General features: G+C 48.6%; 2 protein-coding genes, 3 long non-coding RNA genes and 1 other non-coding gene across 11 annotated transcripts; 2 read left to right on the forward strand and 4 right to left on the reverse strand.

Annotated features, from left to right (window-relative positions):
* Positions 1–35,045: 35,045 nt before the first annotated feature.
* LOC138848454 (uncharacterized) lies at positions 35,046–37,313 on the reverse strand. Its single transcript, XR_011386251.2, has 2 exons — positions 37,193–37,313; positions 35,046–35,240 (listed from the first exon to the last, which is right to left on the reverse strand). It is a non-coding gene; the product is annotated as an uncharacterized LOC138848454 (long non-coding RNA).
* Positions 37,314–47,540: 10,227 nt separating this feature from the next.
* On the reverse strand, positions 47,541–197,499 carry DPYSL2 (dihydropyrimidinase like 2). 3 transcript variants are annotated; one of them, XM_051842554.2, is made up of 14 exons: positions 196,880–197,499; positions 119,654–119,742; positions 117,536–117,720; positions 77,432–77,596; positions 74,310–74,371; positions 73,752–73,832; positions 73,243–73,311; positions 67,711–67,831; positions 59,002–59,158; positions 58,525–58,666; positions 56,565–56,735; positions 53,075–53,254; positions 51,487–51,652; positions 47,541–50,072 (listed from the first exon to the last, which is right to left on the reverse strand). In XM_051842554.2, the coding sequence occupies exons 1-14, from the start codon at positions 197,231–197,233 to the stop codon at positions 49,981–49,983; spliced, it is 2,034 nt and encodes a 677-aa protein (XP_051698514.1). In that variant the 5' UTR covers positions 197,234–197,499; the 3' UTR covers positions 47,541–49,980. The 3 variants fall into 3 exon arrangements, with proteins under 3 accessions (XP_051698514.1, XP_002709501.1, XP_069924372.1); XM_002709455.6 differs by lacking the exon at positions 196,880–197,499 and adding an exon at positions 122,797–122,942; XM_070068271.1 differs by lacking the exon at positions 196,880–197,499 and adding an exon at positions 121,576–121,787.
* LOC127490399 (U6 spliceosomal RNA) lies at positions 141,482–141,588 on the reverse strand. The gene has a single exon (XR_007918361.1). It is a non-coding gene; the product is annotated as a U6 spliceosomal RNA (small nuclear RNA).
* Positions 197,500–197,522: 23 nt separating the features above from the next.
* PNMA2 (PNMA family member 2) lies at positions 197,523–205,530 on the forward strand. The gene is made up of 3 exons (XM_008249350.5): positions 197,523–197,661; positions 200,649–200,741; positions 201,379–205,530. The coding sequence occupies exon 3, from the start codon at positions 201,728–201,730 to the stop codon at positions 202,781–202,783; it is 1,056 nt and encodes a 351-aa protein (XP_008247572.2). The 5' UTR covers positions 197,523–197,661; positions 200,649–200,741; positions 201,379–201,727; the 3' UTR covers positions 202,784–205,530.
* Positions 205,531–264,874: 59,344 nt separating this feature from the next.
* On the reverse strand, positions 264,875–288,148 carry LOC108175689 (uncharacterized). 2 transcript variants are annotated; one of them, XR_016229906.1, is made up of 4 exons: positions 288,014–288,135; positions 284,575–284,634; positions 275,202–275,243; positions 264,875–265,641 (listed from the first exon to the last, which is right to left on the reverse strand). It is a non-coding gene; the product is annotated as an uncharacterized LOC108175689 (long non-coding RNA). The 2 variants fall into 2 exon arrangements; XR_016229905.1 differs by lacking the exon at positions 284,575–284,634 and having other exon boundaries at positions 288,014–288,148.
* LOC127490260 (uncharacterized) lies at positions 269,896–287,861 on the forward strand. 3 transcript variants are annotated; one of them, XR_016229904.1, is made up of 4 exons: positions 269,900–270,222; positions 270,519–270,811; positions 272,532–272,635; positions 274,999–285,819. It is a non-coding gene; the product is annotated as an uncharacterized LOC127490260 (long non-coding RNA). The 3 variants fall into 3 exon arrangements; XR_016229903.1 differs by lacking the exon at positions 274,999–285,819 and adding an exon at positions 286,148–287,861 and having other exon boundaries at positions 269,896–270,811; XR_007918117.3 differs by having other exon boundaries at positions 269,898–270,811.
* Positions 288,149–288,358: the final 210 nt, after the last annotated feature.

Below are 288,358 nucleotides of genomic sequence, written 5' to 3' on the forward strand. Positions count from 1 at the left end.
GTTCATTGGTTCTCATGCCTAGGACAATGAGGAACCACTGTGATGGTGCCAACAGCAGCACACAGAGATTGGCAGCCTTTGGGTAATGGGTTGAACCACGGATTCGCCTGTGCCTGCGCTCTTGTTCTCTGCACACTTCTTGTTGCTTTTCTGTTCTTCAGATATAGATGAACTCCTAAGTAAGTTTTCCTAACTCAGTAGTTTTTTGTCTTTTAGTTTATTACATTCATGAAAGAAAGATAAAGCATCCTTCCATAATTGAATCCTATTTTAACACAAGCAGAAAAAAATTAATGGAATTAAGAAAAGAAGAGAAAATTGGAGATGGGGAAAGTGTCTGAACAAATGGTTGAAATTGTGGGCAGTTTTCCAGTTTGATTTATGCTGCTCTTAATTGCCAATTCCCAGGAGCCTCTTCTGCATGTTCCTTAATAGGCAGAAGGATGAGCTATGCTTTGACCTGGAATGAACCTGCAATGATGGATGGCAGGGGCTTTAATGATTACTCTCTGCGCATGTGAAGGAACTCCCTGCCTAGGCTGAAAGCTGGATGCAGTGGGTTTGTAATCCCCTGGCTCAGTGTGGAGCTAAATACCTCAGTGTCACCCTGATAGGTAGGAAGTTAGAAATTAGCCTCCGTGTGTGAGAGGGGCCTTAGAGAAATGCAATGGCACAGAAGCTGACTTTGGAAGCAGCCCAGCATCTACACTTCAAAGCCCTCCCCAGACCCTGATAACCCTCTGGTGGTCCCAGCCCTCCACCCCCCCCCCACAGGAAACCTCTCCCCTCAGCACCAAGTGGGTTACCTGGCCTGATAACATGTAGCAATAAAAGCTCTACATTCTCCTCCAAGGCAGGCACCCTAGAGAAACACATCACCGCCACCACCCTCAGTGAGACTCCCCCGTCTGATAACATCAGTGGTAAACTTGGGAAGGAATTTTTCTTATGACACTCAGCAAACCCTTTGTCCTGTAAGAGAAGGGGGAGAGGGTAAAGGAAGATGCCCTTAACAAAGACCGCGTGTTCAGCTCTCTGCTCTCCTGCTAAACCGCCGACCTGGCCTGCCCAGGTGTATTCTCCCCATATAACCATGTAGCCTTGCTTTCCCCCAGTCTGAGTGACTGGGCACTCTCTGTCCCTTCCGTTCTGAAGGATGCCCTCTCCCCAATAAATCCTGGCTGCTTTACTCTGTCTCATGCTTGCATTCTTTCTTGCGCAAAGACAAGAACCCCACGACTTCTCTCCAGTGACAGCCCCACCTATTTTAAAGGATGGTGTTTGCTGTTAATTTTTCATCCTGGAATTCACAAAGAATGTTTCATACTCCAACACAAAACTATGGGAGAAGCACATTTGAAAGTAATCATACCATGAAAGGTGTTTTAACATGGGTTTCCCTATATAGAAGTAAAAGTTATTGTGATAAAAAATACAGGTAGGCAAGAATATAACACCTGGTCTGACTACACAGATATAAACATTGTAAACTTGAACTCAGCATTCTTTCCACATATTGTATGTGAAGATGTAGTTATTGACTGAATGTTTGTGTTCCCCCAAAATTCCTGTGTTGAAGCCCTAGTCCCCATTGTAACAATATTAGGAGATTGGAGGGGGGGTCTTTGGGAGTAATTAGATTTAGATGAGAGTACGGACTTGCACCAAACAGTAGAGTTAGAAAGGTGCCAGGCGCGGCTCACTAGGCTAATCCTCCGCCTTGCGGCGCCAGCACACCAGGTTCTAGTCCCGGTCGGGGCGCTGGATTCTCTCCCGGTTGCCCCTCTTCCAGGCCAGCTCTCTGCTGTGGCCAGGGAGTGCAGTGGAGGATGGCCCAAGTGCTTGGGCCCTGCATCCCATGGGAGACCAGGAGAAGCACCTGGCTCCTGCCATCGGATCAGCACGGTGCACCGGCCACAGCGCTCCGGCCGTGGCGGCCATTGGAGGGTGAACCAACGGCAAAGGAAGACCTTTCTCTCTGTCTCTCTCTCTCACTGTCCACTCTGCCTGTCAAAAAAAAAAATAAAAAAAAAGAAAGGTGCCAGGGGATTCCATTTCAATCCCATCAAGGCGGCATGTACCAATGCCATCTCACTAGTCAAAGTCATCAGTTTCAGTTCATAATTGATAATAATGATAGGATTAAGAGTCAAAGGGATCACATAAACATGACACATGACTAGTGTCTGCAAATACTAACCGATAGAATTAAAAAGGAGAGAACAATGCAACATGGGAAGCAGTCCACACAGCAGACTCATAGAATGGCAGATGTCCTAAACAGCACTCTGGCCTCAGCCCTTAAGCCATTTGGATCCGGTTAAAAGCCCATGAAAGTATTTCAGGCATGGAAAGCCAAGACACTGTGGCAAAAAAAAAGACCTAAATGAAAGATCTCTGTGAGTGAGATCCCAGCAGAAAGTATGGGTTATCAAAGAAGGAGGTACCTTTCTCTGAAGGGAGGAGAGAACTTCCACTTTGACTATGACCTTGTCTAAATAAGATCGGAGTTGGCAAACTCAAAAGGTTCCATAGCCTTGGCAACTCATGACAAGAGCCTAGGGAGATTACTGATGCCATAAACAAGAGTGTCAATTGTTAAGTCAACAACAGGAGTCACTGTGCACTTACTCCCCATGTAGGATCTCTGTCCTTAATGTGCTGTGCTATGTGAATTAATGGCATAACTAGTACTCAAACAGTACTTTATACTTTGTATTTCTGTGTTGGTGCAAACTGTTGAAATCTTTACTTAGTATATACTAAATTGATCTTCTGTATATAAAGATAATTGAAAATGAATCTTGATGTGAATGGGATAGGAGAGGGAGCAGGGGATGGGATGGTTGCGGGTGGGAGGGAGGTTATGGGAGGGGGAGCCACTGTAATCCAAAAGCTGTACTTTGGAAATTTATATTTATTAAATAAAAGTTACAAAAAAAAGATTTAGATGAGAGTAAAGCCCTCATCATAGGATCAGTGTCCTTGTATGAGAGCAAGAGACAGCAGGGATCCCTGTCTCGTTTCACTGCACAAAGGAGAAGTCCTGTGAATGCACAAGTAGGTGGTCATTCGGTCATTCCTAAGTCAGGAAGCAGGCTCTCACCAGGAACTGAATAGGTCAGCACCTTGGCCTTGGGCTTTGCAGCCTCCAGAACTGTGAGAAGTTTCTGTCATTTAAGCCACCCAGTCCATGGTATTTTGTTATAGCAGCCTAAACAGATAGAACCCCATCCCTCACACTCCCATCGCTCCTGTACACCTTACACAGGTGAGATGCCTTCCATATCAGAAATAGAGAGGTGTGCCTGACTGGTGCTCCTCTCTATAGCACAGTGGTTAAAAGCAGGGGGTTCAAGCTCTTCATGCTCTAATCTCCCACTTATTAGTTGCACAACATTAAATGAGCTACTTAGCCTCTCTGTGCCTCCATTTCCATAAGTAAAATGGGATTGTACAGTGTCTACCTTAAAGGGCTCTTGTAGCATTAAGTTAGTAAATAGATGCATAGCATTTAGAAAAACACCGGTCAAGTGTCATAACATATTTGTTACATATGTTCAACTCACTGTAAGAATTCGCACCTATAGGCTGACGCCGCGGCTCACTAAGCTAATCCTCCGCCTTGCGGTGCCAGCACACCGGGTTCTAGTCCTGGTCGGGGCACCGGATTCTGTCCCGGTTGCCCCTCTTCCAGGCCAGCTCTCTGCTGTGGCCCGGGAGTACAGTGGAGGATGGCCCAAGTGCTTGGGCCCTGCACCCCATGGGAGACCAGGATAAGTACCTGGCTCCTGCCATCGGATCAGTGTGGTGTGCCGGCCGCAGCACGCCAGCCGCAGTGGCCATTGGAGGGTGAACCAATGGCAAAGGAAGACCTTTCTCTCTGTCTCTCTCTCACTGTCCACTCTGCCTGTCAAAAAAAAAAAAAGAAAGAAAGAAAAAAGAATTCGCACCTATTGTTGAGGACGCCTCAGATGGAGGACCACCAGGAAGGATCTGAAATTTGGAGAGGAGGGCAGAGAAACATGGAGGGAAGAAAGCAGCGGGAGAGAAACCAGAGAAAGAACAGACTTCCAAGCAGCTTTGGAAGATCAGCTCCAAAGAGAGAGAAAGTCTTGTCCAAAGGAGTTATTGTCCTAACTGGCACACACTCGAGGGAGCAAGGGCACCCAAGACTGCCTCCTGCACCTAGGAATCGGAAAAGACCAAAACTCCAGGTGAAAGAAAGGTTGTCCTAAGCCCAGCCTAGGCTTCAGACAAGAGCCTTTTTGTATGAAGCAATTCACCACTTATCATGAAAGGACAGTAGGAATTCGGATAAACTGCTTACACAGTTTTCAGATACACCTTAATGGAATTAAACCTTGTCCTGGGAAACCACAGCCATTCTATTGGTAAAAGGCCTAATAGTCATGTAGGCGTCTGGTGGGTACAGGGGACAATCCCAGGCTCATCTCAGTGAAATCATAATAGTGTGCTTTTGGGGCTCCCTCAAACATTTGCCAATTGTGACAATAAATTTTTTGGATAAGTATTTCCTTCTTTTTATGTATTACATAACTTTATATAAGATTAAAAAGCTATTATCTTTTACCATGCTCTTTTCCCCTAAACTGTGGCTTTCAAAAGTGAATCTTGGGGCCAGCTCTGTGGCATAGCAAATAAAGCCATAGCCTGCAGTGTCAGCATCCCATATGGATGCCAGTTCAAATCCCAGCTACTCTTCTTCTGACCTAGCTCTCTGCTATCGCCTGGGGAAGCAGTAGAAGATGGCCCAAAATCTTGGGCCCCTGCAACTGCGTGGGAGACCTGGAAGAAGCTCCTGGCTTCAGATCAGTGCATTTCTGGCCATTGGGTCATCTGGGGAGTGAACCAGCAAATGGAAGACCTCTCTCTCTCTCTCTCTCTCTCTCTCTGTCCCTGCCTCTCTGCAACTCTGCCTTCAAATAAATAAATAAATCCTGTTAATGAACAACTTAATACATTATCCCTCTTAGTAGTTTTTTTTATCTGTTCTACTTAATATGACTGATTTAGATCTGTAATTGATGCACAGTTATTCTTAAGTGTTGAAAATTAACTGAAATGTGATCCCTGTTGAACATGGTGGTGGGAATGGGAGAGGGAAGAGATGTATAATTTGGGACATGCTCAGGCTGACTTGCCCCAAGTGGTGGAGTTGGAAGCATACCAGGGGATTCCAATTCAATCCCATCGAGGTGGCATGTACCAATGCCATCTCACTGTTCCAGGTGATCAGTTTCAGTTCACAGTTGGTCATGGTGAAGGGACTGGGAGTCAAAGGGAACACATAGACAAGTCTAGTACCTGCTAATGCTAACCGATGGAGTAAATAAAGGGGAGAGTGATCCAACATGGGAAGTGAGATACTCAGCAGACTCATAGAATGGCAGATGTCCTAAATAGCACTCTGGCCTCAGAATCAGCCCTAAAGGCATTCGGAGCTGGCTGAAAAGCTCATGAGAGTATTTCAGGCATGGAAAGCCAAGACACTCTGGCAAAAGATCTCTGCGAGTGAGATCCCAGTGGAAAGAACAGGTCTTCAAAGAAGGAGGTACCTTTCTCTGAAGGGAGGAGAGAACCTCCACTTTGACTATGACCTTGTCTAAACAAGATAAGAGTCGGAGAACTCAGAGGGCTTCCATAGCCTTGGAAACTCATGACTGGAGCATAGGGAGATTACTGATGCCATAGACAGGAATGTCAATTGGTAAAGTCAACAACAGGAGTCACTGTGCACTTACTCCTCATGTAGGATCTCTATCCTTAATGTGCTGTACATTGAGATTTAATGCTATAACGAGTACTCAAACAATATATTTCACTTTGTGTTTCTATGGGGGTGCAAACTGTTGAAATCCTTACTTAATGCATACTAAACTGATCCTCTGTAAAAAAAAAAAAAAAAAAAGAAAAAAAAAAAAGAAATTATCAATTCCCAACTTGACTCTCACTGGGATTAAACATGACAATAGGTCTGCTCTGATTTCATCATCATTTAAAAAAATCATCTATTATTTTTCACTTTATGTTTCTGTGTGGGAGCAAACTGTTGAAATCCATACTTAATGTATACTAAGCTGATCTTCTGTATATTAAGATAATCGAAAATGAATCATGATGTGAATGGAAGGGGAGAGGGAGTGGGAAAGGGGAGGGTTGTGGGTGGGAGGGACGGTATGGGGGGGAAGCCATTGTAATCCATAAGTTGTACTTTGGAAAATTATATGCATTAAATAAAAGTTAAAAAAAAAAAAAACACACACACACACAAAAAAAAAATAAATAAAAAAAATAAATAAATAAATAAATCCTTTTTTTTTTTTAAAAAAAAAGTGAATCTTTAGATATTAAAACTTTTTCCTTTACAACAAGATTCAATTAAAACTTTAACATAGTCTTCACTAAACTTTCAGAAAATATGTTTGTTTAACAATTTGATAAGCAACAGAACGTTTACCTTGTCCCATCCTCCTAAATGTTATGGTTAAAGATTAAGATTGTTCCCAGCAAAAAACAATTAAAATTTGAAATGTAAAACACAATACCATTTACATTAGCAGGAATAAAATTAAACACTTAAGTATAAGTTTTAAAAATGTATAAGAGGGGCTGGCACTGTGGCATCCCATATGGGTGCCAGAGCAAATCCTGGCTGCCCCACTTCTGATCCAGCTCTCTGTTAATGGCCTGGGAAAGCAGTGGTGGATGGCCAAGTCCTTGGGACCCCACACGCACATGAGAGATCCATGTAGGGAATAAGCTCCTGCATCCTGGCTTCAGATCAGCCCAGCTCCAGCCATCGTGGCCATTTGGGAAGTGAACTATCAAATGGAAGACCTCTCTTTCTGGATCTCCCTCTCTTTGTCTGTTATACTGACTCTCAAATAAATAAGTAAATCTTTTTTTTTTTTTTTTTTTTGACAGGCAGAGTGGACAGTGAGAGAGAGAGAGACAGAGAGAAAGGTCTTCCTTTTCCGTTGGTTCACCCCCAAGTGGCCGCTGCGGCCGGCGTACCGTGCTGATCCAAAGCCAGGAGCCAGGTGCTTCTCCTGGTCTCCTATGTGAGTGCAGGGCCCAAGGACTTAGGCCATCCTCCAATGCACTCCCGGGCCACAGCAGAGAGCTGGACAGGAAGAGGAGCAACCGGGACAGAATCCAGAGCCCCAACCGGGACTAGAACCTGGGGTGCTGGCGCCACAGGTGGAGGATTAGCCTATTGAGCCATGGCGCCGGCCAGGAAATCTTTTTTTAAAAGTATGAGAGCTATATGAAGACACTATAAAAATTCTTAAATAAATAGAGAGATATTCCTTGTTCACAGATGAGAAGTTTCAATATTGTTAAGATGTCAGTTCTCCCCAACTTGATATATAACTTCAACGCAATCAAAATCAAAATCCCACCGTTACAGGTGAAATGGCATTGGAGAATAGATTACCTTGGTTCTTTGTCTCACATGGAAGAATTTCCAAGCAGACAAGGCAAAGAGAAAAGCAAGATAAATTTTATTATTTTTAAAGATTTATTTATTTACTTTGAAAGTCAGAGTTACACAGAGAGAGGAGAGGCAGAGAGAGAGAGCGAGAGGGGTCTTCCATCTGCTGGTTCACTCCCCAGTTGGCTGCAAAGACCAAAGCTGCGCCAATCCAAAGCCAGGAGCCAGGAGCTTCCTCTGGGTCTTCCCATGCAGGTGCAGGGTCCCTACAGCCTGGGCCATCTTCTACTGCTTTCCCAGGCCATAGCAGAGAGCTAGATAGGAAGTGGAGCAGCCAGGTCTTGAACCAGCACCCATATGGGATACCTGCACTGCAGGCAGTGGCTTTACCCACTACACCACAGTGCCAGCCCCAAGAAAATATAATTTAAAGCAAGATTTATTTAAGTCAGAGACCGCCAGCCAGAGTGGACTGGAGGGAGGCCCCAAGAGAGGCAAAATCCGAAGGGGCTGGTGGTAGTGGGATTTTAAGCACAATTTTGGGGAAGAAAAAAACTTATCAGCTTGATATCCAGTTATAAGGCAAGAACAAGACCCAACGAAAGACCTGCTCTGTACTCTTCTTTGCCAGGAGTGGGATAGGTAACTTGTTTTTACAGTAAACCGTGAGCTCAGAGGATGGAATCACTGCTCCCTTGCTATTCTCATAATAAAATTGGAAATTCCCGAGGAGTGGGGCAAGTACTTTTGACCTTGCTAAAGGTAACTTTGGGGAAGCAAGTATTCTGCACCTTCAGTTTCCACCAGGACCACCTGACTGCCTATCACCCCATCTGACTCCTCACACCACCCAGTTATCGTGTGGCCATTAACAAACTGATTACAAAGCTTATAAGAAGAAGGAACAGCCAGCACAGTATTGAAAGAGAAGAACAAGTCAGATACTACCTGATTTCAAGACTTACTAGAAGGCTACAATAGTCAATAAAGTGTGATACTGGTGAATGAATAAACAGATCAATGAGTGAGAGCAGAGAGCTTAGAAGTAGATCCATACAAATCCGGTCAACTTATCTTTGAAAAAGGATCTAAGGCAAGTCAAGAAAGAAAAGCTAGCTATAAGGATCCAGTTTGAAATGACAGTAGCTATCTTGATCATAGCAACCATCTCGCCCTTTCGCTGATCCTGACAGTCATCTCAAATTCTACAGGATAAACAAAGCCTTCAAGAAAATCTGACTCGCATTTCGTGCCAGGTACTTGTGGCTGGAATGCCTCTTACCCAGTTCCTGGAATGTTAATACTTCTTGCAAAAATCCAAACGCATTTCACTTATCTGGTCTACCATTGTCTATAAAACCCTTTTTCTCCTGCCACGTGGTGCAGATCTTCATCTTGTAGTCACCAAAATCTGCGCTTCTGCCTGTAGGTTGCACTCTGTGTGATCTTGTATCTGTCCGCCTGTCCCCAGCCTCACAGAACCTTCTGCCTTTGGTGGCCAGCTCTTGTATACTAGGTTTCTCGGAAACAAGAGACTTTTCAGCAAATTGTGCCGGAACAACTGGACATCCATACGTAACAAAAATGAGCCTAGACACAGACATTACATCTTCCTCAAAAATTAGTTCAAAGTGAGTTACAGATCTAAAAATAGAATGAAAAATGGTACAGCCACTTTGCAAAAGAGTTTGGCGGGTTCTTACAAAACAAAACATGCTCATACTACACAATCCAGTAGTTGCATTCCTTGGTATTTATCCAAATGGGTTGAAAACTTGGGCCCACACAAACACCTGTCCATTTTTAGCAGTCTTATTCATAACTGCAAAACTTGGAAGCAACCAAGATATTCTTCAATAGGTGAATGGATAAATAAACTGTGGTGTGTCTATACTAAGGACTGCTATTTTTGTTAGTAAAATGGTGCATTCTTATCTGTGGTGCGATCTATGCCTCACTCGCCATTTTAGGCCCTGCCCTCCCTCCCCCGTCTCCAGTTCTAAGCCCCATGGCCCAATCACTGGTGTCAGCTCCACCCTCACCCTAGTGGGATTTGCTGCTCCTACTTTCCCCGCCTGCCCCCTGGAAAAATTTTAAGAGAACCTGTTTCCAAACAAGTGTTCTCTCTCGATCACTCTCTCTCTTAGGCTCTCCTCCTCTCTCTTACCCTCTGCTCTCTCCCCCTGGCCTGTCAGGCTTCCCCTACCCGACAACAAACCTTCCCTCTAACTCTGGTGTTTGGTGTATTTTGTGGCAGCCTTACAATTTTGCTATTTGGTTATTGAAAGAAATAAGCTATCAATCTCCAAACAGACATGGAGGAAACCTCAATGCATATTGCTAAATGAAAATGCAAAGCCACTCTGAAAATTCTACACTCTGAATGATTCCAACTACATGACATTCTGGAAAAAGCAAACCTATGAGGACAGTAAAAAGATCACTGGTTGCCAAGAACTGAGAGAGAAGAAAGGAGAGAGGAACAGGTGTAGTGCAGGGTATCATTATGGCAGTGAAGCTATTCTGCATGCTACTGCCTTGTTGAATACATGTCACTATAAACTTGCCAGATCTATAGAATGTACAACACTAAGAGGAATTACAGACGTGAATAATAATCATCGTCATCCCAGTATTGGCCCGTCAGTTGTAACAAATGCACCACACTGAAGGTGTTAATAATAGGGGAAATGGAATGGGAGGTACATGAGTGGATGGGCACTCTCTGTGCTTTCTGCTGAAATGTCTGTAAACCACAGTGTTCTATAAATACGGTACATTAATAAAAAATACTTTTTTTTCTTTATGTCAATAAGCTTTGCCAGCACACCTTTCAGACATGTTTCCATAAATGAAATATTAAGTAGACAAAAATGGGATCATATTATCCATGTTCTTTTTTAGGCTTTATCTTTCTGAGACTATGTATTAGGAGGACTTTTCTCATTACTAAACATTCTACATTATTTTGCTGTATTGATTTCCATTTTTACATATATTCAGTTTTTATATCAATTTTCTATTGTGAGATATTCAGGCTGCCCCCAACTTTTGGTAAATGAACAGCACTATAACATGCTTTCAATTTTATCTCCTTCAGACACGAGCGGTTCTTTGGTTAGGATAAGCTCCTAAAAGCAAACTCATTTGATGTTTAATGCTTTTTATACTTATTGCCAAATTTCCCTCCAGAAACAGCTCAGTTTTCACTGATCCCAGTCTGCTCCCTCACCAACCCAGTGTGTTATCATTATACAAAATCAATGCTAACTCCATAGGCAACAAATATCTCATTAGTATTAGTTTTAATGTGCACTTTAATAATAATGAGCTTAAATATATTTTGATATGTATATTAGCCATCTAGAATTCCTTTTTATCATTTCACTGAAAGGCATTTTAAGTTGGCTAACATGTTAAAGAAAATGCTGATCAGAGACCCACTTTTATTTTCAAAATGTTTTAAAAACTAAATCTCCAAATCTATAAACCTTCATATCTAGTAATGGTAATTAATTCAATGTCTGCTTTTAAGTGTGGAAAGTAGATAACAGCAATTAATTTTCTTCCAAAAAGTTTAGAGCTATAATTTCCAATTCAGTTAATGGCAACCTACCGATTAAAAAAGCATAGCACCGGCCAGCGCCGTGGCTCACTAGGCTAATCCTCCGCCTGCAGCGCCGGCATACCAAGTTCTAGTCCCGGTCGGGGTGCTGGATTCTGTCCCAGTTGCTCCTCTTCCAGTCCTGCTTTCTGCTGTGGCCCAGAAAGGCAGTGGAGGATGGCCCAAGTCCTTGGGTCCTGCACCCGCATGGGAGACCAGGAGAAGCACCTGGCTCTTGGCTTCAGATCGGCGCAGCACACAGGCCGTAGCGGCCATTTGGGGGGTGAACCAGCAGAGGGAGGACCTTTCTCTCTGCATCTCTCTCTCTCTCACTGTTTAACTCTGCCTGTCAAAAAAAAAAAGGCATAGCACCAATGAAGCATATTTTTATTTGTTTGAAAGACAGAATTACAAAGAGAGAGAGGGAGAGACAGAGAAAGAGGTCTTCATCTGCTGATTCACTCCCCGAACAGCAGCAACTGCTGGGCCTGGGCCAGGCCAAAACCCAGGAGCCAGGAGCCTCTTCCAGGCCTCCCACATGGGTGCAGGGGCCCAAGCATATGGACTGTCCTCTGCTGCATTCACGGGCATGTTAGCAGGGAACTGGACTGGAAGTGGTGCAGCTGAGAATCGAATCAGCACCCATACTGGGTGCCAGCGCCGCAGGTAGGGCAGATTAACCCCCTATGCCACAACGCTGGCCCCCAGTGCAGCATCTTAATACCGGCTGGAGATTGTTAAATTAGGATTCTGTTAAACAGCACAGCTCATAGAAAAGGATCCATGTATAGGAAGATAACAGAAAGGAAACAAATGGTCCACTGGGGGAAAGCTGCTTCTACATGCTCCCCTCTTCGTTTGCCTGTAGCGTGGTGAGGCTGTGTTGGATGTATAATTTTTTTTAAAACTTTTATTTAATGAATATAAATTTCCAAAGTACGACTTATGGATTACAATGGCTTCCCCCCCATACCGTCCCTCCCACCCACAACCCTCCCCTTTCCCACTCCCTCTCCCCTTCCATTCACATCAAGATTTATTTTCGATTATCTTAATATACAGAAGATCAGCTTAGTATACCTTAAGTAAGGATTTCAACAGTTTGCTCCCACACAGAAACATAAAGTGAAAAATAATAGATGATTTTTTTTAATGATGATGAAATCAGAGCAGACCTATTGTCATGTTTAATCCCAGTGAGAGTCAAGTTGGGAATTGATAATTTCTTTTTTTTTTTTTACAGAAGATCAGTTTAGTATGCATTAAGTAAGGATTTCAACAGTTTGCACCCCCATAGAAACACAAAGTGAAATATATTGTTTGAGTACTCGTTATAGCATTAAATCTCAATGTACAGCACATTAAGGATAGAGATCCTACATGAGGAGTAAGTGCACAGTGACTCCTGTTGTTGACTTTACCAATTGACACTCCTGTCTATGGCATCAGTAATCTCCCTATGCTCCAGTCATGAGTTTCCAAGGCTATGGAAGCCCTCTGAGTTCTCCGACTCTTATCGTGTTTAGACAAGGTCATAGTCAAAGTGGAGGTTCTCTCCTCCCTTCAGAGAAAGGTACCTCCTTCTTTGATGACCTGTTCTTTCCACTGGGATCTCACTCGCAGAGATCTTTTGCCAGAGTGTCTTGGCTTTCCATGCCTGAAATACTCTCATGAGCTTTTCAGCCAGCTCCGAATGCCTTTAGGGCTGATTCTGAGGCCAGAGTGCTATTTAGGACATCTGCCATTCTATGAGTCTGCTGAGTATCTCACTTCCCATGTTGGATCACTCTCCCCTTTATTTACTCCATCGGTTAGCGTTAGCAGGTACTAGACTTGTCTATGTGCTCCCTTTGACTCCCAGTCCCTCCACCATGACCAACTGTGAACTGAAATTGATCACCTGGAACAGCGAGATGGCATTGGTACATGCCACCTCGATGGGATTGAATTGGAATCCCCTGGTATGCTTCCAACTCCACCACTTGGGGCAAGTCAGCCTGAGCATGTCCCAAATTATACATCTCTTCCCTCTCCCATTCCCACTCCCATGTTCAACAGGGATCACATTTCAGTTAATTTTCAACACTTAAGAATAACTGTGCATCAATTACAGAACTAAACCAGTCATATTAAGTAGAACAGATAAAAAAAACTACTAAGAGGTATAATGTATTAAGTTGTTCATTAACAGTCAGGGCTATGCTGATCAAGCCAACGTTTCCCATAGTGTCCATCATGTGTTCCAGATTCCTCCATTTTATTGCAAATGACTGGATTTCGTTGTTTCTTACTGCGGTATAGTATTCTAAAGAGTACATATCCCATAATTTCTTTATCCAGTCTATCGTTGATGGGCATTTAGATTGGTTCCAGGTCTTAGCTATTGTGAATTGAACTGCAATAAACATTAGGGTGCAGACCTCTTTTTTGTTTGCCAATTTAAATTCCTTTGGGTAAATTCCAAGGAGTGGGATGGCTGGGTCGAACGGTAGGGTTATCTTCAGGTTTCTGAGGAATCTCCAGACTGACTTCCATAGTGGCTTGACCAGTTTGCATTCCCACCAACAGTGGGTTAGTGTCCCTTTTTCCCCACATCCTCGCCAGCATCTGTTGTTGGTAGATTTCTGTATGTGAGCCATTCTAACCGGGGTGAGGTGAAACCTCATTGTGCTTTCGATTTGCATTTCCCTGATTGCTAATGACCTTGAACATTTTTTCATGTGCCTGTTGGCCATTTGGATTTCCTCTTTTGAAAAATGTCTATTGAGGTCCTTGGCCCATCTCTTAAGTGGGTTGTTGGTTTTGTTTTTGTGGAGTTTCTTGATCTCTTTGTAGATTCTGGTTATTAACCCTTTATCTGTTGCATAGTTTGCAAATATTTTTTCCCATTCTGTCGGTTGTCTCTTCACTCTCCTGACTGTTTCTTTTGCAGTACAGAAACTTCTCAATTTGATGCAATCCCAATAGTTGATTTTGGCTTTGACTGCCTGTGCCTCCCGGGTCTTTTCCAGAAATTCTTTGCCTGTGCCAATATCTTGAAGGGTTTCTCCAATGTTCTCTAGTAACTTGATGGTGTCAGGTCGTAGATTTAGGTCTTTAATCCATGTTGAGTGGATTTTTGTGTAAGGTGTAAGGTAGGGGTCTTGCTTCATGATTCTGCACGTGGAAATCCAATTTTCCCAGCACCATTTATTGAATAGACTGTCCTTGCTCCAGGAATTAGTTTTAGATCCTTGATCAAATATAAGTTGGCTGTAGATGTTTGGGTTGATTTCTGGTGTTTCAATTCTGTTCCATTGGTCTATCCATCTGTTTCTGTACCAGTACCATGCTTTTTTGATTACAACTGCCCTGTAGTATGTCCTGAAATCTGGTATTGTGATGCCTCCGGCTTTGTTTTTGTTGTACAAGATTGCTTTAGCTATTCGAGGTCTCTTGTGCCTCCATATAAATTTCAGCACCATTTTTTCCAGATCTGAGAAGAAGGTCTTCGGTATCTTGATTGGTATTGCATTGAATCTGTAAATTGCTTTTGGGAGAATGGACATTTTGATGATATTGATTCTTCCAATCCATGAGCATGGAAGATTTTTCCATTTCTTGGTATCCTCTTCTATTTCTTTCTTTATGGTTTTGTAATTTTCATCGTAGAGATCTTTAACATCTTTGGTTAAGTTTATTCCAAGGTATTTGATTGTTTTTGTAGCTATTGTGAATGGGATTGATCTTAGAAGTTCTTCCTCAGCCATGGCATTGTCTGTGTATACAAAGGCTGTTGATTTTTGTTCATTGATTTTATACCCTGCTACTTTGCCAAACTCTTCTATGAGTTCCAATAGTCTCTTAGTAGAGTTCTTTGGGTCCCCTAAATACAGAATCATGTCATCTGCAAAGAGGGATAGTTTGAGTTCTTCCTTCCCAATTTGTATCCCTTTAATTTCTTTTTCTTGCCTAATAGCTCTGGCTAGAACCTCCAGAACTATATTGAATAGCAGTGGTGAGAGTGGGCATCCCTGTCTGGTACCAGATCTCAGTGGAAATGCTTCCAACTTTTCCCCATTCAATAGGATGTTGGCTGTGGGTTTTTCATAGATTGCTTTGATTGTATTGAGGAATGTTCCTTCCAAACCCAGTTTGCTTAGAGTTTTCATCATGAACGGGTGTTGTATTTTATCAAATGCTTTCTCGGCATCTATTGAGATAATCATATGGTTTTTCTTCTGCAGTCTGTTAATGTGGTGTATCACATTGATTGTCTTGCGCACATTAAACCATCCCTGCATACCAGGGATAAATCCCACTTGGTCTGGGTGGATGATCTTTCTGATGTGTTGTTGCATTCTATTGGTGAGAATTTTATTGAGGATTTTTGCATCTATGTTCATCAGGGATATTGGTCTGTAATTCTCTTTCAGTGCTGCATCTTTCTCTGGCTTAGGAATTAAGGTGATGCTGGCTTCATAGAAAGAATTTGGGAGGACTCCCTCTTCTTCGATTGTTCTGAATAGTTTGAGAAGAATTGGCGTCAGTTCTTCTTTAAATGTCTGGTAGAATTCAGCAGTGAATCCATCTGGTCCTGGGCTTTTCTTTGTTGGGAGGGCCTTTATTACTGTTTCAATTTCTGTCTCAGTTATGGGTCTGTTTAGGTTTTTGATGTCTTCCTGGTTCAATTTAGGCAGGTTGCATGTGTCCAGGAATCTATCCATTTCTGATAGGTTTCCCTGTTTGCTGGCATACAAGTCCTTGTAGTAATTTCTGATGATTCTTTTTATTTCTGTGGTGTCTGTTGTTACGTTTCCTTTTTCATCTCTGATTTTATTGATTTGGGCCTTTTCTCTTCTTTTTTTAGTTAGTTGGGCCAATGGGGTGTCAATTTTGTTTATTTTTTCAAAAAACCAGCTCTTCGTTTGGCTGATTTTTTGTAATGTTTTTCTTGATTCAATCCTGTTGATTTCTTCTCTGATTTTAATTATTTCTCTTCTCCTACTAGATTTGGGTCTGGTTTGCTGTAGGTTTTCTAGATCCTTGAGGTGAATTGAAAGCTCATCTATTTGGTGTCTTTCCAATTTCTTGATGTAGGCACCTATTGATATAAACTTTCCTCTTAACACTGCTTTTGCTGCGTCCCATAAGGTTTGGTATGTTGTGCTGTTATCCTCATTTACTTCCAGAAAGTTTTTGATTTCTCTTTTGATTTCTTCTATGACCCATTGTTCATTCAGGAGCATGTTGTTCAATCTCCATGTGTTTGCGTATGCTCTAGGGATTCCTGAGTTGCTAATTTCCAACTTCATTCCTTTATGGTCTGAGAAGCTGCATGGTATGATTCTAATTCTTTTGAATTTGCTGAGACTTGCTTTATGGCCTAGTATGTGGTCAATCCTAGAGAAGGTTCCATGTACTGCTGAGAAGAATGTAAAATCTTTAGCTGTAGGATTGAAAGTTCTGTATATATCTGTTAGATCCATTTGGGCTATAGTGTCGTTTAAATCTACTGTATCCTTGTTGATCTTCTGACCGGATGATCTGTCTATTTCTGAGAGTGGAGTATTGAAGTCCCCCAGTACTACTGTATTGGGGTCTAAGTCTCCCTTTAAGTCCGTTAATAAATCTTTTAGATAAACTGGTGCCCTGTAGTTAGGTGCATATACATTGATAATTGTTATATCTTCCTGTTGAATTGATCCCTTAATCATGATATAGTGTCCCTCTTTGTCTCTCTTAACAGTTTTTGTGGTAAAGTTTATGTTGTCCGATATTAAGATGGCTACGCCTGCTCTTTTTTCATTTCTGTTGGCATGGTATATCTTTTTCCAGCCTTTCACTTTCAGTCTGTATGGATCTTTGTTGGAAAGATGTGTTTCTTGTAAGCAGCAAATAGATGGGTTTTGTTCCTTAACCCAATCAGCCAAACGGTGTCTTTTAACTGGACAGTTCAGGCCATTCACGTTCAAAGTGACTAATGATAAGTGGTAAGTTTGCCCTGCCATTTGCCAAAGATAAGTTCTAATATATGCTTTGAATTCCCTGTGATCTTTTGCTGTGAGGTTTCCTTCCTTGGTTTCCTTCCTTTACCTTCTTTCATATTGATGACCGTGTTTCTGTGTTTCTGTGTGTAACACATCTTTAAGCATTTTTTGCAGGGCTGGACGAGTGGCAACAAATTCTTTCAATTTCTGTTTGCAATGAAAAGTCTTTATTTCACCTTCATTCACAAATGATAGCTTTGCAGGATATAATATTCTGGGCTGGCAGTTTTTCTCTCTTAGTACCTGGGCTATATCTCACCATTCCCTCCTAGCTTTTAGAGTTTCTGATGAGAAGTCAGCTGTGAGTCTGATTGGAGATCCTCTGAGAGTAATCTGACGTTTCTCTCTTGCACATTTTAGGATCTTTTCTTTATGTTTCACTGTGGAGAGTTTAATTACAACGTGTCGTGGTGAGGATCTCTTTTGGTCGTGTTTATTAGGGGTTCTGTGAGCTTCCTGTACTAGGATTTCTCTGTCCTTCTCCAAACCTGGGAAATTTTCTGCTAATATCTCACTAAAAAGGCCTTCTAATCCTTTCTCCCTCTCCATGCCTTCAGGAACTCCTAGAACCTGAATGTTGGGTTTTTTAATAGTATCCTGAAGATTCCCGACAATATGTTTTAGATTTCTAATTTCCTCTTCTTTTCTTTGGTCTGACTGTATCCTTTCCTGTTCTCTGTCTTCTAAGTCTGATATTCTCTCTTCTGCTTCACCCATTCTGTTTGTAAGGCTCTCTATTGTGTTTTTCATTTGATCTATTGAATTCTTCACTTCAGTCACTATCACAGTTTCCTGTTGTACTAGTTGTTTCGTTTCATTTTGATTCCTCCTTAATATTTCATTTTCACGAGAGAGATTTTCTATCTTGTCCATTAAGGATTTGTGTAGTTCCAGAATTTGTTTTTGAGAACTTCTTAATGTTCTTATCAATTTTTTGAGATCTGCTTCTTGCATTTCTTCTATGTCATCATCTTCATAATCTTGAATTGGGGTGTCTTTTTCATTTGAGGGCGTCACGGTGACTTCCTTGTTTTTATTACCTCGGTTTTTGTGTTTGTTATTTGGCATATTGGAGATATTTGGTTTCTTCACTGTGGTGCTTTTTCTTGTTATACTATGACTCTAGATTAAGTGGACTATCTGTTTTTGATGGAGCCTTAGGGCTTGAGATGGGTGTGGCCTGAGAGCTCTGTTTGGTGTGCCAAAGGTGACACTCCCAGGTTAGGCGTGGTAAATCTCTCTCTCTCTCTCTTTCTTTTCTTTTTTTTTTTTTTTTTGATTCAAAAGGGAAGTAATTCTGCACAGCTGAACAAAGTTGGAGGTAGTTAGCAGGCAAATGATATACCCACAGGAGCCAGAGATCAGAAGCTCTTTCCCAAGAACCCCACAGGGAATCTGTTCGGCCCTCAGAGTGGGCTCAAATTCTCCTTCAGCCTCCCACTGGGTTGCCAAAGTTACGGAATTGTAGCGTCTCTGGAGAGTGCTCACATGAATTCCGTGAGTTCTCTCCCCCACCGTCTCTTTTTTCACAGTCTCAGTTCAGTAGCACCACAAATTTACTAGGTCCTAATCTCCTGTTAATTCGCCCCACCCAGAGTCAGGTTTTTCTGCTAGGCTCAGGGCCGGTGCAGATCTGAGGTCGCTCTGCTTATGACGTATGTCCAAGATGGCGCCTGCTCTTTGTCTTGCTCGCCCTTGAGAGGTGAGCGGAGAGAGAGAAACCCGTGTCCGTACTAGTCACCCTTTTTTTTTTTCTCTCTCTCTCTCTCTCTTCCAGTTAGCCTTGTGAACTTCCCCCCTCCGGGGGTCGTTCCCTCTAGTCTCCTCTCTCCGCTTGCCTGCCGGTGTCTCGGGCTATTGAGGTTCGGCTCACCTCGCGTTCCAGCGCTGGTGTGTTGAGTCTGCCGCTGGTGTCCCAAACTGTGGGCTCCCACGCTCTCCACGCAGGTCCGCTGTGAGTCACGCGTTCCGGAAGAGTTTCTTCTGCTGTTTCCTCCCCTACTCTTCCTTGAACCTGCAGTATCTCCACTTTTATTAAACTATCTCTCCCCAGACTATCAGTTTGCTCCCTTCCTATTCCGCCATCTTGCCGGATCTCTCTGGATGTATAATTTTTGATGTGAATCACCAGCATGTACTCCCTGAAGCCACAGAATCATCACCCAAACTACAGCAGGATGATAAATCATCTAGTTTACTTACTTTGAAACTCAGTATCCTTTTAATGGGCTTACAGTGAGACCCTTAAGGTTTTAGGAAGACAATGGATAAGATCATCAGTGTGTAAGGCATCTCCACGCATCTCTGGAAGGTGGGAAGAAATGAACAGAGTGTGCCTGACCGTGAGCCCGGCCGTGGAAGCCGCAGATCTGCTCTGCAGACTCCCCTCTCTAAAAGCAGGGAGAGCAGGGAGGTCGGAAACAGAGGCTTTCACAGAAGGGCTGCCCGTGCCAAGGTTCACCACCCACCCCTACCCAAAGCAAGCAGGGTAACTAGAAACCTGCGGTCTCTTCCCAAACACACAGTATGGAAAGACAAAAAAAAAAAAAAAAAGACACAAACTGGAGAACAGTTGCACAAGATGAACAGGCTGTTTTGCCCACAGCGGAGCAAGGCCAAGGCCAAGGCTTCAAAGGGCACTTATGGAATGAATGGTCCCCTGCCCTCCTGCCCAGATAGAGGGCCACAGCCACTCTCACAAAGCTCCAAACCAGTCCGCTTATTGCCTTATTACGCTTATGTCAAACAAGTAGTCAAAGACATTTGTCCTTTAAGGAATCCTACAACATGAGAGACCGCTTACAAGATTGCAGGAGAGGCCGGCGCCGCGGCTCACTAGGCTAATCCTCCGCCTTGCCGCGCCGGCACACCGGGTTCTAGTCCCGGTCAGGGCGCCGGATTCTGTCCCGGTTGCCCCTCTTCCAGGCCAGCTCTCTGCTGTGGCCAGGGAATGCAGTGGAGGATGGCCCAGGTGCTTGGGCCCTGTACCCCATGGGAGACCAGGAAAAGCACCTGGCTCCTGGCTCCTGCCATCGGATCAGCGCGGTGCGCCGGCCGCGGCACGCCAGCCGCGGCGGCCATTGGAGGGTGAACCAACGGCAAAGGAAGACCTTTCTCTCTGTCTCTCTCTCTCACTGTCCACTCTGCCTGTCAAAAAATAAAAAAAAATTTAAAAAAAAGATTGCAGGAGATACACAAATTCTAAAAATTCCACTGTTAATATCTCCTTTATTTCACTCACTGTGAACAATTATGCACAACTACACTTGTTTACAAATTTCAGTGGACAGCTGGTGCAGCTGCCCTAAGCATACCCAGAGAGTGAGTTTCTGCCCGTATCTGTGACTACTACACCTCGAGGGAATGTGAGGTTGCTACATACATCCATACATTTCATCCACTCTAAATTTGCATGTCATAGGCAATTTTCTGTTGCTATATCAGAATACCCAAGGCTGGGCAAATAGGTTTATTTTGGCTCACAGATCTAAAAGAAAGCCTAAGAGCATGGTGCCATTGTTCTTTTTTTATTATTATTTATTTCTTATTTTTTGACAGACAGAGTGGATAGTGAGAGAGAGAGAGACAGAGAGAAAGGTCTTCCTTTTCCATTGGTTCACCCTCCAATGGCCGCTGTGGCCGACACACCGCACTGATCCGAAGCCAGGAGCCAGGTGCTTCTCCTGGTTTCCCATGCGGGTGCAGAACCCAAGGACCTGGGCCATCCTCCACTGCAGTCCCTGGCCACAGCAAAGAGCTGGCCTGGAAGAGGAGCACCCGGGACAGAATCTGGTGCCCCAACCAGGACTAGAACCCAGTGTGCCGGCACCGCAGGTGGAAGATTAGCCTATTGAGCCGCGGCGCCAGCCTGGTGCCATTGTTCTTAACTTCTGGTGAGGGCTTCCTGGTGGAAGAGCATACAGGAGGGTGTGGAAGAGCAAAAAGGGGAGCCAAACTCCCACAATAGCTAATTCAGCCTTAGGAAAAAAAATCCATTCATGAAGGCTCTGCCCCCATGACCCCAACACCTTCCACCAAGCCCCACCTCCCAACACTGTCACATTGAGGAATTAAGTGGGGACAAAACACATTCAAAGTGTGGCATGGTGCTACTCACAAAATGTTTGTGATCTGGACTCATATTGAATAGCTGTACTCGTGCTTTGATGTTCGGGGAAGAATTAAATGCTATTATTTGAAGCCCATTGGTAAAAAACAAGAGTAATATTGGTTGCCCCTGTGTTGACTCTTGCTGTTGCACGGCAAAGCCTTTATTTCTCTTGACATAGGTCAAATGATGCTACCACTTTAGTCTCAGGGAATAAACATGGAGGAAGGTGCTGTAAGGTTCCTTCAAGTTTCAGGGAGGGAGCTGGTGTTACGGTGCAGTAGGCTAAGCCACTGCCTGCAACATTAGCATCTCATATCGAAGCCCTGGTTCAAGTCCTAGCTGCTCTACTTCCAATCTAGCTTCCTGCTCATGCACCTGGGAAAGCACAGAAGATGGCCCAAGGACTTGGACCCTGCCACCCACAAAGGAGACCCAGATGGAGTTCCTGGCTCCTGGCTTCAGCCTGGCCCAGCCCTGGCTACTGTGGCCATTTGGGAAGTGAACCAGTAAATGGAAGATTTCCCTGTCTCTCCCTCTCTCTCTGTCACTCTGCCTTTCAAATAAATAAAAAAATTTTTTAAATCAGGGTTAAAAAAAAAGTTTCAGGGAGAATTAAGCTCAGGCCCCAGGCACTGAAAGCAATGGTTGGACACATCTATCAAAGCCCATGATTTTTGAGAGACACTAGGAAATGTCTCCCTACTGATGCCTTTGATTCTTGTTTCTTTCTCCTGCTCAGGGACTTAAGCTACTGCTGTATTTTGCTTTTAAAATAGAACCTACAGCAAGTAGCTGGTGTGATTCTTTGACATTTTATTGAGAACCACCACAAACAAATGCTTGTATTTATTGCTTTTTTAAAAGATTTATTGTATTTATTTGAAAGACAGAGTTACAGAAAGAGGTAGAGACAGAGAGAGGGGTGTTATTTATAGCTTAGTACTAGATATTTTGGAGCTCTCTGTCAGTACTCAGTACAACGTTTGCTAAATTGCTTACAACTGAAAAATGAATACAATTCTAAGTCTGGTGCAAATTTCACAACTAGAATACTAATCTTTTTTTGCAGGAAGTAGACTTGAAGCAATGTGAATGAATTCTCAAAAAGAATGGAAAGACACAGTCTCCAGTGTCCTGATTCTAATCTTAGAAAGTGAAAGCACCATTTGGATTCCTCATGCTGCCTAAGCCAGGACCAAATGCAATTCACTAACAATGCCTTCCTTGTGATTGCTAAAAAGATTACAGTACAGTAATCATACTTTTAGAAAACCAAGTTGTGGTTAGCAGTGAGGGGCATAAATGGGTTATCATAAAACCTGGTTAAATTTCCCTCATCCTGTCCCTACAGCATGGACAGAGGAAGACTGCTGAAACCACATCAGTACCTACAACCACGACTTCGTGTACTTTCAACTTATTGTCAGAGAGATGCCAGAGCCTTCACCCCACACACGCCCGGAACACGCAAATCTGCCAAAGAGCAAACATGGCCCAGGCTGCCTCCTCAACGCTGATCAACCCCTACCACATGGAGAAGGCACAGAGAGAAACTCTGAACTCTTTCCACAATCGGACTGGGGAGATTATTTAAAAATAATCTGGTCCAATTCTAAAAGTGCTCTCAGAGGTGCTAAGTGTTAGTGAAGCAGCCAGCACTTCACATATCATTACACTTCAACCACAACCTTCCTCTCTAAGCACAGTAACTGCTAAACGTCAATCTCACAGCTGGTCCTCAGGCTGCAAGGACTCCATCCCTGTCACGAGGGAGACGTTGGCTTGTGACTGAGGAAGTGGAAGAGTTTCTTTGCGCGCTGCAACTTGAACTCATTCCTGATTCTCACAGTTACTCACAGAATCTTACAAAGGTTGGTCTGGATTTCCAGAACTGGAAGTTAAGTTCTAGGGACCCACGAAAGCAAACACTCCAATAGTAGCCATTTGATCTTTCTCTAAGAACAAATCAATAAACATTAGCAAACAAACTCATTGCACTTAGAATATGGCTACAGTGAACATTCTCAACAATAACTCATGTCATTGAGGACTAGAGGCAAACCTCCCGGAAATGTCTAGGAATCTACACTCCAATACCTTGTATTCTTATATTCTACCAAAATATATCACAAGACTGAATTTTCTAGGAGGGAAAATTAAAAATTATGTCTATACAATATTGAAAATATCTTCTTGAGATTTTATTACATCCAGACCAACACTCTTTAGGTTCCCTGGAAGGAGATCTGTATAAATTTTATGATTAAATGGAGTTAACTGCATTTTCCCAACTGTATCATTTTCTGAGACACAAATTTGAATTTTATTGTCTAAAATGTGAATTAAACCCTAGAGCTTGCTTGACTCGGTTCTCCCTGGAGTTCCAAGAATTCAAGACCAGAATTTCACTGAGGTTCTGATTCTCACCAACAATCTGGAGTTTGCAATAGGAACTCACTACAGGGCTCCCAAAGTATCGGCATTCATGAACTAGCACATTGCAAGCAGTGGATTATCTCAGTTCTCCTTGATATCGTGGTTCTTCCTTTCACCTATAGAGAGGTAACAAGACTGTGGATGAGCTTTTAGCAAGAAAAGATATATATTATTTGATCTTCAGCAAGTATAGAAAGAAATGTGCAAATATTATCCTCACTGTCTAAGGACTAAAATGAGAATGCTGGTACAGTAACCTTGAATTTTCACTTATACTTTAAAGCATCTACTGCACATGATCCATTTTGCTTCCCATGAGCAAAGATTATGTTGGTGTTGTTTTCCTGAGTCTCATAGCAGATGTAAGAAGAACATTAGCAACCCTAAAAAGCCAGCTTTCCGTTAGAGCCAGCCTCAAAACTCTGGAACTTCTCAGCGCCAGTATCGTGGTGTAGCAGGTAAAGCCACTGCCTGCTACACCAGCATCCCATTCGAGAGCCAGTTTGAGTTCCAGTTGCCCCACTTCTGATCCAGCTCCCTGCTAGTGGCCTGGGAAAAGCAGCAGAGGATGACCCCAGTATTTGGGCCCCTCAAACCATGTGGGAACTCAAATGAAGCTCCTAGTCCTGGCTTTGGCCTGGCCCAGCCCAGCTGTTGTGGCCATTTGAGCAGTGAAACAGCCCAAAGATCTAGCCCTCTCTTTTTCTGTAACTTTCAAATAAATAAATAAATCTTTTTTAAAAAAGCTCTGCAACTTCTCCTAAGTTTTGAAAAATATTTAACAGTTACCCTAATCAAGTCTCTTAAAAAAAAAAAAAACACAGTTTTCACATGTTGCAGTCTCTCAGATGAAGACATTGGCCTATTTTCTTTGCTCAACAGTCCTAACTCTGATAAGCCTTCTAGACATTGTTCTCACTGGCTAGGTGGGGGGAACAGGTGCAGAAATTTGCTTACTCATTTCTCAAGGGCTCACCAAGGACTGGATTCAGACTGCTCCTTGAAAGGCCACTTCTGGAAATTGACTTAGTAAAGGCAAAATATATGAGGCCATAAAATAAAAGCACTAGCAAGCTACTTTATCAGTCATCAGTCACGTATCTGGTGGACATCAGCTAAGACACCCCAGCACCATTCTCTTGGTCAAGGAACGGATTTTACACTCGGTGACTTCTATCCCCACAGTAACCTCCAAACTTCCCTGAGTCCTGACTGGCTCCCACAGCAGACACACGGAATTACTGGTATTCATAACACATACATTGCAGATTATGAAAACCTCTAGGAAGGGAAGGAACAGGGTGGTATAAGAAACCTTGACTTGCACCATTTCATAGACCTTTGATGGAAGAGCAGACCAGGTCACTTTAAGGAGGATCCCTATGACCCTGCCACATGTATATGCTCCTCTAAGCCTTCTCTCAAAGGACTTGCAGCCCTCATAAACACTGGCTGTGCACTGGGAGAGGAGGATGGGCCTTTGGAGGACTACAAGACACCAGCTGAGAACTGATGTTTACTCTCAAGGATCCAAAACATCTCTGTGATACACTAGTCAAAAAAGGAGTTATAATAGTCGCTAGCAAGCAGGATCCAAATGACAATGGCCCCAGTATGCCTGGTGAAACTCCTTATAGTCATTCCTCCATTTTCTGTAAGTGTTATGAACAGGCACACTTGGCACCTGGCCAAGTGCCCACACTGGCTCAATGACCCATGGGGTGCGAGCTACTGTGGTGGGAAGGGTTAAGCCCGGCCTTTGCTAGCAGAGCAGACCCAAAGCCGTGCTATATCCCTGGAGGAATGTGTGGAGATCAGGGCCAACATCAAACACAAGACGGAAGAAAGAATTGTGATGCTTCTCATTTTTCTCCTTTAATGATGATTGGCCTGTCAGGAGGTGGGTGGATCTTGGACACTAGGGATTATCATAACCTTAACCAGGTGCTAACCTCCATTGCACCTGCTGCCGTAGATGTGGAAAACTTTCTGGAGAAAATTAGCACAACTCATTGCATCCGGTGTGCATCTGGATGTGGCAGATGCTTGATTTTTCTATCAGTTTCCAAGGAGCACTGGAAGCAATTTCTTTCAGCTGACAGGGCCAACAGCATACCTTCAAGTTTCAACTTGATGGTCTCGACTTCCCACAAAAATCACAGGAGTCTACTCCATACAATAGTATGGAGATCGGATCTGATTCACAAGAAAGAGCAAGCCCCTTAGATGGCTCAGTGGAAAGCCAAATGCAGCCGCCAGGATGAAGAACGAGTCCTGTGGTCTGAACAGAGCTTGAGGGACTATCCTCCCCAAAGAAAAAGAAAGAGGGGGCCAGCGCTGTGGCGCAGTGGGTCAATGCCCTGGCCTGAAGTGCCAGCATCCCATATGGGCGCGGGTTCGAGACATGGCTGCTCCACTTCCTGTCCAGCTCTCTGCTATGGCCCGGGATAGCAGTAAAAGATGGCCCAAGTCCTTGGGCCCCTGCACCCACATGGGAGACCAGGAAGAAGCTCCTGGCTCCTGGCTTCGGATCGGCGCAGCTCCGGCCATTGCAGCCAATTGGGGAGTGAACCATCAGATGGAAGACCTCTCTCTCTCTCTACTCTACTCTCTCTGTGTAACTCTAACTTTCAAATAAATAAATAAATCTTTAAAAGAGAGAGAGAGAGAGATTGCACCTCACACCTCTTATGACTGGGAAAAAAAGAGAGATCCTACTTAATGGATTTTTTAGAGGGAATATATCACATTAAATGTGCTATTCTGCCCTGTTCACCCAGCAGGCTTCCAGTTTTAAGTAGCGAGCAGAGAACAAAAGGGTGACTGAAGCAGTCCCCAACTCCAAAGCAAACTGCTCTGTCACTTGGGCCTCATGACCCAGAAGATCCACGATGCTTGAAGTCTCTATGGTAACAAGCAGTGCAGTATGAAGTCTTTGAGAAGCTGGAGCGGCTTACGGGGCCTGATGGGGACTGAACACCTAAACATGGGACAGCTTGTGCTAATGGGGCCCGGGTTCCCATCATGAACAGGTCTGACACAGTGACTCAAAGGCTTGGGCTCACACCAGGTCAGAACTGCACATTCACAAGCAGGAACACCATGAGGAAGCTGATTCCAGCAGGACCAGAGGTGCAGGTGAGATGCATGAGCAGGTGTCTGAGAATGCCCTACCCCTGCTCTCCTCCACACCCTCTCCCTCAGTCCACTTGGACGGACAGCCTTGTGGGGAATTCCCTCTGGCTCCTAGTTGAAGAGAGAGAAAAGCCCTGAACCTGAAATGGACATCTGCTTGTTATAGCTCACTCAGGAGTGCCCCTGAAACACAGGGGAAGGGTGTCTATCCCCACATTTGTTGTCCTGGTAATCAGAGGTACAGTGTTATGCTGGTGCTTAAAGAGTAGCTCACGGTTTGGCAGATGGTCAGGGACTAGGAAACACAAGAATTGGAAGATTACTGATCAGAGGATCTGTGAAAGATCTCTGAGAATCAGCAGAAGGTGTGAAGATCTGTGTGCCCATCTGAGAGCTCACTAGTGCAGCAGCAGAGACTCGTGACAATTAGGTGAGTACAAGCCTCCTCCCCAGAAATCAGATGGAGATCCAGGCTGGGTAGTGAACCACTGGCTGAGAGTCCTCTCCACCTTTCAAATAAATATAATTAGGGGCCAGTGCTGTGGTGCAGCAGGTTAAAATTCTGGCCTGCAGTGCTGGCATCCCATTTGGGTGCCAGTTCGAGTCCCCGCTGCTCCACTTCCAATCCAGCTCCCTGCTAATGCAGCTGGGAAAGCAGCGGAGGATGGCCCAAGTCCTTCCCTGCACCCACATGGAAGACCTGGAGGAAGCTCCTGGCTCCTGGCTTCAGATCGATTCAGCTCCAGCCACTGTGGCCATTTGGGGAGTGAACCAGTGGATGGAAGACTTCTCTCCCTCTCTCTGTAATTCTGTCTTTCAAATAAATAAAGTAAATCCTTAAAAAATAAAAATTAAAAATACATATGATTAATTGATGAATTAATTTTGAAAGAGAGTCCTAGCCCCACTAAGTACCTCCACCAAACTGCTAGTTTCCAGTAATCTCACCAGCTTTCTGCTTGTCCAGCTCTCCAATCCCTGGTTAGCTGGTCCCCCATATTAAATTTTCTCTGTCAAAAGAACTACTTCAATTTCTGTTTCCTGCCTAACTTTCCCAAATATTGAAGTAAAACATATAAGCATGCCATTAAAAAGTAACAAGCAGTATGCAACTTGAACACACTTGTTTTGGTGTGGCGAGTTTTTTGGGTGCTTCTTTATCTCTCTTCAAATAGTTCTAAAGTCCTGTGATGATGCGGTTTCGTAAGCCGTCCTTTCCAGAGAACAGCGTGTACCCGGGACGAGCTACTCCCGTGAGCCACCATAGGTAAGGAGGCCAATTTAGGTAACGTGCTGTGATTGCCAGGTGGGAGGGGACCGAAAGCAAGTGCTGGGAGAAAAGTGAAGACAGTACTGAGACAGATGCTATCTAATAGAGGGAAAATGTTTTCCAGTAACAGAAAAGCAATGCCAGGGTTCAAAGAGAGCAACATTTTATTACATTATGAGTTCTATCTCTCTTTTCTCTCTCCCTGCCATTTGGAGGCAGATGTGGCGCACAAGTAACCAGCACATCTCTGGGAGGAACAAGCTGTGCTCCGGCAAGCACTGGGCAAGGTAGGCTGGAGTGGCCTGGGAGCTGCAGGGTGAGCATCAGCTCTCCCTGGTGGTCAGGCCGCTGGAGGCAAGGCCAGAGGACCAAGAAAGACCACGTGGAGAAGCAGGCCGCAGGTGGCCTCAGGAGAGACCAGCCCTGCCGCAGCCTGCTCCCGGGCTTCCGGTCTCCGGACCTGGGGGAAACAGGTCTGTTGCGGAAGCACCGAGTCTGCGATACTGCATCCGGCGCCCTCCCTGACGAATGTCCTGAGTCCTTAGTCACGTTGGCCACAGCCTCTCTCACTCAAACCCCTCTGCTGTGGTGAAGCGGGCGGGACCGTGGCTGGGAAGGACTGAGCACCAGGCTGGTCCAGGAGGGAGGCGCCGAAGGCTGTGAGCGTAAGGGCGGGCACCGGCTTTGTCTTCAGGCAGATGCTGTTTCAACCCCAGCCTTCTGCCTAACGTGAGCACACCAGTATCTGCTGCACTGTCACAGACTTGTCCAGAACTTGATGCTGAAACCCTGACTCCCAGAGTTGCTGTATTTGGAGATGAGGAATCGAAGGAATTAGCCTGAGTGAGGTCATGAGCGGGGGTAGGCGTTGAGACAGGATTCATGCCCTTAAAGAAGACGCCCCAGAGATGGGTTTCCCTCTCTGCAAGGACGCACCCAGAGAAAGCTGTGAGGACAGGGTCTCTCGGATGCGTAAATCATCTGGAAACTGTAATTCCTTTATGCACGTCCAAGTACCTTCAACTTTTGCCAAACATAGACAACTATCTGTGTGAAGTTGACTACTGTCATCTGTAGATCATCTCACAGACTGTTAGAACCTCGGAGGAGATGAGAACCATGAACTTGAAGGCTTTCTGAGGCGCCCTCTGGTGGACAAAGAGAATACTGCCTCTTGGTCTTTGCAACGAGTAAAAGCAAAAAAAAATTTGGATCTAAATACAGTTAATGACTAACGAAGTTAAGTATACTTTTCTCTTTTCCAATGTTTATTAGTAAGTTTACTTAATGTTATCAAAGTAGTATAGTGTCTGGGAATGCAGGATTTAAAAACAGCCTGACTTCACTTCCATCAAAGCCACTTTCTAGTTGTATAAATTCAGATTCTATGTTTCTTTTTCCTAACCTATAAAATAATCCATGTAGTATTATGTTCATTAAACGAAAAAATCCATTCAAAGTGCTTAGAATAGTGTCTAACACTAAATAAATGCTAATTCTTTATATTAAAAGACACTGAGAAGTCAGGTGTCTGATTGAGTCATCTTTATAAGAAGCCCACCTTGATCAACCTAACAAGTTTTGATCAATCCTACAATGAGGCAGATTCCTGCTTCTGAAACTGACACAGTCTCTGAGTCAACCCTGCACCAAACTGCACGTTCAGCAATGCCCCTGAATTTGGGACTAGTCGAGCTGGGCCATGCTACCAATCCCATGATAATAACCTCACTCTCTTCATTTTTATCTTATCTCATCTTATCTTGGATATTCCTGATTAGTACAGTGCCCAATCATTTTTTAATTATTTACTAACAACAATTGTACACATTTGTGCACTACAGGGGGGGGGCATTTCAACGTGTGCGTACAATGTGTCCTGATCAAATCGGAATAATCAACATTTCTCCTTCTTTGGAGCCTTGGGGCTCCTGTCCTCTATTTGCTCATAAAATATCCAATAGGTTCCTGTGAACTCCCATCTCCCCACTGTACTGTGTAACCTAGGAATGTGCTCCTTCATCTAACTCTGATTTGCTGCCTGTATCCAAACTCCCTCCTTGCCTACAATAATCAGAGCTCTGTGTTCAGATTGGAGGGGTGGGGGGTTAGCGCCCGCATGTGAGAGACAACATGCGGTGTTTGTCTTTCTGTCTGGCTTATTACACTGAACATGATGTCCTCCAGTTCTTTCCATTTTGCACAATGGCTGTATATATGCCATTGTGTGCATACATCCTAGTTTCTTTTTCCGTTTGTCAGATTATGGACACCTTGGTTGATTCACGATCTTGGCTACTGTGGACAGTGCTGTAATGAACGCTGTGGGGCAGGTGCCCTTTAACATAAAGATTTCATGTCTTTTGGATACACAGCCAGTTAGAGGGATTGGAGTTCTATTTCTAGCTTTCTAAGGAACCTTTATGGTTTTTTTTTTTTTATTTGACAGATAGAGTTAGACAGTGAGAGAGAGACAGAGAGAAAGGTCTTTCTTCCATTGGTTCACCCCTCAAATGGCCACCATGGCCAGAGCTACGCAGATCCGAAGCCAGGAGCCAGGTGCTTCCTCCCGGTCTCCCACATGCAGAGGCCCAAGCAATTGGGGCATCCTCCACTGCCCTCCCAGGCCACAGCAGAGAGCTGGACTGGAAGAAGAGCAGCCAGGACTAGAACCTGGCACCCATATGGGCTGCCAGTGCCGCAGGCAGAGGATTAACCAAGTGAGCCACGGCGCCAGCCCCAGGAACCTTTATGTTGTTTTCCGCAGTGTCTGTACTAATTTTCATTCCCACCAACAATGTGTAGGAGTTGCCTTTGCCACATCCTCACAAGCGCTTGTTGCTCTCTGTCTTTGGGTGATAGCCATGCTAACAGGGATGAGGTGATAACTCACTGTGGTTTCGCTCTGCGTTTTCCTGATGGCTAGTGATGCTGAGCATTTTTCCTTATATTTGAGGCCCACTTGTATTTATTTTCTGGAAACTGTCTATTTAGGTCCTTTGCCCATTTTTTTTAAGATTTATTTATTTACTTGAAAGATTTATTTATTTACTTGGGCTCCTGCACCCACATGGGAGACCCGAAAGAAGCTCCTGGCTCCTGGCTTCAGATCGGCGCAGCCCCGGCCATTGCGGCCAGCTGGGGAGTGAACCAGCGGACGGAAGACCTCTCCCTTTCTCTCTGTCTCTCACTGTTTATAACTCTACCTCTCAAATAAATAAATAAAGTCTTAAAAAAAAAAAGACCCTCTGTGAAATGGTATAAAGTGCTTAGTTTTTTATTTTTGTTTTGTGACTGGATGAGAAGGTTTTTACTTTTCCACTGTCACAGAACAAAAAGAAAAATTTGCAAAGAAACATAAGTGTCTTACGTGGCCAGCACCGCGGCTCACTAGGCTAATCCTCCGCCTTGCGGCGCCAGCACACCGGGTTCCAGTCCCGGTCGGGGCGCAGGATTCTGTCCCGGTTGCCCCTCTTCCAGGCCAGCTCTCTGCTGTGGCCCGGGAGTGCAGTGGAGGATGGCCCAAGTCCTTGGGCCCTGCACCCCATGGGAGACCAGGATAAGTACCTGGCTCCTGGCTTCGGATCAGCGCGGTGCACTGGCCACAGCACGCCAGCCACGGCGGCCATTGGAGGGTGAACCAACGGCAAAGGAAGACCTTTCTCTCTGTCTCTCTCTCTCTCACTGTCCACTCTGCCTGTCAAAAAAAATAATAAAATAGAATAAAATAAAGTTTCCCAACAACAAATGAGAGATATGAAGTTAGCAAGTTTGTGTGTCAAGGTTACAGCAACATGTTTTATACCTACATCCGGGAAGGCACGGGGCCATGGGGAAATGGAGAGCAGGTCTGAGAGCCCGCCCAGCACGCTGCACTGCTGTACAACACGCTTGCTCATCTCGGGGGAAATTCAGAGAACAACATGATGTATGAGGAGCATACTACAGGTTATAGGTCATAAGTTTTGAAAACTCCAAACTCAATCCGAACTGCCTTAGAGTGAATATTCTATAAACAACTGAAATTTATTTCTTACCGTTCTAGAGGCTGGCAGGTTCAAGGTCAAGGCACCGGCAGATTCAGTGTCTGGTCAGAGCTTGCCCTCTGCTTCAAAGATTACTCATTCTCACTGCAGGACAGCAAAAGGGCACCCTCAAGCCTTCAATGAGGGCGCCAATCCCATCCATGTGGGTGGAGTTCTCAAGGCCTCATCACCTCCCGCGGGCCGCGCCTCCTACCACCACCACCTCTGAGATGCATATGCCTTACACGGATTCAGACCTTCATAACACAGCACACACACCATCCCTGGTCACGGAAGGCAGCACCGCGTGGACACCTGAGCACCCAGGGTCCGGAAAAGGCCTCAACATTTAGGATTAGGGACACAGGGTCAGAGTTGCAGTCAGAAGGGAATGGAGAGCCGGCGCCGTGGCTCAATAGGCTAATCCTCCACCTTGCGGCGCCGGCACACCGGGTTCTAGTCCCGGTCAGGGCGCCGGATTCTGTCCCGGTTGCCCCTCTTCCAGGCCAGCTCTCTGCTATGGCCAGGGAGTGCAGTGGAGGATGGCCCAGGTGCTTGGGCCCTGCACCCCATGGGAGACCAGGAAAAGCACCTGGCTCCTGGCTCCTGCCATCGGATCAGCGCGGTGCGCCGGCTGCAGCGGCGGCCATTGGAGGGTGAACCAACGGCAAAGGAAGACCTTTCACTCTCTCTCTCTCTCTCTCTCTCTGTCCACTCTGCCTGTCAAAAATTAAAAAAAAAAAAAAAAAAAAAAAAAAAGAAGGGAATGGAGCCATCGGGTCGTGGGAAGTGGAGGGCTGTGTGAGACCAAGCCAAAGCCACCGGCAACCCAAGGTGTAAGAGAAGCCCCAGAGGAAACCCCACTTCCCGGAGGAGAAAAGCCGGCCTGTGGGGACAGCCACCGATCCCCGAGAGCCCGCTTCCCACACACCCCAGCTGTGTCTCATTGCCTCAGAGGGAGTGCCCAAGAGAGCAAGAATGCTAGTGAATCTGACTCCCCTTCCTCGTGGGTTGCCTACCCCATCCCCCTCTAAAACCAGGACACATGCTCAGGAGAGGGGCTCAGAGAGACCGGATGCCCCTGTAAGGAGAGGACTGGCTCTCCCTGCCTGGATACTTGCTCCTGGCGAAGAAATAGCTCTCGCAGCGGATGCCTATCAGCTGGCACAAAGCAGCGCAGGGTGAGTGAGTTGCTGCAGAGACTTGAAGAGCTACAGGAAATGTGCATACTTCTTGCCTAAAAATCTCTGCTCTGGGAGGCTGCTTGGAGCAGTCCACAGCTGCAAGATTCAGGAGACGCTGGCAGGGCCCAGGGGTGTGTGAGCTTCCCTAGGTCCCATGGGCCCCACAGAGGGCTCCAGCCTGGCAGGGGGCCAGCTGGTATGAGCCACGCCAGCCAGAGACTGGGGGGCACTCTGCAGAGCACAGGGCGGGGGAGTGCCAGGTGCCAGAAGGGCTGTGCCTCCCTCATGTCAGGGACCTGGGCAGCTGTCTTTCCTTGCGGCCACTTCACAGTCTCTGCAGAAGCCACACCTACAGCCCCAGCCACAAGCCGGAATGTAAATGTCAGCCGCCATGTAAGCCAGAGTCAGCCAAGAAAAACTATAGCACTTACGTTGAAAACAAAAATATTCTTTGAGGGGCCGGTGCTTTGTGGAGTAGGTTAAGCCTCCACCTGAGGCACTGGCATCCCAAATGGTTCTAATCCTGGCTGCTCCACTTCCGATCCAGCTCCCTGCTGATGGCCTGGGAAAGCAGCAAAAGATGGCCCAAGTGCTTGGGCCCCTACACTCATGTGGGAGACCCAGAAGAAGCTCCTGGTTCCTGGTTCCTGGCTTCAGATCAGCCCAGCTCCGGCCGTTATGGCCATTTAGGGAGTGAACCAGCAGATGGAAGACATTCTTTCTCTCTTTCTCTCTCTCTTTCTATAACTCTGCCTCTCAAATAAACAAATAAATATTTTAAAGAATATATTCTTTGATCCTTTCCTATAACCTCCCTCTCCCTCCTCTGACTCTGAAAGCAAAAGGCAAAAGAGAAGTGGGAGAAGAAAGAAGAAATAAAGAAAGTGGCCATGCCCCTTGCCTTGCCTTGGGCCCCTGCTAAGGACTGAAAATCCCTATGTTGAAGTGCTACCCCCCAGTGCCCTGGAATGTGACTGTCTTTGGAAAGACAGCCTTTAAGGAGGTCATTAGGGTGGGCGCTAATCCGATACATCTGGTGTCCTTGTAAGGGAGATCTGGATGCACACACTGATGCCATCTGAAGACCCGGGAGAAGCTGCCACCCACACGCCAAGGAGCGAGGCCTCCCAGGAAACCAAGCCTTGCCAACACTTGGATTTCCACTTCTAGCCCCCAGTACTGAAGAACACAAATTTCTGTGTTTCAAACCACACAGCCCCGGAATTTTGTTATGGCAGCCTAACAAATCGTATCAGTCCCCAAGGAAAGCTAGAACTACCAGTTGGATATGGAGTCTGGGCTGGTGCTTTTCCTCGGTGATAGCACGTCGTAACCACCAAACTGAGACTTGTTCTCATTACTGGCAGCAGCCTAAGTGCTACAGGTTCTGGTAGGAGATGCCATCCAAGAGTGGGAAGGAGATCAGTTCCCTGGTTGGAAGGCAGTCATTGGAGGAAATGCAAAGTCATCTCCCGTTTGGGCTCCTCGGAGGGCAGACTGTTGAGCAAGCCTGTTCCACTTAGAGCAGTTTAGCCTCCTTCTTTTGGCCTCTTCCGAGGTTTCTCCTCTCATCATATATTTTTACAAATCCTTTTGCTCAATTTTTCAGCTTCTCAGAATTCTTTAAAAGAGAAAGAATTATTGGAAACATCATAACTTCATAAATATATATATGTATATATATATTTACATCAATTCTGAATGTGTAGGGAGTGCTCCTTACAGGGGAAGTAAAACTTCACATCTCAACAAATTTTTTTATGAGTAATAACTTATAGCAGCGCACTTTTCCTTGATTGAAAGCCATGGTTTATTGAAGCACACATTCAGTTTACAGAGCCACTTCAGGAGTAAATCACATGAATATTAATCCGGACGCAGTACACTCTCACCCACAAAGCAACAACGCTGCTGCTCCCCAGTATCCAGTCTCAGTGATACTCCCCGGGGAAAACGTAACCCAGGCTGCATCGTGGAGGCTCTTCTGCTGTGAGAGACAGAAAGACTAAGTCAGACAAATCCACTGGCACACTCCCTAGATGTCCTGCAAAAGCTGAGGTTGGGCCGGGACAAAGCCCAGAACCCCCTCCAGCTCTTCCATGTGGGTGGCATGGTCCCAGCCTCTTGGCCATCACCTGCCGCCTCTCAAGGTGTGCATTAGCAGGAAGCTGGAATCAGAAGGGCTGGATTCTCTCTCTGCCTCTATGTAACTCTGCCTTTCAAGTAAATAAATAAATCTTTAAAACAAACATACACAAACAGTGTGTGGAGGATGAGGAGTGTGAATTTGATGGATTCAAATCAGAAGGCACTGAGATATGGGGGGCACATGTAGATGTCCCAGGTAGCATCTACACTGCTGTGTCAAACGCTGGCCCTCTGGTTAACTTTTTAAAGGGGGATGGGGAGAAGTTTGTTGGGAATCATTGAGTAACTCTCAAAATCAAAAGAAAAACTAAGGGGCTAAACCTTAGGGAAGATCAACTTCAGAGGCATCAGAAGTAGGCATAGACCGAATCCTTTAGCATGTGCTTTATTATTGTGACTCGGCCCCAACAGCGTTCAGGCTGTTCGCCTCTCTATTCAGGTTTCAAAGGTCTTAGAAAGAGTCTGATGTTTTTTCCTAGTCTTTCTATCACTACATGACTGGAGATCATTGTAGGTAGAAATCTGTTCATCTGAAGAAAGAGATGGAGCAAATGTCCAAGAAACATATGAAAAGACACCAACATAATTAACAATTAGTGAAATACAACTCAAAACCTCAGTAGATACCAGCATCTGTTAGAATGGTTATTATTTAAACACACACACACACACGGAAAGTAGCAAGTGTTGAAAAAGATGTGGAGAAACTAGAACATCTGTGCATTGCTAGTGGGGATGTAAAATGGTGCAGCTGCCATGGAAAACCCTACAGTGATTCCTCAAAAAATTAACCATAGAATTACCATATGAGCCAGCAATTCCATTCATGGGTGTCTGCCCAAAGGAATGACTCAGAGATTCAAACAAATATCTGTACATACGTGTTCATGGCAACACCATTCACAACAACAAAATGGGGAAGCAACCCAATAGTCTGTTGATGAATGAGTGGATAAAGAAAACACAGTATATGCCTACAGCAAAATAATATTCAGGGTCTGGCGCTGTGGCATAGCAGGTGAAGCCACCCACCTGCAGTGATGGCATCCATATGGGTGCTGGTTCTAGTCCCAGCTGCTCCTCTCTCAATCTAGCTCTCTGCTATGGCCTGCGAAAGCAGTAGAAGATGGCCCAAGTAGCCTCTGTACCACTTGGGAGACCCAGAAGAAGCTCCTGGCTCCTGGCTTTGGATTGACGCAGCTCCGGCTGTTGTGGCCAATTGGGGAGTGAACCAGCGGATGGAAGACCTCTCTTTCTCTCTCTCTCTCTCTCTCTGCCTCTCCTTCTATCTCTGTGTAACTCTGACTTTCAAATAAATAAATAAATCTTAAAAAAAAAAAAAGACCCCAGGTTTGGGGGCAGAGGCCGTGTCGCAGTGGGATAATCCTCCCCCTGATGAGCCGGTATCCTACATGGGTGCCAGTTCAAGTGCTGGCTGCTCCTCTTTCAATCCAGCTCTCTGCTATGGCCCGGGAGGGCGGTGAAGGATGGCCCAAGTCCTTGGGCCCCTGTACCCACATGGGAGACCTGGAAGAAGCTCCTGGCTTCGGATCAGCGCAGCTCTGGCCACTGCAGCCATCTGGGGAGTGAACCAGCAGAAGGAAGACCTTTGTCTCTCCCTCTCATTGTCTGTAACTCTACTTCTCAACTAAATAAATTAAAATCTTAAAAACAAAAACAGGTTCAAGTTTCCATTATCAAATACACAAAGGGAACTCTAAGAAACAGGCAACAAGAATCGACTGCCAACGGAGAAGACAGTTGTGATGTTGGGGATGACCAGGCGCTTACCTGGGCAGGCGACCCAGGGACTTGCCGCGGCCTGCTGTCCTCCCCTCAGGCTTTCGGTTTCCGCAGTTCTGGAACCCGCTCTTGCACGGCTCGTACACTGCTGCCATCTAATGGGGAACCTGTGCAATCGGCCAGAGCTAAGGTTTTTACAAGCTTCGATCCAAATTCCTCCACCAAGGTTTTGTCAACTGAGACCCTCAGCAGGTCTTACACCTGTCATCCAGGAGGCACAGGGTGAGGGCAGGCAAGAGCCCTGATTAAAGTGGAAGCAGTCTTTCCAGGCAACCAGGCCAAAGGATACTCTTCTAAGACCCCAAAGGACAGGATGCCCATTTGGAAATAGATGGAAGCTTTCTGGCAGTGTAGGGGCAAAAAAGAAGACAGAGTACTGGGAGGAAGAGTGGTAAGAATGCCAACGAGGTCATCTTTTGTGATATTATGATATTATAACATATCCGGAGCCAGTTTTGGTGCAGCAGGTTAAGTGCCACTTGCAACACCAGCACCCCACAGCCAAGTGCTGGTTTGAGTTCTGGCTGCCCTGCTTCCACTCCAACTTCCTATGAATGCACCTGGGAAGGCAATGGATGATGGCCCAAGTACTTGTTCACCTGTCACCCACTTGAGAGACCCGTATGGAGTTCCTGGCTCCTGGCTCCTGGCTTTTGCCTGGCCAAAACCCCAGCTGTTGCAGGCATTTGGGAAGTGAACTAGTGAGTAGAAGTGTTCTCTCTCTCTCTCTCTCTCTCTCTCTCTCTCTCTCTTTCTCTCTCTCTCCTCTCCCTCTGTTGCTCTGCCTTTCAACTAAATACATAAATATTTTTTTAAAATTATAACATTTGCATACATGACCTACATCAGATGTGCAAATGAGTCACTAGAAACTGACAGGAACTTTTTGAAGAATAAACAGCAAGATCTAAGAAATAGGATGTCTGCTTGTCACTGTAGTCCTAAGACAATTTATGGGAAAAGTTTCAATTTGAGGATGAGTTCAGTGCCCTTGGAAATTCACTTGGGTCACTTCTCTGTGGGACCAGACTTCCTCATCTTTATTACTCTACTTTTATTCTTTAAGGCTCGGTGATTCTTTGTGAAGTCTCTCCCGTCCAGTTGTCTACACCCCGCTCCCCCCACCCCCCCGCTTGGGCCCCTTGTGCTTTGTAGTTCATTACAACATTGATCACAATTATCCATTTGCAAGTCTGCCTTCTCCTCTAGAAACAGACCTCGTTTGACCCATTTGCTATCGTATTGGATGTGCCCCCAGCACTGGGCTTGGCAAGGGCCACCTCTTCATAGACACTCAGCCGAGAGAGGTTCAGGGAGGTGTGAGTGTACACACGCTCCTGTCTTGTGCTATCTGCCAAGTGAACCCCAGGGAAAGGAATATGTGAATGACCCACTGAAGACAATCATGCCAGAAACTGAAGCTATGACCAGGAGAACTCTGGGATGCAGCTGGAAGTCTGGCATACAACACCACAACACTTGGAGGACACATTTTGCTTTTACTTTTTAAAAAATGTTTATCTATATGGATGGCAGAGAAATAAAAAAGAGAGAGGAAGATAGAGAGAGACAGAGATCCTCCACCCACTGTTTTCACTCTCCAATTACCCACCACAGCTGGGGCTGGGCCAGGGTGAAGCTAGGAGCCAGGAACCTCACCCAAGTTTCCCAAGTAGGTGACAGGATCAAAGTACTTGAGTCATCAGTTACCACCTCCCAGGGTGCACATTAGCAGGAAGCTGGGACTGGAAGCAGAGCTGGGACTTGAACCCAGGCACTGTGATATGGAATGTGGGCATTCCCGAGAGGCATCTTAGCTGCTGCACCAAATGCTCAACCCAGGGACCCATTTTTCCTCCTATGGAAGTGATAACGTTATCCTCTAATGAGGGGACATTTGGGTCCTGTACACAGTCTTGCAGGTAATCTGGGGGTATTGGCATCCAGACTGTTTTCCTGCCCAGTATCCCCATTTCCAGTTCTATCGCAGATCCAGTGCTCCGTCCTCCTGAGAGCACAGCGAGGCCTGTATCTCCCAAGCTGTTTGCATGTTGCTGGGCCAGGAGCTTCCTTCTGGTCAATAGAAGCTGAGCAAACCAGGCTTGACCTAAATTGTCCTTTCTCTTCCTCTTCTGACACTGCTGGAGGCCATGCACTGAGGATGGTGGTGTCTGAGAATGGAAGGAGCCAGGGTCACGGGTAACGCCCAGAAGCAAGACACACAGGAGAGCCTGCTGATCTGGGACAGCAACACTGGAGTTTGCATTGTAGAAAGATAAACTGTTGCTGTGTCAGACACTGAGCATTGGAAGTTGTTTGTTCCAAGAGCTTACAATCAGCTAGGGAAGATGAGACCGGCATATTAAAAAGATAAGAACAATAACAGCAAGCCAGTGCTTGTGCGTTCCTGCTGATGGGCCAGTCACTTCACACCTAATCGTTTATCTAATCCTCACTAGGAATTTGTCAAATGGAAAATATTGACAATTCCTATTGTTTAGAGGAAGCACAGAGAGCTTAGTCACTGACTCCAGAGCAAACAGCCCCTAAGAAGACAGGTCTGGGATCTAAGCCCAGATTAGTCAGGCCCAATATCATTCTGTATGCAACGCAGCTTAGTGGACATTTAAGCAGCATGTATTTGGTCAAGAAACTGCTAAATGCTATGGCTGGGGTGGGGGACTTGTATGTGGCATAGCCAGGTTCAGCTACCACCACCTGCAAGGCCATCACCCCATATGAATGCCAGTTCAAGTCCTGGCTGTTCCATTTCCAATCCAGTTTCCCACTAATGCACCTGGGAAAGCAGTGAACATGGTCCAAGTGCCTAGGCCCCTGCTACCCGTGCAGGAGACCCAGATGGAGTTCCCAGCTCCTGACTTCAGCCCGGCCCAGCCCAGCCATTACAGTCATTTGGAGAGTAAACCAATGGACTGAAGAGCTCGAGCTCTCTCTCTCTCTCTCTCTCTCTCTCTGCCTTTCAAATAAATACACTTTAAAAAATTAAAAAAAGAAAAGAGTTGGAGTTGGCATTGTGGCACAGAAGTAGGTTAATCCTCCACCTGCGGCACCAGCATCCCATATGAGAGCCAGTTCTAGTCCCCGCTGCTCCACTTCTGATCTAGCTCTCTGCTGTGGCCTGGGAAAGCAGTGGAGGATGGCCCAAGTGCTTGGGTCCCTGCACCCACATGGGAGACCCAGAAGAAGCTCCTAGCTCCTGACTTCAGATCTGCTCAGCTCTGGTCATTGTGGTCATTTGGGGAGTGGAGCAACAGAAGGAAGACTTTCTCTCTCTCTTCCTCTCTCTCTCTCTCTCTCCCCCTCTCCCTCCCCCCCCCAATTGTCTGTAACTCTACCTCTCAAATAAATAAATAAAAATCTTAAAAAAATAAAAGAGTAAATGTGAGATATAAAAATAAGTCCAGTGACTGTAGACACTTCATCTAGGAAAACTGGTTCCTAAGAGGAGAAGAAAATAGAGTGTATCAGAATAGATGTGTTGAGTCACAAGAAGGCTTTTTAAAAACAAAAGAAATATATGATCCTTGAATATATTTGTGCTCATTAAATCTAATGTCTGCACAAATGATTTTAGAATATAGTACCCAGGAAGAAGAAACATCCCAGGGAGTGGAGAGCTGAGAGAGAGTAGAGTGTGAAATACAAAATTGAAAGTTTGGAACAAAGGTACTGTTGCAAGAGTCTGCGGTAACTACAGCTCTGTTTCCCTGCTGGGCCCCCGAAGAGTGGGGAGCACAGACAAGGAGGAGTGTGTAACGCAGAAGTGGGTTACTGAAAGAGAACTTACAGCAAAAAGGAAAGGGAAAAAAAAGCTCCCGGCAGTGCTTAGAGGGGTCCCTGCAGGAGAGAGCAGTTGAGGGCTGATTGTCTAGGGGTTTTTATACTCTGTAAAAAGGGGAAGTTCTCGTGACTGGTCGGGCAGAGGGGCAGTTTTGATGGGTTCCAATCCAGACTCAACAGAAAACACATTAAACTTCCCCAAAGACACACAGAATTTGCATTCCCTAGACCAGTTACATCAGCACAGAGAAGCCTCAGTTACAGACACTGGCACATGACACCAGCATCCTTCATGGAGGCTGCCTCCTTGCCTTATCTCAGATCCCTGGAGACCCCTCTACAGGTGGTGGGGGAGGGCCCCTGTCCCCGGCTACCTAGCCAGGAGTCTATCTGTCTATCAGTACCTCAAATGCTCATGGGAAAATGAGCATGAAATACACATCTAGGGGCAGGCATTCAATTCAGCACAGAGTTGAGGTCACCACCTGAGAAGCCTGCATCCCATATCAGAGGGCCTGGGTTCAAGTCTTGATTCTGCCTCTGGTTCCAACTTCCTGCTAATGCACACCCTGGGAGGCAGCAGGGGATGGCTCAAGTACTTGGGTCCCTGACACCCTCATGGGAGACCCAGAGAGAGTTCCAGGTCTCCTGGCTTTGGCCTGGACCAGCCCTGGTTGTTGTGGGCATTTGGGGCGGGAACCATCAGATGGAAGATCTCTCTATGTCTGTCTGTCTGCCTGCCTTTCAAATCAAATGAAAATAAAATTAAGATGTTTATTTCGGTGCAAATAGCTCTGAAATCCATACATAATTTTTTCATAATTTGCATTTCCCATGAACTTTTTTAAACCCCCTCCTCCACACAGATGTTGACGTAACACCAGTTGCTAACGGGACTTGTGATACCGAGGGGTCTTGTTCTGTCTTCTGTTGTTATGCAAAATCCCTGAGACTGAGTAATTTACAAGGAATGAAGTAGTGCAGTTAGCTCCGGGTCCTGTAGACCGGTCCATCCAAGAACAGGACCCCAGCATCTGTTGAGAGCCTTATGTCCAGAAGGCAAGAGGGCACAGCAAGAAGAGACCTCCGCTCAGGTTCTCTGGGGAGAGGAAGCAATCCCAGACCGGATTCTGCCCGGTTCTACAAGATGAAAGACACACGCCGGCCTCCAGCAGAGGGAGCCCCAGGCACAGAGAAGCGGAGCCGAGCGGCCTCCTGCCCCACCCTGCATCCCCGGGGACCCGCGGACCCACAGGCTGGGAAGCCTCCTCCGGAGCCGAGGGCTAAGTACCTGAACCTTTGGAATGATGAGAGACCAAGGGGAAGGCCGATCAGTCGGCAGCGGGAAGCCTCAGAAGGGCCTGACCCCGATGAGCAGTGAGCTCTCTCCTCCCTGCTCCCACGCCCAGGTTCTGTGCAGGGTGCCTGGGTCTCCGAAGCCGCAAGATAAACCTGACAACAGTTGGTCCCGGACCAGGCCGTTACTGGAGCCTAACAGGGCCCTGTCCTCCGCCCTTCACCCTGTCCCCCTCCGTGCACCAGGCAGGCCGAGGGATCTGTGTGGCAGAGAGATTTGGCTAGAACGAGGACAGTTGTGTAACTCCCAGATAAGGCCTAGCTGCCAAAACTAATCACGCCAAGAATCTCAACGCAATTAAATCATTGTGGCCATAGAACCTTCCAAGCCCCAGTGTTCATCTTCAGCGACTCTTCCAGCATGCCTTCCTACTTCTCTGAGTAGAACCCAAGATTCTAAAATCCGCCACAAGACCACCGCTGCTAGGGCGCACCCTGGCTGTCACCCCCCTGCTTGCACGAGCGCTCTCTGGTCTCAAATCTTGGTCAAATACTGTAAGGTCTTGCTGTCCCTCTCCAAATATTATCATAAGTATTATTTACTCCTGAGATTCGTATCAAAATCATGTGTTCAAAGAGACTTCAAAAAGTTTGAGGAAAGTAGAATTAAAGGTGTAGTTTGTTTTGGTGCAGTTTTTTAAATCTATGCATAGTTTATTTTTTGTTTTGTTTTGTTTTGGTTTTTGCTTGTTTGTTTGTTTTTTGTTTTGTTTTGTTTTTGACAGGCAGAGTGGACAGTGAGAGAGAGAGAGACAGAGAGAAAGGTCTTCCTTTGCCGTTGGTTCACCCTCCAATGGCCACCGCGGCCGGCGCACCGCGCTGATCCGATGGCAGGAGCCAGGTGCTTCTCCTGGTCTCCCATGGGGTGCAGGGACCAAGCACTTGGGCCATCCTCCACTGCACTCCCTGGCCACAGCAGAGAGCTGGGCTGGAAGAGGGGCAACCGGGACAGAATCTGGCGCCCCGACTGGGACTAGAACCCTGGGTGCTGGCGCCACAAGGCGGAGGATTAGCCTAGTGAGCCACGGCGCCGGCCCACAGTTTTTTCATAATACTCATTTTCCATGAACTGTTTCCCCCAAGTCTTCTCTGTAAAACTACATCACTCACATAGTTACCGTCATGCTTCTTGTCCTCCTCTAGGCCATGTACTTCCCGCTGGCCTTGTGCGTCCTGCAGGCTTCCTCCTCCTTACTGAGAGCCCACGTGTCTCTTCTGAGGTCATCACTCTCTGTAGCTAAACTCTAAGTTGTCCACATTTCCCACCCTGGGCCCACTGCCTACCTGCTCAGTTTTCCCCTCCTCCCTTCTCTCTCCTTCCTCCTCCCTCCCTCCTCCTCCTCCTTCTCTTCTTTCTCATTCATTCAAGAGACACACAAAGGGAAACAGCTCCAGTCCACTGGTTCACTCCCCAAATGCCTGCTACTGGGCAGGGCTGAAGTTAGGAGCCCTGAACTCAGCCCAGGTGGCAGGGAGCCGATCCCTTGAGCCCCCACCACTGCCTCCCAGGGTCTGCAGAAGCAGGACTCTGGAGTCAGGAGCTGGAACTGAGAAGCGGCCCCAGGCGCTCTGACCTGGTAACATGGGCATCTTAACCATCGCTAGGCTCAAGTCTTCTCTTCCACACCCACACCCATGGAAACAGGAGCTTTCTTACAAGAGGCAGCAGAATCATAGCGTCGGTTCTGTTAAGTAATTTGTCCTCTTCTTACTTAAGTGGTAGGTAGGAAGGTAGAGATGGAGATGCACCTCCTGGATCTATTCTGGATTCTCAGTTCTTTTCCATGATCTACTTTATTTATATTGCTGTCATTAGGGCTGATTTAATGATCACAGTTTTATATCTCCTTGCTATCTGGGAGGTCAGGTTTCCTTTTTTGTTTTTCTTTCCTCAAAATATTTTCTGGCTGCTCCCAGGCATTCATGTTCTCAGGTCATTTTTTCTAATTTCCCAAAAAAATTACTTTGCAGTTGTGACTCTGTGTTTATGACAAATACCATTTTGTGATACTAAGTCCTCGTTTAGAAGCAAGAAAAAAAATACCCACTGCAAGAACTGAAAGCCTGGTCTGAGCAAGTTATTTAACTCTCTGTGTTCTGTACAATAGCAAAGGCAAGGTAACTTTTTCATGGGTGAAAAAAGGGCCAATTGGTGTAAGCCCTTAGAACAGTGCCTGGCACACAGTCATGAATGTTAGCTGTGGGGCCGGCGCTGTGGCATAGCAGGTAAAACTGCCACCTTCGGTGCTGGCATCCCATGTGGGTGCTGGTTCGAGTCCCGGCTGCTCTTCTTCTGATCCAGCTCTCTGCTATGGCCTGGGAAAGCAGTAGAAGAAGGCCCAAGTCCTTGGGCACCTGTACCCACATGGGAGGCCTGGAGGAAGCTCCTGGCTCCTGGCCTCGGATCGGTGGAGCTCCGGCCATTGCGGCCAATTGGGGAGTGAACCAACGGATAGAAGACCTCTCTCTCTCTCTCTCTCTCTCTCTCTGTGTAACTCTGAATTTCAAATAAATAAATAAATCTTAAAAAAAAAAAAAAAGTGTTAGCTCTTGTTCCTGTGACTTTCAGTGAGATTGCTCTGTTCAGTGATTGGTGCCACTTCTGATGTCCCACGGTCTGATGGTCTCAACTGAAGACCCCAGCAGTCACCATCAGTCTTCAGCGTTCCGTGTTTCTGGCTGAAAGAGAGTCAGAACCCTGTTTCCAACAGTTTTCTACCGTTCCTGTGCAATCCGCTCCTCTGCCCACATTCCAAGGAAACCCGGGAATAAACCTGTGAACTAAGGTGCGAAGCTCCAGTTAGACCCGGTGGATACCACCATCTCTAGCTTGCAGAGATTAGACAGCTTTCTGACGATACCCATTCTATTAACTTTCCATTAACAGGTGAAATACCTGGGCGGAGCTTCTTACCTTGGAAACTCACACTCCAAGAGGGAGTGACTCCATTGGTTTAGGCACCTGGTGAGGCTGGAGGATGGGGGGGGGGGGGACAATCAATCACACGGCAAGGCAGGCAGCAGACAGAAAGTAGACCCTATTTATGAAACCACCTCTCTCCAGAACTACCTTCCAAGGTCAAGTCCACTAACCTAAAGACTGCCTACCTCCCAGACTCCACATTTAGACCAAGTTGGCACCTATCAAGCATTAACTTTAATCTATTAACCATTAACATAAGACTTTGATGTTTTAATGTCTGCATGAGTTGGGGAAGCCAAATTCTGTTGAAATCATTACACATACCTACTCAGTAGCACTGTCGGGTCTTATCCTCAGCTCAGTCGGTGGGAGAAGCAATAGATCTGCCTTTTCTTACAGAATGTGTGCTAGAGAAACCTGGCACAGAACATAGCTTTCAGTTGTTGACAGTCCTCTTCCCGAAAGATATGCATGGCACTTTTTCTAAATGCTTGAAATTTGTCTCTGGAGTAACTCACACCAACAAGGGGTTCGACAGTTGTCATTGCTGCTTAGCCTGATGGCACTAACTGCCCTGGCCCATCTTCATAGAGACCCACTCTCCGGCTCCCTCCTCCCGCCTGCCCCTGGCCAGAGAACGAGGCGCTCCCAAGGGCCGTGACAGCTCCCAACCAGAGCCTGGACGGCTCCTCTCAAGCCATCTTTGGCCCTGGCTCCCTGCAATCACCTGCTCAAATGAGTCCAAGTCTACTCCTGGCGCTCCCTGGAGCTCCCTGGTGGGTAGGGCCCCACAGCTGCTGTAGGCACCCCCTGGGAGCAGCTGTTTTCTAGGGGTTGGGCAGAAGGTGGACATGTGGGCTTGGGGGCGGGGAGTCCTGCAGGCATGAGCACAAGCCCCGTCTGGGTGCAGGACCAAGTCAAGGGACAGCGGGATGGGCAGCGGGCCTAGGTCCCCATGTTACCTCTTATCACGGATCCCATATTAAAGAGCATCCTCGCCCCCTCTCCTGGGCAGGCAGGGTGGAGGGGGGGGAGGTGCTCTGCCATCAGCAGGGTAAGAGCCAGCCCAAGACAGCAGCACCGTGCTTACTGCTTACCAGGAGGCCACAGGGCCTGCCTGGGGGCTGAGGATCGGGACCCACCAGCTTTCTTCTGGAGGAGGAATTTGTTCTCGCACTCCTGGTCACTGTAAACGCTGTCCCTCTCCCACACGTGCTGGGGAACGTTGAGCTCCCTCACGGCGCACAGCCTGCTGCAAGGTGTTCTGCACAAGCTGTGCTAGGCCCTTACCTTACTCTTCCCCCTCTTATTTTCCCTTCACCCAAACATTCTTGGTTTGTAAAATCTTGGTATCATGGATACACTTTTGTATCCTGTTTGGACAGGGCTGAAAGAGTGGAGGAAAGGAAAGAAAAGGGCCAGTGCCGCGGCTCACTAGGCTAATCCTCCGCCTGTGGCGCTCACACACCAGGTTCTAGTCCCGGTCGGGGCGCCAGATTCTGTCCCGGTTGCTCCTCTTCCAGTCCAGCTCTCTGCTGTGGCCCGGGAGTGCAGTGGAGGATGGCCCAAGTCCTTGGGCCCTGCACCCCATGGGAGACCAGGGGAGGCACCTGGCTCCTGCCTTCAGATTGGCACAGCGCACCGGTCGTAGCAACCATTTGGGGGGTCAATCAACAGAAGGAAGACCTTTCTCTCTGTCTGTCTCTCTCACTGTCTAACTCTGCCTGTAAAAAAAAAAAAAAAAAAAAAAAATCCCACCTGCTGGGGTGGCCAGGCTCTCCGTTGTGCAGCCTTGACACGTGGCTAAGGGTGAAGTCCACATGCTTTATATCCTGAATTCATGCCAGTTGCATGTATGCAATAGGTGCAAGTCAACATTCTTATTCCCTTATCTTTCATGCACCATGGTAGCGTGAGGGTTTCCCCAGGAAAATAAGCTGGAAGGAAGGCAAGAGCTCAGAGGGGTCCCCTCCCAATATGGCCCCACTCCACTGTCACTTCCAACCCGAGGGTGCATCCTGACTCTTCTTGCAGCATCTGTGGCTTCTATGGCTTTCTGGCCTCAGCTTGCCTTGTAGCCTCAGGCTGGGCTCTGCTTGGGATTATACCACAGGCCGTGGCCTGGACACAGCAGCCATGACAAGGACATAGCCCCCAAAACGAGGCCCATGGTTCCCACGGGCGATACCAGAGGGGAGGTTTTGTTGGAGAGCCAGGCCAAGAGCTGCCGCCGGAACATCTCACACAGACACACCCTGAAACAACCACGTTTTGCTTTATTAGGCGTTCCATGGTAATATAACACAGAGTTCTTAAGGAATCATAAACACGAGACTTGTATTTTACCATAATTATTTTGCCATTAAGACAGTGGTTACAAAAAAAAAAAGTACTCTTCGGGCTACACACATTATCAGCGTTAGCACTGAAAGTTCCTCCACTCAGGGGTCACATCACAATTTCAATTTCAAGGATTAAAAACCATCTATTATTCAATCCTACACTGTTTTAGAGCATCAAGTCACTGCAGTTAATCAGTTCTGAGACACTGTCAGTTTATTTTAGCATTTACATATGACATTCATTGAACACACACACAAAGCAAGCCAACAAGTAAACATGCTTACACAGCCTGGGGAATTTTCAGGTTTTAAATCGTTTCTTAAGAAAACCATTGAACAACCAAAATTGCCATGATCTGGTACAGGAAAAAAAAAATAGGAAGACTCAAGTGAATACTGAAGAGCTGCAAGTGTTTCTTAGAATTGAAACAAACTTTTTTTCCAACTTGTTCAAATTTTCTCTAAGTGCAGGTGAGGAAAAAGAGAAGCAAATATATTAAGTCAACCAATTATTTTTTTTAAAGTGCAATTTACCTTTAAAATAACAAATAAAACAACAACAACAAAGTTCCAAACCCCAACCATAACCCCAAAGGCATAACGTGAGGAGAGGCGAGTGGATGGTGTGATGGCCTACTTTTGGATGTTACGCTTTAGGACAGCGGGTCTGGCTTTACAGAAGCCTGCGAGCCCAGCATTGTTCCTAACAACCCGCGGACACAGCTGGAAGGCCCTGCCACACAAGTCAGCAAGGACAGGACTGGACACGGAGGAGGGAGCCGGTGGGAAAGCGTCACTGAGACAAGGAGCCGGGGTCACCCTAGGTCTCTGAGGGGCACACACGTCTAACTGGTAACGTTTTCTCCCCAAAACAGAGCCGATGTGACGTAGTAGCAGTGCTAAAACTGACTTTTCCTCTTGCAAAGTAAAACGAATTTAGGTCAAAATTTCCAAGGGTTTTCTGAATTTATAAGGCCTCCCTATATTGCATTATGTCTTTAGAAATAATTGGACAAAACAAAACAAAACAAAAAAAACTTTTTGTTCTCCCCAAGGTGAGGAGCCTCAGTGTGGTCTAGATACATGCCCAGGAAACTGCAGGACGGGGGAGCCAGACCCCTGCTGGCTTAGCACTCTAAGCAGCTAGTCGCCAGTGGCCGTTGGCTCAACTGGGTTACAAGGCTGGACCTACGGGTCTTGACTTCAACCAATCAGCATTGCCCAGAGGAAACCCGCGCAAGGTGTGCAGCCTCCAACTTCTGCATCCCGGCGCTGTTTGCGGTTCCATTCTAGGCCCATGTGCGATCGCGTGGGCAGCGCAACCCAGCCTGGCCCTGCGCCTGACCCTGCGCCTGACCAGGGTCTCGGATTCAAACGCGTCGCCTCGCGATGGCAGAGGGTAGCACCAGTCTTACATGGACTAGGATGACAGATTACCATGGCGACAGTGGCAAAACTGGAGTCCTTCCGGGCAGGTCCTGGGACCACCGTAAAATGGGAGACTGGGTGAGGTGGAAAGACAGCCAGAGAAGAAGGGACATCCACTGTCTCAGAGACGAGGGCCAGAGAAAACACAACAAGAAGAGAGACGTGAAAATGTTCATGAATGAAAAAGCTAGAGACAGAGAGAGAATGCAGTGCACACACACAAGAAAATGGTGGAGAGAGAAGAGAATCCTCAGAAGATTCGGTACGCAGCAAAATCTAGGCCAAAAAAAGAACACCTGCCCGTTGAACACATCTGATCCAGAAAATGATGGCAGTGGCCGTGTGGAGGCCCCACGCGACCCCTCTGCCAACCCCCTGACTCAGCACGATGGTTATGTAATTGTATCATTAGGATGTCCAGTTCAAACCCCTTGTGTTAATATTAAATTAGACTTTCCAATGGACTATTAAAAAAAAAAAAAGATAACTCTCCCACTCCCAGAACCTCCCCAGCCCCACAAAGAAAACTTTTAATTAAAATAATTTTTTTAAAAAAAAGAAAAGCAGAAGGCAGCTCTGGGCAGTTCACTTTCTCTTCCCTCAGTGAAAAGCAGATGCTACGGAGTACAGCAGAGGTTCGCGATGCAGACCCCTCTTGGTGATTTGCTTTGTGGTGCATGTCTGAGTGTTGGATGCGGTTCTGTGTACGGGTGGGTGGATGCCTAGGGAAGCGGTGAGCGACACCGGGAGCTCCGCGTGGCGGCGGAGCAGGGCCCCACAGGGCGCCCCATGAACTGGCTGCCCCACAGTAACTATCACAGGCTCTTAAAAAAAAAAAAAAAAGGAAAGAAAAGGAAGGAAGGAAGTCTCAGAATGTCCTCAGGTGTCCCATCCCCGTCCCCAGGCAGCCGGTGGGGCCAGGAGCTCTAGCCCAGGCTGGTGATGTTGGCACGGCCGCCGGGGGGCGCCACGATGCGCTGGGTGGTGCGGCGGGGAATGTTGTCATCGATCTGTGCGCCTGGAGAGGGCGGGAGAGGAGAGAGGAAGTGAGGCTTGGGGCGCCCGCCCCTGCTGCAAACTCAGCGCCAGGGCGCGGGAGCAAGGGCGCCGGCACTCTGTGTCCTCCCACAGCCCCACTGCAAGTTCAAATGGGAGAGGGGCCAGGGGTAGCCCCCAAACCAGCCGCGGCCCAGGGCCACCCTTACTGAAGCCGGCTGCGTGGATCATTGGGAGATGTGCAACCACACAGGATCCAGCACTAGGGCTCCGTCGGCCTCCGTCCCCATCCGTCCCCAGGCGCCCTGGTCCACTGGCCTGAGCGCACCCTTTCTGAAGACACACAGCCCCCTCTCTGGCACTCCCTAACCTTGCAGACAATCAAAAGCAGGAGGAACCATGGGCCAGGCTGAGCATCCCTCATCCGGGAAACCCAAAACCCAAATGCTCCAAATCTGAAAGTCTCAGAACGCCGACACAACGCCTCTGGTGGAAAATTCTACACCCAACTTCGCAGGATGGGCTGCAGCCCAAATCCAAGTGCACTAAAAATACTGCATAAAACTAGATTCAGAACACGAGTCTCAGGTACACATGGAGCACACAGGCATTGCGTTTAAACCTGTACCATACTATGCATATGCAAATAGTCCAAAATAAAAAAAAAATCCCAAATAGCCCTGGGCTCAAGCCTTTTGGATCAGTCTTGACCTGTGCCTTCTGTCTGGCCCGGGAGATAAGAAAGCAGCCATCACTAAGCCCATTGCACTTCATGGCCAAAGTAAGGTTTGACATTTCTAGATTCCTTTAAAAATGAATAACCCCTATATGGCACAGATGGTAACTTTCTCAAAATCAGGCATCTGACAAGAAAGAAAAAAAAAAAAAACACCCTCTGATTAACTATTTCTTTTCTAAGCCATTGGAATCAGGATACCCGTCTGTAGCCCAGGAAGCCAGATGAGGAGAGGATTCTCATAGGGGCCATATGAAACATACGAAGTTCCAGGTCAGGAAAGTGTAGAGTCTGGGCCCTTGGCTCTCACCAAGCAGGTGGCTAACAGCTATCAAACGGCTCTGTTCGCAGCACTTTCCATAAATATGAACTCAGTTACTCCTCACAGCAACCCCACGAGCTATCGCTGTGACCCCGGTCTCACAGAGGAGGAGACTGCGCGGGAGGTTAGCCGGCGCTGGAAGGGACGGGCCCTCTTTTCACCAGATGCCGTGCGCGGAGGAGACCGCCCTCCTAACTGCATTGCACGGGCGCCACAGCATTCGCGATGGAAATTCACCTCAAGATTCTGAAACCCCAGGGGTCATTTATTCTGAAAATGCATCTCGGCGGATACTAGGCTTCCCACTTTGGGAGGGATGGGACTGTCATTCCCTTCCACTTCTGCCCCCTTTTCCAATGCACCAAGCTAGGAGCGTACCGGACAAGCTGAATCCAGACTGGTGCAGGTTGCGGACAGGCGGGGCCTGCTGCTTGGCGGGCGACGTCTTGGCCGAGGAGGCGGGAGTGACCGTCTTGGGCGTCACGGACACCTCGCACACGGGTCCGTCGTACAGGCCGCGGGGCACGCCTCTTAGCTCCGCCAGCTGTAAGCACAAGAGCGCCCCCCTCAGGCCACATGTGCAGAGCACACCGCCCTGACAGCCCTCCTGACCCAGAAGGAACAGAGCCCAACACTGGTCTGTTAGACTGGGAACAGGGGCATGGCCAGCCCACCCAGCTGGAGCCCGGTAACCGTTACTCAGCAGGAACTGAAGTTTCTCACCATTTTCCCCTCACGGCCCTTGAACTCTAAACCCCCTAAGAATGCCCTCATAATGCTGTGAAGAGGACCTGCGGTCAGGGTCAAGATCCAGTCCAGACCTTCCTCTCTAATCCCACTCTCCTGTTAACCTCCTCTCAGCCCCTCCTGCCTCCCCCTCCCCAAGCCCCAGCACTGCAGGCCGTTCACCATACCCCAATACGCTATGGGTGCCAAGCTCCTGGTATCCTGCCCACCTACTTCCTGTCTCTCGACTCTGACTTGATAAATTCCTACTCAATATCAAAACCCAATTCAAGGCCAGCACCATGGCTCACTAGGCTAATCCTCCGCCTGCGGCACTGGCTCCCCAGGTTCTAGTCCCGGTAGGGGCACTGGATTCTGTCCCGGTTGCTCCTCTTCCAGTCCAGCTCCCTGCTGTGGCCCGGGAAGGCAGTGGAGGATGGGCCAAGTGCTTGGGCCCTGCACCCGCATGGGAGACCAGGAGAAGCACCTGGTTCCTGGCTTCGGATCGGTGCAGCGCGCCGGCCGTAGCAGCCATTTGGGGGGTGAACCAACGGAAGGAAGACCTTTCTCTCTGTCTCTCTCTGTCTAACTCTGCCTGTCAAAAAAATTAAATTAAATAAATTAAAAAAAAAAAAAAAAACAATTCAAGGGGCCGGCACTGTGGCACAGTGGGCTAAGCCTGCTGCACTGGCATCCCATATGGGAGCTGGTTCCTGTCTTGGCTGCTCCTTTTACGATCCAGCTCCCTGCTTATGGCCTGGGAAAGCAGTGGAAGATGGCTTAAGTGCTTGGGCCCTTGCACCCGCATGGGAGACCCAGAAGAAGCTCCTGGCTCCTTGCTTCGGATTGGTGCAGTTCTGTGCATTGCGGCCATTTGCGGAGTGAACCAGCAGATGGAAGACCTCTCTCTCTGTCCGTGACTTTACCCCTCAAATAAAAAAAAAAAATGAAAATGAAAATGCCCTCTGCCCATGACCCTTTCCCCAGCTATGGTTTCATCTCCTGGGCCCTCACCAGAGACTCCTCATCGTAGCATATACCGTAGCCTCCCTTTGCTCCGGCTGGCTGGGGACACACCCAACTGCCCCCTCAAAACGTCACCTTCCATTCATAGAGTCCAGGTTCCCCTCGTCCCGGCCACCCTCTCTACTCATCTTGTTATTCTGACTCCACCTGCTTCACAATAGGGACCTGAGCTTATCCCATGTTAAAAACAGTCGAAAAGAACAAAGCCACTCACCCTGCTCCTGGCCTTGATACGCTTGTAAACAAAGTCAGGGAAGGGCTTCCGGGGGATGTAGCGCCCAGAGCCTTCGGTGACATGAAGCGTGCCGTCCTCCAGGACGATCTTCCCCTGGCTGATGACCACCAGCGGAGAGCCGCGGCACTCCATGCCTTCGAAGATGTTGTACTCCAGAGACTGCAGGAAGAGAGCGCAGGGAACCTCAGAGTGGGCCCTGCCGCCGGGGCAGGACCCCAGCCGTGCGGCGGCATCCACTGCCCCGATGCCAGACGCCGGGGCTGGTCCCAGCACCCGCCGCCCCAGCAGGCAACTTCATCTGTCCTCCCTGTCTAGAATACAGGATCAGCCTTCCCACCTCTCCCGGTCTGGAAGGAAAATGATGGAACAGAACAACTGCAGTGTGTGTGTGTGTGTGTGCGCGCACATGTGCGCGCAAACATGACACAAACACAAAAAGATATCTCCTATTAGCAGCGAATTCTTCCCACCAGCTCAAGGTCCATTCAGGCTGAGTTCCAGAGGCCTCCTCTGACCAAGTTCTAAACGTGAAGAGGTTTTAACACCGGCTTGCCTGGTTTTCCCATCTGTTTGGGGTGTGGCTAAATTGCTACTCCGTGGAAGCCAGCTGCCCAGGGATTCGCACCCCAGGTCTGCCACTCACCAGCAAGTCCCTGATGCTCCTCTGAGCCTCGCCTTCCTCCCCCAGAGGAGGCCGGGCACGGCCCCCTCTGCAGGACTGATGCCAGGACCCAATGAACCAAACAAACAGAAGCAGCTCGCATGCTACTCGGCACAAAGTAGGCACTTAGGACATGTTCACTCATTCACTGCCTGGCGTACTGCACTTCGCCATCCACAGCGCAAGCCTGCTGGTGTCCAGGACATCATGCAGTGCCTACATCGAGTCCAGCTGTCCATAAAGGAGCGCCTAGAAGAGTTTTGGGGCTCTCGCTCCTGGCGAAAAGCCGGAAGCAGCAGCTTCAGGACTGTAAATGATTTAACAGCGACACACCCAAGGGTCGCATCACAGCTCAGCATGCGCAGAGCCTACCCTGCCAGCTGTGAGGCAGGAGCGCTCCATCACTCATCAGCTGCAGACAGTACTGACCTACATCAACGTGGGTGCCCTGGAACCACCTCTCTGGCTGCATGCCTGGAAAATCCACGCGCAGGCCCAGTGGCAGGCCTGCCAGTGCCAGTTAGCAAGACACTCCCATCACAGCTCATCATTCCTTGTGGGAGGAAACACTGTAGCACCCAGGGCGGGGGGGGGGGGGGGGCCTCCTGTAAGCTCCCAGCTGATTCATGCTGCATGGGCATCCTGGGTGCTGGCTCGTCAACAGGTGAGGACAGCAAAGAGGCCCCGTGAAGGTGTTACCTGCAGGGCAGGGCCATCGCTCTGGAGGGGTCTGGGTGACACGTCTGCAGGGCATAGACTCTGTTCCCGAATCTGTTCTCCCTCCACATTCTCTCTTCTTCCAGGCCAAGAGCTCCAAACGCAAGCGCCCACCCCAGCGGGGTCATCTGCAACTTCAACAGTGAGCCCCGCCTGCCTCTTTACCTTAACCTCTGGGGGAAGGGTCACTGGAAGGGGGAAGCACTGTGTCCATGTAACGCTGATGAGAGGCTGCACACAGGCTAGCAGGGAAAAGCTGAACAATTTTGGGTTCTAATTCTGGCTCAACCACAAAATCACCATGTAATATTAGACTGGTCACTTAAGCTCACTAAGCCTCCGTTTATTTATCTTCCCCATTGGGATAATAATCTCAGCCCCTTTATTGAGGAGCCCAGATGAAAGAGCAATTGGGAATGTGGCAGGAAATGCATGCTGAATGGGTAGGGTCCCTGGCCAGGGCCCTAGAGCCCCTGGAAGAAGCCACTGGGGACTCCCAAAAGCTTGGGAGCTAAGTTCCACACAAGTGCAACTGTAAGGCGGCCCGTGGAGGAGGAGGAGGGAACGAAGCCAGCTATAACTACGGAATTCAGCAGCCTTCCAAGAAGCACCTGCCACCCACGCACCCACAGGTGCAGAAGCTGGAGAGGAGCCCACACTCACCCAGCATCTCTGTCCAAATGAGAGAGGAATGGGATATGGCAAGGGCCCAGGGCTGTCCTGCAGAACTGCCAGAAACCTGCCCTGAGCTGTCATGGCACGTGGGGGACGTGTCAGTCACCGGCCCAGGCCGTGTAACGTGGGCAGTCTGGAATCATCTCCCCTACGGAGCCAATTTTCAGTTTGGAATTTCACCTAGAATAGCCTCTCCACTCATTCAGAACTCACTTCAAGATTCCAATGTGTTCCTTCTACCCGTCACCCATTTCTCCTCCAAAGCCTCTACAAAGTCCACGTTCTTCCAGTTTTATACTTACAGTCATACCTCGGTATCCACAGGCGACTGGTTCCAGAAACCCATCCCACCACCCCCAAATCCATAGATGCTCAAATCCCTTATATAAAAGGGTGTAGCCTGCCCACCTCCTCCATTTACGCTTAAAGTCACCTCTACTTCATTCGCAAAGCCTAATAGAAATGTAAATGTTGTACAAACAGTTGTAATACTACCTTGCTTAGGGAATAATAACAAGAAAACATCTGTGCATGGTCAGGATGGCCACAGCTGGAGTGGACCTAACTACATCATACACATCAATAACAACTTCACATTTTCAACCCATAGTTGGCTGAATCCATGGATGTGGAATCCACAGAGAGAGGCTGGATTGCGTGGAATTTTGTGAGGGATCCCTGGAACCTAAAAGCTATGTTTCCAGTCCACTGACCACACAGGTCAGAATCACAGAACACACAGAGTCCTTGGCTGAAACCGCCCCACGCTCGGCTGAGGGGCCTCAGATATTATTCAGTTGCTCAGGGTTCCATTCATTCCCAAGCTCTGAAGCCTAGACAAAGAGGCAAGAGATGCCCCAAACCTGCAGATCCTTAATGCCATGATCAAGTGGCTGGGCAATGTTTCGTTTATTTAGGGAGAAGTCAAAATCGACGCATGCCTTTGGACAGTAAGAGCAGCTGTCATTCATGTTTCTGGACAGCAACACTGGCATGAGAAAACAGTGGCTTAAGGGAGTGTGAGTGCCCAGTAGGAGTAGACCCTGGCCTATTTCATTTAGGTCCCCTGTGCCAAGCACCATCACGCGAGGTGTTGCACCAAACCATGAAAATGCAATGCTGCCTGACTTCCAGAAGCTTCTTCTGTGCTGAGCCACTCTAAAGACTCTGAGGGTCTAAGGACAGGAAAGCCATGGTAACTCAAAACAAGGATGAGGGCTCACAGATCTCACTGATGCTAATGAAATAGCTATCTGTATTTCTTCCTCAGTGACCTGCAGCTTGTATCTTGGGAAAAGTCCATTCTTATCCCATCAAGTTCTTTTTGCAGCTCCCAGGACCTGCCCTGCCCTGCCTCCATCTCTTTCTGGGACTGTGATTCCTTGGGATGGGGTCTGCCCCGTTAACAGGTCTTACACTGTTGTGTGTCTTGGCAGAGATGGTTTTAATGCTGTCGGGGTCCCAGATGACCAGGTCTGCGTCGGATCCCACAGCAATGCGGCCTTTCCGAGGGTAAAGGTTGAAGACTTTGGCTGCATTGGTGCTGGTCACAGCCACGAACTGGTTCTCATCCATTTTCCCAGTGACCTGAAGAACACAGCACATATACACAGGCACATAAGTGCCACAAAAGCAGGTGGAAAGGATGAAAGAGAGAACACTACTCAGCAATAAAGGAACAAACAATCGACGCACAAAGTAGCTGGATGTCCTCTACAACGAAGTACAGGCACAGACCCAGGCTTCTAGTCATCTCAGCTGCAGGTTGCAGCCCCACGACTGGCTTTTCCTGGCACTTCATGGGTGCCAGTCACAGTTCCCTTCCCTACCCTTCTATAAATTCAGTAGAAAAATAGGCAAAGGAAATGAGTGGACATCAAGAGCCAGGAGGGCCAGCATTGTGGCATAGTGGGTAAAGCCACCGCCTGCGGTGCTGGCATTCCATATGGGCGGTGGTTCAAGTTCCAGCTGCTCCACTTCTGATGCAGCTCTCTGCGGTGGCCTGGGAAAGCAGTAGAAGATGGCTCAAGTCCTTGGGCCCCTGCACCTGCATGGGAGACCTGGAAGAAACTCCTGGTCCTGGCTTTGGATTGGCACACCTCTGACCATTGCGGCCAACTGAGGAGTGAACCATCAGATGGAGGACCTCACTCTCTTTCTCTGCCTCTCCTCTCTCTGTTTAACTCCGACATTCAAATAAATAAATAAATCTTTAAAAAGAAAAAAGAACCAGGAAAAATACAAATGGTCTATATGCATATGAAAAAATATTCACTACAAATGAATTAAATTTAGCATGAAAATGGAAGTCTGCTCTTCAAAACCAAACCAAGTTTTTCAAGTATATTTAAGGATGTGGAAACTTTTTTGTGATCTATTAAATTTTAAAAAAAGAAGCTACAAAACAGTATGTGGGATACCAGTGTTACTTACATATCTTGTGCAGTCATGCCCTAGCAAAATGATCATTGTGATATGTGGAACATGGTGATGGTTTAGTTCTGGAATAAGGATATATTATTTATATAATCTGAAAAAATCATTTTAAAAAATGGAAAACCTTTTCTGCTATTATATTTTTAAATATAAAAACAAAAAGGTCCAAAGATTTCCTAAAAGTCAGTACACAGTTGTTGGCATTATGGCGTAATAGATAAAGCCACCGCCTAGGACGCTAGCTAGCACCCCATGGAGAAGCCGGTTCAAGTCCCAGCTGCTCTACTTCCAATCCAGCTCCCTGCTAATGGCCTGGGAAAGCTGCAGAAGATGACCCAAGTGTTTGGACCCACGTGGGAGACCTGGATGAAGCTCCTGGTTCCTGTCTTTGGCCTGGCCCAGCCCTGGCCACTGTGGCTATCTGGGAGGTGAACCAGCAAATGTAAAATCTCTCTTTCTCTGTCTCTCCCTCTCTCTCTCTCTCTGTATCTCTGATTTTCAAAATAAATCAATAAATTTTTTTTTTAAAAAGTCAGTACATGTTCAAAGCAGGACTATAAAAGCCAGTGGTGGGTCAAAATGCTAAATATCCAGAAACCCCCAAAAGACACTTTTAAGGAAACTGATCAAGATTCCCAAGGGGAAAAAATGAACTGTGAAAGCCATCAGGTTGCTAAGTAAGCTTTTATCTGACTAACCAGAGAATCATATAAAGACTGTACATTTGTAGTCTTTACTGTTCCATATCACAATGAGCAATACGCATGTAATATTTAGGAGGAAATGTCTTATGAGAAGTGGGCTTAGATTTCCAAACCTAAGACAGATTGTCACTTAAGATTCAGATTCTAGAATGTTCTCAATTGTTCCTTTCAAGGCCTCAGATGAGGAGGAAGAAGAACACTGAGGTCCACCCATGGGTGAGGCCACTGCTCCTTACCACAGCCTTATCCCAGATGACGGACATCCGCTCCTCAGTGCCGTTGGTCCCCTCGGGAATCAGCGTGAAGTTGTCCTTTCCTACAGCCTTCTGGGCAGTGTTGAAAGTACAGTGGGCACTGCCAGTGACCTGGAGGTCGCCACTGGAAGGAAACGTACAACCCAATACTGAAGCACCATTATAACGCTGGGTACCCCACTCTGTTCCATGGGTGACACTGCACCAACCACAGGGGAGTCCTTCTGATGCCACATTCATCCCCTTGGACTTTCCAGGGGCCCAACTGTTTCATATGGAATTCTCTCCCAGAATGCTGCCAGAGTGCTAATTCCTCATTCACGTCTGGCAATTCTAGAGTGGTGAACAAAGGTCTATGTTGGCAAGCCTTCTCTCAACCACCACGTTGTCACCTACTGGCCCAGTAAGTGTGAGCAAAAGCTTAAGAATGTAAAATATGAACAAGTCATCAGAACTCACCAGGACAGCAAGGAGTTGAGAAAGTCTGGAGTGGTTGGATCTGGGCTCAGGGGTGGGGAAGTGACAAAGGCAGCAGCCTTGGCCCAGTTCTTGCTCCAGTAGTGGGAGCCATCAGTTCCCAAGCTGGCGGTGATGGGCTCGCCATACACCACGGTTCCTGACGAACAGAACACACAAGGCTCAGTCTCACACAATGAGGAGGGCAGGAAACCAGCCTTTCTGGGAGTCGCCACCTGCCTGGTGCATGACAAGCATGACAAGGGTGTCACCATCCCTTCACAGGAGATGCCAGCCTAGTCTCACAGAAGAGGAAGCTGATCAGGTAGCCCCGCTGGCTGGCCAGAGTTGCTCATCAGTCGCATGCACCCTACACTTCACCTTCTGTTCTACAACTCAACACACACTCCCTAGGTGATCCTGCAAGCTGCTGAAGGCTTCCGCATCCTACACTGTTGCTCGTCAGCCCTGTAGCACCATGTATCCAGTGCCAGGTGCTGTCTAGACTCTTCTTCCTGAATGATCGGTAGCACTTTGAACTTGACCTCGCTGTCCAGCAAACACTCTCTCTGCTCACACTTCCCAGCCCCCTTGCAGTGCCTAGTTGTGGCTCAAGGTCTGTGAGAGGAAATCACATGTGACATCGCCAAGTTGAAGTACTGGAGAGCAAATACACAGCCCTCAGACCAACCCCAGAGACAGCCGGGGTCCCCGAGTCACCACCTGAGACAGGAGCTGCCCTGGACAGCCACCGGGGCCACAGCTGACTTTGAAAGAGAGAAAAACTAACTTTGCACAGTGATGCTACTGAGATTTCAGAGTTTCTGGAAGTCTAGTCTAATTTGATGAATACAATATCCAAAAATATTAACTCTCTGACGCCCAGACGTAAGCCAGGGAGTTGGAAATCATGTATATCCCTTGATGGCCAAGGCTTCCGTGCCTGCTCTAAATTATCTTCTGAAATGGGCCTTCAGCAAGTCTCCCCAGAGTTTTGCGAAAGAATGTCAGATTCATTTGTTTTCCCAATCCCTCCCTACATCACCATTCCTTCTCCAAGACACTTCCATGGGGGATATTTATGGAAACCTATCTTTCCATGCTATTCTCTTGCACAAAATCTTCCGAAGCAGCCTCTCTGAATTCAAGGATTAAAGCAACCTCCCCACGGACACATCCTTCCTCTCCAAAGCCCATCTCTTCACCATTACCCAAAATTCTATTCAGGAGGCCAGTCTCCACTCCAGTAAATGCCAATCTTTCTATTTTTTTTTTCCTTTCCTCTTGATGGAAACACCTTGTAGCTAACTTAGCTGCCTGCACTCAATAAATTAAATTCATTAAATAACCCAGTGTCTTATTAATTAAAGGCATCTGAGCTTGAACTTGATCTCAGGTCAGCCAAGTTTGCTCGCCCCCACCTCATGCTAACTCTCACCCCACATCAACCCAGCCAAGCTCCCCTCTTCTGCAAACACAGGGCTCTCAAAGGCAAACACGTGTCAGTGAGGAATGTGTTTCCCTTCCTCTCCACAGCCTTTGCAAAGCCTTATCACTTGATAATACAGCACAGCACCCTCTTGGCCAGCCACTGGAGGGCTGGCTCCACACAGCTGCCCTCTCCTGCCTCAGGAATTTCACAAAGGGGTCCCTGTTCAGTCAGCGAGTGCTGGGGGCCACAGAAGGCAGCTCACTCCAGGCCATCAGTAGTAGACCCCACACAGGAGGGGAGAGCTCCAAAGCCAGGGGACCCATGGCCCAGAAAGAAGACCCAGGAAAAAAAAAAAAAGAGTCAAGTTCAGAATGCCCAGAGGGGTCCCGGGTTCCTGATCCACTCAGGGCCTTCCCAGGCAGAAGGCAGTGCAGGGGCCAGCTGGGTGGCTGCCAAAACTGCTCCCACCCATTTCCAAATGGAAAGCACTACATACTGAGGAGGCTTTGCCCCTGCAAGGATCTTCACGAAATGCCAAAGAACAGCCTGGGATTCTCCCAGGATCTCCGGCTCCCGGCGTTTGACTGGAACGTCAGACTGCTCTGGTCAAGTGTAACTCTCCTGACCCAGCCAGGTCTGCGGGTCCCACAGGCCACCATCTGTCTGAGCACAGAGGTGAAGTTTGTCTAAATCATACAAAAACAGAGGCTGCGCAACCTTACAGATATGCTGGCTTTGTCCCCGTGAAAATGTTCAGGAGACCAAAGGTGCCTGGAGGAAAACAATGGCTGTGTGGTCCCTGAAAATCCTTGGACGAGTGCACACATTTCTGAGTGTCCTGAAACTTGCTAGTGCTTGTCCTCTTGCTCAATCTGCCCCTCAATGGGGCTGCGGGTGCGCACGTACGGCAGGGACTGGTGCTTGGGAAGTGGCCTGAAGCCACGGGCGTGGAAGCTGAGGATGCCGGGCCTCACCTCTCCCCGCAAAACACAACCGGGACTGGGGTTGGGGGGCACGGAGCTGACCGACAAGGGGCTATGTGCACAGGAGCACGCATCTCGCCAGGGAATAAACTTGACCTTCAGCCTCTGGAAAAAACAGAACCAGGTCAGAGCTTCCAAGGCCACAGCTGACCAGAGTCTACCTCCTTAAACTCTTGGATCAGGGCCAGGCCTAGACAGGCGCACGCAGGGGCAGAAGAAGTGGGCTCCAGGGCAGAGGCGTCTGGTGGCTCATTTCTGCTTTGCTTTGTTCCAATTCTCTGAGGGGTCCAGAGGTCCTTCCTGTCTTTTGGTCTCATTCCTTTTCTTCAGCACGGGAGTTAATCCATCATGTTCAAGGCCTCTACCCCCAGGGGTGGTTGGATCCATACACAGGGGGTCATGGAGCGTCTCCCAGGGCTCCTCTCCCCATTCTGTAAACACTGTGCACCAGGGAGCCCAGCAGGGGCTGCCAGAGTTCGATCTGGCCACAGACACCGCTGAACTGTGCGCCAGAAATAATTACCACTAATAATAATAAACCACAGAACGGCTTAATTGCCCTTCCTGCACTTCTCTAAACACATTGCTGATGCTTTCTTGGCATCCGTTAGAGCTTCGTGATTTATTTTTTTTTTTTCTCCAGGAAAAGTCTAAACTGAAGGATGTGACCCCAAAGCAGGCTCTGGCAGGGGACTCTGCAGTGATGTTTATTCACAACCAGCCTGGGCCTGCGTGCATTCATGGGGAATAAATGGAAGGCCGGGGTTTAGAAACGCGTGACAGCTCCTAGCTCTGACAGTTAGTCATCTCCCATGGACGAGAACCAGGATGATAGATCTTATGTGCAGCTTAGAATGCAGCCACAAATGCAGAGCGAAAAACCAACTGGGTGGACAAAGCCACGGACACACACACCTCCACTCTCTTTCTTTTCAGAGAACCCGCGCCGGACCCCATGAGCCTAGGACCCACACTGTCCAATTTTGTCACTGAGGATGGTTCTGGAACAACAAAACCTTGTGGAGGAGTTTTCTGAATTGGTGCTGGGGTTTTGGGAATCAGCTCTCTAATGTGATTCAACTTAAAGGCATGAAAGAGGATATTTCCAGTAGTAAAGAGAGCACTGGTAGTCCACGGCCTGATGGTGCAATAAAGATACACAAATATCAATCCTGCACACTCCAAATACATGTAAGAGGCAAGGTTCTGAGATCCCGTGGATTTGACATCTTAGAACATTTTTGTCAGGACCCAGCATTGTAGCGTAGCAGTAAAAGTCGCACCCCACATGGATGCCAGTTTATATGCCGGCTCCTCTACTTCCAATCCAGCTCCCTGCTAATGGCCTGGGAAAAGCAGTGGAAGATGACCCAAGTGCCTGGGCCGCTGCCACTCATGTGGGAGACTGGGATAAAGCTCCTTTCTTCCGCCTGGCCCAGCTCTCGCTGTTGTGGCCATCTGGGGAGTGAACCAGCCGTTGGAAGAGCTCTCTCTATCTCTCCCTGTCTCTGTGTAACTCTTTCAAATAAATAAATAAATCTGTTTTTTAAAAAAAGCACTTTTGTCAAATCAATGAGTATAACAGTATTAGTTGGTTGGCCCTAATTGTGCTGCACAAAGTAAGGAAAGAATGAGCTCAGGGACCCCATAAATACGTCAAGAACCCCATAAAAGACCCAAAATGTCTATGTCTGCCCTAAAGAGTGCCTTCCTACAGGTGCAGAGCCGTGATGGCTGTAAACAAAACCCAGGATCTCATCCACAAGTAGCTGAATTAGAGTACAAAGGAAATCCTCAACCTCAGGCAATCTGCTGTTAAAGTGAAGCATTGATGGGACAGAATCCGGCCTCCACACAGCCTTCAGCTTCTGGCGGCCACATCACCCTCCCAGGTCTCCAACCTGGTCCACCCTGCAGATTTCACACCTGTCAGCCCTACAAACAGGCAGGCCAATTCTAGGGGGAAAAAAACTCTCTACAACCAATTGATCAATTGATCAATCGATCAATCTTTCTCCCCCACCTACACCTCTCCCTCCCTCCCTCTCTTTGCTTCTGTTTCTCTGGATCGCCTTGACTAATACAGTATTTGGTGAGACTTCATGACATTCGCAACCCAACCCACCTGCTACTCTCAATCCGAATTCTAGGCTCAAGAGTACTATGCGGTGCATGAGCTGAACACTAAGGTCCGTCCTCAGGTTGGAGTGGTCCTCAGAGGCCCTTCTCAAGGTGCCCAAGCCATTCCAACTGGCCCACAGAACATAGGACATCTCATCTGGAACTGGGGCTTCCAGCGCTTAATGGCCCTCAGCTGTCGCTACAACTGTTCTGAATATTTCTGCATCTAGTGTGCAGGGGTGGGGTGGGGTGTGGTAAGGAGGAGGATGAAGATGTCCACCAGATGAGGTCACTAAGCACTGCCCACGGGCTACCATTCACACATGGAAGGCATCGTCGGCCATGCTAGATCTCACACGTGGACCAGATGCAGGCTAAGGGAGCCCAGCCGAGAGGAGAAACTCCCACAGGAGATTCTCAGTGCAAAGACAGCTGACCGAGAGCCTGGAGTCGTGATTCTGTTTCCCACAGGCCGGATGACCAGGGGCCAGAGGCTCGACTTCTGCATTTCCATTTCTCTTCCATGAGATGAGCCTACTAACCCAATGGATGGCGAAGTCTTTTTCAAGAGTACCATCTGGTGCTGGCTGTGTTTTCATTTCCTTATCTGCAAGCGGGGTTGAAGCCAGGAGAGGTGGAGGTGGCGGACCTCTGGGGAGACAGGTGTGCCTGTGACCACAGTGCTTCCTGCTGCAGTGTCTGGGTGGGGAGGCAGCCAGGGATCACTAGGCATTGCCATCCCGTCGTTGTCCCGCCATCGGCAGGATTCTGACTCACAACAGCTAGCAGTTACTGAGGGAGACTGAGGGCTCCCCGGAAGCTGGGGCTGACACTTCTCTGACAGCATGGGTTCCCTCCCCAGCGAGTGAAGGTACAAAGGCCTACAGCATCACCTAGGCAAAGTCCACTGACGAAATGAAGAACCTCCCCACTTCACAGATGAAGAAGTGGGGTGCCAGGAGGCTGGCAGTGCCTCCCATTCGCCTCTGGGGGCCATCAGAACCCACCCGCAGGAGACAGACAAACCTTAGCCAACAGTTCTTAGCCCAGGTCAGCAGGCTTCTGCTCTGCTTGTCTAACAAGCTCAAGGTCATGGCAGGCTGTGGGGAGCAACTCGGACTAGACTAAGTTACTGGAATTAAGACTTATTCTATGCATCTGCTCTCCCACAATATGGCGCTGGGAGAGGAGTAAACAACTTCTACGCAGCTGCCTCTCGCCAGTTTGACTGATGAGCTGCAGGAGCTGATCCTGCTCCTGATTGGAGGAGAGCAGCGTGCTCGGCGTGTGGGTAGCAGAGTTGGGATTGGTGGAAGAGGACTATAAAGGAAGAGAGAGACAACATGCACCAGGAACATCCGGATAACATCTGAGCGGCCCCTGAGAGAGCCGGCCGGCGGTATGCCGCTCCCCCGCGGAAGTGGGTAAAGTGGCAGGGGGAGCCGCCCCTCCACGGAGGTGGAGGGGTCGGCAGCCAACCCGGGAAGAACCAGCAGCAAACCCGGGAAGGGCCGAGCAGACAAAAGAACAGCGCAGGGTCCTGTGTCGTTCCTCCACGAATGGGGAAGCGACAGCAGGCCTTCATTCTTTTATCATGATCATAATTTGTTAACAGTGACTACACGCATCTTCACCAGCATTATCTCATTTAAATAGCATTATGCTGGGAGTGAGCCACCCCTGGGAGACGGGAAACTGAGAGTAGAGATGATACGGAAGCAGCTCCACATCACGAGGTTTGGTGCACAGGGAAGCTAGGGTTTGACCTGCGACAAGATATTGATCTCAGGCAGTAAAACCTTAACACAACCTGGCACTGTTCTCTTGGTCATTTGGGGATCCTTGCTTCGGCATTAGCCAGGCCTCCACTGAGTGTTGGGCTCCAGTTTCTCCCAGGTCTGCTGAGAAAGTAAACCCCGGCAGACACAGCTCCCACGGATTCCCCATATGAAAATACTCTCAAACCACGAGGTCAGACACCAACAGGGCTACCTGGGCCTGAACTCAACGCCCAGCGAGCCAGCCCCAGTTCCACCTTTCACCAGCTCTGAGCTTCCGTTTACTCAGCTGCAAAGAAGAACAAAATGGAAAACCCCTGCCTGGGCTGCCTCCCAACAGGACGAGAGCGAGCCTCATGTGCCGGGGAACTTAGCCCGTTCTTGCTTGTCCACACCGGAATGCACCGGAATTCCTTTCCGGCAGCTCAGGTTTGTGTCGAGCTAAGACTCTCAAGGACTAAAGGGCGACAGTCTGGATGCAGAAGCCACTCTGGGAATCAGGGCGTGAGCACGGTGGGGCTCACACCCGGAAGGTGCTAGGCCAGAACAGAGTGCAGGCGTCCCCTCCTGGTGCTCGGCCTCCAGGACACACCCAGGCTCCAAAGTTCCAAAGACAACAGAGAGGGCACTGGCACCGAGTCGGAGTGCCGGAGCGGAAGTAGATGCTGCAATAGCATCCCCCAGCTGCACACACAGGAGAAAGGGCTCTGGTGTCGCTGGCAGGGCAGCTCCTCGGCTCCACCTGTCCCAGCCGAGGTCTGGTGAGAGGCTGGACCCCTCTGCCCACCAGTTTGGACAGCTAAGTGGGCAACTGAACGTACAGTAAACTCTCCCTCAACAAGGGCAAAATTGCGTTACAATGCTTGGTTTCTTCTTCTCATCTGGGTACAGCATGGCTGGTAAAATCCACAAAATAAGCCACCCCTCCTGACCCCTTTCACACTGCCAACCGTCCCTACGCTACCCAGAAGCAGCAGTGCTGTGACAGCCATCAGTGAAGAGGAGGATCCCTCATACGCCCAGCTGCCTTGCAAATGAGAGCCTGGGTGACACAGAGCTACGGACGGGACGCCGTCAGCATCATAATGTCCCCAGAAAGACAAGGGCAAAGCCGGCTCTCAGTAGATGGCTGGTTTGAGATGAAGGCAATTCCTCCGGCGGCCAGGAGAGGGCAGGTGTCCAAGAAGTCGGTAACACAGGAACCCTTCTCTACAAAGCACAGAGGCCTCTGGAGAGATTCAAAGAAAGGGCTATGAACTGCTGGGTCCGCCTGGAAGCCATCATCTCTCGGGACAAGATGACTCAGTGGTCATTGAGCAATCTGTTCCAGGGCTTGCACCGAGCCACCCGCCAGCCTTCCTCGATCCATGTGGATGACATCCCATGGAGAAGCAGAGACAGTCACAGAGGTCAAATCGCTCCCTTGCTTAGGGACAAAGAAAGAGCCTGAGAGAAATTAGGAGGCTAGGACAGAGTCTAAAGAATGAGAACAGCACACAAACGCAGGGGGAAGAGGCAGAGAGCTGGAGACACAGTGACGACAGGCACAGAGAGGCCAAGCGGTGCGGGACATCACAGGGAGAATGAAAAGAAAGGGGTCATTTAGACAAAGTGCGTTTCAGATCCGGCAAGCTAAGATCCACCCCCAAAGTCAACCGCATGCTCTCGGGCTCTCTGTGCATGGACTGACCACAAGCATGCAACAAGAGGTGGGACGACCCAAATTCATGGTCAGGGGCAGGTGACAGCAGGGCTCCGCCGCTTTCACCAGGTATAAGGTACTCCACGGAACGGCCCTAGGGGACGCACTGGGAGTTGCACTTAGCGAATCAGTTTCCAAGAACATTCTCAATGGACTCCCTGGTAATTAACAGAGAAGCGACTGCAGCCCAGGTAGGGACAGAGCTTATGGACAGGGTGTAAGCTGAGCACCAGAAAACTGCCCGGGACAGTGTCTGGGCCCAGAGCCGCCCCACTCCCCACAGGGCTCTCCTACCTACCTGGGAGGAAAGCACCAGCACACAAGGGGTTCACAAAACCATGCTCCCCACAAGGGTACTAATGCAGACGGAAATGGACGTCATCTGTGTGTGTGTGTGTTTATTTAGGCTGCGTCCAGCTAACCCAACTACTCTATGGGGCGGGGGCGGGGGGCCTGCCCACCCAGCCTTTGCTGTGCGCGTGGCTTTAAATAGCTAGGAACAAGGCCACAGTGGAACAAAGGAAGGAAACAGGAGCTCCCTGCCTCGCCCGGCTGTAATTAGGTTAATGCTGGAACGTGATGAAAGAGGCCCACTTGGCGTGAGGGTCTGGAACAGGAGCCCTCGCCTGGTGCCCTGCGGATTCCCCCCACCCCCGCCCCACCCCACAGCCAGAGAGCCGGGCCCAGAGCGCTCACCCTTTTTCCGGGCCTGGGCGATGACTTCAGCAGCACTCTTGCTCATCACCTTGGTGATGTACAGGGGGCAGTTGGTCTGGTTGGCAATGGTGATGGAACGGTTCACCGCTTCAGCCTCCACCTACAGAACAGCAGAGCAAGCATGAGAACCCAGCCCACCCCGCCTTTATCCCCACCCAGCAAGAGAGAAACCGCTGTGTCCCCGAGGCTCTGTCCCAAGAGGCACTGCAGGGTGGGTGACACTGACTCAGCCATCACCCCCTATTCCGTAGCAGCAACGACCAGGCTGACTTTGTCCTGATCCTTCTCCAAGTGTGGTCAGCGAGCCTGCAGCATCAGGATCAGCCTGGAGTCTCTAAGAAATGCAGATTCCCAGGCCCTGCCCAGGCTCACAGACCAGAATCCCCAGGGGCAGCACCTAACACCGCGGCTGTCGACAGTCTCCGTGATTTTATGTTTGCTAACATTTGAGACCCACCACGCATGCACAGCCACTGGCTTTTGCTTTCGGCATCCCTAGTCTCGAGGCAAGACATTCAGTGATGGGATCTGGGGGACAGGGCTTCCGTCAGATGCTCACCAAAATGCCAGCCAGAGTCAGCCCCCGAGACAACGCGACCTCACAGGGCTCTGAGAAGGCAGTGAGCCCCCTGTGTGTGAAACATGACCCTGGCTGGCCAGCCCCAGCTGGGTACGACCTTGGGCACGAGATAGGAGAACGGTTCTAAACAATTATCTGGTTCTCTAAACCTAATGCTTCAGTCATGGACTTTTCAAAAACCCCAAACACCTAATTAGGCAAGACTCCCAGGACCGAGTCGTGTCGTATGTAGAGATTCAGCAGTGTGTATGACGGGCAGAGGAGAGGATGGTACAGTATCACAAAAAGCCCCTGGTGGCTGGCGCTGTGGTGCAGCGGGTTGAGCCACCACTTGGGAGGTGAGTACGGGAGTGCCAGGTCGAGTCCCGGCTACCCTGCTTCTGACCCGTCTTCCTGCTAGTGCATCTGGGGAGGCAGCAGGTGACAGCTCAAGGCCTTGGGGCCTGCCACCCACGCGTGAGAGCCAGATAGAGACCTGGGCTCCTGGTTTTGGTCTGGCACAACCTTGGGGAGTGAACCAGTAGATGGGAGATATCGCTCGCTTTCTCTTCAAGTAGATGAAAATAAACATCTTTCAAAAGTCATTGGTGGCATGCGCGTGTGGTACAGTGAATGGGTCACACCTGGGACCCCATACTCCATATCAAAGTGCTTCACAAAGTCCTGGACACTCTGTTCCCGATCCAGCTTCTTGCTGGAGCACACCCGGGGTGGCAGCAGATGACGCCTCAAGTACTTGGGTCCCTGCAACTCATACGGGAGGCCTGGGTTGAGTTCCAGGCTCCAGGCTTCCACTTGGCCTGGCTCTGGCTGTTGTGGGCATCTGGGAGGTAGACCTGGAGACAGACAGTCTCCTCTCTCTGCCTTTCAGGTAAAAAAATAAAAATAACGCCACTGGTTTCCTCCCGAGTCCTGGCCAAACTCCGTGATTTGAACTCTGAAGGGAGAAGCTGGGTCTGACTCTTGGTACCTTCCAAGCCCCACCCCAGGAGTTCCCACTGTGGCTCCTGGTTCACAGCAAGTGCTCAAAACTGCTTGCTGAGCAAACAAATGATTTCATTTTATGTTAATGGCACTAAAACTGGGCGGTTCCGCCCAGAGCTGTTATTTTTCACAAAAAATAACTGAGCTCCTGCCTAAATTAACTTAGCTAGGCTATGGAGATTGATCTATAGCTCCCTGCATTAACAAGTAACCTGATCTAGTATAACATAAACTAAGACAAGCTCACTCAACTGCCTTTGGCCTGCTGGGCTCCATGAAGACAGATGTCTAGAAATCCACAGGCCGTGCCAATGGCCCTTGACAAAGCTCACAGAACACCCAAGCTGTTTCCAATTCCTGGAATAGCTGAGGACGGGCCCTCCCTCTCCTTGGCCCCAGCGCCGGGCGGAGTCTCAGCGGGGTGAAGTGTGCCGGGGGCTCAGCCAGAATCCCCAGCACTTTGCAGCCATGCCGGTGATGAGCCGACAGCTTGTCCCAGGACTGACACTTGTGAAGGTGAAAAGACACACTATTAATAACTGTGCATGAGCCACAGGCACACGCCAGGACTGTCAGGCACACTAACTAGGGTGTGTCATGGTACTAACTAGGGGTACAACAAGCAAGGCACTGCTTACACCAGGGCCCTGCCCTTGAGACTGGCTGCCAGGAAGACTGGTCTCCTTGGTGGGACGACTCCGGCTACTGGGATCCCATTTGCTCAGATTCAGCTGGGAGTTCAATTCAGATTCCACTCCCACCCCAAGAGGTAAGAGGCCCAGCACTGGGCAAAGTGGATCCAAAATGCAGCTCATTGGAAGAGAAGGTCCTTTAAACTCTACTCCCCAGAACATCTGACCCTTCTGTGTTTGTGTGTGTATGCCTCAGATACAAGACATACACTATTTTATACAACACTGAACTCTGATCTAAATAATAGCACTTGGAAATTATGAAAATAGTGTGATGGGGCAGGTGTGCCAAAGAGTTACAGTAAGCCATCACTTGCAACAGCAGAATCCCTATGGTGGAGGCCATGTCAATCAGGGCTGCTCTGCTTCCAATCCAGCTCCCTGCTAATGCACCTGCTAGGCCTAGCATGTGGGAGACCCTGATGGAGTTCCTGGCTCCTGCATTTAGTGTGTGTGTGTGTGTGTGTGTGCGTGTATGTGTGTGCGCACACACAGCCATTTGGGGAGTGAACCAGCAGATGAAAGAAAGATCTCTTTCTCTCTCTCTCTCTCTCTCACTGCCTTTCAAATAAATAAATAAATCTTTAAAAAAGTAAACCAGTATGGTAGTTTAAAATAAAATCTCTGCCTTATTACAGAGCTCTCAGGATTCTGCTTTTAAAGATGAGACCACCCAAAGCCCAGAGCGGAAAACGACCTGCCCAGGGAACACAGCAGTACCAGCACGCCACATGCCCCCGAGAGCCCTGCCCCTCTCCACCCCCTGCATCCTCCTTCTGTGAGGCCCCATTGGGAGGTCCCCTCTCCTGTGAAGGACTCTTCAGGACCCCACCTGGAGTCCCCGCTCTCTTCCCAGCCACCAGGGTCTCACAACCATTACCCGCTCCCAGCCGCATCAGGTTCCATCCTGCACACTTCCTACCTGCCTCTCTCCCCCCAGCTCACCTCGAGTCCCTTTCAGAAAGGATGGCTTCTCATTCGCCCCGCTGCACCCATGGGACCTGGCTCTGCCTGGATCAGAAACATGCTCACCCATTCACTCCATCACGGCCAAGCCTGGTGACTAATTCCCACCTTCTCCACCCTCTCCTCTCCCAGCTTCTCAGAGCAACCCAGGGAAAACCCTACCAGGCAGTCTCACAGGGTGGGCTGGGAGGAAAAGCCTACAAGGGCAGGACCAGGCTCCGGAAAGTTCAGATTCAAGTCATCCACCACGATGCCCGTGCTGGACAGGATAGAGGAGTTGCTGTGGCCCATGCCGCCCACGACCACTTCACGTGCATTAGCACAATCTCCCTCACTGAACTGGAAAGCTCACAGTCACTCGGAGTGCTTCCACGTTTCACTCTTTATGGTGCCCGCAGGGGGTTAACACACACAGATTCCCTCTTGACAAACTGAAAAATAATCGCCAGCAGCCGAGGAGAAGTGCCAACGGTGCCTGGGGGTGCCAGTTCTAATCTGGCTCAGCCTCTAAAACTCCCCACTACTCTCCTCATCTCCCAGGGCTACCGTCAGGAGGAAATGACTCAGGCTGCCACAGGTGACTGGTGCCTCCGGATCAGCTGGGAAACAGACTCCCCGATGGAGCCTCCCCGCAAGTGCCCACTCCGGGATTGGTACGCTCCCCCAACTGCCCGCTCTCCAAGGAGCTTCTCCGATTGGCTGCCAGGGAGCTGTCATTTTCAGTGCAGCAATTGCCAGAAGTGAAACGTCCTGATCTGAACCAGGTAAAAGTGGTTTTCATTTTTCTGGTCAAAGCAGCCACCAGAACACCACCTCTCCGAGAGCTTTCTCCTTTCCGGAAACCCCAGGGTGGGCTTTCTTCCTGCTTTTGTGTTCTGCTCTGCAGACAGCAGAAGAAAAAGGGAAGCCAGCCCTGGGACACTCACGCAGGCGGAAGAAGCCTCACGTAGCCGGGTACGCAGCTTTGCTCTTCTCAGACAGCAGCTTCGTCTCCCCTAACTGTGCCATCAGCGCCGCGGGTACAGGCCTCCATCAGTACACTGGACAAAGCCGAGAGTACACTCCCTGATGAGGCCCAGCTGAGCTTGGGCTGGTGTGCTTGTATGTGCGTGTGTGTGTGAGTGGACACCCATGTACATGCACGCACAAGCATGCACTGTGGGAACAGGCACGCAACAGGCTGGACACTGCACTCTCCAGCTCTGCTTAGGTAACCGGGCAGACGCTAAACTTCACCCTCTGCCATCTCCTCACTTGAGGATGGAGGTGAGAGTCCCACCACAGTGCAGCCCCAGCAGCCCCCATGCAGGGCCGGCAGAGGCACATGGTGCAGGCCGAGGGACGGGAGCACTCTGGGGCTGTGTGCAGGAGCTGCAGAGCTGTGTCCCAGATCCCACACGGGACAGCAGGGGAGCTGAAATGGGAACATCAGCACAGTGCCCAGCACAGGCAAGGGGGCTGTGAAAGCTGGCACCATGGAACCCTGCCAGCCCTCTGCCCCCCGAGTCCTTGAGCTCTGATGCCTGATCCCTAAACTGGTCCAAGGCCGAACACAGGACCAACTACTGGGAGGTCTGGACTGAGGGTGCCTATGATTTTCTGCCACCCTGTGCCTAAACATCCTCAGGAGGTTGACTCTGAGAACAGGTGGCTAAAGCAGTCACAGAAGCCAGGCTGGCAGCGGCATGGAAGCCACAGACAGGATCCCCTGGGGTGGGACGTGAGCACCCTCCTCACTGAACCATCAGGGACTCCGCTCTGCATTTTCCTTCCACGATCTTAAACCATTTGCCAACCAAACCTGCTCATTACGTTCTATCCCACACAGGCTTGCCACGAAAAAACGGGTAATTCCCTTAGGCGTCACAGACATTTCAGATCCCCTTCCCGGGTTGTGGTGCTGGTAAGACTGTTGAGGCAGAAAGGCATGAGCCAGCACTCTTCTGCCAGCTTTGCCTCAGACACCCCAGAAAGGGCCTGGAGAAGTAGAGACAGGAACGAGAGTCTTGGGCTGAATGAGCCATCCTGGTCAGTCGAGCACTGCACTTCACCCATGCACACACATACACACGCACACATGCACATGCACACAAATACACACACATACACATCCATGCACACACATACCTACACATACACACACACACACACACACACACACTCACACACAACCCACGGCTTCTCAGAGACACCAAGGTCAACAACACAGGAGCCCTGTTCTCCAAAGGCGCAAGGCTCGGCACAGCGCCCACGGGCACCACGGCACACATCCTGCTCTTGGACATTCACCTCCTCCGGCCGGCTGAGCACGTGTCCTTCAGGGCCGGTGATGCCCAGATCCAGGATCCTCTGCTGCTCCTGGAAGGATTAAAGAAAGCCAGGCGTCAGGGAGAGTCGGGCTCCCATGGGCTCCGACAGCTACAGACCTAGGCCCAGGGCAGCCCTGGCAAGGTGGGAAAATGGCACTGCTGGCCACTCGGCCCTTCTCTGCCCTGTTCCCGGTCCTGTCTGAGCATCAGTTATGGCCCTGCAAAACCACTCGGCTGATGCCCTGGGTGCTGAAAGCTGCTGTCTTCCCCACCCGCAGCCACAGCAAGGGAGGCGTGTGGGGGTTGTTCCAGCTCCCACCCAAGGCAGCTGCAGAAACAGTCCCCCTGTGGAACAGGAATCGGCACAGTCCACCCAACAGGCAGGTGCATATGGTGCCAGCATTCATAGCACGGGAACACTCAGCTGCCTCTGGCTGTCTTGTGCCTGCCACTCGCCCCCCCGCCCCGGGTGATGAAGAAAGCCCATACCTCTGCGATGATGTCACCATTTTCCGCGTGGACTTGGGCGATGGCACCGATATCCCGGATCACACTCAGGACCTCATATATCTGAGAGACAGGAGCACAGGGGTCAGAGACCGGGACAACCAGCTCCCCACCATGCTGGTGAGCTAAGAGACGGTGCCCCTTAGTTGCTTCTGTGAAGCCAGACTTTTTGACGACCTGAGGGTGACATTTCTGGCCACGTCGGGCAGAGGAGGATCCTCTGTTACTCATGGAGGCAATGCAGGTAAAAGGATGTGGGTGAGGAGTGAGAAGCTCAAGGATGAGCCCCCGACATGCACCATGTGTTAGGGGAGGCTTGCCCGGCTGCACTGTGCCATGGTTGGCCCTACCAAGGCTCAGGTCCAGAGCCGGTGGAGCACCAGCCCCAGGGCCAAGGGCACCGGGCTCACACTCCCCTAATGGCTAAATGATATCAGCAACTCAATCCACCAGCCACTGCCCGAGGAGATAAGGGATGTGCCTGCATCAGACACTGCCTCCCACATGACAGCCATGGCCCCAGTGTGCCCACTGTCTTACCTGGGAGTCGGTTAGCTGAAAGCGATCTTTGAAAGCCATGTACACAAGGAAGGAATTTACCCCTGGAGGACAAACAACACAGAGAGGCTAGGTCATGATGTTTAAGAGCAAAACCACCACCCAACACAATCTGGGAAGGAATAAGAAATTTTAACAGTCGTGCAGCACTTAATGGCAAGAATACGTTTGAGAAATGCGTCGCAGGGAGATTTTGTCACTGTGGGAGCACCATGGAGTGAGGCACACGACCCTAGGTGGTGCAGTTATTCTACTCCAGGCTATACGGCATAGCCCACTGCGGCTAGACCACAACCTTGTATGGCTTCCTACTAGGCTCAACACCGCAGCCAACCACAACACAACAGAAGTGTTTGTGGGCCTACGCATAGGAAAGGTACAGGAAAAACACTAAGCTGTAGGAATTTCTCAGCTCCACTATACTCTTACAGAGAGCCATAGTACAGAGAGCCATCGTGAGCCACAGCACTGTTCTACAGCACGTGACTGCACTGTGCATGTGTGTGCACGTCTGTGACTTTGCGAAGGTGGGCAAGGAGGGAGGGCAGCAGAGTGTGGAGAGCAGGGGATGGAGACAGAGAGATCCAGCCAGGGGTAAACACGAAAACCAGTGAATCTGGGGATAGGGTGAAGAGAATTCATTATAGTATGCTTATCATTTGCTATGAGTTAAAACTATATAAAAGTTAAAATGTGCCAGTGCTTATACACCCACGTTCATGGCAGTATTGTTCACAGCCAAAAGGTGGGAGCAACCCACAGATGGATGGACTGCCAGAGTGTGGACCATACGAACCATGGCACACTAGCCAGCCTGAGAAAGGAGGGACGCTCTGACTCGTGCCACAGCCACGTTTAAGTGATCTGTCCAAGGCCACCTTGAGGACAACAGACGAAGTGAAATAAGCCAACCCCAAAAGGCCATAGTATTTATAAAATCTTCCCAATTCTATGTTATGTGTATTTTAACAATTTTGAGAAATAAAAGAAAAACACTCTCTGACCCCAAACTGAGCCTGTTGCACAAGAAAATGAATTAGATATTTCTGTCTATGAAGACAGATCACTAATAAATGTCTTTCCTTGGGCTAACAGACTGCCCTCCATGTTGATTTTTAAGAAACATTTTTTTCAATATGAAAAAACCCATCAGCTTGACAAGCAGATGGCGCAATGCTCATTCTGGCATCTTGAAGTTCTCGCCTCCCGAGGCACCAGACCAAACATCCCTGCCTGACATCCATCACAATTTTAAACAATTGTCCTGACAACCTCAAAGCCTGGGGACTTATTCAAGCCACTGGGGGTCGGGGGAGGAGGCCTGGCAGCTGCCTGGGCTAAGAGCCCCTGGACATCCTGGCCCTTCTCTCCTTGCTAGGCAACAGTAGTCATGGTAACCATGCAGCCTGATTTGGAGTCAACTCTTAAGTATCCAGAGTAAAAATCTCTTGGAGATTCAGTATTCTCAAAAGTAAAAGAGGCCAAAGCTTATCTACTTCCTTTTATGTATTGTCTTCAAGCTGGAAAGAATCTCAGAGGACATCCACTCCAATACCGTCAGGGGAGACACATACATACAATACCCTCAGGGAACGGTGGTCAGCCTAGCAGTTAAGATGCACACATTCGGCAGGTGCTGCAGCGGGCGCTACAGAGCTGGCATCCCTTGTGGTCACCTGTTAACTCCCGGCTGCTCTACTTTCAATCCAGCTCCCTGCTAATGCACCTGGGAAAGCAGTGGAGGATGGCCAAAGTGCTCGGGCCCCTGCAACCAAGTGGGAGACCCAGAAGAAGCTCCTGGCTTCAGATCGGCTCAGCTCCAGCCATTGCGGCCATCTGGGGAGTGAACCAGCAGATGGAAGCCCTCTCTCTGTCTATCTGTCTCTACTCCTGTCTGTAACTCTGTTTTTCAATAAATCTTTAAAAAAAAAAAAAAAAAAGATGCCCACATTCTACGTTGGAGCACCTGGACTCCAGCTTCCTGCGAATGCAGACCTGGGAGGCAGCAGTGCCGATGCAAATTAATTGAGTTCCTGCCTCCCATGAGAGAGACCTGGATTGAGTTCCTGGCTCCCAGCTTCGGTCTCAACCCAGCCTCGGCCACTGGAGGCATTTGAGGAGTGAATCAGCAAACAGGAGCTCTGTTTCTCTCTGCCTCTCAAATAAATTAAAATAAAAACAAGTAAGTGAGACTCACAGCATGTAAGTAATTTGCCCGAAGTCTCACAGCTAGTCTGTCTCAGAGCAGAGAAAGAAACCCAAGATCTAGCTCTCTATTCTGGGGCTTTTTCTACCCTATCTTCAAATCCCTGCCACCCATGTCCACAGATTCCCCTGTGCCATCTCATCACAGCACAAGATCCTTCCGGGCCTAGAAACCCCAGAATCCCAAAGCAGCAGGTGCTTCCCTAAAGGGCAAGACCCCAGCGGTCAGCAAGGGACCCAGCAATCTAGTGTCCCCAGGCAGGACCAGGATGTCCTTGGGCTCCACCACCTGAACCCCCAAGGTTCTCACTGACAAAAAAGCCCTTGAGGTCACCCTCAGGTAATGAAGATTCCTCCAACCTCCCTGTGACCCTTCCCAATCCCTGGAGTCTCCCTTCCCAAAACACTTCTGTGGAACAGTGACGAGTCCCCAGCTGTCTCAGGCTTGCAGCATCTCATCCCCGTCACATGCTTCTGCATTCTTGCGGGTTTGTGCGCTGCCCTGTGAACCCTCTCTGGGACATACACTCTCTGGGACATACACTTGTTATCCTTTGAGGGTGAAGCGCTCTTGCCGCAGCTTCAACTCCCCAGCCTGGCATGAGAACACAGAACCCTCACGCCAATAAGCTGCGAGCAGCTGCGACATGAAGAGCGGGTCCCAGTAGGAAGGCTATGTTCTCTTATGAGCAAAGGCTAATGTTGCTGCACAGGGCTAGGCAGGAGCTTCCACCAAAGCCCTCGCTCCTTGCTAGGGATTCGCCTGAGCATGAGACGCCAGTGGGATCTGTGAGCATTGTTCTCAGAGCTCACCCCACCCCACCCCACCTCACCCCCCACCCCCGCCAACCCAGAATTGTGGAAACAGCCGCAGAGAGTGCTGGGCCGGCACAACCTACCGTGGTCCTTCACCAGGGCTTCCATCTCCTCCTGGATGCCCTTGTGCCACTCGGTGATGTCCACGTGCAGGGAGTAGTCACAGCAAGACTTGCTGTCAGCCCATTCCCTCCACTGGTCGAAGGCAGCCAGCAGGCTGGTCCCGGGCTCGGGAACCACGTGGTCGACTAGAAAGGAAAGGGCACATTGGTCATCCACATGAGCTGCACGGGCCAGGGGCCAGCGAGTGTGTTCCCATCGAACCCATGAATAAGGCTTCTTGGGTTCCAAATCTAGACAGTGATCTCTACAACCAGCTTCTAAGAATACACTTAAGCAAGCTGACTACCCAAAGGGGACAAAGCCGAAAGCAGAAACTTGGCACTGGAGGATGGCGCTGGGGAAACCATGCATGAAATGCCCAGATCTGATTCCCACTCCCAGTCCCTGAATGCACAAACCTGGGGCACGACTCACAGACAACGAGTCCTTAGGGACAATGGCGGTGTCAAGCGACCGGCAGGGGCAGCCAACCTCCCCGCGTGTGAGACGTCCCCTTCCAGAAAGCAAGGGGCCCGAAGGCGCTGGAGCAGGGCCACGAGGACTGAGCCTCTCCAAGGCTCCCGGGCACGCCCGCGCTCTCATGGCCGCTCGGATTTCTGCAGCATAATGCCACTTTGTCATTTACGGGAAATCTTTCATCTTAAGAGCTCAAAGCATTTTAAAACTGTTATATTATTATTGAGGTAGGGTGATATGGAGGACAGATGACACTGGACTCAGGGTGACCTCAGTTTGCTTCTTGGCGCCACCATTTACCTGCAAGGTGCCCTTGGGTAAACTACTTAATCTCCATTGCCCTATGATGTGTCTGTGCTGGTTTAAAATGGGGATAATATTACCTGGCACATACATTTGTTATGAGGATTAATGAAACAGCATGGCTATCAATGTTAGGTCAGTCTTCTATTTAAATCTCCCAATGGCCTCCCCTGGCTCTTCACAGAAAGATTAAAGTCCTCTACAAGGCCAACCAGAGCCTGCCCAGCTCTGTCCTGGCCTACTTCTAGGACATGATCCTGGACCACCTCTCCCTGGCCTCACTCTGCTCTCCAACTATACAGGCTGTCTCTCAGCTACCACAATACCAGCCTGATCCCTCCTACTCCAGGGCCTTTGCGTGTGCTTTTATCACTCCCAGGTTTTGGAGAGGTTTCCTCCATGACAGGAGGCTTCTCAGACTATTATTACCCATCTTCTGCTCAGGGGCACTAGCATACACACTGAAATGATCTGTCTTGGCCAAATCAACTTTGTGCAACAGTAAGGTAGGCAACTGACACAGAAGTTAAGACATTGCTGGGGATGCCTGCACCCCACATCACAGTGCTGGCTTCAAGACCTGGCTCCACTCCCAATTTCAGCTTCCTGCTAAAGTGCATTCTGGGAAGCAGCAGGTGACACCTTTAGCACTTGGCTCTTGAGGGGAGACACCCACATGGGAGACAGGGATTGAATTCAGTCTGGCTTCAGCCTGATCCACCCCAAGCTATCAGAAGCATTTGAGGGGTGAAACAGTAAATGAAGGAGCTCAATGTCTTTCTGCCTTTCAAATAAATTTTAAAAAGAAATAAAAAATTTTAAAATAAGATAAAACCCAATACTCCTGAAGCCTAAAGTGATGAATCATTCTTCATAAATAAAATATTAGCTTTTCAACTCCCAGGTAAGCAGTTCTGAGCTAAGAAAATGCCAGCTCAGGCAATGCTAGTGAGCTCAGATTTCTGAAATGGATCAAATCTTGCGAGTGCTGCTAAATCACTCCGCTGGACTTGGCTTTGTACACATCAGAAGCAAGAGAAATAAGTCCATCTATGCTGAATTATCTTTTGGCAAAAATTTACTTTTTAGAGTATGTATTAACATATGCAATTAAATGGATACACATAAACCTGGTATCTCCAATATAACATTATCTAATGAAAGCAAAAATGATACACCTCTTAAACGCAATGGATGAAATATTAACATAAAAGCCCTGTCAAAACACTTTCAAATTTTCTTCTTACATTGTATCCCTTTCCCCAAAATAAACATAAAATCATCATTGTAGCAACTGGTTTGGACAAAATCTCCCCAGCCAGGAGTGTATACATGTATAGACAGCTGTGTATGTATGTGTGCACAGGTGCACAGGTGTGTGTTATATGTACACAGGTGTGTGTATGTGAGGGGACTGCAAAAAAAGCTCATGGGGAATAGAATTGAAAGATGTTAATTTTAATGCAAATAATTTTAAATCCCCACACAATTTTTTCTGGTAATATGCATTTTCTGTGAACTTGTTGAAGATCTCATAAGTATAGCTAGGTAAGTAACATTCTGTTTTATAGGCTGTCTAAATTTAGAGTTGTGCTCTCCAGCCAATGTAAACAAGGAAGACTTCCATGTCTGCCACATCTCTGTTTCTTTTGGGACTGATAAACAAATCACTTCTCAGGAGGAGGACAGTAACTGCTGACAGCCACTGAATAACCCTTTGCCCTGGGTCAGTTTATGGTGACTTTTACATCATATTTTGACAGGAATACTATTAGATAAAATATTTAATAATATTTTAAATGTATGCACCTCCTGTACCCAGTTCTGTTCCTGGGCTCTTTGCTCCATTCATTTGTTAGTACCAAATGCAGCAGCTTTTTAATACATTCCAGTATGTGATGATAAAGTTCCTCCTGGGGGCTGGCGCTGTGGCATAGCAGGCTGAGCCTCCGCCTGCAGCCTTGGCATTCCATATGGGGGCTGGTTTGTGTCCCAGCTGCTTCTCTGCTGATCCAGGTCTCTGCTATGGCCTGGGAAAACAGTAGAAGATGGCCCAAGTGCACCCGCATGGGAGACCTGGAAGAAGCTCCTGGCTCCTGGCTTCGGATCAGCTCAGCTCTAGCCATTGTGGCCATTTGGGGAGTGAACAAGCAGTCTCTCCCTTTCTCTGTCTGTAACTCTACCTCTCAAATAAATAACTAAAATCTTTTTAAAAGTCCCCCTTACATTCCTCTTTTTTATGGGTGAAAAAAAATCACCTTTCAAAGGCTCATTTCCTCCATAGCATTCTCTTCCCTCCCCCGACCTGGGAAATCCGAGCAGCCGGCATGCAGGAAGCCTGCTCCTCTTCCAAGCAGCTCAGGCGGCCCCCCACTGTGCTGCCTGTGCCTGCCCCAAGTCACAGTGGGGACAAGGAGAGGGCCCACGACCCTAAATCTCTGGGGACGCCACAGCACCCAGAGCTACCCTCCCTGAACTCCAGTGTGCCTGGGTTCCGGCCTCACCACGCAGTTTCTGGCTCTGTAGACCCGGCTGGGCCCTGCTGATCTGCACTTCTCATAAGTGAGTTGCAGTGCAGCCTTGGGCCACTTTGTCAACAACTGAATGCAAACTGCTTCCCTTTTACTTCTCCTCCCACCTCCAGCACTCCCTCAGCACCACGTGCAGCATCCGTCATCCCTTGTGAAAAAGCCCAGGTCCCTGGCGGCCACACCGTAGCTTCCCTCCACACCCCAAAGCCGGCCGCTGGCATGATGAACCCTCGGAGAGTCAGCTGGGCTGAGCGCTGCAGGGACATAAACACGCTCCTCCCCAGAGCTAACGACACTCAGCAACGTGTCCGGGAAGAGCCTCCACATGTTTTCCCACAGTTCTCCCTCCACAGAAGCTCTCCTGGGAAGAGCAGCTCTCAGGGAACAGGACAAAGGGTCACCCACACTTCCGGAGGGAGCAGAGCGTCCCCACTAAGGACATCGCTGCAAAGGACTTGCACGGAACTCACAGGCCTGCTTCCGGGTGACCTTCTAGGGCTTTCTGACCCCGAAAGATGGAAAACTCACTGCCCAGGAAAAGAGGAGGCACCCTGGGGCCAAGGACCTCAAACCCCGGGCTTGGTTCTTGCTGCAGTCCTCCTGTTATTACTCTCCAGGACTCCCACTTCTACTTCTTCTTCTTCTTCTTTTCAAGATTTATTATTTTATTTATTTGGAAGGCAGAGTTACAGAGAGGCAGAGAGAGAGAGAGAGAGAGAGAGAGAGAGAGAGGTCTTCCATCCACTGGTTCACTCCCCAAATGGCTGCTACAGCCAAAGCTGAGCCAATAGGAAACCAGGAACCAGGAACTTCTTCTAGATCTCCCACATAGGTGCAGGGGCCCAAGGACTTGGGCCATCTTCTACTGCTTTTCCAGGCCACAACAGAGAGCTGGATCAGAAGTGGAGCAGCTGGGAATTGAACTGGTGCCCACAGGGGATGCCGGCACTGCAGGAGGCAGCTTTACCCACTACGACATATAGCCCGCCCCTCCCTCACTTTTTTAAAGATTTATGTGTTTGAAAGGCAGACCGACTGGTCACAGGAGAAAGACAGAAACAGATCTTCCAACACTGGTTCACTCCCCAGATGGCCACAACAGCCAGGTCTGAGCCAGGCAGAAGCCAGGAGCCAGAAACTCCATCCAAGATTCCCATGTGGGTGGCAGGAACCCAAGTCCTTGGGCTATCATCTGCAGATTAACAGGGAGCTGGAGGCCGGCGCCACAGTTCACTAGGCTAATCCTCCGCCTGAGGCACCGGCACTCCGGGTTCTAGTCCTGGTTGGGGCGCCAGTTCTGTCTGGTTGCTCCTCTTCCAGTCCAGCTCTCTGCTGTGGCCTGGAAAAGCAGTGAAGGATGGCGCAAGTGCTTGGGCCCTGCACCTGCATGGGAGACCAGGAGGAAGCACCTGGCTCCTGGCTTCAGATCAGCGCAGCACCAGCCGTAGTGGCCATTTGGGAGGTGAACCAATGGAAGGAAGACCTTTCTCTATGTCTATCTCTCTCACTGTCTAATTCTGTGAAAGAAAGAAAGAAAAGACCAGTGCCGCGGCTCACTAGGCTAATCCTCCGCCTTGCGGCACCGGCACACCGGGTTCTAGTCACGGTCGGGGCACCAGATTCTGTCCCGGTTGCCCCTCTTCCAGGCCAGCTCTCTGCTGTGGCCAGGGAGTGGTGGAGGATGGCCCAAGTGCTTGGGTCCTGCACCCCATGTGAGACCAGGAGAAGTACCTGGCTCCTGCCATCGGATCAGCACGGTGCGCCAGCCGCAGCGCGCCGGCCGCGGCGGCCATTGGAGGGTGAACCAACGGCAAAAGGAAGACCTTTCTCTCTGTCTCTTTCTCTCTCACTGTCCACTCTGCCTGTCAAAAGAAAGAAAGAAAGAAAGAAAGAAAGAAAGGAAGGAAGGAAGGAAGGAAGGAAGGAAGGAAGGAAGGAAGGAAGGAAGGAAGGAAGGAAGGAAGGAAGGAAGGAAAACAGGGAGCTGGATCAGGAGCAGAGTTACCGGGACTTGAACCAGCACCTGGATATGGTGTGTGGGCACCCCGAGAGGCGGCGTAGCCCACTGTGCCACAACTTGCTCCTACACTACATTTTGTAACAGCTTTATCAAGATGCAATTCACATACTATACAATTCCCTCATTGTGCTTCTGGCTTTGAGTACATTCACAGAGCTGTACAATCATCACCACAATCTAATTTTAGAACATCACCCAAAAAAGAAACTCCACAATCATCAGTAGTCACTCCCTGTTCCCTCCAACCCCTGCTACTCCCAGCCCAAAGCAACCACTGAGCTACGCCCAGTCTCTATAGGTTTGCATGTTCTGGATACGTCATACAAATGGACTCATCTAATATGAGGTCTTTTGTGTCTGGCTGCTTTCATGACGATAATGTGTTCTGGCTCCGGCGTGCTGGGCAGGCCTCAGCACTGCCCCATGTGCTGCTGCAGGTGGTCTTAATATCCAGTTTTCATGCTTATTGGATACTGGCAAAGAGTGCATAAGCTGCTCTTCAAAAATCCAAAACAAAGATCACCTTTGTAGCTTACAGCATTTAAGACTCCAAATTTCTTCAATTATTTTATTTTTCCCATCATTGCAGACTCACGTGCAGTTGTAAGACACACAGATTAGAGGAGTGTGTGGTGAGGCAGTTACAATGCAGCCTGGGATACCCGCAACCTATACCACAGTGCCTGGGCTCGGTCCCAGCTCCACTTCTGGTTACAGTAGATGGAGGATCTCGATCTGCGTGTCTCTTGGGGCCAGCATCATGGTGCAGCAGGTTAAGCCACCACCTGCAATGCCAGCAACCCACATCAGAGCACCAGTTCAAGTCCGGGCTGCTCTGCTTCCAATCCATCTTCCGGCTAATGCACCTGGAAAAGCAGGGAAGATAGCCCAAGTGCTTGGGCCCCTGCCTCCCATATGAGAGACGTGGATGAAGTTTCTGCTCCTGGTTTAGGCTTGGCCCAGCCGCAACTGTTGTGGCCATTTGGGAGTAAACCAGCATACAGAAGACCTCTTTATCTGTATCTCTCCCTCTCGCTGTCACTCTGCCTTTCAAACAAATAAAAATAAAAAATTTAAAAACTCTGAACAGTCAAAATGATACTAAGAATAGAAATTATAAGTGAAGGAGTCTCGCAGCCTTTCCTGCTTTCCAGTGGAAACATTTTATTCATTTGAAAGTCAGAGAAGGAGGGAGAGAGAGGGGAAGGGAGAGGGAAGGGGAGAGGGAGACAGAGAAGCCAGGAGTCAGGAACTCCATCCAGGTCTCCCAAGCGGGTGGCAGGGACCCAAGCACTTGAGCTGTCACCTGCTGCCTCCCAGGGCATAATCAGTAGAGCTGGGACTCAACCCCAGGCACTCTGGTACCAGATGCAGGATTCCCAAATGATGGCATAACTGTTGTACCAATTGTTTGTCCCCTGAATTCGTTTAATTAAGACCCCAAGTTTTAAAACACTACATGTCCGTGTTTCTGGTGAGTTCTCAAAGGGCCCTTCATATTTTAAGCACAGAGACGGGGGCCAGCACCGTGGCTCACTTGTTTAATCCTCCGCCATATGGGATGCGGCACCGGCATCCCATATATGGTTGACAGATTCTAGTCCCGGTTGCTCCTCTTCCAGTCCAGCTCTCTGCTGTGGCCCGGGAGGCAGTGGAGGATGGCCCAAGTGCTTGGGCCCTGCACCCGCATGGGAGACCAGGAAGAAGCTCCTGGCTCCTGGCTTCGGATCGGTGCAGCACTGGCCATAGCGGCCATTTGGGGGGTAAACCAATGGAAGGAAGACCTTTCTCTCTGTCTCTTGCACTGTCTAGCTCTAGCTGTCAAATAAAAAAAAAAAAAATCATAAAAAAAAAAAAAACAAACACAGAGATACCAGTGTAGCCGTCCCACAGTCCATGCTCTGACTCAAGGCAGCCGAGCAGGATGCACACTCTGCAAGCTCATCAGGGGTTAGGGTGGTGCAGCACAGGGGGCGCCCCGCCCAGCCCCAAGCTCCCTGCCCCCAGGTGTACCTGTGAGTACGGAGGGGCAGCTCTCAAACCTCCTGTCTGTCATGTGCACACCTCGCCTTGCTCCTCGGGATCTCCACTCGATCAGAACAGACTCATTCTAAGTCCCCCAGCCTCATTGCCTTAGCCACCATCCCACTCCCTGCCTTTAACTGTGTGTGCGGCTGCCTCTCTCCTCCTCATCTCAGATAAATTCATCAACTTGAATTAAAAGCAAACCATCAGGGAGATGAGCACACAAACCACCGGCAGCGCAGCGGCAGCGGCAGCGGCTTATCTACGTGGCTCTCCCCAGCTGGCAGCTACTGTGCACGCTGGCTGGCGGGTGACCTCATCAGCCAGGCAGGGAATGGCTTTTGTGGGTGGAGAGATAAGAGCCTTTGTGTGCCCCGCCTGCCAGCGAGGATAACATGGTTTTGTCCTGAACAAAAAGGCAGAAAGCAAAGAGCAAGTATCTGCCCTCCCTGGGAACAGACAGGGTGCCCACAGCAGAGGGACTGGCAGAAAGGCCAGAGTCAAATACCCTACGTCCCAGCCAGCACTGCCACTTACTCAGGACATGACTCTGGGCAATGAATTCAAAGTCTTGGAGCTTCAGAGGCCTCATCTGCAAAATGGGACTAACACATTTAACTCACTGGGCTCCAGTGAGAGTATAAACGAGTGATATGGGAAAAACTGACCAAGGGCACCTGCTCCAGAGACCTGCTCAGCAAACACCAGCAGGAAGACAAGGTCATAGTCCTCTGCAAGAAGCATGCCCACGCATAAACTTGTGTGCTGTAGGGTGTTTCAAGACGTTCATGGGAAATGCAATGAAAAGGTAAGTTTGGAGGTGGCGTTGTGGCATAGTGAGTTAAGCTGCCACCGGTGACGCTGGCATCCCATGAGCACTGGATCGTGTCCCAGCTGCTCTATTTCTGAAACAGGTCCCTGATAATGCACCTGGGAAGACAGCAGGTAACAGCTGCCCAAGCACAGGCCCCTGCCACCCATGTGGGAGACACAAATGGAGCTGCAGGCTCCTGGCTTTGGCCTGGCCCAGCCCCAGACACTGCAGCCATTTGCAGATTGAATCAACAGATGGAAGATGGAAGATGGATCAATCTATCTATCTATCTATCTATCTACCTATCTTTCTTTCTTTCTCTGTAACTCTGTCTCTCAATTAAATCTTTAAAAACAAAACAAATAAGTTCATTTTGCTATGAAAACTTTTGAGTTCCAAGCATATTTTATTCAGAACACACATCTTCCATGAATTTCTTGAGGTCCCTCATATGCATGGGCTTCAAAATTCTTTTACACCAAAATAAGCATCTTTTAATCCCATTTTTCATGCACTTTTTGAGGTATTGAGGTGATTCTAAAGCACACACTGCCTTAGAGGGTGAACTAATTGCCTTTTGCAAATACATTTTCTTCTACAATGCAAAGAAGCGATTCCTTAAGAGCTAGAACTATCTAGAATGTCTGTGCTACAAAATGGCAACAATAATGTGCCACACAGCACTGTGACCATTCAGCAGGATGTCTGCAGACTACAAGAGTGCTCTCAAACATGACCAGTTATCATTCACAGTCTCTTCCCATAAAGCACCCCACGGGGCAGGGAGGGATTGGCATACAGAAGGTGCTCACTAAGCACAGGAGAGACCAAACAGCACACCTGCCTCTGGCGAGCAAGGCTCTGGCCAATCTAACACTGCAGCACTGGGGACACAGCCCTGGGAATATCCAACCCAACCTCCAACCTAAGAACCCCCCGAAGTTCCACCAAAGTCTTAGGACACAGCTTTCCTATTGGCCCATACAAACTCACTGGGGTTGCATTTTACATGTTATTACTTATGTAATTATTGTGAAAGGCATACAGTCAGAAAGAGACAGGGAGAGAAGGAGAGAAGAGTGAAATCGCTCCCATCCACTACACTCCCCAAATGCCCACAATGGCCAGAGCTGAGCCAGGCCAACACCAGGAGCCAGGAATTCAACTCAGTTCTCCCAAGTGGGCAGCAAGGACTCCATGACCTGAAGCCATTACCACGGCATCCCAGGGTCTACAACAGCAGGAAGCTGGAGTCAGGAGTCAGAGCTGGAACTCAGGAACTCCAATATGGGATGTGAGCATCTTACCCACTAAGCCAAACACTAACCGTACGGCTGGACTTTGAGCACCAGCCCTCCTGAATGCTGCTCAGGGCCCTTGCTGCCTTTGGTGAGCACAGTCAAGTGTACACTGGAAGCTGGGAGTGCCAGGAAAAGCAGCTCCTACTTCTCAAGCACCTCCCAAGCACGGTTCATCCCATTAATCCTCCCAACAGCACCCTGAGGTGGGAGACGGTGTCGGCCCCAGAAGGAACCAAGAAGCAGCGGGATGAAGTAGCATGCTCCTGTTGCTGAAGATGCACCAGGCGGAGGCCCAGCCCACAGAAGGTTTGCAACATTCATCCCACCTGTGCCTCTGCCCAGGACAGCTCTCGGGAAGATGCTCAGCCAGGCAGGCCTAGCCAGTGCAGACGCAGAACCCAAGCCCAGGACGCGTGACCTCAGAGCACCTGCTCCTCACCATCCCTGTCCAGCAGCAGACCTGATGGGCGGGTTCCCTGAGAAGTGAGATGCAGTCTCATTCATCCTTTCAGTGTTGCAACTCCAAGTGCCCTAACTCAATGGACAGATAGGGAGTGTGCCCTCGACCTAACGGCATAGGACTAGACACTCGGAACTGCAGGAGCCTTCAGCCACTTGAGCAAGTCCTCTTCTCTTTTCCCAAACTTCCTTTCACGTAATTTTGCTTTCAAAAATAAACAAGTATATTCATATAAACCAAGATGAGCCATCAGTAACCGTTCAGCATCCAGCAAGGACTGCTAAAATAATTAAGCCCCAGTCTGGTGGAAGTACGGGCAGAGGCAAGACCCAGTAAAACATATTTATAAAACAAACAAGTGACCTAACGACCCGTCAGCCTCAGAGTAAGCAAGGAGCGAGAAGATATAAACCATGTAGAGTCTAATGAGGAGGAGTGGAGGGGAGAGCACACTGACCAGTGTACCTGTGAAACGATGTTGCTCAGTCCTCGAGCTGTTCTTCCCATCTCCTCTCATCAAGCTCTGCAAAGAGCTGAAAGCTGTTGGCATCCCCCTCCCTCTCCTCCCATGCCCTTGCAGCCCCCTGCACGCCTGCCTCACCCTGCTGGGGCCCAGGCACAGGCTCCCGCTGCACCCCATGCTCCTCTCTTCTCCTCCTTGCCTACCCGGCTTCCAGACAGGACTCCTGCCAGCTTGCCTCCCTTGTGTCTGAACACTTTTCCTATGGCTCCTCTCCCTCCACCCACATTCTCAGTGCCGGTGCCACACAGCTCAGTCCTTTTCACTGGCGTCCACTCACACGGCTGGCATTTGTCCAGGAAGTCTGCAGCGGGGTTCTCAACAGCTGAACAGCAGGTGCTGCCCTGGCTGGCCTGCGTGGGGCTCCTATCTCTTGCCCTAGTCTGTCTTTTCCTCCCTTACACCTTCTTCTTCTCCCTTCATCTGCATCCAGTCTTCCTCAGCGCAGGCCTTAGCCTCAACTCCGACCAGCCAATGGACGGGATGGAGGGCACCTCCCTGCGACAACCTCCTGAGCTAGGTAGGCCCCTCTGGCAATAGCACTGCCTGGGAGGGCACCTGCTGCTCATCACAAAGGAGAGAGGAACGCCAGGAGCAGAGAGGGTGGCCCACACCCTCTGCCACCACTCTTCCTTCCTGTGGCCTGGGCTCACTGGAATGAGGCTGCCCAGCCGCTGGAAGAGGACGCTGAGAAACCAGGAGTCAGAGCCAGAGACTGAGGATGGAAAAGGAGAGATAGGAGGCAGCGTGGAGAAGGCCCGGACCCCAGCTCTGACTGGAAAGGGCTGTCTTGGATTCTCATCCTGCTCTCCCAGATGGACCACCCACTCGACCAAAGCTGCCCACTTTAGGAAGTCAGCTCCACCTCTCCTCTTCAGGAAAATCTTCAAAACTGGGACTGGGACGATGGGGCCATGGTTTAATTTCATACCATGGTTTGCATTTATGTAATAGCAACCACACCAGACTCAGATTGGTAGGGTGCTTTTAGGACTTCACAAGTGTTATTAGGTACTTTCTCTCTTGTGGTGCTCAAACTAGGTAGGCAGGGCAGGTGTAGCTCCTTGGGTCAGAGGCCCTGTGACTCCGGGGCTCGAACCTGAGCCGGCAGCATGGAGCAGCCTGGCCTGCTTCACAGCCACCTTCCTGGCATTTCTAGGAACAGCGTTCACCTCAACGTCCATTCCCAAACCCTTTCCTGCTCGGAAACACATGCAGGCTCACTGCAGTGGGCAGCTAATGGACCGCCCCCGATGGGCAGAGCGGGGGATATCCACTGCAAGGCGGGCACAGTCCACTTAGGGCATCGAGTAAAGAGCTTGTCGACTTTTCTGCACCTCGTAAAACAGCTTTCTTTGAGGTTTGGTGTACATTGCACATGGCCCCTTGCCTGCAAGATCAAAAGCCAGACTAATGAAGTCTGCGTGTGGTGACGAAGGGTCATTTATAAAGTGCGAAGCCTTTCAGAGTGACAAAGCAAACCAGGAGCAGAAATTCTCCCTCTGACTCATCACAAGCAGGCAAGGAGAGTGACACAATGGGCCCATCTGCAGGCAGTATGGGGTCAAGATCCCTCCAGAGCCAACCCCGGGGCATGGGCTGGATGTGGGGAGGAGGCCCACTGGGGCCTCCTGGGGCCTAGGCACACACTCCTGCTGTGACCCACTTCACCAGCAAGGGCTGTGCTTGGACACGGGAGAGCTCGCCGACCCTCGCTCAGAATGGGGGTGCGTGTTCTGAGTACTGTTGACAAGGAGGGTTCAGCAAACCCTGAGCCTGCAGGAGCAGCATTTAACCGGCAGAAGTCCTTAAAGGACTTTCATTGTTTGTGTACAATAAGGCTACTAATTGCCCATGACTCTAACTTGTTGATATAAGCAAGCCTGGGAAACTCTACATGAAGAAACTGAAAGTGGCCGGGATCAGGTTGATGCAGGGACACTTAGAAATTGTCCTGTCACTTTACTGATGAAGAGTCAGAGGCCCAGGAAAGTTTCTAGAGTTGCCAAAAAATACACAAACAGATGCAGCAACACCAGAATTAAATCCAGGTCTGAATCCCAAGTCTGTGCTGTTTCCTTTACTTTATTTCTTTAAATAACAGTAGAAACTATGACCTATAAGCCTACCGCCCAATAGGCACTAATCTTTTCCTACAGTATCTTCCAGATTTGTCATGTCCAAGTACTTTATGAGGGTGTAATCACAGAGCATGCTCATTTTTCAGCACAGGCTTGGTCTTCTTAATGCCATGTTGTCTTAGAGGCACCAGAACTCAATTATTAGTGAAAGCAATTCATGGGAGAATCTACTATGGAAGAAGCTACAGGTTTCTTCCAATTTTCCTCTATTATATATAATAATATTTTATAACGTATTTGTGCAAATAACTCTTCTGCAAGTTTAAATAGCTTTCTCTTGAGAGAGGCCTAGGGTTGGGATTACCAGATGGATTAGGGTTCTTAAAACAGATGAGCACGCTGCATTCCGAAAGCGTCACCACTTCACTCCACCACCAGTCATGCATCAGGATGTCGTCCCCAGCAGCACCAGTATTTCCATGTCGTTTGCTTATTATTTCACTATGCCAGGCAATCTCTGTTTCAGACTCAAGTAGGGAACTGAGCAACACACGAAACACACTGGCGTTCTGATCAACCAGCTGGACCACGCAGTGACGGACAGCAAGAACATAATTCAATGGCTACGAACACCAGCTCAGTCCTAGTCCTCCCTAACACGTTTCCCAGGTTCACCAACCTGCCCCTAACATGATCCCAGCTAAAGCTGCTTATGAAGGTGTCCCCCATCTAGGCAAGTAAACAGCAAATACGGAGTCGGCCCTGCCACCCCCCAGTCCCCGGGCGCCTGGGTACACAGAGAAGCTGTGCTTTGTCTCAGCTCCCTGTTTATGCTCACAGACAGACACTTCATAAGGAAATGCCATCCCCAAAGCAGGATGACGCAACCATGGCAAGGAGAGCCAGAGGTGAAAGCCCCAGCCAAAGCCGTCCAAATGCAAAGCTACGAACCCTGGGTGCATGCAGAATTTCTCCAAGAGATGTTGAAATTGTTGGCCAAGCGTGGGACAAGCTTTCTGTTTCCTGTAATTAGACAAGCATCCTAAAGCCAAGTCTGAACAAAAGCCACGTGTATGGCATCTCAAATCCCAGCACTGAGAAGTCCAATGCACACGTGGCTTCCGGTGGAATTCCTCTCAACATTCGAGTCTCAAGAAGGGACTTTTCCCGTCCCCACCACCAGCCGAGGCCCTCAAACACGCAGCTCAGACAGCTGGGCCGCAGCTCCACCACTCAGGAAACAAAGGGTAGAAGACCAATAACATCAGTGGCGTGTGACAGCAGCCCCAATGCCAGGACTGTCTGCACCGAACTCGCAGTGGGCGGGGACAAGCTGGAAAAACCACCAGGAACGGACTGCAGACGCTCAGGGCTGTGGCTCCAGAACCCCTCCTCTGGGCTTGGATCCTGGCTCTGCCGCTGACCACTTCCAGGGCCCTGGACAAGTTACCTAAGCCCCCAGTGCCTCGGTTTCCCCATCTCCAAAACAGGAATAGCAGCCGTGCCTACTTCACAGTGTAGGGGTTAAAAGCATGAACGCATGGAGTCTGTACCCCATCCACGAAACGGGCAATCTTAGGATCCAGTCTCCACTCTGGGCCTCAGTTTTCTTACCAATAGTACCACTCAATAAGGCTGCTATGAAATAGCATTTATAAAGGGCTCACAATAGAAGGCCCTAGATAAACTTGTGCTAAATAACTAAGCAGCAGAACAAGACTGCCTTGCAAGCCTGAAGCTGCTTGACACAATAGCTGGCATGGGATTAGTGCTCTCCAAATGTCCAGGCCCTTCTTAGGCTGCTGGTACGGAGACTGACACGGTTCTGAGAGCCAGGGGGAGGGCTCGGGGGTGGGCAGGGGAGGCTGCAGCAGGGGGTCCCAGTGAGGAACAGCAGGGCTGGGGAAGGCACTGGATGAAGGCACTACTGAGACGAGCCTGGAGGCCCTGGTGACACAAAAAAGGGCTTGGAACTGCGAGTCATTCATCCAGCAGAACAGTCATCTGCACTCAACTAAGACCCAAGGGGGCAAAACAGGTCCGTCCGGTTCAGGAAGCAAGGAGGCACTGATCACATACGAGCCAGTGCTGGTCCAAGAAGAATCCTGGAGACCCTCACCATCAGCAGCCACAGCCGTGGGCTTGCCACTTCCAGGGCACCCTGGCCCCAAACAGAAAGGATTGGGAATGAATAGCTCACGTCCTATTTTATCAGAAACCAGATACAAGTCAAACCCTCAGCCAGAGCAGATAACACAAACTAATCATCATTAACAAAATGTGTTCCCAGCAAAAGCAAAGAAACTTGATTCTACAGGCTCCTGCAGCTCCCACAAAACATCACCTGAGATCCGTCTCTAGCAGGCTTTGAAAATATTGGGGCTACTGATAACTCTGGAAGACTCCCTGAGATTACGGGGAGCCCAGGCTGGAACAGATGACCTGGCTCTTCCCTGCCCCCTTCCCCCGTGCATGTGCATGTGTGGACAGACAGGTGTGCATGCACACACGTGTGTGCCGGTGTGAGCACGGCAGGGAGGTGGGAGTGGACACTAGCTCCCCACTCTACTCCCCGGAGCCTGATGGTTATAGAAGGAAGTGGAGGAGACTTCCCATTTTCACCGTAAAGTCTACCAGAAGTAAATCCCAGGCTGAACAAACTACAGAAAGAAGGCAGAGCACTGGTGAGCAACAGTGACCATGGGGCTTGAGGACAACCGGAATGTGTTCCACACAGGACCCGGTCCACCGCTGCCCGGCCACACTGAGCTCCGAGGAGCTCCACCTCCAGAGAGGGGTGGCAGCTGGCAGTGTCGGGCCTGATGAGGTGGCTGGAGAAACATGTGAGTAATGGCGCTTCCTCTGTTTGTCTCCGCTTTGGGTTGCCAGGGGCTACAGGCCCACAGATTCAGAGCCGGCTTGCCAAAAATAAGAGATTACAGGGCTGGGAGGAACATCACGAAATACAAAAGTCACGCCACAAAGCTTCCACGTGCAAAGATTGGGTTTGACTCAGTTTTCCTTCCTGTTGGGAAGGGAATTCCACCGCAATCTTAAAGACCTTCAGTTTCTCAGACTGAAATTGACAGAAACACATGTGCTCACATATGTCACCTGCAGGACTATGTTAAAATGCTCCCCCAAAGCCCTAAGGTCATTGTCAATAATGGAGAAGAATGAGCAAATTGATGAAAAAAGGCTGAACTCCGTGCAAACAAACCCTATGATCTTACTGGAGTAAGATTTGATCCCTCCTTCTGTGCAAATGTGGACTGAAATTAACCATGAGATGCACACACCTGTATTGCAGGACATCACTGACTGACACACGCCACAGAATAAATGCATAATTTACCGCAGTGTAACATGTAACAAAGACAAAAGCACCCACTGCCAACAATACCAAGTCACGTGTGCACAGAACGCTCATGGGCAAGCGAGCAGCCATCGTCCCTTGTACAAAAGCTGCTGGGACCCGGTCTCAAGAGCGGGTCAGCTGTTGGACTGGAGCGAACCTCGGAAACAAAACAAGAGAAGTCTGGACTCCATTCTGTTTATTTCAACATTGCACAATTCTTCCTGCATCCCCTCCAAATAAAGTCCAGCAGGGAAGGAAGAGAGGGTGATGTCATATGTTGACTGGGATCGATCTAGAGCCAGCATAATTTGATGGGTGTTTTCCTCCTAGGAACCTGGACTCAATTCAAAAAAACAGCAAAAAACATAGCATGACAGTCCTCGAGTCTGAACCACAGCCACTGTACCATCGTGTGCTTGCGTCTCGGGCTGAAGGCTGATTGTTCAATGGGTCTTTTTTTGTCCCCGTGGATTAGTAAGACTCTGAATACAAGCCAGTACATCTGGATAATAACAGAGCAGTCTGATAAGGGACAGTTGTTCAAGGAGCCTTTAATTACTCTTTACAACTCAGTGGATAGTAGAGAGTCCGGGTTCCACACAGTCGCCAGCCCCACACTACCATCCCTAAACGCAAACACTCGCTCACAAGATGTTCTCTTCCCTCCCAGACACAGCCCAGCGAAGAGATAAAGACCCGGATGCAAAGAGCAGCCCCAAAGGAACTTTCCTTCCAAAAACTCCTCTGATGGAAAAGTATTTCAGTGCCCTAAACCTGGCACACCAGAGCGCTTACACACACACGATATGTGTCTTTTATGGAAGTACCATCATAGCGTCATTGTATGTGAACTGTACTTTAATAAAGCTCTTTTTTAAAAAGTGGCATCAAATTGGACATTGTGATCATGGCCTCTTTTTCCATCAATACCCTGTGGACGTGGCCGTATTAACAAATATTTCCCATAATGGTTGTTGGTAACTGTATACTACTTTTTTTCCCTAAAGATGGCCATAATTTGCTTAAGCTGTTTTGCTCATTTGTTTCTCATTATTCTTCACTATAAACAAGGTTACAATGAACATCCTTAGAACTAAATGTTTGCACACTGATCATCCTGGGTCAAAAGGTATGATTGCTTTTAAATTTTTGAAACTCTTAAATATTCTCTTATTATCCTTCAGAAAGGCCACGTCAAAGTCAACAGCTATCAGGAAGTTACCAGTGCCCATCTCACCACACCCTAGCCAACACCAACTATTACAGCTCCTTTCACTTCATTGTTTTTATTCCCTCCCTCCATGGAGAGGTTTATCAAATTTGCCTCAAAGATTATTTATACAAAAAAAAAAGCAGATTATAGTAAAACCCTCAATCACTGCTCCTTTTTTCAGTTTATTTAATATTTGAAAGTTTTGGGGCCAGCGCTGTGGTGCAGTAGGTTAGGCCTCCGCCTGCAGTGCTGGCATCCCATATGGGCGCCGGTTCTAGTCTAGCTGCTCCTCTTCCAATCCAGCTCTCTGCTGTGGCCTGGGAAAGCAGTGGAAAATGGCCCAAGCGCTTGGGCCCCTACACCCAAGTGGAAGACCTGAAAGAAGCTCCTGGCTCCTAGTTTTGGCCTGGCCCAGCGCTGGCCTTGCAGCCACTTGGGGAGTGAACCAACAGATGGAAGACCTCTATCTCCACTTCTCCCTCTCTCTATCTGTAACTCTGCCTCACAAATAAATAAATGTCTTAAAAAATTTGAAAATTTTGTAGATAAAATTTAGCTAATTGTTATTTTTATTTGTATGTTTATTTTACCACTCATTCATTTGAATATTTTTATACCTTAACATTAAAATAATATCTTTTTTACAGTTTATTTATTTGTTTTTATTTATTTGAAAAGCAGTATGGGGAGATCGTCCATCCGTTGGTTCACTCCCCAAATGCCCACTGCAGCCTGGGCTGCACTAAGCCAAAGGCCAAGAGCCAGGAACTCCATGTGGGTCTCCCACACAAGTATTTGAGCCATCACCCGATGGCGGCTAGGGTGTGCATTAGCAGGAAGCCAGACCTGAAGCAGAGGCAGGACTCAGTCCCAGATACTCCATGTGGGATGCAGGGACCCCCAAGCCGCAGCCTAACCTGCTGCTCCACGATGCCTGCCCCAGCGATTTCTTCTTGTGGAATACTCTATTCATTACTTTTTTTTCTACTAAGGGCTGTCTTTTTTCATTAAAATGTTAAATTTCAATTTTCAATACATTAACCCCTATTTATTACAAATATAATTTCTCAATTTTTGTTTTTCTTTTAACTATTTTGTTTGTAATGATGTTTTCAATTTCCATGCAATCAAGTGTCCCCTCCTTTTGTGATTTCTGCCTTTGATGAAATGCCTAAAGCATGTGTCATGTGTATTTTTGTCTGGTCACCTCGATTTTGATGTTTAAATGTAATTCTTTAATCTGTGAGGAGTATACTTTGGTAAATGAAGTGCGGTAAGGAGTTTTTTGCTTTTCAATAGTTACCTATCCCAGCATAATACTGTGAATATTGTCAAATTCATGAATGTGAAATGTGACCTTTTCCACACACCAAATCCTTAGAAACAGTTACTTCTCTTTATGGACTTTCTACTTTATCCTAGAGATACCTCCCCTGGAGCTAGTGCCACACTGCTTTCATAATATTTCATAATTACATTCCTGTCATGTGTTTCAACAGCCAGTCAGCAACGGCCTCCTAACCTTCTACATGATGAATATTTTTAATATTTTCTTGGCTGTTATCACTTGTATACTCTTCGACCTGAACTTCAGAATCATTTAGTCAAATACAAAAGCAATAAAAAAGGAAAACCCCATCTCCTGAGGTTTTGTTTTCATTAATGAATAAAGAAGTGCCTCTTCACAGTGTTAGATTGTCCCAGCCATCAGCACAGCATATCCTTCCAATTTCTTAGATCCCATTTGTAAGAACAGACACACCTTCTTGTACTTCCTGGTCATTTTATATTGTATGTTGCTATTGTGGGTGGGATTTTTAAATTATAGTTTCCTTTTGGCTGCTTTTGGAATACAAATAAGTTACTTATTTTTAATACATGTATTGAAAATAGCCATCTTAACAAATTATCTTCTTGGAGCCAAGGTTTTTTTCCATCAGTTCCTTTGAACATGTAAGATAACTACCTAAAAAAACGTACAACAGCCGGGGCCAGTGCTGTCTGAGGCACCAGCATCCCAGATGGACGCCAGTTCAAGTCCTGGCTGTTCCATTTCCAATCCATCTCCAATCCACCTGGAAAAGCAGTGGAAGATGGCCCAAGTGCTTGGGCCCCTGCACCCATGCAGCAGACCCGGATGAAGCTCCTGGCTCCAGTCTAGCCCAGCCCTGGCTGGGGCAGCCATTTGGGGAGTGAACCAGCAGATGGAACATCTCTCTCTCTCTCTCCCTCTCTCTTTCTCTCTCTCTGCCTCTGCTTTTACTTCCCTGTAACTCTTTCAAATAAATAAGTCTTAAAAGAAAAGAAAGAGTAATGATTTTACTTTTACTTTCCAGCACTTTTCCTCCGTATTTTTCTTGTCTTATTACCCCGGCTAGGGATTCGAGAACGGTTTGTTACTGACGGTGATGACAGCACGCACACAGCCCCTGTCTCATCAGGAAGGGATGTGCTGAAGCAAGTGCTGGGCCAGCCCTAGGGCTCCTGCTGGAGTCCCACGGCCCAGCGACCGGAAGCACAATGAAAGTTCAGGCAAACGGAGCCAGGAGCTCCTCCACGTTGTCCGTAACGGGACACAGTGGCTTTCAGAAGCACCCAAGATGATTCGATACTAAAGCAGAGCAAATGATGATAGTGCTAATGACTCCCCACGGCCAACACAAGACTGGGCAGGAGTGGAGGGAGCTGGCACAGCAGTTAAGCTGCCGTTGAGCAACCCTGTGCACTATAGCAGAGTACCTTGGTTTGAGTCCCAGCCCTTGCTCCCAGTGCCAGCTCCCCACCTTCGCAGACCCTGGAGGGCAGCAGTGATGGCCCAAGTCGCTGGGTTCCTGCCACTCATGTGGGAGAACTGGACTGAGCCCGCAGTTCCCAGCACTGGCCTGGCCCAGTCCCTGATGTTGTGGGCGTGTGCAGTGTGACCCAGCTATCTACCTAACTGGGTTACTCTATCTCTGTCGCTCAAATAAATAATGCATTTTTTTACAGAAAGACTTGATAAGGAGAAGGTTAGGGTGGGGACAGTTCACGGCACAATTTTTGTTAGTTGTACTACAAAGGAGTGTGCAGGGCATGGTGGCAGGGAGCCAACGAAGCGGTCAGCGGCTGATTTCCCAGCTCTGTGCATTCTCTCCTGTCTCAAGAGAAGGAACACAGGTTACCGCACACATTCCTTCACCTCCTTCTTCCCCATATGGGTCCAGTACCTCTCTTCCAGGAAGCCCTCCAGGCCTCCCCAGATGGAAACCGGCCACTAGAGCTTCAGACCTGGCAGCCTATTCACTGGCTTTCACCTCCGTCCTGGTGTGACACCTGGACATCCACATCTGGCCGTCCGACAGCCCAGCCACATGGAAACAGGGCCTGCGTTCGGTCAGAACAAGAGTGGCCAGGTTGCTCTCGGGGAGGGGCGGCTGCAGCTCTCCCTCAGAGCCCACGAGTTCCGACTTCCACACAAATGTGGGTGCTGAGATCATCCGGCCCCCATGCTGAGGGAAGACATGCCACGGGAATTTAAACCAGGCAGGGTGGGAGCCAGCGAGAGCCACTGACAGCAGGGAGAGAGGGAGAGGCCAGGAAGGGAGGAGGCAGGAGAAGGTGGAATGGAGACCAACACTGCCAACTGCCACGGACCATCTGCAGGAGCCGCTCTGAGCACCACATTTGGAAGGTGAGCACAGCGTTACACAGATTCAAAATGGTAACACGGGGGCCGGAATGGTGGTGCAGCAGGCTAGGCGGCCACTTAGGATGCCCGCAGCCCGTATCAGAGCGCCTGGTTCAAATCCGGCCACTCTGCTTCCAATCCGGCTTCCTGCCAGCGCTCACCCTAGGAGGCAGCAGACGACAACTCCAGTACGCGAGTCCCTGATGCCCACAGGGGAAGCCTGGATGGGGGTCCAGGCTCCTGGCTTTGGCCGGATCCAGCCCTAACTATTTCAGGGGAGTGAACCAGCAGATGGAAGTTCTCTCTCTCTCTCTCTCTCTCTCTCTCTCTCTCTCTGTCTCCCCCCCCTCAAACAGAAAATAAATAGTAAATACCCATTGTTTTTTTAAAAAAGGAATGCCAACTCATCAAGAAAGACATAAATTGTGCTGATTCCTTTCCCTTAAAGCCATGCACCACCCTTGAAGAGGTATTTTTCATTAAACCAGTTAAAAGTGCTTTTGTTTCGAAGGGTAATATTCCAGGCCAGGGTGGAAGGGGCCTTCCAGGAAGGGACTTCGCACTGTTCCGTGGCAGGGACACGACACGCTCAGGATTTTGCATAACCTATAATGGAAGCTGTGCTGTAATCTTGAAATTGCAATACTAATCAGAAAATCTCAGAATCACCATCCAATCCAACAATCCCACTTCTGGGCATCCATCCAAAAGAGCAGAAAGCAGAGACTCAGACATTCGTACACCCACCTTCACAAAGAGCCCGACAGGTGTCAGTGACAGACGAATGGGTAAACAAAACGCAATCGACACAGATGGCGGACTATTACTGAGCCTTCAAAAAGGAAGGAAAGTCCAATCTCGCACCACAACAGGGATGACCCTACAGGACACCATGCTGAGGGCAATCACAAGCCAGCCACAAAGACAAAAACCGTGGGATCCCACTTAGAGGAGGTTACCTAGGGCAAATTCCCAGAAAGTGAAGAGCAGCATCGGGACCCCTGGGGGCTGGGGCAGAGCAGAGGGGCCAGTCAGGGTTCCACGAGAGGGCATTCCCATGTAGGCAAGATGAGGACCCCCTGGCGCTGATGTCGCCACATGAAGTTCATGTGAATGCCACCAGACTGTACCTTTAAAAGTGGCTAACATGACACATTCTGTTACATACGTTACCATGATCTTTCTGAAAAGTAAAGGAAACTGTGCTCAGAGAAATTGGGAACAACCTGCCCAGCTGGCAGTGAGCAGTGAAGGCAAAACTCAGGCCCCTGTGGCCAAATTCCCCCCGCACTGGGCCTCCCCAGAGACTTCCCTGCCTTGTACAACACCGGTGTCCCGCCCTCCAGGAAGCCCCGCTCCAGCGGGAAGAGCCCTCCGGATCCTGGCAGCATCCACCACCAGCCTTGCCTGCGAGGCCCGGCACAAGCATCCTCTGGGAGACAAGGGGCGACTTCCTCATCAGCTTTACATGGGGCAATCTTGATGACAAACAGCAAGAGCTAGACACGGGCGAGGGAGTGAGAAAACAGGTGCCAGGGCTCACCTTCCGCGGTGCAGAACGATGAACAGCACCCTCGGGCCCGCCGACAGGACAACACCCACGGCAGCCCCTCTGCCCCACACCTCCCAACACGGCTTCCCAGCAACACTGAGGGACTTGTGAATCCTACAACACACCCAATGCTCATTTGCTGAACTCCATGCACCTCCAGGCCTCTGGCTGCACAACCCCTCCTCCTACCCTCCCTGCATGGGGCCACAGGGCAGAATCCGAACCTGCTCTCAGTGCTGGCTCACCCAGGACCTGCTGGATGAAGCCTGCACTGACACTCACCGGCAACTGTTGGAGATGTCTCTTCTCTCCCCTCAAACCTTAGTCTAGCAATTACCACACTGTACTTAAATCTTTTCTTCCTATCTTTTCTTCCTAAGTCTCTCACAACAGACTTCAAGTTCTTTGGGTATAAGGACCAAACCTTTTCTTCTAATGCCCAGATTTCTGTTCTCTCTCTCTCTCTCTCTCTCTAAGAGAGACAGAGAGGCAGAGAGAGAAAGGCCTGCCATCGCAGGTTCACTCCCCAAATGGCCACAATAGAAGGAGCTGGGCCAATCCAAAGCCAGGAGCCAGGAGCTTCTTCTGTATCTTCCATATGGGTGCAGCAGCATAAGCACTTGGGCCATCTTCTACTGCTTTCCCAAGTGCATCAGCAGGGAGCTGGATTGGAAGCAGAGCTGGAACTTGAACCGATGCCCAAATGGGACGCAAGCACCACAGGCGATGACTTTTACCCACTACTCCACATCACAGGCCCTGTGAACGTGTTTTCTTAGCTGTGGAAAACCTCAGTGCCAATTTGCATTGTTTAGGCAAAGCACTGCCTGTGACAGCTCTGTGAAGAAGCTCACGCCCCTTCCTCTTGTCATCCCCTTCACCCACCCACATCAACGCCACCTCAGCCGTCAAACCCAAGATCCTCAGTTCCTAGTGCCAGCACAGGCTGTGCTCCTCCCTATTCCGTAAGAAACATCCAGAAAGCAAGAATGGAGTCCCCCTCAAATGCAGTGCACACACTGCAAACACACTTCATTTCTGCTGTCCCCTAATGCTGCACTGCTCAGCAACACGCCACACAGGACAAGCACGGGCCAGCAGCCAGAGGACCAGGATCCAAGTCCCCACGAAGCCTCCTACGGGCTGGAGAGCCTTGGGCAAGTCCCTCGGCCTCACCATGACTCAACTTCCGCACAGACATTTTCCGTCCTCTTCATCTCACAAAATGAGGGGCGGGTTCCAGACGGCAGACGCCAGGAGCAGAGACTCTGCGAGCTACAAGTGCAGAAGGGGCTCCCATCTGAGTCAGGAATTGGCCGGCCCTGGAGATGCCCAGTGCTGCCCAAGAACCCCCGGGGCCGGCAGGCTGCAGCAAGTGTGCCGTGTCAGAAGGGAGACACTGGAGGAAGTGGATGCCGGGTGCCCTCCCCACCCACAGAGCCATCTGCCTGCCCCCCCCCCCAGCAGAAAGCAGAAAGAGGGATGGGCGCAAACTCAGCAAAACAGGCCTCACTCTGGGTCACTGGTGAGACCACAGGAGGCAGTCACTGTAGCTGCCAGAGACATGAACGCCAGAGAGGGGGCTCCCAGGCCCCCGGCTGATTTCAAGGACAGTCCCGTTGCCAGGGAGGACAGGGGCACATTCTGAGAAATGCAACCCTAGGCGATTCTGTCACTGTGCGAACATCACAGTGCACACTGACGGTAACACATGACGCCATCACTGGTGCTGTAATCTTACAGGACCCCTCCCACAGGAGACTGGTCATTGACCACAACATCTTTGTGTGGCTGTGACATATTCTGTCTCATGTCTGTGGATGTCCTTGGACTGGTCACATCAGATGTACCCAAGCAGGGTTAGGAAAAGATACTCAAAACCAAGTTCTCAAAACAGCAACCAAAAAAAGACAAGTTCTCAGGGCTGGTGTTGTGGCTCAGCAGGTTAAGCCACCTCCTGAGATGCTTTCCATATGAGCACAAGGTCAAGTCCCAGCTACTCCACTTCTGATCTAGCTCCCTGCCAGTGTGCCTGGGAAAGCAGAAGATGGTTCAAGTGCTTGGGTCCCTGCACCTGTGTGGAAGAACCAGATGGAGTACCTGGAGGAAGGGGTTTAAACTGGTAAGAAAGACTCTTACTCAGCATTCTTTCTTTAAAAAAATAGAAAACTCAGAAAGAAGCAAGAGCAGATGTCTTAGATGAACTGCCTTAAAGAACAGAGGATGGGGACTAGCATTGTGGCACAGTGGTTTAAGCTACCACCTGTGACATTGGCAGCCCATATTGAGTCTTGGCTGCTTGGCTTCCAATAGAGCTCCCTGTTCATGCACCTGCAAAGGCAGCAGATGATGGCCTAAGTACTTGAGCCCCTGCTGCCCATGTGGGAGACCAGGATTGCATTCTGGGATCCTGGCTTTGACCTGGCACAGCCCTGGCTGTTGGGGCCATTTGAGGAGTGAACCAATGGAAGGAAGATCTCTCTCTCTCTTTGCAACTCTATCTTTCAAATAAGTAAACAAATATTTAAAAAAAAAAAGAATTAAAAATAGCAGAAGACGGGAAAAGAAAGAATCAAGCTAATACATCAAGGGGAAAAGCAACCAGGAGAAATGACATCACCCGATACAATCAGAGACGGAAAACCTATCCACTGCTCCAGGGACGCTTTGAACTGGCAAGGATGCTATGGGAAGAGGTGTGCTGTCAGGGAAGCAGCAACGTGATGCAGGACAAGGCTTCTGGATCATCTGGCTTTCAGAACCAAGATGCAAAAACAGTTCAATGCACCTGCACAGAAGGCAAAGGCCCCAACAAACAGAGCTCAGTGGGAACTTGCCATCTCCTACTAAACAGTACCTATTTCTTTCCTATATATCCGCTCCGTCAGTTCCTCTTTCTTGAAAAGGCATGGCCATTTAATGTGCACCACACTTCAGCACCAAATGGATGAGAACACCTTCGTCATCTCTTCTTTAGGTACTGGAGCTGAGTTTTTGCACAATGCAAAAGCTTCCTTTATATCGTCAGCACTCACTGTGGGTGGGAGCTAAATGCACAAGCAGCACAGCACCCACAAAGATGTAAACACGCACAGAGAAGCAGCCTTGGTGCCGGAAGTCACTCCCCCTTTCTGGGCTTTAGTGTCCCCCTGCAAAATGAGGGATCCCAATAAACAAAGCCCACGTCCCAGACACAGCCCTCACCTGCAGCATGCAGCCAGGTGTCAGGCTCCCAGCCAGCCTCAAGATTGTGGTTCTGGGCCAGCGCCGCGGCTCACTAGGCTAATCCTCTGCCTGCAGCGCCGGCACCCTGGGTTCTAGTCCCGGTCGGGGTGCCGGATTCTGTCCCAGTTGCCCCTCTTCCAAGCCAGCTCTCTGCTGTGGCCCAGGAGTGCAGTGGAGGATGGCCCAAGTGCTTGGGCCCTGCACCTGCATGAGAGACCAGGAGAAGCACCGGCTCCTGGCTTCAGATCAGCGCGATGCGCCGGCTGCCGCAGCCATTTCGGGGGTGAACCAACGGAAGGAAGACCGTTCTCTCTGTCTCTCTCTCACTGTCTAACTCTGCCTGTAAAAAAAAAAAAAAAAAAAAAGATTGTGGTTCTGAAGCTTCAACCTGAACTTCAAGCCAACTAGTCTTTAAAAGCATGTTTCTGTCATCTAAAGGGAGAGAGTGACCAGACACCTTGAGTCTCCCATAAACACATAAACAGGAAGCTGAGACCAGCAGAGAGGGATGCTCGCCGAGGCAACAGCACATCAGCCGCCTCCAGGTGCTTCGTCAGCCCTAGCACTCTAAAACTTGAAGTATTAAATGCATCTAAAGAGCCTCCTTTTCCAGTAAGGAAAAGGAAAAATGCTTCTGGGTTGGGGGCTGAAACTAAGGGGGCTTAAATGCAAATGCGCCCCCATTTGGAAACGTAACCCCCAAATTCCTATGTTAATGGTATTTGTAGGTGAGACCTTAGAGGGGTAATTAGGATGCGGATATGGAGCCCCGGAGGGTGGGGCTCCAGGATGGAGCTGTGGCTCTCCAGCAAGAGGAAGAGGCTGAAGCTCGCACACCTGGGCTGCATCTCTATCTCCACGGGACGCCCTCCGCCACATCACCATAGGGCAAGGAGGCCCTCAGCAGACGCAGTGCAGATGCCGGGATCACGCTGGGACTTTCCAGCCTGCAGAACGGTGATCCACATTCAAGTATTCTTAATAAATTACCTAGGCTCTGCTATGCAGCTAGAAGAGAAACACAGACCCCGACAAGCTCTCTCCAGTACGCAGAGATGGATGCTCTGAGCATGAAAAGAAATCCAGGCGACACTCAGGGAGATCATTTTGGAGAGCGGCTGACCACTTTCCTGGATTCTCAATGACAAAAGGGGGAGAGAAGAGGTGGACGACGAAACCAGGAAGCTGCAGAAGACGAGCACGGGAAACCCAAGGGAGCCCTTCAAATATTTCAGTAGCCAGGCTTCATGCTAAGTTTCAACTGTTAGGAGCAAAACTGGGCTGCAGGGTCCACTCCCCGTTACAGCCACCACCTCCCAGAATCCTTCCTGCAGCTCTTTTAGGCAAGAAAAGTGGATCTGGCTGCCGCTGACAACTGAGAAAACCAAGACAGGGCCGTGGGGCAGCCTGCCGGAGCTAATAAGCACCAGAGCTGACTTCAGAGTCAAGGTCTCCGGATTCCCAGCTCTGTGAAGATGCGTCCCCGGGAAGGTTAGGCCTCAAATTCTTTCCGTTACACCTCATGTTTCTCCTTGGATTATCTCCATCCCGGTAGGGGGCGGGGGAGCCATGCCCAGAGCAGCCATCGCAACTCAAGAGAAATTGTCTGCTTTTTCTCCCTGAATCTCTGTCCCTCTTCAAAAAATGCCATCTGCCTGAGGTGTTTCGCAGCCAAACACAGGAAGCGCTGAGCCGGATGAACCCACAGAGGCCGCTGCAGCGATCCAGAGGAGGAAGAAGAGGGATGGACAAGGCAAGGAGAACTCGAGGCGCCTGCTAGACACAGCAGCTCAACCTGGCCCTGCGTGGAAAAGGGGCCCCCAGGCTTCTGAGAAGAGACTGGGTTCTCCTGATGAAGGCATGGCATCAGCTACCCCTCTTGGTTGTTCTCCAAATCCCCGCCTGGGACCCAGGGGAATCCAGGTCACCCACCCAGGGCTTTTGTTGGGAGACCACCATCGGGTGACCAACTGCCATCACTGGAGCCAGCCTCTCACTTAGTGGCAGATACAGGCTATCTGATCACTCTCTCCCCTCAAGTTACATAAAAAGCACTTTTACATATTGGTTAGATCAAAAGGCAGGATAAAGCCTGAACTTCAAGAGCTTCCTTGACAACAAACTCAAGGTGGGGGCCACGCCAGGGACACAGAACAGCAGTGCATGAGCTGGGCACAGAACAGCAGTCATGAGCTCACTTTTTAATAGCTAAAAAGCAAACTACTCTTCGACTCTGTGACCTGCGAGTGGCACTAGCCCAGAGCCGGGGTCAGAGTGCCGACCCTCACATTCGCAAACTCCGCGACCTTACGCAAGTCTTGTGGTTTTTCTGGGCTTCCCATTTCTTCATGCGTCACATCCCTAGGGTGAGAAATGGTGTGTACAGGGCGGGTTTGGCACAGATTCCCAATGCATGGTATCGAGCATCTGCTCCCTCCAAATGGCCTGTTTCTTTTAACCATCACTCATGGAAAGGATGGAGTTGCTCCGTTCCATCCTGTGATTCCTGCCAGGACTGTGGAGCTACAAGGTCCCTGCCCTGCACAGCTCAGGTGAGGCCTCAATGTGAGCGTCTCAGAATGCAGTCAGGGGTGTGTGCACCGTTGGCCCAGAGTCATGAGCAGCGGGATACACGTGCGGATCCGTGTAGACAATCACCTGAAGGCCCAGCCTACCAACAGAGCTGAAGCCCCACTTAATTGTCTACAATGAGACAACAAACCACCAATACTGTGACCAAGCTTTCACTTTCTGTCGGGTTTCCGTCCAAAACTCTGAAGCAAAAGTTGCACTTCTTCCCAAAATATGAAGTCCCCTCTCACTGGGCTCCGAGTGGCTCTGAAATTAAGTGCCTTGGGGACAGTTTCACAATGGCTCTGTAACGCCTGCTTTCTGCCCCCTATGCTTTGTGCAGCCAACGAGCTGTGGCAAACAATACAGAAAGAACAATAAGGACTCCCTGCTGAAGGAAAGGGGGTGAGACATGCCTGTCCATCAAAACAAACTGTTTGCCTCTTCCAGAACCGGCCAGTGAGGGAGTGAGACAGTGGGTCAGTGTGTTCCCCTGCGAGAGGGCCACTTGGTCCCTTCACCTGTGTAACAGGAAAGGGCCGCTCACACGCACACTTCGCAAGCCACCTCTGACTAAATGCTTCCTTGGGTGAGATGCCGAAGCATTTGTCACCAAGGCTGGTAGAGGAAGGACCCCGGGGCCAGGCTCCACTGCCAGGCAGTGGGGCAGGGGATGTGGGTGCCGTCACTGAGGACCGCAAACCTCCTTGCAGACCTGGCCATGCATCCACCAGAACAGGGGCTTGGATGACAGTGCAACCATGAGCAAAGATAGAGTTTGCCTCATCTGAATTCCAAAAAGGCCGAAAGCTCAGACCCAGCAATCATTATTGACTTGATGAGTTATTTCGTGGTGACATCGCTTCCCATCTGCAAGGCCAGAAAATTTAGGCTCCAAATTCTCCAGGGATTATTTGGAAGGCAGAAAGAGTGAAAAGAAAGACTTTTTTTTTGTATACCCAGGTATGAGGCTTCTTATACACACTAGTTTTTCTTGCTGGTTCGAAATTTTCAGCCCTTTACCTAGGCTTAAGATGAAACAAGCCCTCAACTCAACATTCCTCTTGGTCTTAGCAAGTGATACTGAGGTGAGAAAACCCATCTAGGACCTGTTAGCATGCACTGCATCCTTTATGTAGGAGAAATGAACAGATGAGAGAGAGAGGGAGAGAGAGAGAGAAATGCAGATGCATAAGTAAATACATGATAGGTAATTAGCAGATTATACAGGTGACAAATAGATGATGATAAATGACAGATGGACTATATAGATAAGATACGATAAACAAATTAATTTTTTTAAATCTGAGAGACAAACAGAAAGAGAAAAATAAAGAGATAAATAGAGCTCCTTTCCACTGGTTCATTCTCCAAATGCCCACAGTGCTGGGTGGGAGCCAAAGTCAGGAGTTGGGAACTCGGTCCAAGTCTCCCACATGGTGGCAGAAACCCAGTGACTTGAGCCACCATAAGGTACCTCCCAGGAAGCTGGAGTCAGGAGCCAACGCCAAAGTCAGGAATCAAACCAGGCACAGTGGGAAGTCTGGTTTGGAAGTATGGGAAGCAGACATTTGCACTGCCAGGCTAAACACACGCCCCTGGATAATAAGTTAAACACATTAGAGATGATAGGTAGATAATATACCTAGATTTGATATATAGATTAAAGATTAGATATATATATATATATATATATATATGGGTAGATTTGATTGATAAATGATAGGTTAGATAAATGATAGGCAGGTAGGTAGGTGAGATGGGTAGACTATAGATGATAGCTAGAAGAAAGATTAGATATAGAGAAAAACAGCTCTATTCACACACGTACTGCTAGTGTCATGGCTCTCGTTCATAAATAATATGGCACAAAAACATTTCACATGTTACACAACCCGAAGAAGTACGAATGTATGGTCTCCATTTTACACATGTGGGAACTATGTTCCAGAAATACATCAGGAAGATCATGCTACCACAGAAAGCATTAGGACAGGAAATTAAACCTAGCTCTTCAATTCCTGAGCTCTCCCATCCCGTGCTGCTGGGAGGCTTGCAAGCCCATCGCCTGAAGTGTGGTCCAGCACTCCCACCCAGCTGCGAGACAGGGGCCGGACGGGGGATCTGCGTCCATGATTCTATGTCATTACCAGGCTCTTTTGATTTTTTCCTCACAGCTCCCCACAAGGACAGACTGCAATCCTGACCTATCATTAGAGGGAGATTAGGTCATAAACACTCCCCGTGCAACGTAGAGACAGGAGGGTTCTCTCAGGGCAGCCAGCACAGCAGGTGGCCCACGGGGGCTCCAGGCAGCAGTGTGACTCCAGCTCCACGCGGCCTTTAGGACCCCATCCTGTCCACCACCACGGCCTTCTGCTCATCACCCCTCATCCCACTCCTGTGAGTCCTCACCAGTGCCCTGTCAGGGAATTAGCCAAGCAAAACCTCTCAGGACACCAAGGACAGCCACTGAAGGGGGAGGATCTTTTCTGAGACAATGAGCTCAGCTCCACACCGCTTCCTATGCTTCGAGATGGTGGCTGGCTGTAGAACTCACCCACTATAGATCATGACAGAGGGGTCCCATCCTATGCAGAGAGGATAGGAAAGAGCAGGGAGCAGAGGGCAGCTCCGACTTCTAGAAAACCCTGGCAGACATTCAGTCCATTTCAACAGAAGCCCGACTGATGGAACGAGCTCTTAGACTCATGGTTCTTAATCTTGGCTATCACCTGGGAACTTTCTAAACTACCAATGTCAGGCCCACCTTCACCAAATAAGTCAGACGTTCCAGTCTCTGTACTTTGTTAGACTCCCCCAGGGGACTCTGATGTGCAGTCGACAATGTTAACGACTGCCCTAGCTGCCTGCAAAATTCCCATCCCTGCAGAGCAGCCTCAGCCACCGCGACCCAACCCCGGCTGCATCCTCTCTATCATTAGGGGAACATTTAGTCACATTCAAAGAAAGCTGCCTCCCAAATGGGTTAACCAGAAAGAACTCTAATTTCTACTCACTGTAACTCCCCTTTATCATTAACCATGGCAGTTAAGGCCAACGAAAAGCAAGGAATTTGAATAAATGGCTTTACCTAACAACAGCAGCAAGTCAGAGGCACAGCCCACACAATTCAAAGAAGTAATCATTTATGATTGATTTGTGTATGTGTGTGTGTGTGTGTGTGTGAGTGTGTGAGTGTGTGAGAGAGGGCGATCCCATCCTTTGGTTCACTCCCTAAATGCCTGCAAGGCCAGACCTGGGAACTCAATCCAGAGCTCCCACATGGGTGGCAAGAACCCAATTACTTGAGCCATCATCACTGCCTCCCAGGGTCTACGTGAGCAGGAAGCTGGAATCAGGAACTGGAAATGAGAATCAAACCAAGCACTCCAATATGGGCTGTGGGCATCTTAGCTGCTAAGTCAAACACCCACCTCAATAATCATTTCTTAAGAAACTGGAAGTTCTGTTTAAAGAGGAAAAGGAGGAAAGAGGGAGAAAGGGCACTTAATGGAGTTACTTAGAGCCAGAGGGCTGGACAATAAATAGGAAAATGCAAATCCCTTGGTCAACTCTTTGGTAACAGAGCCAATGTTTCCAGTCTAATACTGTGTACTGCTAATTTTTTTTTAAAGAAGGGAAGAATGATCACTTATTACAGGCTTTCATGAAAAGCAAAGCAAACTAACCCAAACCTAGGCAGGAAAAAATGAATGAGTGCTAGATCCTAGCCCCTGTGTTGAACAGGAGGGATATTCAAGAAACCCACTGAAAACGTACAGTGTGGTTAGGAGTTTTCTTAAGTGACTAAGTGGGTACATCCCTGCTTATTAAACATCGTTTTCCCTGCAACTCAACATGGAAGCGGTGCCAGCAGCAGTCTCATTGCCCAGCCTGGGAAAGCAGGTAAGCCACAGAGGAAGGGAGTGATGGAACATGGTGGTTTCCACACTGTGCTTCCCCAAGCCTGGGTTCTCCAGAAGCAGAGGGGCTGCCAAGAGGAGGAAGACAAGAAAACAGCAGCCCACCCACCGCCTGCCATTCAACCAGAATAGCTCTGCTTCATCGGTCTTACCTGTCAGGTGGAGGGCATCTGGGTAAGACCTCATGTTGCCCCAGGGTAAGGACACTGAAGCTGGTAGGAGTTGCAGCAGCAACGGTCTCGGGCTCTTATCAGACTCCTCCGGGGGCTCATCAGGCAGCCAGTATGGCCAGCCTCTACGCAGGTGGGGCTGCATACAAATGCAGAGGGCACAATCTCTGCCCTCCCAAAGTCTATGCCTCGCTCACTCATCCTTGCACCTGTGTACGTCGTGGAGGCAATGAAAAACTCTGAGACCACGGAATGCTGACCACTGAAGGCCTGTCCCCCACTTCTAAAGGTTAGAAGCCCAGCATGTCCATTCTCCCCACCACCACTCCTGGCTGGAGCGGTCACTCTGGCCAACAAGAATGACGGAACGTTCCCAACAGTCTGAGCACCCTGCACTATCAACAGAGACAGGCTCAGTGAGCATAGAGTACTGAGACTAGCCAAGCTCTGTTAGCAACACCCATAGGCAGAGCCAGCACTGGGGCCAGGGAGGGCACGTACAACTCTGGAGATGAAGGCCCACCCCTCTTCACGAGCTAGGCTGGTTTCCAAGGCTGGAACTCCCAGGTCTCAGGGCCAGAGTCCAGGCAAGATGCCCTGCTGCATTATGGTTCCCGCTGATGTTCATGAACTAGAGTCTAGAGACCCACTCAGGAATGCCTCTGCTTCTGGAAGGGACTAGTAACCCCTAAGCCCCATTAGTCACTAACGCCCCCTAGCTGGGCCAGTCAAAGTCAACCCAACAACCCCTTCACGAGAAAGGCAAAGCATTCCACAAACTGTGTGCGACTGCTGGGCAGAGCTGTGATTTCCTCAGGATGCCCCATTCCTTGCTCCTCTCTCACTCTGCTTGGTGCCATGTTTCAGGAGGTCACTCCCAGCTCTGCCAGGGAGTGGACAGACCCTCCTAGTCCAGTGATTCAAGGCTGAGATCTGCAGGACACCTGGGCAGGCCCGTGGCATCTGCTGGCAGAGGGCACTCACATCCTGTGGAGCCTGGAGAGACCAGAGGTGGAGAGCAGAGCGAGAGCCCACACGGACAGCCTATCGGATAACGTGGCTCTCTAATGGCCAGACCACGGGCAGATTCTGTGGCGACAACTTTGGTCCTGGACTTTACAGCTTAGTCTGATGTGGTTGGGTGTTTTTGTAAACACTTTCTAACCCTAGTCAAATGAAGGCTGCAAAGGGAATAATCAAAGTATCAATTACAGACACATTCATATTATAGTGTGTGTGTGTGTTCACACATGTGTGCTTCTCATAAGCAGGGAGCAAACCCAAATGCCACATGGATGAAAAAATGACAAGCAGTGGATGTACCGCAGCAATGCGCTGAGCCACGTCCCCTCAGGACAGCCCCGCACCCTTCTCCCAAGCTCCTGTCTCGCTGAAAAGAGCTGGGACAAACCCAAGGGCTTTCGGGAATGACCGCTGAGTCCACCATGGTGCCTGGGGCCACATGACTTCTAGAACAAGACGGGACCGTCCGCACTCAGAGAGCGAGCTCTCTCATTACGAGAACCAGCCTGACAGCCGCTGGCCACACCCGCCTCTGAGAACAACCCAGACAGGAGCTGTCCCCGTCCATGACCGCAGGACAACATCTGGGCTCTGAGCTTTCCCCCCTTTCTTTCTCCGCCACCGGCGGCCAGAGCGGGGGTCTGGGGCAGCACAAATTGGGGAGGAGGGCAATGTTGAGGCAGCAGCTGCTTCCGTCATGCCGAACTCAGTGAACACGGGACATACGAACCTCCCCTTCCCCAGGACACTTGGCTGTGTGGCATCCCTCAGACAAAGCAGGAAACCAAGTCTCGCTGGCATGTTCATCCACTCATTCATTCAACCACAGGCATTAACAGAGAGCCCCAGAGGAGTGACACACTGGCGGGGGAGTGGTGGGTACGAAAATGCAAGAGACAGAGAGAGGGGCCTTGACTGAACCGCAGCATAAGGCTGAAGGCCACAAGAAAGACGCAGGGCCGCCACTGTGGTGCAGTAGGATAAGCCTCCGCCCACGGCACCAGCTTCCCAGATGGGTGCCGGTTCTAGTCCCGGCTGCTCCTCTTCCTATCCAGCTCCCTGCTAATGGCCTGGGAAGGCAGTAGAAGATGGCCCAAGTGCTTGGGCTCCTGCACCCATGTGGGAGACCAGGAAGAAGTGCCTGGTTCCTGGCTTTGGATTGGCCCAGCTCTGGCCACTGCAGCCTTTTGGGGAGTAAACCAGCAAACAGAAGATGTATGTCTGTCTGTAACTCTGCCTCTCAAATAAATAAATAAAAACATTCAAAAATGAAAGGAAAGAAGGAAGGAATGGAGGAAGGGAGGAAGGGAGGAAAAGAGGGAGGGAGGGAGGGAGGGAGGAAAGGAGGGAGGGAGGGAGGGAGGAAAGGAGGGAGGGAGGGAGGGAGGAAAGGAGGGAGGGAGGGAGGGAGGGAGGAGGGGCAACAGATCACAGGGAAGGCCTTGCTGCCTAGGAGCCTGTGATGGAGAAGACACCTGTGCTGGGAAGGGCACGCCTGGCTCAGGTCACAAGCACAGGGCAGTGGAGCGGGGCCACGTCACGGAGACTGACACTTGCATTGCTTTCTCTGAGCAAGTGGGAGCCACAAAGGCTGCAGAGGAAGGAGGCAGCAGGACCAAAGCTGACCTAAAGCAAGAGGCTAGGATACCAATGAGAGGCCACTGAGGGCCAGGGCAGAACTCCAGTAAAACACAGCCAAGGTGAGAACAGTGGGGAAGAGAACGTGAGGCGCAAGATAATGAGCGTTCAACGTGGCTCCATGGGTTCGAGCCGCCATGACCAGGAGAGCAGCCCTCTTTGGGATGGGCTGCTGGAAACACAGCAGGTGTACAGAATAGGGGAAGTCTGCTGGGGGACAGGTGAAGGGAGGTACACAAGGCACGGACATGGAGCTACATCCAGGGAAGTAACAAATATCGAGGTCAGGAGAGAGGCCCCTTCTAGCCCTGCAGTGACCGCCCAGTCTCCAGCCCTGCTGTTCGATACCGCCCTGGGGTGAGGAAGGCCCCTGGCACTGTGGTACCTGGAGCCCACGCCCTCTAGGATGAGCCTTCAGGTCAGGTTAGCAGAAATGACATTCAGAACAACCCTTGAAAATCAGAGTCTGTAGATCTGGTGCAGACCCGAGAGCTACCCAGATGGCCCTCCACACCCACACGCTCCACATCTGTGGATTCAACCACCCCAGATGGAAAATATCCTAAAAGAAAAAGTTAAACTAGTACAGAACATGTACAGACTTTTCTTGTCATGAATCCCTACACAGCACAGTCCAACAACCGTTTACAAAGCATTTACACTGTATTGGGTATTACAAGTAATCCAGAAATGACTTGAAATAATGGGCAGGCATTTGGTGTAAGGGTTGAGATAAACATATCCTTCATACTTCAGAGTGCCTGGGTTCAATTCCCAGCTCTGGCTCCTGACTCCAACTTCCTTTTGAGGCAGACCCTGGGGGGGGGGGGGGGCGGTCAACAGCGACGGCTCAAGTAATTGGGTGCCTGCTACTCATGTGGGAGACCTGGACTGGGTTCCTAGCTCCTGGCTTCCACCCAGCCTCAACCACTGAAGGCATCTGAGAAACTAACAAGTGGATGGGAACCCCTAACTGATACGTAGACAGACAGACAGATGGTATCTGTCTCTGCCTCTCAAACAAATAAATGAATAAACAGATCTACAACATATGAGAGGATGTGTGTGTGTTACATGCAAGTACTATGCCATTTTATACCAGCAGAAGGGACTGAAGCATCCACTGACATTGGTATCTGCAGGGGTCCTGGAACTGATGCCCCTGGATACCAAGGGACGGCTGTGCTTTCAAACAGCTCTCCAAGTGCCTTGGACAAGCACCAGGTGGAAATACAGACCCACAGTTCTCATGAGCTACTCCAGCAGGTTCAGTGGGATCCAGGGAGTGGGCTGTTTTAAGATACACCTGCCCAGGAGACACAGAGGCGCCCCTGGAGCTGCCCTCAGCTCATGTTCAGGCCAGATCCTCTAGCACACGCAGCCTCTTTTTTTTCTGCCTCTGCAGGGAGGGTAGAGCTCCAGAATGTAACAGAGATGGGAGGCTGGGAGGCTGCCGGAACCCAGTGCAGGATGGAATGACAACGCCGAGCACGTCTGAGAACTGACAACCAGCCAGGAGCAGTGCTGGTGCCACCACTGCCTGTGTGTTACAGACGTTGCCATGTCACAGAGGAGGCGACTGAGGCTGAGGACGGAGGTCAAGCAGCTGGCAGGTGGTGGGGCACAGCTGCAGATGTGTATCGCGGACGGGCACCTGTCCCCAAGTCGCACCCTTACTTGGAGGCTCAGCCTTCCCATCTACAAAGCGGAGATAACTGTTCCACCAGCTTCCTGAACACTCTCTAGTCCTGCCAACTCTGATGGCCATAAAGCCCCTGGGAAGTCCACCGTGGTTTCCCCAAGCAGCAGTGCCACCACCCCTGTGACCCCCTGGGCAGGTCTGCATGTGGCCTGCGGGCTCTGTCTGGATTCCCTGCCCACCCACCCCTGGATAGAAAGGGCAAAGGGCGCTCCCCTGCCCTGCCCCAAGTGCCCCTCACAAAGCCTCCATTGTGTAACTGTCAATAGCAGGCTCTGTGGGATGCCAATAATATTATTTTCTGCTACTGACATGTCAGCTCCTTTTTCAAACTGGGAATATTCGGCCACATTTTCCTCTGCACACAGCCTCTGTGGCCTGTGACCTGGGCAACACACAGCCAGCAAGGGGCCAGGTAAAGACTCGCCGGTGAGTGCAGGTGACCTGGCATGGGGAAAGTCAGAAGATGGAAGGGAAGAGGGCGCTCGCGGACTTTGAGCCAATTTACTTCGACTGCTTGTTCCAACAAGCAGCCGTGGGCACGTCAACTCTCCACTTGCATCTGTTCCAAGTACCCTAAGCATTTCTTTCTGGCTGCAATCGGCACTAAAGATAGAGTCTCACTGAAGAAGCAGGTCACAGGCAGCAACCAAGTCACATGAGCCGCGCATCTTCCTGAAGCCTCTTTCTCAGGAAAGCACATCCCAGGCACTCATGAGCTCACTCAGAGCAAGGTACAACGTGGGACCAGCAAGGAGGAAGAGGAAAATCCTCCTGCCCCACCCCCCATCAACAATACTCAGCTCTGGAAGGAAAGGTCGGCCAGCAGAAACCCTCCAGGAGTGATTCGCAAGATGTGATGGGGCCGGCGCCGCGGCTCACTAGGCTAATCCTCCGCCTTGCAGCGCCGGCACACCGGGTTCTAGTCCCGGTCGGGGCGCCGGATTCTGTCCCGGTTGCCCCTCTTCCAGGCCAGCTCTCTGCTGTGGCCAGGGAGTGCAGTGGAGGATGGCCTAAGTGCTTGGGCCCTGCACCCGCATGGGAGACCAGGAGAAGCACCTGGCTCCTGCCATCGGATCAGCAAGGTACGCCGGCCGCAGTGCACCGGCCATTGGAGGGTGAACCAACGGCAAAATGTGATGGGGCACATCCCCCCCATTCCTTCCATTCTCTGAGGTTTGCCTGTTAAATCCCCTACTCCTTAGCCTGACTGCATCAGCCCACATTAAAACGCCACCACCTCCTGTCCCAGAAAGCAGAGCAGGTAGTCCGACTTCTCAGCCCCTACTCCCGATGATCTGTAGGTAAAGCCACCTGTGACTACTCCAGGCTCCCTGGGCCAGGTCCACGGCTCATGGAGAGGTCCCTCGTGCCTGTGCAGGAAGAACCCACCTGGAGGAGTGGAAAGAAGCCCTCAGCACCGAGGCAGAAGCCAAAGAGGAAGTCAAAGCAGCGACAGGAAAGGATCTGACCCCCAGGGAGGGGGACAGAAGGCAGGAGAAGGCACGGGGCAGAGCGAGGGGCCAAAGCCTGGCGCCGGCGTGAGGAGCGGAGCAGCACTAGGACCACAGGGTAGGATGGGACAGACAGATGGGAGAGGGGAGAGTAGGGCCCTTCTGTATGGGCTGAGCAAAGTGCACCTGATGAGAGTGGCGTGAGGAACATCCAGTCCACCGGCTGTCCAAGGCCTGTGAAATCACTGGGTCTGGCCCTGCCAAGGCAAGTGGGGCTCGAAATTCTATCTATCTAGAGCAGGCTCATTTTTTAAGCTGATAATTTTGTACGGCCCACAAATGATGTTATTTCTAAGTACCCAAATGGCCACTGGCAGAAAATGGTTCCCTACCCCTGGATCAGAGGCAAAACCTCTCTGAGCTCAGCAAAGCACCAAACACGGATGCTAGAAAGGATTTCCACGGTCACCCAGTGCAAGCGCCTCACTGTGCCCACGAGCCACTCAGGTGCAGGGACACGAGGTGACCTGCCCAAGGTCACTCAGCAGGCTGGTGTGTGAAGGGGACCAGAGCTCCAGGCTCCTGACTGCCAGGAGTCTATGCCCCCAGCGATTCCCACTGGGCAACCCCTGTGATGAGTGATGTTGCTGAACACAGACCCAAGAAATACCATTCATGGCTTACAGACTCTGTGTGACCGAGGCAGGGCCCCCAGGGCCTCCACGTGAGCTCGGAGCTGAGGCAGAGTACCACCGTGACTTGGCCTTTCTGGTGGTCAGGCCAGCAGTCCATGCTCGCCCCGGCTCAGCTGTTGCTAGCAAGCGGCCCCCCACCCAATTTCTGGCTCGGACCAGGTGAGTCCTGCACTAGGGACAAAGCAGCAGGCTTCTGGACTAGCTGGGCCCTGGGGTGGGCGTGAAGGGCCCCCCTGGAGAACGGCACCCCCTAGGCCAAAAAGCAACGGGTGGAGCAAGACACAAGCAGTCCATACTCCAACAGGGAGGCTCACGACGTGGAAGTGGACACGGGAGACCTGGGTCTCTCACACCACAGAGGACAGAGAAGCCACGGGGGCGAGCAGGCGCCCACGGGGAGGAGAAGGCCGGGGAGGGCAGGGCGATGCTCCTCCAGCTCAGGGCAGTCCAAGAAGAAGCTTCCGGACAGACTCAGAAGCCACAGGTAAAAAGACTGTCGCTCTGGAAAACAACCAGCAGGCTAGGTTTATCCAAAGCAGAAACAGCTAAGTTCTTTCTCCTCGCAGAACCAACAGACAACACAGGGACTTCCACTCTTCCATCAAACCTATTTTTAACACCATGAATCTGACGAGCTCTGTGTAGCTTGCCCATCTCATCAAGAACCAAATGGCATTTGTCAAAAGGCACTCCGGAAGCTGAGCGTTCACAAGCAAAGTCTTGGCATGTGTGCTGTGCCCAGTGAACACACTTTAGATTTGGCTCAACAGAACCTGAGGAGCAAAACCCGAAGGGCGCCCAGCTGTGGATGTCGGAAATTTTCACACCTAAAGGAAACTAATCTCTGAGGGTCCTCGTCCAAGAGGGCTGCCCAGATCCCTCTTAGCCAGGCTCCAGTGAGGAAGTCTCTCTCCCCAACCTTTGGTTTTCCTACCAGTGGAACCAACTCCCAGTCCAACATTACACTTGCTGTACCCCATCCCCATTCTGCAAAAAACCACCCTTGTGAATTTTTTTTTAAATCAAATACTTGTGAATAAAGGAGAACACTGACAGTTTTGAAGATGACTCCAAATACTGTGTTTTCACAACCAAATCATACATTGTGTTCAAAAAAGGCTGAAGTCCTCAAACAGAGAAAGCAAGAAGTCATTCTGGTTCTGCCAAAACCCCCTCCAATGTCCGCTCAAGCTCAAGTGGAGAGCTCAAAGTTCAACAGAAAAATGGAGATAAGGAAGTAAGACAAATGGTTAACACCCCACCCCCTGCTCTGGCGGAACAAACACTGCTCAATTCAGCAAGCTTTAGAAGGAAAGATTCAAACAGCACAGACTCATTTTCAAATATTCTTAATTTTCTTACTGATCATGGTGGTCCCCCCAGCCAGGGCCGCCTTAGTCCCTTGGAAGAAGTCATCAGCAGATGTCATTCCTTGGTCGGGCATCTGGAACCGAGTGTGCACGTCGATTCCTCCCGGGATCACCATCCTGGAATGGGCTTCAATGGTCTTCACCCCTCCTGGCACAATCAGGTTTTCTCCTATTTGCCTAAATAAACAGGGTTGGTGACAGGGTGGTAAGTGCAACGTGGAATCAAACAGGATCAGCCAAAAACTATCTTCCAGACACAGAATAAGTGAGAAACAAAACTCAAACAGGCTTCAGAGGCTTCATTGAAAGCAGTTTAGCTACCAAGAAATGCCTAAGATGAAATGATAACAAAGGCCCCAAAATATTTATATAAAATGTCACTCAACTTTCTGCAACACACACATTCAAGCTGATTATCATATAGTAATGTTCTTCAGATCTGCCTACGCTTTCTAAACATTTATTTTCAATATAGCCTTTTCAACAGAAAATAGGAAGAGTGGAGGGAGACCAAAAGAGCTAAAAAAAAAAAGTCATGAACACTGTGAAATGTGTTGGGGTGGACCTTTGGCACGGCAGTTTAGACCCCGCTTGGGACACCTGCATCCCGTATCAGGGTGCCAGGGTTCAAGTTCTGGATCCACTTCAGATTCCAGCCAGCAGACACCCGGGAAAGCAGTAGCTGATAGCTCAATACATGGGCCACATCCACCCACGTGCGAGACCCAGATTGAGTTCCTGACTCCTGTCTTTGGATACCCAGCTCTTGAGGGCACTGAAGAGTGAACCAGTGGATGGGAGATCTCTGTCTCTCTCTGCTCTTCAAATGAATAAAAAATGAAAGAACAAATAAAAGTGTGTTTGATGTGGAAGCATGCTCCCAGCAACTCAGAGAAACAAAGGCAGAAAAACGAATATTCATTATGTTGGGGCGCATGATTCATGTCCAGTTTCTTAAAAAAAAAAATAGTGTTCATACATCTTTCTACCAATTTTCTAGAAAAGAAAATTAAGGAAGAGGGGGGTGATAAGGATCTAAGACACGTTAGTGACAACTAAAAATAGCATACAGGCCTGCTCCCTTCTAGGCCAATGTCCTGCCAGACCAGACTGTACGCTGGCTGCCTCCTAACCGAGGGGGAAATGGAACATGAAAGTCACAGCACTGGGGAGCTGGCAGCTGAGACTGTCACAAGCAACGCGAATGGAGAAGACATTAAATACCCGTATGGAAATCTTACAACCTACGTAATGTTCATAAATCGGGATGAGCTTCCAGGCAACGGTCATCTCCACTCCAGTTTTCCACTCCTCCGGACTGGCTTGCTGCTAGCCCTTGATGAATGCTGCTTATTTAAAAGATGTCATTTGCTGAATGTTTTTCTTTAAACAGATGTGCTATCTCTCCAGAGCCCTGTGAGCTGTCCCAGTAGGAAGGGCGCAGGGCACTGGTACATACTCAGCTCATTTAACCTCTGAGGCCAAAAACACCCAAATGCAGCAACTGCTGCGTTGTTTCTCCTTTGCAGCATAATACACAGTCAACACAAGGGCATTCCTGCTTGTGCTAGCTGCCTCTTAACGCATGAAACCTAGAGTGCCCCGAGGATTAGGCAGTGATTTGTGTGTGCTACTCAGTAATTAGCTTGGTGTTCTTCAGCCGCTCCAGCGTGGATTTCTGAGTGAGAAGACAGACGTGCTATCTCAATAGAAAAGGCCGTATTCCACATCTGTGCCCCAGGACGGGGCAATCCAAACAACTACATTCTAGGAAAACCTTCAGCATGTACCTGAACATGTACATGAGCCATGTATTTGAGCTGGCAACAAGAAGATATTGTGTCACTTCCACTAAAAATAGCAAATCACACAACACTCATGTATAATGCAATGGATGTGCATTCAATAATGGCTTTGAATTCCCTCAATCTGAGGTTTCCTGAGTTCACATATCCCCATCATCAAAATGGCCTTAAAGAAAATACTAAATTGGTCACTTGTTAAAGACATTTAAGCTTGAGACTCGGGGGGTGAATGGTAGCTAATGCTTATGAATGAATACTGGGACTACAGGCTGCAAACACATCTTTGCACAATGGGCTACACTTACTTGATCAACCCATCTTCCATGTATATGTCTGCATAGAAGGACTGGTCATCGTTAACAATTTTACCTCCTTTGATCAGAAGACGATCACTCTGAAACAAAGAGGGAACAAGGTCACAATGCGTAACTGACCCCTGAGAAACACAGGGCCAAAGATAAGTGAGCCCAGGGTGTATTTCACTATTCAAAAATGAGGTTCAAATGAGCCAGTGTGGGGAGGTTCAGTGACAAAGGTGAGCCGGTGTGTTGTAACCTATTCATCAGCACCTGATGAGTCACACGCTGCCAAGGCTTCCTGTAGATAAATGAACCATCTTTCTATTAGACCCTAAAAAAAAAAACCTCCTATTGAAGAACACTGAAAACATTTCAGATAAAGAAGTCAATGCTTTTTAAGTGGCTTTTGGCTAAATCTCATTTAAAAAAAAAAAATACACCCACACATAGGAAAGTCACATCTCCCTGAGATCTGTGTCCAGGAAAATCGACCAAAAGTCTGTTGTCATGGGATCCACTACACAAACATACTTGGTTCAACCACAGCAAGGTTTCAATTCACTGTGTCCTTCATTCACATTTATCTTTGAGGAAAATCATGGCAAGTGTTGTGGAGTGGGGGTGGGGCAGGGATACCACAAAAATAGACCAGTTCAACCAACCTGTTAAGAAAACAGTAAAGCTTCATGATGAGATATGAGAGAAGGCAAATCCTAACACTACTATAGGTTGCTGGTCCACTTGTGTTTTCATTGGTGATATTTGTGCAAAGCCAAGAATGTACCGACATGGGACACCATGACTCATCGCTATCCCACATGCTGTTGGTAGAACGGAATGCTAAAATCCTGTTCAGTAAATATGCACCTGCGTTATTCCAGACTGGGCTTAAACCTTACAAACTAAGCCATATATTATTCTTTTAATATGCAACATATTTCAAAAATCATTCTGCCAATTAACTCAGAAGTCAACTACAAAATAATACTCAGTAAGAGCTATTTACGTCTAGTAGCTGCCAAGAAACAAATATCATAGAGAATCCTTTTGTAAACATGTATAAGCGCCGGGAAATCAAATACGTTTGCACACAAATGCACAGGCACGTGGGTTTAGAAAGTATTTATTGTTTCTCTAACATACTGAAAGCCATCCATCGATGGTTTTAATTGTGTACACTGTGGGATTCTTCATCCTGATAGAGACCTTAGAAAGTCAAAGGGGAAGAGGCGACAGCAATTCCTGCACCTGTAGGAGGTAAACACGAAAACCTTCACAAAATCCTGTCGGGTATATTACCCCAGCACAGCTTCCAGTGAGGCAGATGGAGCCAGATTCTATTCCCCCAACACATAAGGAAACAGGTCCAGAGACGGAACGCCATTTGCCCCAAGTCACCTGAGCCAGGGTTCTTTCCTGGGTCTACAAACGTGAGCCAGATACGGCCTGGGAGCCAGGGAGGGGCCTTGCCCCTCACGGCCAGGCCCCTCAGTCACTGCCGCGCCCCAACCAGAGAGCAGCGAACACATCACAGTCTTGTTCACTCTAGAGCCTTCTAGAAGGCTTCTTACATAAGAGGCTGGAGAACGTGACGGAGGGAGGGAAACCGAGATATAGGTCCTATGAAATCGCAGCCAGATTTTTTTTTTAGGGGTGGAGGGGGCGCTCTTTTAAAGAGTGGTCTTGTCGATTGTTCGCTTCAATGTTTTTTTCCCTCCCCACCCTGTCAAAACGAAACTGCCTTGCTCATCCACGAGGACAAATTCTTGGAGCCTTGCATCTCTTCTGCTCCCATCACCCCCCTCCTCCCCCAGCTCGGGAGAGAACACAGAGCAGGGTCCCCTGCGCCCAGCCCTTTGGGGATCTCGGGTCGTTTGCCTTCAAGGAAAAAAAAGAAAAAAGAAAAAGAAAAAAAGGCAAGTACCCACCCTCGCGGTAGAACCACCCAGCTCATCCTAGGAGCCGCCGCGCACACGCCCCCTCCCCCGTGCGCTGGGTCCCACGTCTGTCTCCTGCGGATGGGTGTGCCCGGTGCGCATGGCGACCGCGCGTCCTCGAACCCAGCCCCAGGCACCTCCCGGCGAGGAGAAGGATCCTTTCCTTCTCGGCCTCAGCGCCGGGTTCTTCCCGGGAATCAGCTGGTCGGTGGCCACTGCACAGCATTATGTAACAATGAGTTTCCCCGGCGCTCCTCCCGCCCTGGGATGCAGAGAACACAGAGCAGGCGAGATGGTTCCAGGAAACGATGGGGAGAGGCTGGGAGTGAGAAGGCGCGAGCGGGCAGCGAGAGCCGGCGCTCCTCGCTGAAGCAGCGTGGATGCGTGGCACGGATGTGCCCCGTGATGTACGGAGGCACTGCCCCGGGGCCCGGGGCCGCTCGGATCATTGTCTGCGCGGCGCGGCGCACAGCGCCATTACCTCCCGGGCCCGGCTCGCGCGGCCCCCGGCTCCCACCCTCCCGCCCGCTTTGTATGCGCAGACACGGACGCCTCCCGGGCGGCGGAAGGAGCAGAAAGGGGCCGGGAAAAGGAGCCCGGAGCCCTGGCAGGGCCCCAGCCCCCAACGCGAGGGCCACAGAACGCACAGGGCCACCCCGAGGGTCCCCGGGCTCCAGAGAGGCGCTGCTTCTCCGCTCGCCCCACATCTCGCCGCGGCACCCAGCCCTTCCAGCATCCGTGCGCTGTCAGGAGCCTCGGCGCAGAGCCCGAAGCCCGAGGGAGGCTCCGGAAAGCGCTCGCCGGCGGGGGCGGGGGCGGCGGCCCCGGGGAGGACCCGTGCCCCCCGGCCCCCGGCGCCGAGTCCGCCCCGCAGCGCGCAGCCGGGAGAACAATATCCGAGCTGCAACCATGCATAGTCAATCTGGCATCCATTTGCGTACGCCCCGCGGGCCAGCGCCGCAGCATCTCGCGCTGACAATGAAAGGAGACAGCGGACCTGGCGCGCTCCCCAAGGCCACCTCCGGGCGTTCTCGCGCCCGTTTTAACGCCCTGCAAGTGTCGTGGCGTCACCCACCGCCTTCGCCACCGCCGCCCTCGTTAGCAACAGAGGGGGGCTGGAAAAAAAAAAGTTGGGTCCACGTCCCCCGCCCAGATGCTCTGTCGCACAAAGGCTGTTGGCCGATCGCACATTCCCCCAAGTCCCAAACTCACCGTGATGCGTGGAATATTCTTCTTCCCCTGGTAAGACATCTCTCTCCTGGGAAAAAATCAATTGCAAGAGGGCAGCTTTACAGCAAGAACTGCCGGGAAGGGGATTTGGTATGTGTATATATATTTATATATATAATTTTTTTGTTGCAGAATTGAAAAAGATGCAACCGCCTATGTGGTCTTGTTCGTAGCAAGTCTCAGGAAGGTAAAGGACGAATACAAGCCTCTCTCTCTCCTTCTTCCTCTCCTCCAACACAGCCCCAGCTAGGGCGGAAAAAAAGAGAGGAGAGAGAACAGGAGGGAAGGGGGTGGAAATAAACTACAGCAATAAAAGCCTCGGTTCGAGTCGGCCAGTTCGGCGCATGCGCCGCCAGCCACTCCCTTTCCTCTCAGGCTAGAGCCATCCGCTTCGAGAGAGACGAGCGCGGATTGGTCACGATCGCGGAGTATGCAAATGAGGGAGCGCGGGGAGGGGCGCGGCGCGAGCGCGCGAAATGCTGCAGTGTGCGGCCGGGGGCGGCGGCCGGTGCGTGCGCCCGAGCGGGGCGCGCGCCTTTCGCGCCCTTTCTTTGGGCCTGGCCAGCGAGAGCCAGAGCTAGCGGGAGCCCCCGACGCCAGCATCCGCAGCGCCAGGACAATGGAGGAGTGGTCGTCGCGGGCGGGGAGGGGAGGGGGCGGCACCTGGAGACCGAGGGGCTCCGGTGCAGCCCGGGCTGCACGCACACGCTCGCGCGCTCCCCGGTGCTCGCCCGCCCGCGCGCCAATCCGCGGAGGCCGCCGCTGCAGCCCCGCGTGGGGTGACTGCGCCGAGCCAATGGCTTCGCGGGCGGCGAGCGCGCGACTGTGCGGCCGGCCGGCGGCGCGCGGCCCGGGAGGGGCGCCCGGGCCCCCTCCCCACCCTCGCCCCGGAGTCGGCTGGGGAATTCAAGCGGCAGCGAGCGGAGGGGAGGGCTCGGCGCGCGGGCCACGCCCGTGCACGGCCCAGCCCCGGGGAGGGCCCGCCTGCGGCCAGCTGCGGGGGCCCGGGGGCGCGGCCCTAAGCGGGGCTGCAAAGATGCGGGCGCGCGCGGGGCTGCGAGCATCCGTGGCCCGGCAGCTTGAAGCGCGAGCCTGGAGGAAGCCCGCCCGAATCCGCGGAGGGCCGGGATGCGTCCGGGGAAGGCTGCAGCGCGCCGCGGCTGGACACCCCGCCCCGAAACGTCCTTCTGTGCCTCGCAGCCACGAGGAACCGGGGGAAGGGCGGCCGCGGCGAGTTGAGGCCCGAGCGGCCTCAGCTGGGGCCGGGTGTCCGCTGACAGCCACGCCCACCCAGACCCGCCTCGGGGCTCGCGCTGGGTGGGGGGCGGCGGCGTGTTCCGCCGGTGCGTGCAACTCCGCTGGGAAGCCGCGGGGATGACAGCGTCGAGGAGCCCCGCATCGCAGGACCCCAAGAAAGAAAACTGAATCATGAGGAAACTCAGGAAGTCTAGGCACAGAACACGGCGTTCAAGGCCTCTCCGTGGGCCCGGCCACTGAACAGGGATGTGACCCCTCAGCTTTGCTCTCCAAACCGCCCTAACTTCAGAACCCTGTGCGAGAGGAGGGGTCCAGCGGATCCCGGGCCCTCCATGGGGGCACAACCACGCTGCTACATCTGGGGTCGGGTCCGTGGCTTCGGGGTTTCTCTGAGATCAAACAATACCTAGAATCCTACATAATCTAGGCCATCAGATGGCCACGGCAAGAAGAGAGCATCCGTTTAAGTGGCTCACACCTGCTCAGCAAAGATTAGCTGTTACATAAAGAATAATCCTGTGTGCTCTATGTTCCAGTGTTTGTATGCACCTGCCCACTTTGGGGGATGGTCTGTCTGTCCACCATTTCATTCCTGTACCTATAAAATCAAAAGTCCCAGAAAGCTGTTGGGGACACAGAAAAAGCTTCACTACTGACTGGTTCAACTTAGCTTTGTATCAAAATACAAAGTGCCGCCCTCCATCTATATTTTGTTTTGTGATAAAGCTCCCAAGAGCTTTTGTTTAGTCTTAGTTCCACAGCCACTGATAGGAGTTCTCGGTCCCCGGTAATTGACATTTCCGCCTGTAAATGGCCAAAGACTGCATTGATTTGTTTAAAAGAGTACTTGGCACATAGAAGACACCAAACAAATAGTTATAATTGACCACGGCAAAGAACGGTGTGCCATCTGCATTTTTATCATACTTACCGCTCACTGCAATATGGAAAAGGCAAAGGGGGTGGGGGGAGAATTTTCCACCCACTCTGCACTGATAGACTTACTAATATAAATGATGGATTTTACACTCTCTTTAGGGGAAAAAGAAAGCAATGAAAATATACTGTAAAATTACAAATCATTATTTTTGAACCTATTCTCAGGCATGACTTCTCCAAATTCTTAAAAACTAAACACGTCTTACATGCAAAAGATTCCACATCTGAAGCCCCTTTCCCATCTCACTGCCTTCCCATACTCCTCCCCCAGCACCAGCAAAACGCAAGCTGGGGTCACGTCCCAGGCTTTCCCGGCGGCTGGGCGGAAGGACTTGCCCAGGCAGTCTGAGAGCACGAGTGTGGTGTGTTTTAAGCAGGTGCCAGTCCCGAGTGACCCCGGTCTCCCTGCGGGTGCTTACACCCACCTGCCCCACGCTCAGAGGGTGCACGCAGATACCCACACAGCTTCAGGGCAAACCTCTCAGTGCCCCTCCTCACATCTGTGCCTGGCCCCGTGCTGTCCTCTCCCTCCCTCCCCTTTCCCAGGACACTTCCCAAACTGAAATGTCCCCTCCTGTCCACCCTACTGAAATGATCTGTCCATTTCTTTCCTATTGGATCCCAACTCCTAGAAGCGGAAGAGCCTTGCATTCCTCTGCCAGTCACCAGCACATTGTGTGGTCCGTAGCAGGTGCACTCGACTTCAAGTGCTCAAATAAAACTGCTGTCATTGGTACGACAAGGACAGAACCCTCCACATCACCCACATGGCGAGTGTTGGTGTCAGAAAGCCCCCAGCCCCAGCCTTCCTCTTAGCACTGTCATTCTGCTGGACCCTCCTCAGTGACGAGCGAACGCATCGTCCCCAGGCCTCGAAAGCTGCAGGAGAGCCCTGTGACACTGCAGTTTAGTGTCTCTGCAAGGCTGCAGCTGCCTAAATGTCGAACTACGCCTCCCCTAACAAAGCTGGATGTACCATCAAGCCTGGTAAGTCAGAGAAGAGCACTCAGTCCTAGATCAAACCCCAGTTGTCATACAAGGCATTGCTATAACTGTTCCTCCATACCAAATTCTGAAAGTGCTCTGTCCTCCACCCCCTCCCCATTTTTCTTTGTACGTGCCTACACGATAGCCTTGATCATATTACACCACCTATACCTTTCAAAACCTGAGCTCACAGAGGTGGGAACTCTTCCAAAAGTCTTACTCATCCTTCCCCTTCGGATGTGGGGAGGGGCGCAGGAATGGGCACACCCGACCGGGGTTTTAACATGGCGACATCAATCATACAGCCTGCTGGAAAAGGCGGGTAGATGAGGACTGCCACTGCGACGCTGTGGGCTGCCGGCGGCTTTCAGTTCCTCAACATCTGCCTAGCATGAGTCCTGTTCCTGGTTTCACCTTCCCATTTCTGCCTCTGGGGCGCTCCGGGGGCCTCCGTGGAAATGTACTGTTCTTAACACCACAGAGCAGGGGCGCTCGGAGCCACTGACTGCTGCCGGGAAGGACTGAGCCTACAGGTGCAAAAGGGAGCATGGTCCAAAGCCGCACGCTGCTGCAGTTCCCAGCCAAGGGCTGTGGCCTCCAAGTCATCCTGCAGAGGAGGCTGAAATGAATGCGGTGGTCAGAAGGTACCAGAATCCTTCTTTGCCAAAAACGAAGGGCATCGACTAGGACACTTGAGCTGGAAGTGACGCTTTCCTCGCTGCAGATGGAATCGGGCAGTGAGGACCGTTCTCCTTGTGTGGATAACCCCAAAGGGGCAGAGGCTGCAGAGGGACAGCTGAAGGGCAATGGCTGGAGACTGCCCACCACCTTCCCCAGTGGGTGACAGGTGAGGCGCTCTAAAGCAGAAGACACTGCCTTCGCTACAACTGGAGAGATGACTGGCCACAGGCACTGGGGCTCCAGAGGGGTCCTGGAGAGTCCTCACTGCAGGAGGACAAGGACACGAGGCTGATCTGTCCACCTGCTGCCAGACATCAGGGCGCAGAGGAAAGTGTGCACGTCACAGCATCCAGAAGGCTTTCTCCTGTTGCCTCCACTTAGCACACACGCCCCCGACATCACACACACCTCACATTACACCCCAACCAAGTCACACCTTGCATCCCAAACTTGGGATGACTGCAGATTTTCCTGGGGGTCCCAGCGATAGACTCAGGGCACTCGCCCTGCCCATTGTGCCTCAGGCCTGCCCTCTGGTGGTGAAAGAGGAGTGTGCGTGTGCTCCCCACCATCCTGGTCCCCGCAGGGTAGCCTGGGGCTGGGAGCCCGCCTTGCTGGCTTGTTCTGATGTTCCCAGACTTGCCTGTCATACCCAGGAACGGTTCTTTACCTAGTGTGCCTCTGGGCACGTAGCTGCCCATCCGCCCCCCACCCCCATTTCTAGACAAGGAAGGTCTCACTCCCTGGCCAGTACCTTCTCCACTCCCTGAAGTGCACCATGGCCTGCTCTTGACCCAGGGGAGCCACGATTTACACAAGAGTGGGAAATGCTATCACCTGGGTTCTCCTGTCTGCCTTCTGGCAACAGTGCAGTCCACTGAAACTCTGTTAAGTGATCCAGGGGGAGGGAGGGGACAATTACTGTGCACCTGCTGTCATGGAGTGCTCTGAACGCATCTTCTTTCATTCCTCCTGCCCACCACGTGCTACCAGGTAAGCCTCATATCCTCCTGTCACAGCACAGAGACCCTCGTTCCAGGTCCAGCTTCACACACAGCAATACCAGGGCTCAAATCCAGGTCTCTGTGACGCCAAAGCCCACGAGTCCTTTGCCTGTCTCAGGCCCCATTCCTTAGATGCTGCCCCTGTTTCAAAATCAATTCTGCTTCTCCTTCCTTCCTCATCACCCAACAGAATGCAGTTGCACCCGGTGGCCTGGCGCCCTCCCCACACAGGACACGGAACTGACAACACCAAGATCCTAGAGACTGATGCACAGTTTAGCGTGCTACCCTCTCTACTAAGAGTTTCAGAGGACAAGGCAGGCTTCTTGTAAGTTAGTTGCAAACTGTTTATCAGCTCCGCCAGCGCCATCTGACCCCTCCCTTCCTTTCCAGCCTCGTCCTCGGCTCCCTCTTGACATCCCGCACACGCCACAGCACGCTTCACGCAGCCTTCGTTGCCATGTCCCCTCTTCACTGTGCTGTGGCCAGTTCTTTCCATCCCTGCTTCCAGGAAGCCCTCCCTGGCCACCACCTCAAGCCAGTCCACTCAGTAGTGACGATGACAGCCTGGAGTACTGTTGCGCACTGCTTACCTGTGTGTTCGCTGTCTGCCACTACCTGTCACCGGCAAGACCTACACAGCCTGTTGTCCACCACCACCACCACCCCCCTGAGGACCTCACAGCACTCACTAAACAGGAGACGAATGGACAAATGAATGGCAGAACCTTTCCAAGGACACATGGTTTCCTTGGGCTACTTCCCAGCATGGGTGACCACTATGTCACATGCTGCCGCTTCCTCCCTGGGGTGCACCTGCCACCGTCCAACCCTGACTCACCCAGATGGTGACAATGTGGCCCACTGGCTAAGCCCAGGTGGCCCAGGCTCTAGTCCCCGGTGGCCAAGCATGCAGATGTAGCTCGGGAGCATCAGGCCTGAGGGTCACATAGCCCAGCTCTGCCTGCAGTCTGGCTGCAGTCACTGCACGTGGCTTCCTCTTTCCAAGTTCACACTGAGGCTGGCGCTCCACCACACCCAGCAAACACGGCAGATCCACAGCAGCTGTGTCCTCCCTGATGTAGACTCTGTCAGTTCCCCAGGGGGCTAAGAAAAAGGCTCCCTGCTAAGGGCCTGGGGAAAACAGCAAAAGATGGCCCAGGTGGTTTTTTTGTTTGCTTCAATTTTTAAAAAATTTTATTTAAGTTATACAAGTTTCATATATTTCATATATACAGATTTAGGAACATAGTGATACTTCCCAAATATCTGAGCTCCTGCCATCCAAGTGGGAGACCTGGAAGAAGATCCTGGCTCCTGGCTTCAGCCTGGCCCAGCCCAGGCCACTGCAGTCATTTGGAGAGCGGACCAGCAGATGGAAGATCTCTATCTTTCTCTCTCTCTCCTTCCCTCCCCCCCACCCTCCCTCCCTTCCTCCCTCTCTCCTTCCCTCCCTCTCTCATTCTCTGTAACTGTGCCTTTCAAATAAATAAACAAATCTTAAAGAAATCTGAACCTGGACAGGGTAAATATTTCAGGAGCTTAAGCCTTTTAAAACCATCAGCCACAAACAGTTATGAGAACTGCCGTTACCCAAATCCATTTCATGGCTTTTGCCCATATTCGTTAACTCAGTTTCCCTACAGAGGCCTCTCTGGGGCCAGTTTGCTCCCGCAGTCTGAATTCTTGGAAGTAGTCCAGAGAGTGCAAGGATTTAGCAAAGTTCTGAATTCTCCCTGAATCAGGTCTGTTTCCCCCTCCTCCTCCCCCAGCCCGAGCCGTCTGTACAGTGTGCGAGTCTGTAACCCAGCCTGTGTGCAGAGGGCACTGGGAGGGTGCTGTGTGGGGAGGTCAGGCCTGAGGGTGCGTGGTGCTGCACACGTAGGGCTTCGCCAGCTGCAGGAAGCTGTGCTTCCAGACACCAGGGCTGGGTCTGTCTGCCCCCCCCAACCCCCACTCCTGAGAACCAGCAGTCCCAAGGCTGCTCTCCCTCCAGCTTCTGAGCACACCCAGCATCCCCCAAGAAACCAAATAGGATCCTTACCAGGACAGCCACAGACCAGAAAATCATTGACAAAATGAGCAGCCGGCGTAGCTGTGCTGTGAGCCGACTGCCAGTCTCGCCTGTGGGCCACTGAACTAAATTCCCCTCCTAGAAACAGGGAGGCCGCAGTCAGAGCAATGGATGAACCGGTGCCTGCACTCCCGCACACAGGGGGTCTTTCCATTCTGTTGGGAATGAGAGAGGAAGTAAGACTAGCAAACAGGCCCCTGTAAGGTGACTGGGCATGGACTGGAAGAACGGAACCCTGAGGGCTTGAGAGACCAGGTGGGGGCAGGGTGCATGCCCTTCACCGCTCCTCCTCTCTATCCAGGGCCAGTGGCGTCCCAGGGGCATCATCTTTGCCTTGTCCAGAGGTGTAGGGCAGCTTGTGGCCGCAGAGCCTAAGTACACACACCTGGCTTCTGTGTTCCCCCTCTGAGCCTCCCACTGTCACCTGCTCTGTGCAGCCATCCGAACCCCAGGCTGAGCTGGCCGGCCCCTCTGCCTGCCCCGGCACAGACTACAGCAGAGCACCTGAAGCAGTTTCCCATACCATTCATCACCACACAGCGCCTCCCCCTAGACAACAGCTTCTTGGGGACTTCTGGCACCCACCATGGGTTGTACATACAGTAGACACACAAACTCTCAAAGATGGATGGATGGATGGATGGATGGATCCATAGATAAAGGGATCAATCGCAGAGGATGATAGGTGGGTACATGATGGGTGAAGGGTGGATAGATAAATAAATTAATAAACTCTTTGGATAAAAGTCTCAATGACACAATAGAGGCACACTGGGACTGGAGTTCAACACACTCTTCCCAGGCACACAATGCGCAGCCAGAGCCTGTCTCAGGTCCTGTGTTTTAGTTAAAGTTCCCGGGAGGACCACAGCGACCTCCTTTCTAGTCTCCATCTCCTCATCTTTTACTCCTTGCCCTTCCTGTCAAGCTGGTGAGAGATTTGTTGTGGCCGTGGTTAGTGTCCTAAGCCTACGAACCCCCAACATCTGTCAATCACACTTGGTCCAGTTTCCAATAAAGTCCATGGGGGGCAAAGGTCACAGGGCTCTGGAGTCAGAGATTTGTTATCTGGTGGTTTTCCCCTAAGAACGACTCAGCATTTGACCACAAACAACTGGGGGGCTCTCCCAAGCTACCATTCCCCTCCTACAGAGATCCACTGGGGAGAGGGCTCTTGTGATTTCTGAGTGTACGTCCAGGCCCCTTCCAAGAGCAGGACATCAGTCGGAGCCTACCCATCCCCCTCTGAGACTCAGGTCCTGCCCAGGCCCTGGCAACCCTCGTGTTAAGTATGGCAACCCCATCCCTGACCCCAGCCCAGGGGACTCCAGGCACTGGCATATGATACACACGGGTAGACCTCCCACACAGTGCTGACCAGAGTGCCCTGCTCTTGGTTCCCCATGAGTCTCTGCACCTCAAAGCTCCCTGCCCACAGTCAGCCACTACCAATGCCACCCATTTGGCCTGGAATGCAGACAGCTGGACTGTTCAATGCACTCTACCTGCCCAACTAAACCAGCAGCCTCAACCTCCTTCAATATCCGTCCTGGCATAGAATGACCTAAGGCAGATCATGGCCCTTCCTTCCCACTGCAAGAACCCAGAGCCTTGCCTCCAGGGTGTTAAATATAATACCCCCTCCCCATACAGGGGGTGTATCTCAGCTTGTGCACTCGGACTACAGAGCCAGGCAGAATGGATGAGTGCACTCATCCAGCACTGTTAGATCTCAACAACTCAGAGCAACATCTCCCACTCGCTCCTAGACAATAGCAAACTGGGCAGGAGTCTCCCCCATGACCCCCTTCCTGGCTCAATAGACGGTCCGTGTGTGACAACACCTAATAAATCATCACAGACAGGACATAACCACATCTGTGTGTAAGAAAGGGAAACTTTTTCTTTTTTTTTTTTTTTTTTTTTTTTTTTTTGATAGGCAGAGTTAGACAATGAGAGAGAGAGAGACAGAGAGAAAGGCCTTCCTTCCATTGGTTCACCCCCCATTGGCCGCCACGGCCGGCGCTGCACCGATCCGAAGCCAGGAGCCAGGTGCTTCTCCTGGTCTCCCATGCGGGTGCAGGGCCCAAGCACTTGGGCCATCCTCCACTGCCTTCCCAGGCCACAGCAGAAAGCTGGAGTGGAAGAGGAGCAACTGGGACAGAACCGGCGCCCCAACCTGGACTAGAACCCGGGGTGCCGGCACCGCAGGCGGAGGATTAGCCTAGTGAGCCGTGGCGCCAGCTGAAAGGGAACCTTTTCTGATACCACGGAGCCTCTCTTTCAAGCCCCTTTCATTCAGGGAGCAGCACTTAATTTAATAACTCTCCATACTACCCAGCCCAAGTAGCTACTGGGTCCACACGGCTCTGGAGCACCTGAAACATGGTGAGTGCAACTGAGGAACCGAATTTTTTTTTTTTTTTTTTGACAGGCAGAGTGGACAGTGAGAGAGAGAGACAGAGAGAGAAAGGTCTTCCTTTGCCGTTGGTTCACCCTCCAATGGCCGCCGCGGCCGGCGCACTGAGGCCGGCGCACCGCGCTGATCCGATGGCAGTAGCCAGGAGCCAGGTGCTTGTCCTGGTCTCCCATGGGGTGCAGGGCCCAAGCACTTAGGCCATACTCCACTGCACTCCCTGGCCACAGCAGAGAGCTGGCCTGGAAAAGGGGCAACTGGGACAGAATCCGGCGCCCCGACCGGGACTAGAACCTGGTGTGCTGGCGCCGCAAGGCGGAGGATTAGCCTAGTGAGCCACAGCGCCGGCAAGGAACCGAATTTTTAATTGTATCTCATTTAAATTAAATTAATTTTCATTTAGAGAGCCACTCGTGGCTATGGTTGTCATAGTGCATAGCACAGATCTGCAAGCCAGGGCTATAGCTGGACCTGAATAGATGCAGAACGTGCAAGTTCTGAATGAGCCAGATCAGCCCAGAGCCATCCTGTGTCCTACACAGTGATCTTAACTGACCCTGAGTTTGTAGCCAACATTTTTTCAAAAAATGTATTTGAAAGGCAGAGTTACAGAGAAGAGAGAGAGAGAGAGATCTTCCATCTTCTGGTTCACTCCCCCAGTGCCCACAATGATGGGATGGGACTCGAACTTCTGCCTGTATAGAATGCTAGCATTGCGGGCAGTAGCTTAACCTGCTGTGCCACAGCCTCGGCTAAGCGGCCAACATTTAACAATTAGGGAACTTCACGGGAAATCTCCACACTGCCACCTTCTCCTGGAGCCACAAGCTCTCGGTGACTACACGGCACCAGGAGGCAGGAGTGGGGAGCTGCCTCTGGAGAAGGGGCTGGTGCCCCCTGCTCCATTCCCCACAACTCTGCCCAAGCTGACACGGAGACTGAGTTTCAGTTCCCTCTGTCGCTTTGTAGACCATGTGTCTACCTCCCTGACCCCTGGGGGCCTTCAGGGAGGGCCTGCTCTAGCCAATCACAGACCTCCTCCAACATTGTGCACAAAGCTCTCCATCTGCCTTTGACTTTGGGGATCCTTACATAAGTAGGCAAAGAAATGTAATTTCTATTGAAGAGCCGCCATTCTGAGAATATCCACACTCATTATCCTTCTACACTGAGGTCAGTGATATTCAGTACCATTGTACTAAGACAAAGACTAGAAGTTAAATAACCGGGCTGAGATCAGACTTCTAGAGAGTGACAGGTCCCACATTCAAAGTCGGCCTAGTCTGAGTCCTGTGTCCCTCACCTGTCCACCTCACAATGTGATCTCCAGGCCATCACAGTCCAGTCACCTCTGGCTAACGTCATCTCTCAGTCCCCAGGCCACTTGTGCACATTTATTCAGGCCCTAAGTCTTTCTCTTTATGGTTCTGTGATATGACAAAGGCTAGCTATTCATGAAACCCATGTCCTCCTCTTCTCCCAGGGCACGCACGTGGACTGCTCTTCTCGGCTTCCTTAGCAGCTACGTATGACAGAGTTCTGGCCAACCCACGGTGTCTCCTGGAGGCCTGAGACAGAGAGAACCCTGCTATGTCCTCCTCCACGTGCATTTCTCCTAGATAGATGAGAGTGGCCCAGCCAGCCTTGGAAGCTATGTGTTAAAGACGGTAGGTCCAGTCTGAGTCTCTATTTAACAGCACGGCACGGGGACCTCGTGTCCAGTCCTGGCTGCTGAATGGCAATACCCTTGGAAATAAACTCCTCCTGTGCTTGCGCCAATATACACACTGGAATCTGTTGTTGCCACAGCAATAGTCACTCAACCCAAACCCCTATCATAATCCTGTTCAAAGTCTAAGTTCTGTGACATGCACATACACACACCTCAGTTCCTTCACCTTCTTTTAAAAAAAAAATATTTCTTTATTTGAGAGAGTTACAGAGAGAGGGAGACAGAGAGAGAGGTCTCCCATCTGCTGATTCACTTCCCAAATGGCCTCAACAGCCAGAGCTGGGCCGATCCAGAGCCAAGAGCCAGGAGCTTCTTCTGGGTCTCCGACATGGGTGCAGGGGGCCCAAATACTTGGGCCATCTTCTACTAATTTCGCAGGCCATTAGCAGGGAGCTGGATTGGACGTGGAGCAGCCGGGACTCAAAGTGGTGCCCACATGGGATGCCGGTGCCGCAGGCGGAGGCTTAAACTACTACGCCACAGTGCCGGCCCCAAATTTAGGAATTCCTTCAACTTCTTGACCTTCTCAGTGGTCTTGGCCTCCCCTTATCTTCACTCATTCACTCTCAGGGCTACCCCAGCCCTCCTCTCCTCACCACATCATCAAGACAAGAGAAATCACTTTTCTGCACTCAGAGCTGGGCCCCTGGCCCATCACCAGAATGGCTGTCAACAGCAGTATCCTTCTGTTACGCACACCCTGCAACCTCCCTGTACTAGAGCAAACCTAAGATTCGCTATCGCCTTCACACACGCTGTTAGGAGCAGCAAGAGAAACCTTGGCCCACCTCAAAGGTTACCCCAGAGGAGCCTTCCCCGTGTCCCTCTCTTGGTCCTCCTCACACCGCTCAGCAGCGGTCACAGCTGCTGCCATTCTTCCTGGCTCATACTCACTCCCGCCCCGCTGCAATTCACAGTCCGGCTGGCAATGCGGGTGCTGAACAAGGAATTAAAACTAGATGGAGTAGGACGGGGAAGCAGGCCTTGGGCCCTGTGGTTAAGACCTCACTTGGATGCCTGTATCCCACTCCGGAGTGCACAGGTTAGAGTCCCCTCTCTGGTACTGATTCCAGCGTCCACTAATGCACACTCGGAAAGGTAGCAGCTGATGGCTCTCGTAGCTGGCTCCTTGCCACCTGTGCGGGAAACCTGGATTGAGTTCCTGGCTCCTGGCTTTGGGCTAGTCCAGCCTATTGGAGGCACCAGGGAGTGAACCTGAACCGGCAGATGGGAGATGTGTCTGGCTCGTGTTTCTCTGCCTTTAAAATAAATAAAACACGAATGGAATGGGTACTCCTAGGAGTGAGTCCTGCACACTGATCATTTCTCCTGGAAAAGTCTCACAGGAGCAGTCAGTCTGCTCCCGGCATATTCCCCTCTCTCTGCTGATGCTCACCTCCTCTCTCCTGGATCTCCACCTCTTCCTGTCCACTACTCACCCCTGTGAGTCTGACACCCTCCGCCAGCCTTGCCCACCCCCTCTTGGGCCCGTGTCCCCCACTAGCTGTTGTCTGGGCATCTTTTCTTCAAGCTTAAGCTTTTGGACAATGTGACCTACACCTGGGTCTCCACGTCCTCACCTTCATTTTTCTTCTCAAGTCACTGCACTTGGCCTCTCAGCCTGACTCCCCTGAAAGAGCTCTGGTGACTACTCCAGCAGACCTCCCTGTGCATCCCAACATTGTTCCTTCCACTCCCCCTCCCTTGCTTCTGGGACACTTCCCCTGGCTCCACTCACACTTTATGACTTTCTAAATGCTCGGTGTGAGCTCCTCTTACCCTACCCTAAACAGTGGCAATCCCCGAGATCCCCGCCTAAGCCTCTTTCTCTGCCATGGTTTCCACAACCACTTAGATGTTTGACTTCCCAATCTTCATTTCTGACCTTTCTAAACTCCCTTCAGCAAGATGACATTAAAAGTGTCTTTGATGAGCTAAAGAACAGAACAATGATAAGGCCGGCACCACTGCTTACTAGGCTAATCCTCCGCCTGCAGCGCCAGCACACTGGGTTCTAGTCCAGGTCAGGGCGCCGGATTCTGTCCTGGTTGCCCCTCTTCCAGGCCAGCTCTCTGCTGTGGCCCGGGAGTGCAGTGGAGGATGGCCTGGGTCCTTGGGCCCTATACCCGCATGGGAGGCCAAGAGAAGCACCTGGCTCCTGGTTTCAGATCAGCGCAGCAACCTGGCCACAGCGGACACTGTGGGGTGAACCAACAGAAAAAAGGAAGACCTTTCCCTCTGTCTCTCTCTCTCACTGTCCACTCTGCCTGTCAAAAAAAAAAAAAAAAAAAAAAAAAAAAAAAAAAAACAATGATAATAAACTACGAACACTCCTGTCTTCACGGAAGTTACCTTCTACAAGGAGTGATCATTTGATAAACAGGTCAGGAAACAAACGTACAAGGTAACTGCAGACTGCAGGAAGTGCCATCAAGGAAACTAACAGCTGACAGGTAGAGAGACAGGGTGGCCTAGGAAGGTTTCTCCAGGCAGCTGACATTGAACTGGTGATTTGGTACCAAGAGCAAATACTCGGACTCCCCCCAGGGAGGGAAACGGTGGACATGCCTCAGGCAGCTCAGGTCAGGACTCAGCCTCTGCAGGAGCCGTCAGAATGCGGGGCCTGGCGGCTGAGCTCAAGACTTCAACTCTGAGAGGAGGCACCGGGGCCCCCACGCTGGCTGCAAAGTTTCAGACTCGGTCTGTGAATAAAGAATGGAGACTTGGTCTCTGGGTTAACAGTAGGAGAGGCCAGCCCTCTGGGAGAAGGCAGTTTATATAAGAAGACACAGGAAGGGTAGACAAACTCTGAGGTTAGGATTAGGTGGGTTTTTTGGAACAGAAACGAGTCTTGGTATGGAAGGCAGCTCAAAGGCACCGCAGGCCGGTGCCACAGCTCAATAGGCTAATCCTCCACCTGCAGCGCCAGCACCCAGGGTTCTAGTACTGGTCAGAGCGCCGGATTCTGTCCCGGTTGCTCCTCTTCCAGGCCAGCTCTCTGCTGTGGCCTGGGAGTGCAGTGGAGGATGGCCCAAGTGCTTGGGCCCTGCACCCCATGGGAGACCAGGAGAAGCACCTGGCTCCTGACTTTGGATCAGCGTGGTGCGCCAGCCGCAGCGCACCAACCGCAGTGGCCGTTGGGAGATGAACCAACTGTAAAGGAAGACCTTTCTCTCTGTCTCTCTCTCTCACTGTCCACTCTGCCTGTCAAAAAAAAGGCACCGCTGCAAATCCCTGACATCCTTCTGTGGAGAGATGGATCTGGGTGTCCTCCTCTTGAATCTGGGAGGACGTGTGATGGCTCTGACCAGCACAGTGTGGCAGAAGAGAAGCGATGCCCTTCTGAGAGCAGGCACAAAAGGCACGGTCTGAGTTTTGACCCACCCCATGAATTCTCTAACCACCCCCAGACTACCATGCTGTAATGAAGCCCAAGCTACAAAGAAACTCCAGTGGCCAGTCCCAGAGGAGCCCAGCCTTTCAACCATCACCCCAAGGTGCCAGACAGGTGGATGAAGAAGGCTCCAGATGACACCACCCCTGTTGTTCAAGTCACCCAAAGTCATTCAAATTTTCCCAAATAAGTCTCTAGACTCTTGAAGCAGAGAGAATACATCCTTGCTCTCCAGTGTTGGTCCTGACCCTGGGGTCCATTAGCATAAAAAGCTGGTTGGTTTTTGCCAATCTGGGGCTGCCTGTTACCCAGCAGCACTCGTCTTCGACAACTGAAGTCAAAGCAGTGGGCAGGGACCACACGCACAAGACGTGCTAGGACACGGGAACACACTGAGGTTTTATTCTGTGTTTGGAAGGAAACCATTTAGCAGTCATCATCAGAGAGAAACTTAATCTGAGTCATACCATGTGTGTAGCATTCTGGATGCATTGTGCTGACAGGTTTGCTAGGAGGCAATCCAGGAAGAAGGTGACAGCTGAATGTGGCTAAGACTGGAGGTGAGAAGAAATGGACAGAGAGAAATGCTGTCACTTTCTCACTAAGTACTGTGCCAGGCCGTGACCTAAGCACTTTGCACCCATTAACTCTGGTTAATCCTCATCCAAACTGCATGTAATCCTCACAACCCCCCTGTGAGGTGGAAACAGAGACACTGAAGAACTTTCTCCAGGACACAAAACTCAGTAGTGGCAGAGCCAGGAATCAAGCATCTGCAGATAAATGTCTCCTCTTCCACCAGCTCTTCCTGGATGTGGGTGAATGGAAGAAAACATCAAGTAGGAATCCCAGATTTGCAGTTTGCATTGCCATGAATGGCGGTTCTCTCGAAATGCTAGAATAGTGGGGGTGTTGGACGTGGGACGCTGGTCAAGAACAGGGAGATTTTTCTCAAAAAACTTCCAGTTTAAGTCAGAATGAAGGTGGCCATTGGCCAGGGGTCCCACCAGTGCTGCTGTCTGAAGCAAGAAAAATCTATAATAAGCATATGCACTATTTGTTAAGTTGGGTGCCACTCCCCAGCTACTTTCTATTTTATTCACAGTTCAAGGGCAGGGAGTGTTCATAGCTCCTAACGGCTTCGATGGTGACAGCATTATAGAGAGACCCAGATGCCTCCTATGGACCTGGGTGCTTTCAGGGAGATCATATGGAGCTCCAGAGCTTTATTGAGGAATCATTTTTTCTAAAGCTTCGTCCCCCCTGGTGTTGCCGATATGGGATGGAATATTCATCATGCTTCCATTTCGGGGCTCCACCAGGCAGAGGTAGAATCCTTGCTAGTTATTGATAATTTCATAAATCTTTTGAGACTTGATGGTGCTGAGTTTCTTTGTGGCAGCTGCCCCACCATTGTTCTTAATCTGCTCCAGGACCAAGCTCACGACACAGATGCTAAAACACGGGGCGTGTTGTACAAGGAGTTGCTTGTGGCCTGCACTGTGTACTCCAGGACAGAGGGGCAGTCTCGGAGGGCGAACCCCAGCAGGTCATCGCGGACAATCACCACCGTGGCTCCTGCAGAGCCCACGTTCTTCTGGGCACCAGCAAAAATCACACCAAACTTGGAAACATCTGCTGGCCTGGAGAGGAAGTTTGTGGTCATGTCACAAACCAGAATGGCTCCCTTGACATCAGGCACGAAGTCAAACTCCACGCCGTGCACTGTCTCATTTGCGCAATAGTACACGTAGGAGGCATCTGGATTAAGGTTCCAGATGCTTGGACCTGGGATTTTTGTGTAACTCCACAGTTTAGGGTGGATGATAGTCACAGTCCCAAACTTCTTAGCTTCTTCTGCAGCCTTTGCTGGCCAAAGTCCTGTCACCACATAGTCAGCACACCTTCCGGTTTCAGGACAGTCAGGTTTAAGGGGACAGCACTGAACTGGCCATGGCCACCTCCTTGCAGAAAAATCACCTTGTACTTCTCTGGAACGGCTAACAATTCCCCCACATGATTCTCTGTGTTGTGAACAATCTTGACAAAATCTGAGAACCTATGACTCATTTCAAGGGTACTAATGCCAAGTCTTTTGTAGTCCAGTAATTCTTCCTGTATCTCTAACAATACCGGGCACGAAGCTTGGCGGGCCCGGCCTGAAGTTGACAATCAGCCTCAGAGAATCCATGGTGCCGCGGTGCGGGCAGTGAGTCAGCTACTGAGGAGCCACAGTGTGTCCAGCGGGTGTCCCCGGACGCGCCGCGCCAAGTGTGCGCCCAGCGCTGGCTGCCTTCCCCCTCCCTGCCCTTCTCATTTGTGGCCTCACTTCTTCCAAGGTTGCTGGGGGCAGGCAGAAGGCGACGGCAATAGTACAACATAATAACCAGGGGCCACAGCGCTCTTGCAGTAACTACTCTTCCTCTGGGAAAAACCTAGCTCAGCTCAAGTTCTCTTAAGGCCCAGAGTCTGCAAAAACATGCATCCTATAATTAATACTGCTTCTTTCCTTTCTGGTGAAAACTAAGTGGGCTCTACAAACTAACTCCAGTGGCTCGCACTTACACAGAGCATACCAAGGTCCACATGTACCTTTCCTGAGAATATAAATTATCCACAGTGCAGAAACAGAGCCTGCAAGGCCCAGAAAATCCTTACAGAAATCTCCCTGTGCCCCTAAACCTGCTTACTGTTCTGGTATTTTCAGCAAAGCACCGAGAGGTTCTCGTGGAATCTGGCCCACTGTGATCTCAGGCTGCAGAAACACTGATGTTCACCTTCAAGATCGAGTATATGGAGTTCAGACCGTCAGCCAGGCTAAGTCCACACCATCAGCAGAGGGCTGTGATCGTAAAGCTAACGGTACTCTCAAATACAGGATGAAGTGAGCAAATCCTTTGGCACAGCTCCCAGAGTTTCTTACTGCTCATTCGTACATAACCCAACTGAGGTCTGGTCTACAGGGCGGGAATACACCTGCTTTTGAGAAACTTCGGAAACACACTCTCAGGGTGGGCTAAGGTATGCCACCAAGTGTGTCAAGAATGGTCATATCAGGTCTGGCATTGAGAAGCAGCATATTAAGGCACTACCTGCAATGCCAGAATCCCATATGGGAGCCGATTCAAGTCCTGGCTGCCTCACTTCCAATCCAACCCCCTGCTAATCCATCTGGGGAAGCAGCAGAAGATAGTCCAAGTGCTTGGGCCCCTGCCACCCACATGGGAGACCCGGATGGAGTTCCAGGCTCCTGGTTTAGGACCAGCCCAGCCCATCTTGTAGCCATTTGGGGAGTGAACCAGTTGATGGAAGATCTCTTTCTCTTTCTGTCTCCCCGCCCCCCCCACCATAACTCTACCTTTCAAATAAATAAATCTTTCTAAAAATAATAAATAAATAGAATGTTCCTGTGTGCTTCTAATAATTACACTTTAAAATTTTTTTTATTTATTTGAAAAGCAGAGAGATAGAGACTAAGGCAGGGAGCGATCTCCCATCTGCCGATCTACTCGCAAATGCCTACAACAGCCAGGGCTGGGCTATGCCAAAGCCAGAAGCCAGAAACTCAATGCAGGTCTTCCACATGGGTGGCAGGAACTGAAGTACTTGAGCCATCACTTGCTGCCTCCAAAGATGTACGTTGGCAGGAAGCTGGATGAGGACTTGAACCCAACCACTCTGATGTGAGATGGAGGTTTACCCGCCATGACAAATGCTTGCCCCTACACTCTTTTGAGCTGAGCCATATCTTCATTCTTACTTTATTAACAGAGTATCTCCTACAGACAAACTATGGCAAAGCTGGAATGTGAAGCAAGGAGAAGTGGAGAAGGGGCTATTGAGAATGGGGAGGTGGTCTCCAGCCATGCTTAATAACTTCCAGTACGAGCAATGCTACTCCTGAGTCATCACAGAAGGCTGCAATCCCAGGGGGCTTCCCCTGGTGACCCCCACCCCCTGTTGGAACTTGCTCCGTGTAATTCAAGCCAGAGCTTAGAGAACTTGGGGTGGCTGGAGGATAACTAGAGAAGCATGACAGCACAGCAAGGCACCAGAAAGAAAGAAATCACTAGAGCTGATGATACGGCAAATGTAAATATCACTCTTTTCCTTTTTTTCTTTTTTTTTTTTTTTTTTGAATTTTAGAGAATACAGAATTTATTAGATAGTCAATCTAAAAACTAAAAATATGGAACGCTTCACGAATTTGCGTGAAATCCTTGTGCAGGGGCCATGCTAATCTTCTCTGTATTGTTCCAATTTTAGTATATGTGCTGCCGAAGCGAGCACTAAATATCATTCTTAATATCACACATAAAATTCAAAGGCAGGTGGTAAGTCATGAACAATTATTTGGAATCCATGACAATAAAGAGTTTCTATCATTCATTAACTCTTTACAAATCATAAGTTAAGGATGAACATTCCACTACACTTAAGAAAAGGACATAAACAGGCAATTCATAAGAAATAAGACAATCAACAAATATAAGAAAATATATTTAACTTTGCTATTAATCAAAAGGGAAATTTTTAAAAATTGAGACAGTATGTTTTTAATATATTTTACTGAATTATTTTGTTTTATTTATTTATTTATTTGAAAGGTAGATTGACAGAGAGAGAGGGAGAGAGATCTTCCATACACTGATTCATTCCCCCAGGTGCCTGCAACAGCCAGGACAGGGCCAGGATGATGTCAAAATCCTAGAACACAATTCAGGTCTCCCATATGGGTGCAAGGACCCAAGTACTTGGGCCATAATCTTTTGCCTTCCCAGGTATGTTAGCAGGAAGGTGGAGTGGCTAGGACTCAAACCAGCACCCCCACATGGAATGCAGGCATCCCAAGTGGCAGGTGAACCCAATGCACCATGACACCTGTCCCAACATGTTATATTTTAGCTGTCAAGCAGGTGAAGCTTGAAAAGATGGAAATACCAAGTATGTGCCAACATGTGAATGAACTGGCCCTTTCATTTCTTTCAAGGGATGTAAATTGGTACAACCTTTATGTAGGAAAGTACTGTTAAATTCTTTAATGCAACTGCCCTTTGATACAGAAATTTTTTCCAGAAACTTATCCTAAAGAAATAAGGGATAAATATTCATATTTGGGGATGTTCTTCACAGTACTACTAGAAATAGCTTAAAAAATAAAAACAGGGGCCGGCACTGTGGAGCAGTGAGTTCAGCTCCCCTCTGTAGCACTGGCATCCGATATGGATACGGGTTCAAGTCCCAGCTGCTCGACTTCCAATCTAGCTCCCTGCTAATGTGCCTGGGAAAGCAGCAGAAGATGGCCCAGGTACTCGTGCCCCTGACCCATGGGGGAGACCCGGATGAGGCTCCTGCCTCCTGGCTGTTGTGGCCATTTGGGGAGTGAACAAGCCAATGGAAGACTTCCCTCTCTGCCTCTGCCTCTCCTTCTCCCTCTCTGTAACTCTGCCTCTCAAATAAATAAATAAATAAATATTTTAAAAACAAGTTAAAAATAATAGAAAATTATTTAAATTCATAGTACATCCAACCATATAACTATTAATTTTAATACATGTACAATTACACAGATTAATTACAAAGCAGTTTGTATATTGCAATTCTATCTTTTAAAATGAACAGACTTTATTTTTTAGTGCAGTTCTAGGTTTACAGAAAATTTGAGCAAAAACTAGCAAAAAGGTTTCCATATAAAGCCCCCCACACACAGTTTCCACCATCATTAGCATATTAACATCTTGCATCAGTGATGCTGTTGTTAAAACTGATGAGCCAATACTGATGTGTTGTTAAGTGAAGTCCATAGTTTACATTTTGTTATTTTTGGTATTATGTATTCTATGAGTTTTGAAAAGGTAGTAAATGGATCCACTCACTACAGTATCATAAAAAAGTTTCACTGCCTTAAAAATCCTCAGTGCTCCACTCACTATTACAACCGCACGCACCTTCTAAACTCTTGGCCACCACCAGCTTTTCATTGATTCCAAAATTTTGTCTTTCCCAGACTATCATATAGTTTAAGTCATACATACAGTATACAGCACTTTTTTTTTTCTCATCTGTTAACTCTCTTCTTCCCTCACAAGTACTGTGCCAATTGGAACTGTTAATTATGATATGGGAATTATGGTCTTCTTTTTTTTTAAAGATTTATTTATTTATTTATTAGAAGACAGACAAACAGAGGGAGAGACAGAGAGAAAGGTCTTCTATCTGCTGGTTCACTCCCCACACAGCCATTAACAACAAGGGCTGGGCCAGGACAAAGCAAGGAGCCAGGTTGCAGGGAAATTAGGCACATGAGGCAATTCAAAGATGGCGCCCAAAGGAAGTAAGGTGGGTGGAACCCAAAGTTGTTTACCACCACAGCTAATTGGCCACACAACATCAGGCCAGGTGACGACAACTGATGACAAGTGTATGGAGAATCCTCAGAAACCTGAATATAGCACTACCACAGGACCCAGCCATCCCACTCCTTGGAATTTACCCAAATGGAATTAAAGGGGAGAAAAAAAGAGCCATTTGCACCTCAATATTTGTTGCAGCTCAATTCACAATAGCTAAGACATGGAATCAACCTAAATGTTCATCAACGGATGACTGGATAAAGAAACTATGGGATATGTACTCTATGGAACACTATACAGCAGTAAAAAACAATGAAATCCAGGCATTTACAACAAAATGGAGGAAGCTGGAAAACATGCTGAATGAAATAAGCAGTCCAAAAGGGACAAATATCATATGTTCTCCCTGATTGACGGCAACTAAACGAGCATCTAAAATGATACCCATTGAAGTGAAATGGACACTATGAGAGACAATGACATGATCAGCCCTTGTCTAGACTGTTGAGGAACAACTTACTATTTTATTCCTTTTAGTATTTTTGTTGTTGTTGTTGTTGTTGTTGCTCTGTTTGTTCTACATAAGACCACTGGTTGAACTCTGTAATCAATGCACAATCATTCTTAGGCGTTTAAAAATTAACAGAAAAGTGATCTCTGTTAAAGATAGGAGTGGGAATAAGAGAGGGAGGAGATATATAGGTTGGCACATGCTCACTCAGACTTACCTCCAATGGTGGAACTAGAAATGTGCCAAGGGATTTCAACTCAATCTTACCAAGGAGGCAGGTACCAATGTCAGCGCACTTGGTAAAGTGATAAGTATAAATACACAACTGATCAAAAAGATTGGGTATGTGTCAATGAGATTTCACAAATAAGACCAGTGTAAGCAAATAATGAAGGATAGAATTAAAAGGGAGAGAATGATCCTGCGGGGGAAACAGGACACACAGCAGACTCATAGAATGGCAGCACTCCTGCCTCAGAATCAACCCTTGGGACATTCAGATCTGGCTAAAAGGTCCATGAGAGTCTCACAGGCATGGAAAGCCATGACATGTTGGCAAAAAACAATCTAAATGAAAGATCCTGGTGAACAAGACCCCAGCAGAAGGAACAGGCCATCAAGGAGAGAGGCGCCTTTCTCTGAAGGGAGGAAGGAACCTCCACTGTGATACGGCCTTGACTAAAGAAGTTCAGAGTCCGTGAACTCAAGGGGCTTCCATAGCCTAGACAGCTCATAGCAAGAGTCTCGGGTGATTGCTGACGTCATAAATAAGAGTGCCAAGTGTTAAATCAACAACGGGAGTCACTGGGTACATGCTCCCCACGTAGGATCTCTGTCCTTAATGTGTTCTATGAAACTTAAAAACAACACTACTAGTCGAACAATACCCTATACCTTGTGCAGTTGTGTGAGTGCAGCCTGTTGAAATCCTTGCTTAGAATATACTAAGTTGATCTTCAGTATATGAAGGTAATTGAAAATGAAACTCGATGAAGGGTGGGATGGGAGAGGGAGTGGGAGAGGGGAGGGCCACGGGAGGGAGGGAGGTTGTGGGGGGGAAGCCACAACAATACAAAAGCTGCACTTTGTAAATTCACATTTATTAAATAAAAAAAAAACTATAAAAAAAAGACAAGTGTATAGACATATGGTTGGTCCTGTTAAAAATCGCCGCCCTGTAAAATGACCTTTTAAGTAACTGGTTGGTCCTTATGTCCTGTGGTTTCGTGCTTTAAAAGGCTTTGCTACGCGCGCAATAAACGAGTTCTTGCCTGACTTGACTCCCCACTGCATCTGACTGTCTCCGGGATCAAGGGAGGCTGGGGAACGGCTGAGCAGTGCACTTACATTTCCTCGGACCCAGTCCATCCTCGTTCGGGTGGACTAAGACCCTATACCAGGTGCTTCTTCCGGTCTCCCACATGGATGCAGGGGCCCAGGAACTTGGGCCATCTTCCACTGCTTTCACAGGCCATTAGCAGGGAGCTGGATTGGAAGTGGAGCAGCCGGGACTCAAAAAGGCACTCCCATATGGGACGCTGGTGCTGCAGGCAGAGGCTTAACCTTCTAGGCCTTTGAGCCTACTCCAGTATGTAGCCTTTTGAGATTGGCTTCCTTCACTGAGCAATCAGCATTTAAGGTTTATCCACTGCTTTCCATGGCTTGATAGCTCACTTATTTTTATCACTGAAAAATATTCCATCATCTAGATGTACTACAGACTGTTTATCCATTCACCTACTGAAGGACATCTTGGTAGCTTCCAAGTTTTCACACTTAGGAAAAAAGCTGCTGCAAACATTCCTGAGCAGAATGTTGCATGGGTATGTTTTCATGTCATCTGGGAAAATGCCAAGGATGTGACTGCTGGATCATGCGGTAAAAGTCTATTCAGTTTCATGAGAAACTGCTGAACTGTTTTCCAAGATGGCTGACAATTTTTTCCCTCAGAAATATTTTATTTAAGGAATACAAACTCATACATTTCATAATTAAAATTTTAGGAACATGGTGATTCTTCCCACTGTGCCCGCCATCCCACCCACTCTCTTACTACTCTTCCTCCTCACTCTCCTATTCCCACTCTCATTTTTTACTAAGGTCTATTTTCTTTTCCTTTCTTTTCTATTCTTTTCTTTTATTTATTTGACAGGTAGAGATATAGATAGTGAGAGAGAGACAGAGAGAAAGGTCTTCCTTCCATTGGTTCACCCCCCAAATGGCCACTACGGCCAGAGCTACGCCGATCTGAAGCCAGGAGCCAGGTGGTTCTTCCTGGTCTCCCATGCAGGTGCAGGGCCCAAGCACTTGGGCCATCCTCCACTGCCTTCCCGGGCCACAGCAGAGAGCTGGACTGGAAGAGGAGCAAGCGGGACTAGAACCAGGCACCCATATGGGATGCCAGCACTGCAGGCAGAGGACCAACCAAGTAGGCCACGGGGCCAGCCCCCACTAAGGTCTATTTTCAATTAACTTTATACACATATGATTAATTCTATGTTAAGTAAATAGTTCAATGAACAGTATGGGAAAAAAAGTTTTCCTCAACAATTGAGACTTGTCAAAGTCATCACTTCTCAAGAGTGTCGATTTCATTTCTACAGATTACCTTTTCGGTGCTCTATTAGTTATCACAGATCAGGGAGAACATATGGCTAACTCATTTATATGCTGATTTCATTTCGTTTGGGTAAATTCCCAGGGGTGGGCTGGCTGGGTCATATGGCAGGTTTATATTCAGATTTCTGAGATATCTCCATATTGTCTTCCATAGTGGCTTTACCAGTTTACATTCTAACCAGTAGTGGAATAGGGTACCTTTTCCCCACATCCTCACCAGCATTTGTTGTTTGTTGATTTCTGTAGGAAAGCCATTCTAATGGGGGTGAGGTGAAACCTCATTGTGGTTTTGATTTGCATTTCCCTGATGGCTGTGATTCTGAGCGTTTCTTCATGTGTCTGTTGACCATTTGGATTCCCTCTTTTGAAAACTGCCTGTTTAAGTCCATTTCTTCACTGGGCTATTTTGTTGTTGTTGAGTTTCTTAATCTCTATATATTCTGGTTGTTAATCCTTTATCAGTTGCATAGCTTGCAAATAATCTTCCCCATTCTGTCAGTTGCCTCTTCACTTTGCTGTTTCTTTTGCAGTAGAGAAGCTTTTCAATATGATGTAATCCCATTTGTCATTTTGGCTTCGATTGCTTGTACCTCCGGGGTCTTTTACAAGAACTCTTCACCTAAGGCAATGTCTTACAGGGTTTCCTCAATGTTCTCTAATAATTTGATGCTGTCGGGTCAGTGGATTTTTGTGTAAAATGTGAGGTAGGGGTCTTGCTTCATACTTCTGGATGCTGAGATCCAGTTTTCCCAGCACCATTTGTTGAAGAGACTGTCCTTGCTCCAGGGATTGATTTAAGCTCCTCTGCCAAAGATAAGTTGGTTGTAGATGCATGGAATGATCTCTGGCGTTTCTATCCTGTTCCATTGGGGCTGACCATTTTGTATCCTTACCAGTCGCAGATGAGGGGTCCTGTTGCTCCACATCTTCAAGAACATCTGCTCTGGATCTGGGCCATTCTAATAGGTGTGCATTGGTATTTTGTTGTTGTTTTGATGACCTACAATGTGGAGCATCATGCACAGGCTTATTTCCCATCTGGGTATCTTCTTTAGTGAGGTGTCTCTTTTAGTATTAGGCACATTTTTTAATAGATTGTTTGTTTGCTTATTGTTGAGTTTTAAAAGTTATTTGCATATTTTGGATAACAGCCCTCTATCAGATGTATCTTTTTTTTGAAAACTTATTTATTTTGAAAGTCAAAGTTTCAGGGAGAGAGGGAGGGTGGGAAGGAGGGAGAGAGAGAGACAGAGAGAGATCTTCCATCTGCTGGTTCACTCCCAGGATGGCCCCAAAGACCAGTGCTAAGCTAGGCCAAAGTCAGGAGCCAGGTCCTTCATCCATGTCTCCCATGTGGGTAGCAGGGGCCCAAACACTTAGGCCCTCCTCCACTGCTTTCCTAGGCACATTATCAGGGAGCTGGATCAGAAGTGGAGCAGCTGGGACACAAAACAGTGCCCATACAGGATGCCAGCATGTCTTCACCCACTATGTCCCAACACTGGCCCCTATCCGTTGTATCTTTGACAAACATTTTCACAGCCTGCAATTTATTTTTTTGTTCTCTTGATAGTGTTCTTCACAGAGCAGATGTTTTAATTTTAATGAAGTCCAGCCTACCAGTTGTTTCTTTCATGGATCATGCCTTCAGTGCTGTATAAAAAGTCACTGCCAATCCCCAGGTCATCTAGCTTTTCTTTTATGTTATCTTCAAGATTTTACAGATTGCATTTTAATCTCAGTTTATGATCTATTTTGAGTTAACTTCTCTGAAAGGTAAAGACAATGTCTACATTTATTTTTTCCATGTGGATGTCTAGTTGTTCAGCACCCTTTGCTGAAAAAGATATACTTTCTCCTTTGAATTGCCTTTGTCCTTTTATCAAAGATAAAATGACTATGTTAGTATAGATCTATTTCTAGGCACCCTGCTCTCTTCCAATGAACCGATTTTCTATTTCACCAATTCAAAACTGTCTTACTACTGCAGCTTTATTGTAACTCTTCACTAAGGTAGTATATGACTTGCCTCATTCAATTTTGTGTCAACTGTTTTGAATCTTTTGCCTGTCCATATAAACTTCAGATTCAATTTATTGATTTCTTCAAAACAGCTTGCTGTGATTTTGACTGCAATTTTAATTGTGTTGAATGTACAGATCAAGTTGAGAATTAATGCCTTGACAATACTGAATCTCCCAATTCATGAAATGGGATTTATTTTTATTTTTTTTAAAGATTTATTTCAATTATTTGAAAGTCAGAGTTACAGAGAGAGGTAGAGACAGAGAGAGAGGTCTTCCATCTGCTGGTTCACTCCCCACATGGCCACAACAGCCAGAGCTGTGCCAATCCGAAGCCAGGAGCCAGGAGCTTCTTCCGGGTCTCCCTCACAGGTGCAGGGGCCCAAGGACTTGGGTCATCTTCTACTGCTTTCTCAGGCCATATCAGAGAGCTGGATTGAAAGAGGAGCAGCTGGGACTAGAACCAGTGCCCATATGGGATGCCGGCGTTTCAGGCCAGGGTTTTAACCTGCTGTGCCACAGCGCCGGCCCCTATTTATTTATTTATTTCATTCTTTCTTCTTTGATTTTTTTTAATCAGAAAATTGTAGCCTCCTCATATAGATCTTGCACATATTTGTTAATTTATGACTAAATATTTCATTTTGTGGGTATTGTGTTTTATTTTAATTCCACTTACTCACTGCTGGTATAAAGGTAAGTATTGAACTTCTGTGTATTATCCTGATATCTAACTGCTTATTATTCTAAGACCTTTTTTCAATTATTTTCAATTTTATGCAAAGATATTCATGTCACATGCTCATTAAGTATCAATAATATTAGCATTATGGTGTAAACTGTTTAAGGAGTTATTTTTTAATCATACACACAGTTTATTTATTGTATGTATATACACTGTGTAAAGTACATTAGAGAGCTTCCAGTTTCTGGTCTGACATGCTAGCAGCTTTCATTCTCATAACAAGAAAAAACCTTCAGAAACTGAAAAATCAACAACTTTTCTTCCCTTATGAAAAAGAAAAAAAGAAATAGAGGGGGGAATAGTGAGGACTATTGAGATGCTAGCAATATTTTGATCTTAATTTGGGTATTGGTTAAGGGTGTGCTCAGAGGACAAAAAACACATTTATCTGTACAGTTATATGAATTTCTTGATATGCACACTGTATTTCAAGAAATTTTTAAAAAAAATAAAGAAAGAAACTTCTTAGACCATCAGATAATTGAGGCTGAGGTCCCAGGACAAACCACTTTACCACAATGCGTGAGACAGGATAATACAGAGAATCAGAGCTTACTGGAGAAGCGGCCTACTGTAGAAGGAAGCACAAAGTCCCTTACAAGGCTTGCTGAAAGGCAAGAAAACACAAATTAATCATTAAATTAAATGTACCATGAACTTAAGTAATTTTCCATTGTCCTTCCCTTTCAGAGAAGTTAATTCAGAATAGATCATAAGCATTACAATCAGACCCCGATATAACAGGGATTTTGTACTGTCAAGAAATTTAAAATAATTATGATTGCTGTGAAAAATATCTAACATATATGTGATTGAATACTGGAGGGAGAATAAAGAGTGAAAGGAATAGGAGACATGTTTGCAGCCAAAATCAGAATTTCTCAAAATTAATGATGGATACTATACTGTAAGTCCTGGAAACACAAAACATCAGCCAAGGTAAATACAAAAAAAAAAAAAAAAAAGGTTTGGGCATATCATATTCAAACTACAGAAAATCAATGACAAAATTTAAATTTTGAAAGAAGTCTGGGGTAAACGACTTTACATATAAAGAAGCAACAATCAGCGTTACTCTAGTCTTTTCTTTAAACTCACAGAAGCAGAACAGAGTGGAGTGAAATATTTGAAGAGCTGAAAAAAAAACACCACCAGCCTGGGATTCTGTGGGGACACATCAACTGAACCAATAGATTCATTATGAGGCTCTCAAAATGAAATAATAGAAATAAAGACATGGGAAACTTATTTAAAGAAATAACGTCTGAAAATTTCCAAAATTATGGTAGGTTGTGATCAACCAGATTCATGAAGTTCAAAGGTCTCCAAAGAAGATGAACCCAAAGGAGTCTAACCCAAGACATATTATACTCAAATTGTCAAATGTCAAGAACAAACAGAGAATTCTGAAAGCAGGAACAGAAAAGCTACTTGCCACATAAGGGAATCTCCATAAGACTGTCAGTGGGTTTCTCAGCAGAAACAGTCATTCTATATAAGTGTAGGATAAGATGCAGGGAAACTCCAAGATGGCAGACTGGGGAACAACATACAGCAAAAAAAAAAAAAAAAAAAAAAAAAAGTGTAGGGAGTACACTCTCAGGAGACAAGTGGAGGGAAAACCACACTGGAAATCCTGCAAGAGGAAAAGGAACACCATGGGCCTGTATGGAGGGTGCCGACGCGCAGCACGAGCCCAGTACAGCTGCAGCAGCTGAGAGCCAGAGCAGGCGGCAGCTTAGAGACGGAGGTGAGACTGGACCGCAGCAACCCCTGGTGACACAGCCGGAGGGAGAGCGTGGTCTGAGTCCAAACTGGACTCTTGGGGGTGGTGGTTACTGGAAGTTGCCCACAGGCTCAGTGGAAGTAGAGGGGGCACATTTATCTCACCCCAACTTCCCCACAGCAGTGCCCACTGCCTGGCAGGTGAGAAAGGGTGGGCACCATTTTGGGTTTGGGCAGGAGCTGTGGGAGAGAGACTCTGTGGCACAGCAACCGGCTGAGACAGGCCGCCATCTTCTCAGCAGTCCTGGTGGCAGTGGTGGGGAGAAACATTTGGCCAGTGGCTCTCGTGTACGTGTGTGAACCAGAGATTCTAGAGGAGGGAACAAGCCACAGGCCCCACTGACTTTGAGCCTGGCTGGGAGGTGACCGTGCAGAGGCGCCCACACCCTCCGAGGATCAAGATGCCTGGGTGGAGCTGTCTCAGGGAACATCTGCCGCTCTGTTGACTGGACAGGCTGGCAGGGCAGAGAGAAACCTCTGCACCCAATGACTGCGGGAGCCCTGTGTGCTGAGACTGTGGGGACTCAGTGGTTACGTGAGAACGTGCAGGGTGCAGCTTGCTCTCTGGGCAACCACTGAGTGCAGCTCCACACGCTTGGAGCTCCTTGGCTGCCTACAGCAGATCATTGCCGTGGAAACTGCTCACAGTGAGGACGGCACAGATCACTTGTGCAGTTCATACAGTGGCATGGAACACACTGGGGCTAGCACCCGGGCAGTGAGATCTACTGCACCCAATGTGAGTGCCACCCTGGATACTCGCCCCACCCTCGAACACTGACCAATGCTCACTGGCCACACCCACGACACACCTCTTGGTATTCACTGGAAGTGCAGACATTTCACTAAGCCACAGATGCATAGCTCAAAGATAAACACCATCAGAGAAAAACACAAAAATCAACTCCACAAATACCTAAAAACAAATGCAGTAATTCAAGACACAAGAATACAGAAGATACCACGACCCCCCTGTCAAGGAACATAACAATATTTCAATATTAGAATGCAAAGATGAAGAGACTGAGGAAATGCCAGAAATGGAATCCAAAAAATTAATCATAGGATTACTCAAAAGCAACCAGAAGCAAACCCACAAGTAAAAGAAAACCATAAATGATATGAGTGAAAATTTCTCCCATGAAATAGAGATTTTAAAGAGAAACCAAAATGAAATATTAGAAATTAAGGATCCAGGGCTGGCACCCTGGGATAATCTTCACCTGCAGTGCCAGCATCCCATATGGGCACCGGTTCAAGTCCCGGCTGCCCCTCTTCCAATCCAGCTCTCTGATATGGCCTGGGAAAGCAGCAGAAGATGGCCCAATTGCTTGGGCTCCTGCACTTGCATTAGAGACCAGGAAGAAGGACCTGGCTCCTTGCTTCAGATTGGCACAGCTCTAGCCACTGCAGCCATCTGGGGAGTGAACTAGCGGACAGAAGACCTCTCTCTCTGTCTCTCGCTCTCACTGCTTGTAACTCTACCTCTCGAATAAATCAATAAAAATCTTAAAAAAAAAAAAAAAGAAATTAAGAATCCAATAGACCAAATAAAAAGTGTGGTGGAAAGCCTAACAACAGACTTGGTGAGTCAGAAGAAAGAATATCCCAACTAGAAGACAAATCTTTGGAAATCTTACAGTCAGACCAAAAAAAATAGAAAACTTAAAAACAGTATTAGAGATTTATGGGATACTATCAAACAACACAATATACAGGTTTAGGAGTTTCTGAAGGCATGGAAAGAGGGAATGAACTAGAAGGCCTATTTAGTGAAATAATTACAGAAAACTTCCCCAGTTTGGAGAAAGAAAGGGATGTCCAAGTACAGGAAGCACATAACTCCTAACAGAAAAGACCAGAAAAGATCTTCACCACAACACATTGTAGTCAAACTTTCACACTAAAACATAAAGAAAATATTCTAAAATGTGCACAAGAGAAATGCCAGATTACTTTCAGATCTCCAATTAGACTCACAACTGACTTCTCGTCAGAAACTCTACAGGCTAGAAGGAAATGGCGAGACATAGTCCTAAACTTAAAAGAAAAAAAACTGTCAAACCAGAATACCAAACTATGCAAAGCTCTCATTTATGAATGAAGATGAAATAAAGAAATTACATAACAAACAGAAATTGAAAGAAATACCATGGAATAAATTTAACCAAGGATGTCAAAGATCTCTATGATGAAAGCTACAAAATACTAAAGAAAGAAATAGAAGAAGACATTAAAAAATGGAAAAACCTTCCATGTTCATGCATTGGAAGAATCAACATCACCAAAATGTGCATACTACCAAAAGCAATTTACAGATTCAACACGATCCCAATCAAAATATCAATGACATTCTTCACAGATCTAGAGAAACTCATTTGCTGAAACCCATTTGGAAATACAAGAGATCCCGAATAGTTAAAGCAACCATATACAACAAAAACAAAGCTCGAGGCATCACAATACCTGATTTCAAGACATACTACAGGCAGTTATACTCAAAACAGCCTGGTACTGGCACAAAAACAAACTTGTAGACCAATGGAACAGAATAGAAACTCCAGAAATCAATCCATGCATCTATAGCCAACTTATTTTTGACAAAGAAGCTAAAATCAATCCCTGGAGCAGGGGCAGTCTCTTCAACAAATGGTTCTGGGAAAACTCGATGTCCACATGCAGAAGTATGAAGCAAGACCCCTACCTTACACCTTACACAAAAATCCACTCAAAATGGATCAACGACCTACATCTACAACCCAATACCATCATATTATTAGAGAATGTTGGGGGAACTCTGCAAGACATTGGCATAGGCAAATATTTCTTAGAAAAGACCCCAGAAGTACAGGCAATCAAAGCCAAAATGAACAAATGGGATTACATCAAGCTGAGAAGCTTCTGCACTGCAAAAGAAAATACTCGGCAAAGTGAAGAGGTAACTGACAGAATGGAAGAAAATATTTGCAAACTATGCATCTGATAAAGGGTTAATTTCCAGAATCTATAAAGAGCCCAAGAAACTCAAGAAAAACAAAACAAACAACCCAGTGAAGAAATGGGCAAAGGACTTCACTTGATGTTAGCCAAAAGGCCAAGAAACAACAGGGCAAAGGACTTAAAGAGGCATTTTTCAAGAGAGGAAATTCAAATGGCTGACAATAAGTGAGAAAATGCTCAGAATCACTAGCCATCAGGGAAATGCAAATCAAAACCACCGTGAGGTGTTACTTCACTGCAGTGAGAATGACTCTCATACAGAAATCAACAAATGACAAATTCTGACAAAGACGTAGGAAAAATGGTACCCTGATCTGCTGTTGGCAGGAATGTAAATTGGTACAGCCACTGCGGAAGACAGTGAGGAGATACATCAGAAATCTGAATATAGACCTACTATAAGATCCAGCCATCTCACTCCTGGGAATTTAACCAAATCAAAAGAAATCAATATATGAAAGAATGATCTGTACCCCCATGTTCACCGCAGCACAATTCACAATAACTAAGATATGGAATCAACCCAATTATCCATTAACTCTTGACTGGAAAAAGAAATTATTGTACATATACACTATGGAGTACTACTCAGCTGTTAAAAAAAAAAAGAAATCCTGTCTTTTGCAACAAGATGGACAAATTGGAAATCATTATACTTAGTGAAATAAGCCAGTCCCAGACTGACAGATACCATATGTCTTCCCAGATCTGAGGTAACCAATAGAGCACCTGAAATGTAATGTATTGGAATGAAACAGACATTTTGAGACTCAATGATTGTTTACAGCCCCTGTTTCTTCTGTTGAGGTTTAGTGGGGTTTTTTGTTGTTGTTGTTGTTGTTGTTGTTTTGCCTTCATACTATTTACTGAACTCTTTTACTTAGTGTAAGGTTAATTGTACAATCATTAAGTAAGCTGAAAATAGATCTTTTTAAAAATTAAGAGTGGGAATGAGAGCGGGAGGATGAGGAAGGGTTAAAGCATTGGCAGGAGGGTGGGTGAGGGAGGGAGTGTCACCATGTTCCTAAATCTGTACATATGAAATACATAAAACTTGTATAACTTAAATAAAATTTTAAAAAGATTCAAAAGAGAAAGAGGGAAAACATATTGTACAAAAAAAAATCATCAAATAACAAAGGAAGAAAGAGAGCAGTGACAAAACAACTGCAAAACAAATAGAAAATTATTAACAAAGTGACAACTGTAAGTCCTCACTTATCCATAATTACCTTAAATATAAATAGATTAAATTCAACAATCAAAAGCCATAGAGTGGCTGAATAGATTTTTTTTTTTTTTTTGACAGGCAGAGTTAGACAGTGAGAGAGAGAGAGACAGAGAGAAAGGTCTTCCTTTTCTGTTGGTTCACTCCCCAAATGGCCGCTATGGCCAGTGTGCTGCGCCAATCCGAAGCCAGGGGCCAGGTGCTTCCTCCAGGTCTCCCGTGCGGATGCAGGGCCCAAGCACTTGGGCCATCCTCCACTGCCTTCCCGGGCCACAGCAGAGAGCTGGACTGGAAGAGGAGCAACGGGGACAGAATCCGGCACCCCAACCTGGACTAGAACCTGGGGTGCTGGCGCCACAGGCAGAGGATTGACCAAGTGAGCCGCAACACCAGTGGCTGAATAGATTTAAAACAAATAAACAAGAGCCAATGATATGCTGCATAAAAGAGGCAGGGTTAAAAATAAAAGGCATGGGGCCGGTGCTGTGGCACAGTAGGTTAATCCTCTGCCTGCGGCACTGGTATCCCATATGGGCGCCGATTCTAATCCCGGTTGCTCCACTTCCAGTCCAGCTCTCTGCTGTGGCCCGGGAGGGCAGTGGAGGACGGCCCAAGTGCTTGGGCCCCTGCACCTGCATGGGAGACCAGGAGGAAGCACCTGGCTCCTGGCTTCAGATCGGCGCATCTCTGGCCATTGCGGCCATCTGAGGAGTGAACCAACAGAAGGAAGACCTTTCTCTCTGTCTTGCCCTCTCATTGTCTGTAACTCTGCTTCTCAAATAAATAAATATAATCTTAAGGTAAATAAATAAATAAAAGGCATACATAGGCTGCTACTGAAGGGATGAAAAAAGATATTTCATGCAAATGATAACTAAAAGAAAGCAGGAGTGCCTATACATATTACATCAGACAAAATAAACATTTAGCCTATAATTATCTCTAGAGACAAGTCATTATATGATAATAAAATTTCAACTCAACAGGAAGATATAACAATAGTTATCAGATGCACCCAACACCAGAGCATCTAAAAACATACAGCAAATATTGAAGGGTCTGAAGTCAAAACCTGACAGCCATATATTAATGGCAGAGTACATCAATACACTACTTATGATAAGGGATAGAACACACAGAAAACCAATAAATGGCTGAAGTGAGCAATACTATAGACCAAACGGACGTAACTGACATATACCTAACTCTCCATCCCACTGCATCGGAATGCACACTGTTCTGAAGTACATATACAGTTCATTCTCTAGCAAAGATCACATTTTAGGTCACAAAATGAATTTTCACAAATTTAAGAAGTTCAAAAATCATTCCAGGAACCCTTTTTGACCACAGCGGAATGAAATGAAATCAAGAACAAATAGGACAATTAACAAACCAGTGGAAACTAAACTACACTTATTGAGCAACCAATGAGTCAAAAAGTAAATCACAAGAAAATTCAATGGGTATTTCAAGTCAACTCAAAATCAAAATATAGCATACCAAACCCTAAGGAATGCAGCAAAAGTAATTCTTAGAAGAAAATTTATAGCAATAAATGTCCACACTTAAGAAGAAGGTAGATATCAAATAAATTACCTAACTTTACATCTCATGGAACAAGAAAAAGAAAAAACTAGGCCCACAATTAGCAAAAAGCAGGAAATAATTTAAATTAGAGTAGAAACAAATAGAAAACAAAATCAATAAAAAAAAGACAGACGATACAGATATGAATATAAATCCTATCATTTTCCACAACATGGATGGACCTGCAGGATTTTATATTAAGTGAACTAAGCCAGATACAGAAAGACAAATACTGCATTATCTCACTTACATGCAGAATCTAAAATAGTCAAACTCATACAAATAGAGTGGACTAATAGTACCAGGAGGTAAAGAAACGGGGAAATGGAAAGGTTCTAGTCAAAGAGATAAATAAGTTCTGGGAATTTATTACACAATAAAGTGACTATATTAATAATATTTTATTGTATAGTTGAAATTGGCTTGGAAGATAGAACTACAAACATATACACAAACACAAAGAAAAGAAAATGGTAACTATCTGAAGTAATTATGGTGAATATTTCAAAATGTGCATTTATATTGAATCATCAAATAGTATACTTCAAATATACAAAAAAAGATTGTCAAATATACTGCAATAAAATAAATTAAATCTTGAGTTTACTAATTAGTGAGTAACTAACAATTTGTGGCATGACACTTCTAGATTATATAAACATCAGGCTCCTCATCAAACTTTAGCATCCACTCATGACTCTGATTTGAAATAAATATTATTATGACTGCCAAAAGGATACAGTTTTAAAAAGTTCATCATTCTTTCTATATTTGTTGGTTGTACCGTAAGTTAGAGAGCCTACTTTACTTCCACGCTATTCATTTATGTAAACATTAACTTATGAATTTATATTGTACTCTATGAATTGTAATTCACTACATTTATTACTTATTTTGGTGCTCAAATAGTCCCAGAATGCTCAGTGAACAAACTCAATGTTCATTTAAAACATTGTACTAAATACAAAATTGGGAACTATTTTTCATTATTTCATTATTTTATTAATATTTAATTTTAATTTTAAGTCATGATTGGGTCATGAGGCCTCTGTCCCCCATGAATGCATTAATGTCATTATCATGGGAGTGGGTTCCTTATGCCAGGGTGGCACAAAGCAGCTGGGTCTTCACCAGATGGAGACCCCTCATCCTTGGACTTCCCAACCTCCACCACTAAGAGTAATAAATCTCATATTCTGTCATAGCAGCACAAAAGAAACACTGTCTTCCTTCCCCAGGTGACCAAGGTGAGTTCCCCCCACCACGTCCACCACCTCACTCCCAATCTCCCCAACCTCCCCGCACCCAGCTGCTGCCACTCACCCTGCACTGGGACCATTCTCACAAAGACCCAGCACCCACCAGCTGACCAGCAAGGGCCTGTCAGCTCCCACCTACTTCATTTCATTCTGCCTTTGTTGAACATCCTGCACCTTCTGAAACGTCCTTCTCCCCCTAGCCTGACTTTTTAAATATTAACTAACATGACAGCCCATGGTTAAACACATACTAATACCAAGCATTGTATTCCTACCAACCCTAATCTGAATACCATGGAATAGTTCTATTTTTCTTATGCAGTGCCAGGGTCCAGGTTAGTTATAACTAAGAACTGATTCATCCCCAGCTCTAGAAGACTCCAATCAGTTCTCGTTCTACCATGCTGTCGCTTGCTTTTGCAAATGGTCCTACTCTTCTGGCAGATCCTTCATCTCTCTTCAGGCCTCTCTCCTCTTACCCACTGATTAAGGGCTACTCATTTCCCATTAGCTTATGGTTAACTCTCTTCATCTGCCCATACATTCTTCCTCAACAGTCTCATCCACCCTTGATTTTGGGTACTACCCCCATGCCAATGGCACATATCCCTACCTCCAGCCCCAAAGTCTCTTCTGAGCTCACTTCCAGCTGTGGTCGGGGGTTGGGAGACAGTCCCTGCACTATCCAGGAGTCACCGCTCGGCGTTGTGAGAACACCCAGGAGCCCTGGAGCTGCCCTTCCACGGGGATCAAGCAGGAACGCCACCATGTTCTCATCAAACGCCCAGTCTCCAACCTCCTCGACTCCTGCTGTTCCTTCTTTCCGTACTGTGGTCTGAATGTGTTCCCCAGAACTCTGTGCTGGAAATTTAATACCCAATGCAACAGGGTTGGGAGGTGGGGGCTTAGGGCAGCTATTTAGGCCTTGAAAGCTCTGTCCTTGTAAATGGGTTTGTGCTGTTATGAAAAGCACTTGCAGCAAAGGGTTGTGTCTTTCTCGCTGCTCCCCCCCCGCTTCCTTCTGCCACATAAGGACGCAGCAAGGAAGCCCTCATCACATGCAAGGGCTTTGATCTTCAACTTTGCAGCCTCCAGAACTGCGAGAAAGCAAATTTCTATTCTTTATAAATCACTCAGTCTCAGGGACTTGGATACGGCAGCACAAAATGAACCAAGTCCTCAAAGCTGATCCTGGCACCTCCTTTAACTGCACCCAGCCTTGGCGTTTCAATGGTCACGACCAGCATAAAATGTTCATTTCTTGACTCACAAACAGGATTTGATATTTGACTGCTCCTATGTTTGAACTGACCTTCGTTGTGAAGTTGCTTCACTTCACTGAGAGCCGGTGAGTGACACCAGGTAAATGTCCCACAGGTACCTCACACTCAAAACATCCACAGCAAACCTTTGGCTTATTGGCTCTCCCCAAACGCCTCCCCATCCTGCACCCCAACTTTGATCCATGAATCTCGCTTTATCTAAACTACAAACCGAGTGACTGTCAAGTGCTCCTACATCTTTATCACCACTCTCCGCATCAAATCTCTCACCAGTTCCTTATCTGAATCTAGACACCTCTTCTCATCTCACTGCTCCTTCTCAGATCCCAGCCACCCCTAACTCTCCTGTGAGATGTCACAAAAGCCTCCTGCCAATGCTTCTACCATTGCTTTCCCACCAGCTAGAGTAACCCTTTTATAGCCTAAGTCATAACATGTCACTCCTCTTCTCTAAATCCTGCAATGGCTCCCTCATGTTCATAAGAGCAAAAGCCAATGTGTTTAGGATGAACAACCCACATATCCTGGCCCCTATTACAATGCAGACCAGCTCCTCTCCCCCGGGCTCATTCTGCTCCATCCACACAGGGCCCTTGTGGTTGCACAAATGTTCCAGGCAGATTCTTCCTTCAAGCCTTTGCACACTTCTGACCTTTACCTAGAATGCTCTTCCCCAAATAGCTTCCTGGCCAGACTCCTTCACCTACTTCAAGCCGTTGCACAGCGCTTGCCTTCTCAATGAGGTGCCTTCCTGTATGACAGCCCATTCCCAGCCACTCTGCTCTACTCTGCTTTGAATACTGCAGCAATCATTGGCCAGCATGTTATTCGACACATTTATACATTTCACAGATCTTTCACTAACATGTCCCAACAGCCTAGAACAGTGCTTATGTCAGACACTCAATAACTATTTGCGAGATGAAAGGGCCCCTGGAAAGTCTATCTGTCAGCTGGCGCTGCGGTTCAATAGGCTAATCCTCTGCCTGCAGCTCCGGCACACCGGGTTCTAGTCCCAGTCGGGGTGCCGGATTCTGTCCCGGTTGCTCCTCTTCCAGGCCAGCTCTCTGCTGTGGCCCGGGAAGGCAGTGGAGGATGGCCCAAGTGCTTGGGCCCTGCACCCCATGGGAGACCAGGAGAAGCACCTGGCTCCTGGCTTCGGATCAGTGCGGTGCGCTGGCCGCAGCAGCCACTGGGGGATGAACCAACGGAAAAGGAAGACCTTTCTCTCTCTCTCTCTCACTGTCCACTCTGCCTGTCAAAAAAAAAAAAAAAAAAAGAGAGAGAGAGAGAGAAAGTCTATCTGTGAGGTTTCTTAACTCCATCCCCAGCTTTCCATTTCCACACATATTCCTAGTTCAGAGCCTCCCACTCCTCATCTGGACGGGTGCTACAGCCACCAAGTGATCATTCTGCCTCCAAATTCTTCTCACCTCTAAGAAGTTCTCCACAGTCCTGCCAGAAGCACATCTTCCAAACAGACAGCTAAATGTGTCATTTCTGCTGCGACACTCCAGGGAAGTCCCAGCAGAGCCTCAAAGAACAGGGGCACGTGATGCTGCTGACACCATTCCAGAGCAGAAAGAAGTGCCTGCACGTTCCAAAAGATCAGCAAAACATCCTCATAAAGCCTCTGGAAAGCCCAAGTAAGGAAAGAAACAAGGGGCAAATGTTTGCCTTAGCAGCCAGGCTGCCACTTGGGTGTCCACATCCCGCACAGGAGTGCCTGGTTAGAGTCCTGGCTCTACCAATTCAGCTTCCTGCTAACACACTTGGAAGGTAGCAGACGATGGCTCAAACACTTGGGTCCCTGCTACTCACATGGGAGACCTAGACTGAGCTCCTGGCTTCCAGGTTCAGCCTGGTCCAGCCCCAGCTGTTGCAGGCATTTGAGTGGTGAATCAGTGGGTGGAGACTGCTCACTTTCCTCTTCTCTCCCAAACAAGTGAGATAAAAAAAATTTTTTTTAAGTAAAACAAAGTATACAGAAATATACATTAAAACAGAAACACCACCAGCACCTTCAGCACCACCCCTCTACAAGCCACACGGTAAAACCCAAACACCTCAGCACAGCCACGGGTCCTGCACAATCTACTTCTTGATGGTTCTCCGCTTCCTGCCCCCTCTTCCCTCAACTTTCTTTCACCTGTTAGCCAAAGAGAGTGTTTCCTACAGATAATACGAATTCCCTCAACTCCATGCTCTGTTTGTCCTTTCTGCCTGCTATGGTTACTTTCTCTTCATAGCCAAAAAAGAAAAAAGAAAAAAAGAGAGAAAGAAAATTCTACTCTTACTTCAAAAATCACATAATCTATGTGCTTGACCCCACCCCACCCCTGTCCATCCATCCATTTCATTCATCCAACAAAAATATACTTAGCACATCTGTGTCTCAGGCTTGGGAGATTCAGAAGTCAACACAGCAGACATGGCTTCTGCCATCAAGAAATGTATAATCTAGGGGAGGAAGAGCAACACTAAACAAATGAATAACTAAGCTAACACTTCTGTTGACACCCCATCTCCAGGCACGGTTTCAGGCTTCTGGCATCTTCACAACAACACTTTTAGCTGGGAAATGCTCACATGCTTGGTTTATGGGTAAGGAAACCAAGGCCCAGAAACATGAACGCCACAGATCACACTGCAGGAAAATCGTGGGAACAGGGTTTGGACACGGTTGACCTACTTCCAAAGTCCACATCCCAACTTTCCTTGCTTGCCGAATGACAACTGCTCTGAAGGAAATAAACAGATGTAGTGGGGAGAAAACAGAGAGTGGGAGCATCGCCTGAAGGTTGGGATGTCGGACAGTTTCCATGGGCCACGTGTGGCTAATAACACCAGACCATGACTCGTCCAAACTCAGATGTGTTCTAAGTGTACATGGAACACGCACCAGATTTCCAAGACTTAGCATGAGGAGAAAAAGAATGCAAAAGATGTCAATAATAAGTTTATACTGATTACAAATTGAAATGACAATATTTCAGAGATATTGGGTTAAATAAAATGTGCTATTAAAATTAACATCATATTAGGGGCTGGTGCTGTGACATAGCAGGTAAAGCCTCCACCTGCAGTGCCAGCATCCCATATGGGCGCCAATTCGAGTCCTGGCTGCTCCACTTCCAATCCAGCTCTCTGCTGGGGCCTGGAAAAGCAGGAGAAGATGGCTCAAGTCCTTGGGCCCTTGCACCCACGTGGGAGACCCAGAAGAAGCTCCTGGCTCCTGGCTTCAGATCAGCCCAGCTCCAGCCTTTGTGACCATCTGGGGAGTGAACCAGCAGATGGAAGACCTCTCTCTCTGCATTTCCTTCTCTCTCTGTGTAACTCTGACTTTCAAATAAATAAATAAATCTTTATAAAAAAATTAACACCATATGTTTCTTTTTTATTTAATTGTGGCTACTAGAGAATTTAAACTTTTTTTTTTTGACAGGCAGAGTGGACAGTGAGAGAGAGAGAGAGACAGAGAGAAAGGTCTTCCTTTGCCATTGGTTCACCCTCCAATGGCCACCGAGGCCGGCGCGCTGCAGCCGGCGCACCGCGCTGATCCGAAGCCAGGAGCCAGGTACTTCTCCTGGTCTCCCATGGGGTGCAGGGCCCAAGCACTTGGGCCATCCTCCACTGCACTCCTGGGCCACAGCAGAGAGCTGGCCTGGAAGAGGGGCAACCGGGACAGAATCCGGCGCCCCGACCAGGACTAGAACCCGATGTGCCGGCGCCGCAAGGCGGAGGATTAGCCTAGTGAGCCGCGGCGCCGGCCAAGAATTTAAACTTAACATATGAGGCTTGCATTGCAGCTCCCATCATATTTTGATTGGTCAGTACCACTTTAGCTAAAAGGAGGCCTTTCTTTAGGAAGACCTCATTGTCAAGATGACACTGGCATTGAGACCTGGGGTATAGGAAGGAGCTAGTCATGCAAAGAGCGCTGGAAAGGGACAATCTAAGCAAAGGAAGAGACCACGTGAAGAATGAGAGATGAGACAGAGAACGCCATGATCAAGGAACAGAAAAGAAGCTCCAGTGACCACAGCCTAATGAAGAAGGGGATGAGTGGTGTGAATGAGGGTGGAGAAGACAGACATCAAATCACAAATCTCTGGGAGAAAACACTAAGCCCAGAACAAGTGTAGGCAGCAGAATGATGCCATCTAATCCGCATTTTTTAAGAGTCACTGTGGATGCTGTGCAAAATGTGGTTACAGTAGCACAAGAGTGACACTGGCAACAGTCAGGAGGCTATTGCTGTGGTCTAGGAAAACATGATGGCACCTGGGACTAAGGGGCAAAAGCAGAGATGGTGGAGAGGGTCAATGATTATGGGGTGATTTGTGGATAAATCCTCTAGATCTGCTGACAGGATGAATGCAAGAGATGGGGACAAGGATGAGCCTGTGATTTTCACTTGAGCAGCCGAGTAGGTAATACCATACACTGAGTAAGATGGGGAGACAAAACAAATCCGAGATGTCTATTTGAGGTTATCAGTGAAAATGCTGGGTAAGCACATCGGTAAGTCTGAGTTGAAGACATAAATCTTAAGTCATTAGCACACGCATTGAAAGTCGTGGGACTATACGGCACCGTCTATGCAGACCAGAAAGATCTGAATACTGAGGCACTCACACCAGCAGTGGTTATGGGGCTCCCAGGAGAGCAAAGCTATTATCACGATAATTCCAAGGTGCAATTTGTCCTTTTCAGTGTCATTTTCTCAGGAGTATACAGTGGAGCTTCCCAGAGTACATGATAGCTGATAAGATATGGCCCAATGGCTTCAAAAGATGTCTTGTGTATTTTTATGCTTCCTAGAACTTTCTAGAGTACCAGAGTTGGGTTATACATATATATGTCTTAAAATAATAACTCTGTTCTCAGACTTATACTCTGGTCTTACAGCCCTCTTCTATATACCTGCTATAATCTCTGTAGTCTCATTATCATCCAATAAACAGCTATTTTGAAATCCACAGTTTTCTGAGTGTATGTGGAAACATAACTAAGAACTAGGTGCAAATTGTCATCTTGCTTTGCAAAATTTTTTAAACTTTGAAACCATTTCAAAGTTTAAAAATTTTATCTCAGATTTTCATCATTTAGAATATTTTGCTCTAAAATAAACTTTATTTATAATACTTTTCATATTTGAAGATGGGATTGTTAGCTTTAAAATTGGGTTAGCAAGACTGAATCTCTAAACAGAGAGCTGTATTTTCTTCATTTAAAGATGAGGAAGAGCCAGCGCCGCGGCTCACTAGGCTAATCCTCCGCCTTGCGGCGGGCACCGGCACACCGGGTTCTAGTCCCAGTCGGGGCGCCGGATTCTGTCCCGGTTGCCCCTCTTCCAGGCCAGGTCTCTGCTGTGGCCCAGGAGTGCAGTGGAGGATGGCCCAAGTGCTTGGGTCCTGCACCTGCATGAGAGACCAGGAGGAAGCACCTGGCTCCTGCCTTCAGATCGGTGCAGCATGCAGGCCATGGCAGCCATTTGGGGAGTGAACCAACAGAAGGAAGACCTTTCTTTCTGTCTCTGTCTATAACTCTACCTGTCAAATAAATTTTGAAAAATTAAAAAAAAAAAAGAATGTGAAGCATCCTTAGAGCAAAGAGTGACAATCACGGATTTAGAGGATGAATAGAAGCGCATGAGTCAGCAAGAAAGGCTGAGAGGCTGTGGACCTGGAGGAGAGCCAGGAGAGTGTGGCATCGTGGAAGTCAGAGAAGGGTGTTGGGACAGGCACCTGGTACAGCAGGCAGGACGCTGCCTGGGATGTCCACATCCCCCATCAGAGTGCCTGTTCAAGTCCCAGCTCCTCTGCTTCTGATCCAGCTTCGTGCTGTGTGTACCCTAGGAGACAGAAGACAATGGCTCAAGGGTTTGGGTCCCCACCACCCATGTATGTAGGAGACTGGAGTGAGTTCCAGTCCCCTGGCTTCAGCCTGGCCCAGCCCTGGCTATTGTAGGCATGGGGGAACTGAGGAGCTTATGGCAGATATGTATCTGTCTCTCTGTCTTACAGATAAAGTGAAAATAAATATATAAATACATTTTTTAAAAAAAGACACTGTTATACAGGGTTAGGGATGGCCCCTACATGTTGGTCCCATATCCTTTACTTCTTCACAGAGACAGGAATTGTTGACTCAAACCCCCACAGCACCAAACTCAAATTTTCACACATCCAATGGCTTTAAATGTAACCCAAGCAAGCATATTTTAAGCCATCTAGTGCCTCCTGCTTTGTATGCTCCACAAAATTGCACCCAACGTACACTAGCCAGAAATAAGCTTTGTAACTTATTTATGAAAGACGTCAAGCCCTTGCTGCCCTGGGACCTCTTTGACCCACTGTGCTGCTGTGATGGCACCTGGACATGGACGTCCTCACCCCACCCCCTGTGTCATGTCCCTTTCCTCCAGGGATTCCTATGCTCCTTGCCCCTCCGTGTGGGTGGCAGCCTCACAGTTCTGGCTCCGGAAGGTCTCCAGTTGCCAAGGACTTCCCTCTCGGGCAGTCTGTCAGAGCACCACCAAAGCTTGTTGTGTGGTCTACCAGCGTCTCACATGGTGCATTTCATCCTGCTGTCCTCAGACCCACAACAGAGGGCACAGTCATAAAGCACTGGGATACAGAGTGAGGTAACGACGCAGAAGGAGCTGCTGGATTCACTACATGGAGGCTACCATGACCCAGACACGTTCTGGTACAGATACAAGCCCTCTTGGAGTGCACTGAAGAGTGAGTTTTGGTATCCAAAGAGAGTAATGAACCACTCCTTAAAACCAGCATGAAAAAGACAAAATATTCCCACAGAAAGCAAATGAGCATAGATTATACACAGGCAATTCATAAAAGAAATGCTACAAATAGTAACAACATGAAACAATACTTCAACTACTAGAACTGGGGCAAAGACAAATGAGAATGATGACAGACCATGTTAACCTCTGGAATTAGTATGGATTAAAATTAAACTGTGATGTCGGTGTGGGTGAAGTCATAAGGAAACAGGAATGCTGGAGATCCAAGACGGGGGAATAGGGAAGGAGCTTATGGCTCTAGTCTAAGGAAAAGAGTGGAGAGAGTGCAGTCTCAGGAAAGAGGGAGAAAATGGCAGGAGAAACTTTGCACAAATTAGAGGGACACTGTGGACCCCCACGGAGGTTGTGGACACACACAACTCAGGACTCCAGCAGCCCAGAGCCCCAGCACCAGCTTTGGAAAGTGAAGTGAGCCCAGTCTACAGCAGCTTAAGGACTGGCAATAAAGCTCTGGGAAGAGCCTGGAGTGGGCCCAGCTTGGAGCCCTGGGGGACAGGGTATCTGTGAAAGTAGATGAGAAGAAAAGGGGGTACACTTTTTTTTAGAATTATTTATTTATTTTAAGGTCAGAGTTACACAGAGAGGCAGAGAGAGAGAGAGAGAGGTCTTTCATCCACTGGTTCACTCCCCAAGTGGTCACAATGGCCAGAGCTGCACCAATCCAAAGCCAGGAGCCAAGAGCTTCTTCCGGGTCTCCCCCAGCGGGTGCAGGGGCCCAAGGACTTGGGCCATCCTCCACTGCTTTCCTAGGCCATAGCAGAGAGCTGGATCAGAAGTGGAGCAGCCATGGCCGGTGGCTCACTTGGCTAATCCTCCACCTGCGGCGCCGGCACCCCGGGTTCTAACCTGGTTGGGGTGCCAGATTCTGTCCTGGTTGCTCCTCTTCCAGTCCAGCACTCTGCTGTGGCCCGGGAAGGCAGTGGAGGATGGTCCAAGTCCTTGGTTCCCACACCCACATGGGAGACCAGGAGGAAGCACCTGGCTCCTGGCTTCGGATTGGCACAGCGCGCTGGCCGCAGCAGCCATTTTGGGGATGAATCAATGGAAAAGGAAGACCTTTCTCTCTGTCTCTCTCTCTCTCTCACTGTCTAACTCTGTTTGTCAAAAAAAAAAAAAAAAAAAGAAGAAGAAGAAGAAGAAGACGAAGAAGAAGTGGAGCAGCTAGGACTCAAACCGGTGCCCATATGGGCTTTACCCACTATGCCACAGCACTGGCCCCTAGGGTACATTTCTATCTCTGCAATCACCCACATCGGTGTCCTGTAACAAGCCATTAGAGGGTGGGAGCCCTATGGACACAGGTAACAGCTGAGCCAGGTTGAGTCCACAGGCCAGGCAACTAGGCAAACTGAGACTCCTGAGTCTGGTGGAGAGAACTGACAGAGGGCTGGGAGCTCGTAACTGTGGGAGGCTTGTGTGCCAGGACTAGGAAAACACTATGGCTGTGTGGGAGGCTCACGGTGTGGCTGAGACTTTGGGCAATCATTGTGGGTGGCTCCACACACTCAGGGCTCCCTGATACCCTGGTGAGGGACATTGTTGTAGGATCCATGCTTATACCAAGGACTGCACAGATCCTTTGTGTGGCACTTGGGGCAGTGCAGACAAATATTGTACACACTCGGGTGAGCACCCAGGCACTGGTCTCCTTTGAGGAGAGGAGGTGACCAGGAGACAAGGCAATGGAGTAGAAAAACCTCCCCTCTGTTTAAAAAAAAAAAAAAAAAAAAAAAGGAGATTTGCCATGCTGAGCCTGGGTGTCACCTTGTACATTCCCTTCACTATGGAGCACTGAAGAGAGCTCCCTGGCCACACCCACCACACGCCTCTGAGTATTCACTAAAAGAGCTGGCACTCCACAAAGCCACAGAGACATAGTCCAAAGATAAATGTCATCACAGGAAAAAAAAAAAAGTATCCCCACAAATGCTGAATAATAAATGCAGCAATTCAAGAAACAAGAATAAGGAAGACAACATGACATCCCCAAAAGAACAGAACACTTCAATAGTAGAATGTGAAGATGAACAGATGAAATGACAGAAACGGAATTCAAAAAATTAATCGTAGGATTACTTAAAAGTAATCAGAAGCAAATACATGAACTAATGAAATCCATACATGACATGAAAGAAAATTTCTCCCATGAAATTGAGATCCTAAAGAGAAATCAAAATGAAATTTTGCAAATGAAGAATTCAATAGAAAAAAATAAAAAATGTGGTGAAAAGCCTTAAGAAAAAATTCGGTGAAGCAGAAGAAAGAATATCTTACTTAGAAGACAAATCTCTGGAAATTTTACTGTCAGACCAAAAAAAAAAGAAGAAATTAGAAAACACCATTGGAGATACACAGGATACCATCAAACAACTCAATACACAGGTCTTAGGACTTCCTGAAGGCGTGGAGAGAGAGAAAGGATTAGAAGACTTTTTAGTGAAATGATAACAGAAAACTTCCCTAATCTGGAGAAAGAAAGGGACATTCAAGTATTGGAAGCACATAGAACTCCTAATAGACATAACCAAAAAAGATATTCACCATGACACATTGTAGTCAAACTCTCCACAGTAAAACATAAAGAAAAGATTCTAAAATGTGCACAAGAAAAATGCCAGATTACTTTCAGAGGATATCCAATTAGACTCACAGCTCACTTATCAGAGGAGAGAATGGTGAGATATGTTCCAAGACTAAAGAGAAAAAAAAAACTGTCAACCCAGAATACTGTACCCTGCGAAGCTCTCATTTAGAAACAAAGGTCAGATGGGGCTGGTGCTGTGGCACAGTGGGTTAACACCCTGGCCTGCAGTCCAGCATCCCATATGGGTACCATTTCAAGACCTGGATGCTCCACTTCTGCTCCAGCTCTTTGCTATGGCCTAGGAAAGCAGTGGAGGATAGCCCAAGTCCTTGGGCCCCTGCACCCAAGTGGGAGACATGGAAGAAACTCCCAGCTCCTGGCTTTGGATAGGCTCAGCTCTGGCCTTTGCGGCCATTTGGGGAGTGAACCAGCAGGTGGAAGACCCCCCCCCGTGTGTGTGTGTGTGTGTGTGTGTAACTCTGATTTTCAAATAATAAATCTTTAAAAATAAATAAAAATAACAAAAACAAAGGTAAAATAAACATCTTCCATAACAAACAGAAGTTGAAAGAATTTGTCACCAACCATTCAATCTTACAAAAGATACTTAAGGATGTGCTGTACACAGAAACAAAGAAACATGGTCATCACTATGTAAGAAGGTAAAGGTAGAAAATCACCCAGTAAAAGTACAAAGGAAATCCAAGATAAACAATAGGAATATTTATGGAAAATTGGCATGGCCGAACCCTTACTTATCAATAGTCACCTTGAATGTAAATGGCCTCAACTCTCCAGTTAAAAGACACAGGCAGGCTGAATGGATTAAAACATAAGATCCATCTATCTGCTGCCTACAATAAACATATCTCACCAACAAAGATGCATGAAGACTGAAAATGAAAGGATGAGAAAAGATATTCCATGCTAGCAGAAACCAAAAAAGAGCTGGTGTAGCCATCCTAATATCAGACAAAATAGACTTTAACACAAAAATTGTTAAAAGAGACAAAGAAGGGCACAACATAATGATTAAGGAATCAATTCAAAAGGAACATGTGACTATTATAAATGTATATGTATAAGTGAAGAGGCAACCAATAGAATGGGAGAAATTACTTGCAATCTATGCAAATGATAAAGGATAATAACCAAAATATATAGAGATAAAGAAACTCAACAACAACAAAACAAACAACCCAGTGAAGAAATGTGTAAAGGACTTAAACAGGCATTTTTCAAAACAGACACATGAAAAAAATGCTCAGAATCACTAGCTGTGAGGGAAATGCAAATCAAAACCACAATGAGGTTTCATCTCACCCCCGTTAGAATGGCTTTCATACAGAAATCACCAAACAACAAATGCTGGTGAGGTTGTGGGGGAAAAGGAACCATAATCCACTGCCGGTGGGAATGTAATCTGTAAAGCCAGTATGGAAGACAATATGGAGATATCTCAGAAATCTGAATATAAACCTGCCATATGACCCAGCCATCCCACCCCTGGGAATTTACCGAAGAGAAATGAAATCAGCATATGAAAAAAGTTATCTGTAACCCCATGTTTACTGCAGCTCAATTCACAATACCTAAGATTGGAATCAACCCAAATGCCTGTCAAGTGAATACTACATAAAGTAATTATGGAATATGTATACCATGGAATACTACCCAGCAGTTAGAAAAAATGCAATCCAGTCATTTGCAACAAAATGAATGAATCTGGAAAACATCATACTTAGTGAAATAAGCCAGTCCCAAAGGGACAAATACCATATGTTCTCCCTGACCTGTGATAACTAAGAGAGCACCTAAAAGGTAATCTTAGGGGCCGGCACTGTGGCTCAATAGGCTAATCCTCTGCCTTGTGGCGCCAGCACACCGGGTTCTAGTCCCGGTCAGGGCGCCGGATTCTGTCCCGGTTGCCCCTCTTCCAGGCCAGCTCTCTGCTATGGCCTGGGAGTGCAGTGCAGGATGGCCCAACTCCTTGGGCCCTGCACCCCATGGGAGACCAGAAGCACCTGTCTCCTGGCTTCGGATCAGCACGATGCGCTGGCCGCAGGATGCCGGCTGCGGCGGCCATTGGAGGGTGAACCAACGGCAAAAGGAAGACCTTTCTCTCTGTCTCTCTCTCTCACTGTCCACTCTGCCTGTCAAAAAAAAAAGGGGGGGGGGTGGTAATCTTAGAAATGAAATTGACACTTTGAGAAACAATAACTTTGAACAGCCCTTGTCTTGACTGTTGAAGTTTTTTTTTCCCTATGCTATTTGTTGAACTCTACTTAACATAGAGTTAACCGCATGTGTATAAAGTTAATTGAAAACAGATCTTAGTGAAAAATAAGAATGGGAATAGGAGAAGGAGGAGGAAGAGGGTTGGGAGAGTGAGTCGGAGGGTGGGTACAGTGGGAACAATCATCACGTTTCTAAAGTTATAATTATGAAACGTATGAAGTTTGTATTCCTTAAATAAAAGGTTTCGGGGGGGGGGGGGCGGGGAGAAAAACAAAAGCAACAACAACAAAAAAGACAGGAATTCGGCCGGCGCCACGGCTCACTAGGCTAATCCTCCACCTAGCGGCGCCGGCACACCGGGTTCTAGTCCTGGTCGGGGTGCCGGATTCTGTCCCAGTTGCCCCTCTTCCAGGCCAGCTCTCTGCTGTGGCCAGGGAGTGCAGTGGAGGATGGCCAAGTCCTTGGGCCCTGCACCCCATGGGAGACCAGGATAAGTACCTGGCTCCTGCCATCGGATCAGCATGGTGCGCTGGCCGCCGCACGCTGGCCGCGGCGGCCATTGGAGGGTGAACCAACGGCAAAGGAAGACCTTTCTCTCTGTCTCTCTCTCTCACTGTCCACTCTGCCTGTCAAAAAAAAAAAAATATCCTTACACCATGACCCAGATTTTTCCTTACAAGCATGCACAAGCATGTGCAGGATGTTCCCTGAGGCTTTGTTTATGATAAATTAAAAACTGGGGGCCAGCGCTGCAGCTCAATAGGCTAATCCTCTGCCTAGTGGCGCCGGCACACCGGGTTCTAGTCCCGGTCAGGGCGCCGGATTCTGTCCCGGTTGCCCCTCTTCCAGGCCAGCTCTCTGCTATGGCCCGGGAGTGCAGTGGAGGATGGCCCAAGTGCTTGGGCCCTGCACCCCATGGGAGACCAGGATAAGCACCTGGCTCCTGGCTTTGGATCAGCCCAGTGCACCAGCTGTAGTGCGCTGGCCACGGCAGCCATTGGAGGGTGAACCAATGGCAAAAGGAAGACCTTTCTCTCTGTCTCTCTCTCTCTCTCACTGTCCACTCTGCCTGTAAAAAAAAAAAAAAAAAATTAAAATTAAAAAAAAACTGGGAACAGCAGAAAAATGTGAGTGCCATGGCACATTCACACTACAGAATGATACAGTAAGCACATGGACTCTAGGGGTGGGCACTGTGGCATAGCAGGTTAGGCCGCCACCTGCAGCGCTGGCAGCCCATATGGGCGCAGGTCTGAGAACCAGCTGCTCCTTCAGATCCAGTCCTCTGCTATGGCCTGGGAAAGCAGTGGAGGATGGCCCAAGTCCTTGAGCACCTGCACCCGCGTGAGGGACCCAGAGAAAGCTCCTGGCTTCGGATCAGCGCAGCTCCGGCCAGCCATTGTGGCCAACTGGGGAGTGAACTAGCGAATGGAAGACCTCTCTCTCTCTCTCTCTCTGTGCCTCTCCTCTCTCTGTGTGACCCTTTCAAATAAATAAATAAATCTTAAAAAAAGAAGAAGAAGAAGAAGAACAACAACAACAACACAGGCTGTGGAGTCAAATGCCAGACTTTATATACTGACTCCATCACCTACACGGCATAAAACCTTAAACAAGTTATCTAGCCTTTTTATGCCTCAGTTTCCTTGTGTGTGTGTGTGTGTGTGTGTGTGTGTGTGTGTGTGTGTGTGGAGTTAATAAGACCTGCCGTGAGGCCGGTGCCATGGCATAGTAGGCTAAGCCTCCGCCTGCAATGCCAGAATCCCATAGGTGAGCCATTTCCAGTCCCGGCTGCTCCTCTTCTGACCCAGCTCTCTGGTATGGCCTGGCAAAGCAGTAGAAGATGGCCCATGTCCTTAGGCCTCTGTACCCGGGTGGGAGACCCAAAATAAGCTCCTGGCTCCTGGCTTCGGATCAGCCCAGCTCCACTGTTTTAGCCATTTGGTGTGGGGAGCAACTCGGACTAGACTAAGTTACTGGAATTAAGACTTATTCTATGCATCTGCTCTCCCACAATGTGGCGCTGAGAAGGGAGAAACAGCTTCTACACAGCTGCCTCCAGTTCAACCAATAAACAGCAGGACCTGCTCCTGATTGGAGGAGAGCAGTGTACTCGGCATGTGGGTAGCAGAGTTGGGATTGGTGGAAGAGGACTATAAAGGAGGAGAGAGACAACATGCACCAGGAACATCTAAGGGGAACATCTATCTGAGGGAACACCTGTGCAGCCCCCAAGAGAGCCGGCCGGCGGTGTGCCGCTCCCCCGCGGAAGTGGGGAATGTGGCCAGGGGGAACTGCCCTTCCACGGAGGTGGAAGGGATAGTAGCCAACCCGGGAAGAACCAGCAGCAAACCCGGGGAGGGCCGAGCAGACAAAAGAACAGCGCAGGGTCCTGTGTCGTTCCTCCACAAAGAAGGGGAGCGACAATTTGGGGAGTGGACCAGTGGATGGAAGATACCTCTCTCTCTGCCTCTGCCTTGAGTCTCTGTCTCTGTAAGTGTGCCTTTCAAATAAATAAAGAAATCTTTAAAAAATAAAAAAATCTACTTTCCAGATTCATTGAAAAACCTAAAAAAGTAACCACACGTTAAGCAATGAGGCAGTTATTGGAACATGGCCAGTTTCAATAAACTTTAGTAATTTTTGTTAATATCAGTATTAAAAGGGGGTAAATTTATATAAATGACTATAAGTCATATATACTAAATATATCCCTGAAACACAAAGAAAGAAGGTATGGGCTGCTGATACAGATTTATAGAAAACATACAAATAATACTACATACATAACTATGCAATTCATAGCAAAGAAGGAACATTACCAAAAAATAAATAAACCTGGTCATCTGTGGTCAGGAAAAGGGACCAGGATAGAAATAGTGGCCAAAGTAGGCATAATTTGTATCTCTCTGTTTAATAATATATTCTGGGATTAAGTACATAAGTTGATTTTCTGAAACAGTGAATGGAAATGAAGAAACAGGAGAGCAAGTAAGTATGTCTTCAGAAAAGTGTGCTATGAAGAGGAACAGAGCCACTGCAGGATTTTCTAAGTGGTGGTGTTGTTTAATGGAGAAGAATATTTGTATCCTGAAAGATATGGTCAAGGACAGGCCTGGGCATCAGGCTCCACGCTGAGGACACCTGCATCCCATACTGGAGTGCCAGAGTGAGTCCTGGCTCCTGACTCCAGCTTCCTGCTCATGCATGCCCTGGAAAGCAGCAGATGATGGGTCCCTCCATCCATGTGGGACATCTGGATTCCTGGCTCCTGGCCTTGGCCTAACCTGGCCCCAGCCACTGCAGGCATCTGGGGAATGAGCCAGCAGACGGTGGGCTCACTGGCTCATTCTCTCTCTCTCTCTCTCTCTCTCTCTCTGCCTCTCAAATAAATAAATACATAATGTGATAAAGTAGAAAATGATGATGGGGGTGGTAGTTTCAGGAGGTAGGAAATGATGGTATTCAAGATGACATGGGCAGGATGGTGATCAGCAGAGGAGAAACCCCTCTGCTGTGATGCTGTGAGCAGTGAGCTTGCAAAAGAAGACAGGCCCAGCGCTGGGGAAGATGAATCCCATGGTGAGAAGATAACGGAGTCCCCTGTGCTCCCCCCACTATCCACCATGAACAAAGGCTAGCCGTCCATGGAGGGAAGGTAGATGGAAGCGTGCAGAAGACAACGAGAAGAGGTAAAGCGTTTGTCTTCACACTGGAAAGAACTGAAAGTTCATTTGCAGTCTGAGCTCATAAATTAAATCCCATAGCATCCCATAGCAACGCTTCCACACCTTTCCTGTCGGCCTCATCGAATGATGTCCTAGTTATTTATACTCACGTCCACCTCTGACTCACTCACTTCACGGTGTTAGCAGGTGAGCTGCCTGAGCCCCTACTCAGGCCAAGCGTTTCACCAACAATATTCAGTCTTCACTACAACCCACATTATTGTGACTGTGATGTCCTCTTTTCAAACAAGGAAATGGGCGACCCACTCAAAGCCCCATCTGGTATCACAAAGAAGCTCACCAGAACGCGTGGAACTCGCCCTAATCTTCTGCACACCAGATTCTGCAGTGGCATTCAAGTAAGCCACAAGAATGAAGCCTGAAACACAATACTGAACTACTTTTCTCACAGAAGCGTATCTTTTCCCAACTAAATGGACAGGAGAATGGACAAGGAGCAACTGGTGATGATGTTAAATGTGAAAGGTCTCTAAAAACAAGCCAAAGCGCTCCCGGGCCTAAGAAGTTTAAGGACTAGCTCCACGTGGCTCTGCATGCTTCCAAACCTGGGTGACTCCATGCAGAGCTCAATTACTGACTACTCCATGATAATGTCAGGGTCTCACCCAATTAGGATAAGACTAAAACTACCACAGACCAATCAAAGACTATTACAAGAAATAACATTACAACGACACACTTTTGCTGGTGTGCTATTGTTGAGCTAATATTGCTAAGACAAAGAGCTGCTTACGGTACTCACTGTTACTAGGTGGTCAGGAAGGAAAGCTAACCCTTCCAGGAAATCCTGGTTCTGCTAATTCCTTGAAAACAGTTAGAGGAGATTTAGTGAGCAGAATTGTAGGTGACAGGGTGTTTGTTGTTTTTGATTTGTTTCTAACTAATTGCACTAAATTTGGCATCATCAAACCCCTATAAAAAATTTAGTTCAGGGTCTGGCATTTGGTTCATCAGTTAAGATGCCACTTGGGACCCCCACCTCCCATATCAGAGGGCTGGGTTAGAGTCCCAGCTCCACTCCAGATCCCAGCTTATCACTGATGCACAGCCTGGAAGGCAGCAGGTGGTGGCTTAAGTAGTTGGATCCCTGACACCCACATGGGAGACTCTGAGTTTCAGGCTCTTGGCTTGTGCCTGACCCAGCCTTGCTTACTGCAGGCATTTGGAGAGTAACCAGTGGAAGGGAGACCTCTCTCTACCTGACTTCCAAATAAAATTTTTTAATGTGAAAGTATTTTAAATTTAAAAACTCAATAAAAAGATGATTCCCAAAAAAAGAAATTTGGTTCATTTGTAAAATATTTACAATTAAAATTTAAAGATCCAAGCCAGTGCCGCGGCTCAATAGGCTAATCCTCTCCCTGCGGCACCAGCACACTCAGGGCGCCGGATTCTGTCCCGGTTGCCCTTCTTCCAGGCCAGCTCTCTGCTGTGGCCCAGGAGTGCAGTGGAGGATGGCCCAGGTCCTTGGGCCCTGCACCCGCATGGGAGACCAGGAGAAGCACCTGGCTCCTGGCTTCGGATCAGCACGGTGCGCCAGCCGCAGCAGCCATTGGGGGTGAACCAATGGAAAAGGAAGACCTTTCTCTCTGTCTCTCTCTCTCACTGTCCACTCTGCCTGTCCAAAAAATAAAAATTAAAAAAATAAAAAAAAATTTAAAGATCCAGCAGTTTAATGGATAGGTTTGACCTCCATTGGTTTCAGTGATGTGGCTATAACTCTAAACATGTATCAAGTTTAGAAAAGTAAGATGATTGGGGCCAGCACTGTGGCACAGTGGGTAAAGCTGCCACCTGCAGTGCTGGCATCCCATATGGGCACCGGTTCAAGTCCCGGCTGCTCCACTTCCAATCCAGCTCTCTGCTATGGCCTGGGAAAGCAGTAAAAGATGGCCCAAGTCCTTGAGCCCCTGCACCCATGTGGGAGACCTAGAAGAAGCTGCTGGCTCCTGGATTCGGATCAGCACAGCTCCAGCAGTTGCAGCCATTTGGGAAGCGAACCAGCAGATGGAAGACCTCTCTCTCTCTCCCTCTATCTCTCTCTCTCTCTCTGCCTCTCCTCTCTTTATATAACTCTTTCTTTCTTTCTTTCTTTCTTTCTTTCTTTCTTTCTTTCTTTCTTTCTTTCTTTTGACAGGTAGAGTTATAGACAGAAAAAGAGACAAAGATAAAGGTCTTCCTTCCATTGGTTACTCCCCAAATGGCCACCACAGCCGGCGCTGCACCAATCCAAAGCCAGAAGCCAGGTGCTTCTTCCTGGTCTCCCATGTGGGTGCAGGGGTCCAAGCACTTGGGCCATCCTCCACTGCCTTCCCGGGCCATAGCAGAGAGCTGGACTGGAAGAGGAGCAACTGGGACTAGAACCGGTGCCCAAGTGGGATGCCGGCACCACAGGCGGAGGATTAACCAAGTGAGCCACAGCGCCATCCCATAACTCTAACTTTCAAATAAATATAAAATAAATCTTTTTAAAAAAGAAAAAGAAAAGCAAGATGATGGTTTTCCAGATTTAAAAAGATAATTTGGAGATGGTATTTGGCACAGAAGTTAAGTAGCCACTTGGGACGCCTGGTTCAAGTCTCAGCTACCTCACTTCTAATCCAGCTTCCTGCTAATGCACACCCTAGTAGGCAGCAGATGATGGCTCAAGTAGCTGGATCTCTACCACCAACATAGAAGACCCAGATTGAAGTCTGGGCTCCTGGCTTTAGCCTGGACCAACCTTGGCTGTTGTGGGCATTTGGTGAATGAATCAATGGATGGAAGATTTCTGTACCTGGCTCTCTCTCTCTCTTTCAAATAAAATAAGTAGAAAATAATAATAAATAATTACACATATTTTAAAAATAGCAGCACTTGGGGCTGGCACTGTGATATAGTGAGCTAAGCCACCACCTGTGGCACTGGCATTCCATATGAGCACTGGTTCTAGTCCTAGCTGCTCCTCTTCCAATCCAGCTCTTTACTATGGCCTGGGAAAGCAGTAGAAGATGGCCCAAGTGCTTGGGCCCCTGGACCCACATGGAAGACCTGGAAGAAGTTCATGGCTCCTGGCTTCGGATGCAGCCATTTGGGAAGTAAACGAGCAAACAGAAGACCTTTCTCTGTCTCTCCCTCTCTGTAACTCTACCTCCCAAATAAATAATAATAATAAAAACCTTTAAAAATAATAGCAGTTGATACAACAGTATTTTCTATAAAAAGAATTTAGCCAGGAGCTCCAGAGACAACACTCCAACAACAACTTATTGATGAAAATCATAAAAATACAAAAGTGCCTGACAGTTTTGTAAAACTAGACCAACAGACACCTAAGGCCAGAATTCTGTAATAATCTAAAGTCTGCTATTGCCAGCTAGTGTTGCTGTATTAATCAGGCCTGTTTATTTTCTGCTTTTCTGAGGCCTTGCTAGCCTGGACGGTCTGCTCCTCCAGGGACTGGCCAATTCTTCAGCTAGTAAAACAGCTCTCCTGGAAGCTGCTCTACCAGTCCAGAGCTCACAATCCCATCTCCCTCTTTTCTGAAGCTCTGGAACTCAGGGCCACTCGCCACATGCCGTAACCACTGCAGGATCAGGGACCAGGTAACTAGGGACAGCCTCTGTGCCCGTCAGAATTGTAAGAACTGGCAAACAAAACTGTGCTCGCCTTCCTGTGCCTGCCCATGGGGGCTCTGGCACACACTTCCCCCCGCTTTCCTGCCTGGCCTCGCAGGATGTGCTCTATCACCTGTCCCCAGCGACCTGTGAGAAAGACTTCTTCCTTTGGGCGGGCAATGCCATATTTGTGCATCTTGCCATACTTGATTAACACAAATCCCAGGGGCTGGCGCTGTGGCATAGTGGGTAAAGCCTGCAGTGCCAGCATCCCATATGAGTGCCAGTTCGAGGCCTAGCTGCTTTACTTCTGATGCTCTCTGCTATGGCTTGGGAGAGCAGAGGAAAACGGTCCAAGAGCTTGGGTCCCTGCACCCAGGTGGGAGACCCAGAAGAAGCTCCTGGCTCCTGGTTTCAGATCGGCACAGCTCCAGCTGTTGTGGCCATCTGGGGAGAGAATCAGCAAATGGAAGACCTCTCTCTCCCTCTCTCTGCCTCTAACTCTGCCTTTCAAATAAATAAATAAATCTTTTTAAAAAAATCCCCGATACATTTTACTGGTCCACAAAGATCCATATTTCTTCATCCAACAGAGACACCAACTCCTAGAAATGACCCTGCAGGAAAAGGGGCTGAGGGTAGACAAGAAGAGCCAAGACAGGTGCCACCTCAACCAAGGCAGATCTGGAAGCTGAGACAAAGTTTCACAAATCTGGGAATGAGAAAAATAAGGACAACACATTCAATTTTTCATAAAGCCCAACTTATGCATATTTTTAATTTCTATAGTTAATTTCCTTTTACAGTTTAGTGCTAAAATGTCCTTGATTTTATGAGATGATTCTAAATGGTAATTGTTTTAAATATCCTTATTTGGTAACATGAAAAGGAAGCATCCCTTAGGTTGTCCCCCAAATTAATTTTTGAAGTGCGACTATGTCTGAAAGCCAGAAAATGGGAGCTGGACAAGGTGCTTGAATTGACTGGGACCTTATGTCAGAAAGTAGGGTCAGAGGGCCCACGCCCCTCCACTAAAAGCCTGGATTCCAAAGGGGACAGCTCCTAACATGAAGACAAACTTTCAGGAAACCATTTGGTATTTTGAGTGGAGGGTAGGCTATGTCTAAAACAGAAACAGAAATAAAACACCAGAGACTATAACCTGTCACAGCTATCTCTGGTTGTAACAGTCCATTGAGAAACCAAACAGATGCCAAGAGCTGATCTGTCACTCACAGTGAGGGCTGGATATTGCCCTGCTGAACCTAAACAATTTCACAGAACATCAGCATCAGACAAGGCCACTCCTGTCCAGGATGGGTCAAGGTAAAAACAAGACCACTCCATAGTCAAGTCTAATAAAACAAAACATTGTCTAGAGCCGGCGCCGCGGCTCACTAGGCTAATCCTCCGCCTAGCGGCGCCGGCACACCAGGTTCTAGTCCCGGTCGGGGCGCCGGATTCTGTCCCGGTTGCCCCTCTTCCAGGCCAGCCCTCTGCTATGGCCAGGGAGTGCAGTGGAGGATGGCCCAGATGCTTGGGCCCTGCACCCCATGGGAGACCAGGAGAAGCACCTGGCTCCTGGCTCCTGCCATCAGATCAGCGCGGTGCGCCGGCCACAGCGCGCCGGCCGCGGCGGCCATTGGAGGGTGAACCAACGGAAAAGGAAGACCTTTCTCTCTGTCTCTCTCTCTCTCACTGTCCACTCTGCCTGTCAAAAAAAAAAAAAAAAAAAAAAAACCATTGTCTAGAGCACAAAATACCGAACTCCCAATACCCTAACTGATACAAATGCTTCTTGTTCCAGCTTTAGTCTTATGCCATGAGAATCATCCCACTTCTGACAGCACCCAATTCATGGGAAATTCTCACTTCCTTGGGCCCCCAAACTCACACAAGCAGAGCTCAAATCTTCCTCTAACACCCTCTCACAGAGACGCCCCACAGCTTTCCATGGTGTGTGTTCTCTCTTTCTGAAACAAGTAATAAAATGCAACTGACTGAACTGGGGGTCACTGGTTACAGGACACTGACAGTGCGGCAGAAAGCATCTCTCTCAAACATGCTGGATAAGAACAGGCCCTCTGATTAAAGTCAGAAACCAAACAAGAAACTCAGCACCACCATGGTCCTGGTGGTTCTAGCTGATGTACTCAGGAATATTATCCACAAAAGATAATAAAAATATCCAGGGGCCAGCATTGTGGCACACAGGGCTAAACCACCATCTGCGATGCTGGCATCTTATTTCAGAATGTCAGTTCAAGTCCCAGCCCCTCCACTTTCCAATCCAGTTTCCTGCTAATGCATCTGAAAGCCAAGTTAATAAAATTAGAGTTGAAAAAAGGAAATGTAACAACAGACACCACAGGGGGGAAAAAAAAGAATCATCAGAAATTAATACAAAAAGCTATATGTCAACAAAGCAGGAAACCTAGACGAAATAGATTCCTGACCAAGGATGTCAAAGATCTCTACATTGAGAATTACCAAATGTTAAAGAAATAAATAAAAGAAGATACCAAAAAAAATGGAAAATCTTCCATGTTCATGGATTGGAAGAATCAATATCAACAAAATGTCAATACTACTGAAAGCAATTTACAGATTCATTACAATAGCAATCAAAATACCAAGGACATTCTTCTCAGATATAGAAAAAATGATGCTGAAATTCATATGGAAACACAGGAAACCCTGAATAGCTAAAGTAATCGTATAGAACAAAAACCAAAAGGAGGCATCACAATACCAGATTTCAAGACATCCTACAGAGCAGTTATAATCAAAACAGCCTGGATCTGGCACAAAAACAGACTTGTAGACCAATAGAACACAGTAGAAACTCCAGGAATCAATCCAAGCATCTACAGCCAACTTATCTTTGACAAAGGAGCCAAAAATCAATCCCTGGAGCAAAACAGTCTCTTCAACAAAAGGTGCTGGGAAAACTGGATCTCCATAAGCAGAAGTATGAAGCAAGACCCTTACCTCACACCTTACACCAAGATCTACTCAAAATGGATTAAAGACCTAAATCTATGACCCAATATCATCAAATTATGAGAGAACCTTGGGGAAACCCTGCAAGACATTGGCATAGGTAGAGAGTTCTTGGAAAAGACTACAGAGGCACAGGCAATTAAAACCAAAATTGACAAATGGCATTACATCATATTGAGAAGCTTCTCTACTGCAAAAGAAACACTCAGCAAAGTGAAGAGACAACTGACAGAATGGGAGAAATTACTTGCAAACTATGCAGCTGATAAAGGATTAATAACCAAAATATACAGAGATCAAGAAACTCAACAACAACAAAACAAACAACCCAGTGAAGAAATGGACTTAACAGGCATTTTTCAAAAAAGGAAATCCAAATGGTCAAGGATCAGGATCACTAGCCATCAGGGAAATGCAAATCAAAACCACAATGAGGTTTCACCTCACCCCCATTAGAATGGCTTTCCTACAGAAATCAACAAACAACAAATGCTGGAGAGGACATGGGGAAAAATGTACCCTAATCCACTGTCGCTGGGAATGCAAACTGGTAAAACCACTATGGAAGACAGTATGAAGATATCTCAGAAATCTGAATATAGACCTACCATATGATACAGCCACCCCACCTCTGGGAATTTGCACAAAGGACACGAAATCAGCATATAAAGAAATATCTTTACCCTCTTGTGTATTGAAGCTCAATTCACAAGAGCTAAGATGTTGAGTCAACCCAAATGCCCATCAACTGAAAGGGTAAAGAAATTATGGGATAGATACACCATGGAATACTATACAGCAAAATAAATAAATGAAAAATTTTTAAAAATGAAATCTGGTCATTTGTAACAAAATGGATGAATCTGGAAAACATCGAACTTAGTGAAACAAGCCAGTCCTAAAGAGGTAAATACCATATGTTCTCCTTGACCTGTGATAACTAACAGAACACCTAAAAGTACATCTCTAGATGTGAAATTGACATTTTGAGAAGCAATGACTTTGAACAGCCCTTGTCTTGACTGTTTAGGAACAGTTTTGGGTTTTTTTTTTTTATACTAATTGTTGAACTCTTTCTCTCTCTCTCTCTCTCTCTCTTTTTTTTTTTTTTTTTTTTTTTTTTTTTTTTTTTTTTTGACAGGCAGAGTTGAAAGTGAGAGAGAGAGACAGAGAGAAAGGTTTTCCTTTTCCGTTGGTTCACCCTCCAATGGCCGCTGCGGCCGGCGCACCGCGCTGATCCAATGGCAAGAGCCAGGTACTTATCCTGGTCTCCCATGGGGTGCAGGGCCCAAGCACTTGGGCCATCCTCCACTGCACTGCCGGGCCACAGCAGAGAGCTGGCCTGGAAGAGGGGCAACCGGGACAGAATCTGTCACCCCGACTAGGACTAGAACCTGGTGTGCCGGCGCCGCAGGCAGAGGATTAGCCTATTGAGCTGTGGCGCCGGCCACTAATTGTTGAACTCTTAACATATAGTTAATCATATGCGTATAAAGTTAATTTAAAATAGATCTTAGTTAAAAATAAGAGTGGGAATAAGAGAGGGAGGAGGAAGGGTGATGAGAGTATGGGTGGGAGGGTGGGCATGGTGGAAAGAATCACCATGTTCCTAAAGTTTTAATTATGAAATGTATGAAGTTTATAACTGTAAAGTTGAATAGTTCTACATACATTCCTATGGACTTACTTCTAAAGGTACAATTTAAAAACTTGCCATGGGACCCCAAATCCCCTTAAACTGGGTGGTAAAAATACCATCTTAAGTGTTATAAGTGATCATATGGATATGATTAAGTTTTAAAGTGATCATATAAATAGGATCAAGTGTTACATTGATCATATAAATAGGATAAAGTGTTTGGTAATAATAATAGATAAAATTAAAAAGGAGAGAGTGTTCCAACATAGGAAGCAGTCCACACAGCTGACTTTTAGAATGACAATAGCTTTAAGCAGCACTCTGACCTCAGAATCAACCCTTAAAGCATTCTGGTCTGGCTGAAAAGCCCATGAGAGCATTTCAGGCATGGAAAGCCAAGACACTGTGGCAAAAAATATCCTACATGAAGAACCTCTGTGTATGAGACCCCATTGGAAAGAAGTGGTCATCAAAGAGGGATGTACTTTTCTCTGAAGGGAGGAGAGAACCTCCACTTTGCTTATGGCCTTGTCCAAATACTGAAGGAGTTTGTGGATACAAAAGGTTTCCATAGCCTAGACAGTTGATGTCAAGAGCCTCAGGTGATCACTGACATCATACATAAGAGCATTAATTGTTAAATTAACAATAGGAGTCACTGTGCACTAACTTTCCATGCAGGACCTCTGTCCTCAAAATGTTGTATTATGAGAATTAATAATAAAACTTGTTCTTAAAGATTTACTTCATTTTAGTGTTTTAAGTGGAGGATATCCCTTTTTTTAAGATTTATTTATTTATTTGAAAGTCAGAGTTACACAGAGAGAAGGAGAGGCAAAGAGAGAGAGGTCTTCCATCTGTTGGTTCACTCCCCAATCAGCTGTAACGGCAGAAGCTGCGCCGATCCAAAGCCAGAAGCCAGGAGCTTCTCCCAGGTCTCCCACACAGATGCAGGGGCATCTTGTACTGCTTTCCAAGCCATAGCAGAGAGCTGGATTGGAAGTGGAGCAGCCGGGACTCAAACAGGTGCCCACATGGGATGCCAACACTGCAGGCAGCGGCTTTACCTGCTAAGCCACAGCGCTAGCCCCAGAGGATATTCTTGTAAGTTAAGATTATGTCTTAGTGCTCGCAAAAGATGTATCATCTGTGCATTCTTCTTTAATTAAGTTTCTCCAAAAAATGCTTACAAAAAAAATTAAGTGAAATTAACTTAATGCAATGACTTTGAATAGCCCTTATCTCGACTGTTGAATAGGTTTTTTTTTCATACAATTTGTTGAATTGTTTACTTAGTATAGAGTTAATATTCTGTGTATAAAGTTAATTCTAAATAGGTCTTAGTAAAAAAAAGAAGACTGGTAGTAGGAAAGGGATGAGAAAGAGGGGTGGCAGTGTGGGTGGGAGGGTAGGTATGGTGGGAAGAATCACTATGTTCCTAAAGTTGTATTTATGAATGCATTAAGTTTGTATACCTTAAATAAAAGGTTTCTTTGGGAAAAAAATAAAAAGACATAATCTGCAGAGTGAAAAGGCAACCTACAGAATAGGAGAAAATATTTGCAAATCATATATCTGTAATGGGTTATTATCCAGCATATACAAAGAACTCTTACAATTCAATTTTTTAAAATTTCAAAAATAGGAGGTCAGTGCTGTGGTGTAACAGGTACAGCTGCCCATGTGGGCATCCCATATGGATGCCAGTTGTAGTCCTGGCTTCTCCACTTCCAATCCAGCTCCCTGCTAATATGCCTGGGAAGGCACTGGAAGATGTCCCAAGCCCTTGGGCCTCTGCACCCACTTGGGAGACCCAGAAGAAGCTCCTGGCTCCATCCATTGCAGCCATTTGGGGAGTGAAGCAGCAGATGGAAGATCTCTCTCTGTCTCTCTCTTTTCCCTGTAACTCTGCCTTTCAAATAAAAAAATAAATCATTAAAAAAAATAGGCAAGGAATTTGAACAGATAGTTAGTTCTCCAAGGAAGATATACAAATGTCCAAGAAGCTCATGCAAAGATGCTCAACATCATTAATCGCCAGGGAAATACAAATCAAAACCACAGTGAGAGACTGCATTACTCCATTAAGACAGCTACTATCAAAAAAAATTAGGTTAAGGGAAGCTGTAGAGAAATTTGAACCCTTGGGCATTGCTGGTGGAGACATAAAGTGGTACAGTCATAATGTATAACTGTATGTCAGTTCCTCAACAAATTACTACACAATTCAGAAATCTACTGATTGCTGGCATTCCACGTAAAAGCCCCAAGTTAAGCCCCAGCTGTTCCACTTCCAATCCAGCTCCCCGCTCATGTGCCTGGGAAGGCAGTGGAACATGACCCAAGTGCTTGGGTCCCTGCCACCCATGTAGGAGAGCAGGATGGAGTTCCTGGTTCCTAGCTTTTGCCTGGCCCAGCCCTGGCTGTTGCAGCCATTTGGAGAGTGAACCAGTGGATGGAAGATCTCTGTCTCCCTCTCTCTTTCTGATGTTCTCTGTCTTTCATATACATAAATAAATCTTTTTTAGAAAATGGCAAATACTGAATTGTTCCACTTATGAGGTATCCAAAACAGTCTACTTCAGAAAGAGAGTAAAATGGAGACTTTCGATGACTGGGAGGAGAGGGAAACGCAGAGCAGTTGTTTAATGAGTAGAGTTTCAGTCCTGCAAGATGAAAAGTTTTCCGATGATCAGCTGCAGCCCAGTGCAGACATAGTTAACACTGCTGAATTGCACAGTTCAAACCATCAGGATCATGAATTTATGTTATGCATATGTTACCATAATAAAAACTTTTTCATTGCCTTAAATTAGTTACTTAAATGTATTTACTATATGTTCAGCTTGCTGTCTTCCTCAGCACCATCCCTGCAACACCAAAGTCTCTGGCTTAGAATGTAAATTTTTGATTAAAATATATATATATATATATATGTAACACAAATGTATTATATATGCACACATAGGAGGAACTTTCTTCATATGAACAGGATCATAAGATAAAAGGGTCAGGCTTACTCAGTGAACAATACTCAAGAATACTGAGCATTTGCAAATGTTATTCTAAATGAGTTTCAAACTCTCCAAGGATTTAGTTGCATGAACAGGATTCTAGGAAATGCATTCCTGGAACTCCCTTGCTACATTTCAGTTGATCCAGCCATTTTAAGAACAGCCAGGGATAATATAACACCAAATGCACAATAAACAAAGGAAAAGATGACCTGGACTTCTTCAAAATTAAAAACTTTTGTGCATCAAAGGACACTACTGAGAAAGTGCAAAGACAACCCCCACAGAATGGTAGAAAATATTTTCAAACCATTTATCTGATTAGGGACTAATATTCAGAATATATATATAAAAAACTCATACAACTCAACAACAAGACAAATAAACTAGGTTTAAAAAAATGGGAAAAGATTTGAATAAACAAAGACATACAAATGGCCAAAAAGTGCATGAAAACATGCTGAACATCATTAGTTATCAGGGAATGCAAATGAAGACCTACTTAATTCACACATACTAAACGGTTATACTTGAAAACAGGAAAATAACAAGTTTTGGTATAGTTACCATAGAAAACAGCTTGGCAGTTCCACAAAAAAGGATCCAATAAAAGGGAAAAAATATATATTTAAAACCTTGTAAATAACAGTATTATTCAAAATACCTAAAAGGTATAAACATCCCAACTATCCATTAAACAGACTGAATAGAAAAACAAAATGTAATCTACATAAAAAAGGAATGAAGCACAAAGACATGCCACAATGTGATGAGCCCTAAAAACATTACACCAAGGCACCTGCACTGTGGCATAGTGGGTAAAGCAGCCACCTCCAGTGCCAGCATCCCATTTGAGCACCGGTTCTAGTCCCAGCTGCTCCTCTTCCAATCCAGCTCTCTGCTATGGCCTGGGAAAGCAGTAGAAGATGGCCCAAGTCCTTGGGCCCCTGCACCCGCATGGGAAACCCAGAAGAACCTCCTGGCTCCGGGCTTGGGATCAGCACAGCTCTGACCACTATGGTCAATTGGGGAGTGAACCAGTGGATGGAAGACCTCTCTCTCTCTCTCTCTCTCTCTCTCTCTCTGCACTTCTCCTTCACTCTGTGTAACTGACTTTCAAGTAAAATAAATAAATCTTTAAAAAAAAAAAAGACCTCTCTCTCTATGCCTCTCCTTCTCTCTGTGTGTAACTGATTTCAAATAAATAAATAAATCTTTTTAAAAAATTACACTGAGTGAAAGAAGGCCTACACAAAGGTCAACGATTGTCCAGAAAAGGCAAATCCACAGAGACAAAAGCACATCAGTGGTTGCCAGAGGCTGAGGCTGAAGTTGTTAATACGAGTATCTGCTTAATGGGCACAGAACTTATTTTGGGGTGATGAAAATGTTCTGGAATTCGATGACGATGATGGATGTACAACATTGTAAAAGGACTAAAATCCAGGGCTGGTGCTTTGGCTGCTGCCTGCAGTGCCAGCATCCCATATGGGTGCCAGTTCGAGTCCCAGCTGCTCCACTTTCAATCCAGTTCTCTGCTGTGGCCTGGGGAAACAGTAGAAGATGGCCTAAGCACTTGGACCCCTGCACCCATGTGGGAGACCCAGAAGAAACTCCTGGTTCCAGGCTTTAGATCAGCGCAGCTCCAGCCGTTGTGGCCATTTGGGGGGTGAACCAATGGGTGGAAGACCTCTCTCCTCTCTCCCTCTCTCCCTCTCTCCTCTCTCCCTCTCTCCTCTCTCCCTCTCTCCTCTCTCCTCTCTCCCTCTCTCTCTCTCTCTCTCTCTCCTCTCTCCCTCTCTCTCTCTCTCTCTGGAAGACCTCTCTCCCTCTCTCCCTCTCTCCCTCTCTCCTCTCTCTCTCTCTCTCTCTCTCTCTCTCTCTCTCTCCTCTCTCCCTCTCTCTCTCTCTCTCTCTGGAAGACCTCTCTACTCTCTCCCTCTCTCCTCTCTCCCTCTCTCTCTCTCTCTCTCTCTCTGCCTCTGCCTTTCTGTAACTCTGCCTTTCAGATAAATAAATAAATCTTTTTTAAAAAAGTACTAAAATCCACAGAAATGTACACTTACTATAGTTAACATTAAGATTTCATGTTATATGATTTTTGCCTCAATTTTAAATCAAAAAAATGAAAAGAGCAGCCAGGAATACCTTAGCTTTCTTTCGGAGCCTTCACGAACATGGACAGAAGGAGCCGTAGAGATTCCTGTCAATACCGATGCCAGCTCCAGGTCACACAGCGGTGCTTGCAGCCAGGCTTCCTGGCTCCTGACTCAAGAGCTCTTTCCACTAGACAGCGCCCTCACAAGCAGTCTGTGCAAGGTGTCTACAAGTGCTGGCAAACAAACCCCAATGTCCTTCAAGACCGGCAAGGCAGCCCGAGTGTGCGCAGCTTTGGCCCTTGCTACCCAGGTACCAACTAACGAAAGTCAAATGGCCCACAGCCCCACCAGCCAACAGTCTTATTGAGGACTCCCTCAGCATTTGCGTGTATTTCACAGCTGCTGTGGACCGCAAGTTTGTTAGCACCCAAAATTCATGCATCGAAACCCTGATCTACGATGGGGTGGTACTGGGAGGTGGGCCTTTGGGAGGATAAAAGAGCCACGGAGAGCCTTCTTCCTCTCTCTCCACCACAGCTTTACCACGGCCATCAACAAAGCAGGAAGAGGACCCTCACCAAACACTGCATCCGTCAGCATCTTAGTCTTGGACTCCAGCCTCCAGAGCTGTAGGAAATAAATGTCTGTTGTTTAAGCCACTCAATCTTTAGTGATTGTTAGAACTGCCTGAATTGACTAAGACAATGATTTACATCAAGTTGAAAAATCATATTGTCATCACATTGCTCTAATCTTAGAATGGAATGTCATTCAAACTGTCAGAGTTGGCCTGTGTCCCAGGAATATTTGATGACATGCCTTGTGTAGGAAAGAATGAAGGACGGAATATCAGCAGTTGAGGGCACATTCATAAAGACAAATCAACAGGCCATGTTACAGATGGCTTCCAAGGGTATATTACCAAAAAATTTTTTAAAAAGCAAGCACTCAGACCTTTTTTTGCAATAGTTAACTCTTAGGAGAGCAAATAAGAAAAAGATAATTAATACAGAAAGCAATTCATTATTTCACGTGACCAAGGGGCTGTTTACATAATCCTGGGTTCAAATCCTGCCTCTGGTTTTTCATCAGCAAGTTGCTTTGCAAGTTTTCTTTACCTTCAGATAGTTCTTGTTCAAAATAAGATCAACAGTAACACTATTTATCAGAGCCATCTTAGAATTAATGATTTACACTGAGCTTTAAGCACAGGACCTACATCACGGAAAGCATAAAATGAGATATAAAATATTTTGCCCATAAAACCATATTGTGGCCGGCGCCGCGGCTCACTAGGCTAATCCTCCGCCTTGCGGCGCCGGCACACCGGGTTCTGTCCCGGTTGCCCCTCTTCCAGGCCAGCTCTCTGCTGTGGCCCAGGAGTGCAGTGGAGGATGGCCCAAGTGCTTGGGCCCTGCACCCGCATGGGAGACCAGGAGGAAGCACCTGGCTCCTGGCTTCGGATCGGCGTAGCTCCGGCCGTAGCGGCCATTTGGGGGGTGGACCAACAGAAGGAAGACCTTTCTCTCTGTCTCTCTCACTGTCTGTAACTCTACCTGTCAAATAAATAAATAAATAAATCTTTAAAGACAAAAAAAAAAAAGGAATTCAGTCAGTACACACACAGCATTCAACTTCAGTTTCTTTATTTACAGGAAGAGGGGAATACCTATATCAGAGGGTATCAGGAAGATTTTTTTTTTCAGGGAAGATTTTAAAATAAAACATTCTATACATTCTGAAGTGTAGACCCTGGGGTGTAAAAACATCGAGTTACATAATGCCACATACATCACAAGGTTTTGCCAGTAGATAACTGCAGCAGGCATGAGTACAGGAGACCTCCACCCCAGTGTGGGGACAGCACCTGAATTCCATAGCAGGACACAGAATTCTGGGCATCGCTTTCGGCACTGCTAAACCACTACAGATCTCTTTCAAGCTCTGACATTCAACATAACATACATTCAAATGCATGACCAATTCTGAGTTTCCTTCCTTCTCAAGGAAACAGAAGTGACATTTGAACCAAAGGACCTGTGAAAATTCCCAGCCAGTCTTCACCAGGGCTGGGAAAGTTGCCCTCCCCGCCCTGATTTCCATGCCCAGACCCATGCACCTGTGAGCTACAGAACGTGTAAATGGTCAAGGCCAGCCGCTGTCACTGGAGGGTCAATAACAAGAATCCTCCTGGCCATCCTTGAGCTACAAGGGGAAAGATGGCAGAAGCTGGCTAGCTTGTGAAAGTTTTCTTTTACTCAGGCCTTAGGCTTCAAACACAACCCTTCTCACTTCCACAATTAATTAGAAGCACACCTACTAATTCAGAAACATGTTTTTAACTTATTAATGATTTGTTATAACAATATTATTCAGCCTCAAAAAAGGAAATTCTGACACATGCTACAATGTGGATAAACCTAGAGATTATCATGCCAAATGAAATAAGCAGGTCGCAAATAACAAAAGCTGCAGGGATTCGGGCACCATTTGGCACAGCGGTTAAGATGTCACCTGCATCTCAAAATGGAGCACCTGAGTTCAAGCCCCAGCTCATCTTCCAGGTCAGCTTCCTGCTAATGCACATCCTGGAGCCAGCAGGTGACGGCTGAGCAGTTAGAGACATGTCACATACGCAGGAGACCTGGATGCTGGCCCAGCCGTGGCTGTTGCAGGCAGCTGGGGAGTGAACCAATGGACAAATCTCTCTGTGTCTGTTTCTCTTTGTCTCTCTACCTTTCAAATTTAAATAAATACTGTATGATGTCACCTGTATGTGATAGTCAAATTAGTCAGATTCATAGAAACAAAGAATACAATGGGGGTTGCCAGGGAAGGGGAGGGGGAGGATGGGGATTTAGTGTTAATGGGTATAAACTTTCAGTTTTGCAAGATGGAAAACTTCTGGACTGGGGCCAGCATTATGGTGCCAACACCTGCTATGCCAGCATTCCATTCGAGCATGGTTCAAGGCCCACCTGCTCCATTTCTAATCCAGCTCTCTGCTCACATGCCTGAGAAGGCAGTGGAAGACGGCACAGGTACTTGGGCCCTTGCCACCCACATAGGAGACCCAGATATAGTTCCAGGCTCCTGGTTTCAGCTTTGCTCAGTTCCAGCCACTGTGGCTATTTAGAGAGTAAACCAGAAGATGAAAGATTCCCCCTCTCTCTCTGAACTCTGCCTTTCAAATAAATAAAATAAATCTTTAAAAGAAAAAAAAAATGGGGCCAGCATTGTGGAGTTCTGGGTAAAGCCATTGTCTGTGACACCAGCATCCCATAGGGACACCAGTTTGAATCCCAACTGCTCCGCTTCAGATCTAGCTGTTAATGACCTGGGAAACCAGCAGAAGATGGCTCAAGTGCTTGGGTCCCTGAACCCACATGGGAGATCCAGGTAAAGCTCTTGGCTCCTGGCTTCAGCCTGGATCATCCCTGGCCACTGCAGCTATCGGGACATTGAACCAGCAGATGGAAGATTGATCTCTCTCTCTCTCTCCCTCTCTCCCTCTCTCTCTCCCTCTCCCTCTCTCTTTCTCTCTCTGTAACTCTTTCAGATAAATAAATCTTGAAAAAAAATTATGCATGGCTGGCACTGTGGCATAGTCAACTAAATCTCTGCCTTTGCCACCACCATCCCGTACGTGTGCTGGTTCAAGTCCCGGCTGCTCCCCTTCCAATCTAGCTCCCTGCTAATGGCCTGGGAAAGCAGTAGAAGGCGGCCCAAGTGCTTAGGTCCCTCCACCCATGTGGGAGACCCAGAAGAAGCTCCCGGCTCCTGACTTCAGATCAGCCCAACTCTGGCCGTTGTGGCCATTTGGGGAGTGAAAAGGGGATAGTAGACCTTTCTTTCTGTCTCTCCATCTCTCTGTAATTCTGCCTATCAAATAAACAAAAATGTTTTAAAAAATCATACAAAATTCTGGAGATGGAGGGTGGTGAAGGTCACACAACAATGTGAATGTGCTCAACACAACTGAACTGTGCAATTAAAAATGGCTAAGATGGTAAATTTTATATCATGTGTATTATGTCAATTTAAATTTTTTCAAATACTTATTTTATTTATTGTAAAGGTAGAGTGACAGACACAGAGTGAGAGAGAAAGAGAGAAAGAGGTCTTCCATCCATTGGTTCACTCCCAAGATGGCTACAACAGCTGGAGGTGGGCCAGGCCGAAGCCAGGAGCCCAGGACTTCATCCGAGTCTCCCATGCGGGTGGCAGAGGCCCAAGCACTTGGGCCATCTTCTGCTGCTCTCCCAGGTGCATTAGCAGGGAGCCAGATCAGAAGCAGAGCAGTGTTCCGATATGGAATGCCAGCATTGCAAGGAGCAGCTTAACCCACTGTGCCACAATGCCAATCCCAAATTTTTGTCAAATTTAACTAACTACATGATTGATTCAATAATCAAGAAAATCAAGAACAAGCAATAAGTATGGACTAGCATCATTTCTTTGCCCTCTCTAAGTCTCCCCCCAACCCCAATTTCCTCTCTTTGAACTCAGGTGGCTCTCAGGTTTTTTGGAATCCTGAACAGACAAATGTTCATATTTGTATCTCCTCTTTTAAACCAGTGTGGCCTCCACAGTATTAAATTATTTCTAGGCTCTGAGCCAAATCTCCACCACACATCCCACTAAGGACATATTCATTCTGTTTCACGGGCTAGTCTGTTATCAAACAAGCATCTCTGGGGACATGTGATATCAGTCATTCACTCAAAGGATAGACGACTTTAATCACTGAGATTTCTTTGCAGTAACTGAGAGTAACACAGGAAAGAATTCTGAATGGGAGAAGGGGGCAAAGGGAAAGACAGAGATCTTAGAATCTGTTGCCCCTAAGATGAAGAAGGGACATCACTTTGAGAATGGGTGGTAATGGCACTGAACAGTGAGGGGCAGCAGAGCTCTGGCATCCCGGGCCTAGAGAGAATCTGCATGGGAGAGGGGAGAGGGGATGGGGACGCAGAACAGAAGGGAATATCAGCAAGCATTTCATGAACCAAGTTCAATAGCACTCTGTAGTTCACTGATGTAACCTGCCCTGGAGAACAGAATCACTTCCCTGTCACTCTAGCCTGTGTGGGCTGCTTGCTGCTGGGAAGAGGGCCTGGAGACCCCTTCAGAAGGCATGTCCAGGATCCAGTAACCTAGCTGAGCAGCTGATTATGGCTAAATCATGTCTGGGGTGGAAGGAAGGGAGAAGGTTGGAGCAATCATGGGCATGGCGAGAGAGGAAGAAACCAACAGAATGGACCTTCTGCTCGCCATTGTCCCTCACAAGCAGTAGTAAGCAATGCAGCCTCACTGCAGCCCGATGTGGACTTACAGGCAATGCGAGAAACTTTTCTCTTTCACTTCTGCTCTCTCCTTCATGGAAACCTGACACCCCAGGTCAAGCCACACCATTGCTTTCTGGTGCTGGCCTGCTCAGAATATTGCATTCAAATGCCCAATTCAAGCCATAAATCTCCCACATCTCCCATAAACCATATGGCATTTGAGCTAAGCATTGTAAGAGGAACAGCAGGACTCCTAGTACATCAGGTTAGCAAGGTCACTGCTGACCATGCATCAAGAACACATATCAATACAGTTCAGGGAGGAGGAAAGGCATGAGTCATGGCCTCGGATCCACCTACTCTAGTCCCCCTCAACTCTGTGCCAGGGTTTGCAGGAGGAGTGCCTGTAGATACTGTTGTCATGCTTTAGTTTTAGGTTAGCTAAAAACTAACTAACGATTACTCAATTCAGTTAAAATGGTGGGCCCAAGTGTGCATTTAGAAACTACTATTGTTGGAATCGGTGTCATGGTATAGCAGGTTAAGACGCAGGCCTGCAGTTCCAGCATCCCATATAGGCACCAGTTTGAGTCTAGGCTGCTCCACTTCCAATCCAGCTCCCTGATAATGTGCCTAGGAAAGCAGCAAAAGATGGCCCAAGTGTTTGGGCCCCTGCCACACACTTGAGAAACCCAGATGAAGCTCTTGGCTTCGGCCTGGCCCAGAACTGTTCGTTGTAGCCATTTGGAGAGTGAACCAGCGGATGGAAGATCTCTCTCTGTATGTCTCTCTTTCTCTCTCACTGTGTAACTTTACCTTTCAAATAAAAATAAATAAATCTTTAAAAAAATTACTATTGTTATACATGTATACATACGTGCCTTTTCCCTCTTAGAAGGACATAAAATATTCAAACACTGTAAGCACTGTGACAAATTGCTTAGTCATGCATGACAAAATTCCACAGGAATGGCCTTTATGTGATGAGGCAAGGTTGAACATGAAAATCAAGGAAGCTACACAAAGGCCAGGCTAGATTTCCCTCTATCACTAACAACAAGGCAACAGGGGCAAATGTGCCTTTGCAGAGGCTAAAATAGCCTGGTTTTGGATTGGATGTTCTACTCTTCAAATGCCTCTCTCCTCCCACATGCACAGCCATAACTTTACAACTTATAATTCCTATGAAATCTGGGGTATGTTTGAAGAAGTAGCTTTAATGATCAAACATCTGAGTTTCAAAAGGGCAGGAAGAGAGATGAGTTATTTAACCCAGTGAGACTATGCCTTTCAAATTTGAGCTTCAATTCACTGCTAGGATAATGATGGTGGCCACTCTCCACCCTGAGCCCTGGTCTGCCATTTCAGCATGGTCTCCTCTTGATTCTCAGGGTGTGTTTCTGCTTCCTCTGGGGCATCAGTGTTACCAGCACAACTTGCCATTTATGAGCTACTCACACAAACACGATGCTTCACCATCTCGGCTCTCACTCAAGGTTCACTCAGGAAAGTCCTTCATACTCCCTCTGCTTTCTGTGTAAATCACATTATTGGAAACTTTTATTTCAGTTGTCTGATTGCTTGGAACCAAGCAAGTATTTTATTTTTTAATTTAGGTTCTTCTGGTTGACTCAAAGAGATATATGGATATGAGACATTCCCCAATACAAGGATGGGGCCAGGAAGTGGATATAAATTAAGTCATTAGTTGCCTTGGCTTTTGAAAATAATACCAATTTTATTTTTCCTACAACTATGAAAGTCAAAAGCTTCAAAGCTCTATGCCATATCAGGAAAAAGGTAACATCATGGCTTAACCACTATCACCAACTCTTAATTGTCCTCCAGCACTTTCGCTGTACGTATGCAAACCTGATGGGAAAGAAATGCCATGGAATCCCTCAGGGAATAGCAGAGACCACTCCCAACTATGCTGGAAGCCCCTGTAGAAGAAACCTCTTGAACTTTGTATAAGTAACCTTCCCCCACATGACAGGGCAAGACACACAATAGATATTCAAGAAATAACTATTCACTGATTGATCTTTCTTCATCTTCACCCATGAGTTTGGAAGAGAAACAGCAAAGAAGCGTGAAGATATTTCGCACTGGAAATTATCAGTTGAGAAATGAGGCTGTGAAAAACTGCACAAGGGCAAAGGTCATCCTGATGGAGAAAAAACTGTGTGTGAGACAACTACTGGACTTCCAAGGCTCGAGATTCGTATTTGCCAGTGGACGGCAAACATTTCCTAAAATCAAGGTCGACCAAACTGGCCTTCTTTGTTTCCACATGAACACAGTAGAAAGGGTCTGATCTGACAATCTATCTCAGCTATGAGGGGTGGGGTTCTCCTCCCCTCCCCCGTATTCTATTTTTTTTTTAACCCTTTGAATGCAATCCACTGAAGGCCTGCCCCAAAGTGCCTCCCAAACAGCGGTGGGAGCGCTCTGGGAAGCCCTTGCGGAAACACTTGGCGGAACTTTGTTCTCCTCACGGACTATTTAGCAGCGGTTTGGTTTCCACCGGGGGATTCCACGGCCTCCTCACTCTTCTCTCCAGGCAAACAGGAACCAAGCGTGGTGATGCTGCCAGGCGGGCCAGGGAGGCGCTGGCCATGGTCCTGACCTCCGAGCTCGGGACCTGGGCGGAGAGGGCGCCGGAGCAGGTGCGGCGCCGAGCGGCGGTCCGAGCCCTCGCCCCTCCCGACCCCCCGGGAGCCCGCGGGCCTCCACGCCAACCTCCACCGCACGCTCCGAGCTGCATCAAAAAAAGGGTGGGGCTCCCAGCCACAACTGCAACCCGAAGCCGCCGGCCCGGGAGGACTTAAGAAGAATGGAACCGCGGCCCACCCCTCTCCCAGGGCGACCCCCTCTCCTCCCAGACCCCGATCGGCCAGTCCCTGACGCCCATCCACTTCCCAACCCCCGAGCCCGGGGAAGCGCGAGCAGCCTTTGTGGGCGCACGGCCGCCCACCGCCGCGCCCTGCGCGCAGAAGGGGCGGGCAGGGTGGGGTGCGCGTGCGGAGGCGGAGAGGCCGCGGTCGCGGCAGGGCACGAAGGCAGGCGCCCAGGCTGCAGGGGCGAGGGGCGAGCTGGCGCCCGAGCGCCCGCACCCACTTACCTCCCCGCACACACCCACCTGGTCGTAGATGTTCTGTAGGGCTTCCTTGCCCGAGGCCCGCCGTATCTCCACCTTCCTGCCGGATTCAACAGATGGCTCCCCGCCGGCGCGCCGGCCCTGCCGCGAGTACGGCGTCTGAGGGTCCGGGCCCAAGTGGGCGACGTCCCGCTGCTGGGCCACCACCTGCCCCGAGCCCCGGCCCACCGACAGCGAATCGAAGTCGATGGTCTTGTTCTCCGAGGACCCTTCCACCGGGCAGAACATGCCACAGAATTTCTGCCGCGGCTTGGGGCTGCCCGAGCCCAGATTTTTAAAAAAGGCAGGGACCTCTTCGTCCTCTGCCGCCTTCCCGGACTGCTTCCTCTCGGCCATGGCGCGGGGCTGGGGAGGGTCCCGTCCGTGCGTGCGTGCGCTGGTCCTTCAGGCTCCCTCTCCGCGTGCACAGACCGCGCTGCCGCTCTCTGCCCACCGCAAGGTGCACAGAAAGGAAGGCGGGCTGGCGAGCGGGCGACCCACCCTCCCGGCCCCGCCCCCTGACCCCGCTCTCTCCCCTCCCTGCCCACGCCCCCCGCGCAAGCTAGCGGCAAAGTTGAGTCTGGGAGGGCCGCCGCTGCGGCAGCCGGAGCCGAGACGCGGCCGGTTCCCGGCAACGTGGGGCGGGGCGGGGCGCGCGCGGGACCCGGGCGGGGGGGGGGGGGAGGGCGGCGCCTCGCGGAGCCCCGCGCTCCGGAAGTGAAGCGGCCAGACCCCCGGCTAATGGATGCGGAGCGCAGGGCGCGCTCGCCGCTCTCGGCGCCACCGTAAGTAGCAGGCCGAGCACGCGCGGAGAGGACCCATGGGCGCAGCCCCGGCGCCCCGCTCCCCCGCCACATTGCGGAGTGGGTCGGGGGCGAGGCCGCAGAACTCTCCCCCCCGCCCCGCTCCGTTTTACCCGGGTGGGAGCTGGTGGAGGGGGAAGGGGCGACCAGCTTATTTAGGCACCGGGATTGTCACAGGGAAGGCGTGGCGGAGAGGGTGGCAGTAGGAGTGGGAAAGGTGTGGCGCAGGCGGCGCCGACCGCACCGGGGGACCCCCCAGGCTCGCCGACGCTAGTACTGCCGTGCACCGACGCCGAGGGGGGCGGCAGGAAGCAGAGACCCGCGAGAAGGTTCTCGCAGGTTGCACGTGGTGGAGGGTGCGGAGGCGCAACAAGGCCGGGAGTAAAGCGCAGGGGCGTTGCAAAGTGGAAGACGGGGTAGCGTAGCGAGACGCAGGTGGACGGTTTGTGTGAGCGTAGGCAAGACTGCAGCCTGCACGTGCCAGCCCAGCGGAATCTGCAGAGAGAGGTTGCAGAGTCGCTGTATTGCCTGAGGGCCGCCATGCCGCCTCTGCGCCAAGATTTGGTATCTTCCATCTCCCCCGCCAAAAAAAAAAAAAAAAAAAGGTGGGGGAGAAGCGGGGTGAGGGCCACTCCCTAAGCCTTCAGCCTGCTCCCGCATCCGGGCACTGTGTCTGTGCCCCCTCCCCTCGCCCCTGTTGGCGCAGTGCGCCAGAGCGGCGGGCGGAGGAGGTGCCTCGATCTGTGCGGCGCCCCGCGGAGACCAGGTGCGGACCGCGGCGCCGGCGGCGCGGCTCTCCGGGGCGCATGGCGATTCGTGTGGATGAGGCTGGCCCTGCCATGCTCGTCTCCACGGCCTTCCCCCGTTTCAGCCCCTCCTTTAGCAGTGTGCTGAGGGAGGTCGGCGCTGAGAGAGGCAGCAGACCACGGGCCCGGTGACCGAAGACTCAGCCCGCACCCCCAGAAGGATGAAATTAAACCACGCTTCCCCACAGGGCGAGGCCCGGTCGGTCGGCTGAATAAAGTTTGGAGGAGAACCAGTCAGTCTGTGGGGACGGCGTCTCCGCCAAGTGGGAGGGGCCGAGGAGCCAGGCAGGCATTTTGAATCCCCGCACCAGATGTGCTTTGCATTTGAATAAAGCGCTTCTCTCTGAGTTACATCATTTCCTACTCACCGCAGTCCTGGGAGAGGACGGGTTTTATCACCAGGGCTTTCCAGGTTAGGAAACTGAAATTCAGGGAGATTGGAGGCATGCTGCCCAAATCTAGTGAAATGACCCAGTAATAACAGTGTGGGGGGGGGGTCTTCCGGCTCCAACTGCGGGTGTGGTTCCCTGAAATGTGAAAAAACTCAAGAGTCGGACATTTTTTCCACATCCAGGGGTTTCCATCTGGGGCCCTATTCCACGTTAAATGCATTGCCCTCGCCATCTTTCTAATTGAGGGGCAAGGAGGGATGGCACTTGAGAGAGTGGTCCCAAGGTGACAGCTACGTGGGTCTTAGAGGTGTTGCTTTCTGAGCGTTCAAAGCCTTTCCTCCAAGGGGCAGGAAGGCCAGCCCCATGGTGTAGAAGGGAGAAGTTCATCATGGAAGAGCCAGGAGTCTCCAGCCCCCGGAGCTGCTCAGCGCAGACTTCCCTGGCACCTTCCAGATGGACGCGGTATGTCTGCCGCTGGTATAGCTGCAGGTGACTTCTGTGGCATCTGGACGGCTGATGGAAGTTTTCAGGCCAAAGAGGAAATGATCTTAGCTCCCTGACACACCCTCCCCAGTGCTGATGATCGCAGTCCACAAGCAACAGTGGTGGTCTCCCCAAGAGTGTATCATCATGACCATCCTGGTTTGTGTCAGTCACTCAGTGGTGTTCACCCAAGGTCCAGATCACAGTGCCTTTCTCTGAACAAATCTTCACCACTAAGCCGCACGTGACTGAGGGCATTAGGAACTCTTGCCTCCCCAAGTTCAACGCTGGGAAGAAAGTGTTGTGTTAATAACTTACTCTTATCAGCCCTAAAGGTGTTCATATCTGGCTAAAAAGCCTATGAGAGTATCTCAGGCATGGAAAGCCAAGACACTGTGGCAAAAAATGACCTAAGTAAAAGATCTCTGTGAGTGAGATCCCAGCGGAAAGAATGGGCCGTCAAAGAAGGAGGTACCTTTCCCTGAAGGGAGGAGAGAACTTCCACTTTGATTATGGCCTTGTCTAAATAAGATCAGAGTTGGCGAACTTAAGAGGCTTCCATAGCCTTGGCAGCTCCTGATGACAAGAGCCTTGGGTGACTACTGACGTCATAAATAAGAGTGTCAATTGTTAACAACAGGAGTCACTGTGCACTTACTCCCCATGTAGGACCTCTATCTTTAATGTGTTGTACTATGCGAATTAACAGTAAAACTAGTCTTCAAACAGTACTTTACACTTTGTGTGTCTGTGTGGGTGCAAACTGTTGAAATCTTTACTTAGGATAGAGTTGATCTTCGGTATATAAAGATAATTAAAAATTAAAAATGAATCTTCATGAAGAATGGGGTGGGAGAGGGAGAAGGAAATGGGATGGTTTGCGGGTGGGAAGCTGGGTGTGGTGGGAAGAATCACTATCATATAAAAGTTGTACTTTTGAAATTTATATTTATTAAATAAAAGTTTTCTATTAAAAAGAACTTATTCATAGCACAAAAAAAAACACCTACTTGTGCATTTGCAGAGCCTCACCAGGCATACTAAAAGGGAATTAATTGATAATTCCAAAGTAACTCATTCATCCCTGAGCTTTGTCTAGTTCTTATACCTATATTTTAAATGTACACGTGATTCTTGGTTGGATTTTTTTTTTATCAAGGGAAGCAACAATATTACTGAGTAGATGTAATTGAATTATGAAGGGTTGTCCTTTTTTGAGTAATTGCACTTTAGAATCATCAGCACTGGATATTAGCGAGGCCTAAAAACATGTTATTTATGTGTAAAGGTCTGCTTGACGTGGCTGAAGCACCACTGCAAAGAGGCGACTGACAGCTTCCTGTGCTTGACTCTCAAAGAACATTCTGGAACACGTAAGCAGGTATCTAGCCACATCTAATTTTGTCTTTCATAGGAAAAATGAAAAGTCCGTTCCTGCCCACAGCTGGGATTCAGACATATTTTTTTAAAGATTTATTTATTTGAGAGGTAGAGTTACAGACAGTGAGAGGCTGAGAGAGAGAGAGAGAGGTCTTCCTTCTGTTGGTTCACTCCCCAAGTGGCCACAATGGCCGGAGCTGCACTGATCTGAAGCCAGGAGCCAAGTGCTTCGTCCCTATCTCCCATGTGGGTACAGGGGCCCAAACATTTGAACCATCTTCTACTGCCTTCCCAGGCCATATCAGAGAGCTGGATCAGAAGTGGAGCAGCCGGGACTCGAACCGGTACCCATATGGGATGCCAGCACTGCAGGCAGCGGCTTTACCCACTGCACCACAGTGCTGGCCCCAGGGATTCAGACATTATAATCAACATATCTGATGAGTGGATGGGGGGAAGCCAGATTGCAGTGGAATCCCCAGGAGGAGAAAAGTCAGAGTAGAGCAAAGAAGAGGTCTGACAGTGGGATGGACACTGTGACAGTGTGAGGGAGGACGCCCTGCTGCTCCCCAAACTAGAGTACAGATGCTTCCTAGCAAGAAGAGGGCTGTGTGGTAAAACAACCTTGTCTCACCCAGAGTCTGAGCCGCCCTGCAGTGAGGCTTCTCCAAGAGTGCTGGGTGCCAGAGAGGAAGACGCTGTCCCACCAGCAGAAATCGCTGTGCCGGTGAGAAACAGCTGCAGAGCCACAGGTGGTGCCTGGGACACCATTCGCCCACCGTGGGAGGTGCTGAGCTCATGCCAGTTGGGAAAGCAAGGGCCATTCATTAGTCCAGAAGCCTTTGAGACCACTAGTGGAGTGCCCTAGCCTGAGACTGGGTCACGTGTAATAGCTCGTCCGGGACACTATCAACCCAAAGATGGTGGGTATCCACATCACCAACTAGCGGGTACCCACTGAGGGAGGGTGAGTGACTCTTCGAAGCCATGGCACTGGCACTGTTCGAGGACTGGTGCAGGATAATGAGTGTGGAGGAGCAGAAATCCCTGATGGTTACAGGCATACCCCTGGACTGCACTGAGCCTGAGATCCTGGAGGTCCTGCAGGAGACTTTAAAGTGTCTGGGCGGGTTCAGACTGCTTGGCAAGATCTTCCGCAAGCAGGAGAATGCCAGTGCTGTCTTGTTAGAGCTTATGGAAGACGCGGAGGCCTCAGCGATCCCCAGCGAGGTTCAGGGAAGAGGGGGTGCTTGGAAAGTGATCTTTAAGACCCCTAACCAGGACACGGAATTTCTTGAAAGACTGAACCTCTTTCTGGAAAAAGAGGGGCAGACGATCTCCAGTATGTTCCGAGCCCTGGAGCACAAGGGATTGTCTCCGTCCACTGGGCCCTGCACATCGCCTGAGTTATTGGCCCATTTTCTGGGACAGGCAATGGCCCATGCTCCTCAGCCCCTGCTACCCATGAGATACCGGAAGCTGAGAGTGTTCTCCGGGAGCACTGTGCCAGCCCCGGAGGAGGAGCCCTTTGAGGTCTGGTTGGAACAGGCCACTGAGATAGTCAAGGAGTGGCCGATAGCAGAGGCCGAGAAGAAGAGGTGGCTGACGGAGAGTCTGCGTGGCCCGGCGCTAGACCTCATGCGCATAGTGCAGGCAGACAACCCATCCATCAGTGTGCATGAGTGTCTGGAGGCGTTTAAGCAAGTATTTGGGAGCCTAGAAAGCCGCAGGAGCTCCCAGGTAAGATACCTGAATACCTATCAGCAGGAAGGAGAGACGGTCTCAGCATACGTGTTACGCTTAGAAACCCTGCTCCAGAGAGCCGTGGAGAAACGAGCCATCTCGAAGAGCATCACAGACCAGGTCCGCTTGGAGCAGATCTTAGCCGGGGCCAGACTCAACCAGGCACTCTGGTGTCGGCTCAGGGAGCTGAAGGAGGAGTGCCCACCGCCCAGCTTCCTGGAGCTGATGAAGGTCATACGGGAAGAGGAGGAGGAAGACGCCTCCTATGACAGTGAGAGTATGGAGGAGCAGGATGACTGAAAAACCACCTGGGAGCAGGACCCAGCCTGGGGATCCAGCGACATGCACTTTAGGCTGTGACCTTCACAGTTTGTCTGCCTTCTATGTATGGATTGAAATCCAGGCTTTTCAGACGATTATTGAGTTTTCTAAGAAAAAAATATCAGAGTTCCTTAGACCTGTGTAGGTTAATGATAAGCAAAATATTATATTGCAAATGTTAGATAGTAAACCTAAAGGAATCAGAAATGCCAGTACTTCCTGTTTCCTTTAAATATCCCCAAATAGACCAAAGTTTACCCATATCATAGAAGAAAGAATTGACATTAGAGAGAAAAAAAAAGAGATAGCTTTTGGAATTGTTTGAAAACAAAGCTGATTGGCTTGTCACGTGGTCTCATGTCTCAGATCAGATTCTCTGAGTACAAAACCAGAGCTACTACCTATGGCTAAGTAGTTATAAATCTACAAAATGGGCCATGCCCTCGGAGTTTCCAGTTTAACGAAGAATTGGCCTAAAAGCTTAAATAACCATATGGGGATTCTTTTAAAAGTTTTGGGGAAATCTCTGTTATCAAACTATGCAAGGATTTCAAAAATGTTTTTGTACCAAAATATACTTACCTTTTTAATAATAATTTTTTTTTTACTTGAGAGTTGCTGAGATAGAGCAGCCATCCTCAGGTTCACTCCCCAGGTGCCCACAGTGGCCGGGGCTGGACCTGCCAGGGATTGGAATCACAGTCCAGGTCTCCCACATGTGTGGTGGGAACCCTGTCACTTGAACCATCACTTCTGCCTCCCCAGGTCTACTTCAGCAGGAACTGGAGCTGGGAATTGAGCCCGGGTTCTCCAGTGTGGGACATGGGCATCTTGTTGTTGTTGTTGTTGTTAAGAAAACACTTTTTAAAATTTTATTTTCATTTTATTTGAAAAATAAAGAGACAAAGACAGAGATCATCTATCTACTGGTTGACTCTCCATATGCCCTTAATAGGGCTGAGCCAGGAGCCCAATCCAGGTCTCCACGTGGGCAGCAGGGGCCCAAGTACTTGAGTCACCACCTGCTGCCTTCCAGGCTCCCATTAGCAGGAAGCTGTATTGGAAGCAGAGGAGCCAGGACTCAAACTAGGCACTCTGATATGGGATGCCGGTGTTGCAAGCAGTAACAACCACTAGGCCAAACACCTGTTCCCATGTTCCCAGGGACTTTTCTAAGACCCCTCACATGTAAATAAGTTCACAGCCCCAGTAGAAGTTTCCTGGTCAAATGAATAGGGCCATCACCACCTTTAGGTTTCCTTTGGGTATCTGGGAAGTGCTCCTCCCACCTCTCTGCCGGATGTCAGATAGATGGTTCCAGAATGAGATGCTGTGTCGGGTCTTGAAGACGCAGATCGCTTGGCCTAATCCCCCCTTTCAAGAGGTCCACTGCTTTCAAGGTGCCCTCCAGCTCACGGTGGACATTAGGGGACAGCGTGCATGAGAGAAGGGGTGTCCAGGAATGTTTGGGTTTAGTGAGCAGACCAGTCTGCTTAGGGTAGAATGGTCTCAGTGGTGACAGACGAGGGGACCTGCCGTGTGGAAGACATCTCATGCATACCTCGTTTTGTGTGTCCAGCAGCCCTATTGTGGTATAATTTCGCTCTTCATAAGGAGGAAGTGCTCTCCTCAACACCCAAATGCAAGTGACAGTCTAGACAGAAGCCCAGAAACTAGTGACATGCTAGCCCACTCTCCACCATCATGCTGGCTTTCAAATTGTGCGGTGTAGTTAGACATATTTTTCAGCAGTTCTGTCTTCCAAATGTACTTTAAACTCTTTAAGTAACTAGTAATAACAGACTCAAATGTTATTTGATAACCAAAATTTAACACATCGACGTTCACCAACAGGTCTGCTTGTATTTGCTTGTTGGCTCATTTTGTGTAGGCTTTGAAACAAAGCTGCCTTTAGGGTAGCTGTGCACGCATACTCTTCCTCTAGCTTTTCATAGCTTTCAAAAGCTGTAGCACCTCATTTTAAACCAGGCCCACACAGATCATGTCAGGTATGCTAGGACAGCATAAGTGAGCACCATTTAGTTACGTGATTGGCAGAGCTCCCAGCCAGTGTTGTGTAGCCTTACAGTAGGTCTGTGCCTCGTGTATAAATTGCTTAGCTTCTCACAGTTTCTCAATGAAAGATGGGAAGGTTAGGGAGTGGGTTGTGAGGATCAAATGACATCATACCTTTTCAGCACTTGGCATGATGCCTATTGTGGATAGCCCGCAATAGGTTGAGGCTCTTGGGATTTCCATGAAGCTTACTCTCTGCCCAGTGCATGCTTTCATTCTGATAGTTCTGCAGCAACAAATAAGTCATCTTCCGGCCAAGTTGTGCTACCGTTGAATTATAAACATTCCCATTCTTACTGTAAATTTGAGTGTTGTCTCAGATGAGTACTCCAGCAATGGTACATGATTGTTGGTACTTTGACTTTGAAACAATAATTTGTTCTTTCTGATTGTGGGTCAGTTAACTGAAGAATATCCTGAGATTGTTAAGAAAAGCATTTTTAAATGCTACCATTTGTCATCATTTATCTTTCTAAAGTGTATTTCTTGATACTGTTTGACCACAGTGATATAATTGTCATCCCTTGCACTTGGAATTCCTGTGTTTTTGTGTTCATGAAAATAGCTTTATTGTCATTTATTGATGATCTGCAAATTAAAATGTTTTCAATGTGAAGCCATAAAATAAATATATACTAATAAAACCCTAAGTTGTGTTAGGATTCTTTTATTGTGGTCTAAATAAAGAATATATTATTTGAAGAAAGAGGCTAATCACTTAAGAGAGAGACAGAGAGAAAAGCTAAAGCCAAAAGGTCTTGAACTCCTGTAGATGAGAAAACCTGAGAGCAGCCTGGTGGACAGAATACTTGGCTGTCTCCAGGGAGGTGAGAGCACAGTCCACCATCATTGATTTCCCTTTTAGACAGAAATAACAGACCGGTTCTCTCCAAGACCACCAACTCATTTGCTTCGGAAAGTAGCTAACCAGATAAATCCACCAGCCTCCATTCTGCTAAGGGAGAGATGACCTAAAGGAGGAATGCTGCATGTCTGGGGCTGAAGTCAGCTTTGACCGTATAGAGATGGGGGTGGGGGGGGATTCCCTTACCTTTGGGAATTTCTATAGCACAGTGAGGGCATATTCCTCATCAGGCCACACACACTGCAGACCAGTTTATTAGGATGAGTATCCTGAGGGATGCCCAACTCCATCCCCATCACTTGTGCAAAATCCTCCATGCATGGAGTCTCCCTTACCACTTCCTGGGTTTCCATCGTAGATGCTCAGTCTGATCTCTCCATTATGCACTCACCACTGCTGAAGATTACCTTCCACCTGGTGTAAACACCATCACCTGACACCTGCAACCAGCCATTCCTGCCCTGCCTCGAATCCTATAATCTTCTGCTGTCTGTCCTAATGTGGAACCCTGATGGGCAGGTCTCTGCCTTACCCTCATTTCCATGCTATGCTGTGCTGCCAACGCATCCTACCATGTCCTAGACATATGAGCCCCCACCTGTGGTCTTGATGCAGTATCCCACCTAGGTATTCCTGAAATGAACTCTGCTCTTCCTAGCATTCTGTCACCCTGGCTACTCGGGGTCCCCCAGCTCAGGAGACCGATGGCAGCGTTTTTTCTGCTCCACCTTCACGTGCCCACTTGCATATATGTTACTCCTTCCTGGCATATGCTCACCCTCTGTACCCCGCCACACACTGTGGAGAGGTACTGACAAGCCTGGACAATGACATGACAAAGAACAGGGACAAAGCAAGCCCTTGTGGAGAGGGGTCCGTTTTGCACTGAAACCGCCTGGGCGTTATCCAGAGCAACAGAGCAGGAAGGGAAATGTAATGAATATAAGCTGGGTGCAAGGAGTCCTGGAAGACTGGGAAAACGAAAAGGGTCCTAGGGGCTGGTGCTGTGGAGCAGCAGGTGAAGCTGCCGCCTCCAGTGCCAGCATTCCATGTGGGCGCCGATTCGAATCCTGGCTGCTCCACTTCTGATCCAGCTCTCAGCTGTGGCCTGGGAAAGCAGTGGAAGATGGCCCAAGTGCTTGGGCGCCTGCACCCGCATGGGAGACCCAGGACAAGCTCCTGGCTCCTGGTTTCCAATCAATAGCCCAGCTCTGGCCATTGCGGCTCTTTGGGGAGTAAACCAGCGGGTGGAAGCCTCTCTCTCTGCCTCTGCCTCTCTGTAACTCTGCCTTTCAAATAAGTAAAGAAATCTAAAAAAAGAAATGAGGGTTTATAAGCTAGCGTTCTGAAAGAGCAGAATCTGAAGGAAAACACAGAAGAATAGTGAGAGGGTCTGAGGCATGTACTGTCAGACCGGCTTTACCTTCACCGCCAACAAAATCCCTGGAAGTCTAAGGGCCCAGGGTCAGGCAGATGTCTCTCCCCTCCCTTCTTGGTCAGGTGATCCAGGAGTTCCTTTGGTTTTCCCGAGGAAGATTTGCCCTTGTTGAGTAGCGCTCCAAGTGGAAGATGATGCCCTTGGGTCCAGCTCCTCAGAAGCCAGCCTTCCCAGCTGACCAAGCCCTGGAGCTGTCCTGGTCCACACCTACAGGGCACCACTATCCCGCTGTGCCCAAGTGCTCCTTGACAGCTCAGGTGGACCTATCCTTGTATTAGAGTAACTACAGAAGGCTATGCAAAATCAATTTTATTGCAAGAAAAGGGGTGTAGGCTTTCAGTCTGGCTTTCAGCATACCTGCTGGAGCCACGCATTAATTGTCTGCACTGCCTTAAGCAGGCTTTTTTCTGATCTGTGACCCTCCCCTTTGAAGGTAAGAGTTACCAAAGGAATGGGCTTACTGGACTGTGCCATGGTGCTGAGAGCACTCAGAGCCACTGCAAATAAACCTCGTACCATTCCACCCAGACCTGCCCCTGCTCAGTGTGGCCTAAGGGCTGTCCCAATGCAGGCCTGTTCTGACTTCAGCAGCTTTCCCAACAAACTCAGTTACTAAAATGAGATCTTTCCTGAACCAACACACAGTTGTCACAGAAGTCAACTTTATGCTGTAAGTGACCAAACACAAGACCACGGAAGCCAGCTTGTAGAGTGAGGGAGGCTGAGTTGTACTGATGAGCCGTCACATTTCACCACCTGGTCACCTCCCGCTCAGAGGTGTCAGCCTCTGACACTGAGACTGGGGACCTTGCTCACTAATCCACGAAGTGATTGGCAGACAGTTTAAACATTCCGTTTATGAAGTTCCTATATGAGCCTAAGGCAGTCGTAAATGCATGTGCTAGGTGTGCTGCCATCTTGGGGAAAAGCATCTGCCAACCCAGAATGGCCAGAGACATTTCCAAGTACAAGATGACTTATGGGTCTAAAGTTAGGGTAGCAATTCATAGCATTACCGAGCCATATCACTGGTCTGAGTTTGTGTCCCACAAGTAGCAACGAAGGATAAGAAACAAGGCTTTGTTAAAGTAGGAAGGGGGCTGCTTGACAGAGACAAGAAATCCCTAAGTCGTGTTTCCCCATGGTTCCATCAGCAGAATTCCTTGACTAAGCCTGTTCTCGGGTTCTTTGATGTTCAGTGACATGATCTGAAATGTATTCACGGAATATTACATTAATGCAATTTAGGAATCCATCAAGGTTACAGTAGGAGTGGGCATTTGGCCTAGCGCTTAAGTCACTGACTCAGATGCCTGTGTCCCACATCACAGTACCTGGGTTCAGTTTCCAGCTACAGCTCCTGTCTCTAGCTTCTTGCTATTGCCCACCCTGGGAGGCAGTGATGATGGCTCAAATAATTGGCTCCCTGCTACCCACATAGGAAACCTAGGCTGAGTTCCCATCTCCCAGCTTCAGCCTGGCCCACTCTGTTGTAGCCATTACAGGTACTTGGGGAATAAACCAGTGGATGGGACACCCTGCCCCCAAGCACCAATCCACATGCGTTTGTTTTTATTATTCATGTTTGAAGCTACTTGTACCACTTCGTGTGTGAGTATATTGTGTGTATGCCTTCTCTTTACCGATCTTTCTTTGCTTTACTCTTCCCTCTTCACATTCCTTCTTCTCTTCTACAATGAGAATGTCTAATTTCTTTATTCTCTTCCCTCCTGTGCTAGTTTTGAAGCCACAGTATACAGTTCTGTTATTTTCCAATGGTTATTTTATAAGGACATGAAGCTAAGTTTTCGCTAGGAATCTAACATTAATCAACCTTTCACCCCCCTCTGGCAAAAATGCTACAACTGTAGATAATAATCCAGCATTATACAGCGTCTCTTCCTCTACTTTCTTTCCCACCTTCTGTCTTTTGGAGAAAACAACTTCAGAAAAGCAACCATTGGGGATGACGCTGTGGCACAGCAGGTTAAAGCCCTGGCCTGCAGCACTGGCATTTCATGTTGGCACCGGTTCAGGTCCTGGCTACTCCACTTCCAATCGGCTCTCTGCTGTGGCCTAGGAAAGCAGTGTAGGATGGCCCAGCACCCATGGGAGAGACCCGGAGGACACTCCTGGCTCCTGGCTTCGGATCAGCTCAGCCTGGCCATCGCAGTCATTTGGGGAGTGAACCAGCAGATGGAAGACCTCTCTCTCTTTCTGGCTCTAACTCTCTCTCTCTGTAGCTCTGCCTTTCAAATAAGTAAAATAAATTTTTTTAAAAAATAAATAAAAAGCAACCATCTCACTGATAAAAACGACAGAATCTGTTTTTTTCTGAACTGACCTAGAAATGGTGGCATGGTTGCCTCAGGGTTTACAAAACCAAGGCCTTTACCTTGTTAAATAGATAGCTTAAGTGTAAATTTTTTTTTTTGACAGGCAGAGTTAGACAGTGAGAGAGAGAGACAGAGAAAGGCCTTCCTTTTTCCGTTGGTTCACCCCCAAAGTGGCCGCTACGGCTGGCGCATCGCAGCCAGCGCGCTGCGCTGATCCGAAGCCAGGAGCCAGGTGCTTCCTCCTGGTCTCCCATGTGGGTGCAGAGCCCAAGGACCTGGGCCATCCTCCACTGCACTCCCGGGCCACAGTCCAGAGAGCTGGACTGGAAGAGGGGCAACCGGGACAGAATCCGGTGCCCCGACTGGGACTAGAACCCAGGGTGCCAGCGCCGCAGGTGGAGGATTAGCCTAGTGAGCCGTGGTGCCAGCCACCTTTAAAATTTTTTAAAGGTCTGTTTATTAGTTTGAAAGGCAGAGTGGCAGGTAGAGATAGAGACCTTCCATCCACTGGTTCACCTTCCAAATGGTCACAGTGGCCAGGGCTGGACCAAGCCAAAGCCAGGAGCCAGGAATGCTATTCGGGTCTCCTACATAGATGTCAGGGTCCCAAGTACTTGGGCTATCATTCATTGCCCTCCCAGGTGCATTAGCCAGAAACTAGATTAGAGGCAGACAGCTAGGACTAGAACCAGCACTCGACGTGGGATGCTGGTATTGGAAGCAGCAGCTTACCCTGGTGTGCAAACAATGCCAGCCCCATAGGTACATATTTATATGTGTGTTTATTGCACAATTTCTACAGGATGAATGCAGTATCAAACTGAATGAAAGTAAAAATACAGCATCAGCTATATTGTCAGTTTCTTGGGCACAAATCCAATCCTGATGTGAAACTGGATCACAGAGACTGTGGAAGTACAATGTGGCCTTGGGCGTGGGCTATGGTTTGGATATGGTTCGAGTGTGTGCCCCAAGCATGCATGCAGGTGTTGAAATTTCCTCTGCACTGTGAGTTACTAAGATGGGAACTTAGGGACCGGCGCCATGGCTCACATGGTTAATCCTCCACCTGCGGCGCTGGCATCCCATATGGGCATCGGTTCAAGTCCCAGTTGCTCCTCTTCCAGTCCAGCTCTCTGCTGTGACCCGAGAAGGCAGTGGAGGACGGCCCAAGTGCTTGGGCCCTGCACCAGCATGGGAGACCAGGAGGAAGCACCTGGCTCCAGGCATCGGATCCGTGTAGCTCCGGCCATAGCGGCCATTTAGGGGGTGATCCAACAGAAGGAAGACCTTTCTCTCTGTCTCTCTCTCTCTCATTGTCTAACTATCTGTCAAAAAAAAAAAAAAAAAAAAAAAAGATGGGAACTTAATGTGGCTGTGATGTGTAGAGGTGGGACCTTCGCAAGGTGATTAAAATTAAATGAGGTTTTCAAGGGAGAGCTCCTATGTTTGAGGAGCAGTGGCCTGTAAGAGACAGAGACCAGAGACTATAGACACATACACATGCTCGCACCCTGGCTCTTCCCATCTGACGTCCCGTACCACCCAGGGACTCTACCAACAAGAAGGCTCTCACCAGATGTGGTTCCTTGGCTTTGTATTTCCAGAACTGAGCCAAAAGCAAACCTTTTTTTTTTTTTTTTTTACAGGCAGAGTAGACAGTGAGAGAGAGAGACAGAGAGAAAGGTCTTCCTTTTCATTGGTTCACCCTCCAATGGCCGCCGCGGCCAGCGCACCGCGCTGATCCAATGGCAGGAGCCAGGTACTTATCCTGGTCTCCCATGGGTTGCAGGGCCCAAGGACTCGGGCCATCCTCCACTGCACTCCCTGGCCACAGCAGAGAGCTGGCCTGGAAGAGGGGCAACCTGGACAGAATCTGGTGCCCCGACCGGGACTAGAACCCGGTGTGCCAGCACCGCAAGGCGGAGGATTAGCCTAGTGAGCCGCAGCGCCGGTGACCTCTTTTTTTTATAAGTACTCAGCTTCAGGTATTTTGTTCCAGTAATGCAGAACGGACTAATACAGCATGTGTAATTGTTACATGGCCTATTGTGTTATGAATCTTAAAAGGAAAAACTTGCCTGTGACTTGATACAATTTTCTAGCATGCTTAGGGCAGATATTTTCCTGAATATTTTAATGTGCATATCAACCCAAATCACTAAAATTTACTAACAGAAATTCTGATTATTTCCCCTGTACAAAATCGCAGAGCCCACTGTCACGAGTTCCCCCAACCAACCACTATCATCATAAAAATCAATTTACGATATAACCTACAAAAATATGACTTACTAACATTACTATCACTATATAAATACATTGGACTACAAAACTGCTTTTTCCTGTATTTTGGTTCTACCCAAAATCCTGCAACATTTTCTTTTTATGCCACATTACAGATAAAGAGATAGGGACTCAGAGAAATTAAGTCATTCTCAAAGTTGTGTAACAAGCAGCTGAAACAGATGGGAAAGCAGGCATTCTCACGTCACTTAGGAAGCATTTTGTAGTCTCAGGCGCTGGATATCCAGTTAACGTTAGTTGCCTAGAGCCTGTGCAGGCAGCGGAAACGTACTTCAGTTTACCAGATTTCATCAGTGAACCCAACAGGGCCTGGAGATATCCTCAGGAGGAAGGTTTTTTTTATTTATTCTTTTAAGAATGGGGGGGGCATTCGTTTATTTTTTATTTATTTATTTGAGAGGCAGAGAAACAGGGCAAGTTCCTATCCTCTGGTTTACTTTCTAAATGTCCACCATGGCTGGGGTTGGGCCTGGGCCCAGGCCAGATCCAGGAGCCAAAAGCACAATCCAGTCTCCTACATGGGTGGCAGCAACCCAGTTACTTGAACCATCACAACTGCCTCCAAGAGTGTGCATTCACAGGAAGCTGGAGTCAGGAACTGGAGCGGAATCAAACCCAGGCACTCCGGTGTGGGCCACAGATGTCTTAACCTAGGTTAAACACCAGACCTTTTCTCTCTTTGCACATGGAAATGCAATCACTCCATCACCATTTGTTGAATACACTTTGTTGGGGGAGTGGGGCTAGCATTGTGGCACAGTGGGTTACGCCAGCATCCCATTAGAGCACCAGTTTGAGTCCCTGCAGCTCCACTTCTGATCCAGCTCCCTGGTAATGCACCTGGGAAAGCAGCAGAGGATGCCTCCCTCCCCTGCCGTGGGAGACTCAAATGGAGTGCCTGGCTCCTCGCTTGGGCCTGGCAAATCCCCAGTCGTTGCAGCCACTTGGCTAGTGAGCCAGCAGATGGAAGACCTCCTTCTCTCTCCCTTTCTGTGACTGACTTTCAAATAAGTAAGTGAATCTTTTTAAGAAAAAAAAAATCTCTTCTCAGGGAGAGGGGGTCCAGCACTATAGCATAGCGGGTAAAGCTACCAACTGCCAACTGCTCCACTTCTTTTTTTTTTAACTTTTATTTAATGAATATGAATTTCCAAAGTACGACTTATGGATTACAATGGCTTCCCCCCCATACCGTCCCTCCCACCCACAACCCTCCCCTTTCCCACTCCCTCTTCCCTTCCATTCACATCAAGATCCATTTTCAATTATCTTAACATACAGAAGATCAGCCTAGCACACATTAAGTAAGGATTTCAACAGTTTGCTCCCACACAGAAACATAAAGTGAAAAATAATAGATTATTTTTTTAAATGATGATGAAATCAGATCAGACCTATTGTCATGTTTAATCCCAGTGAGAGTCAAGTTGGGAATTGATAATTTTTTTTTTTACAGAAGATCAGTTTAGTATGCATTAAGTAAAGATTTCAACAGTCTGCACCCCCATAGAAACACAAGGTGAAATATATTGTTTGAGTACTCGTTATAGCATTAAATCCCAATGTACAGCACATTAAGGACAGAGATCCTACATGAGGAGTAAGTGCACAGTGACTCCTGTTGTTGACTTTACCAATTGACACTCCTGTCTATGGCATCAGTAATCTCCCTATGCTCCAGTCATGAATTTCTAAGGCTATGGAAGCCCTCTGAGTTCTCCGACTCTTATCTTGTTTAGACAAGGTCATAGTCAAAGTGGAGGTTCTCTCCTCCCTTCAGAGGAAGGTACCTCCTTCTTTGAAGACCTGTTCTTTCCACTGGGATCTCACTCACAGAGATCTTTTTGCCAGAGTGTCTTGGCTTTCCATGCCTGAAATACTCTCATGGGCTTTTCAGCCAGATCCGAATGCCTTTAGGGCTGATTCTGAGGCCAGAGTGCTATTTAGGACATCTGCCATTCTATGAGTCTGCTGAGTATCTCACTTCCCATGTTGGATCACTCTCCCCTTTATTTATTCTATTGGTTAGTGTTAGCAGGTACTAGACTTGTTTATGTGCTCCCTTTGACTCTTAGTCCTTTCATTATGATCAATTGTGAACTGAAATTGATCACTTGGAATAGTGAGATGGCATTGGTACATGCCACCTTGATGGGATTGAATTGGAATCCCCTGGTATGTTTCTAACTCTACCATTTGGGGCAAGTCAGCTTGAGCATATCCCAAATTATACATCTCTTCCCTCTCTTATTCCCACTCTTATGTTTAACAGGGATCACATTTCAGTTAATTTTCAACACTTAAGAATAACTGTGTGATAATTACAGAATGAAACCAGTCATATTAAGTAGAACAGACAAAAAAAAAATACTAAGAGGGATAATGTATTAAGTTGTTCATTAACAGTCAGGGCTATGCTGATCAAGTCACCGTTTCTCATAGTGTCCATTTCACTTCAGGAGGTTTCCTTTTTGGTGTTCAGTCAGTTGTCACCGATCAGGGAGAACATATGGTATTTGTCCCTTTGGGACTGGCTTACTTCACTCAGCATGATGTGTTCCAGATTCCTCCATGTTGTTGCAAATGACTGGATTTCGTTGTTTCTTACTGCGGTATAGTATTCTAAAGAGTACATATCCCATAATTTCTTTATCCAATCTACCGTTGATGGGCATTTAGGTTGGTTCCAGGTCTTGGCTATTGTGAATTGTGCTGCAATAAACATTAGGGTGCAGACCGCTTTTTTGTTTGCCAATTTAAACTCCTTTGGGTAAATTCCAAGGAGTGGGATGGCTGGGTCGAACGGTAGGGTTATATTCAGGTTTCTGAACTGCTCCACTTCTGATCCAGCTCCCTGTTAATGGCCTGGGAAAGCAGCAGAAGATGGCCCACGTGCTTGGGCCCCTGCACCCGCATGGGAGACCTGGATGAAAGTCCTGGTTCATGGCTTTGGCAGGCCCAGCCCTGGCCGTTGTGACCATTGGAGAGTGAACCAGCAAATGGAAGATCTTTCTCTCTCTCTCTCTCTCTCTCTCTCTCTCTCCCTCTCTCTTTGTAACTCTGACTTTCAAAGTAAATAAATCTTTAAAAAAAAATCTCTTCTCCACTAAATTGCCTTTTCATGTTTGTCAAAAATTAATTGACCAAATATGTGTATGTGTATTGGTGTACTCTTTTCTATCCCATTGATTTATTTGTTCACCTTGGCATCAGTACTCACTGTTTATTTCAAAATTATAGTAAATGTTTATATCAGGAAGAACAAGCCTTCCAATTTATTCTTATTTCTCAAAGTTGTTTTAGAATTTAGGATCTTTTGTATTTTCATATGCATTTTCAAAGAAACTTCTAAATCTCTACCCCCAAAAAAAGGCTTCTGAAATTTTGGGGGATTAACTTTAGTCTATAGGTAAATTCAGGGAGATCAGACATCATGACATTAGTTAATCTGTCCCAGGAGTACTATGTCTTTTCATTTGTTTAGATCATCTTTAATTTTTCATAGTAATGTTTTGTTGTTTGGAGTGTACAGGTCTCATACAGGAATAAATGCTAAGTGTTTTGTTTTTAAGTGATATTGTAAATTTGGTTTTTATTTAAATGTATTACTTGTAGCTATATGTAGAAATACAGTTTATATATAAATATAGGTAGATCTTATCTCTTAACTCACTTATCAGTTTTAGTAACTTTTTTACATAGAAGGCTATGTCATGTAAGGTTAAAGATTGTTTTACTTCTTCCTTTCCTATATGGGTGTCTTTTCCTTTTCTTGCATTATTGCATTGTCTAGAACCTCTAGTAACATATTGAATAGAAAATGGAACCAGAACAGACATCCTTGTCTTGCTCCTGATCTTAAGAAGAAAGCATTAAGTGTTTCACCATTAAGTTCATTGTTAGTAGTAGGTTTTTTGTAGATAGGTACAGTTGGCAGAATTTCTAAAATGCCCTCCCAGGATATTCCTGCTAATCCCTTGAAAGGTTGCCTATCCAGCCAATGGACAGACCATGTATAAAAACAGAACTCTGACCTATAATCTCTGTAGCAATATATCAACATAAACCAGCGTGCTGCCCTAGGCAGTCACGTAAGATGCCCTGCTTTGAGCTTCCCCATTCTCTGATCAGTGCCTAGCGTGAGCCTCTCCTTCTTCCTATCACGAAGCTTCGAGTCTGGCAAATGCGACTGGCAGTGTCTGACTCATCTGTCACAGCAACTGCTGAATAACGAGCCTTAGCTCACGTTCCATTGTCTCGGTCCTCTATGGAATGAGCCCTCAGGAAAGGGGTCAGTGCTGAGACCCCAACCAGACCTCAACATGTGTGTTGAGGACGCAGCAAGAAGGTACCATCTCAAAACCAGGAAGTGGGCCCTCGCCAGACACCCAATCTTGATCTTGGACTTCCAGTGTCTAGAACTTCGAAAGATAAATGTTGTGCATAAACCACCAAGTGTGTGTGGTTTGTTACAGCAGCCTTAGCTGCCTAGGACAGCCTCCTCCTTGCTGGGCCTTCACTGATCTTCTCTTTGCTATCTTCCGTCTGCTGGTTCGCTCTCCAAATGGCCACAACTGCTGGGGTTGGGCCAGGCCGCAGCCAGAAACTAGAACTCCATGAGGGGCTCCCACATGGATGGCCCAAGCCCAAGCACTTGGGCCGTCTTCTGCTGCTTTCCATGTGCAATAGCGGGGAGCTGGATCGGAAGTGGAACAACCAGGTCTTGAACTGACACCCATGTGGAATGCCATCATTGCAGGCTGTGGCGTAACTGGCTGCACCACAAGCCTGGTGCCAGCCTTATCTTTTCTTATAAGGACACCAGTCAGACTGGAGTTGGGCCCACCTTAAAAACCTCATTTTAACTTAATGACCACTCTAAAGACCTTATCTGCAACTGCAGCCACGTTCTGAAGTCCAGGGGTTTAGGGCTTCAACCCAGGAATCTGGGAGAAACAGTCAGGCACCTGGTCAAGCCAGCTGGATCTCCCACCAGGTAGCATGGTGAAGACAGGGGTACAGACAGGGGCAGGGCCAGCTCTCCCCCCACCCCAGGGGAGTACTCTGTGCATGTGCCAAGGCTGACAAAGAACAGGAAAGGAAGGCTGCGGCTTCCAGGGCAGAAACTTGCTCAGAATGTGCAAACGTGGCCCTCTTCCAAAATTAGAGTGCTGTGTGCTGTGTGCTACTGTGTTGCTGTAAATAGTGCTGTTGAGGCTGCTGTCAGCTTTCCTCAGACCTCATCTTTGGTGTGTTTTAACCCCTTGGGGGTGGCCCTGGAGGGAGATCTTGGGCCCTTGTCCCTTGGCCATTAAAAGCCGCCCCCCCCCTCCCCGCGCCACCTGCTGGCTTTGCTGTCTGCATGCTCTCGCCTTGTCTCGTCCCCTCTCATCTTCAACTCCGAGAAGAGAAAGGTGGGGTCTGGTGAATGGGAGAAGAAATTATTTCCGAGACAGCCTGTTGCCATGGGAACCCGTTGTCAAATGCTTTTCTGCACGGGAGGTGTCAAGAGTGGGGCTGAAGGATTTGCTTAGCAGGGCTTGCTTTTGTCTTCAGTTTGTGACAAGAACAATGAATGATTGGAGGTGGGGGTGGGGAGGAAAGCACTCATGTGTCAGAAATGCACCCTGAGAGCGAGCCAGTGGCTGAAGGCGAGGCCTCTGCTAATGGAGCCTTCCAGTCGCAGTGCTCAGGGGGACCGGGTGGTGGACTGGCCGAGGACAGTTGAGGAGGTAGTAAGAAGCCGCCTTACTGTTGCAGAGCGTGTCCTCGGGGTTCTGATTCTACTCAGCCACATGCTAGGCTTTATTACTATGCTAAAGTCAGACACAGCCTGTGGCTTTGGAAAGCTAACAAATCTCAGCGGGGAAGCGGAACCAGCACGCAGAATGAGAGAAGTCACACAACCGATGCACAGTGTTGACGAGTGCCGCTAAGAAGACAGCCTCGTCTACGTGTGCAGTGCTGCCCAGAATGGACTTGGATTCTGAGATCCGCATAAGCAGGACCCACAACCTTCAGGGGCTGCTTCTCTTGGCTTTGGACCAAAGCTCGCACAGCAGGCCTGGGGGTGCTCTGCTCAGACCTTCCTTTAAGGAATCACTGGCCCGGAGCCAATATCCAGAATATCTGAGGAACTCAATGGCAGGGTGGACGTTTGGCACCGTGCTTAAGAAGCACTTCAGGGTACCTACATCCCATATCAGAATGCCTGATTTCAGTCCCAGCTCCTACGCTTCCCATCCAGCTTCCTGCCAATACACACCACCCTGGGAGGCAGCAGGTGATGGCTCGAGTACTTGGGTCCCTACTACCCAGCTTGGAGACCTAGGTTGAATCCCTGTCTCCTGGCTTCAGACTGGCCCAGCCCTGCCTGTTGTAAGCATTTGGGGAGTGATCCAGGGCATGGAAGATCTCTCTTTGTCTCTGTGTGTGCATGTCTCTCTGTCTTTCAAATAAAATAAAAATAAATAATTTGAAAAAAGAACAACTCAATATTAAGAAAACAAATAATCTAAAAAATGGACAAAAATATGAATAGACATTTTTCCAAAAAAGATATACAAATATACAGCAGAAATATGAAAAAATATATAACACAACCTCTCTGTGGACAAGAGAGATGCTTTTACTCTGCTGGCTCAAATGCATATCAAAATGATACTGAGCTAGTACCTCACACCTACTAGGATGGCTGTTAGCAAAAAGGCAAAAGCTAAGTGAAGGCAAGGGTGGAGAGAAAAGGGAACCCTTGCACACTGTTGCCAGGAGTGTAAATTGGTGCAGTCACCATGGAAAATAGTATGGAAGCTCCTATAAAAACTGAAAATAGAACTCCATATGACCCAGCAATCATTCTGTTGGCTGTATAAAATCAATATATCAAAGACATATCTGTGCTCGCTTAGGCAGCACATATCCTAAAAAAGGGCACATCTACACTGCCATGCTCCTTGCAACATTATTCCCAGAAGTCAAGATGTGGAAATAAGCAGAGTGCCCATATATGGATGAATGAGTGAAGAAAATGTGATAAATAATAAATACACACAAGGAAGTTGTTCAACCTTAAAAAGAAGGACGCCCTGTCATCTGTGACCACATGAATGAACCCGGAAGACATAATGCTACAAGAAAGACAAATACCACATGAGGGACTGGTGCTGTGGCGTAGCAGGTGAAGCCAGCACTTGCAGCACCAGCATCCCATATGGGTGCTGGTTTGTGTCCTGGCTGCTCCACACCCAATCCAGTTCCCTGCTAACGGCCTGGGAAAGCAGCAGAGGATGGCCTGGGTGCTGGATACCTGGTACCCACTTGGAAGACATAGAAGAAGCTCCTGGCCCCTGGCTTCAGCCTGCCCCAGCCTCGGTCATTGCAGCCATTTAGGGAGCAAACCATGGATGGAAGATGTCCCTCTCCCTCTCCCTCTCCCTCTCCCTCTCCCTCTCCCTCTCCCTCTCCCTCTCCCTCTCCCTCTCCCTCTCCCTCTCCCTCTCCCTCTCTGATGTTCAAATAAATATTTTTTAAAAAGCAAATACCACATGAACTCACTTACATAGACTCTAAAGATGTCCAGCTTAGAAGCATTGGGTGGAAGGATGGTTGCCAGGGGCTGGGGTTAGAATGGCCAGAGGAGATGTTGATCAAGGGGTACCAAGTTTCAGTTAGGAAGAGTAAGTGCAGGAGGCCTAATGGACATCAGGGTGACTGTAGCTAATGATAATGTAGTATATGCTTGAAATTCGCTCAGAGAGTGGGTCTGACCCCCCCCCACACACACACACGTGAAGTGATGAATATGTTAATGAGCTTTATTGTGGTAACCATGTTGAGATGTATACAGATATCCGCACCTCACATTGTATTCTGTAAATACTAGTTTATAGGATTTTTATTTGCTAATTATACCTCAGTAAACTGGGAAAAAGTAAAAGTACCAAAGGGGCGCTGGCGCAGCCCCTGGGCACATGGTGCTAACTGCGCGCATTAGCTTCCCCAGGTCCCCAAGCTCTTCCCAGAGTGGCACAGACACGGGCGGAGCAGGGTGTGGCTCCAGGGCCACGGCACGCCCCACTCCTGCAGCAGACATCTGCCCTGGAGCCCACGTAGGCCAGCTCTCCCACCTTACCCCAAGTAAGCCTTTCACCTCCTCAACTCATCTCAGTATCTGCTTCCCCAAGGACCCAGCTAGCAAAGCTAAATGTTCACGTGTTCCAAGGTGACCGGGAGAATCCACAGCCAAGACCCGACACGTGGCTTTAGAAAGCTTTTACAAGCAGATGTGCTTGTCCTGTCAGGCTCAGGCACTCCTAAGAATCTGGAACAAAAGCACGCGTCCATGCTGGCGATGGGTAAGGGCAGCAGGTAGCCCCGGATGCAGACCCTAGGGGCAACGGAAACAGCACCCAGAGTCCAGTGTGGAGGCGCCACATGGACGGGGTGTGTGAGCAGAGCAAGGGTGAGTCCTGCCAGTGATACGATTTGTTCTGGACGCACCCTTGAGCCTGGTTCTCCAGCCCTCCACGGGAGTCAGTGAGCTACTGGATGCCCCTTACTCAGTCCCCCTCTTCCAAGTTATCTGTTGATTTACCACTAGGAACTTTTATAACTGGGGAGCGAGGGGACACTGGATCACAGGAAGTGGCTTTTTCAGGGCACTCTGAGTCTGAAAAGCCATGCTTAAAGTGGGCAGAGGCCAAAGCAAACGATTCAAGTGCAGCATTCTTAACCCTGTGGAAGGCTGCCTTAATTAAATGAGGCCTAGCAATCCAAGCAAATACCACCCCAAGCCAATCCCTGCTGAGAGTCTTTGAGAAGGGAAGCATTTGAGTGAGCAGCTGTGCGCAGAGGGGTCTCCTTTCCCAACATGACAAGTCACCGGGCCAGTATCCCCACCTATCTCCTTCTGACCTTTGGGCATATTCTCACTTTATTTCATAAAGAAAGAAGAGTGAAGATGTGTGTTATGGATAGCATTGTGTCCTCCCAAATGGCATGTGTTGAAGTTCCAACCGTGGTACTTCATAATGTGACCTTATTTGGAAGTAGGGCATTATAGATCTAATTAGTTAAGGTGGTACTAGAGTAGGGTGGGCCTCTAATCCAGTGTGACTGGTACCTGATAGAAAAGACACATACACACACTGAAACAGCATGAAAACTGAAGGCAGGGATCAGGCTGATGCATCTGGGAGCCAAAGACCACCGAGTGTAAACACCTTGCAACGTTGGGAGAGACACCTGCACCAGATGTCCTCACAGCTCTCGGGAGGAACCAAGCCTGCAGACACCACAGCCTCCGGAACTGTGGGTTACATTTCAGCACCTGAAGCCATCCACTTGTGGCTCCTTGTTTTGACAACCTGAGTAACTCCTACAATGGGAGAGGAAGAGAATGCATGCCCTTCAAGGTCATTAAGAATTTTTAGTTTAGGAAGGAGCTGCCCAGAGCCCGGTAGTGACCTACTTGGAATGTCAGGCCACTGGGCAACTTGGGACCAGAAGCTTGAGGCTGTGAGTTCTTTCTAACTTAATGACATTCTCTGCGTTTAGTATGCGGTCCCACTGGTGTATTTGGATGAGAGTAAAATTTAGGAGAGGGAATTGGGGGAGTCCAGTTATTAAGTCTTTGTGAAAATCTCTCTCTTACACTTCATCTAGTATAATGTTTCTATCCCTAATAGATTACATACTGGTCCATATACCAATTAAGACAGCTTCAAACACTTTTTATTAAGATTTATTTATGTATTCGAAAGGCAAAGTTACAGAGAAGCAGAGAAAGAGAGAGAGAGAGGTCTTCCATCCTCTGGTTCACTCCCCAAGTGGCCACAACAGCCGGAGCTGCACTGATCCGAAGCCAGGAGCCAGGAGCTTCTTCCAGGTCTCCCATGCGGGTGTAGTGGCCAAAGGACTTGGGCCATCCTTCACCGCCCTCCCAGGCCATAGCAGAGAGCTGGATAGGAAGTAGAGCAGCCGGGACTCGAACCGGCGCCCATATGGGATGCAGGCATTGCAGGTGGCCTCTTTACCCACTATACCACAGCATTGGCCCCCAAACACTGTTTTAAAACTACACCAAAATCCCTGCCACAGGTAGGACATGGGTCCAGGTGGTTGTGAAAAGAGCATGGACTTCAAAACAGGCCCAATGTGGAACGGTGGCATCACCACAGCTCTCCCTCCACCCTTTTCCATTCTCCCCTGGGCACCTGCTGCCCCATCCGCGTGTTGCTCCAGGAAGCCTGAGGTTCAGGGCCAGCTTATGCATTAGGCACAATGCCAGGGACCGATCGGTTTGCTCTAATGTGATTTCTTTTGGACCACAGCTTTTAATGACTCTAGTAATAACGGATATTGAATGATGAACCTCACCTGGATGACATTCATCTTTGTAACAACACATTTGTGAAGTAGAATTTTTAATTTTTTAGGGAGGAAAGGGCCACATTCTGGCACCAGCTCTCTGACACAAACTGAATTTCCTAACATTCAGTTCTGACATTAACCAGAGTGAGCACAGACCCCCACAGGTTAAGAGCTCAATCTGGGGGCCAGTGCTGTGGTACAGGGAGTTAAAGCCCCGGCCTGCAGCACTGGCATCCCATATGGGTGCTGGTTCAAGTCCCAGCTGATCCACTTCCAATCCAACTCCCTGCTAATGTGCCTGGGGGTCAGCAGAGGATGGTCCAAGTCTTTGGGACCCTGCATCCACATGGGAGACTGTGGGGAGCAACTCGGACTAGACTAAGTTACTGGAATTAAGACTTATTCTATGCATCTGCTCTCCCACAATATGGCGCTGGGAGAGGAGGAAACAGCTTCTACACAGCTGCCTCCAGTTCAACCAATAAACAGCAGGACCTGCTCCTGATTGGAGGAGAGCAGCGTACTCGGTGTGTGGGTAGCAGAGTTGGGATTGGTGGAAGAGGACTATAAAGGAGGAGAGAGACAACATGCACCAGGAACATCTAAGGGGAACACCTGTGCAGCCCCCGAGAGAGCCGGCCGGCGGTGTGCCGCTCCCCTGCGGAAGTGGGGAAAGTTGCAGGGGGAACCGCCCTTCCACGGAGGTGGAAGGACCAGCAGCCAACCCGGGAAGAACCAGCAGCAAACCCGGGGAGGGCCGAGCAGACAAAAGAACAGCGCAGGGTCCTGTGTCGTTCCTCCACGAAGAGGGGGAGCGACAGGAGACCTGGAAGAAGTTCCTGGCTCCTGGCTCCTGGCACCTGGCTCCTGGCTTTGGATCAGCCCAGCTCCAGCTGTTGCAGCCATTTGGGGAGTGCCAGAGGATGGAAGACCTCTCTTTCTCTCTCTCTCTACCTCTACCTCTACCACTACCGCTACCTCCACCTCTCTGTAACTCTTTAAAATAAAATAAAGCAAATCTTTAAAAATTAAAAAAGGAGCTCAATCCGACAAGACAGGCCACCATTTCAAAGGCAGCCACAAGTCTTGGGATCCCCAAACTCCTACACTTCCTCCTGGCTGAGTACAAACTTTAGGGCTTCCACCCTCATGTTTGAGAATTCACTAGAAGAAGCTGCAGAACTCAGGGAAGCACTGTGTTTGTGATTACAACTTTATTATAAAGGATGCAATTCAGAAACAACCAAATAGAAGCAGCACAAAAGGCGAAGTCCAGGGGAGGGGCCCCCGGACAGTCAGGTACACCTCCCGACTGGCTCCCTGATGCGGTCACCAGCCCAGAAGCCCTTGGCACCTCCTTGTTCAGGGTTTTTATCACAGTTTCACTACAGAGGCCATGTGACAGAGCACCATCTGCAGCCTGCTTTCCTTTCCTGCAACGTCCCGGACCGTGTCACACTCTAACCGCATGATTGGCTTCCCTGGCCACCAGTCCCCATCCTGAGGCTGTCCAGGGACCTAGTCAAAAGGGGATCGTTGTGTATAGTACAAGAAGCTCCTGGCACTCAGGAAATTCTGTCCCAGGAACCAGGGACAAAGGCCATGTGTCATTTCATGGTAACACAGGACTCCGTGCAGTCAGCAGCTGCAGGGTTCACAGACATCTAAAGCAACCCCCGAGCCGTGGCCCCAGAGGTGGTGGGGTCTGCCATGCTGAGCAGTGTCCACTTCTCCTGTCTAATCCCCCCCATGCACTCAGCCTTCCTCCCAGCCTCCAGCCTCCCTCCTCCACATGGGCCCTTGCTTTGTGCCCCTTCGTCCCCTCAGTCCGGAGCAGTGCTGCACCATGGACTTCTCAGGATCATGACTTCCTGGCCTCACAACCGTCAGGAGCTGCTCCCTAGACTTCAGGCCGCCTTCCCAGTCTCTGTCGCTGAAGGGTCAAATGTGCACATCATCTGTTTAAAGGTTCCCCACATCAGAAGCCATCCTGTACCCGCCTCACCTCCTTCTTGTTTAGTCCTTGGGTTCCACAGGCCCACACTCAGCTGCCTCTAGGCCCATCAGCACAGAACAGCAGCAAAGAAAGGGACAGAGTCAGCAAAATGGTCCAGGCTCCTGCGTGTTCCCAAGGACTGCCAGCTGGCCCTATTGGCCATCCATGACAACCGAATCTGGTTGCATTGGCCAGGAACTGAGATATTTTAATAAACAGAAAAAAAAGGCAATCTTCTAAATTTGAAACTTCAGGCACTGCAACAGCTGGTGAGGGGAGGGAGCTGACGGGAGGCAGAAGATGTAACTCGAATCCTACCCATGGGAGGCTGTTTGTGCCGCCTCCTCATACAGCCAGCCCTGAGCTGAGCGCCACACCCATCTGGAAACCAGACTGATGCAGGCAGGCACTTGGCACATTGGTTAAGGTGCTGCTTGAGGTGCCTGCATCCCATATCGGAGTCCCCAGGCTCCAAGTTCAATTCCATTACAATTCCACCTTCTGTCCTGGTCGATGTGCACCCTGAGACGCAGATGATGGCTCATGTGCGTGAGTCCTTGCCACCCATGGGGGAGACCTGGACTGAGTTCCTGGCTCCTGGCTCTGGCCTGGCCCAACCCTTGTCCTGGGCATTTGGGGAGTGAACTAGCAGATATGTCTGTCTTTCCCTCTCTGCTTTTCAAATAAACAAGAATAGTTTTATTTGAATAGTTTTTTTTTAAAGCTAAAGTGATGGTCAATGCTTTTGTTTTTCCTTAAAATCAATGCCTGTAAATGTTGAGTGGGAGGATTTATGAACTGACACATCACGTGTTTACCTGTCCTGAGGCTCAATGCAGCATAGTGGGAACAGTGAGCTAATTCAGGGAAATATAGGAACATAAATTATCAATGCAATTCAATCCACAAGGGAAGAGAATCTCAATATGCTCTTGCTTAGAGAGTCTGTCTTCTCTACATACTTTCCCCCACATGCTTTTTCTTTAAGTCCCCCCGCAGTAACCTCACCCATTAGCCATCCTCTTACAGTGCAGTAGAGTGGAGGGGACTTGAGCAGAAGCACTAAGATTCAGAAAGCAATCTGACTATGGGATTGGCCAGGGGCTAAGAGGTCCCTCTGTGTTTTGGGGTTGTATTGATTAAGGTTCTCCAGGAAAAAAGAATAGGATATCTATCTGTCCATCTATTTACCTACCTATCTATCATCCATCTGTAAAGAAAAATTCATTATAGGAATTGACTCATAAAATCAATCAGCAGTCAATGAGCTGGAGTCCCAGAAAAGCTAATGGCATAGTTCAGTCCAAGTTCAGAGACGTGAGAACCAGAGGAGCCACAGGTGTAAGTCCCATAACGAGAGCAGAAGGTTAGAAGAGACATCCCAGCCCCAGCAGTGAGACAGAAGAGAAAGGGCTGAATTCCTTCCTTCTGCACTTTTCTTCCTTCGCAGGCCTTCAACAGATTGGACGATGCCCCCAGCCCACCCTCCCCTCCACACACACTGGGTGTTCAGGGAGACGATCTACTTGGCTGAGTTCACCCATCTAAATGCTGATCTCCTCTGGAAGCACCCACAGACGCACCAGAGAAAATGTTCCCCATGGTTCAGTCAAGTGGACACAAAATAAACCATCGCAAGAGCCCAGTTTTCACAAGGAGGTCTGCATCCCAGGCAGCAGACAGTCGGCAGTAGGTTGTAAAGGATGGAAATCTAAGAAGAAACCGAAGGAAAGGAGCTAATACTGAATTAACCCTTCTCCCGTGCCACAACACCACGCTGGGAACCTTGCAGATGTTGCATACAACCTTTAAAACAGGCCACTAACATTTCTCATCCCACAGATGGGGTAACCAACTTTCAGATGTCATTCAAGTAGCAAGTGATTGAGATAACTTTTGGGCCCAGATCCTTTGCTCAAAGCATAGTCTTGTCCTAGGATACTTAGGCATCAGCAAAATGAACTGAAAACAGAGCCCCCATTGACCCAGAAGCTCAATGACGGATTCTAACCCTTAGCAGGTGGTCTAGAAAGAGTTAGGCTGTTGTCTTCCACCTATAGTACCACTTTGTACTGCTGTAACAGATAATTTACAAACAATAGAAAGTTATTTGGATCCTGGTTCTGGAGTCTGAGAAGTTCACAATCAAAGGACCACGTCTGGGGCTGGTGCTATGACGTAGTACGCTAAGCCTCTGCCTGCAGCGCCAGCCAGAATCCCATATGGGCGCTGATTCGTGTCCCAGCTGCTCGTCTTCCAATCCAGCTCTCTGCTATTGCCTGGGAAAGCAATAGAAGATGGTCCAAGTGCTTGGGCTCCTGCCCCCACATGGGAGACCTGGAGGAAGCTCCTGGCTCCTGACTTTGGATTGGCTCAGCTCCAGCTGTTGCAACCATTTGGGGAGTGAACCAGCTGATGAAAGATCTTTCTCTCTGTCTATTCCTCTCTCTGCCTATAACTCTGCCTCTCAAATAAATAAATAAAATCTTTTAAAAGGAGGGGGCACATCTGGTGAGGGTCTTCTTGCTGTGATATCACTTAGTGGATGACATCACATGGCAAGAGGCATTTTGTGCACCTGAGAAAAGTGCTGGAGGCAGACTCATCTTTTTATTGGGTATCCACTCCTGAGAAGACTGGTGCATTCCCACAGCAATGGCATTATTCTCTTCACGGGGGGGGGGGGTTCCCTTCTTGAAGGTCCCACTGCTCTGAGGGTGGGCATTTACCCTGGCATTAAGATATCAGCACCCCACATCAAAGTACCCGTGTTCCATTCTCCATTCTGGCTCCTAACCCCAGCTTCCTGCTGCTGCAGACCCTGGGAGGCAGTGGTGAGAGCTCAAGTAATTAGGTTTCAGCTATCCATGTGGAAGAACAGGATTGAGGTCCTGGCTCTCAGCTTAGACCCCAGCCCAGCCCCTGCCTTGTGGACATTTGGAGGGTAAACCAGCAGATGGACTCTCTCTCTCTCTCTCTCTCTCTCTCTCTCCCCTGCCTCGTAAAAGATATTGCATTAGAAATTAAGTTTCCAATGCATGAACCTTGCTGGACACATTAATCCACAGCAATACTTCAGAGTCGTCAGAGTCTAAAGGGCTGATTGCTGACCAAAGCCTCCTGATGACTCCGTTGTAGCACAGCAGGGATCATCGGCTCCAACCCCCCATGCCTCACGTCTGGATTCACCTGTGACTTACAATTTTCCCATCACTTGTCTTCCTTACCAGGCCGTGAGTGCCTTGTGTGTTCCTTGTAGTCCCAGCCGGTGATGCACTGCTCGGCACCGAGAGGTGCTCCGTAAGTGAGGGCGGGGTGTATGAGGAATGCCCTGGCATCAGCAGCACTGCCATTACTGCTAAACCAGGCAGTGACCAAGCCAAGTAGGTGCCCAAGAGGAACGAGGGTCCCTCTGACACCCTGGGGAGCCTCTGCGGCCTTTTACCAGCATCTTCTCCTGAATTTTAGTTCTTCACTTTAAAAATAAGACATGAGTCTCCTTTAAAAAAAAAAAAAAGATGATTTATTTTATTTATTTGAAAGGCTGAGTGACAGAGAGAGGGAAGGAGAAAGAGAGAGAGGTCTTCCATCCACTGGTTCAGTCTCCAGATGGCCACAACGGCTGGAGCTGGGCCGATCTGAAGCCAGGAGCCAGGAGCTTCATCCAAGTCTCCCACGTGGGTGGGCAGAAGCCCAAGCACATGGGCCACCTTCTGCTGCTTTCCCAGGCACATGAACATGGAACTGGATCAGAAATGGAGCAGCCAGGACTTGAAGCAACACTCACATGTGACGCTGGCGTCACAGGTGGTAGCTTAACCCACTGTGCCACAACACCAGCCACTGTATTCATTATACTTCTAAACAGGTTTGGCATATATGAGTTTTAAACACACACATGTGTGTACATGTGTGCGCACACAGACTCACACACACTTAATTTACTACACAAACACAGAGGATTTTTTCCCTGCATATTAATAGTTGCATGGATGTAATGTTTTATTTCAGCTGCTTACTGTATACGGGGGTGGGGTTGTCTTCTGAACAGTGTTAGAGGCAGTAGAGGGAAGGTTTGGGCTTGTCAGAAACATCGAATACATTGTTCATCCAAGGCCACCAGGAGCTGGAGTCCTGGTACCCCCCTTCTGAGATGTTCCCATGGAAACCAAGCTTGTGCTGCGCATACAGAAGGGCAGCTTGCAGCTCCGCCAGCCCTGACCCCTGAGACAGCGCGCTGCCTGCGGTGGGAACACGCAGGCGAGGCACCCGGAGGAGAAAGCTGAGGTCTGCTGCTCCACAACCAGAAAATTACCTCCCGCCGCCCTCCTCCCGAGCTGCTCTCCCCACCACACGCTCCTGTGCTGGGCACAGATGTCCCCTGGCCTGCGTGAAGGGGGAGACAGGCCTCTGCCTAGGAAAGCTAGAACCTCACTGTCGTGTCAGCCCCATGGGAAAGGGCTGGGGGCAGAGAAGGAATTTTCCACGGGGGCAACATCTGTGATGCGTTCTGCTGCGAGGACAAATGACGATCAGGCAGAACCAGGGCAGGAGGCTACTGCTTGCCTGGAGCACGGATGGTGGCCGCCCCAGCCACCCCGCCCCCACTTCTTCTCACATGGCCCACCGTTATTGTTTAAAAGCCTCTGCACACAGTCCTCGCAATCCCAAGAAGAGATGATGGGTGGGAGATTTCTAGCACAGTCCTGGGCATGAATGGATGTTCCGCCAGCAGCAGGGTCCTCTTCCCTCTGCACTCACACACCCACTTCCAGGACAACTGCCAAGTCTTCCTTTGAAATGTCTCTCAGTGGGCCCCTCCCTGTCCCACCCATCTCTCTGTCTACATGGACCAGGCTCAAGCACTAATTAGAATCTGCTGGAAGGGGCCAGTGTTACGGCATAATGGGTTAAGAAGCCGCCTGCAGTGCCAGCATCCCATATGGATGCCAGGTAGAGTCCTGGCTGCCCTACTTCTGGTCCAGCTCCCTGCTAATGGCCTGGGAAAAGCAGTGGAGGATGGCCCAAGTCCTTGGGTCCCTGCACCCACGTGGGAGACCTAGATAAAGCTCCTGGCTCCTGGCTTTGGTCTGTTGCAGTCATTTGGGGAGTGAACCAGTGGATGGGAGATCTCCCCCTCTTTCTCTCTGTAACTTTGCCTTTCAAATAAATAAATTTTTTTTTGTTAAAAAAAAATCTGCCAGAAGGAGGCAAGAGAGTGTCATAGACTATCAGGATGGGAAACACAGCCAGGCCTCAGAAGAGACTCAAAGGTCAGGGGCTAAACTTGTGTTCTTCCTTATCTGTCTGTCTCTGCATGTCAACTCACGCAGCCTCTCTGTGAACGTGGAAGCAATGGTCTTGTCAGCCCTGACTCCACTGAAAGAGTTCCTGTGCCAGCCCTCAGTTCCAGGAAGATCATCTCAAAGACCTGTATTCAGTAGGTGCCCCAAGGTCCATTCCCTGTGGCCAGAGACGGTTCATAGGTCAGACCCTCCCCTTCTGCAGGAAGGGTGTTCAGAGGAAAGGGAACAGGGTAAGAGGCAGCCAAGAGTATTCTTTGGTCTCCTCAAGTCACCCTTAGTGGATTTCTCACACAGTCTTCGGGCAGATGACTCGGCAGGAGGTTCTGTGGCGCAGACATTCTGTGAACAATGCTGTTTCTTGGATGAAACAGGTTGTGAGTTCCTGGGACAAGTAGAGGTCCCCTCTGGGCCCCTGATGTGGCTGTCTCATCCTGTGAGAGAGGAGACAGAAAGAAGCAGGTTTACAGCCTCCTTCCTGCTACTCTCGTGGTGGGGTATGGACATTAAACCTGCCCCGGTGTCCAAGAGCCTTCTCAAGCAAGGTCTAAGGAAATGGAGAGGATGGAAAATTCAGGCAGCACTTGAGACAGAAATGCCCTGTCATTGTACTGGAGCCTCTCCCAGAAAGGCAAAAGCCATTCCCCATGGCAGAGTTTAACAGGATTCACCCATTGTAGAGTCACCCACATGTTCAGGCAATTTTTTTATCTGCATTGTTCTGCCAGCCTTAGAAGAAGGCAGCCAGAGGACCAGTCCTGAATTGAGTTCTGTAGGGAAGTGATTCACTTAATCACTCATTCATCCAATGTTTGCTAAGGACCCTTTATAAATCTGACAGTGTAGTAAGTATGAAGAATAAATGGTGAGCAAAAGCAGGCAAAATCTCCAGCTTATGCAGCATACAGCTTAATAAAGAAACAGGCACTAAACAAACAGCACATGTTGTGTAAAACTGCAGCCAGAGAAAGATTCCCACCAAGGAGTCAGCTTCCTCACTAAACCTTACTTGGTTTCAGAACTGAATGCTGGCTGGCGCCATGGCTCACTTGGCTAATCCTCCGCCTGCAGCGCCGGCATCCTGTGTTCTAGTCCCGGTTGGGGTGCCGGATTCTGTCCCGGTTGCTCCTCTTCCAGTCCAGCTCTCTGCTGTGGCCCAGGAAGGCAGTGGAGGATGGCCCAGGTCCTTGGGCCCTGCACCCTATGGGAGACCAGGAGAAGCACCTGGCTCCTGGCTTCGGATCAGAACAGCACGCTGGCCATAGCAGCCATTTAGGGGTGAACCAATGAAAGGAAGACCTTTCTCTCTGTCTTACTCTCTCACTGTCTAAATCTGCCTGTCAAAAAAATAAAATAAAATATAAAGAAGTGAATGCTAAGTGTTCCAAAGATTAGAGGCAAGGACAAAGTGTTCTAGCTGGAGGATGCAGTATATGAATGTGGTAGTTAGGAAGGACTGAGATAGAGAGCAATGGGATGGGATGCAGGTGCTGGAACCAGGAAAGAGACCTGAAACCCGCATGTCGCACAAGTCACTCTGGCTGCTGTGCCATGTGCAGTATTTCAGGCAAGAAAAAAAAAATGTAGCCTGAACCGGATTGATACTGGTTTTGGTAGTGACCATGGAAAGAAGCAAATGGATGTGAAGAATATTTTGGAGCTACAGGTGATAGGATTTGGGCAAAGGGATGAATGAGGCACAGGAGTGGTGAAGGCTGACCCAACTGGATAGTGACAGGGACAGGGACTGCGAGAGGGGGACCAGGATCAGGGCCAGGGTCACAGATGGACCTGGAGCCATATTAACACTGAGGAAAACTCCGAGCTGTCCAAAAGATGATGCTGGCCTGGAGCTTGGAGGACAGGTTTGGGCCAAGGACAAGTCCTAGGCCATCGACAGTTAGGTGCAAATTGTAGACGAGGCTGGCTGAGCTGGGTTTAGGAGACAGCATGGGATTGGGGTGTGCCTCAGACCCTCCCTGAGAAAAAGCATCAGGTGGTGTCCAAGTGGCAATGGAGCCAGCACGGGAGATGCAGGAGGAACGTCTCCAAGGCTGGCAGAGTCCAGGGAAATGCTGAGTCGCTGAGGTCAGGAGAAAGAAAACATGAGGAAGGAAGGAGGTGGTTGGCAACCAGGTGCGGCCAAGAAGTCAGGTCCAGTGAGGCTCAGCGTGGGTTACATTTGACATGATGGGCATCACTGGCAAATTTATCAGAGCTGCCGCGGTGGCACATCGAGCAGAAAGCTGGACTGGAGCTGGTTGAGTGAGGAATGTGTGGAAAATGAGGAAACAGATAAAGGGCAAAACTAGCGCGTGCTAGGCATTCACTGTGAAAGGAAGCAGAGAGAAAAGGGATGACGAAGGTTGTTTGTGGATTTTCTGCCAAATGTTAATTTTGTCAAAATAAAACCCTATACATAATGTCAAATGTCAGTTAGTGCTATAATCCATGAGCCCCCTCACCCACACCCTAAAAAGAAATCCCCTAGCAGAGCCCAAGTTCACATTCTTTTAAGCCTTTTAACTTTCTTTCCACCATCTTACTTATCCCTTGTATATTGATGTAAAATTCTCATGCCACATTGCTAATTCTTAACCTTTAAAATTGTCACCAGGGCTGGTGCTGTAACATAGTGGACAAAGCCACCACTTCGGACGCCAGCAACCCACATGGGCGCGGGTTCGATTCCCGGCTGCTCCACTTCCAATCCAGTTCCCTGCTAATGCATTTGGGAAAGCAATAGAGGATGGCCCAAGTGCTTGGAGTCCTGCACCCGGAAGAATTTCCTGGCTCCTGGCTCCTGGCTCCTGGATGTGGATCAGCCCAACTCCAGCCATTGTGGCCATCTGGGGAGTGAACGAGTGGATGGAAGATCTCTCTCTCCCTCACTCTCCCTCTCTTTCTCTGTAATTCCGCCTTTCAAATAAATAAATGCAGCTTTTAATAAAAGTCACCACTATCCATTGACTTGATATGTCAGAGGGTTAGCTCTTCAGAATATCAACCCACTCACCTCATTCTCCCACAGTTTTAATTCAATAGATATTTGGCAAAATTTTAATTAAATAATTATTAATTTTTACCATGTAAATATGGGAGAACTTCAAAATGTTCATAGAAAATGGAATTAGAAGATTAAAATACAAAATGTAAACCTTCTTTCTCAACACAAACTCACTCCAGTTCAAGACGCTTTCGCTTGTGACGACATCAACCATTGAGTCTGTCCCTAAAGAACGGAGGGTGCGGGGGTTCTGCCCACCGTTATTAACTAAAGGGAAATGGATACTCTTTTAAGACTTTTTTTAAAGATCAGGAAATAAAGAGAAGCCAGAAGGCACCTAATCAGGACTGAAAGGCGGGTGCCTAATGATTTCCTATCAGAACTCTCGCAAGATTGTCCTTGTTAAAACATGAGAAGAATGGGCAGGACTATTGTCACAGTGAAGGGGTCTCTGGCGAAACTTTCTGGGGGTGCTTTTCTGCTAAAGATGTGACTGACTTTTTCAAAACATTCTCCTAACTCTTTCAAAAGGTGTCCAGGTGTTCATCCTTGACCTTCTAGAAAGTCAACAAAAAAACACCTTGAGCATCCTAAAGAACTGTTGCCTTGGCCTTTGCTCTTGGCTGGGCCACTTCCGCCGGTGGGGAGCCTTTGGCTTGATTGTGCTTTGTCTACAGGATTCTACCGGTAAAGCCATGCATCATCACCTGTTCCAGTTCTTCAGAGAAAAGCTTCAGCATCTGGATGCCACTTGTTTCTGCTCTTGGCTTCAGCTGATCTGGGTACAAGAATTTTAGTACCCATTGGGCAGAAAATTTCCTCAACTTTCGTCAGTCAGCATCTGCTACTCTAGACCTTATCCTCAACGTTACCTTGTCCCTTCTTTCTTTTTTTAAGGTTTATTTTTATTTTACTTGAAAGACAGAATTACAGAGAGAGTTAGAGACAGAGAGAGAGGTCTTCCATCTGCTGGTTCATTCCTCAGATGACCACAACGGCCGGAACTGTGCCAATCCGAAGCCAGGAGCCAGGAGTCTCTTCCGGGTCTCCCACATGGGTGCAGGGGCCCAAGGACTTGGGCCATCTTCTACTGCTTTCCCAAGCCATAGCAGAGAGCTGTATTGGAAATGGAGCAGCCAGGACTAGAACCGGCACCCATATGGGATGCTGAAGCCTCAGGCTAGGGCTTAACCCGCTGCACCACAGCACCGGCCCCATCTTGTCCCTTCTTAAAATGAATTATTCCTTATAAACTGCAGGTTTCTACAGGGCGTTGTCTCCATAGACTTCTCCTAAAGTACTTATGATTTCAACATTCTGCCACCCAAACTTCACCATAAATGTGATGTTTCTTCTTTCTTCTGTTTTTTTTTTCTAAGATTTATTTGTTATTTACTTGAAAATCAGAGTTACAAAGAGAGAAGGAGAGGCAGAAAGAGAAAGAGATCTTCCATCTGCTGGTTCACTCCCTAGATGGCTGCAACGGCCGGAACTGTGCTGATCCAAAGCCAGGAGCCAGGAGCTTCTTCCAGGTCTCCCCACGTGGGTGCAGGAGCCCAATGACATGGGCCATCCTTTACTGTTTTCCTAGACCATAACCTAGAACTGGATCGGAAGTGGAGTAGCTGGGTCTCGAACCAGCATGAGATGCCAGCACTGTAGGCAGCGGCTTTACCCACCATGCCACAACGTCAGCCCCTCTTGTTTCTGTTTTGACAGAATTCTGCTAGGGGTTCTTTTCAAACTGATGTCTTATCCTTCTCAATGCCTGAAACTAGATCCAGTTCAGACATGTTACAACATTAGTGCAAGTGTATTCTCATGCAAAAAAAAAAATTGAAATCCGTGCATAGTTTTCTCAACATATGAATTTTCCATGAACATTTTGAAGTCCTGTGCACTGCTGATATCAGAATCCTATATATCTGTACTTCCTTTCCTTTACAACTTTTCACTCAGTTTTAATAGGTACCTTTTTTGCTTGTTCTATTTTTTTTAATTTTTGCTTTTACTTTATGAACTGTTGACTAATATTGGCTCCAGATTCTCTAATAAAACAAATTCCTCTCATTATGGTCAGAAATATTCAGAAATGTTTTGGACTTTTTTTTTTCCTTAGATACCCCTGCTAATCTTTTATTGCTGGTTTTTCTCTGGGCCTGTGCCATTATCCCAGGATCTCTCCTGGCCCACTCACATGTCACATTTTCTGTTTCCTCCATCCCTCTTTCTCTCATTTGGCTGAACAAATTCTCCCTTTATTTCCTGAGATACGGTGATGGGAAGTCATTTTTTGTTTTTGACTTTGCATGTACCAAAGCTTCTTCATTTCCACCTTACAACCTGAATATTAATTTGCCTGGGTACAGAATACTGGATTTGAAATCCATTTCCTTCCAAATTTGAAGGCATTGACACTTCCCAGTGTTTTTGTACAGTCGGTTGTGTCTCCGATTCCTATCTTTTGCTATGTGATCTGATTTTTAAAATTTATTTAAGAGGTTGAGAGACAGAGACAGACAGAGCTCCTGTCTGCTGGTTCATTCTCCAGATGCCCAGAACACCTGGGCCAGGGCCAAGGACAAAGCCAGAAGCCAGGAACACAGTGAGGGTCTCCCATGCTGGTGGTGAGAGCCTGTGTATTTGAGTCCTCGCTGCCGCCTCCCTGGATCTGCGTTAGCAGGAAGCTGGAGTCAGGGGCTGGAGCTGGGAAGCAAAGCCAGGTCCTCCAGTGTGGACTACACCGGCTCCCATGAGCTGAGGTTTTTCAAGAAACTTTTACGATATTTTTCTCATTCCTAATGTGCAAATTTCCATGAAGACGTGCCCTGGTGCGGGCCTCTCCATCCACGATGCTGGGACCAGGGTGTTCTTTTGCTCTGGACACATGACCCTGAGTTCTTGATGTGTTTGTTTGTTGTGTGCTGTTTCTTTGATAATCTCTACCCTGTTATTCTCTCGTTCTCTCCTGGAATTCCTCAGGACTACTGCCCTCAGATCTCATTCTTTGTCTCCCATTTCATATCTCTTAACATATTTTTTGGGAGCCTCCTTCATTTTCTTTTCTAATGTTAATTTTTGTTCCTACTGTCATATTTTTAATTTCCCAAACACCTTGTTATTCTACAAGTGTTCCCTCTAAGCTCTCCTGATTTTGTTCTGGGAGTACAGTCATTCTTGTCCAGCTGAGGAGATGAGTGATTATTTTTATTTGTTTGTGCTTTGCTTCCAGGAATGTTTCTTTTCCCTGTGAGTCCTCTGCTCTGTTTGTTTTGGCCTGTGTCTTTTGTGCTGGATGCATTCTGCAAATGTCTGGGAATCTTGGCTTTCTGTACCGTTCAGAATGAGGCACTGGGCAGTGAGTGACCTGTGACTGATGGGCTTCATCCCGCGGGACAGCCAGGGAGCCCAGCCTCAGTCAGTGTGTGCAGGTGTTTCTCTGCACACTGCCCCTTCTCCAGGGAGAAAACATTTACTCTTCTGGCCTCAGGGTGGAGCCAGGCCAGAACAGGAGAGATTTCTGCAACACCAGGATATTAGCCAGGGTTCTCCAGAGAAAAGGAAGCAATTGTGTGTGTGTGGGTGGGTGTAGAGAGAAAGAGTTTTTGAGATTTATTTATTTGAAAGGCAGAGTGACAAAAAGAGAAAGTGGAAGAGAGAGAGAGAAAGACGAGAGAGAGGAGAGAGAGATCTTCCATCTGCTGGTTCACTCACCAAAAGGCCCCAATGGTCAGGACTGGGTCAGGCTGAAGCCCACAGCCCAGAACCACATCTGTATCTCCCACACAGGTCACAGGGGCCCAAGCGCGTGGGCCATCTTCCACTGCTTTCCCAGGCACATTAGCTGGGAACCAGATTGGAGGTAGAGCAGCTGATACTTGAACCAGAACACTATTAAAAGATATTGGCATTGCAGGCAGCCGGTAACCCACTGAGCCACAACACTGGCCTCAATAGTTTTGTTTTAAGGAATTGGTTCATGTGATTGTGGTGATTGGTGAACTCCAAATTTGTAGGGCTGGCTAGTGGGTTGGAGACTCAGCTTGGAGCTGATGTTGCAATTCAAGTCTGAAGGCATCTGGAGGCAGAATTCTCTCCTCCTTATAGGCCTCAGTATTTTTCTCTGAAGGCCTTCCTGTGGTGGGGTCACTCGCCATCAGGAGGGTTATCTGCTTTACTCAAAGCCTTCTGATTGAAACATGAATCACATCTTTAAAATACTTCACTACAGGGGCCGGCACTGTGGCACAGTGGGTTAAGCCACTGCCTGTGGTGCCAGCATCCCATATGGGCGTCAGCTTGAGTCCCGGCTGCTGCACTTCCGATCCAGCTCTCTGCTAATGCACCTGGGAAAGCAGCTGAGGATGGCTCAAGTGATTGGGCCCCTGCTCCCATGTGGGGACCCAGGAAGAAGCTCCTGGCTCTTGACTTCGGCCTGGCCCACCCCTGGCTATTGCAGCCATTTGGGGAATAAACGAGTGGATGGAAGAGATCTCTATCTATCTATTTATAACTGCCTTTCAAATAAATAAATAAATAAAAATACTTCACTGCAACATCTATGCCAATGTAGGTGCAGATATCCAGGTACCACAGCCTGGCTCCCGTGGCACATACAGTAAGCATCATAATGGGTGCACCTGTGCTTCATCTTCCCAGTGTGGTTGTGCAGGGTCTCGTTCACGCCCACTTACACCAGTGGTCCTCCTAAGTCCTGTTTCTCACATTCGTTTCCATGCTTGCCCTTGTCCCATTTACTAGCTTGCCAATCTAATGACTGTGAAGACGCACTCGCTGCCTCAGTCCGCGTTTCTGATTACTAGTGAATTTCGGCATCCCTTCCGACACTTGTCTGGTCATTCTGTCCTCATGTTAACAGTCACCCATTTTTCTATTTGACTTCTCGCCACTCTTTTGCAGATTTGTTCATATATTCTGGATATTAGCCATTACGTTTTTAAAATTACTTATTTGTGTATTTATGTGAGAGGCAAAGATGGATAGAGCAAGAGAGCTCCCATGCACTGGTTCACCCTGCAAGTGCCCGTAACAGCTGGGACAGGGCAGGGCCAAAGCTGGGAGCTGGGAAGCCACCCCAGCTCCCCCATGTGGGTGGCAGAAACTCAACTACTTGAGACTTCAGCACTGCCTCCCAGGGTGTGCATTAGCAGGAAGCTGGAGACAGGAGCCACGCGTCAAACTCCACCATCGGACATGGACATCCAAACTGGTGACATAACCTCTAAGCCCAACAACCACCGCAGCCCCTATGTTTTAGATGTTGGCGATGCCTTTCTTGCTCTGTGATATTACTAGTGCCTATCCATGGTGTCCTTTGTTTGGAAAAAAAAAAACAGCAACAACAACAACAACAAAAAAACCTCGATTTTGAAATATTTAACCATCAGTGTTTTCTCTTAGAGTTTGTGCTTTTTTTTTTAAGATTTTATTTATTTGAGAGGTAGAGTTACAGACAGTGAGAGGAAGAGACAGAGAAAGAAAGGTCTTCCATCTGCTGGTTCACTCCCCAAATAGACACGTTGGCGGGAGCTGAGCTGATCTGAAGCCAGGAGCCAGGAGCTTCTTCCCGGTCTCCCATGTGGGTACAGGGGCCCAAGGACTTGGGCCATCTTCTACTGCTTTCCCAGGCCATAGCAGAGCTGGATTGGAAGTGGAGCAGCCAGGACTCGAACCGGAACCCATATGGGATGCTGGCGCCACAGCCAGAGGATTAATCTACTGTGCCACAGAGACGGCCCCAAGTTTGTGCTTTTGAGTTGTTTTACAAAGCGTCATTTCCCTACCACCAGGTTACAAAGATATTCTCCCACATTTTCTCCAACTGGTTCGATAGCTTTACCTTTCACATTTAGATCTTTAAGCTAATGGAATAGCTGTAATGTGGTCAATTTTCTGATCATCTTTCAATCGTTTCCTCATTGACTAGCAGGCCCACCTTTATCCTATATCAGTTGTCAATCATATGGACAACAGTACTTCAGAAACTGTGGGGAAAGTGAAATTAAAAATAAGTTTATTGTGGTGCAAAAACTTTTTTGAAAATCATGCATAATCTGTCCATAGTGTGCATTTTCCATGAGCTTTTTGAAGTTCCCACACGCACTCCCACCTGCACTGAGCCTGCCTCTTAGTGCTCTATACTGCTCACTGACCTGCTCTCACTGTACTGTGAGTCTTAACATCTGATTGCCTCTTTTTGCTCTTCTTTTTTCAACATGACGTAGCTAATCCCAGATCATCATTCTTCCAGATATATTTTAGAATAATTTCTTGGAGGTCTTCAAAATACCTGGCTGGGAGGTGGGCATTGTGTCACAGAGGGTCAGGCTACTGCTTGGGACACCAATACCCATATCAGCATGCTGGTTTGAATCCTGGCTTTTCCTTTTCCAATTCAGCGCTCTGCTAATGTGGCTGGGAAGCAGGGGGTGGTGGCTCAAGTACTTGGGTCCCTGCCACCCATGTGTGACATCCAGATAGAGTTCCCTGCTTCTGGCTTCAGCTTGCCCCAGCCCCAGATGTTGAGGCCATTTGGACAGTGAGCCAGTGGATGGAAGATCTCCCTCCCTCTCCCGCCTCCTGCCTTTCCAATAAATAAATAAATCTTAAAAGAAAAACACCTTAGAGCTGGCATTATGGCATAGTGGGTAAAGCTGCCACCTGTGATACCTGCGATGCCAGCATCTCATATGGCTGATAAGAGAGAGAAAGAAAGATATTTTCCATCTGCTAATTCACTCCCCAAATGGCTGCAGCAGCCAGACTAGACCAGGCCAAAGCCAGGAGGCAGGAGCTTCTTCCAGGGCTCCCACGTGGGTGCAGGGGCCCAAGCACTTGGGCCATCTTCTGCTGCCTTCCCAGGCCCATTAGCAGAGAGCTGGATTGGAAGTGGAGCAGCCAGGACTCAAACATGTGGCGGCGTTGCAAGCAACAGTTTAACCCGCCACGCCACAGTGCCGACCCTCCATTGATAAAATTTTAAATCATTTTCTTTAGAAGGTTTGTGCATTTTCTTATTTTTGTGACAAAATGTGTTCATCAGAAAGTATGAGGGAGGCACGTCACATAATGACGTGAAAACACAGTCCTCACGTGTGACCTACAAAGGATTCTTAACTATTTCAAGGGCACAGTTTAGGGGCGTTAATCACACACACATTGTTGTGTAATCATCAGCATCATTCATCTCCAGCATTTTCACATTTCCCAACTGAAGCAATGAATTCATTCAACACTGCCTTCCCTTTCTGTCTGCCCCCCAGTCCCTGGCAGCCTGCAGCCTGCTTTTTGCCTCTATGTATTTGACTACTCTAGGTATCTCATATAAGTGGAATCTTGTAGTATTTGGCCTCTTTTGAACATTTTCTTTGCTTAACGTAATGCCTTCAAGGTTCATCTGCACTGTAGCCTGGGTCAGAATTTCCTCCTTTTTATCACTGAATAATATTCCACTGTGTGTGTATACTGCGGGTAGACACTCAGGTTGCTTCCACCTCTTGGCTATCGTGAATAATTCTGCTGTGAACATGGGCATTCAAATATCTGTTGAGTCCTTACTTTCAATTATGTTGGGTACTATGAATTCTGTGTTAATCTCTAGAACCTTTATAGTCTTTTAAAATGAAAGACAGTCTTGGCTGGCGCCGCAGCTCACTAGGCTAATCCTCCATCTGTGGCGCCGGCACCCCGGATTCTAGTCCCGGTTGGGGCACTGGATTCTGTTCCAGCTGCTCCTCTTCCAGTCCAGCTTTCTGCTGTGGCCCAGAAATGATGTGCAGTGGAGGAGTGCAGTGGAGGATGGCCCAGGTCCTTGGGCCCTGCACCTGCATGGGAGACCAGGAAGAAGCACCTGGCTTCTGGCTTCAGATCAGTTTTGTTGTTGTTTTGCTATTGAGAATTACATGTTGTGTTGGGATTCGCCAGGGAAGCAACCATTAGGAGATAAGTGATGATGATGATGACTTATTAGATAGCTAGCTAGATGATAGACAGAAGGAGACTTATTGTAAGGATTGGTTCACATGGTTATGGAGGCTAAGATGTCCCAGGATCTGTCACCTGCAGCCAGAGCCCAGGAAACCAGGAGAGGCAGTGGTGTGACTCAGTCCAAGTCTAAAGGCCTGAGAATCAGGAGCAGTGTCTCAAGGTAGGAGAAGGACGCATGCTCAAGCAGAAAGAGCAAATCTGCTCCTCCCCTGCCCTTTTGTTCTATCTGAGGTCCTCAACAGATTGGATGAGGTCCACTGGCACTGGAGAGGTCCACTTCATGACTCAGTCCACTGGTTCAAATGCTAACGTCTTCCAGAGACACTTCACGCACATGCCCAGAAATGATGCCCAGACAAGTTAATGCAGGAACTCAGCCATCAGGCACACCGTTTTCCAGTATATTCCATTTGGTTGTCACCCTTGACTCTCTCTGTAATGTCCTACATTCAATCTGTCAGGAAAGCTTGTCATTTCCACCTTCAGAATAGGTACAGGATCTGGCCATTTCTTATCCCCTCCACTGAGTCGCACTGACGCAAGCCACATCCCTTCTCTCCTGTGTTATTGCAATAGGCTTTCTCAACAGACTCCTCAATTCCACCTTAGCCCCCTGCATCTTCTTCCCGACAGGACAGTCAAGAAAAGCTTTCAAGGGGCCGGTGCTGTGGCATAGTGGGTAAAGTCGCCACCTGCAGTGCCGGCATCCCATATGGGCACCGGTTTGAGTCCTGGCTGCTCCACTTCTGATCCAGCTCTCTGCTATGGCCTGTGAAAGCAGTGGAAGATGGCCCAAGTTTCTGAGCCCCTGCACCCGCGTGGGAGGCCTGGAAGAAGCTCCTGGATCCTGGTTTCAGATTGGTCCAGCTCCGGCCGTTGCAGCCAATTGCGGAATGAACCAGCGGATGGAAGACCTCTCTCTCTCTCTCTCTCTCTCTCTCCCCCCCCCTCCTTTTCTGTCTGTGTAACTCCGACTTTTAAATAAATAAGTAAATCTACAAAAAAAAAAAAAAGAAAAGAAACCTTTCAAACCAAATCAATTCCATGTCCCTCTTCTGCTCCAGGGCTCCCACGTCACTCTGAGAAACCAGTGACCTTAGCAATGATTTACAAGACCTGCGGGGCTGCTCTCCCTCCCCTGCACTGTCCTCCTTGACATTCCCTCGGGCCTCTGCACCAGCTGCTCCCTCAGCTCCTGCACGTCTCTCCTTGTCTTGGGTCAGGTTGCCCGGAAGCAGAGCATGAGACAAAGATTTCTTCTGAGTGGCTCCCCGGAAAACCAGTCAGAGACTGGGAGATTGGGCGGGAGAAGGCAAGGAGGCCAACCAAAGCCCCATGGCCAATGACTTTGACAGCCTGTGGAGGAGCCAGGACACAGGCCGTGCGGAGTGGCGAGAGCCAGGGCGCAGGGTGTGGGTATGCGGCTGGCGCATGCGCCTGCCCCACCTTCAGGAGGATGTGTACTCCAAGGCAGCGCTCCAGCCTACAGGACAGCCAGTGCGCATGCGAATGGTAAAGGCATCTGCTGTGTTGCTTCCTTGCACATCTCTGCGTGATTTAGAGCTGGCTCCTCCCCAGCAGCTTCCACTTCCTGTTGTACTTTTCACCACGGCACTTACGTCTCCCGCCACACTGCGTCATCGCATTCCTTATGTGTTTATTGTCTCTCCTCCAACACAAACATGAGCTCTCATCTGGTTCCATAGGGGGTCTGCAGCACCAAAAGCAAGGGCTGGTACAAAGCAATTGTTCCATGAAATAGTCTTCAAATAAATGATTGTGCTTGGATAGCTCTTTCTAAAAATCTACTTAGTTTATTTGGAAGGCAGAGATAGGGAGAGACAAAGAGAGCTCTTCCATCCACAGTTCACTCCCCAAATGCCCACAACAGCCAGGGCTGGAGTGGGCTGAAACCAGTAGCCAGGAGCTCTATCGGGTTCTCCCACATGAATGACAGGAACTCAAGCACACCATCTGCTGTCTCCCAGGCACTTTAGCAGGGAGCTGGATTAGAAGTGCAGAATAGCTGGGATTACTCAAATATAGGATGCGGGCATCCCAAACAGCGGCTTAAGCCACTGTATCACAATGGCCTCCCCTGCTTAGGTATGTTGAAAGCTAACAGGAAGTTTCTGGTCAAAGAGGGGTATACACAAGTCGACTGTGGCAGGGGATGGGCGCTGAAGCACAGGCAGCGACAGCTTCAGGTGACAGAGAGTGACGAAAGGCAGCAGGATGCTTTAGGTAAGTGTATGTGTATGTGGCTAAAGTCTCTGGGAAGGACAGCCCAGTCCAGGGTGGAATAGTGACTGTGGAGAGTAGGGAACAGGACAGGGAGCTTGTCCAAGGGACACAGGAGTGTGACCAGCAGCAGGGAGCCCATTGAGGTTGGTGATTAGGATTTATGCTGAGACTGGCATGATATCCTGTGTGGATTTCTCTAGTGCACTCTGAGGGGGAAGCAGGAGGTTATTCCTGAGTCTAGGCTGTAGCAAGAGGGCATACGGATTCCCCCAGGATTGGTTATGTCCTAGCTAGAGTGACAGTACAACAGGGAGCATTGACTGGAAAGCCATTTAAGCAATGCACCAGAGCTGGAGAAAGGAGAAGCCAAAGGGATGGGAGAGAGTTTAGTCTAAATCAGCCTAGTGGCCCAGTCCAACCCATGAAGAATCCTGCCTGTGAGCTAAGAATGGTTTCTACATTTCCAAACAGCTGAAAAACAACCCAAATAATATTTTGTAACATGTGAAAATTATATGAAACTCAAGTTTCAGTGTGCATAAGTAAACTTTTATTGGAGCCCAGATATTCAGTGAAAGACGGCCCGAGTGTTTGTCCATGGGCTACCCTGGCTCAGAATTCAGCTGTCAGTTTGTGCCCAGTTTCAGGTGAATTCTGGGATGTTTGGACACTGTGAAAACCGATATGAATCTTTTTAAAAATGAGTATTTATTTTCAGCTACTGGAACGGCAGAAGAGAGAGAGAGAGAAATATCTCCCATCCACTGATTTACTCCCCAAATGTCTGCAAGGGCCGGGGCTGAACTAAGCCAAAGCCAGGAGCCCAGAGCCATATCCTGGTCTCCCACATAGGTGATAGGGGCCCCAAGCACCTGAGTCATCATCTGCGGCCTTTCCTGTGCATTAGCAGGAAGCTGGATTGGAAGCAGAACAGCCAGGACTAGAACCAGCACTCCAACATGGGATGCCAGTGTTGCAAGAGGTGGTGGCTCAAGTCCTTGTGCCGCAATACCTGCCCCAGTGATACGGACCTTCTGTGAAGGGTTAGGTGTGGAAAGGGGGAACGTCTTGTAAACATGGAAAAATGCCCTGGGGAAGTGCTGATCTCCCCCTTCTCCAGCCCCGCCAGCATCAGCCTCCACGGGTGCCTCTTTTGGAAACTGCCCTCCTGGGGGTGAGCCTGCATTCACGCTCTTCTTTCAAGTGTAGGTTTTATTATTCAGCAAGGCCTATAGAACAGGGGACTGCTGCCATGGGAAAAAAATATATCCAATGGGATGGGGCAGCCCACTGCCTCCCAGGGCCATGCAGGGAAGGCACTCTAGGGTGCGCCAGGAGGCACAGGAAGCAGACTGGAAGTGAGGACAAGAGCCGTTACTGTGGCTTCTGCGGAGGAGCAGACGCGGGTTCACAGGTTCGTGACTGGCTGGTGTGACAAGTCCAGCAAACTCTGCGACACAGGGGCTGCCCCTACTGCAGAGCAGCTGGCCCTGGGGCTGCTGGGGGAGAGAGTGGTGGCCCAGAGTGTGACAGCCCACAAAGGGAGCGGTATAGGGTGGGACCTGCTTGGGCTGGCTTGCATACGGAAGGTGCCATCCTATTGGAATCGCCTCAGTGTGTTTTGCGCTGCTACAGCAGAACTTCACAGGATGTGTTATTCATATAACACTCGACTCGGGGTTCTGGAGGCTGGGAAATTCAAGGGGCTGGCGGTGGTATCTGCTCAGAGTGTGGCGAGGGCCTTTTGCACTGTAAGTCCATGGTGGAAAGCAGAAGGGCAAGACAGCTTGGACTTGTGGCCTCGAGCCCTTTTCTAGTCAGCATCCATCCACTCCTGAGGGCTCTAACATCTCCTGCAACACCGCTGCACTGGGGGTTAAGTTTCCAACACGAGCATTTGGGAGACATATTCACATCGCAGCAGGAGCACTTTATTATTTCTGAGAATTGGCCAACCCCAGGATGGGCGGTCCACACGCTGTCAGCAAGACTCAAGATACCAACGTATCACAGTGCTTAATACACCCATTTATTCACTAACAGTAAACCCAACTTGCCCCACACCCTGATCCAAGTGCCCGGCTTTCCTGAATAGATGTGAAGCTGGATGTGATTGGGGCCCCCCTGAGAGGGGTTAAGAAGACCCCACACCCCAATTCAAACCCAAGTCAGTCACCTGGAGGCAGTAGTGTACAACAAAGACTTCTGGCTTTCTGCGTGTGTGGACTCAGAAATATTAATAAGCTTCAGATGACAACACTTTTTTTAAGGTTATTTTTATTTGAGAGATAGTTACAGACAGAGAGAAGGAGAGAGAGAGACAGAAATTTGCCATTCACTGGTTCACTCCCCAAATGGCTGCAACTGTTAGGAATGGGCCAGGCTGAAGCCAGGAGCCAGGAACCTCCTCCTGGTCTCCCCATGGGTGCAGGGGCCCAAGCACTTGGGCCATCCTCCACTGCTTTCCCAGGCCATCAGCAGGGAGCTCGATCAGAAGTGGAGCAGCGGGGACATGAACCAGCACCCATATGGGACGCCGGCGCTTCAGGAAGAATCCTAACTTACTGTGTACCGCAGTGCTGGCCCCAGGAGATAACAGTACTTACCAGCCACACTGGGTTGTCGGCAGAACAGGTGATTTCCTTCTTCATAAAACTCTCAGGGCACGTTGGGAAGAGCTCTAGCCTTGACCCAGGGAAGCCTGTGTTTGTGTCCCAGCTCTGCCACCTCGGTTTTGTGAGCTGCCACACTTCATGTAACTGCTCTCATTTTCAAAATGGGACTGACACCTGCCTGCCTACCAGAAACAAGGTTGTTGTCAAGTCCAAATAAGAGAGTGCACTCAATAATTTCCACGTGTACACAACATTGAGTAGTACCATCATCTCCACTTCTGTAACTCTTTCCTTGTCTAACCTGGGCTAGATTCATCTTAAGGAGGCCTTATCCCTTTCCACAGAGCTTGGAATAAAGGGCTTCATACATCTGATCTGACTTCCAAGGGCGTGGGAGGGCCCAGCTGTCACCTGGGCTACACATTTTATGAAAAAAGAGCGACAGATGGCAAGTAAGCATGTGGGCAGATGGTCAACATCACATGTCACTAGGGAATTACAAATGAAAGGCACAATGAGATACTACTACACCTATTACAATGGCAAACATCCAACAATCTGACAATAACAAATGTTAACGGAGCAACAGGAACTCACATCCAGTGCTGGTAGGGGATGCAGAACTGTGACAGCCACTTTGGAAGGCAGGCTGGCAGTTTCTCACACAGTTAAACACATGTCTGACCACACACTTAAACAACTGTACCCCTATTTACCCAACTGGGTTGAACTGCATTGAAAACTTGTGCACATATGAAAAACTGCCCACAGATGTTAAAGCAACTGTATTTGTAATCACAAAAACTGGAAACAAGCAAGATGTCCATCAGGAGGCAAATAGTTAAATAAATTGTGACACATTCAGACAGTGGGATGTTACTCAGCACTAAAAAAGAAATGAGCTATCAAGCCTTAAAATGACACCAAGGAATATGAAATGCATATTACTGAGTGAAAGAAGTCCATCCAAAGAGGCTTACAAACTGTATGATGCCAATTATATGACATTCTTGACAAGACGAGACAATAAAAATAGCAGTTTTTGACAGGGGGCGGGGAGAAGGCAGGAGGGAGAGAGGAAGACAGGGAACTTTTAGGGTGATAAAACTAGACTTCATGACAGTATAATGGTAGAGGCACAACAGTATGCATTTGTCAAGACTCATAGGACCGAAAACGCACAAAACAACCTTAGTCTAAACTACAGGCCTTAGTTAATAACAGCATATCGGTATTGGTTCATGAACTACAACAGACACACTACACTAATGCAAGACCTTTATAATATGGGAAAGTGGGGTAGGGTTGTATACAAGAACCATCTGCACAGTGTGATCAATTTTTCCATAAATCCTAACCTAAAACATAAAACCTGTAAGTTAAAATACAGGGAGCAAATTAACAATGTCTGATTTTTTTGTGTGATGTAGCAATGAGTCACATCTTTTTCTGTTTATGCTTGACTGGAATGCCAAAATTTCAACAGCGAGGTTTTATTTTTGTTTCCTAATTTTTAACTGCATAATGAACATATGAAAACTTCCTAATCAGTAATATCTAGAATGCTCCAAAAGTGTTGAGAGTGAGAAGTCAACCATATTTCATTCCTGAGCTGTAACCATATATCCAACATGGATCGCTGGAAGTCTTCTCTATGCATTTGCACAGGTATACTCAGACACGTGTGAATATATCCATTAGGAAGGTGAGCATCTGGAAACTTTACTAAAAGTGACTTATACAGAGGGAGTTTTTTTGTGATTCACAGTCCAAACATTCTGGACCTAAGTAAGCACGGGGTTAGCCTCGTAGCTCAGTGGCAACAGGCGGCACTCGTCTCGAGGATTCTCAAGGACTTTCGTTCATGTTCGTGACCTCACGGCTGCAAGTACCCTCCAACAGCGCACCTGCTCCATCCCTGTGTGTTCAGGGCGGGAGGAGGAGGAAAGGGCTGCGGGGTCTGACACTTTGAGCAGGAAAGCAGAGTCCCCCAGAGCCTACCAGCAGTGTGCGTTTCATTTTTCTGGTTTGTCAGTAGATACAGGGACAGTCAGCAAGGCAAGTATTTAACACTTTCAATACTGGAGGGAAAAGCATCTAGCAAGACAACCGACAATTACTTTTGGAACAGCCAACAGCTATATCTGACTAAACAGATACTTTGATTATTGTATGTTTTCAGTTAGCAATATGACTTTTTTTATTATTATTGGACAGGTAGAGTTGTAGACAGTGAGAGAGAGAGACAGAGAGAAAGGTCTTCCTTCCGTTGGTTCACTCCCCTAATGGCCACTATGGCCGGCACTTCGCCGATCCGAAGCCAGGAGCCAGGTGCTTCCTCCTGGTCTCCCATGCGGGTGCAGGGGCCCAAGCACTTGGGCCATCCTCCACTGCCTTCCCGGGCCACAGCAGAGAGCTGGACTGGAAGAGGAGCAACCGGGACTAGAACCCAGCGCCCATATGGGATGCCAGCGCCGCAGGTGGAGGATTAACTAGGTGAGCCACAGCACCGGCTCCCTAACAATATGTCTTAGAGAGTCTCTGTCAGTGCGTTTGCAGGCTTCTTCTTAATTCCGCATGGTGTCCCATAGCGTAAGTAGATGACAATGCATGTCACAAGCTGATAAACACTTAGATTGCTCTAACTTTCTGTGATTTCAAACACTGCTGCAGCAAACTCCTCACACTAGTTTCTTACAGCAGCCTGGAAGCACTGCCCTGGAATAGCTGCAAGGGCAGTTATCTGCCAGCAGATGTTGAAACGTTGCGCAACTCTAAAGCACCTTTCAAAATGAACCTGTTTGGGGCCAGAACTGGGAGGCAGTAGGTTAATCCTCCACCTGCGGCACCAGCATCCCATCTGGGCGCCGGCTCTAGTCTCGGCTGCTCTACTTCCAATCCAGCTCTCTGCTATGGCCTGGGAAAGCAGTAGAAGATGGCCCAACTGCTGGGGCCCTGGTACCCATGTGGGAGACCTGGAAGAAGCTCCTGGCTCCTGGCTTCAGATTGGCTCGTTTCCTGCCATTGCTGCCATTTGGAGAGTGAACCAACAGAGGGAAGACCTTTCTCTCTGTCTCTCCCTCTCACTGTCTGTAACTCTACCTCTCAAATAAATAAATAAAATCTTTAAAAAATGAAATAAAGGCTGGCGCCACAGCTCACTAGGCTAATCCTCCGCCTGCGGCACCAGCACCCTGAGTTCTAGTCCCAGTTGGGGCGCCGGGTACTAGTCCAGGTTGCTCCTCTTCCAGTCTAGCTCTCTGCTGTGGCCCGGGAGGGCAGCAGAGGATGGCCCAAGTACTTGGGTCCCTGCACCCTCATGGGAGACCAGGAGGAAGCACCTGGCTCCTGGCTTCGGATCGACGCAGCGCTGGCTGTGGCGGCCATTAGGGGAGTGAACCAACGGAGGGAAGACCTTTCTCTCTGTCTTTCTCTCACTGTCTATAACTCTCTCTCTGTCTCTCTCTCTCACTGTCTAACTCTGCCTGGCAAAAAAAAAAAAAAAAAAAATGAAATAAAATGAACCTGTTTACATTACCACCACATTATTCGTGGGATATACCCACACATGTATTTGTGGGTGCCTATTTCCCACATTCCCGATAAACAAGAAGACGAGAACATACCGCATCGTTCTGCTCTTATTTACTGGATTACTGAGTGTTTCAGTTGATGCTCTAGGACGTTCATAGTATACAATTACAGTAACTGCAAATAATAGTCTTCTCTTTTCAGTGTGTGCACTTTTATTTGGATTGACCTTTCTTACTTTTGGGGAGCTTTACAAAAAGCCTTTTTCAGTAGAATTCTTAGTTTATTTATGTTCCATTTATTATTATTTTCTGTTTAAAAGTTTGTTTATTTACTTTAAAGGCAGAGAGAGAGAGAGAGAGCTCTTCCATTCACTAGTTCACTCCCCAAATGCCCACAACAGCCAGAGGTGGGCCAGGCTGAAGCGAGGAGCTCCATCTGGGTCTCCCATGGAGGTGGGTCTCCCACTGCAGGTAGCAGAGGCCCAAGCATTTGAGCCATCATCTTGCTCTCTCCCAGGCTGTGCATTAACCAAAAGCTGGGTCTGAGGCAGGACTCAATCCCAAGCACTCTGATGTAGGATGTGGGCATCCCAGGTGGCAGGTTAACCCACTACTCTATAACTCCCACCCTAGAGTTTATTTTCTAGTCTGTGAATTTTTTAATATTTATTTATTTATCAGACATACAGACATAGAAGGAGAGAGAAAGAGATCTTCCCCTTGCTGGTTCACTCCCCAAATGGCCCCAACAGCCAGACTGAAACCAGGAGCCAGGAGCTTCATGTGGGTCTTCCACATGAGTGCCTGCAATGCCCACGTCCCATTGGCTCCCTGCTGCTCCGCTTCTGAGCCAGCTCCCTGCTAATGTGCCTGGGAAAGCTGTGGAGGATGGCCTAAGTGATTGGGCCCCTGCACCCACGTGGGAGACCCAGATGGAGTTCCAGCCTTGTCCATTGCAGCCACTTGAGGAGTAAATCAGCAAATGAAAGACCTCTCTCTCTCTCTCTCTTTTCTGTCTCTCCCTCTCTCTCTGTAACACTGCCTTTCAAATAAATGAACTAAACTTTCAAAGTAATAGTAATAGTAGTAAAACCCAAGGCAATATCTATGACTGAATGTAAAATTTCCATTCTCACCTCCAACTCTGTTCCCCAGAAATATCACTACTAACACTTAATGTAGTGTTAAATTACTATATGTATAGTTTCACTTTTTTTTTCTTTGTAATCATTTTGGTTGTAGTATTTATCCAACATTTTTGGAATTGAGACTTTCTTTGTGACCTGGTGACCAATTTTTACTCACGTACCTTAAGTGTGTAAAAATAATGCAATCTGGGGGCTGGCACTGTGGCATAGTGAGTAAAGCTGCCACTTGCAGTGCCGGCATCCTATATGGACGTCAGTTCGAGTCCCAGCTGCTCCACTTCAGTTCCAGCTCTCTGCCATGGCCTGGGAAGCAGTAGAAGATGAACCAAGTCCTTGGGCCCCTGCACCCACATGGGAGACCTGGAAGAAGCTCCTGGCTCCTGGCTTCGTTGTAGCCATTTGGGGAGAAAACCAACAAATGGAAAATCTCCCTCTCTCTCTCTCTCTCTGCCTCTGTAACTCCGCCTTTCAAATAAATAAATAAATGTTTAAAAATAATAATCTGATATGTTTTGTGGGATATGGAATTCCACATATAGTTATTATGAACTGTGCACATGTACTCAAACTTTGTCTTCATTCAGTTTCTATTTGTTCTGTCATTGTCTGAGAGGCCAAGTTCTCAAACCTCTCACTGCAGTCGTGGCCACACTTTGCCCGTTGTGCTTCCATCAGTTTGCGCTGTGTTATTTTGAAGCTATGTTATTAGGCACATAAAGATTTCTTAACTATTGTTAACTTCTTGGCCACATTTTAACATTTATAACCAAAAAAATTTATGATAATTTTCACTTTTTAAAATTCTCTTTTTGCCCCATACCAATAATATTCTGTTAGATTTGCTTAATATCTTTTTTTTCACTATTTTTTACTGAAAAATAATAACTGTGTACATTGATGGAGCATATGTGAGGTCTTCATATGTGTATATATTGCAAATTTTTTTATGTGTGTCTTACTTTCAACTCTCCTGTGATGTTTTGTTTTAAGAAGATCTGTACACTGCATATCCTGAGATTTGAGGGATATTTTTCCTACCACAGTCTACTTTTAATAGACTATTTAAATCCACTTTCATTTATCATGGTAGTCTGTGTACTTAAAGTCAGTCTTAGTTATCCTGAATGCTTTATACTCACCGTAATTTCTTGCTCTTTATTTCTCTTCCAACTTTTACCAGACGGCATTTTTCTTCCAATGATTTGGAAATCCACATTATAATTCTTTTTCTACTGGTATCCTTTAATTTTAAAATCATCGTTTTCTATCAAAATTTAGCATCAATCACAAAAATGTTATTCCCCTGAGTACTCTCAGTGTGGGTGTTAGGGAACTGTGACTTTGGCCTCAGGGGTCCTTCTAATGAAGATGAAGGTGGTGTTTGGTACAGTTGTTAAGATGCACACATGCCATATCAGAGTGCCTGGGGGCGGGGGGGGGGGCTGTCCCTGTGGTGTAGCAGGTAAAGCCGCTGCCTGCAGTGCTGGCATCCCATATGGGCATCAGTTCAAGCCCCGGCTACTCCACCTCCCATCCAGCTTTCTGCTGTGGCCTGGGAAAGCAGTAGAAGATGGCCCAAGTCCTTGGGCCCCTGCACCTGCTTGGGAGACCTGGAAGAAGCTCCTGGCTCCTGGCTTCTGCCTGGTACAGCCCTGATTATTGAGGCCATCTGGGGAGTGAACCAGCAGATGGAGGAGCGCTCTCTCTCTCTCTCTCTCTCTCTCACTCTGACTTTCAAATAAATAAATAAATCTTTGGGAAACACACACACACCACACACACACACACACACACACACACACTGGGAAGTAGCAGATGATCGCTCAAGTATTCCTGTCTCTGCAAACTGTGTCTCTGGGCTCCTGCCTTCAGCCTGGCCCAGCCACAGGGGTTACAAGTATTTGGGTAGTGAAGCAGGGGATAGACGATCTCTGTCTCTGTCACTTTATCTCTGTTTCTCTTCCAAGTAAATAAAATATAAATAGTAAATTTAAAAGTTTTAAAGATAGATTTTCTATCATTTCAAGAGGTTTGGAATGGGAGAAGAAATAGAGATATGCACTTGATATGCCATTTCGATCCAATCTCTATGCTTTTGCTATAAGGAAAAAGCAATTGAGAAAGCTTAATTCAGAGCAAACAGGTAAGAAGGAAGGAGAGGTACATTCTAGAATATGTCCCCTGGGGAATGCTCGGCCTCGGAGTGCAGTTCATTTGGGGTCCCGAGCCTGTGCTCAGCTCTGCTTGCCGTGTCTGGTGTGCCGCTGGCCAGAGAGGAATGAAAGCAGGCAGCTGGAGCCGTCAGAGGACCGGTTTGCTTTCTGGCTAAGGAGTCAGGGCCGCTGGCCAGGAGCCAAGTGCCACCATGAGTGTCACAAGGAATTACCTAGGGCTGAGCTGAAGAGCAATCAGAAGTTGTTGTCAATCGCACCCAGACCAAGGCACTGGAAGACACGGAGACGACTGGCGTGAAGAAAGACGTTTTCTGTACTCGTGCATCCCTGGAAACAGGAGGCCTGGCCCGTCCCAGGGCCCAGGCAGGAGGCAGAGGGGCTGAGGGCAAAACCTGGTCAAGAGTTCCGTGAGGAAGCCCAGCCAGGCAGGGCGAGCAGACCGGGCAGTGGGTGGGAATGGCTCCAGTGGGCTCTGAGCCGGTCACCTGGCACGTGGCCCGGGACGAGGGGGAGGCCTGCGGTGGGACAGCAGACAGTGCAGGTCACTGGGCTGAGGACTCTGGACTGAGGGGCACTTGTAGGTTAGTCACTTAGCTAGCCCTGGGGGGTAGGAGGATGGTCCCTCCAGGATCAGCAAAGCCCTAGACGTCTGATGAGATGCATCCCAAAGTCTCAGCTCCAAGTGCGGGTGGAGGGTCAGAAAGCAGGAACAGAGTCAAGGTGCTGGCCAGTTGGAAGGTAAGGAAAAAGTGGCCCTATGAGGACTTTCCAGTTCTCCAGAGAGGCCCTTCCGGAGGCTTCCAAAAGGCTGCACATAACCATCCCACGCTTATCTCCCCAGGAGTAGTCACTGCTAATCATTTCACATTCTTTCTTAAAAGGTTAACTCCACAGTGGGATACCACTAGGCTCTTAATGTCTTATGTCTAATGCCATTTTAAAAGATTTATTTATTTGTTTGTTTGTTTGTTTGAAAGACAGAGTAACAAAGAAAGAAGAAGTGAAAGGGGCCGGCACTGTGGTGTAGCAGGTTAGGCCACCGCCTGCAGTGCCAGCATCCCATATGGGCGCCGGTTTGAGTCTCGGCTGCTCCACTTCCGATCCAGCTCTCTGCTATGGCCTGGGAAAGCAGTAGAAGATGGCCCAAGTCCTTGGGCCCCTGCACCTGTGTGAGAGACCCAAAAGAAGCTCCTGGCTCCTGGCTTCGGATGGGTGCAGCTCCAGCCATTGCGGCCAATTGGGGAGTGAACCAGTGGATAGAGGACCTCTCTCTCTGCCTCACCTTCTCTCTCTAACTCTTTCAAATAAATAAATAAATCTTTTTTTTTTTAAGAGTGATAAAGGTGAACAGGAAGCACTGTGGCCTAGAGAGTTGAGCCGTCGCCTGCAGTGCCAGCTTTCCATACTGGTGCTGGTTCAAGTCCCAGCTGCTCCACTTCTGATCCAGCTTCCTGCTAATGTGCCTGGGAAAACAGTGAAAGATGGCCCAAGTCCTTGGGCCCCTGTAACCCACATGGGAGACCCAAAAGAAGTTCCTGGCTCCTGGCTCCTGGCTCCTGGCTTCTGCCTGGCCAAGCCCTGGCCGTTGTGGCCATTTGGGGAGTGAACCAGCAGATGGAAGACCTCTCTCTCTGTAAGGCTTCCTTTCAGATAAATACAATAAATATTTAAAAGAGAGAGAGTGTGTCTTCCATCTGTTGGTTCACTCCTCCAGTAACCACAATTGTGAGGGCTGAGCCAAGCCAAAGCCAGAAGCCGGGCGCATTAGCAGGGAGCTGGATTGAAAGCAGAATTAACAGGACTCAACTGGCGCTCTGTTTCGGGATGCCAGTGTCACAAACGGTAGGTTAGCAGGCGAGGCCACAAGACCAACGCCTTTCATCTGATGTCTTAAAGGGGACACCTGATGTTGCTCAGGAACAGAAAGCGGGGCTCCAGCTGGAACGTCCTGCCAGTCAGTTTCCCCACAGCTCATGCAACACAGACATAAGGCTCAACGCCTGTGCAAAAGACGTTTTAAAATAAGTGAATTTACATGAAAATCTTTACAAAGATACACAATTTAAATCACACTGAACCGTTACATTTAGCAACTCATCTCCATTCCCATGAATAAAATAACCATCTGAGCTAGCCCAGAAAAACCCAGACCCAAGTAAGCCTGCTCCTCTGTGTGGAGATGCTGGGTGCCATCAGCGAATCGGTGGCTCCAGCGCCCCCTGCTGATGAGCCGCAGGGAAGGCAGCCGAGGAGGAGAGCGGATGCCAGGCCTGCAGAAGGGGAGTGTGGGAGATGCCAATGTGCAAACCCACCCAAGTGCATCAGCCCCATTCCCTGCGATCTACAGCGCAGCCAAATCCAGCTGAGCCGTTGAACAGAGAGCCCGTGGTGACAGGAAGTCGAGGCAGCCCAGCGTCAACGCGCCTGGGCTGACTGGCTGCACTGGCCGCAGCAAGTGCAGTCCTCTGAAATGACCAAGGCTGCTCCCTCACCCCGTTCCTCTGCGGTCTTGGCCACTGCGCTTGCTCCGGCACAAAGAAACGCTGCAGCTACCGGCGGCCGTGGCCCACAGAGGGCAGGAGAAAGAAGGGCTCTGTCCGTTCCTTCCCATCACTTTCAAAACAGTCCAATGGGCGTGCGCTCTTGCTGGCCAGGGACCAAGTGACAGGCCCTGCAACACGCAGGCTATGTCCCAGGCTCTGGCCTTTGATGAGGTCAGCACTCAGCCCCGGGCAGGAGGCCCCATGGTTCAGTGAGGAGTGCCCCCAAGCCAGCATTTCACTGGGAGTGAAAGAAAACAAGTTGCATCTTCCTCCCCACCCTCAGGAATTCAGTCAGGGGTGGGAGGTGAGGGGGGAGCCGGGAAGGAATGCAAACAAGCACTTCTGAGCGCTGGCTGCAGGGACGCCAATGGGAGCACAGATTCTGGACAGAGACAGCCCAGCGGGGCCCTGGAGCTGGGTTTAAAGCAGAGGAAGGATTCCAACAGAGCAGGAAGGAGAAAAAAAATGCACACTGCAGCCTGGGGTAGTTGTATGCAGCACACACCCAGCAAGAGTGGTTAGGTCAGCACGTGAGGTCAGCTGGGGGAGTGCACTTGGGGGCCAGGAGCCTGTGCTCAGACTGGCCAGGCACGGGAGGGCCTTGGCAGCCAGGTGCCGAGGTGAGGTGTGGTCCACCTGGCCACCAGTCACTTTTGAGGAGGGGCGTGGTGAGAGCTGTTGGTGGGGGATTTCTCTGGCATCACAGATGGGTGAGATGGGGCAGACCTGCTCAGAGGCCATGATGGCAGTAATCATAGAGGCAGAGGAACTCCTGTCCTGGGGTGGTGGCAGGGGAAAGGAGGATCACCCCGTCAAGCAGCAGCCACACCTAGGGCAGGAAAGGGGAGGCCAGGACGAAGGAGGAGCGGGATCTGACTGAGAGAATGGGGCTACAAGGAGGAGAGCAGGGAGTTGAGAGCTGCTTGCAGGGAGCCACAGAGCTGGACAGGTGCCTGCGGGCAGGCCAGCTGTAGATGCAGGGCTGGGGCCCGCAGGACCAGTCAGAGCCAGGGAAACACTGACATCCATGTGTGCAGGACTTCTATTTACATGTCCCTGTGGATGCACATGACACCTAGTGAGGTTAGCTCAGCAAAGTGTCATTGTCACCAGCTGAGCAATGAGCAAACAGGAAGTACAAATGACAGGTCAAGGTCAATTGGAGTCTGGGGGTGGACGTTTGGCACAGTGGTTAAGACACAACCTAGGATTCCCATATGCCATACTGGAGGGTCTGAGTTCAAGTCCCAGCTCTATTTCCAAGTCCAGTTTCCTGCTAATGTGCACCCTGAGGCAGAGATGATGGCTCAAGTAGTTGGGTTCCTGCCACCCATGGGGGAGACCTGGATGGAGTTCAGTGCTCCTGGGTTTGGCCTAGAACTGTTGGGATTTGGGAGAGTCGATGGAAGATCTATCTGTCTGTGCCTTTAAAATAAATTTTTAAAAATTTTAAAATTGTGCTTCATGGAATACAGAGAGAGAGGGAGAAACAGGAAGGTCTTCCCTCTTGTTGGTTTACTCCCCCAAATGGCCACAACAGTCAGGGATGGGCCATGGCAAAGCCAGGACCTTGGAACTCCATCCAGGTCTCCTACATGGGTGGCAGGGGCCCAAGCCTTGGGTCATCTTCTGCTGCCTTTCCAGGCACTGTAGCAGGGAGCTGGACTGGAAGTGGAGCATCCAGCATTCAAACCAGTGCTCATATGGGAGGCCAGCATTGCAGGAGGCTTAACCTGCTGTGATACAACTCTGGCCCCTGGGTTAGCTGTTGAGTCTAGTTCTAGGATAGGAGCCTCTTCACTTCCTGAGATAAGGGGAATTGTCTTGGACCATACAGAGGGTCCAGTCCACGGGAAGCCTCATTCCTAAGTTTTTTTTGTTTTTTGCTTTTTTTTTTAGTACTAAGCAGTGTTTCAGGTACTGGCAATCCAAAACTTAATAAAACAGACAAACAGACGGGTCCTGCCAACATGGAGTCTGCATTCCTGTACATGGTCCGTTCTACCTAGAAGCCCGGAGAATGCCCAGGAGGAGCGTCCTAATGCAAGCCTGTGCTTCGTATTGAACGCTGCTCGGCCGCCATCCTCATGCTGGCTGCAGGCACGTGCTGTCTTCAGTCCAAGTTCAGGAGACACGCAAAGGAGGGGCCACCCAGGGTGAAGCTCTAAGGCCTGAGAGCACCTAGGCAAAGGCTCACTTAGGGAGAACACTCCCCTGTATTCTCTTCTCCTTTTATTCAAAATTTATTAGCAAAGTCTTTGTTCTTCCCTAAATACCCCACAGTTCATGTCTATGAAAGATGCTTCTAGAATATCTAGAAGCTGCTGTTCATAGCAGCATTAGTCAGTCACTCTAGCCGAAAAGTGGTTGCCACTCAAGTCTCCATGGACAGGTGAATGAATGTATTAAACGGAATGTGTGAATACAGACAGTGGAATAGTAGCCTTAGAAAGGAAAGGGAGGGGGCCGGCGCTGTGGCATGGTAGGTTAAGCCTCCACCTGCAACGCTGGTATCCCGGATGGGCACTGGTTCAAATCCTGGCTGCTCCACCTCCAATCCAGCTCCCTGCTGATCACCTGGGAAAGTGATGGAAGATGGTCCAAGCACTTGGGTCCCTGCACCCATGTGAGAGACCCAGAGCAAGCTCCTGGCTCCTGGCTCCTGGCTCCTGGCTTCAGATCGGCCCAGCTCCAGCCAATGCAGGTATTTGGGGAGTGAACCAGTGGATAAAAGACCTCTCTCTCTCTTTCTGAATAAATTAATCGAAAGAAAGAAAGAAAGAAAGAAAGAAAGAAAGAAAGAAAGAAAGAAAGAAAGAAAGAAAGAAAGAAAGAAAGAAAGAAAGAAATTCTGACACATGCTACAACATGGATGAACCTTGAGGACAGTGTACTAGGAACAATAAGCCAGACACAGAAGGACAGATAGTGTAAGATCCCACTTCCATGAGGTCCCTGCAGGAGTCAAATTCAGAGAGAAAGTAGAATGGGGTTGCAGGGGGGTGAGACAGGTGGGATGGGGATCACTTAATGGGCCCGGGATTTCAGTTTGGAATCATGAAGAGTTCTGGACTTGGATGGTGCTGATGGTTGCGCAACAAGGGCAATGTACTTAATTAATGCCTTTGAACTGTTTACTTAAAACTGGCTAAAAGGTGGGGGCAGGCTTTGTGGCACGAGAGGTCAAGCCACCGTTTGGAACACCCACAGCCCATATCAGAGTACTGGTTCAAGTCCGAGCCACTCAGCTTCCCATCCAGTTCCTATTAATGCACCCTGGGAGGCAGCGGATGATGGCCCAAGTGCTTGGGTCCCTGCCACCCATGCGGCAGATGCAGACTGAATTTTGGGCAGCCAGCGTCAGCCTGGCCCAGCCCTGGTTGTTGGGGCCATTTGGGGAAGGAACCAACAGATGGAAGATTGATCTCTCACTTTCTCCCTTTTGCCTTTCAAGTAGGTGAAAATAAACATTTTTAAATGAGTAAATATGAATGATAAATTTGATGTTATGTGTGTTTTACTACAAATAAAGAAGAAAGGGCCGGCGTCGCGGCTCACTAGGCTAATCCTCCACCTTGCGGCTCCAGCACACAGGGTTCTAGTCCCTGTCGGGGTGCCGGATTCTGTCCCGGTTGCCCCTCTTCCAGGCCAGCTCTCTGCTGTGGCCAGGGAGTGCAGTGGAGGATGGCCCAAGTGCTTGGGCCTGCACCCTATGGGAGACCAGGAGAAGTACCTGGCTCCTGCCTTCGGATCAGCACGGTGCGCCGGCCGCAGCAGCCACTGAGGGTGAACCAACGGCAAAGGAAGATATTTATCTCTGTCTCTCTCACTGTCCACTCTGCCTGTCAAAAAAAAAATTAAAAAATAAAAAATAAATTAAAAAATAAAATAAAATAAAATAAAACAAATAAAGAAGAAAGGCTGCCCGTAGGGAAGAGTGAATCTCTTCCTCCGTGGTTCTGGTCCCATGATCTTTAACAAGAGGGGCCGTGCTGGATGCTGCTGGTCTGCTGTCTGCTGTTTCCATGGTAACCACATCAGCAGATGCCTGGCGGGCAGGATTTCACCCTCACCAGAGATCACCCTGCGGGTCCCCTCCTACCCCTCCAGTCTCCAAGCTGCCACACAGAGAACTGACCCTCTGTGCCCAGTCTCGGGTCTCTGCCTCCCCAGCTGCCAGAGGCCCGGAAGCTCGCTTGCCTGGCAGGCCGACTCCAGCTTGTTTGCAGGCGATCACGCGTGTGCTTCTGGCCACTCTACAGCCCTGCTCACCTGCCCCTTTCCCACCTCCTCCTGTTCCTGTGCATGCTTCAGGGCTGTCGGGGCTCAGAGAATAAGACCCCCAAAGACGGATGCCTCAATGTGCTGAGTCCTTGGGTCCCCTGGCAGAATCAAGGTCGCTGTGACCTTCCCTTTGTCTCCCACCCCACCCAGCTCAGGCAGAGGTTCTCTGTATTTACTAGACTGGATCTGCTCAAAGAGGCACACATTTGCCTTCAACCTTCATACCAAAGTTTCATTAGCCGGAGGAGACGAAATTCATACCTGGGATGAGAGACAAAGTCTTCCACACACCTGGTCGTTGTCTTCTATTGGGTCCCATGGAGAATCACCTATAACCCACTATCTGTTCTGTGGGCCCAGTGGACTTTGTCCTAAGCCATTGTATGTTCTCCAGGCCCATTGAGTTCCCTTAAAAACCATGTACTGGGGGCTGGTGCTGTGGTGCAGCGGGTTAACATCCTGGCCTGAAGCACTGGCATCCCATATGGGCGCCGGTTCGAGTCCCAGCTGCTCCACTTCCAATCCAGCAATGGCCTGGGAAAGCAGTAGAAGATGACCCAAGTCCTTGGGTCCCTGCACCCACGTGGGAGACCTGGAGGAAACTCCTGGCTCCTGGCTTCAGATCAGCACAGCTCTGGACGTTGTGGTCATTTGGGGAGTGAACCAGCAGAATGGAAGATCACTCTCTCTCTCTCTGGCTCTTCCTCTCTCTGTAACTCTTTCAAATAAATAAACAAATCTTTGAAAAGAAAAATCATGTACTGTTCCCTGACTTTCTCCATTCTCCCCTCCTCCCTAGGAAGAGGTGAGGTTTCTGGACCATGCTGGGCTACGGGGTAATCACAGGCCTGTGACTTCCCCCATGCTGTGGTTTTCCCTTCTGCACGTGTTCACCTGATGCTACCTGTCTGCTGTCAGCTCCCTACAGTGAACCTACTGAGGGCAAAAGAGAAACTTCCCTTTGACCCTACAGGGCTCAGCTGAAATGCCTCTTCCTCCAGGAAGCCTTCCCCTGACTGCCCTGAGTTCCAGCCGCCACCCCAGGCTCCTTGCCTATGGGTCTGTGCACATCTCTCCCTCCGTAGCACACCCTCCTCCTCCCCACTGCTCTTTGCTGGACAGCACTTTTGTCCTCCGGCCACTGCTTCTCTGACGCTCCCCTAACCTCCAGCACCTACACAAATAGTCCTACCCGTGTCCCACAGAACCCAGTGGTTTTCATTTTCCTGGCCTTTTATTGAATTGCATTTCTTTAGGTGAATTTAAATTTAAAAAAAATGTTTTAGGGGCTGGCACCATGGTGCAGTAGGTTAATCCTTTGCCTACAGCGCCGGCATCCCATATGTCCACTGGTTCTAGTCCTGGCTGCTCCTCTTCCAATCCAGCTCTCTGCTATGGCCTGGGAAAGCAGTAGAAGATGGCTCAAGTGCTTGGGCCCCTACACCCACATGGGAAGCCGGGAAGAAGCACCTGGCTCCTGGCTTTGGATGGGCGCAGCTCCAGCCGTTGTGGCCAATTAGGGAGTGAACCATCAGTTGGAAGACCTTTCTCTCTGTCTCTCTCTCTCACTGTCTGTAACTCTACCTCTCAAATAAATAAATAAGATATTTTAAAAAATGTTTTAACAGCTTTATTCATGTGTAATTGATATTCAGTAAGCGTCTCACAAATGTATGGCTTGAGAAATTTTGACACGGCCACACACCCCTGAAAGAATCACCACAATCAAGATAATGAACATATCTGCCACCCCACACTCCGAGACTGCTTTGGTTCCTCGGAAATCTCTCCCTCCTTCCTTCCCCTATCACCCTCTCATTTACAGGGGGCCGCTGGTTGGTTCTCTGTCGCCACATACAGTATCAGTTCGTACTAAATATCATCACACATCATATACAGTTGGCCCTTTGTATCTGTGAGTTTCATATCTGTGTATTCCACCAACCCACAGATGAAAAATATTTGAGAGGCCAGCATTGTGGTAGAGCAGGTTAAGCTGCCTGTGATGCCAGCATCCCATATGGGCACTAGTCCCAGTGCCAGCTCTCCTGATCCAGCTCCCTGCTGGCAAGCCTGGGAAAACAGCAGAAGATCATCCAAGTGTTTGGCCCCTGCACCCATGTCATGGGTGGGGTTCTGGACTTCTGACTTTGGCCTGGCCCAACCCCAGTCATTGCTGGGAGTAAACAAGCAGATGGAAAATCTCTCTCTCTCCCTCTCTCTCTCTCTCTCACTCCCTCTCTCTCCCTCTTCCTCTCCTTTTCCCTTTCCCTCTCTCTCCCTAACTCTGCCTTTCAAATAAATAAATATTTTTTAAATTGAAGAAAAACTGTCCATGTAATACATATAGACATTCTTGTCATTATTTCTTAAATGACACAATAAAACAATCTACATAGCATTGACACTGTGCTAGGTAACACATCATCTCTAGAGAGATGATCTAAAGTATATGGGTGCTTACCCAGAGTTTATATGCAAATGCTATACCACATGGGTAAGGGACTTGAGCACCCACAGATTTTGGTGTCCCGAGGGGTCCTGAATCATGGATGCCAGGAGACAAGGGTGCTCCTTTTTGTCTGGCTCTTCCTACTCATTTTGCAGTCCACCCATGAAGTAGCAGTGGTTCCTGGTTTTTCATTGAGGAATATTGCACTGTGTACCTAGACCACCGTTTCTCTATCCACCTACCTGGATACACATTTGTATGGCTGCTTTTTTTTTTTTTTTTTTTAAGAATATTGCTCTCCTTGCCCATTTCTCCAATGGGAAATATCTAGGCACGGAATGTCTGGACCCTGTGTTAGTATATGTTTAATTTTTTTTAAGATTTATTTATTTATTTATTTGAAAGGCAGAGTTTCACAGAGAGAGGGGGGGGGTCTTCCATCCGATGGTTCACTCTCCAGTTGGCCACAACGGCTGGAGCTGCGCTGATCCGAAGCCAGGAGCCAGGAGCTTCTTCCGGATCTCCCACACGGGTGCAGAGGCCTAAGCACTTGGGCCATCTTCTATTGCCTTCCCAGGCCATAGCAGAGAGCTGGATTGGAAGTGGAGCAGCCAGGTCTCGAACGGGTGCCCATATGGGATGCTGGCACTTCAAGCCAGGGTGTTTACCCACTGCACCACAGCGCCAGCCCCTGTATGTTTAACTTTTAAACATACCACTCACTGTCTTCCAAAGTGGTTGTACGTTGTTATATTCTCACGAGATATAACATACAACTTACCATTTACCGAGGGTCAGTGTAAAGTTCAGTGGCGCTAAGAACTGCAGGGAAGGGTCATTTGCCTGGCAGTTCAGATGCCACTTGGGACACCTGCATCCCATGGCAACACCCCTCCCCCTCCCAGTCCCTGGCACACACACCCCGTCGCTCTACAGCACATTCCTCATGTCCGTGGAATCCTTCAGTATCTGTGCTGTGGTGACCGACTCATCTCACTTAGCATGATGTCCTCCAGGTTCCTCCTGTTGGAGCCCTTCCTTTATAGGGCTGAACAATACTCCACGCTCAGTGCAGACCACAGTCTGTTTGCCCCATCACCTGTTGCCAGGTGCGTGGGTTGCATCTGAAGCCAGTGCTGCCTCCTTAGTCGCGTCTCCCCTGGACACTCCCAAGACCCAGCAGCCCCTGCTGTGCTCCTCTTTCCCACAAAAGCCCACTCATATCTCTTAAACTTCCTGTTTCCTTAGGAGAGCTGCTTACAACCGGGACTCTCAGGCACAGGAAGGAGAGTCGTGACCTACAGATGACCCCTGAAGCAGTCACACCCCACTCCCCATGGGAGCCAAAGCTGGAGAATGAGCGGAAACAGAACAGCAGGCAGCCCCAGGAAGTGAGGGGTCCAACAGATTACAACACCCACCCACTGACCGGACTTGCACACGGGGTTCTGCCAAAGGCCCCACCAATCAGAAAGGCCCCGTGCACGCGCCCCTGGCTTGACTTCTCTTGTCTGACTCCATGAAACCTGAGCCAGACCCCTAATCGGGGAGTCCCACCTCCTGCCTCCTTTGCTGGCCAGCAGAGCCCTTCTCTTCGCAAAAGATTGGGCCTGGGTGGCCCTTGTGCACACTGGGCAGCAAACCTACCTCCTTCAGGAATGCACCCACCCCTCGGCTATTGTGAATAATGCTGCTGTGAACACCTGTTCCAGTCCCTTATTAATTGCATTTGCATTTTTAATGAATGGGATTTTAGTGATTGTACCCCATTGCCTACAACAGTGCCTGACACATTTGTAGGCATCTAATAAATGTATAGGACATTCACAGCCACGTGAATGAATGAGCGCGCGAACCCCAAACTACATAGCAACTCAGAAACAGACTGCGTCATTTGTCCTGTGGGTGCCGGTCAAGGTCTCCTCATACCAGGCAGCTGTGTCAGTTAAGAAACCCATCTCTTTGGATCCCAGCCAAGCAGTGAGGGAAACAAACACTTCCCTGGCCTTGGTCTATCACCCTTGCCTCTGATTCTTGCCCCAGGCCCAGCTGCCTGCAATCTCTGAGTGAGTAACCAGATAGTAACCCAGGGGGAGGCGGAGCTGAGGCTACTCAGACAGGAAGTAACTCTTTCCTCCAAGCGCCAGCGACTCAGCACATTCCAGACCTGCCCCGGCAATAACAACATCCCTAATCGCCAGCATTCGTGGTACCCACTCTGCATGTACTTAATTGTTAAATAAGCCTGACTTCAGCACAGGAAACCCCCATTTGACAGAATGAAAAACACAAAGGCACAGAGAAGTTTATTCATTTGCCCCTGGTCACCCAGCTTGTAAACTGTGGAGCCAACGTTTGAATCCCGGCACTCTTGACTCTGGAGAGTGTTAGGCAGAATAAAGGCTGAGTGGTTTCAGTGAGTTCTGTTTTTTTCAAACAATGGGATTTTTTTCTTAAGCTTGAATAGTAAACATTCATTTCATATATTTTAGAAAAGAGATAACTCTTCCAAAGCATGTAATCTGGGACAGGTATTTGGCCTAGCAGTTAAGATGCCGGTATCCCGCTTGGGTGTGCTAGGGTCAACACCTGCTCTGGCTCCTGCCCCGGGGTGCGGACCCTGGAAGCTGTATGATGGCTCAAGTCATTGCGTTCCTGCCAAATACGTGGGAGATGGGGATGAATTTCCTGGCTCCCAGCTGTCATGGGCATGTGGGGAGTGAACCAGCAGATTGGACGTGTGTGTGAGTGTGTGTATGTGTGAGTGTGTGAAACTGTATCAATGTAATTAAAAAAAAAAAAAAAACAAACTAAAAATAAGCAAGCCACATAATCCTACCAGAAGAGATAACCACTGTGAACATATTGGGGTCTTCCTTTCTAGTTGCTTCTCCATACTTAAATCTTTGAACTTAGTTGATATAATGAAGAGAGTCTCTATTCTCTTCAGAAAGCGGCATCAACAGCCGACCTTGACGTTATCTACACCTGTGCCACTGTTTTCTCCAGGTCTCTAAAGTACTCCTGTGAAATGACACAACAGAAAGGCCGGTGTGAATGTACAACAATGATGTCACTTGACACGCACGCCAGCCGCCATCCTGCCATGTGGCACCTGCCACGCGGCACACACATCACCTCTGGGGCAGCTCGAACAGGCGGGAATCTTGATCCTGCTGATGAGGAACCTGAGACTGCGGATGTGGCCTCTTCACTTGCATGACTCAGTGCTAAAGCCCTCTGGAGAGACCTGGGAAGACAGGTGTCCACATGGGCCGACCGTGGGGTGTCACAGCCCACTTCACCCCGAGCAGAGCAGGAAGTTTGTGTTGCATCCACTCTCAGCTTAAATAGAATATTACAAAAACCAGTGACAGTCACACATGAATTTTATTGAAAATGAGAGGCAAGGCAACCCATCGGGACCAATACTCCTGACCAGAGTGCAGCCCCCAACAGCGAGTTACACAGCTTTTTATAGTATTCTGTCCACTAGGGCTCTCAATTTTGGACCTCTGGTATGCAGAGAACAACGAAAAAAAAAAACAGAATATGGTTGTAAGATAACAGTTAAAAATAACAAACCGGGGAATAATAACAAACCCAAGGTATGATTGTAAGATAACAGTGCAGGGCGCATTTCTGTCAACTTAGGCAGAACACTCAGGTTGTGTCCTTTCTCAGTTCTTTGGAATTTGGGCCAGCATAGTTTTGCAAGATACACCCTTAGCCTTTAGCAAGCAAAGCTAATATGTACAGAAGCAAGAATCTGCAATTAGCTTTTAGCACCACTCACTCCATTTTGATTTTGACTCTACAGTTTGGACAATGGCAGAAGCGTTGGTCAGTTCAGGGAGTGTAGGGCACTGAACAGGGGGAGGAGAGCATGGTACCCAGTCAGAGTGGAGGAGAGCGAGGTCGGAGTCCCTGCAGGAAGAGGGTACACAGGGAATCGGGTCCCAGTAATAGTGAGGAGACTGACAGTGTGTGTGTGTCGGTGGGTGCTGGACCACAAGCGTGCAAAGGACAGCACCACACGGCAGCAAGGCTCCAGGGGCAGTGGGAGGCGGTGGCGTGCAGAGGGAGGGCTCACAAAGCAGCCACTTCACAGACGCTGTGGGCTGGCTTCGATGTCTCCCTGTGAGAGGAGGGGGTTACAAATAAGGAAAGGAGGAAATTGGAATGGATTCTGTAGTGCTTGATTGGTATCGGGGGTATGGGTGTAAATTCATTATTTTTACTAGTACAGGTGGATATAAAAATAAACATAGATGTAATATATGAATGTCTGAGAATACTTCAAAAAGTTTTGGATAATGGATTTAAAAGACAAATTCCTTTTGGAACAAAAACAAATTTGAAAGCCATGTATAGAAGGGGTTTTCAAAAAGTTCATGCAAAGTCTTTTTAAAAAATATTTATTTAATTATTTGAAAGGCAGAGTCACACAGAGAAAGAAGGAGAGGCAGAGAGAAAGGTCTTCCATCTGCTGGTTCAGTCCCCAGATGGCTGCAAAATGGACAGGGCTGTGCCAATCTGAAGTCAGGAGCCAGGAGCTTTTTCCGGGTCTCCCACATGGGTGCAGGGGCCCACGGACTTGGGCCATCTTCTGCAGCTTTCCCAGGCAGAGAGCTGGATCAGAAGTGGAGCAGCCGGGACTTGAACTGGTGCCCATACAGGATGCAGGCACTGCAGGCAGAGGCTTAACCTTCTAGGCCTCAGCATGGGCCCTGACTTTTTTCTTTAACTCTATTTCCCATGAGTGTTTTTGCAGTATCCTTGTGCATGCTAAATAAAGCTCTGAGGTATGAGGCCATGTCAGTTCAGTAAGATACTCTCAAAACAGGAAAAGAGAGGAAAAACAGGTATTTCTGCTTTACTTTCACTTTTCTGTTTTTAATTGCTTTCCAAAGACAGAAGAACTAACACATCTAAGGTCACCTAACTACTTAGCAGCAGGATTCAAACCCAAGCCCAGAAACTGTGTTCTCCATCCCACTTCATTTCAAGTTGGTCCACCCTGGGGACAGGGAAGCTGGGGCTGGGAGTCCTGTGTCCCCTCCCTCTTTCCACAGAATCCAGCGGAATCAAGGCCCAGGCTCGGGTTGTCCTTGGAGCTGGAGGAGAGGCAGGAAGGGCAAGCTGAGCGAGTGGGCACTACGTAAGGAAAACTGGGCTACTGCATGATGACGTCCTAACAGACACGCCTCTCTTGATGTAGCTGGACTCAAAAACTGGCCCCAGCACCCCGACCCGCCATGCCTTGTCGCAGCATGACGTCTGCCACTCCCGCTGTAAACTGATGGGCTGCACCCCCCTGCCCTCCACAGTCTAGGCTGCCCTGGAGCCTGGTACTAACCAGCTGGATTCATGGCAGAAGTGACAGCATGGGACTGACTCCTAGGCTCAAGCATCTGCTTCGGTCCCAGTGGAAAGCTGCTGCCATGCGGGTGAGGAGTCTGGCCCAGGAGGAGGACAGAAAGTCTCCCGGAAGGAGGACTGACTCCAGGGCTGTAACTGACAGGCAGCTCCCACCCACAGCAGCCACAGAGCGAGGTCCCCCTAACAACAACACAGCAAACCCTGAGCCAGCCCGGAGGGCAGATTCATGAGCCGATTAGCAGTTGTTGTTTGAAGTCCTTGAGTTTTGAGAGGTGGAGGTTATTATACTGCAAAGACATTTAAAAATGTTTGCTAAAGCCAACTCCGTTTTACAGCCCAACTGTCATGTGTTATTATAAAATAGACTCACTGTCTGTTCTCCATCTTACCAAGTATGTGTCTGGTTATCCCAGCTTAGCTTGGGCCAGGGCCCCAGGAAGGGGTGGAGGTAAATGTTCCCAGGGAGAAGGAAATGAATTCAACCCACCACAGTAACACCTGTTCGTATAGAAGGAGAGCCTGAAGTACACGCAGCGCTGTTTTCAGTGCTGTCGGAACACAGAGAGGGATCTCACAGCATCTCTGCCACCAGGAAACTCAGGTTCCGATAGGGAGTTAAGATGTAAATTTAAAACAGTGGCTGGCAACTCGAGATCCCCTGTAAGCGTGTGAAGCGACTCCCAGTGCTGAGGTCAGGGGAGGACTGAAAAGGAGGTGGGACTTGAGCTAGACCCAGAGCTCGGGAAGGAATGATTGTGGTTGGGGGCGGCCTTCTGACTTAGGTACAAAACCGTAAATGAGCCTGCTGGGGAGAGGGGCAGGGGAACGCTGAGAACAGTGAGGGGCAGACAGACACGGGCGTGGTCAGACGGAGTCGGGGTCTCGGGAGCCGGCTGACATACATTGCTGCCTGCAGGGTTCGTTTAGGGTGTTTCAGCAGCACGTGAGCTGACCCTGGCGAAGCTTGCTCAGCACCGTGCGCTGTCACCTTTGCATCTCTAGGAGTGAGCCTGTCAGTGAAGCAGGGCCCGTCTGCAGCCGGCAGCAAGGCTGGGCAGGCTCAGAAAAGCTAGGCTGACTACTGCCCTCCAAGGAGGGAAGGAGCACACTTGCTTGCCTTCACAGTCCCGTCCTGTTGCTCACCCCTGACCGTTCCGTCCATCATGAGCCTTCTTAAATCACTGTGCAACGTCTGGCACCAAGGGAACCTTCCCCTGGCCTGGCCAACAACCGGGGCCTCCCCAGGGCTACACCTCTCCTGAAGAACCAGCCACCCCCCGTGCCGCCAGGCTGCCCCCTGGCTCCCCGTGTTGCTCCAGCCACGCTGGGGGTTTCCCATCATTCCAAAGCCATGCAGGGAGCCGTGCAGTCATCCCAATCCACAGAAATGACAGTGCCACCACCAGATGACTCAGGTGCTGAAGGAGCTATTTAAGGCTGCACCTGCCCTGAGGGAGGCGAAACAGCCAGAATCCTTCTCCCAGGTGACCTATGGAGAAACTGAGTCAGAACAGTGCCCCGCCAGGGAGTTCTCACACTTCAGTGACACGGCAAGGTCAAAACTCCACAAAGCGGTGTGCCCTCAGCCACATCACCCCTGTCTGCACCGAGTCCTGGACACCATGCTGGCTGCTTCCAACAGTTTTGCCTGCAGGTGGATCCCACGTGTCTCTCAAACCCTATTATGCTCTGGCCATTAAAAATGGAACCCTGAATGCAACATAGACTTCAAATCGAGCAATTCTGGCTGAGGATGGTTCTATCTACAGAGGAGAGAGACAGCCATTACATGTGTCTGTGTGTGTCTTTCCACCTCTATTGTGATAAGAATCCTTAACAAATAATCAACTTTGATTATTAATGTAGATCCAGCCTGTAAGGGGTTTAAGATTTATATATTTATTTGAAAGATAATGTTAGAAAAGAGAGGTGGGTGGGGGACTCCTTCATCTGCCTCATATGGCCTTAACCACAGAAGCCAGGTCTTCCACGTGGGTGCAGGCGCCCAAGCGCTTGGGCCATTTCAGCTGTTTTCCCATGCGTGTTAGCAGGGAGCTGGATCGGGAGCGGAGCCGCTGCGACTTGGACCGCGCTCCTGCGGGCGTTAGCGCGTCGCAGACCAGGGCTTAACCGGCTACGCTCTGCAAATTCACTTCCTTCCTCCAGGAAGGAAGCGGCCTCAGTTTAATAAAGCAGCACTATGCTGGGCCCGGCACTACCCAGACTCCCGTGCACTCCAAACCTTCCCAACACTAGGCTCCCGCCTGGTGTGCAGGTGAGGACACGGGGCCTCCTTGCTAGGGCCCGCAGGGCACTGAGTGCGAGAGAGAGCCTGGTTGGGCCGACAGCGGCGCTAACTCTCCCGCGGGCCCTGCGCCTCCGTCCTGGAGCCCAGCAAGCGCGAGCCCCGCTCCGCACCTCAGGCCTCAGCCGCCAGATCGCCCAGCCCGGTGCTCCAAACTCTGGGTCAGAACCCTAAGAGCTGCCTCTCTCGCGGGGCCTTCGGGCGACCCTGACCTCAGTCCTGTTCCACCGCCCGGCCGGGCACCCAGCGGGTCCTCGCTGGGGATCACCAGAGACCTCTCCCGGAGCCGGCGCGCCAGCCTCGACCCTGACACCGCGGAGCCGGGCCAGGGCGGCGGGAGGGTCGGGAAGACCCGGCAGGACCCGCACCGCCTGCGCGCGGCCCCGCGCCTCCCAGCTCCGAGGCGCACTGGCTGGGCGCTGCCCCTTTTCCAGCCCCTCTCCCGGAGCTCCGCCTTCCCCCTAGTGAACCAGGTTTCGTCAGGGTCGCCATCTCCACCGGCACGGAGGGTTCCAGGCCTCGGCCCTCGCTAAGGGGCGGCGCCCAGGCCCCCCTCGCTCTCCCCTCTCCGTTCCTCCCTCTTTCAGCTCTCCCTCCCACCCCTCCCTCCTTCTCCCCTCTCCCACTCCTGGTGACGCCGCCCTCTGTCCCTCTGGGCCTCCTAGTGGCCCCGCCCCTCCCCTTCTAACCCCCACCTGGTCCCTCCCCTCCCACTTGGGGACCCCACTCTCCCTAGCCTCCCCTTAATTCCCCTCCCGCTCCTGGGGACCTCGCGCCACTGTCCTCGTCCCTCCTCCCCTCCCACCATCCCCATCCCCGAGGCAGACCCCTTCTGGGGACCCCCCCACTCCCCTCAACGCCCCCTTCCCACTCCTGGGGACCCCACCCTGTGCCCACCCCCGCCCCCTGCAGCCCCTCGCACCGCACGTCACCGCTCGTCCCACCTCCGGCCCAGCCAATCGGTCGTCTGCTCAGCTCCTGGCCCGCTTCCCTCGGGAAACGCGTGGCCGGAGACGCACCGTCGAGTCCCGGGTAGGGAGTAACCGCACGGGGTGGGGGCCGCTCCGGGTGCAGAGGGGACTAGAGGATGGGGTGGGAGAGGGCCACACATCCCTCGTTTAGCAGATATGGGCCAGCTCGCATTAGCCACGTGTTATAGCACGCTGGGACTCGGACCACGCTTCCTAGAGATGGCCTCACCCGCTGAGACCGAGCTGGGCGAGGGCAGCGTGGAGGGGCGCGGCGACGCGCCCGAGCTGGGGGCTGCGCCGTGGGTCTCAGAGCCAAACCCGAGCACGCTGAGGCACAAGGGGACGTCTCCCTGTCAGCCCCGGGTGCGGGTGCGTGCACTCCTCTTTTCCAGTGTGGCTGGTTGCGGAGAGGAAAAACAGGAAGGCGGCTTGGACGGAGGCCCAGTTGTGGGAGAGGATGTTCCGATGGCGCTGGGGGGCTGGGGGCGCCGTGGCGCCTAGCCTTCTGCGGCGAGAATTGCATTCTTCAAAGAAAGCCAAAGATAGAAAAGCCTTGGGAGCTCTGCTGGAAAGGCACTCGCCTGCGAGGCCACATTCCCGGGCTCCGAGCCGCAGGCCACCCCCGAACAAAAGGCCCCGAGAAAAGACAGGTAAACCTGAGTCCCTTCGCCTGGGACCACTATCTCTGGCTGGCTGGCTGCAGGCTGCAGGGCTTCAGACCCGACCTCTTAATTCCCAGCCCGACTGGCTTTGCCTCCGCCCCGCCCCTGTCCCCGCCCTCTCCCCCTCCCCTTCCAGTCACACCCCCTCCTTAACCCCTTCACTGCCTCCTGTTTCTCTTCAACACGTGTCCTGTTAAACCTGGAGGTGTCTGTCAGTCACTGGATTTGCCACAACAACAGATTCTAATCCGGTTGGTCCAGGGGAGGGGTCCAAGTTTCTAACGGGGTTCCACGTTCCACTGGCCGTGTTCTGTGGAGGGCACTTTCAATGGAGTCTACCGTACACACTGTAAAGTGCCAGTGCCGTAGCTTTCATGTGTTTCTTGGTTTTCTTCCTTCCACCTGGGTGGTAGAGGTTTGGTCTGTTTTGTTGGCTGCTATATCCTCAGCACCAGAACAGGCCCTGAATATAGCAGGGGCAAGGCGCTACTGACTCAATGAAGGAGAGCAGGAGTGAATGAATTAGAAACAAAAAAGAAAGCAGTGGTGTTAAATCTACGATTACACAAAGCAAAATTCAAAGTGAAAATTATGAATGAAATGAAAGTTTGTTATATTTCTTAAAGGGACAGTTAAAGTCACAGCCCTTAGGTCCTGCAGAGCAATGATATCAAAATATTCAAGTAAAAGTGTCCCAAAAAAGGAAAATGACAAATACTGAATCACCTCTAGAAACTTTAACTCTTCTCTCTTGAACACATCTCACAAGCAAAAATGGGGCCACCTTTTCGCCTAGCAGTGCAGGTACCCTCATTCTACATCAGAGTACCAGGATTCAATTCCCAGCTCTGGCTCCTGACTATAGCTTCCTGTAGTGCAGACCAGGAGAGGCAATGGTGATGGCTAAGTGATTGGGTTCCTGCCACCCATGTGGGAGACCTGCATTGAATTCCAAGCTGTGGCCCTTGGCCAGTGTGGGCATTTGAGGAATGAAGCAGCGGATGGGAGTTGGTTGGGTGTTCTGTCTTTGTCTCTCTGCCTCTCAAATAAATAAAATTTTAAAGGTTTTATTTATTTATTTGAGAGGTACAGCTACAGACAGAGAGACAGAGGGAAAGGTCTCCCATCTGTTGGTTCAATCTCCAAATGGCCTCAACAGCCGGAGCTGGGCCAATCTGAAGCCAGGAGCTTCTTCCAGGTCTCCCATGCAGGTGCAGGGGTCCAAGCACTTGGGCCATCTTCTACGGCTTTCCCAGGCCATACCAGAGAGCTGGATCAGAAGAGGAGCAGCCTGGATATGAAATAGCACCCATATGGGATGCTGGCACCGCAGGTGGAGGCTTATCCTACGAAGCCACAACGCTGGCCCCGATAAAATGCATCTTAAATAACCAAGTCATGTAAAAGACTTTAAAAAAATAATAGATCTTATTTAAGAGTTGTACATTTCTTCTTTGGTATTATCAAATACACATAACACAAAATTTACCATTTAAACCATTTTTAAAGTTCATCAACATGTAACACAATTACAGTGTCCATCTCTGGAACTTTTTCCCTTCTCCAACTGATGATACTCTACCCATGAGACAGACCTCTCCTCCCTCTGCCCCTCCTGCTTCCTCTCTGAATTGGGCTACTCTGGGTGCAATCATACAGCATTTCTTTTTGGTAACTGGCTCACTTTACCTAACTTAATGTCTTCCAGGTTCACCCACGTTGGACTGTGTGTCTGGATTCCACTCCTTTCTAAACTCGGAATAGTGTTCCAGGGCTCAAGCCTCCTGACAGTCTTTGGCTCCTGGCAGCTGGGTAGGTCTGGCTTCCGGGTAGGTACGTAAAGCTACTCATGCAACCAGTCCCTCCCCAGGGTTGACTCAGGAGGTATGAGTCCAGCTGAGTGGGGAGGGGGATCCAGGTAGCCTGCCCGGAAAACATCCAACACCAAGATGCCCATGGGAGGAGACACAGGATGTTGGATTGTTCGAGGTTTTTTTTCATTATTTAGTGTTGTGGGGCACACAGATTAAAAACACAGCCAGACCTTGAGGTCAAATTAGGAGACTTTATTAGCCAGCTGGCGACCCTCTCACAGAGCAAGTCTGGAGAAGACAGCCTCAAGTTGCAGTGGTGGGAGGTTTTTTTTTTTTTTTTTTTTTTTAAAGGGCAAAACCTCTTCTTATCGGTCATCTGTGTGGGCTTGTACAAGCAGAAAGCAAGCATACGTAAGCCAGAAGCAGTTAGCCAGTCAGCCAGTGTTTTTTTTTTTTAACTTTTTTTCTTTAAAAAAAATGTAACTATTCAGTTGTTCCTGGTCAAAGTCGGGCTTGGTGCCACCTGAGTTATCCTGTGGCTGCAGCCGGGAGAAGGCAGGGGAAGCATAGTCTGGTGGCCTTGGCCATTATCGAGCAAGCAGAGGTACAGAAGCCAGGAATAGGCCAGTTACAAACCAACATTTATTTTTTATGAAAAACAGGCCCTGATTTTAAAACAACCAAACAAAATAAGCTATAGTCTATAACCACCCGGGCATGCTATACATTGTAGACAATTTAAACTTTTGAGTCACCTATCACATTTAGTAGAATGTATCTGAGAAGCAAAGAGACAGACAGAGCCATCCCATCTACTAGTTCATTCCGCAAGTGCCTGCAACAGCGGGAACTGGACCAGGCCAAAGCAGGGAGCCAGGAACTCAGTCTAGGTCTCCTCTGTGGGCAGCAAGCACTCAACTTCTTGAGCCATTGCCTGCTGCCCCCCCGGATGCATTAGCGGGAAGCCAGATCAGAAGCGGAGGTGGCAGGATGTGACTCAGCACTCCAATATGGGGTGCACTTTTAATAAATCACATTCACGAGAATTTCTCAGGTTCTGCTTCTAACGACTTGATCTAAGATGCTATGTTTTCCACAAATAAAATTCAAAGGGCAGAGCATGCATGGGAAACCATAAATCAGCAGCTAATCTCCAGATTTAATTTTTTTTAAAAGATTTGTTTATTCATTTGAAAGTCAGAGTTACAGAGAGAGGGAGAGACAGAGACAGAGAGAGAGAGACAGAGAGAGAGAGAGAGATCTTCCATCTGCTGGTTCATATCCCAGAAGGCTGCAACAGTTGGGACTGGGCGAGGTGGGAGCCAGGAGCTTCATTCTAGTCTTCCACAAGGGCGTAGGGGCCCAAACACTTGGGCCATCTTCTACTGCTTTCCTAAGCCATCAGCAGGGAACTGGATTGAAAGTGGAGCAGCCGGGGGGCCATGGCTGCCGCTTGCAGTGCCAGCATCCCATATGGGTGCCAGTTCAAGTCCTGGCTGCACCACTTTCCATCCAGCTCTCTGCTATGGCCTGGGAAAGCAGTGGAGGATGGCCCCATGTGCATGGGAGACATGGAGGAAGCTCCTGGCTCCTGGCTTTGGATAGGCTCTGCTCCAGCCATTACAGCAAATTGGAGAGGGAACCAGAAGATGGAAGACCTCTTTCTCTCAATCTCTGCCTCTCTCTGTGTAACTCTGACTTTCAAGTAAATAAATAAATATTAAAAAAAAAAACAAACAAACAAACAAACAAAAAACAGAAAGTGGAGCAGTCAGGACTTGAACTGGTGCCCATATGGATGCTGGTGTCGCAGATGGTCGCTTGACCTGCTATGCCACAACAACAGCCCCTTTAGATTTAATTTTCTTTTTTTGACAGGCAGAGTTAGACAGTGAGAGAGAGAAAGGTCTTCCTTCCGTTGGTTCACTCCCCAAATGGCCGCTATGGCTGGCGCGCTGCGCCGATACGAAGCCAGAAGCCAGGTGCTTCTCCTGGTCTCCCTTGTGGGTGCAGGGCTCAAGGACCTGGGCCATCCTCCACTGCACTCCCGGGCCACAGCAGAGAGCTGGACTAGAAGAGGAGCAACTGGAACAGAACTGGTGCCCCAACCGGGACTAGAACCTGGAGTACCGGCGCCACAGGCGGAGGATTAGCCTAGTGAGCCACGGTGCCGTCCTAGATTTAATTTTTTAAAAAGAGTTACTCAACTGTGGACGCTCCCTCAGCAGCAGGCTGTTGGGGATGCCCTATTGAGGGGCATCCTGATCATCATATGGCTGCCTGGGGGTGCATTTCCTGTCCCTGAGTTGGTTAGCTGCTGTTACAAGGAAGGAATAGACATTGGTCCGTCTGTTCTCACAGGAGAGAAAGAGAAGAGCTACAAGAGTCTGTTTGGGAGGGACACAGAGAAGAGCCGGCTTCCTGCTTGTCCCTTGAGGGCAGTGAACTGAGCAGTGTGGGAGCCGCAGTGTGCCCGGTCCATTCCCCAAGCATCACAGGGCAGCTGAGAGCTTCCAGCAGATAGAAGACCTCTCTCTCTCTGCCTGCACTGGCCAGTGGCTTACCTGACTCATGTAGTGAGTATGTTCTGTTTCCAGTGTAACTTCCTAAAAAGCGACATGAAAGGAGACGTTGAAACTCCATTAGGGAAAATGATCCTTTTCCTTTTAGAGACCAGACTGTGCTGTTAATATAGTTGAATTCAAAGACAGTAAAAGGTAAAAATTAGCCAGTCCCACCCAAATGACTACCACCCAAATTCCAACTGAGAAGACCTACTGGGATTTGTGCCCAATAAAAAGCTGCCCATGCACTGTTCTCAGGCTCACCCAGCCGATTTTCTTTCTTTTCTTTTCTTTTTTTTTTTTTTTTAAGATTTTATTTATTTATTTGAGAGGTGAGTTACTGACAGAGAGAGGGAGAGACGGAGAGAGAAGTCTTCCCTTTGCTGATTTACTCCCCAAATGGCTGCAACTGTCGGAGCTGGGCTGATCTGAAGCCTGGAGCCCCTTCCGGGTCTCCCACATGGGTGCAGGGGCCCATCTTCCTCTGCTGACCCTGGCCCTCAGCAGGGAGCTGACCTACCTGATTTTCTAGCGTGAGAGTGAATATGAAGCTCTGACACCACTGTCTGTGCGTTCGGTTCCTGGCTCTGCCCTGGGCGACTGGGAGGCCTTGCCTCAGTGACCTCACTTGGCAAAGCAAGGGCTCGCTTGTTAAAAGAAGCATCAATATATGGGATAGACTGAGAAATAGTGTCCAACTCGTGCCGAGGGCTCATACACGTGAACTCCTTATCGTAATGAAGTGGTGGCTCATTCCATGAGGGTCCTGGGTCTCCACTCCAAGCTCTTAAACACAAGGCTTATGGCTGTCTCTGAGGTCCTCCCTAGATCTGAAATTGGGTTCATGATGTACTCACAGCAAGTTTGAGCTCATCACCGTGCCAAGTTCTGTCCTATAATTGCCGCCAGGACATCGTCCTCATTTATTCATAAGACCTACGCATCCCCATCAGCCAGAAGACATTGAACCAGGGATTTGTTTCAACAAGCAGCAAAGTCAGGGCTGTTGCTCATTTAATGACGAAACAAGAGGAGCATAGGGATATGCTATGGTTTGGACTTGGGTATGCCCCTAAACCTCCTTTTTTACGCCCACCTAGCATCGGGTGCTTTGTTACAGCAGCACAAAAGGGACACAGACAGAACAAAACTTTGAACGTCTCTCTGTGTCTCCTTCCAAAGAATTTAAGTCCTTACCAGGGATGAATTCTTGCCACCTAGCTGGGACCATGGCAGCCAGGCCATGCAGCTCCTCAGCTCTTGCTGAATGTGGAACCTGAGGGCTAGTCCCAGGACCCCTGCTCGTCTTAATCCACATTCTCTTCTCCAGTGTCTCGTCCCATGACATGTGCTGACATCCCATCTATTACAGTGCTCACAGCTCCCAAATTAACATGTGCATCCCCGGCCCCGCCCTTGAACCCCAGGTCTGTACTCAGCTGCCTGCTGGCTCTTCCGCTGGGTGCCCACCAGGCATTCCAAGTGCCAGATAGGAAAGGAGCTGTTGCTTTCTACAACCCCTTGCCTGGGCATCAGTAAATGACACCGGTGTGCACTCAGGGTTCTCCCCAGAAAGCAGGGAGTCATCAACTCCCCCAGGCTGTCTTGTTGGCTCCATCTCCAGAATTTATCCCAGATGACTGTACTCCACCTCCGTCCTTGCCCCCACTCCGATGCAAGCCAGGCCTATTACAACAAACTCCTCACCCATTCTCTGCTTCTACTCTTTCCAGTAAGGGATGCATTCTTCCCGTGGCAGCCAGGATGATGGCTTGAGGACCTAGTCCATTCCCTCCCACGCTAGAAGCTCAGTGATGAGACCCCTTACTCTCAGAATAGACACGAAAATCCTCAGGATGGCCAACCTGGTGTTACCTTACTCCTGTTCCTCCATCTTGTCTTTTTTTTTTTTTTTTAATGTTTATTTGCAGTGACTTGAAAGGCAGAGTGACAGAAAGAGAGAGAGGAGATATCTTCATCTACTGGTTTACTCCCTAAATGCCCACAACAGCCAGGGCTCGGTCCGATCAAAGCCAGGAGCCCAGAACTCCATCGGGGTCTCCACTTTGGTGGCAGCAGCCCAAGCATTTGAGCCATCATCTGTTGCCTCCCTGAAACAGGGGTGCTGGGGCTGGAAGCAGGCACTGCAGGAGGGGAGGAGGCATTCCTGGTCCTCAGTCAAGTAGGGGACTAAGGGGCCTGGCAGATGTGACTCAGGTAAAGACTCTGAGATGGGGCGCAGTCCTCAGTTATCCGGGAGGACCCTGTTCACTGCAAGTGCTTCTCTCTCTAAGCCAGAGGTAGAGGGAGGCGGACACACACGGAGAATGTGTGCAGACGGAGGCAAAGGCAGGGGTGATGCAACCACAAGCCAGGGCCTCCTGGAGCCACCAGAAGCTGGAAGAGTCAAGGAAAGCACCATCCCTAGGGCCTCTGGAGAGAGCACAGCCCTGCTTACACTTGGATTTCAGACTTCAAGCCTCCCAAACTGTGAGGAAGTCAAGTTCCTGTTGTCTTAAGTCTGTAAGCTTGTGACGGTATGTTCGGCAGCCACAGGAAGCTAACACACACCCATAAGCCAGGCTTGTTGCTGCCTCAGGGCCTTTGCACTGCATTCCTTGTCAGTCTCACACCTCTGCATAGCTGTCTTCAGATGCCAGTATAAGTTTAGGCCTTCTCCCCTCACGGAGACGTTCTCGGGTCCCATGACATCTCCTGCAAGGCCCTTATCCCTCTACGACATCCCCCTATAAATGTTCTCCATTCCACATATCACTGATATTTTCTTACAAATTCTCTTATTGCTGTTATCACTGGTATCTTACCATCAACAAACAAATTAGACATAAATACAGCAAGGGGTAGAATGCCTTCGCCTTTTTCCATACGTGTCTGCGCCTGCTCTAGTCCACGTGCGCAGGGGGTTTTTCGTCTTGTTCAAGGCTGGACCCCCAGTGTCTGGGGCACTGCTGTGCGAGTTCTCATTGTTCTGCCAAAGCAGAATTCTACTGACACAGGGGCTTCAGCAACAAAAATTTACCCTCACGGCCCTAGAGGCAGGGAGCGCCCATGGAAGCCCCCGGTGGATTCTGTTCCTTCTCAGGCCGCCCCTTGTGGCTTTCTAAGGGGCTCCTTCCTGCTGTGAGCTCACGTCGCCTTTACTCTGTGCTGCTGCTCCCCTGGTGTCTCTGCAGCGCCGGCATCCCATATGGGCACCGGTTCGAGTCCCGGCTGCTCCTCTTCCGATCCAGCTCTCTGCTGTGGCCTGGGAAAGCAGTGGAAGCTGGCCCAAATGCTTGGGCCTCTGCACCCATGTGGCAGACTGGGAAGCTTCTGGCTTTGGATCAGCCCAGTTTCATTTTGGCCATTTGGGGAGTGAACCTAATCTCATCTTTTAAGGGCACCGTTCAGAGTGGGCTAGGTCACACTGATGGCCTTGGTCACACTGATGGCCTTGGTCACACTGATGGCCTTATGTGAACATGAGCCCCTTTTTAAAGACCTAACTCCTGTTTTAATCACACCCCGAAGGACTGGAGGCAGGACTGCGGCAGGACTTCCGGCAACTGCCCAACACAGTGGCAACCAAGACGCTGTTGTGTGAATGGTGGATCTATGGGTGTGACAATAGAATGACATCCTGGAAAACCAAAAAAGAAAACTCCAGTGGGCAGCAAACGAAATTGTGTTGCACCTCACTAGAATTAAAAAACAAAACCAAACCAAGAATCCGACAGTGAGGTGCCATCATGCGCCTGAGAAATGGCCAGGGTCGCAGGGAAGGGACAGCAGCCACCTGGGGGAGTGCACACATGTGGAAGCTTTCGTTTCTTTTTCTTCTTTCTTTTCTTTTCTTTTTAAGATGTATTTATTTACTTCAAAGGCAGAATGACAGAGACAGATCTTCCATCTGCTGGTTCACTCCTCAAACATTCACAACAGCCAGGGCTGGGCCAGGCAAAAGCCAGGAGCCTGGAACTCCAGCTGGGTCTCCCACAGGATGGCAGAGGCCCAAGGACATGGGACATCTTTGCTGCTTTCCCAGGCTGTAAGCAGGGAGCTGGATCAGAAGAGGAGCAGTCGGGATTCGAACCGGCACCCATTTGGAATGCCAGTGTTACAGATGCTGCTTAACTCACTACACCACAGTGCTGCCCCTAAGCTTTTTCATTTCATTTCATTTTCAGTCCTTGGAACACACCTTCTCCAAGGCACCTTAGCATGGTGTTCTTTTCAAAGTACAGTGTTCCGCTGGTGGGCAGGTGGCCTTCGAGAAGTGACTTGAAAGCTAATTGTTAGTCAAGTGCGGAGGGAGAGGGGAGTGAATGGGGCAGAAAGAACAGTCTGTATGAAGGGTGCACCGTGCCTGCAAAAGAGCAGGCGGGGAGGCCCCCGGCCAAGCTGCCCATCAGACCAAGCGTGAACGTACTCCGTCCTAGGCCCCGACCATTCTACCATCTACCACACCTAGTGCATCACCCCGCGTTCATTTTCATGACCTAAAATGATCAGTATTTACACAAGTTGTTCTTGTCCCCACTCAACAGGAGCAGGAGTTTGACCTCCACACTAGTGGCAGTCATAAGCCATCGGAGGAACTGAAGCAGGAAGAAGTATGGCCAGATTTGCATGTTGGAAACATGGCCCAGGCTGCCATGGGCAGACTCCCAGGAGGGGTAGCAAAGTGGAGGCAGCGAGGTCCATGGGGAGGCCATTGTATCCCCAGGCCAGGCCATAGTGGCCAAGCCAGGGGCCAAGGGAAGCACATGGAACATGGAGAAGCATGGGAGTCCGCGCCAACACACCTGGGGTACGTTAGACCTGGGGGAGAGGGGAGCAGGAAGTGGGGTGACATCCAGCTTGGGGCTAGAGCACTTGGATGGTGGTGCTATGTCCCCAGGAGAAAAGGAACCGGAGAAGGAGTCTGGGGACAAGAAGGTGAGTTCAAGGCCGGCACCGCGGCTCACTAGGCTAATCCTCCGCCTTGCAGCGCCGGCACACTGGTTCTAGTCCCAGTCGGGGCGCTGGATTCTGTCCCGGTTGCCCTTCTTCCAGGCCAGCTCTCTGCTGTGGCCAGGGAGGGCAGTGGAGGATGGCCCAAGTGCTTGGGCCCTGCACCACATGGGAGACCAGGAGAAGCACCTGGCTCCTGGCTTCGGATCAGCACGGTGCACCGGCCATTGGAGGGTGAACCAACAGCAAAGGAAGACCTTTCTCTCTCTCACTGTCCACTCTGCCTGTCAAAAAAAAAAAAAAAAAAAAAAAAAAGAAGAAGAAGAAGGTGAGTTCCATCTTAGAAGTGCTGAGTGTGAAGTCCTGAGACAGCCTCACAGAGAAGTCTCCAGTGCCTGTAGATACACTGTAGAAGGTCCTTTCTAAAAACCAGAGGCCAAAGCCAACAGTTGAGATGAGATTGCCCAAGAAGCGTGTTAGGCCACCCAGGACCTGTCCATCCAACGCCAACCTCATAGCTGCGGTCACTCAGCCCACAGCCACAGAAATCGGCAGAGATCATGTGGCCACCTAAATGTGGGCAGTCTTCCGTGTTTCGGGGTGTTCCAGCACCGTGGGAGCTGGGCACGGTCCCTGGGTAGGACTGATGCTGAGGGAAAGGCTAGCTCAAAGATCTAAGATCCCAAAAGTAAAGAAAGCGTCTTCTGTGGCTGGCCTTCCCCACTTGGTCTTCTTCTCTTTCCAACACTGGCACCACCTGCACTCCACTGGAAGGGGAACAATGTCTTTCTCTTAGTCAGATGTGTGGACAAACAATTTCCCAGAGGCTGATGCTGTGTCGTAGTAGGCTAAACCTCCACCTGTGGCACCGGCATCTCATATGGGAGCCGGTTCATGTCCTGGCTGCTCCTCTTCTGATCCAGCTCTCTGCTATGGTCTGGAAAAGCAGTGGAAGATGGCCCAAGTCCTTGGGCTCCTGAACCCACATGGGAGACCCGGAAGAAGATCCTGGCTCCTGGCTTCAGATTGGCCCAGCTCTGTTTTGGCCATTTGGGGAGTGGACCAGCAGATGGAAGACCTTTCTCTGTCTCTCTGTTGTAATTCTGCCTCTCAAATAAATAAATAAAATATTAAAAAAAATTTTTTCCCCAGTTCACCACTTTTGACTTCGTTCAGAGTATTTTTCATACATGAGGTTCTTTTAAAAAAATTATTTATTTGAAAGTCAGAGTTACGGGGGGCGGGGGGAGGAAGAGGGAGAGACAGAGAGAGAGATCTTCCATTTGCTCATTCATTCCCCAGATGGCTATAATAGCCAGGGCTAGGCCAGACCAAAGCCAGGATTTAGGAGCTTCATCTGGGTCTTCCATGTAGGTGCAGGGTAAATACTTGGGCCACATCCTCCACTGCTTTCCCGGGGTCATTAGCAGGGAGCAGGATGGGAAGTGGAGTAGCCTGGACTTGAACTGGCACCCATATGGGATATTGGCTTTCGTAGGCAGTGGCTTTACCCACTACACCACAGCATTAGCCCCAAGTTCTTTCAATAATCAAATTTAAGTCATCAGATATTTCCCTGGGGATTTTTGAAGTTAAGCACGGGGCTCCCAGCACGCAAGAAAACCCCCTTTCCTTTGTTCTTTGTGAATCAACGTGAAGATCATACAAGATCCAAAACCCACAGGACAAAACAGAATCAACAATTACCTTAGACCCAGCTTTTTATTTTCCGCAGCAGCCAGGTTATAGTTGGCTGCCCCTACTGATTTTCCTAGCGTTCAGCTTGTGTTTATTTTAGGAGTATTGTTGAGGTGCAGGTTATGGACATTGTGTCCTTTTTTTTTTTCAAACACCTCTCAAGAGGAGAACAATAAAGTTATCATAGACCAGAAGAATGCAGCTGGCTTGCTTTTCATTTTTTGGACTGTGTGAATGGATGTATTATATTATGTTTGTCCTCTTGCATCAGAAATTAGGATGCTCAGATATAATTTTTAACCCTGTTAACAAAGTATATCTTCATAAAGTTTGTGCTTGGGGATTAATATTTACTCTGCCTTTACATTTTTTTCTCCTTTGAAAAAATATTTATTTGAAACACAGAGTGACAGAGAAAGAAAGAGGGACAGAAGGAGATCTTCCATCTGCTAATTCGCTCCCCAAATACCTGCAACAGCTGGGGCTGGGCCAGGCTTATGCCAGGAACTAGGAACTTTATACCATCTCCCAGATAAGTGGCAGAGACACAAGTGTTTGGGCCATCATCCCTTGTTTCCTAGGTGCATTAGCAGGGAGCTGGATCAGAAGCAGAGCAGCCAGGACTCAAACAGACACTCTGCTAGGGGATGCAGGTGCCCCAAGAGGCTGCTCACCTGCCCAGCCACAGTGCCCACCCCCACATTTTTTCTTTCTTTCTCCTCCTTCCAGTTTATCTTTTAGTTTTATACTCATCCTCGAGAGGGAAGTGAGGAAGATAAAGAATGAGGGAGGGTAGGAGAGAGAGAGGGAATTATGGAAATGTGCACTTAACAATCAGCTTAATTATTTACATTACAGAATTAATTTAACTTCACCATGGGGTTTCCTTTGATCCCACACAACATTTACATTTTCATTTGCTTTATTAGAAAACAGTTCCCCTAGGCATAGTATATCTTCAACACTTCCACTGTATAAAGTGAATTCTATTTGTATTTCAAAATGGAGAAGGCCACAGAGTGCAGCGCATCACGGAGAACTCTGCTCCCTGTTGAATTTGGCCATTATTCAGGCCACCCGCCTCTAGTTTCACTTTATTCTGGCTGGCAAATGCTATTATGTCTGTGCTACAAGCCAGACTCAATTATCTTGCATGCCTATTTCTCATCTCACTGGGAAGAGGCTGAGACTCGGGAGTTTACAAGATCGCCTACAGGAACCCAGGAAGTCAATGGCAAAGCAGCTAAGAATTCCTGTCTCCACTCCCTGTGCTTCTGCCACCACATCGTGCTGAATCCTTCACTCCCACAGAATTCCAATTATACTCTCAGTGCTAATTAGCAAAAATATACACTTCACATCTATACAGTCTCTCTATGTCTTACAAAAAACTTTCAGATTTTTAGAGCATTTTGGATTTTCAGACTGGGAATGCCCAAGTTGTATGTACACACCATAGAATACTATTCAGCCTTTTTTTTTTTTTTTTAATTTATTTGAAAGGCAGGGTTATAGAGAGAGAGAGAAGGAGAGACAGAGAGAAATTTTCCATCCACTGGTTCTCTCTTTAAATGGCTGCAACTGTCAGAGCTGGGCCAGGCTGAAGCCAGGAGCTTCATCCAGGTCTTCCACGTGGGTGCAGGGGCCCAAGCATTTGGGCCATCTTCCATTGCTTTCCCAGACATTCAGCAGTGGAGCAGCCGGGACTCAAATCAGCACCCATATGAGATGCCAGCACTGCAGACGGTGGCTTAAGTTCCTACACTACAGCCTGGCCCCAAAGTAAATAAATACTTTAAAAAATTAAATGTAGAGGGCCAGTGCCGCAGCTCAATAGGCTAATCCTCTGCCTTGCGGTGCTGGCACACCGGGTTCTAGTCCCGGTCGGGGCGCCGGATTCTGTCCCGGTTGCCCCTCTTCCAGGCCAGCTCTCTGCTGTGGCCCGGGAGTGCAGTGGAGGATGGCCCAGGTGCTTGGGCCCTGCACCCCATGGGAGACCAGGAGAAGCACCTGGCTCCTGCCTTCGGATCAGTGCAGTGCACCAGCCGCGGCGGCCATTGGAGGGTGAACCAACAGCAAAGGAAGACCTTTCTCTCTGTCTCTCTCTCTCTGATTGTCCACTCTGCCTGTTAAAAAAAAATTGAATGTAGAATAATCACCACACTTTCCAGCAATCCCACTTCTGGAAATCTACCCAAATTAACTGAGAGCAAGATCTCAAAGAGATACATGCGCACCCATGCTCACTGCAGCAGTATTCACAACAGCTATGAGGTGGAAGCAACGCAAAGCTCCCACGATGCTTGAAAGGATAAACAAAACGTTGACTCCCCCAGATCCAAAATGCTAGGGACCGGAAGTGTTTCAGGTTGGGGAGATTTTTGGATTTTGAAATAACTGCATGTAGACTTTACTCGTTGAACATCCTTAAGCTAAAATCTGAAATCCAAATGCTCCAAAATCTAAAACGCTTTCTGTTTTGTTTTTTTTTTTCTTGCACAGTGCCTAATCTAAAATTTTGAGTGTCACATATGTGCTCCAAAAGTTTCCGATTTTTAGAGTATTTTGGATTTCCAGACTGGGAATGCCCAAGTTGTATATACACACCATAGACTACTGTTCAGCCTTTAAAAAAGAGAAGATCCCATCACCTGCTATGACATGGATGAACGTTGTAGACCTTATGCAAAGCAAAAGAAGCCAGTCACAGAAGGACACTTACATGAGATATCTAAAGCGGGCACCTGCACTGGAACAGAAAGTAGAAGAGTGGTCCCAGGGCCTGAGGGGAAGGGAGAATGGAGAGTTGATGTTCAATAAGTGTAGAGTTTGCAAGATGAAAAGTTCTAGAGATCCATTTCACAATACCAGGCTCATAGTTAACATTGTGATGTTTAGTTTTAGGTGACAAGTTGACTGGCTAAGGGTCACCTTCATAATCCATCACACATGACTTCTGGGTGTGTCTGTGGAGACACAGAAGAGATTGATGTGGGAGTCAGTAGACTGGGGAAGACCACCCTCTGTGAGGGTGGGAATCCTCCAATCAGTTGGGGGTTGCATACCGCAAAAGGTGATTTCCTTTCTCCCAAACCTGGGACATATTTTTGCTACATCGTTTGGCCATCTGAACTCCAGGCTAACTGACCTCTGGAGACTGAGGGTTGCCATCATCATCTGGGTCTGGAGGCTTTGAAGGACTTGGACCAAGTCACACTTCTGCCATCCCAGGGTCTCCAGCTTGTAGGCAGGCCTGTGGAAGACTTTCCAGGTGGCACAATCTCCTGAGCTAACTCCTCTAATAAGTCTTTCAAACGTGCGCACGCATGTGAGCACACACACACATGCACACACACATTGAGGCAGTGCTTTGAAAAATTCATGGAAAAATGAAATTAAAAGATGTTTGTTTTAGAGGCCAGCACTGTGGCACAGCAGGCTAAAGTCCTGCCTGAAGTGCTAGCATCCCAAATGGGCGCTGGCTCTAGTCTCAGCCGCTCCACTTCCAATCCAGCTGTCTGCTATTATCTGGGAAAGCAGTGGAAGACGGCCCAAGTCCTTGGGCTCCTGCACCCTCATAGGAGACCCAGAAGAAACTCCTGGTTCCTAGCTTCAGATCAGCTCAGTTCCAGCTGTTGTGGCCATCTGGGGAGTGAACCAGAGGATGGAAGACCTCTCTCTGTCTCAACCTCTCTCTGTAATTCTGTCTTTCGAACAAACCTTAAAAAAAAAAAAAGATGTTTGTTTCGGTGCAAAAAAATTTTTGAGATACATTTTCCATGAATTCCTTAATGTACCCGTGTGTGTGTGTGTGTGTGTGTGTGTCCTATTGGTTTTGTCTCTGGAGAATCCTGACAAATACATTACTGAGCAGTATACTAAAAATGGTTAAGATGATAAATTTCATGTTATGTGTGATTCATCACAGTTTGAAAACCACATGCAATAACAAACAAAAAACTCCACTTGTATGGTCCCAGAAAGACTAATTAATCTGCACCAATTCGAAACTCAAAATTTGACTTTCATAAAAAAGATTCACAAATTTGCAAATGTAAATTTCAAACAAACTAGATATTAAAGATTTTAACAGCCTCATTACCTGCCTAGTTGTATCCTAATTCAAACACTGAAAGGACTTTGCTCAGTAGCTTGATCATTTTGTGTAAGCCGTTGAGTCTGATGGGTACGTTTGTCCCAGGCTTGTCTGTCTGCCTGTCTGTCAAATGCCTTTCCCTGCCTTCACATTCACCAGTGCCTCTGCCCATTCTTTTTTTTTTTTTTTTTTTTTTCAGATTTATTTACTTATTTGAAAGGCGGAGTTATAGAGAGGCAGAAGCAGAGACAGACTGAGAGAAGTCTTCCATCCACTGGTTCACTCCCCAGATGACCACAATGGCCGGAGCTCTGTTGATCCAAAGCTGGGAACCAGGAGCTTCTTCCAGGTCTCCCATGCAGGTGCAGGGGCCCAAGGAGTTAGGCCATCTTCTACTGCTTTCCTAGGCCAAGGCAGAGAGCTGGATTGGAAGTGGAGCAGCTGGGACTCAAACCAGTGCCCATATGGGATAACAGCACTGCAGGTGGTGGCCTTACCTGCTATGTCACAGCGCCAGCTCCTACCTCTGCCCATTCTTGATGGGTATCCATCGTGTGAGCCAGAGTCCCAGGCACTGAGAGACCCTGGGGGTCTTCATACTAGGGGCTTGGAGGCCCCAAAAAGTGCTGGTATCCAGTCTGGTTCTAGGCACAGCCAGAGTCAGCTGAGTTGGCCAGGCCGGTGCTTCGGTGCAGGTGGGTGACACAGCATTGCTGTGAGCATGAGGAGGTGGTGCGTTCCTGGTCCCTGCAGCCGTAAAGTGCTGAAATCCGTCTGCTGATGTCCCTCTCCTGTTCACATCGTCCATCCGTACCACTTAAAGTCATTCACTGAGGCTTTTTGTAGGTGCTCAAGATGGAGGGATGACTGTAATCAGAACTCTGATTTCTCTAAAGCTCTGGTTGTCTTTGGTTCTCTGTGTGAACATGTGTATGTGTGTGAGCACACATGTCCGTGTGTAAGCAAGCACATGTTCGCGTGCGTGCATGTGTGTGTGTGTGTGTGTGTGTGTATGTGCGTGCATGCTCCCCGGAGCAGATTTCCGAGTACCAGCATAATCTGGCAGGCAAGTAAGCTGCCCTGGAGGTCGCTGGAAACTCTGTGTTTTGCAGGTGGAAGCCCCACCCTACACGAGGGTGGACTGTCCTGGGTGGAGGCTGAGCCTTTGGTGGGCAGGGCAGAGTGGCGAGCCCAGGGAGCGCCAGATTCCCGCAGTCAGGAGGAGCGAAGGCGGGGGAGGTGGGAAAGAAGCAGAGAGGTGAGCCCCACTCCACACAGCTGAGCCCAGCTAAGTCTATTTAAAAGATCATGGCCAAGTTTTCACTCTCCCAAGGAAGCAGGAATGATTTTGCATTAAACCTCGATATAATTTACCATATTAATATATAAAAGTGATTTCCATAGATGCAGAGAAAATTTAAAATAGAAGTCAAAGTTCATCCATGACAAAATGTTTTTTTTTTTTGCCAGAGTGTCTTGGCTTTCCATGCCTGAAATACTCTCATGGGCTTTTCAGCCAGATCGGAATGCCTCTAGGGCTGATTCTGAGGCCAGAGTGCTGTTTAGGCCATCCACCATTCTATGAGTCTGCTGAGTATCTCGCTTCCCATGTTGGATCACTCTCCCCTTTATTTATTCTATCAGTTAGTATTAGCAGGTACTAGACTTGTTTATGTGCTTCCTTTGACTCTTAGTCCTTTCATTATGATCAATTGTGAACTGAAATTGATCACTTGGACTGGTGAGATGGCATTGGTACATGCCACCTTGATGGGATTAAATTGGAGTCCCCTGGTATGTTTCTAACTCTACCATTTGGGGCAAGTCAGCTTGAGCATGTCCCAAATTGTATATCTCTTCCCTCTCTTTTCCTTTTGTTTTGAAAAGACACTTATATGTAAAGTTGACCTAAATAGGCTTATGTCATAATGCTGTTTTGGGCAATCGGTCCCTCTCCCCCCACTTCCCCATGGAAGATGCCCGCTCCCCACACCTCCCGGGAGTCGTCTCCCTCCACAGTTGCACAACGCCATACACAGCTACACACACACACACTTGTACTCACATGCCCGTGAGATGGACACTGATGCTAATCAAGTAATATTGTAGACTATTTGTGTTTTTCCCCCATCACACAGCACCTCGTGGACTTCAGCGCAGGGCACCTGATGGGGCTGGCGTTCTGTGCAGTGGCCCCTCAGCATTCCCTGGCGTGGAAGGAGGAGCTTGCCCAGCCGTCCGCTCCCGGCAGCCTCCGCTCGTGTCCGTGTGAGGCCTCCAGAAACAACGCTGATAAACATCCCGTACTCCTATCAGACTTGGACTTTGTCCCTGTGGAACTGAGTGCCTGGAGCCTGACCCCAGGCCAAAGGACACACGTGTGTGTTACATATTAATAATGTGCCAGATT

The sequence above is a fragment of the Oryctolagus cuniculus genome, chromosome 2 (genome assembly GCF_051225735.1).
Source record: "Oryctolagus cuniculus isolate XC-2025 breed Fujian yellow rabbit chromosome 2, ASM5122573v1, whole genome shotgun sequence".
NCBI lineage: Eukaryota > Metazoa > Chordata > Mammalia > Lagomorpha > Leporidae > Oryctolagus > Oryctolagus cuniculus.

What these genes read in the sequence shown, in the direction of transcription:
- DPYSL2 (XM_051842554.2), bottom strand. Translation starts at nt 197,233, where the DNA reads ATGGCCGAGAGGAAGCAGTCCGGGAAGGCGGCAGAGGACGAAGAGGTC. An exon ending in ATGGAAGATGGGTTGATCAA is followed by an intron (nt 117,721 to 119,653) that starts GTAAGTGTAGCC and finishes CTGTTTATTTAG; the next exon opens with GCAAATAGGAGAAAACCTGA. An exon ending in ATGGTGACATCATCGCAGAG is followed by an intron (nt 73,312 to 73,751) that starts GTATGGGCTTTC and finishes TAATCCTTCCAG; the next exon opens with GAGCAGCAGAGGATCCTGGA.
- PNMA2 (XM_008249350.5), top strand. Translation starts at nt 201,728, where the DNA reads ATGGCACTGGCACTGTTCGAGGACTGGTGCAGGATAATGAGTGTGGAG.